The sequence below is a fragment of the Argiope bruennichi genome, chromosome 6 (genome assembly GCF_947563725.1).
Source record: "Argiope bruennichi chromosome 6, qqArgBrue1.1, whole genome shotgun sequence".
NCBI classification, from domain to species: domain Eukaryota; kingdom Metazoa; phylum Arthropoda; class Arachnida; order Araneae; family Araneidae; genus Argiope; species Argiope bruennichi.
Window position 1 is genome coordinate 101,025,846 of NC_079156.1, and position 232,944 is coordinate 101,258,789.

At 30.6% G+C, this 232,944-nt stretch overlaps 6 protein-coding genes across 8 annotated transcripts; 5 read left to right on the forward strand and 1 right to left on the reverse strand.

The window, feature by feature from the left end:
* Positions 1 to 23,246: 23,246 nt before the first annotated feature.
* Positions 23,247 to 71,990, forward strand: LOC129972917 (putative inorganic phosphate cotransporter). The gene is made up of 11 exons (XM_056087237.1): positions 23,247 to 23,711; positions 31,073 to 31,284; positions 38,069 to 38,305; positions 44,031 to 44,214; positions 45,789 to 45,919; positions 51,591 to 51,740; positions 55,197 to 55,329; positions 60,968 to 61,123; positions 61,474 to 61,559; positions 66,978 to 67,195; positions 71,781 to 71,990. Exons 1-10 carry the CDS (start codon positions 23,558 to 23,560, stop codon positions 67,188 to 67,190), a joined length of 1,656 nt encoding a protein of 551 aa, XP_055943212.1. The 5' UTR covers positions 23,247 to 23,557; the 3' UTR covers positions 67,191 to 67,195; positions 71,781 to 71,990.
* Positions 71,991 to 74,613: 2,623 nt separating this feature from the next.
* LOC129971869 (uncharacterized) lies at positions 74,614 to 76,781 on the forward strand. Its single transcript, XM_056085846.1, has 2 exons — positions 74,614 to 74,740; positions 75,487 to 76,781. Exons 1-2 carry the CDS (start codon positions 74,614 to 74,616, stop codon positions 76,779 to 76,781), a joined length of 1,422 nt encoding a protein of 473 aa, XP_055941821.1.
* A 2,632-nt stretch (positions 76,782 to 79,413) lies between these two features.
* LOC129972423 (putative inorganic phosphate cotransporter) lies at positions 79,414 to 156,320 on the forward strand. 2 transcript variants are annotated; one of them, XM_056086559.1, is made up of 11 exons: positions 79,414 to 79,497; positions 103,813 to 104,015; positions 109,047 to 109,258; positions 117,728 to 117,964; positions 124,946 to 125,126; positions 127,152 to 127,282; positions 131,888 to 132,037; positions 141,826 to 141,958; positions 145,180 to 145,335; positions 148,957 to 149,042; positions 155,800 to 156,320. In XM_056086559.1, exons 2-11 carry the CDS (start codon positions 103,874 to 103,876, stop codon positions 156,007 to 156,009), a joined length of 1,638 nt encoding a protein of 545 aa, XP_055942534.1. In that variant the 5' UTR covers positions 79,414 to 79,497; positions 103,813 to 103,873; the 3' UTR covers positions 156,010 to 156,320. The 2 variants fall into 2 exon arrangements, with proteins under 2 accessions (XP_055942534.1, XP_055942533.1); XM_056086558.1 differs by lacking the exon at positions 79,414 to 79,497 and adding an exon at positions 101,875 to 102,005 and having other exon boundaries at positions 155,800 to 156,319.
* A 3,441-nt stretch (positions 156,321 to 159,761) lies between these two features.
* On the forward strand, positions 159,762 to 160,145 carry LOC129971870 (sialic acid synthase-like). The gene has a single exon (XM_056085847.1). The coding sequence runs from the start codon at positions 159,762 to 159,764 to the stop codon at positions 160,143 to 160,145; it is 384 nt and encodes a 127-aa protein (XP_055941822.1).
* A 3,947-nt stretch (positions 160,146 to 164,092) lies between these two features.
* On the reverse strand, positions 164,093 to 173,189 carry LOC129971194 (speckle-type POZ protein-like). The gene is made up of 2 exons (XM_056084748.1): positions 171,467 to 173,189; positions 164,093 to 164,358 (listed from the first exon to the last, which is right to left on the reverse strand). The coding sequence occupies exon 1, from the start codon at positions 172,982 to 172,984 to the stop codon at positions 171,485 to 171,487; it is 1,500 nt and encodes a 499-aa protein (XP_055940723.1). The 5' UTR covers positions 172,985 to 173,189; the 3' UTR covers positions 164,093 to 164,358; positions 171,467 to 171,484.
* Positions 173,190 to 173,192: 3 nt separating this feature from the next.
* LOC129971193 (uncharacterized) lies at positions 173,193 to 216,292 on the forward strand. Of its 2 annotated transcripts, none has more exons than XR_008784777.1 (2): positions 173,193 to 173,465; positions 216,125 to 216,292. XR_008784777.1 is itself a non-coding variant. In XM_056084746.1 (2 exons), coding segments are annotated over exons 1-2 (7,269 nt in total). In that variant the 5' UTR covers positions 206,416 to 206,615; the 3' UTR covers positions 216,126 to 216,292. The 2 variants fall into 2 exon arrangements, 1 of the variants encoding a protein (XP_055940721.1); XM_056084746.1 differs by lacking the exon at positions 173,193 to 173,465 and adding an exon at positions 206,416 to 213,883.
* The last annotated feature ends 16,652 nt before the right edge of the window (positions 216,293 to 232,944 follow it).

The following is a 232,944-nucleotide window of genomic DNA, read 5'->3' on the forward strand; positions in this document are numbered from 1 at the left end:
GAATATTTAGTTTCTTTGAAAAATTAATATTTTAAAAAATTTAAACATCAGTGCCATTTTTTCAACATGTCTAATACGAAAATTATTCAGGCAACGACAACAAGAAAGCTATAATGAGTAATGCTAGGACATTTTATTTTATTTTGATTGTATTTGGTGAGTAGACGTTTCTTTTTTCCATTAGCTCCAATTTTTGAAACTTAATATTGTTAGCTTATAAACAATATCAAAAAATGAATTTTAAAATTTAAATATATATTTTTATTTTTGAACCTTAAAAATAAATTATTCTTGAATTAATAAAACATATGAAATGAAAAAAAAATCAGAATAATAATGATATTTTTTCACACACAGAATTCCAGTGAAGAATTAAAAAAAATTGTGATACCATAACTTTAGTATCATGGGGTTGATTCGCCTAGGCTCATAAGCTTCAACAAATAAATGACATAGCTTTAAAAATGTTTAACTACCTTTTTCAGCAAGGGGATTCTATATAATATCCTTTCTTAGGCTTATGGGATAGCATAACCAAACACTACTACTGAATAAGAAATGCATTGACCTATCAAATTGCTGGTGAAAGCAATGTCGTTTGCGAACTCGAATCAGATAAAGTAGAATCATCTTGCCACTGTTGCATATTGGGGTGGATTGGTATGAGCGAGGATAGAACCTGGGACCTTGTGGTTCGCAGTCTAGTAACATGACCATGATACAAAAGCAATTGCTCGTGCAGCGTAGTTGTTAACTGGCTTATAAGCTTTCACCACAATATAAAGCAAAAGCTAAGGGAATACAATAATCAAAATATTTCACAAGATAACATTTATTTTGCCTAAAAAGGAAAAAAAAAACTTTCTAGATTAAATTCAAAAAGAATGTCAAGTTGTTTTATGGTCAAATCAGACGGATTATATATGGATTTTATTTCGCGAATTATTGCAATAAGACAAAGAAAAAAGGATGGTTCTCATTTGTTCTTATTATCAAGAACTTTCTATGTAACCATAAAGCTGAGATTGCTTTTATTTTATTAATAAGAAATTTAAGCTACAAGGGTATTGTTTTTAAAATAAGAATAAGTTTCATTACCCTCACAGTTATTTAAACCGTTTTTCTGAAAATGTTAACAGAGCTAGAAAAGAACGAGGTAAATGATTTCACCAAAACGTGAAGACCATGGGTACCAAGGCAAAATGAGTTGTTCATATTATGGTAAATTATTCTTGCAATCTGTTTTAATAGAATTAGATTAGAAATTATTCTTACTGTCAAGAACTTTCTATGTAACCATAAAGCTGAGATTGCTTTTATTTTATTAATAAGAAATTTAAGCTACAAGGGTATTGTTTTTAAAATAAGAATAAGTTTCATTACTCTCACAGTTATTTAAACCGTTTTTCTGAAAATGTTAACAGAGCTAGAAAAGAACGAGGTAAATGATTTCACCAAAACGTGAAGACCATGGGTACCAAGGCAAAATGAGTTGTTCATATTATGGTAAATTATTCTTGCAATCTGTTTTAATAGAATTAGATTAGAAATTATTCTTACTGTCAAGAACTTTCTATGTAACCATAAAGCTGAGATTGCTTTTATTTTATTAATAAGAAATTTAAGCTACAAGGGTATTGTTTTTAAAATAAGAATAAGTTTCATTACCCTCACAGTTATTTAAACCTTTTTTCTGAAAATGTTAACAGAGCTAGAAAAGAACGAGGTAAATGATTTCACCAAAACGTGAAGACCATGGGTACCAAGGCAAAATGAGTTGTTCATATTATGGTAAATTATTCTTGCAATCTGTTTTAATAGAATAAGATTAGAAATTATTCTTACTGTCAAGAACTTTCTATGTAACCATAAAGCGGAAATTTTTTTTTATTTTATTAATAAGAAATTTGAGCTACAAGGGTATTGTTTTTAAAATAAGAATAAGTTTCATTACCCTCACAGTTATTTAAACCTTTTTTCTGAAAATGTTAACAGAGCTAGAAAAGAACGAGGTAAATGATTTCACCAAAACGTGAAGACCATGGGTACCAAGGCAAAATGAGTTGTTCATATTATGGTAAATTATTCTTGCAATCTGTTTTAATAGAATTAGATTAGAAATTATTCTTACTGTCAAGAACTTTCTATGTAACCATAAAGCTGAGATTGCTTTTATTTTATTAATAAGAAATTTAAGCTACAAGGGTATTGTTTTTAAAATAAGAATAAGTTTCATTACTCTCACAGTTATTTAAACCGTTTTTCTGAAAATGTTAACAGAGCTAGAAAAGAACGAGGTAAATGATTTCACCAAAACGTGAAGACCATGGGTACCAAGGCAAAATGAGTTGTTCATATTATGGTAAATTATTCTTGCAATCTGTTTTAATAGAATTAGATTAGAAATTATTCTTACTGTCAAGAACTTTCTATGTAACCATAAAGCTGAGATTGCTTTTATTTTATTAATAAGAAATTTAAGCTACAAGGGTATTGTTTTTAAAATAAGAATAAGTTTCATTACCCTCACAGTTATTTAAACCTTTTTTCTGAAAATTTTAACAGAGCTAGAAAAGAACGAGGTAAATGATTTCACCAAAACGTGAAGACCATGGGTACCAAGGCAAAATGAGTTGTTCATATTATGGTAAATTATTCTTGCAATCTGTTTTAATAGAATAAGATTAGAAATTATTCTTACTGTCAAGAACTTTCTATGTAACCATAAAGCTGCAAAAAAATTTCATTTCACTAATAATAAATTTAACGACTTCAATTATTTTGCTTTTAAAATAAGAAACGGTTATATTACTCTCACATTCATTTAAACCATGTTTTTCTGAAAATCTTGACAGTGCTAGAAAAAAAAGAAATGAATGATTTCACTAAAGCATAAATACATGTTATAAAGGGCAAAATGAGTTTTATATGTGATTGCAAATTACTTTTGCAATCTGTTTAAATAACATTAGATCTTTTAACATCTTATAAAACAAGCTCTCAGAGTTGAAATAAATAATTTTTGTCTTTGGTTTCATTTGATTCTTAACTTTTTAAGTGAAATATTGTGAATTTATAGATATATTCCTAAGTTGTTGTTTTTTCAATTAATTATATTTTTGACATAATTTACCAAAGAAAAGAGTTTTAATTTACAACTTATATCCTCAGTTTAATTATCGTGTATCTTTTCATTACGATAAGAGCTAATGGGAAAAAACTACAGTCATGTTTATTTTCTGGATATGAAATCCACTTAAAATCACTTAAAAAAAGCTTAGTGTCAATATATGTGTTGATTGCATTATTGCGTGGGCAGAATCGTTTCTTAAATATTTGTTTTATGTGGGTATAATAATACTGATTTTTCTCATTTATTTTTGTAATCAGTTAACATTCCATGCCTTAAAATAAACTATCAAAAATATAAAATATCAAAATAAATCATCATTGATTTATTTTGATATTTTAAAAATTAATTTGATTCTTGTAATATATTCAGTTATTTTTGTCTCTCTGTAATATTCTAAAATAAATAACTTCTCAGAAATGAGTAATGTTCTGTCATAAAATAATCTTGCGCGGAAGTCGAGTTTTTATGTTTCATTTTATTTATTACAACAGCTGTTCATCTAACTTGAAAAGTTATGACAAAAACTTGATTACGCCGGTTAAGCCATTTTTGTTCTTTCGATTTTGTCTTTCTTTTGTATTGTAACCTTGCATGCTGAAAATGAACAGAGATTGAATAAAGATATTCAACGAGCTGGTAAATAAAGAAAAGCAAGTTCTTGTTTGTTCGTCATAATGCTCTTATCAAAGGATATGAAAATTCTGTTATAAAAAATTATAACTGTAAAATTGTGTGTTGTAAAAAATAATAATAATATTTATAAAGGATAAAACTGTTTCTGCAGTTTTATCTTTCTTTTGTATTATAACCTTGCATACCAAAGATTATCAGAGATTGAATGAAGGTATTGAACGAGCTGGCAGATAAAGAAAAGCAGATTCTTGTTTAATTGTCAAAATTCTCTTATCAAAATGTATGCAAATTTTAAAAATTGTTTTAAAAATTATTTAAAATTATCACTTATTTTCAAATCTCTAGTACTAATTAACTTTATAAAAAGAATATGTGAGAGGGCTGGTGTTTTGCAGGAAGAACCGTTGAACCATTAATTACCAACTTTGGTACAGATATATTTTGAAGTAGAAATTGCACGCTGCAATGATTAAAAAAATTCTAATTAATTAAAAGTAATTAAAATTTTAGTATTTTTCAGCGGTAACTTCAGAAAATAATATTGCACAAAACTATTTTTAACTCCATTTTAAATTTAAAAGAATTATTTTTTAACTCCATTAAATTTGAAAGGCTCCAAACGCCCATTCAAATTAACTATGACTGCCGCGCAAGCCGCTTGGAAATTACTGCGGAATTATCTCTCTCTTTCATTTTGATTGTTTAAATACCCACAGCGTGTGCTTAGTTCGTTAAAGACGCTCATCCATTTGGTTTTGGGAGACTAGGAGGTTTTGTGAGCTCGCACAGGATGTCCTATACATTTGCCTAATAGCCAACCGCTAAGAATAATCTTGTTTTGTATTAAAACTTATTAAGAATGCGGGATATTATTGCGGTTTCTTAGGGAAGTGAGGATTATTATTATTGTTATTTTTTAATCATAGAACGAGAAACTCGGGTGTTCCATTAATCTGAGATACCTGAACTCGAATGAGTTTAAGAATGAAAGGGTAAAATATACAATTTAACTGACAAAATTTTGTCTTTAATTTGTAAAAATATTTTTACATAATATTTAAGAATATATAACAATAAAATTCAAATGGTTTTCATTGCTCCATTAAATATTTAATTGCATGATTATTGTTCTATTGTTGGAAGATAAAGAAATAGAACCTGCTTCTTATTTGCTCAGTCATCATAAGGAATTAGAGAGTGGTATTACACTACCGCTAAAGAAAACGTACAGTTTGAAAAAGTTTAAGTGTGAGATATTTTTCAGTGGCAATACGACGCCATGGGACTTAGAATAGTTCATTTACACAATACCAATAATAGGTCTAAAGTTACGAAAAAAAAAACATGGATTAATTGTTTGTGATAGTTAGACGTTTAAGAACACTTTTTTGAGGGAATTATGAAAATTAAATTTTGTATAGAAAATTTAAATTTAACTAAATAAACACAACCACAATTCTTTCTGCACCAGGTGATCACCAAAAGGTGGTTACATTCTTATAAATTCGTAGTAACATGTGCAGTGATTATGCACATCTTGCAATAAAATTAATTCGTCGCCCGAACAGTATATGACAAAATGAGTTACAAGAAATTTAAATTGCTTGTTTGGTCATGAAATATCACCATGTGCCATAGAAAATTAATGCGATCAGAATATGAATAAGAGTTATTTTTCCATGTTGACGTACATAATAGCACCAAACACAAAGTAAATAAAATATACAACTACTCTCAATCCACGAAGATGAATTATTTTAGCAGCATAGTACAAATAAAAATGGAAAATATAAAAAACTACCATGCTTGACACAGAAACCGTTTTTATTATTTAGTGGTAAATGGCAACAGTCAAGTGTAAACAAAAGATTGCACGAACGTTTCAGAATGCTTCATTAAAACTTTGTACAGTTCTACTTAATTTAATGCTTCACTAATTAATGATTACAAACTTTTTATTAGAAATGCTCTGGGGACGGCTTGCCGTATCCTAAGTCAGAAGTAAAACGATGTAAAAAAAATAAAGAAATGGATGTCAAAGTAAGAAGTAAAAAGATGTAAAAAAAAATAAAGAAATGATGTCAAACAGAATGCTTAATCGGGCACGAAAGTTGACTGAACTATTGCCAGATGTATAATCATTATGAATTAACTATAGAAATTTCTAATTACATCTTTCTAAACTTTCAAAAATTCAAATAATTACCTTTTTATTGATATCAGTTTCATTTCTGTACATTTTTTTCTTATTTATAATATTTTTTTAATTTAATATAATTAAAAATCTGAAAGAATGTGTCAAATTTTAAAATTAAGATTACAATTGCTTTCTTTGAACATAAACTCCAAAACAGGAACTTCACTTTCGCTTTTATTTCATAACTTTCTTCTTTTCACTTTATTTCATACCTTATTTAATTTACACCCCCAATAATTAATTGCAGATTAATTCATTTAAAATTATTTTTCCTAATAGTAGTAAGCAAAATATTAATAATCGCTTAACAGCCTAAAATTTCAATAATCTGGGCGAACAAGCTAGTCGCCAGAAACGGCTGGTAAATAACAAAACACTCTTTTATCTATATACTAAAATAAAGATATGTTTGCTAATAAAAAAATGTGGGAATAGCTACAAAAAACATAAAAGCCTGTATAATTCTTATAAATGATTTATATAAATTAAAAGTTTAATTACGTTAATAATATATTTTATCTTTAATGAATACTAACGGAAATGTTTTTTTTATTCCTTTTAAGTGTATAAAGAATACAAAGAGAAATTATTATAAATTTAATCTCGAGATTATGGTGTATCTTAAGCTTTCAGACATGTCTGAATTCAAAAACAAGTTTTGAATATAATTCCAAAAACACGTTTTTGGAATTATATCTGTTTGTTTGTGAATAATATAATTCAAAAGTCTGGTGAACTTGAAGGATAAATTTTGATATACGGTCTTTAGACCAAATCTGTAGATTTTTATCAGAATTTGAAAGAAATCTTTTCATGTGAAGTTTGTATGTCGGATTTTCTAATTGTAAGTGAAAAATGGTTGGATACAATACACAGAATAATAGATATGTAGCGGTTGCATAATTATATTGCCTTTTCCTTTAATATAACAGAGGGCTTTACCTTATTAACATCAAGGTATATTTCCCATGATCCTTCTTGAGGATCATTATTAGATTGTATTTTAATTGAGTGTCGTGTATTTTCGTGTTTGTTTTGTCTTGTGAAATGTGGAACTTAGAAAATAATTAAATAACTGTCCCTGAAACTCGTCTATTATTTTCATCTAACTCTTGATAAATTTATAATGAGTCTCGCCCCTCTACAAATATAAAATAGTTTTATTAAGGAGTTTGAGGAAACATTTAGTGGTGACCAATTACCGAATTTTTCATTGGTGTCTTAATTCTTTAAGAAATCTTTTAAATAATTTACCTTTTATCTCCTCAGTATGGTTCAAAACCACGAAATTCCATCTGAAATAATCACTAAAACGGTTCAAAATAGTCCAGGATCCAAATATAACTAAATTCTTTATTGCGTTATTTTTAATACCTTACGACTTTTGCTTTGTCCTCCAGATTTTGGGGGGAAAAAATTTGCAGCTTTTATACAAAGATAAAAAAGTAATTTATAAATTCGTTTCACATTAATTTTCTTCTATTTTTTAGGTTTTAATATAAATCGGAATTCATTATTAACCCTTTCTAGCGCCATGGGAAGTATGCTTCCCACCAAATTTATCAATCTTTGTATGAAATTATGTAGGTTGGCATAAGTTCTGACAAATTTGTTTAGTAAGTCAGAAACTTAGATGCTTCAGTTCTTTATCTCAGACAAAATGATGTGTCTTGATTTGTTACTTAATTATTAATTAACCAAATGAATTAATTAATCAAATTAAATTCATCTAATAAGCTAACTGAATCCCTTTACTTATTCTAATTTCAAGCCTAAAAATATTTAACATAATATGACTAGAAAAAAAATGACCCTTTAAAGGGTTAAAGTATCATTATGGAATCTTTTAAATATCCATTCTCAACTTGATTAGTAGGTGGATCCTTAAGCATTTTATCAAAACTAAACAAAGGTGAAAAGATTAATTGGCACTTAATTTCTGAAATTATAGAATTGATAAAACATTCATTGAAAACACACGGCTACGCAAAATTTCAAAATTCTATTTCGTTAAAAAGTTAATAAAAATAGTTACTCAATTGCTCTTCTACAATTATAGAGCGAGACAAAATTGGTATAAGCATGAAGAGAAATCCCTGAATGTATTAAGCATTGTTATTGTAGAATCAGCTGTTTCAAAATAGTCGAAAAATATTACAATGCCTTCTGTTTAATTATTATTTTTACACTCAATTGATTAAAAATTAAGTATTTATTACTATACATAAATTTATGCACAATATTTAATATGTAATTTCCATTTAAAATTATTCGACTTTCATTTTCCTCTTATTGTACAAGACAACATTCGGCCTAATTTTTTACGTTTTATTATGTACACATATTTTTGAATTAAAAATATGTGTTTGAAAAATTCCTGTGAGACAAAATCAATAATTTGGAAGCCAAAAAATATTTTTTAAAAATGCAAGAAATATGTGTATTTTCTTTGCCTAAAAGGTGACATAAAACAGAATACATTTAGTTTAGAAGTTTATTTAATGGTTTGTTTAAAAATTAGATGACAACTTAATGTAAATAAATATATTAACTGCTCCCTCTAACAAAAATAAAATAAACTGTATTTCTACCCTTTTTTTATTTACTCTTAAAATCTAATCTGAGGTTTGATAGCTAAATAATATGAAATTCTCATTTATTTGGTTGCATTATAAAGCATTAAACATTTTTTAAAGAACATATTACTTATTTTGAAGTTCTGAAATTGTTATACCAAATTCGAACAGAATATATACATTAGATTTTAATTTATAAAGTTTCCAGATAAAATTTTATATGAATTTAGAATTTGAATAATTAGCATTTAAAGATGTATAATACTATTTTACATCTTATATATTTAAAGATGTAAAAATAGTAAACAAAAATTATGGCAATTTCAGTAAATGTAAAAAGATGAAAAGATGTAAAATAATACTAAAGATCACTTACTTTAAAGATGTAAAATAATTCTAAAATATTCGGGGAATTTAAGTAAATAGCATTTTAAAGATGTAAAATAATATTAAAAGATGGAATTATGCCAAATTGAGTAAATAGCATTTAAAGGTGAAAATTTAAAATATAAATTATGCAAATATAAAAAGACCGTATGTAGTTTCACAAAGAATGAATGTGGAAACAAAATTCCAAACGATTTTATCGAAAAAACTGCTCAAAAATTAAGAATACTGAATTAAAATTTATTTCGATATTTTCACCAAAAGTCAACGTTTCAGCATATCCATGAGGAGAAAAAAACAAATTCGGAAATATTCTCATAAGTCAGGGAATTTTAGAAATTTTCAGTTTCTCGTATATCTTCATTATTGGACGAGTTCTTTATATAGCTATTTCGTATAATAAAGAGAATTTTACACGCATTTGAAACTTCTTTTCTTATATTGATTGGTTTTAATCTACCGACATAAAATTGAAAATTCATTTGTTTGTGTGAATCTTATATAGTTCCACATTTCTTGATAGATTCGAGTGAAATTGAATTTATCTCGATAAATATAAAAAACGCTCCTGGACATATTTAACTATAGTGTTTTGCGCAATTCAGAAGAATAACAAATAATTTGATTCACGAATCACCTGAATAGTTATTACTAGACAGCTGGTTACCAGCTGCAAATTGCGTCATACGTCATTCGACCTCTTAGCATAAAATGTTCTACAGGGCTAAAACGCAGGCAACAAGAGTAGTTAGTTCATAGAACGTAATATAGCTAGCTATATAAGGGTATAATTTCTTAATGTGATAGTAAACAACTTGTAAAACGAACACTCGTTCTGACCGAAGCAAAAGCGGCTCAAGTTCCATTATATTTATTTAAGAAGTTGGAAAGATTCCAACATTCTTATTGCTGGTTCTTATTGTTCTTTTTACTGTTTATTTATTTTTTTTTCTTTTCTTTTCTTTCATACACATATAAAGTATTGCAATCATCACAAAATTCAAATTCGGGATTTTGATGAATCTCCATCTTCAGGATTCTTTCAATCCGATAACCATGATTTTGGAGTAACGTATTTGTGTCTGTAAACATAATATCCACTCTGAGCTAGACGGATGAAATGTAGTATCTGGTCATTAGACCAAATTTGTAGATCTCTATCAAATCTTGGAAATCTTTTTCCACAGGTAGATGTCTATATCTGTCAGAGTATGAGTAAACACTGTCATTACACCAAATTTGTAGATTTCTATCAAATTATGGAAATCTTTTTCCGCAGGTAGATGTCTATATTTGTCGGAGCATGAGTAAACACTGTCATCACACCAAATGTGTAGATTTCTATCAAATTTTGGAAATCTTTTTCCGCAGGTAGATGTCTATATTTGTCCGAGTATGAGTAAACACTGCCATTACACCAAATTTGTAGATTTCTATCAAATTTTGGAAATCTTTTTCCGCAGGTAGATGTCTATATTTGTCCGAGTATGAGTAAACACTGCCATTACACCAAATTTGTAGATTTCCATCACATTTTGGAAATCTCTTTCCAGAGGTAGATGTCTATATTTGTCCGAGTACGAGTAAATACTGTCATTACACCAAATTTGTAGATTTCCATCACATTTTGGAAATCTCTTTCCACAGGTAGATGTCTATATTTTTCCGAGTACGAGTAAATACTGTCATTACACCAAATTTGTAGATTTCTATCAAATTTTGGAAATCTTTTTCCACAGGTAGATGTCTATATTTGTCCGAGTACGAGTAAATACTGTCATTACACCAAATTTGTAGATTTCCATCACATTTTGGAAATCTCTTTCCAGAGGTAGATGTCTATATTTGTCCGAGTACGAGTAAATACTGTCATTACACCAAATTTGTAGATTTCCCTCACATTTTGGAAATCTCTTTCCACAGGTAGATGTCTATATTTTTCCGAGTACGAGTAAATACTGTCATTACACCAAATTTGTAGATTTCTATCTAATTTTGGAAATCTTTTTCCACAGGTAGATGTCTATATTTGTCCGAGTATGAGTAAACACTGCCATTACACCAAATTTGTAGATTTCCATCACATTTTGGAAATCTCTTTCCAGAGGTAGATGTCTATATTTGTCCGAGTACGAGTAAATACTGTCATTACACCAAATTTGTAGATTTCTATCAAATTTTGGAAATCTTTTTCCACAGGTAGATGTCTATATTTGTCCGAGTACGAGTAAATACTGTCATTACACCAAATTTGTAGATTTCCATCACATTTTGGAAATCTCTTTCCAGAGGTAGATGTCTATATTTGTCCGAGTACGAGTAAATACTGTCATTACACCAAATTTGTAGATTTCCATCACATTTTGGAAATCTCTTTCCACAGGTAGATGTCTATATTTGTCCGAGTACGAGTAAATACTGTCATTACACCAAATTTGTAGATTTCTATCTAATTTTGGAAATCTTTTTCCACAGGTAGATGTCTATATTTGTCCGAGTATGAGTAAACACTGCCATTACACCAAATTTGTAGATTTCCATCACATTTTGGAAATCTCTTTCCAGAGGTAGATGTCTATATTTGTCCGAGTACGAGTAAATACTGTCATTACACCAAATTTGTAGATTTCTATCAAATTTTGGAAATCTTTTTCCACAGGTAGATGTCTATATTTGTCCGAGTACGAGTAAATACTGTCATTACACCAAATTTGTAGATTTCCATCACATTTTGGAAATCTCTTTCCAGAGGTAGATGTCTATATTTGTCCGAGTACGAGTAAATACTGTCATTACACCAAATTTGTAGATTTCCATCACATTTTGGAAATCTCTTTCCACAGGTAGATGTCTATATTTGTCCGAGTACGAGTAAATACTGCCATTACACCAAATTTGTAGATTTCCATCACATTTTGGAAATATCTTTCCAGAGGTAGATGTCTATATTTGTCCGAGTACGAGTAAATACTGCCATTACACCAAATTTGTAGATTTCCATCACATTTTGGAAATCTCTTTCCAGAGGTAGATGTCTATATTTGTCCGAGTACAAGTAAATACTGTCATTACACCAAATTTGTAGATTTCCATCACATTTTGGAAATCTCTTTCCAGAGGTAGATGTCTATATTTGTCCGAGTACGAGTAAATACTGTCATTACACCAAATTTGTAGATTTCTATCAAATTTTGGAAATCTTTTTCCACAGGTAGATGTCTATATTTGTCCGAGTACGAGTAAATACTGTCATTACACCAAATTTGTAGATTTCCATCACATTTTGGAAATCTCTTTCCAGAGGTAGATGTCTATATTTGTCCGAGTACGAGTAAATACTGTCATTACACCATATTTGTAGATTTCCATCACATTTTGGAAATCTCTTTCCACAGGTAGATGTCTATATTTTTCCGAGTACGAGTAAATACTGTCATTACACCAAATTTGTAGATTTCTATCTAATTTTGGAAATCTTTTTCCACAGGTAGATGTCTATATTTGTCCGAGTATGAGTAAACACTGCCATTACACCAAATTTGTAGATTTCCATCACATTTTGGAAATCTCTTTCCAGAGGTAGATGTCTATATTTGTCCGAGTACGAGTAAATACTGTCATTACACCAAATTTGTAGATTTCTATCAAATTTTGGAAATCTTTTTCCACAGGTAGATGTCTATATTTGTCTGAGTACGAGTAAATACTGTCATTACACCAAATTTGTAGATTTCCATCACATTTTGGAAATCTCTTTCCAGAGGTAGATGTCTATATTTGTCCGAGTACGAGTAAATACTGTCATTACACCATATTTGTAGATTTCCATCACATTTTGGAAATCTCTTTCCACAGGTAGATGTCTATATTTTTCCGAGTACGAGTAAATACTGTCATTACACCAAATTTGTAGATTTCTATCTAATTTTGGAAATCTTTTTCCACAGGTAGATGTCTATATTTGTCCGAGTATGAGTAAACACTGCCATTACACCAAATTTGTAGATTTCCATCACATTTTGGAAATCTCTTTCCACAGGTTGATGTCTATATTTGTCCGAGTACGAGTAAACACTGTCATTACACCAAATTTATAGATTTCCATCAAATTTTGGAAATCTCTTTCCACAGGTTGATGTCTATATTTGTCCGAGTATGAGTAAACACTGCCATTACACCAAATTTGTAGATTTCTATCTAATTTTGGAAATCTTTTTCCACAGGTCTATATTTTTTCGAGCATGAATAAACACTGTCAATACACCAAATCTATAGAATTCTATCTGATTTTGGATATCTCTTTCCACAGATAGATGTCTATATTTGACGAGTATGAGCGAACAAGATAATTTCACAGTATAATGAGTAGATAAATATACAAATTTAGCGTTTAAATTGTACATTCGTAGCTAATTTTGAATCATACCTACCGATTGATTGATCGTCTACTGGTCTATATATATACGAATGTATGTAAAGGCAATAAATCAAAAACCGCAACGACTTAGATAAATCAAATTTGGTGCGTGATCTGTTATTAAAATTCTACATTTGTGCCAAATTTTAACAAAATTTAAAAAAAAAAAATTTTGAAAAAAAAACCCATCTAAAATGCATGATCGTTTTTCTTCACTATACTACAAAGTACAAAATCTCACGTGTAGGAATGCGATGACTCAAAGAACGCAGTGGCTTTGATAAATTAAATTTGGTATCTGTTATTAAAATTATAATTTTGTCCCTAATTTTTGCAAAATTTTCCAAATAAAATTTTTGTAAAACAGGGTATCTAAAATGCATGCTCCTTTTTCTTCACAATAGTACAAAAGTGCAAAATCACATATGTGGGAATGCGATACTTCAAAAAAACGCAGTGCCTTAGATAAATTAAATTTGGTACGTGATCTGTTATTAAAATTAAAATTTTATGCCAACTTTTGACAAAATGTTCCAAATAAGTTGTTAGAAAAAGAAGGCATTCAAAATGCATGTTCATTTTTCTTCACTATACTACAAAGTGCAAAAGGCTTATATGTGCGAACCTGTCAATGTACGCGAGACTCCTAAGGGAGGGAGGCACTTCCTCTCTTTGATTCGGTCTCCAATTCCTTTGTAATAAAAAATATGTACATTCATGACGTGTATAGTCTTGCTTAAAATTTCTAATATTTAGATGGGGGACTAACACCTTTATTAAGGAGTACGCGATAAAATATCGGAGAGACAATTCCTATTTAAACATTATAGGAAATTTCTTAACAGTGTTTCTTATTCCTTGACTGTTGTGCAAGTTCGGTCCATTATATCAACTCCATAGGCATATCAAGGTCTTGTAACATATGAAGATAGCATGAACGGGATAGTTACACTTCCATCAGCAGTAGCGGACTGAACGTGTATTTCTGTCCAACTATTGTTAAGTGACCATTTACTAAGTTTATTCAAACCATTGTCTTATGATAAATATTGCATTGCAACGAATGATATTTTTAATAACAAAATCTATAGGTTCTATATCTGGTAAATAATAAATGAACTGCTATTGCTTCCCCAACATATGGCTTAAAATTTCAACTCATTCACAATAATAATCCTCATGAAAACAAGAATTGTTTCACATTTCACACGGTTATGATAACTTATACAAACAAATCATTTCAAAGATTAGAAGTTCTGCACTATCTAAACCAAAACAGCTCTCGAAAAATACAACATAAAAACTTTTAATATGATAATACTTATGTAGAATGTTCCAAAATTGGCGCATCATTGAAATTGCGCGCCATTTTTACGCTAAATGTTAGCAACGAAAAAAAAAGGAGTGGTAACGGCTAACAATTCAAGATTATTAAAAATTTAATTTTACATTAATGAACATAGCATTTTCATTGTTGAATAATATGTTAAAATAATGAAGGTTTGGCAGTTTTATACAAAATTGATCATTTGCAATTTTCATACAAAATATGTTCGATGTCACATGTCTTATAGTCTGGGAAACAATTCCATTACTGCATGACGGCAAAGGTAATTTCTCGTTTTGATTAACAGAATTGGCTGCTCGAATCGTCTCATTTCATGTCGTTGGACTTCTTTTCTTTTCTTTCCCAAATGAACTATTTTGTATAAATGTGGCTAAATTCCGTTGATGTAGTGTTAAATTTCTTCCTGCAAGGAGTGGATGTACATGACTTGCAGGCATAAATGTTCAAATGTTTTCAAAAATGTTCAAATGTTTTCAAAAATGTTCTTGGAACTTCGAAAATCCCAAAAATGAAGTGTTTATCTCATGATCTGGACGGCAATTCTGATTTCCAAAGTAGGAAATTACATTACCAGGAAATGACTTATGCCGGACTGAAAAGATTCTCGAGCTGGCTCGGAACATCTACGATATTTTGTAAGAAAATTTAGAATTGTATCTGCCTTACCTTCATTATTTTTAAAATGTTGCTCAAAAATGAAAATGTGTTATTCTTTTGTGTAGCACTCAATTTTTAACAACCCTTAACTACGTCATGCTGTATTTTTTATAACTGACAACAATTTGTAGCTCAAATGGCGCAAAATTCTAATTTTGAATGTATTTTAAGACGCCTTTTAACTCTTTCACTACTAATCCGGACCAACAACTGTGTTAATTTTATTTAACAAGTCGATTTCTGTTCGAAATTATAGGTATAGGATGTAAAACAAATTATTATCAAAGATGTCCTCACTTTACACCCTACACCCCTCGTTTGAAAAAGAAATCAACTTGCCAGTATAGAATTTGCACGGCCGGTTAGGCCGGTTCAGTAGTGAAAGAGTTAAGTTTGGAAGTATTTGTAAGGTAATTAGGATGAAAACATCGCTGTATACTCTTAACAGGACGGACCAATGGATTTGGAGATACCATAATTTCTTTGCTGTAGTAGTTGATCTAGAAAATTCCGTGTTAAAGTGGAATCTGAACTTTCAGATATTTTTGTACAAGAGGAAAGTGTTTCCCCAAAGCAGCATTTTAAGCGTGATTCTATTTGTTTAAAAAAATAAATAACATTTCAAAACAACTTCCAATTTCTGTGAAGGGGTTTTTGTAAGTTGACGACCTGTACATCTCTTGTACAGGGATGCATATGAATTTTATACAATGACAATATCATATTGCAATCAATACTGTTACCCAATCTACTAATACTAATGGTTTTACCATCTCAACTTGAAAACGGTTCATTTTGATACTGATCCGAAACTGAATGATGAGCCAATACTATTTTTAAATGGGATTCGATTTTTTAACATTATCTTTGATAAAAAAAACTAACCTTTCAACCTTCATATAAAACTTTTAAGTAAAAAGTTTGAAAAATCTTTAAATTGTGTGAAATTAAAGTGTGTGAAAAATCTTTATCAACTAGAGCGTGGGGAGCCGACAGAAATTCTATGATTACAGTATACAAGGCCGTTATACTTTCCAAGCTGGACTATGTTCTTCAATATACGGTTCTGCTAGAAAAAGCATTTTACAAAAATCGGGCTTTATTCACCACATAGCCCTCCCTTTTTGTACAGGACATCCCATGTTAAAAGCTGGTATGTTGAAACCTGTGAGCCTGCCCTTGAATTAAGAAGACAATTTTTGTCTCTTAATTATTATTTTAGAATTCAATCTAACATTAATCATCCATTTTATGATTTTAAATTTCGCCCCTTTTAAGTTCGCTTGCAAGACGCCAGGAAATCATTCATCCCTGTCTTTTTTACAAGAGTTCATAACATTCTTTTAGACCTTAATCTACTGTATCTCCGTGCAGCTCATCAGCCGGAAAATACTTTTCCATCTTGGAAAATCCCTCAAGTGCAATATTTAAATCCTTTTGAAACTTTTAACAAGTCTGAAATAGCAGATATCATTTTTCAAAAAAAAATTTTAGAACTCAGACATCAATATCAAAATTTTATTCCAGTTTTTACAGACAGGTCAAAATCAGCTGCTCATGTCTCTTTTGATGTTGTTTTCCCACGTACAGTATCTTCTTTTAAACTTAACCCTTCCTGTTTAGGTTTTACTGAAGAAATAAGTGGTCTTTTATATGCCTTAGAAGAAATTTCTAATAGCCTGGATAAATATTTTATCTCTGAGCGTTTTACATTCTCTAAAATCACGTAATCCTCATCCTTTGGTTTAAAGATCTTAGATATTTTTGATAAACTAACTTCTCGTAGTTATACTATTTTATTCTGTTGGGTACCATATTAAAATGCTTAAAATATTAAAAACATATTAAAATATTAAAAACATATTAAAATATTAAAAACATATTAAAATATTAAAAACATATTAAAATTATATTAAAATATTAAAAACATATTAAAATATTAAAAACATATTAAAATATTAAAAACATATTAAAATATTAAAAACATATTAAAATATTAAAAACATATTAAAATCACATTAAAATATTAAATACCATATATTCTAAATGATAGAGACTGTGGGACCTGGAGACAAACATCAAACTTCATGGTATCAAACCCCGTGTGCAACATTGGCCCTCATTATCGAACAGAACAGAGGATACCATTTTAACTCGTTTACGCATTGAACATAGTAGATTCACCCATATTCATTTGTTGCGAGATGAACAATCACCGCAGTGTTCGCACTGTCATTGCCAAATGTCTGTACAACATATTTGTCAGAATGTCCAAATTTCAATGCCCAGCGTTTATAGCACTCTATTGTCTTTCCTGCTTGATAAGATATCTCATGTCCAAATCTTTGCGTTTTTAAAGTCCATAAAGTTTTATCCATTTATTTGAATCTTGATTACATTTTTGCTTCTCTTCATATTCCCTTCGATGACTGTTTTAAAATGATATAATTTTACCCATTATTTGGCGCAGCATGGTCAACATCATGGCTCTTGCGCCATAAAACTTCAAACAAATCAAATCAATAGCAATTGATCATTATGAAAGAATTTACAAAACTTTTTGTTAGGTCTAAAGTAAAATTCAATCGCCATATTAATGTTATTCTTCTATCACATCAGAACAAAAGCCCATTTTTAACTCTTTTAAAGCTAAATGAATATTTTTTCATTGGTTTATATGTTTATTTCCGCGTAATTTTTCTTCTTTTAATCCATTTTTTAAAATTTTTATGCTATTTCACAACAGTATATCGTTTCAGTTACTATGTTTATGCCTGCGAATATGCCGATGATATTAAATCCTTTTTAAATGCACGAAATAATTGTTATAAAGAAAATTAAAATTTTAAAAGAACAAACATTATTTAAATAACAAAATTCAGACATTAGAAGAGTGAATCTCCTTTGAGTTTTTCTTCTCTTCCACCGGTATCTTAGGCATCAGGGACTCTTGCAGCTGATGTCACAAGGATATTAATCTTGGTTTCAATCAGTTGGCGATAGCAGCTTCAAGCTTATGAAATTATTGATGCAGTTCTTATTGCCAGCTGAAATAAGTTTTGAATGTATGGCTGAAAGAACATTATAGTAGTTCATAGATGTGGACTATTTGATTTGGGACAAATAGTCCATATTTATTAACTACTGATGGTCTTTGCATTGGATAAGTAAATGAACAATAACTTAACTATATTTTCATCCTGTAGAACCATATTTATAACATCTCTATAACTTTTTATTTCTTTATAGTACTTTTCTGAATAGTTCACTGTGTAAACCTTATTGCTGGGATTCTTGGGCCTTCATTATCGAATATTACGTTATCCGATAATTTTTTTTCGAACCATGCTAGGAATGAATTTAACTAATTGTGTTTATATAAAGATGCAGGTATGTCTGTTAGTCGAATATAGCATCGATTTCAGTTGTTTTAAATTACATTTGAATTATGGTAAGTTAATAACACAATCTTTTAGTAAAAAAATTCTTTACGGGGTTTAAATATGGATATCTAAAAGAAGTATTTAAGACATATTATTCTTCGCTGCTTTTTAAAAAAAAGGTAATAATGGACAGGATACTGCATCCGAGATTTCTACCATTTACAGGAGTGGTGCTATGATTATTATGACCGTACACAATAGGTTTAAGATATTTACAGTAGATAATTTTGATTTCAAGGATGAAGACTGCAGCGGCTGCCAAGTAATGACTGATATGGACCTATCAAAGCGATATTTTTCTAAAATTCGAGGTACTGTTTGCGAGAAATAAAGAATGCCCTTGACATTTCCCGGGCAATGGTACCAATTACCTGATCAGAGCGGGACGTGACTTATGAACAGCATTTCTATGTGCGGTTTGTTTCTCCAGTAGCATGAAAAAGTTTCTTTCTCAAAGAGGCTTGACACTGAAGACGTGACTTTGATTTTATATCAAACCAGCTGGTACTCGCCGCTTTGCTGCCGCAAAAGAAATAATTTTGGAAATATTGTTTGAAATTTGAAATAGCTATCTCTTTTAATTTGGAATTATAGAAAAAATGATATTTGTTTTCTTATAGATAATGAATATATTCATTGAAATTTAATGATTAATATTTATTCTGTTTATTTTTACTTTATCCAACATACAATTGGCCATGTGAACAAATGGATTTTCTTGGTTCAAAACAATAGCTTGGCAAAATTTTACCGCAATCGGATGGATGGTAAGGCGCATAAAATACAAACTAAAATTCATTTTTATATATTAGATATGAAACAAAACACACTTGCTTAAAAAAAAAACACTTGCTTAAGGACAATAGACTTTCAACTGTTGTGAACTTATCTAGTTCTAAAGCAAACGGTTTTATTTGTAAAGAGCCAACACACACATTCATAGAGAGAGAGACAAAGAGAGAGATTCTTCCTTATTATCAATAGAGGTTTTCTTCTAAACTGTTAAATTTCTCTTAAACCACAAAAAAAAAAAAAACCACAGAAAACAAGTTAAAAGGGCATCACTGCTGCAGTCATTTCTTACTTTTTACGCCAATCATTCCCTTCTACTTCCTTCCATTTTTTCTTACTCTCCCTTTGTGTCTTTGATAATTTATTTAAATGAATGCCTTGAAAATCTGTAATTGATAATTACGATAATTTTTTTGTTAAGAATATAATTGAACAATTTATGATGATATCTATATGGTTTCCAAAATAAGGACACAGGAAATTCCGAGGTTTCCTTATGAATGAGGCACATGACAAAAAAAAAACAAAAAACAATGCGTTAAAAAGCTGAAAAAGAAGACATTGGAATCTAGAAAAAAATATTCAGTGGAAAAATTTAGTTATATTCCAAATAAATAAATAAAAATAACCCATTACCGCCTCACATAAAATTAGACATTTTAAAGCAATTTGTTAAGGTTAAAAAAAACCGAAATAATTCCAAATAAATCTATATGCGGGAACATTTCTTATCTATTTTTAGCAAAATTGAAAAAAGGCAAAATTTCAAATGTAGGATCTCATATCAGAAAAATGCTAAAAACTGAAAATATTAGCTCAAACTGGAGAATAATCTGGAAATCTTTTAAAATATTATTAACTGGCTTTCTTAAAGCTCAAACTAAAAGATCATCGCAGAATAATTATTACCAGCTTTCAAGATATCAGAGTGTAATATAAGCCTAAAATTTCTCTTACTTTATTCAAAATTGAACCATTTCCTTGAAAATTTAGATGCCCTGATTGAGGAGCAAAATGAAAGATTTCTCTACGATATAAAGAAAAAGGGATATCGAAAAAGAGGAAATATCAGCAGATAGCCAACTTTTGCTGAATATTGGGAAGAAACGATTCACATAAATTCACCAGATGTAAAGTGGAAATTTTTTTATAATTTTTTCAATGTATATTTATTCCATGATTCATTAAAGTACAATAATTTAAATCACGGTATGGTTAAGATATAAAAGTGAAGTAGATATTTGTGGTCTGATAAAATGAAAACACATATGTGAACACAATGTTTGAATTTAAATTATTTCTCTTAATATGGAATTTTTTTTCTAATCAAACGTAATTTGGAATTATACTTGATCAATTTTGTAAATCAAAGAAAAAATGAAATAAAATTCAGTTATAAAATGCTTTTTGTAAACTTATGTTATTTTGAAATTTTAATTGGTATTTTTTTGTGATGTCTTTCAAAAATATAATCCAATAAAAATCATTTTCACATAAACTTAAAATGCAAAATTGTTATTTCATTTATACTCATTTACCTGCCATACAACATTTGCACTAATTTTGAGAATTTTTTAAGGAAATATTTTATATTAATTATTTTCATTTTTGTATTGAAATTCCATTTGTCTAATTTTTTTATTTCAGATACTTTATGCAAGATTTTTCTTCAATGCTAAAAGATAAAATAAGATAACTTGTTTTATTTTTGTGATGTTTAGACAGTTATTACATTATTAATTATAATTTTCTTATTTATTTATTTATTTGATTTGATTTGAGGAAATTACATTTAAGATTTAGTTTCCAAACTAAGCAATGATACAATTTCCTCTATTTTCATCCATTTCAAGGGCAGGAAATATTCGAAGAATTAATTTTAAAAAAATTTGTTGCTTTCATCAATCATCACATAGAAAGTGTGAACCAGCAAATAATCTTTGGCGGTAGTATCACACATACGTACGAGCGGACATTAACAATTGTTTCGGCTATCACACACTTTTTGTGTCAGTGGCCATTAAAGTGTTAAGATAATTTCAAGAACCAAAGATATAAATAATCAGTTGTTTTTTTAAATATGAAGTATTACCTTCTTAATAATTTGAATTTTTATATTAAATTGTAATTAAAAATACTAAAAAAAATTACTTATATTAGGAAGCATGTCGTATAAACAAATAAAATTCAAAGCGTCGAGTTCAATAAAAAGGCTTGTACAATTCTAAATTCTCTTACTAAATGAATAAAAATCTATCTGAAAGTAAAGATTCTAATGAAGTTTCAATTATTATTTTTAATCCTTTTAAGAATTTAATACAGATTAAATTCAAATAAAAACTTAATAATTTTTCAGAATTCTTTAAATTCTTTAAATAAACCAATACATACATACATACATATATATATATATATATATATATATATATATATATATATATATATATATATATATATATATATATATATATATATATATATATATATATATATATATATATATATATATATATATAATGATATTTTAATTCTAATTTCAATTTAATTAATTTTCAAGATAAAAATATTGTAAAAATAATGCGCCATCAGTACTACGTATCAAATGAAAGTGATATCTTCTGTGCCCTTGAAAAGGTATCAAAGGTCATCATGTGTATGGAATTGGCGCATGACCAGAAATCCCATCTTATATAAGATAAGTGATCATTTGTTTCGTCCATTTTGACTTCTGCTTTTGTGCCGCACTGCGTCTTCTTGTAAATAATCATGTTTGTCTCCAGGGAGAAAAGAGAGAGAAGAAAACGAAATTAAAAATGCAATTGTTTCTTCAATGTCTTCCCACCTGCATTCTATTTAAACCAAAATATGTTACATATTATTTAGTCGACAGGATTCGAATAATCTTTATATATATATATATATATATATATAGTCTGCCTTATTTTAATCTGATTATCTCAACACTAATTCAATTTATTTCATTTTACTTAAAATCGTACTTCCATTATATCGACTATCGACTACAATAATTTTAAATTCCCATAATTTATTAAAGAAAATACTTCAAGAATAAAAAAAATTGATATATGGATCCGAGATTTTTAAATTGATTGCTTCAAAATTAATAAAATTTATTTTATGTTATTCTAGATCATACTTCCATCATATCGACTAATATAGTTTTAAATTCCCATAATTTATTAAAGAAAAAATTTCTAGAATTAAAAAATGAGACATGCTTGATCTTTGGGAATGTTATCTTTACATTTATTTGAAAAAAACAATAATTTAAAAATGATAATTTAAGATTGGTAGTACTGTCAATACAAACATTATACAATGTCTCCTCAATGCGTTGAAAACTACGTGTCAATTCCAATAAATGCAAAAATTCCACATGAATTTAAAATAAAATAAATGGTCATTTAAGCTTCATGAAAAACATACTTTTGGTTTTCGTTCGTTTTAGTTATATTATCACAATTCGTAGAAAATGATGTCATTATGCAAATAAAGTACTTACGTCGTAAGCCTTGAATCATTTCATGTGAACATCTATAAATTTTACATCTAGCAAAACACAGGTGAATTAGTGAAATACTAGAATTTATAATCCTCATTAGTGTCAACACCTGTGTAAAAACCAACATCCAATCCAGCTTTTTACACCGACAATGAAAATCCCGAATTAAAAATATCTCGATAGAAAATTTTTGCAACATATGCATAAGTAAAAGAACGTGGACTATTTCACGTGATATCGTATCTAGAAAATGCAAGAAATAAACTGGACCATCATAAGTAATTGATGTTTCAAACTCCATTTTTATCACTTGTGGTAAAATATATGGTTAAATTTCCTGTGTTTATTTAAATGTTGTTAACTGATATGCAGAATTTTACCAAACATTTTTCTTTTTGATCATAACCTGCCTAAATGACTAGGGAATAAGTAAATTTATTAGTTCTCGAAAATGATCAACGCCGATTCGGATAATGATTTGGGTGCAGCAAGAAAATGCTATGACAATCCAGTATGTAACGATATCAAAGGGTTAGAGCCTCTTCCAGTGACTATTAATCCGACGAGAAAAAATGAAATTCTCAATACTGCAAAAGAGAAACAAAGTATGTTATTTTATTTGGTTACTTTTCATTTGTAAAGGTGAAAAATTCTTGATACATTGTAAAATTCTCTTTTTTCTACTTTATAAAATGTATATATTTCGTATAAAATTGATTTGCCTATTCGTTTGAATTCGTTTTCATCTGAAAATAAATATGCAGACAATTTTCTAAATAAAAATCTATTTTTTTTTAATTTTAAAGGTTTTTGTTGCCATTTACGTAGCGGCAATTTAAAAACTAGTATTCTCTACTAATAATAAAGTAGAATATGTATATGTATGTATTATCATTCTATAAGTCTGGCCGCTTGAGCTAGATCAATATCAGACAAATTTGGTCCAGATATTACAATGGAAGATTGAACTGTAAATCTCGTAGTAAATTTTGTTTCACAAAAAGTACTGATAAAAAATTTTATATATTAAAATTTTAGTGAGATTTTGACATTTTATCGTTTTAATTTCTTGAAATATTTATGCAAAACAATTATTTTTACATTTATTTTAAAATGCGAAATTATTTTTTTTTAAATATTCCAAATATAATAATTATTTCTTCTGAATATGACAATTGACAAAAAATTTATTGCATTTTTTTTCACTATATTTCGTTATCGTAAAGAAACTCACAGTTTTCATTGTTTCGTAAAATATTTAATCGCCTTATTTTCTTCTATAATTAAAAGCTAAGATTTTTAATTCTTACATTCACAGTTTAAATGAGAAAAGAAAATTGAAGTTCAAATACTGAAAACAGACGACGTGCAATTCGAAGATAGATATCCCAGGGCTCTTACGGTTTTAATTGCGTTTTCTTTATCTTTAAATTTGGGACTCAACTCTGTGAGGAAGTTTCTTTTACAAATAAATGGAACAAGTATAAGGCTATCAAAATAAATTTTTTTGTCAATTTGATGCTTAAAATAGTTTGTTTTTGTCATTATAAATATGAAGTTATTCCTAAATTATTTAGTTAAAATTAAACAAAACCAAATCATCGGTGAACCAACTAGTCGTCAAAGCCAGCTAATTTAAAAATGAAACATAATGCAAAGTACCTTCGCATGATTAACTTAGTTTAATTAATTTGTAATTATTATTATACATATTTTTAATTCTAAATATCATAGCTTACGAAAACACTCAAAAACTCACCAAGCCTTATTTAATACTTTGAAATAATAAAATTAATATACAAAGCCAGCTAGTTTAAGAATAAAACATAATGCAAAGTGCCTTCGCATCATTACCTTAGTTTAATTAATTTGTAATTATTATTATACATATTTTCAATTCTAAATATCATAGCTTACGAAAACACTCAAAAACTCACCAAGCCTTATTTAATACTTTGAAATAATAAAATTAATATACAGAGCCAGCTAGTTTAAGAATAAAACATAATGCAAAGTGCCTTCGCATCATTACCTTAGTTTAATTAATTTGTAATTATTATTATACATATTTTTAATTCTAAATATCATAGCTTACGTAAACACTCAAAAACTCACCAAGCCTTATTTAATACTTTGAAATAATAAAATTAATATACAAAGCCAGCTAGTTTAAGAATAAAACATAATGCAAGGTGCCTTCGCATCATTACCTTAGTTTAATTAATTTGTAATTATTATTATACATATTTTTAATTCTAAATATCATAGCTTACGGAAACACTCAAAAACTCACCAAGCCTTATTTAATACCTTGAAATAATAAAATTAATATACAGAGCCAGCTAGTTTAAGAATAAAACATAATGCAAAGTGCCTTCGCATCATTACCTTAGTTTAATTAATTTGTAATTATTATTATACATATTTTTAATTCTAAATATCATAACTTACGTAAACACTCAAAAACTCACCAAGCCTTATTTAATACTTTGAAATAATAAAATTAATATACAAAGCCAGCTAGTTTAAGAATAAAACATAATGCAAGGTGCCTTCGCATCATTACCTTAGTTTAATTAATTTGTAATTATTATTATACATATTTTTAATTCTAAATATCATAGCTTACGTAAACACTCAAAAACTCACCAAGCCTTATTTAATACTTTGAAATAATAAAATTAATATACAGAGCCAGCTAGTTTAAGAATAAAACATAATGCAAAGTGCCTTCGCATCATTACCTTAGTTTAATTAATTTGTAATTATTATTATACATATTTTTAATTCTAAATATCATAGCTTACGTAAACACTCAAAAACTCACCAAGCCTTATTTAATACTTTGAAATAATAAAATTAATATACAGAGCCAGCTAGTTTAAGAATAAAACATAATGCAAAGTGCCTTCGCATCATTACCTTAGTTTAATTAATTTGTAATTATTATTATACATATTTTTAATTCTAAATATCATAGCTTACGTAAACACTCAAAAACTCACCAAGCCTTATTTAATACTTTCAAATAATAAAATTAATATACAAAGCCAGCTAGTTTAAGAATAAAACATAATGCAAGGTGCCTTCGCATCATTACCTTAGTTTAATTAATTTGTAATTATTATTATACATATTTTTAATTCTAAATATCATAGCTTACGTAAACACTCAAAAACTCACCAAGCCTTATTTAATACTTTGAAATAATAAAATTAATATACAAAGCCAGCTAGTTTAAGAATAAAACATAATGCAAGGTGCCTTCGCATCATTACCTTAGTTTAATTAATTTGTAATTATTATTATACATATTTTTAATTCTAAATATCATAGCTTACGTAAACACTCAAAAACTCACCAAGCCTTATTTAATACTTTGAAATAATAAAATTAATATACAGAGCCAGCTAGTTTAAGAATAAAACATAATGCAAGGTGCCTTCGCATCATTACCTTAGTTTAATTAATTTGTAATTATTATTATACATATTTTTAATTCTAAATATCATAGCTTACGTAAACACTCAAAAACTCACCAAGCCTTATTTAATACTTTGAAATAATAAAATTAATATACAGAGCCAGCTAGTTTAAGAATAAAACATAATGCAAAGTGCCTTCGCATCATTACCTTAGTTTAATTAATTTGTAATTATTATTATACATATTTTTAATTCTAAATATCATAGCTTACGGAAACACTCAAAAACTCATCAAGCCTTATTTAATACGTTGAAATAATAAAATTAATATACATTAATGTCTAACATTTCGAAGATTTGAAATCTACTAGCCCATGCGGACAGTCTTTTACTTTTATGATTCACAGCAAGGTATCTGACATTCAAATATTTTGATTATTTACTCGACAATTTTTTTAAAATGATGTGTTGTTTTGCTATTAACTTCAAGGCTCTCATTAAAGGATATCTAACGGAAGTCACTACTAGGATAGTAACCGTTTGATCACTGGATCTTCGTTACATCTTCCTTTAAAATCAGCTACATGCATAGGATTAGATTTTTCTGTTATTGACTAAAATTCAACTGATAACCCGAAACTGCCAGGACTGTCAGTATAGAATTAAGATAATCATTATTTACTTTCAGAATCACTATCACGATGTGTTTTTCTCCCAATGTATCTGACTCTAAAAACTTTCCCTGCCAACATATTTAGTAGTTATTGCTTGCAACATTATGTCTGATGAATCCAAAATTTCTATTGTACCCCTTTCAGTAAATTTATTTTAGCTTATTAAACTGAAAGTTGCTTATTTTGGATGCATTTTCAACAATCAGGAATTTGCGTTGTTTTGGGATTGGGAAAAAGTCTCTTATAAGCGCTGAAACCATAAATTGTTGAAGATTACCAACCGTAGGAATTGAAGCCTAAAATATTAATATCAGAAAAAAAAATTCAAATTCAAAATGAGTGAATTTAAATTCTGAATTACAACCAGTTACTTTTAATACAAATTGTATAATTGAAAATACTTCTGCAGACAGATTATCTTGATAATATCAATGCATTTTTTTCAAAATTGTTCAATTTATAAATGCATTTCATGTGTCCAACCATTGTTTAAAAATCCAATTCTCATTCAATTCAAAAATATAATCGAAATTTTTGTTGCAATATAAAATTGTTTTCGTGTGATAACTTGAAATTTTGCGGTGGAAGATTTCAAGTTTTTTTTCTTTTCCTTTTATTAGATTACACTAATGATTAATAATTTAATTAGATCCAACAAATAATTTTATTTACTAAATGATTTCGTATTTAATTGCAAATCAGTGCGGTTAGATTGAATGAGTAAGAATATTGATAAAAGTATTAATGAGTAAGAAATTTCTAAAATAAAATCAATTGTAAAATCCAAAATTTATATCATTATCTTAACAATTATAACAATAACTGATATAATAAAAATTTATAATATCATTAATTATAATCAATCAAATAGTGAAATCAAAATCTGTATTGCAAAATAAAAATATTCTCGCATGATAACTTGAAATTTTGCGAAGGCGTATTTCAAGATTTTCTTATTAGACTGGAAATGTACTTTTATTGATAAACCTTAATAAAGATTTTATTCAGAAAATAACTTCATATTTAGTCAATCATTTTTTTTACAAAATGCAAAATTTGCAAATCAGTGCGATGAGATTGGATGAGTAAGAATATCAAGGAATGTATTGATGAGTGCGAGATTGAGGAATATATTGACGAATACGAATTTTGAAGAATATATTGAAGAATGCAAATATCGAGGAATGTATTATTGAGTTAGAATATTGAAGAATGTATTGAAGAGTGCAAATATCGAGGAATGTATTAATGAGTAAGAATATCAAGGATGCATTAATGAGTAAGAATATTGAGGAATGTATTAATGAGTAAGAATATCGAGGAATTTATTAATGAGTAAGAATATCAAGGATGCATTAATGAGTAAGAATATTGTGGAATGTATTAATGAGTAAGAACATTGTGGAATGTATTAATGAGTAAGAACATTGAGGAATGTATTAATGAGTAAAAATATCAAGGAATGCATTAATGAGTAAGAATATTGAGAAACGTATTCATAAGTACGAATACTGAGGAATGTATTCATAAGTATGAATAATGAGGAATGTATTCATAAGTACGAATACTGAGGAATGTATTGGTGATTACAAATGTTTTTAAATAAAATCAAATATATATTGAAATATCGTGTAATCATTTTCGTACTTAGTAACAAAATATTTTAAGTCCAATTTTGCTTTTTTTCTGTTTCGAGGAGATAAATTATTCTTCCGATTAGGTGTGTATTCGTCCCGTTGAAATTTTCATATTTAATGAACTAGATGTCTCCATTTTTAATACCTCTATGACATGATAAAAAGCGATGAAAAATGTGCCAGGAAATATAAATCATTTTTTATTATCGCTATTTCAATTGTTTGGATTTTTTTTCCCAATGAATTGATTAACTTATTGTAAAATAAAATGAAAATGGGAAAAAAAATGTGCTACAATTTTTTTCATTGTTTAAATTATTTTCAAAATCGTGAATATCTGGTGATAAAACAAAAATTTAAAAGAACGGCAGCTATGCAAAATACATTGACAAGAAAACAACAGACGATATTGGTTTCAAGTCATAATTACTTCATAGTGCTAAAAAAAAAACTTTTTAAAAATCGCCAATAGCGGATTTTTTAATATATTAACAAAGACGAAAATGTTCTTAAGCGATAATTCTTTCACAGTTAGAAAACAAAACGTAGGAGGTAAACGAACAAAAAAAACCCTCTGAAACAACAGAATCTAAAACAACAGACGAGGATTTCCTCAATGAAAAATCAATATCAATGAGCTACTCGTGCAGCACTCTCAAATATTATGGAAATGCTTAATATTTAAAATTCAAATTTTGTATGAACATCCAAATGTGTATTAAATGTTATGGAAATCAGATGAGCAAAGTTTCGGTTTTATGTATATGAATAATTTTAATTAAATAAACATAATATAAATATTTGTTAGATAATATATTTATTTTATAAACGAACGACCACCTTGTTCTCTGAGATTATTATTTGTATTTATTCTTAATGATATTTCTTATGCCTAATTTGATTTACATTTTCCTCCCAAATATACTTAAATATTGAATTGTGGCATTCATTATAGTTACTTTATTTTACAGTTCTACATATGTGTTATATGTTGTACATATAAAACCATCTTTATAGAGTCAACTTTCATATCAAATAATAGTTTTAGAAATTTAACTGTCCAAATAATCAAACTTTTAACTTCCGTGATATTCTAACTTCCCTTTTATATATGTTGTTGTTGTTTATAATGGCACTTACCATAGACAAGCCAAGGGAACGTCTCTCGTTTTAGTAGTAGGGCCAAAAGTACGTCTTAGCTACTAACGCATCACATTCGCTTGCACAACCCCTTTTTTACAGAGGGGGGGGGCACATTCACATATCTCACATATAGAACAGATGAAGAACAACCATACCCGAACCAGGTCTCGAACCCAGGTCATGGGGACGACGCGCTACCCTTATGCCAGGACGCCGGCATACGGGTAGAGGATTTCTATTTTATATATAAATCATCTTAATGGAGTCAATTCCCACATCACATAATAGCATTAAAATTTTAACTGTCCAAATAATCTACCTTTTAACTTTTGTGATGTTCTAACTTTCCTTTTATATATAAACCATCTTAATGGAGTTAATTCCCACATCACATAGTAGTATTAAAATTTTAACTGTAGGAAGTTATCTTTTGGCTTTCGTGGTTTAACTTCCTTTTCTCATGTTATATGCAAATTATACAGAGATTAAACATAATTAATATTTCTTGGCTTTGAACCATGGACGAAAATCATGCGGTTAAATATTAGATGAGACAATGAAATCTATTGTAGAAAATAAAAAATAATTAAAAACTGCCTAATTTTCTGGAGAAATTGCTCAACATTTAAATTGCTATCATTAAAAAGACATTTTTATAAATTTTAAAATGATAGGAAAATTAGTTTCGAATTGTAATATTTTCGAGAGTTAACACAGAAAAACCAAAATATCTTTTAATTTTCTATTAAGATTTTTAAAAATTGCTTCGAGATGCACATTCCTCTTTTCCAAAACATATCTGTGCCAAATTTGATAGCTATAGGTTTAACAGTGCGTCCTATCCAAACGTACACATTCATCTTTACAATTACTAAACGTAAAAGTTATGATTAATTTATTACATTCATTTAACAGAAGTTATTTTGACTATAAATTAGATAAAATAAGCATCCATACATCAATATCCATTGTTCTAAAAACATTCTGTGCATATTTTCACAGCACAAATTATCTCACTGTTTTGGTTTTTTTTGCGATAAATCTCACCAAAAAAAATGTTCCTTTTTTTTTTTTTTTTTTTTTTCAGATTCTGAACAATCACTATTTCAGTACCGCTATATTGTAACACTTTTTGGATTCTTCATGTATTGCGAATTAGATTGTTACAGAATAGCGACCAGCATGAGCGTTGTAAAAATGGTGAACAACACGGCTGTCAACATTAGGGAGAGTTTCAACAGCACTATTGATTCCTGTCCATTAGATGATTTGACCTTTGAAGAATTTCTAGAACCAGATGTAAGTATATATTTCTTAGAAATAAATCTGTAGGTTCATTATTTCTCACAGATTTTTAAAATATTTAATTTATTAAAATATGTGTTTGAAGTCTTTAAAGTATTCCTTCATATCGCTATGGATGCCAATATCGCCATTTATTAAAATATGTGAAGTCTTTAAAATGTTCCTTCACATCGCGAAAGATGCCAACAATGCCAAGTCGCCAAAGTCAAAAACTAAAGTAGTTAGTTAAGTAAACAATACTGTTTGTAGGGTTACCAGAAAAACTTCTCTCATAGCTTCCATGGAATGCAATATTGACAAATATGGGAACAAAAGAATTTGCTAATGTCTATCAGTCAAGTACAGAAAATAAACTTTTTGCTTCATTTATATATGACTAGCCGCCTTTGGCGACCAGCCGGTTCGCCAATCTTAATGTTCGTTAAAATTTTAATAATTAAATATTTTATACAATTTCTACTTTAATAGCTTCTTCATCAAAATATTTTAAAAATTCAAATTTTGATTGTCATATAATTCATTCATAATATTATAAAGGCCTTCAGTCATAACGTAATATGTATCTCTCATTTTCTGTAAGCACCCGTAGAATTTATGCTTAAAATTAAAATGGAAATGACTAAACTGCAATTAATATAATATTTTTTTACTGAAACAAAGCATTTTTTTTTTTAATATTATGATTACTGATAATAGAGTCACTGAGCGTTTAAACTTTATGGGCACTAAAGAATATCTTTTTAAATTTATGTAATATCTCAAGAGTTTGTCAACAAAATTTTCTTAGATTCATTATGAGCAGATCGATTCATTAACAATGTTTAAATTTAAATGCATCAAACACTAAGAAAATAAAACGAATCGTTTAAAATAAACTGTTGAAAACAGATTTAAAAAAAACTACTTGAAAAACGATGTACTTAAAACTATAAGCATATACAAAAAATATATAACTAACATAAATACAATTTACTTACAAAAGCATGCGACTAACTCAAAAATAATTTAAATCATCCATTGATAACGGTTGCCATAGCAACAATCAGAACAGAATGCGCATGCGTGAATTTTCTTCGCCAGCTCCGGTAACGCAAATACGTGATTTTTTCTACGCCAGTTGGGGTAACGCTATGCGGATTAGAAATTTTTAATTTCCTTTATTCTGTTTTATTTTAATTCAAAAGTACTTCAGAATGAATCTGAAAGATCGATTAATTAACAATGTTTAATTTTAAATGCGTAAAACATTAAGAAAATAAACAGAATCGTTTGAAATAATCCGCCGAAAAATGTTAACCCTAGCCTCATTTCTGTTGGGAGAAAAAAAATTTGAAGTTGGCGGTGGGGAAAATGGAAGATTTTTTTGGCGGAAAAGTTGGCGGTGGAGAAAATGGAAGATTTTTTTGGCGGGAAAGTTAGTTTTTAATTAATAATTAAAATTCTAATTAAAATTTCAAAAAAAGGGACCCCAGGTGCACATTCCCGACCTCTAAGGTATACATGTACCAAATTTGATAGCTGTATGTCAAATGACCTGGCCTGTAGAGCGCCAACACACACACACACACACACACACACACACATTGAGCTTTATTATAAGTATAGATATAGATATAGATTAATGACTGTTATTGATTTAAATAATAAATAAAAGTTTTAAAAGTCTTGATTTTTAAATTGACGAAATGCTTTATAGATGAATGGAATTGTATTGCTTTAAATAATGAATAAGATAGTAACTTTTAAAAAAAGTCTAGAATCCCTCCGTTTGAATTTTTTGATAGGCATAAAGGTGACAGTTGTAACATCGCCGTAGACCATTCTAATATGGTTTATACAGCTGAATGGCATAAATCATTATCTCACAAGATGGTGTTATTACAAGAGCGATTTTTTCATTCCTATGATTTCATATTCAGATGATAATGATGATAAATATGGTAATGATATGATTCTATATCACCTGTACAAATTTCCAGCATATTAACTGAATATAATTTCTTTTATATCATTATTATTTTTTTAATCCAGTTCTTATTTCATTATTGGGTTATTCTTCTCTGATATTAAAAGTAAAGGGAGATATAATGTGTAGCATCATGTATATTTTCAGGTAAAAGCAAACATTTTTTTGTGACATAGCAGAAAAAGTGGAAAAAAAAATAAAAGATAATAAAAAAAAATGTATGCTCTTCTTTGAGATAGCAACAAGATAGATTTATACATTATTTTCCATACAAACGAATGGTAACATATAGACAACTAACTAATATCAAAGTATGAAATCATATTATAGAATTAAGCAATAAACCAATAATTTTGAATCGTGCAGCTATTGTATGCAGGGCAGCTAGGGTATGCAATACCACTATATGTTCAGGTATCGCGAAACATAGCAAAATAATATACGTTTTTTTTTATGTCTCCCTAACGGGCTAAATTAATTAGCTAATTAATGGCTTAATTAATTGCTTAAATCTAAATTAGTGAAACATTGATTATCCCTGAAAGAAAAAATTGTAACCATAACGATTGATGGGGCAACAATTATGAAAAAAGCTTAGGAGTAATAGATGTATTATATCAAAAAAATAAGGAACAGAAGAATCCAAATACTGTGGATATAGAAATTTCGGATTCCAACTTTGAAAATAGTAAGAGTGAGAGTGATATTGACAATGAAGATAATGACAATGTAATTGTTGAAGAAGATATTGCTAATGAGGATGAAATATTAACCTATCAAGAAATGCTTCCTATAATTTATAAAGTTCAAAAAATTGTTAAGATATTTAAACGTTCCCCTATAAAAAAGATATATTACTAAAATATATACTAACTGAAAATAAAACAGAATATATGTTAATATTAGATTCTAGAACACGTTGGAACAGTTTACTCCTAATGATGGAACGATTTTTGAAACTGAGAAATCCAATCCAAATATCCAATCATCGACTTAAACCTGTAAATTAATTTTTCAGATAGTGAATTCGACTTAATATCCAGAACTATATCAGCTCTACTTCTAATAAAACTGACTATTGAGGCATTATGTCTGAGAGATTCTAATTTATTAACAGCTAATGCAACAATAAATTTCATGTTGCAGTCATTGAAAGAACAGCACACATCACTATCTGAAGAATTATATATTACATTGAAAAATCGCACAGAAGATAGGCATACCGAAATAGAAAATGTCTTATGGTATTTACATAATTATAATGATTTTTGAAATAAAAATGAAGAAGAGAAAAAAACCAATTCAAATCTGATTAAGTTTAGAGTAAATTTTCTTAAAATTTTTTGCCCACAAACCTATCCACATTCAGAAGAATTCGGTTCAATTATCGAAGATTATGATGTCACTACTGTCGATAGTGAAAAGGAATTGTCTCTTGAACAAAAATTAGAATTAGCGATAAATAAAAAAAATTAAACGAACCAAAATACAATACAGAAATCAGCTATATCCAAAATCATCCGACGGGAAATCGATTTATTTTATTTGAAGATAAGGGATTTAGAGAGAAATACTTGGAAATATATCGCGTCTTGCTAACAGTACCACAAACTAGCGTAGATGCCGAAAGAGCGTTTTCGACAGCTGGTAATTTTTACTCAAAATTAGTTTTCAGGCTTAATGACAGTACAATGGATGCATTATGTTTTTTAAGATCACATTTCAAAACTTTGTAAAAGTACCACAGACTGAATAGTGATATTTACACTTTTTTTGTGATTTAAATAAATAAGATGTTTCTTTACTTTTTTGTGATTATATACTGTTATAATTTATAAGTTATAAATTATTTTTTGTGACATTTACACTCTTTAACAAAACTGGCAAATAAAACAAAGAAACACCTGTGTTTTCTTTCTTTTTCCTAAAATTTCTAATACCGGTATTAAAACCGGTATCCCGGTATTAAGATTTAAAAAATACCGAATACCGGTATTGAAATTTTGGTCCGGTATTGCAATCCCTAATGGCAGCAACAAGTTTTTTGTTTGATTTTTTTTTGCTTGGTATATTCCTTGAGGCATTTATTACGGCTTTCGAATTATGGATTTATTTATGTACTTTTCCATTTGTCCTCAAACTTTGTCTACTTTATTTGATATCGTTTTCATTTACATTTCAGTAATTCATGTTTATAATCATAAATAGTGTCAATAAAATTTAATTTTTGTTGGCGCTGTTTAATAATGAATTTTGATATATTTTTTAATTATTAAGTACATTACTTTTGATATTTTTCTGGGATGGATTACTAAATTGTTTTTAAATATATTAAAAAATACAATTAATGAGATTATTTGGTGGTTAAAACATATAATTTATTGAAAAAAATAATTTTAACTAACTTCTCTTAGCGGGGTGGGTCCTTATTTAGGGACAACACTCGTTTAGAACAGTCGATCACGGAATTCTTATTACATGAACTCACGGAAATCACGGAAAAAATCACGGAATTCTTATTACATGAACAATAGTTAGGAATAATTAGATTAATAAATATTTCTATTTACATACTAAGAAATTTAAATCTTTTAAAATATTAAAATTACTCAGTTTTATATATCTGTTGCAAAAAAAAATTAAACCAAATTTGATATACATAAATTACGAAAAATAAGCACCTTTCCAATTTAAACAAGCTAATAAATAAAAATAACAAACTTATATGCAAAAAATAAATGTATGTATATTATAATTAAATAATTAAAATTAGAAATGTTTATCAATTTTAAAATATTAAATGGAAAATATAAAAACTGTAAAATGTCTCTTCATTTCGAATAAAACTACAATTCGAATGAACATACAATATTTTTGTTCAACATGTAAGACTATCTTCATTTTAGAAATATGATTCATTTTCATGTATTTCTTAGCACAATAAAAGTAACCGTAAAATAATACCATAAATAATTTTCAACAGGCGGATCGAGTCTAAATTATATTAAAATTCCAATTTAATTAAAAGAATTTATTTGATATATTTTTGATTTGATAAGGATCGTGAAAGAATCTATACATGTAATCCTCAGGAGGTACAAAAGAGCCCCTCCGCTTCTTTTAAAACTATCAGACGAAATCCAAGTTTTCGTGTTCCTTATCCACGATGCGAGATAAAGAACTGATAAGCGCGTTGAATTTCTTATAATATGCATCACTGGTACTTTCATGGATTATTCCTTAAAGATAGTGACGAGTGACGGTTTGGTAAGGAATTGACTCATTTATACTATAAACCATGAAGCAGATGCTAAAATTTAAAATTATTCTTTATGCAGAAGAAGAATTTGAGCGGATAATGTATTTAAGAAAATGTATTGGAGATATTTTGCTAAGATAAGGATCTTGAAAGATTCTTCTCATGTAATCCAAAACTTCCTCAAGAATAATGAAATAGCTCCTTCACTTCCTTTAAGACGGAAACAGAGTTTTTTGATGTCCTTTTCATGGAATGTGTAAAGACAGACGTGATATTCTCATTGAATTTCTTATCGATGTGCATCACTGGAGTTTTTAAAGATACATTTCCATATACGAGAGTAATAAGTGAAGATTTGGTAAAAAAATTGAACTGATTTATACTATAAACCATGCAGCAAATACTAAATTTTAAAATTATTCTTTATGCAGACGGATAACTTGAGAGGATAATGTATTTAAGAAAACATATTGGAGATATTTTGATAAGATAAGGATCTCGAAAGATTCTTCTCACGTAATACAAAACTTCCTCAAGAATAATGAAATAGCTCCTTCACTTCCCTAAAGGTGAAAGCAGAGTTTTTGAGCTCTTTGCCACGATGAGTGGAAAGGGAGACATGACAATCCCAAATTTCTTAACGATGTGCATCAGGAACTATTTAGAATAGGTTTCCTTAAAAGTTAGTAATTAGTGACTATTTAGTAACGAATTGTATTCATTTATATTGTTACGAATCTGTAATATTGCTTCCTAGCATAGTTAGTTGCCTCGTAGGAAAGACCATTACTATTGGGTACTGATCAGATGCCAGATCAATGCCCCCCGTGCTCGGCTACTATTTGGTGACTTGGCTCGAAATTGAAAACAAATTGGATGATACAGGAATCTTCAAGAATATTGGCGATAGAACCAATAGGAACTGAGTTATGCCTGATTGTTCAAGAACCTTCTCTGATCTGCTCCAGAAAAAATAAAATCTCGGCAGTCTAAGACGAAGATAGTCGTATGGAACTCTTGTCCTGTATTCGTCTAGAAAGTGAGTCAACAGCGAATTAGTTGGTCCAGTCCAGGGAAGCCCAAGCGTTGATTGGAGCTTTAGCTAATAGTGGATTCAGAATTGATTTTGTGCGCCGAGTTTTGGAGTTTATTAATGAAGCAGTATCCATTCGTGAGTAGAGTAGTCAGTCGTACAGTAATGTCTTGGATAGGCAGCTAAACGAGGAGACAGTAGAGAATAGAAGACGTTTGGAGAACCATAGAAAATAGTTACGTAGATTAGCTCCTCCTGTTGAATTTTGTCTGGCTGTACTACTGATAACTATTTGTGGGCTGCTGTACATTGTTTGTGTACGTCTCGGTTGTATTTTGTCGTCGTATATTCTTATTTAAGTATTAATAAACGTCTTTATTTGTTATTGAGGCCTGTGGATTTTGTTACACCATACAAACAATACATAGCGAAACCGTACGAATTTTAACGGAATATTTTTCTGTTCATAACAATATTATAATCCAGGAAACAGATACTAAATTTTAAAATTATATTTTAGGAAGAAGGAGAATTTGACTGGAGTCCTGAAATCCAAGGCTATATATTGAGTGCGGGTTTCCTCGGCTATTTTGTAACTCAGATACCGGGTGGATTATTATCTCAAGCTTATGGAGCAAAAAATGTATTTTTAGGTGGAGTTCTTTTAGCATCATTGGCTCATTTGTTATCTCCTTTTGCTGCCTGGGGCAGCTGCTATTTGATGATATTGATTCAATTCCTAAGGGGAATAGGACAGGTGAGAATGCTTTTATTCTTGTATTTTGTTGCATTGTTGTATTTATTTAATGAAATAGGTATATGGCTTTTCAAGATGACGGTTAGTTTTTATTTATAAGCTAATTTTTATTTATAATTTTGCTGTAGCTCTAAAGTGATCCTCCTATCGAACACAATCTATCGGAATTTGTAAAAATAGTCCCAAATTAGTTTTCTTTTCTTTTAAAATATTATAAAAATTGTTCCTATATATGGAGTTCGATAGTCGATAGAATATAGTGTTAGGAATCATAATCACTCTGAAAAAAATGGTTAAAAATATCATCTTCAACTAATAAAAAGATAAGACAAAATGCAGAAAGCAATGTAAAGCCTTTTGATTATTCCATAAAAAAAATACAATAACCGTTATAAAACTCATAAACTTTCCCACCGCCACTGGTGCAAGCATTTACTATTTCTGAAAGTCATCGTTTACGAAATGCCAGTGAATTTTGGCATGTTTCTTTAATTGCCATCGCTGCTGCTATTTCCAAGAATTGCTTTGAGAATATGCTTAAAATATGACGAAAATGCTGCTTACTGCTCTCCTTTATTAAAAGGGCACCAACCAAAAACTACTGCGTAGAATTAATTGAACTTTTTCACACACAGGCATTGCTATATCAGCTCTCAAAACATATAATAATAATGCGGCTTAAGTGTGAAGTTGGGTTCGAAAAAATACAATGAAACCATCTGTCGGGAAAAAACGAAATTACTTTTCGAACAACCCAATATATACATGTGTGTGTGTGTGTGTGTGTGTGTGTGTGTGTGTGTGTGTGTGTGTGTGTGTGTGTGTGTGTGTGTGTGTGTGTGTGTGTGTGTGTGTGTGTGTGTGAAGTTGGGTTCGAAAAAATACAAAAATACAATCAAAAGACTTGTGTGTGAAAAAGTTCAATTAATTCTACGCAGTAGTTTTTGGTTGGTGCCCTTTTAATAAAGGAGAGCAGTAAGCAGCATTTTCGTCATATTTTAAGCATATTCTCAAAGCACTTCTTGGAAATAGCCGCAGCGGTGGCGATTAAAGAAACATGCTAAAATTCACTGGCATTTCGTAAACGATAATTTTCAGAAATAGTAAAAATAAAAATGATCAATAAGTCAAGAAAATAGTCAATAAACAGTCAAGAGAATATAAATTAAGTGATCTGGAGGAAGAATTTGGCATACCCTTCGCCCAATCCATACATATAATTATGATCTGTCAAAAGTTTCGTATTAATTTCATCGATAAATGAAAGGCTAGTATTTTTCTAGATGACGATATGATATGATTTGTTTATTATTAGTAGTGAGTGAGACGTCTGATTTTCAAAATTTTATTTCATATTTCCCAATTAAAAAGTACTTTTTCGAAAAATTAAATTTATGAAACAATAAACAGATTATTTTTATATCAGTACTTCTTAATTGGTAAGCAAATTACATATAATATTGCATATGAACAAATTTTGCAGGTAATTTTCTTTACCTAATACAGTTAGTTGTATTACTTTTTATAATCTTTTCATTTCAGTGTTCCTTTATTGCAATTTTTCTGCTCATCTGAAATGATATTTCGAAATTGTAGCTTTTATTATTATTAATTAATAGCACAATAAATAATCATTACTGCAGTTTTTGTTAAATTAAGATCTTTAAAAATTACTGGTTTATATTCAACAAGTGAAGTAACTTATTCGCTAAAGAGCCATTCATAGAGGTTTAACCCTTTTTTATTTTCAATTCAGTTCCACTCTAGATTTAGAAGTCACTAGTCATTAGAAATTTGCTAGAAATAACCAAAAAATATGTCTCAAATTTGAATCATTTCTAGTACTGATATGTCATTAACAAGACTTGAAACCATTAGTAACGTCCTGCAATGCCTTCGATAAATTGACTAGAAATTTTTGACTTATAATTTTTCTAGTCTCATAAAAGTTCGGAAATTCTTAAAGCTCCTTTGAAAAGTTCCCCAGGAAGTAAAAGAATACATATCTTAAAGTCAAGAATATAAAAAAAAATCCACTTATACTCACACTGAAAACATGCGTATAGCAGTTATCAGTAATGTAAATCTTATTCACGTTTCACACGTGATGACAAACACAATCCTGTTTAAGTCAAGTTGTTCAGGATAAATCTGTACAAACATTAAGAATGGTAAAAAAAAAATCGTGTGTGATGTTATCTTTCCGATTTGAATTATGAGATTTTATCTAACCGATTTGTATTGAGAACTCTTATAATGAAAATCTAAATGATACTTTTGCTGATATTTATGCCCTTTTAGTAATATTTATGGGCATAAAGTCATTGTAATGACTTTTCCAACAATTGACCTTTAAAAATAAATTAATTCCATGCCATAAGAAAGAAGTGGATTAATAAAATTCTTGATCTTGCTAATTAATTTTCTGCGAATATTATTTACCTAATGGCTACAGTTTGTTTATTTTTCTGTATTAAAAACTTGTTGAAATTTTGCAATTAATTGACATTGGTTTTAACAGATACGGAGAGCTCAAACTTGATGCTGCTTTTCTAAAAATCTCCTTGTATGTTTCAATGAATTTCAGGCAACTTGACTTTGACATTGCCGGGCATAAAATCAACAATAATAAACAATAATTGGATAATTAATAGTTTAGTAATAGTAGGACCATGACCTATTATTATTAAAATATTTATTATAAGGCGTTTACATTGATTAATATGCATCACATATTATACACAGTGATATTTTGTCTATTCAGGAAGGAAGTAATTTGTTTTGGGCATGTTTTATGAGGGACACTGTGCATCAGTCATCAGTATGTACTGACTCAAAATATTTCAAATGTTTCTTCCGTATTCTAGACATGAAGATTATTCAGTACAATATATATTCAGTATATATACAGTACAATATATATACAATATCAGTACAATATATATTCAGTATATATACAGTGCAATATATATACAGTATCAGTACAATATATATTCAGTACAATCAGTACATATATATTCAGTACAGTATGAGTCATATTGAAGATTATTCATGAAGAAGATGTCATATCAGTCACATGAAGATTATTCAGTACAGTATACAATCAGTACATATATATTCATTACAGTATCAGTACAATTTAGTACAATATATATACAGTATCAGTACAATATATATTCAGTACAGTATCAGTACAATTTAGTACAATATATATTCAGTACAGTATCAGTACAATTTAGTACAATATATATTCAGTACAGTATCAGTACAATTTAGTACAATATATATACAGTATCAGTACAATATATATTCAGTACAGTATCAGTACAATTTAGTACAATATATATACAGTATCAGTACAATTTAGTACAATATATATACAGTATCAGTACAATTTAGTACAATATATATACAGTATCAGTACAATTTAGTACAATATATATACAGTATCAGTACAATTTAGTACAATATATATACAGTATCAGTACAATTTAGTACAATATATATACAGTATCAGTACAATTTAGTACAATATATATACAGTATCAGTACAATATATATTCAGTATCAGTACAATATATATTCAGTACAATATATATTCAGTACAATATATATTCAGTACAATATATATTCAGTACAGTATCAGTACAATTTAGTACAATATATATACAGTATCAGTACAATATATATTCAGTACAATATATATTCAGTACAGTATCAGTACAATTTAGTACAATATATATACAGTATCAGTACAATATATATTCAGTGCAATCAGTACATATATATTCAGTACAATATCAGTCATCATGAAGATTATTCATGAAGAAGATGTCATATCAGTCACATGAAGATTATTCATGAAGAAGATGTCATATCAGTCACATGAAGATTATTCAGTACAGTATACAATTAGTACATATATATTCAGTACAGTATCAGTACAATTCAGTACAATATATATTCAGTATATACACTTACTGTACAATATATATTCAGTATATATACTTACTGTACAATATATATACAGTATCAGTACAATATATATTCAGTACAGTATCAGTACAATTCAGTACAATATATATTCAGTATATATACTTACTGTACAATATATATACAGTATCAGTACAATATATATTCAGTATATATACTTACTATACAATATATATACAGTATCAGTACAATATATATTCAGAACAATCAGTACATATATATTCAGTACAGTATCAGTCATCAATATGTACTGACTCAAAATATTTCAAATGTTTCTTCCGTATTCTAGACATGAAGATTAAAATTAAAGAAGACTCTATTAAAAATATGTGTGCTTCGAGATGAAATATTCGTATCTTGTACATGTACAATCTATTCGTCTTAATCCAATTTTCATTAATAACAGAAAACAGGGATATCAACCCTTAACTAGCTTTGTGGTACCATTGAATTCTTTTAAATTTATTATCCACTATTCTCTAAGAAAAATCATATCTTGACTTTCCAATTATCTGGGTCTTTGAGGCGGAGCATTGTATCCGGAAGGTAATAACAATATCTGTAAGATCAAAAGATGGTACCAAATTGAAAAACACGATACATTGTTTTTTCCGTCTGTCCAGTTGCAAAAAAATTAATGATTAATATATCCCTAACAAGAATAATTATTTTGTGAAATTATTTCAAGAAATATCTAGTATTTTTACTAAGATTCTAGATCAAAACCATAATGTGTGTGATAAAAATAATGAAAATATGTCATCTTGTTTGCGAAGATTGCTTTTAATTTCCTTGAACTCCAATGAATGAATGAATTCCGTAAGAATCTTTGGGGAAATGTGAGATGAATTTTTGGGAATGAATTCCGTATGAATCTCTGGGAAAATTTAATTTTTGAAATTAAAAATTTAATTTTTCAAGCAATTGTGATACATACTATTAATTACCTTATTCTACTGTAGAAATTGTAGATATATTAGATAAAAAATTCACACACACACACACACACACACACACACACATATATATATATATATATATATATATATATATATATATATATATATATATATATATATATATATATATATATATATATATATATATATATATATATATATATATATATTTAATATGATTGCTGATTATATGAGAATGCGTTTTTTTTTTATTTATTCAAATAACAAATACTGTTTTTTAAAATTCCTCTATTTTATGAAAATATATTTATTGTTTTCGTATAATTTCGCAATGTTAATTTAGGACGAAATAGCACCATGGAAGTAATTACGCGTAGAAATTTATGATACCCTTTAAAGATTAACCGTTTGCGCTCGGAAAACCAATTCGATCCAATATTATTCACCTAAAACAAGGCCTTTTTTATTGTTCCGGAAAATAAATATATATTATTGTTTCAAGTTGAATTTCTTGAAAAGTCAATTTACATCTTTTTACCATTCTCTATATATTTATAACAATCAAAATTGAAAAATAAATAAATAAAACGTCAAAATGATACACCGTTTCGAATGGTGAGCATGAGTCACCTCTCGAGTGTAAAGGGTTAAAGCATTTCAAAGTCATTTCTTTTAATACTTATATTCTATATAAAATTTAATTCTAAACGCTAACAATACAAACACAATTTGATTTTTATTATTGTATTTTTCTTTAGCATGCCAGTTGAACAAAGCAAATTTTATTATTGATATTTTTTTTTTCCTTCCAGGGTTTTCATTCACCTGCCAATTCTGTTATCGCTGCTAAATGGTTTCCCCGACACGAGAGAGGATTTCTTAATTCTTTGATTTTTTCAGGCGGTGGCGTGGGATCTTTCATAACTTCCGTAACATCCGGTGCTTTGTGTTCTTCAAATTTATTCGGTGGCTGGCAGTCGGTCTATTTTATTTATGGTGAATCAAAGTTCATATTACGAAAAAATTTTAATGATCAGCTAAGAAAACAGGAATCAATAACCATTTTATGAATTTAACAGTCACGATGTAAATTGTACTAAAATATCGTCATAGTTATATCAAAATGTTGTATATCAAAAACCACACAAACATACCAAATTTTGAAATAACTTGTGGAACCACTATAGCCATATGTCGTTTTGCGAGAACATAAGGACCGTCACATACAGTCTATAGCAATTTGAGGACGAATGTAATGAATCTATACATACGTTTTACATTAATTAATTATATTACGAAATTTGACAAACATCATTTTGATATAACAGTGATGATATTTGTAATTTTCAATACGCATGCTGATGTGACAATGCAATACAAAACAAAACAGAATCAACTGCAATATGTTATCTAATAGGTAATATAAAATTTAATAACCAATTACAGGAAAAAATAGAACATTTTTGTAAACGTTTTTTAAAACTGGCTTTATCTCAAACTAAGTTTTAGCTATTTGGTTCTCTTCAGACATCTTTATTCAGTGTTTAATGTCATAAGTAATGCACTATAATGCGCTAAATACATCCTTTAAATTTCGTAAAGGGAAACTAGTTTAGGGATTTAGTTTTATCAACTAGTTTAGGGATTTGACAAAACCACTAGACCTGTTTAAGAAAGAATACCGAATTAAAATCAGCAGTATAAAATGTACTACTATTAAAGTTTGGAATTCTAAAAATTTTCTGTAATGACAAAAATTATTTCTGAAATTATAATGTATATATAATGTTTTTCTCATTGGATAGCTATGACAAAACTTCCCCAAGCAAAGTTTAGAATAATTTATACTGAATGCTTGGAAACAGAATATTTTTGGGGTAGAAGAATCAATAAATAAAATTTTTAAATGCTGCTATAACTATGTATGTTAATGTATTACTTCTAATAATAATATTATACTGGAACCAGAGGGTGTTGATTTAATTAAGGATTATGGTAATAAATAAAGGAATGACTCACCTCATCCACGTCTCGATATTTATTACAGCGAATATATTTTTTGTATACAGATTCAAACTATTCAAACTACACATTTTCGAGCGCGTTTACTTGACGTTCGTTTCCTCCAAGCATCCCCTACGAATGCCTAATCCCTGAACATAAACAAGAGTTCAAAGTTCTGGATTTTCATTGCGCCATCTGTTGGCGTTCAGATGAATCACCAGAGGGTGTGGTTCAAGTTGACCCTATCATGATTCAGTTAGAAATGAAATTATAATTTTTCATTTTGCATGATTTATTTTTCTTCTCTGACAGTTCTAATGACAATAGCTAATGCGTTATAAATTAATATTCCGGCGACTAAAATAAAAGTGTAAATTGTTCGTGTTTAGTCTTATAATCGAAAAAAACGACAAAAATTGTCCTCTATAGTTAAAAAGGTAATTGAGGTTTGAGCTATTATGATGATTTTGCCACCCGGTCTCTATTTGGTTTTAAAATGTAAAGCTTTAATGCTAAATAACTTTTCTCGTTTTTATAGGCTAAAATCTATCCCTCATTTTTCATAGGAGGATTAGGTTTAGTATTTAGTCTTTGTATTCATCTGTTTTTATACGAGTCACCTAAAGATCACCCACGAATAGGAATGGAAGAATTAAAGTACATTTTAGAAAATCAAGAAAGCGATTTATCTCAAAAAGTAAGTGGATAATTTACGAATATTCCTTTATTTACGAGTTTTAATATTTTTACTGTCCATATATCAGAAATTTTATTGAAGGCATATAAAAGCGACTTAGTTTTAAACACTTTTTATTTGAATAATAAGTTTGTTCCGAAGATGAATTAAGTATCTTTGTTAATTCATTAACGTTAACCGTTCCTTTGTGTTAGTAAATTCAGATTTGAAGATATGGAATTTTATAAACGATTATGGATTCATTTCTTGACGTATTTGAGTTCTGTAATTTTGAATAATCAGATATGTGAAAAATTATTGCAATATATTCTATACAGGGTGCGGCTGAAAATCCGGACAAACAATTTTTAATATAACTTGATTGAAAATAAATAAATTAACTAAATGTAACAAATAATAATAAGAGTAGACATTTATTAAGTAATAAATTTAATTTGTTTCAAAGTGGTAGCTTTTTGCAGTGATGTAGAGGCGTAAACGCTTATTGAAATTTTCAGCAAAGGGCCGCAAGTCTCCTACCTTTAATATATCCCATTCACACCAAAGCCATTGCTTTAGAGGGTCCAAACTTTTTCATGTTTTAGTGCAAATCCTAGATTCCAAAATGGACTATACTGTAATTATGAAATTGAAATTCGGCGAGTATAATGCCTGCTTTTCAGATGATATCACGTCCGGAAAATGAGCCTTGCACCACTCTTCTGTCTTTTGGGGCTTGTGAATTGATGCGGAGTCTTGTCGAAACTACCACTTTACATTGCCGAAGATCGCTTTGGGCTATGGAAGTATAAAAGCTTCTAGAATGTCCCGCGGGTACACTTTTTGGTTTATTTTAACGCTCTCATCCACAAAAACCAGAGATGTTTTGCCTCTTGCGCAAATTCGTCCCCAGACCATGACCGATTTTGGACTTTTACTATGTTCAACTCTTGCAGAAGTGCTTTGAACATCTACATATTAGATCCTATAGTTCTAAGAGTTGTGAGCTTGTTGGACAGTAAAGAGCTTCTCATTAGTGAAAAGGAATTTCTCTCAGCCCTGACTTGCGGCCCGTTTCAAAAGTTTTCGGCGTCTTTGGAGCTACACGAGTTTATTTTCTTCAGTGAGAAGCTGAACTTTCTGGACCTTGTAAGGTTTCAGTCCAAACTCTGTTTCTGCCATTCGTTGCACATTGGTCCTTTATTCTCAATTATTCTCAATCTTTCTCATGGGATCCCTTGAATTTCATTGAACTCTTTAAAACGATAGATAATCATGATATTGTTAAGATATCATAACTCGAAAACAAATTTAGTGAAGGTAATTCAGTTAAACGCTATAGAAATTTGAAATTATTATGCTATTCTAACAAATGAACAAACAAGTCTCCATGAAATAGAGGTGCTTTTTATATTTTTACATTGATCAAAGCGATCATGTTCATAAACTCGTAGTAAAGAACTTCTGGAAATTTTAGAATCCATTTTAGTCATTACTTTGTACATGGTACGTTAAGTTAAATATTTTTGCAAGTCACCAAGAAATGGAACTTAAAACACTTGCATTTAAGTTGTGAACCAGAAATATAGTTTATACCTATAGTTGCTTGTTAAAATTTTGCATCCATTACTATCCATTCATTATCTTCCTATAGCAGATTTCGTATAATCTAGATGAGGAGATAAATCCGCAGTGAATTGATTAAAATAATTTCTAAATATTTATTAGAAATTAAAATCTCTACTAACGAAAAAGAAGAGTGTGCATACACCAACGTTACCAACAATTAACCAATAGAAATCAATAGAATAAAAGATCAGTCTGATATCTCTAAAATTTATGTAAGAAATTCTGAAAATCCAGGAAAAAGCTTAGAGCATCAAGCAAATTTTTGTGGTAAACCAATTGGATGTTAAAAGCAATTAATATATTATGTCATAAATATGAATTAAAATTAAAATTTATTTAGTTTTTTTTCTTATGACAGCTCTAAATTCCTGATTCAATCTCCAGTTTTTTCGCTTTTAATAATGAATATTTTTCTTTCAAATTAATAAAAGTCAATAATTTATTTATGTAACGTAATTATTTTGTATTTTTGACGCTATGAACCATTTTTAATTCAGTTTTTATGGCAAATAAAGTTTATTAATATTTATTCTACTTTTCAGCTAATTAATAAAAGCTTGTTTGTTTTATTAATAATTATTCTCTGTTTCTGATACTTCCAATGAATTTTAGCACTGAGTTCTATAGAAAATAAGGTTATTTAATGCTCTATTATCCTTTTCTAATGTAAAAGTTTGTGTACACTATAGGCAAAATATCTACTTAAAACCCTTACCTCTTAACTTTAGAAAGAAAACAGCTCTTTCCATAAAAATGGCGACTAGATGTAATAAAATAATCATGTATATTGACAGCGATTCCTAATGGTCAACTCTGGATTTATCTCAAAAAAGATACAAGATAAAGCAAAAATTCCAATGATGATCAATTGATGATGTTATCGATTTAATATAAGAGATTCTGTGCACCCTAATACTAAGTTTAATTTAGTAGTTCTATTTTGGGGTGGACCTCGCAATTTTGAACCACGGTCAGATGACGAGGACAACATCTGAGCTTGCTACCCCTCTTCAGGTTTCCACACCGGAGGGAGGTCGTTTGGTCCGAACGGATATGGCGTGCACCAGTCCCGCTTACACGACGGTTTTTAGGTGGAATCTGGTCCCGAACCTGAAACTCTCCGATTATGAAGCCGAGACCTTACGGAGACCCACCTTATATTAAGAATAGTGTTTTAAAAATACATATTTGTTTAAGCGTACTTTTCGAAGTTATTACCCACAAGAGAGGACAAAAGGTGAATAAGTTTTCGCCAACATTGCGTGACCTCCTATAATGTAATAACGTAGCTTGTGCCAAAGCTCCAACTAATATGGCGAAAAGTGTGCTAAACGACGGAGATCCATCTGAACATCAAAATTAAAGGTATCCTTTGATAACTAGAGAGCACAATTTCGAAATTTTTTATTCGGACATTTTATACTTAGAATAAATGTTCATAAGATGTCTTTTGTTTTTTGGTACTTAATCCGTAACTCTGCATGGTATTGCAATTCGCATTATTTTTTGTTCTTTATCTCACACCGTTTTTGAGATAGCAGGATCCGCTATCTCGAAGTTTGGCACCAGATGGCGCTGCAAGTGGCTATCTCGTATAGCACCTAGCCATTTTACGACACAGACACCACTTTCATGAATACAGTTGTAGTCATTCTGAAATTAAAGTGTGTGTTTAAGGAATTTAATTTGGCACCCTGTTTATTAACATTGTTTCTAAAATGTATAATTATTCTAACTAACATCTTCTACTGTTTATGTTGTTGTTGTTATTTCTGCTCCCAGGTGGTATAGGTATCATAAAACGAAAGATCTCTAAAAAGTCCAAAAACAATAGCGGATCCCTTAAAATCTCAAAAATAGTAAAATTTAAAATTTAAGATTCTGCCTTGCACCAAAGACATTCAGCAAAGATCCTCCGTCCGTGTTGGAAGGTGACGGATTTGGTGTGTCCACTCAAAAAAACTAGAGACACCAACCGGGACTCTTACCAAAGTACCAAGGGTGAGCAGGTGGGACTCTCCAAAATGCACTCGACTCCACCTTTTTGATAGAGGAGATTTCAGAATAAGTTAGAGTTGCATCACCATTAGGGATTGCAATACCGGTATACCGGGATAACGAATACCGGTATTTTGAGCCATTTTACAATGTCGTAATACCGGTATTCACAAGTTTAAATACCGGTTTTTCAGTATTTACTAGAAATTTTTAAAATTGTCTCCACTATATGTTCAGGGATCGCCAACATAGCAAAATAGTATACGTTTTTGTTTTTATGTCTCCCCAACTGGCGAAATTAATTAGCTAATTAATAGCTTAATTAATTGCTTAAATCTAAATTAGCGAAACGTGGATTATTCCTGAAAGATGATATTTTATCTAGAACGACTGATAGAGCAACAGTTATGAAAAAATTTGGAAAGTTGTTTGGTGCAAATCAGCAATTGTGCTATGCTCATGGATTTCAATTAGGAGTAATAGATGTATTAGACCAAAAAAATAAAGAACAGAAGAATCCAAATATTGTGGATATAGAAACTTCGGATTCCGACATTGAAGAGAGTAAGAGTGAGAGTGATATTGACAATGAAGATAATGACAATGTAATTGTGGAAGAAGATATTGCTAATGAGGATGAAATATTAACCCATCAAGAATTGCTTCCTATAATTTATAAAGTTTAATTGTTAAGATATTTAAACTTTCCCCTACAAAAAATTCCTTATTAAAAAATATATACTAACTGAAAATGAAACAGAATATATGTTAATAATATATTCTAAGACACGTTGGAACACTTTACTCCTAATGATGGAACGGTTTTTGAAATTTAGAAATCCAATCCAAAAAGCAATAATCGACTTAAATCTTCAAATTAATATTTTCAGACAGTGAATTCGTCTTAATATCCAGAACTATATCAGCTCTACTTCCAATAAAACTGACTATAGAGGCATTATGTCGGAGAGATTTTCATTTATTAACAGCTAATGCAACAATAAATTTCATGTTGCAATCATGAAAGAACAGCACAGCACAAATCACTATCTGAAGAACGTAGACGTAGATGCCGAAAGAGCGTTTTCGACAGCTGGTCATTTTTACACAAAATTACTTTTCAGCTTTAATGACAGTACAACTGATCCATTATCTTTTTTAAGATCACTTTTCAAAAATTTGTAATAGTACCACAGACTGAATTGTGATATTTACAGTTTTTTTTGTGATTTAAATAAATAAGTTATTCCTTTACTTTTTTGTGATTCTTTATATGCTGTTATAATTTATAAGTTCCATATTATTTTTTGTGATATTACACTCTCTTATAAAACTGGCAAATAAAACCAAGAAACACCTTGTTTTCTTTCTTTTTCTAAAATTTCTAATACCGGTATTAAAACCGGTATCCCGGTATTAAGATCTAAAAAACACCGAATACCGGTATTGAAATTTTGGTCCGGTATTGCAATCCCTCATCACCATTAAATATGTCAGCTGAGGCAATCTTAGCTAAGTTGTCCGCTATCTCATTACCATTTAAAACCAACAGGTGAGGGGACGCATTGAAAGTGTATAGAGTGTTTTGCGGAGATCCTGGCAATAAGGTTTGAGATATTCATTGCTAATCTTGTCCCCCATTTTCGCCCAATGAGAAAGGTGCTGTTGTACTGTTTCTAGATTATTGAATTCGAAATCGGAAGCAAATAAGTTTGAATTTCGGACATTTTATTCTTAGCATTTAATGTTCATATGATGTCTTTTTTTTATTAATTCGGTAACTCTTCACATAATTGTAATTGGCAACTTTTTTTTTTCTTTATCTTTTACCGTTTTTTAGATGGGTACGCTGTAAGTGGCAATCATACAGAACATCTTACCATTTTGCTATATCGACACCGCTTTCATGAATATATTTGTTGTCATTCTGAAATTAAAGTATACGTGCGTGTGTGTGTGCAAAGAATTTAATTTGACCCCCTTTTTATTAAAACTGTTTTTAAAATGCCGAATAATTAAAACTGAAAATTGCATATTGATTTTGAGTCTCACTTATATCTTCCAGCCGCCTCCAACGCCTTGGAAAGAAATGCTCACATCTGTTCCAGTATATATGATGACTTATTCTGTTTTCTCACATTTCTGGACAACAACTCATCAAATGTCAGAGCACCCAACTTTTCTTGGCAACATTTTGCATTTCCCTATTAAAGAGGTAATATTTCTTTAAAAAATCTTTATTGAAGGCGATAACATATAGAATTGTAAGTTCTAAATGCTATTCAATTCTAGTACAACCTCAGAATATAAAGTTATCCCTAAATAATGCGAGATGTTTGCTGAACATCAATTGGAAAAAATTCGTTCTACCAAATGTAATCGAATTTGAACTAAATACATACGATTTCGACTATGAAATTTTGATTTATGATAAATAAATCTAGATCCAATTTTTACTACTAACTGTAATATAGTGAGCGGTGTACATGCGATTAGTTTATTAAATAAGCCGAAATAATTTTAAAAATATATAATTAATTATATTTTCATAGAATACATAAATTCTTTCATTTGATTCAGCGATTCATTTAATTTGACATCGTTGAAGTAAGGGATTCGATGAGTTTACATTGTATAAATTCATAACAGTGATATTTAAGCGCTTTCAATACGCTATATCCATGCAAGATGGAACACTTTATACTTTACTTTTTACCTTACTTTATATTTTAAACTAATTCCGCCGCATTATTTAGCGTCAAGTATAAAATTAACCATGGCCCACTATTTATTACTCACTGTTTGAATTTCTTCTGATAATTTTATAACAATTTTGATTACGAAGTACTTCAGAAGTTGCCAACGATTTTTCTGGATTTCAACTATCCATAATTTGTTTATAGTGTCTTATTTGTAATTATAAATAGGGTGATTAATTCAGAGTTTGAGAGTAAATTCATAAGATTCTCAAGTTTTGTTTGTTTTTTTGTACAATAATAACGTGAGTTTCTTAAAAAGAGTTTTATAATTGTACACCTCATCATAGCTCTTCAAGCTAACTATCTATGATTTGTATGTTGGTTATACTTGTAATTATAAATAGGGTGATTAATTCAGTGTTTGCGAGTAAATTCCTAAGATTCTCAAGTTTTGATTTTTTTGTACAATAATAACGTGAGTTTCTTAAAAAGAGTTTTATAATTGTACACCTCATCATAGCTCTTCAAGCTAACTATCTATGATTTGTATGTTGGTTATACTTGTAATTATAAATAGGGTGGTTAATTCAGAGTTTGCGAGTAAATTCATAAGATTCTCGATTTTTTTGTACAATAATAACGTGAGTTTTTTTTAATTATAACTAAACACCTCAAGCTAGCAATCTTTGATTTGTTTATTATCAATTCGAAGACAATTATAATGATAAATTCAATTTTTAAGAGTAAAATCATAAGACTCTCAAGTTTTGCATTTTGTGTACAATAATATCATGATTTTTTTTGGTACAGGATTGTATAATTTTTACATCATATCATAGCTATTTATTTCATAGTTATGTATCTGTGTGATATTCGTGATGTCAAGCAGAAGGCAAATATAAAAATATGCGGAAGAAAAATTTAAAAATAAAAATACTTCTTAAGAAAGTACGAATTTATATATCTATCATGCAATTATTTGATGGGAAGTAGATCTATTTGAAATTTTAATGCATATTATAATTAAAAAGAATAGTGGAAACATAAAAAATAGTTTACCAAAAAATAAGTATACAGGGTTATCTGAGTAATCTAGTAAACACTAGAAATGACGACTGCTAAATAAAAGATATCGAATCAGCGAAACTAATTTTAAGAATCGTAATTTTGATAACAAAATTACGATTATTGCACAGAATATACTAAATTAGAAAGAAAATACTTTAGTAAATAATTAATACAAAGCATAGTTCAAAATATGTGCAGTAATCTATTGTTGTCATTGTCTGAATGTGAATGATATCAGTATGCATTGGCTTGCCTCTTTCTCTTGAGCTAAATCCCAACTGCATTTTTCAAAATGCCGGACTAATGGTACTCTATATTGAAATAGACAAAGTTTACAATAATCAACATTATTCTACTAAGATATGTTATTTAGAAAGAAAAGAGAGAATTGGAAGGACATATAATTCTCATTTACTTTCGAAATTGATTGGTAAATGACAATTTATTGGACAGAAATTAACTTTTTTATTCGAAGGTCATTATAGAATCATAGCAATTTTCAGATGAATTCATAAAAACATTGCTTGTATAACTCATATATCTCATACATCTTCATATATTTAATGCTCTTCGAAATTGATAAGCTTGTACGTCAAAAATAGAGTTTGCTATTACTGTACCAGTTTTTTTTTCTTGGAAATATAAAAAAGATAAAGTAGTTTAATAGTAAAAAATATTTTGATAAATTGCAATATTTTAAACCTAAATGAAATCGGGAAAATAATGTTTGCCTGCCAGCAGCTCCAAGAAACATGAAAGAAGCAAGAGAAACGGAATTTAGTATGTAATTTTGTCTTTGCATTCATATTAAAATTTAGATAAAGTCATTACTGGGAAGTCTACCTGCCCATCAGGTTGTCTATGAGTATAACAACTTAAAAATACAAGGAACGAAATGAATGAAAATTGGCATAAAATTAAAGATCACATTCATTACACTGAAAAATAAAAATCACATCAAATTTTGGATTGCACCTATTCTAACTTAATGGTCAACCAGTCTCTTAATTCATCAAATGGAAACTCAAAAATGCGATAAAATAGATCGATATGCCTTGTTGATGAAGCTTTAAGACTAGAATAACATTTTTGACAAAATATTTTAAAAGAAAATGATCAAGATTGCTTATTCGACTCTTTCATAATATGAAAAATTTATACGAAAATCCTGCTATATTATCAATATTTATAATTGTCCAGAGCCTTCTGTAACATTGAGTGGAGTTCAAAAATATTCTCGCCGAGCCAAAAGACAAATTTATTTTCCTTATATATGAGAATAAAGTTAAACAGGATTAAAATTATGGATTCGTAAATTTCACTTTTTATTTTCATTTTTTTAATGGTGGAATACAGCAAAGATAAATGATCTGAGGTATTCATTTCTTTGTTATGTTGATTCATTATATTCTCCCTTCATAGGACACTCGGAAATTACTTCTATTATTTCCTTTAAACATTTTTTTTTTATTTTGTTTCTGGCAACTCGCTTTCTTTATTAGTAGATCGCTATTTATTTCCATCAGTTTTTAATTTTTCGCTTTGATTTTAGTGTTTTTGAAGTGTTTTAGTTCATAAAATTCCGGGCGTTCATTTTTTTAATTTATAATATTATTGTATATTCACATCTAAAATGAGCAAGTTTATTTCTTAAGCATTCTGCCAAAGTGCATGAGATTTTGTACTATAACTTTCTTTAGTTAATATTTGACAATCAGATCTAAAATGTTTTTTCAAAATGATAACTGCCCCTTCTACAATTAATAGAATAATATGTGAAATCAGTGCAGATAATACTAATGTTGAAAAATTCCAGAATTGTATAAAAATGATTTAAGAAAAGAAATGAAGATTTTTAAGGCATATGAATTATCTGTAATTTTCCCTTTATTCCTCTTTTTCAGAATGGTATTTTAAACTCTATTCCATTTGGATTTCAAATAATATTGATATTTCTTGGTGGCTGGATATCTAAATGGCTGAATACACACGGCTATGTCGGAGTAGATAAGGCTAGGAAAGGATGTACAATGCTTTGTAAGCTATATTTTTCATTGCTATGTAAATGAGATTTTTTATCACATTAAAATTATTACTTATCACAATTATGGTATTTTTATCACAATTTCCTGTAACCAATGAAATTCTGAGCAGAATATTCATACCATCACAAAATATAAAGTGTCTACTCGTTTAACATTTTCTTTAATTTAGTTTAGTTTAATAACATTTTATTTTGAGTCTATAAGCGAATTATTTTTTCGACTTACATATTAATTATGAATCATGGTCAAATGATGGTCAATGATGTCACCTGATCGGTATATTCATTATTTTTCGACTTATTCATTGTTATTACAATTATTTTTTCGACTTACATATTAATTATGAATCATGGTCAAATGATGGTCAATGATGTCACCTGATCGGTATATTCATCTTCTGTCTTCAATGCCACATCAGTGGATAGATATTCGACCCTTGACGAATTTTTATGAATTCCTGACCCTAATGTATTTTGGTTCTTACAAACATGACATGATTACCTTCCAGTCCCTAAGACAGAAGTTATTATCAACAGATACAGCGGTGAGTAGCAACCTTTAAATTTTCCAAAAATAATTTATAATGATTTCGTAAGATCTATCTTCACACATTTCAGATTGCATTTCATTCATTTTGGAAAAAATGAAACGCGAATGAAATGCTGTTACTTAAATTCATAGCACTAACAAAAAAAATCCGTCTAAATTCATAAGAATTTACACTAAAAAAAATTAATCTGTACTATGCTAACATGAAAAGATAGATTAGTTAGTTCACGATCATTCTGCGCTAACTTAATTCTAATTCCAAATTAGATAAAATGCATCATAAATCATGCTCCCTCTATTTATAAATTCTCACCGGCATTCTGTGATCACGAATCAAAACGCCGCGATGGAGTTTTTAAGTCCCTGATTAATAAAAAAATAATTAATTTAATAATTCACGATATGCCAGTTTTTAATGCTTTCTCACACTGTCGATAGCTTTGAGGAATTCACGATATGCCAATTTTTACTGGTTTCTCACATTGACGATAGTTTTTAGGAATTCACGATATGCCAATTCTTACTGGTTTCTCACATTGACGATAGTTTTGAGGAACTCACAATATACCAATTTTTAGTGGTTTCTCACATTGACGATAGTTTTGAGGAATTCACGATATTCCAATTTTTAGTGGTTTCTCCCATTGACGATAGTTTTGAGGAATTCACGATATTCCAATTTTAATTGGTTTCTCACATTGACGATAGTTTTGAGGAACTCACGATATGCCAATTTTTATTGGTTTCTCACACTGACGATAGTTTTGAGGAATTCACGATATGCCAATTTTTACTGGTTTCTCACATTGACGATAGTTTTGAGGAATTCACGATAAGCCAATTCTTACTGGTTTCTCACATTGACGATAGTTTTGAGGAACTCACAATATATCAATTTTTAGTAGTTTCTAACATTGACGATAGTTTTGAGGAATTCACGATATTCCAATTTTTATTGGTTTCTCACATTGGCGATAGTTTTGAGGAACTCACAATATGCAAATTTTTACTTGTTTCCCATGGTAACGGTAGTTTTGAGGAGTTCTACTACTCCATTGACGTTATAATATGTCCTATTTTAAGAAACTATATGAGTGGGTGTGCTAACACTTTCTCTATAATCACCAGGTTCCCCGGTTAAGTTTCTATTTTAGTGCAGATTTTTGCACTGAATCTGGACTAAAAAACTAAACCTATTTACCGAAAATCACTCACATTTATAGGGGGAAAAAGCTATGAATTGTTGGTGCATGAATTATTTGAAAAAGTGCTGTGTTTTTTTACTTTCTCGTATACGTAGTATAGAGAAAGTATATTAATCTCCAAAAAATTAAAACTCTAGATTTTGATGAATCACCACATTTCGAAAAACAAGTTTTTAGAAAATATCTGTTTGTTTGTTCGTGACAAAAATAATTCAAAAATACTTTAATCTTGGCAGATGAAATTTGGTATAAGGGTTTTTATATCAAATTTGTAGATCTCTCTATTTTGGGAAAATCCGCTCAGAGGAAGTCTGTCTATCAGGATGTTCGAATATACATAATTTAAAACGATAACTACAAAACAAAGAGAGCTAGACCGATGAAATTCGTTACACAGAATTAACATCTATAGTCTAGACACCTAGCAAATTTTGAGCCAAATCCAACAAGGGGTCGACCATCTGTTGGTCTGTACTTTTAGAAACATGTAAATGTGATATCTCAAAGATGTACTGAGTTAAATATATCAAATTTAGTATTTTGTTTTATAACTATAAGTGCAGTTTTATGTCAAATTTTTGTTTCAATCGAGTCGGAAAAATGCGTTTAAAACACAAATTCTATTTTCGTATAATATTAAGCGCGTCAGAAATTAATAGCAAAAAAAAAAGAAGAAGAAGAAGAAAAACTTAAAGAAGTTCAGTAAAAATGCTGATTTCGTCTCAAAGTTTAATATTGTATATAACTTTTGTATGCCAATGCCATGCAAAGCGTTATCTGGGATAACACCTTTATTAGAATGTGTGCCAGAAAATTTTGTGGAGACAACCGCCACTTGTTCTATCTTTTCCTTCTTTCATCATTATCTCTTAGTCTAAATCTTCTTGTTGACGATGAAGCATATTTTTGTATAAAATAATTGCATTTCTACAAAAATATTTTTATTTATTTAAAAAAAACTCCAAAGATTCTACACAAAAATATCAAATATTTGTCTTCGATGCAAGTAGTTATAGCAGCGATTCTCAACCTGTAAGGCGCGCCCCCCTAGGGGGGCGCGAGCACACTAGAGAGGAGGCGCGAGAATATCCAAAAGAAAATATTATTTAAAAAAAATTGATTAACTGACTGAAAGGAAAGCACACATACATATAGAAAACAAAATACATTTCGACATATTTAATAACTTATTAAAGTAAAACAACTTTCTAAATCAAAACTTACTTAATCAAAACATACTAAATTAAAACAAATTTAATAATTATTAGTGACTTCTTGGGGCCTGTCTTGAAGAGCAAAGTTTTTCGAAGGAAGGCTTAATATTAGAAATAGCCACTCTCAGTTCTGCCGAAATCTATATTTTGTCTTCGAAGTAGCCACAGCAGAAAATCCAGTTTCTCAAAGGTAGGATGTTGAAAATGGTAATAGAATGCGAAATGCCCTTGTTTTTAGTGCAATTAAAATCATCCTCTACTCCTGCCCAAAATTCAAATAGTGATTTATTACTAAATTGTCTGCTAGTTTCGCCACTTTTCGTGAAGTCTCTGAATTTTTCTTCCTCATCAATTGAGTGCCCTTCAGAAAACTTATGAAATGGATCCCTAACCCACTCGTAACTTGCTATCAGTTTGTCGTCAGAAAGAAAATACTTTTTTAAAATTCTTTACCAGCATAGCTAAATGATTTTCAGTGGTTACAAAAATAACTTTTACATGTACTTCTTCAGCCTTGTAAGTTTTATTACAATCATCCACATTTGCAAACATTGTTAGATTTCTTTGCTTTAAATTTCTGCTCCAAATTCCAATTTTCCACAAAAAGCATTTACTTTATCACTTGTATCCAACATATGTGTATTTGCTCCTCGGAGTTGAAGATTCAAGTTATTTAATTTCTCGAATATGTCGACCAAGTAGCTCTATTTCATCACAAATAAACCATCGCGAAAATTCTCAGCCTCCGGTATGTTTTCTTCTACTAGGAAAATGGTGTTTTCTTCTCTTAATTCATAAACACGTTGCAAAAATAAACATTTTGCCTCGCAATAAAATAGTAAAGCTGAATGTACTGAACCCATGTCTTTACAAAGTGCGGAAAAGATTCTCGATTTCAGGGGGTCTCATTTTTATATAATTTACTACGGTTACAATCGTAGTTAACACAATATTCAGACCAGGACTCATTTCTTTCGAAGCCAAAGCTTCTCTGTGGATCATGCAACGTGTCCAGACGCACTGAGGCGATTTTTGTTTTACAAGTGCTTGGAATCTTCCGGACATTGAACGAGCACCATCGGTGCATATTCTGACGCAGTTTTTCCATTCTATGTTTGCCTAGTTCATAAAATCATTTAAAATAGCAAATAATGCGAGGGCCGTTGTTTTGAATTCTATTGATTTGTAGAAATCAATAGTTTCTTCTACTACTAACATATTGTGACAAAATCGAACATAGGCAATTAAATGAGCATCTTTATTACTATCTGTTGCTTCATCAAGCTATATTGAAAACAATTTGTCACGCAATTTCAAAAAAAGCTGACACTGTACATCTTCAGCTATATCACCAATTGCAAAATGCCAGATGTGGTTTATCGCCAATGTTGGCTCGCTTTTATTCTTTTATTGGCAGTTAGTAAAAAATAATTTAAAAACAGAATACAAAATACTCAATATACATTATTGTTTTTATTGTAAGTAGGGGGGGATATGAAAATTATGATTGAAAACTGGGCCACGAATACTGAAAGGTTGAGAAAAATTTCTAATTGTGTTCAAATTTTTTCCAAGCATTTTTGGAATTATTAATTTTAAATATAATCCAATAAAAAATTTTTAAAATATTATATAGTGTAATAATACAACTATAGACTATAAGATAATCATCCTCATTTCAACAGAAAACAGACATTTTTATAAATTTAATGTATTTTAAATATCATTTTTAAATATTCATTTTCTTAGTGCATTTGCATTGATTCTTTTATTATTTTCATGAAGCATTATCTACTATTATCCTTTGTTTGGTACGTTTGAATGTTTACTTTTACTTAACAATGGGATTTTGACCTTTAGTTGTTGCACTTAAACTTTAAACTAATTGCTATAAAACTTTCATACCGAATAAAAGTTTGCTAATGAAAAATAAAACGAATTCTTATTAAAATTATTAATTATCGTAAAAACATAATTCTAATTCGAAATCATTAATTCAGAAAAAAATATTAATTCTAATTAAGAAGGATTATTAATTCTAATTAAAAACAATTTAAACGAAAATTATTAATTTTAATTTGAATTCATGATTTCAGATAAAATTATTAATTCTAATCAAAAATAATTTAAATGAAAATTGTTAATTTTAATTAAAAATAATTTAAATGATAATTATTAATTCTAATTAAAATAATTTAAATAAAAATTATTAATTCTAATTTAAAATTAATTATATTTATTAATTTTAATTAAAATGCATTAATTTAAATAAAAATATATTAAATCTAATTCAAAGTTAATTATATTTATTAATTCTGATTAAAATAATTTAAATAAAAATGTATTATTTTAATCTTTCAAAAAATAAATTATAATCATAATTTTTTTCAAAAAATAATTTTGGTTTAAAAGTAAATTAAATCCAAAAAAAATAGTTCTAATTGATAATTAATTCAAATTGGGCATTCGTTAATTTTAACAAAAATTTATGGTTTATACATGTAATGTATTAAGGAATATCTATTAATTTTTGTATTTACTTTTAGCATAAATTTATTCCAGCATAAATACATAGGTGTCTACATTTTCTTTGCATTTTATGTTTTATTTCTCTCAAATAAAGTATCGAATATCTAACAATAATCACCTTTTTTTTTCATAGATTCTTTGGGGTATTCATTAGCTCTATTGGGAATGTATTTTGCAGAATGCGACAGACTGTGGAGCAACGTTTGCTCAATCATTGCATTTAGCTTCGTGGGACTTTCTCTTCCGGGCTGTGTGATTGTTCCTTCCGATATGTCACCCACATTTGCAGGTAATTTTTGCAGAACAGTCTTCATTTATAAGAAAATGCATTTGTAAGCGATTGAAATAAATATTTTAAAAATAGTTTCATATATCGATGAATAAATTTGAGATTACTAAGAAGATCAAATTTACTTGATGTTCTATATATAAGTTCTACGGCTATATACTCCTGTGACAGAGATTAATATATCAGTATTTAAATTCGAGACCAACTATATTTGGAATGTTTGCACTTCTGTTTCATTATACCGACAAAATTATACAAAACAGTTACATTAAAGATATTGGTATTTATTTTTTTGTTATTTTAGAAATTACATGATTTATTCATTTTTTTTTATATATTCTAATATGCAGGGAGTCTTTTCGCAGTTTCCACCACCATTGCAAGCACTGCATCTTTTATATTCCCTCTTATCGTTGGTGCGATGATCGAAGTGGAGGTAAGACAGAAATCAACCTCAAATTTTAAAATTTGTTTCGAAAATAAAGTTTTAAATATTGAGATTAGAAAAATTTAAACAGTTTATATTTATTTTTCCCTTTGTAAAGAAATAGCACTGACTAGCAGTCGATTTTAGAAGAAAATCCACGTCATATGTAACGACTTTAAGCATTTGGTAAAAAATAATGATTGGTGATATATGAATGTAAACACTTGTTTTCTGACAAGCTGAGCCTTTTCCACTACTACCAATACTACCACTGGAAAGAAACTACATCAAGTTAGTAAAAACAATAAAATACAGAGTGATTATAAAAAACCTATCCCGATATACGAAACTGAATCTGTCATACCATTCACAGGAAAGGAGTAAAATTTTGGTTCAAGGTATTTTGAGGCATGCGTTGAAGAATCATATGAAAAACAATAGTTGAGTTCTAAAGGTTACGGTTACAGAGACAAAAATTTCAAAATTTTCAAATGACAACACGAGCTATTTTTTATTGAAATGTGTTCTCCATAATAATAAATAATAAATAGCGTTGAAATTGTACCTGTAGCTCGAAAATCATCATCAATATACCGTCTAAAAAGAAAAGAGAAAAAAAAACCAAGAAAAGAAGAGAAACAACAGAAAAAAAAAAACATTTTATTGTTTTTCACAAATTTTTTATTTGACCTACTTCAACTAAGATGACACTTTGCATGCTGCAGATGGTGCTTAGAATCAAAGTACGTGCCATGCCGAAAGGAATTTGTTGAACTTCATGTCTCTATTACGCACACCATAGTTGTTTTCTCTTTTCTTCGTTGTCTGTCTAGTGCTGGTGAATTTTCATACTACAGATACAGTTCCAACACTATTTATTGCTTTCTATGGAGAACACATTCATAGCTTTGTGGTATGGAAAACACATTCCAATTTTTTTATTAATTGAAAATCTTGAAATTTTGTCACCGTAACTGTAATTGTTGGAGATTAACTGTTGTGTTTCGTATGATTCTTGAGCGCATACCTCAGAATACCTTGACCCAAAATTTTATTTCGTTTCTATGACCGGTATGACAGTAACAATCTTATATATCAGGATAGTTTGTTTTATAATCACCCTTTATGTTTATTATAATGAAAGTGATTATAAAATCAAGAGTTTAAAGAGGAAATGTATACGTAACGACTTCTTTTATGAAGCTGGATCTATTCTCAGAATTTCTGGTTGACGTTGCTGAATCATACAATGAATTTTTGTATTGCCACAAGAGGCAGATCTCATTCTGTGGTTATTACGTTGATGAGTCTTTCCTGAAAAATCAGGAATAATCGTTGAGAATGAGAATGAGAGCATTCTGTGGCTATTACGTTGATGAGTCTTTCCTGGAAAATCAAAAATAATCGTTGAGAATGAGAATGAGATTGAGAGTATTCTTTTGCTATTACGTTGATGAGTATTGCGTGGAAAATCAGAAATAACCGTTGAGAATGAGTATTAGAACATTCTATTGCTATTACGTTGAGGGGTCTTTCATGGAAAATTAGAAATAATCGCTGAGAATGAGAATGAGAGCATTCTGTGGCTATTACGTTGATGAGTCTTTCCTGGAAAATCAGGAATAATCTTTGAGAATGAGAATGAGAGCATTCAGTGGCTATTACGTTGATGAGTCTTTCCTGGAAAATCAGGAATAATCTTTGAGAATGAGAATGAGAGCATTCAGTGGCTATTACGTTGATGAGTCTTTCCTGGAAAATCAGGAATAATCTTTGAGAATGAGAATGAGAGCATTCAGTGGCTATTACGTTGATGAGTCTTTCCTGGAAAATCAAAAATAATCGTTGAGAATGAGAATGAGATTGAGAGTATTCTTTTGCTATTACGTTGATGAGTATTGCGTGGAAAATCAGAAATAACCGTTGAGAATGAGTATTAGAACATTCTATTGCTATTACGTTGAGGGGTCTTTCATGGAAAATTAGAAATAATCGCTGAGAATGAGAATGAGAGCATTCTGTGGCTATTACGTTGATGAGTCTTTCCTGGAAAATCAGGAATAATCTTTGAGAATGAGAATGAGAGCATTCAGTGGCTATTACGTTGATGAGTCTTTCCTGGAAAATCAGGAATAATCTTTGAGAATGAGAATGAGAGCATTCAGTGGCTATTACGTTGATGAGTCTTTCCTGGAAAATCAGGAATAATCTTTGAGAATGAGAATGAGAGCATTCAGTGGCTATTACGTTGATGAGTCTTTCCTGGAAAATCAAAAATAATCGTTGAGAATGAGAATGAGATTGAGAGTATTCTTTTGCTATTACGTTGATGAGTATTGCGTGGAAAATCAGAAATAACCGTTGAGAATGAGTATTAGAACATTCTATTGCTATTACGTTGAGGGGTCTTTCATGGAAAATTAGAAATAATCGCTGAGAATGAGAATGAGAGCATTATGTGGCTATTACGCTGATGAATCTTTCCTGGAAAATCAGAAATAATGGTTGAGAATGAGAATATGAGCATTCTGTGGCTATTACGTTGATGAGTCTTTTCTGGAAAATCAGAAGTAATCGTTGAGAATGAGAATGAGAGCATTCTGTGGCTATTACATTGATAACTCATTTCTGGAAAATCAGAAATAATCGTTGGGAATGTAAATGAGAGCATTCTGTGGCTATTACGTTGATGAGGCATTTCAGGAAAATTAGAAATAATCGTTAGTAATGAGAATGTGAGCGAAATTTTCATCGATCTTTCTCTTGTGTATATTCAACTAGTGATGATTTTAGTGATTGTGACAACCGGGATAGGGAATTCGTTTGAGATTTAGCATATTTATCTCAAACAGATATCCAATTACCTGTAGATAGATGATATTACAACAATTTATATTAACACTCTAACGTAGTTTTCTTCATTAAATGCCGCAAGTATAAAGAAGAGATAATTTCTGCATTCCAATCTTAAATTGTTATTCGAAGTTGTACGGTATGTGTGCGTTAAAAAGATACTCGGCTAATGCATTTCGTGAAGCATCGTCTTCTAAGTTACAGAAACAACTCTTATAGAACGCATTTACGTACCAATTCGGCCTTAAACCAGCGTCTGAATGACCGGACCGCCGCAACAGCAACACTGGCGGGAACTGTGGTTGAGTCCTAAGGGCCCTCACCGACCACGGTACAACCCTCCCCGAAGGAAGTACGTCCGTCATCGATGGGAGGAGTCAGATCCCCCACCTATTTGTGTACCCTCCAGGGTGGGAAGATCAAACTACCATGCCGGAAGCATCTCATCCTCAATTCGAGGTGCCCCCCGGGGGTCTCATTATATGGTATAAGAATAAGTTGTCATGTAGGATGTCATCATAAAAGACTTTATTCCTATCTCTCCGAGATATCAATCTAGAACTAGAATTTCTTTTTTCAACGCCTTTCAATGAACTATAACCGTCCTTAAAATTCTCTAAACTGTTTTCGAATACTCTGTTTTATATATGCTGTAAAGCAGAAAAGTTTCATCAGAGATACTCTGAATTAATTGGAATAATTTTACTAATTGCATTAAATATGTTTTTTTACTATAAAATAAAAATGATTCGAAAATAAAATTTGATAAGATTATATTACCACATTTTGCAAATAATAGCAAGTATGGCAATTTCTCTACTGATCAAAAATGATATTTTTTTCCTTTTTCAAACAATAATTTTATTTATACAAAAGAGTATACAACGTATTGCACATAGTGTACATCGTAATTTTTTCGTACTGAACATCAAAAAATATTTAAATCCTCAACTCCAGCTTCACATTTCGGTGAACTTTCACGTTTTCTTTTACTTCACGAAGTGATAAAATAATTCTTGTGATTGTATTTGTGCGTGAATGAATACGGTATTTCAAAATAGTAACTTCTTTGACAGATAGAATCACTTATGTAGTTTCTGTATAAAAGCTATTTTATATTTTGATCAAAATTCATCAATAAGAAAAGAACTCTTTTCCTAAACCCTTGACGGATATTATCAAGATTAGTATCCAAGCAAGTAATTTATATTTATGTAAACTGGCAGGCAACAAAATGTCCCTTAATTTTGGTATTTCATTTTTCTTTTTGCTCACTACTGAAAAAGATCGTTATGAAAATCTGAATCGATATTTATTAATCATTTACTCGACAATATTTGTATTTATAAAAGTTTTCGCTTTTAAATGTACTGTTATTTCTATTAGCCAAATTACAGCAAGTTCTGTTTAATTTCTCACCATCTTATGCCATTTCGGATTTTCTTTCATGCATTATCTTTGAGACGTAATCAGCAAAGCATTTTAATTAAGGGACTTGTGGATTTTATCGTGTGAGAACATGATGTTGTTTTGGTTTAAGGTTTTTGAAATCAGAAATTGTAAGTGCGGAGAACTGAAGATTTATCGCTTTTCGGGGCATCAATTTTTCGCTTTTTGGGTTATTAGAAAATGTTAAAGAAGGTTGTGACATTTGACGATTTATAGCCAACAAAAAGTTACGACTTTGCTCGAATGTCCGTCATGTACCCGACTCTCCTGTCTGGCCAATAAAAAGCAGGGTCGTAGGAAGCTTTTATTATTAAAAGTCTAGCTATAATTTTTTTAAAAATGAAATAATTTAGTCCATTTAAAAATATTTTCGGTAAGAGCAAATTTACTAAATTATATTTTCACTATCAGCTTCAAAATTTGAATTTTTTCCTGCGAATTCAACAACTTTATCTGCTTCAAAACATTAAAAAGAAAAAATAATTCAAACATATTTTATTCCCTGAAAATAAAATAAAATAAAATCATCGTTCTTTCTTCATGATCATAGAGTATGAAATATGATTATTATCATCTGAGAACATGATGTTGCTTTGATTTGAGGCTTTTGAAGCCACAAAATGCAAGGGTAAAAAATAAATAGTGCGTCCCAGACTTCCGCCTGAGAAAGCACAAAGGGAAAAATGGGAATATATATATATATATACATTTTTTTAAAAACTTTTAAGTTACTTTAATTTTTTAACCGGCAAAAAAAAAAAAGAAATTTTGGAGATCGAACGAACTGTTCGGAGATGAATAAAGCCATCGTTTTTCTAAATATAGATAGATACATGTGCATAATCTGACAGTCATGTGATTGTTTCAAACCGGTTTAAACTGGTTTCTCATGAGAAAAATATTTTACCTTGAAAGGATACCACATGTCTTTAAAAAATAATAATGTTCTCACATGATAACATGAAATTTACGATAGCAGGGTTCATTTTTTTTTAATTTTTTACTTATTATGCTTTTTTTTTTACTACACCATACACTTGCGTACTATCTGGATATCACTTGTACAAATATGACCTTACATATGTATTTATTAATGTTATTGATGAATAATTCTTCTCTTCTCAGGAATCTCTGGAACAATGGAATAAAATTTTTCTATTATGTATTGCAGTCGTGATGAGTTCTGCAGTATTATTTTGGTTTTTCGGATCTGCAGATGTACAGCCGTGGAACTTCCCATCCATCGAGGACAGTGACAATAATCGACCGAAAGAGGAAGCTCTGAAAAGTGGAAGCAAAGAATGTGTGCTATCAAAAGATATTTCTATACATCTTTAATTAAGGTGCAGTTAATTCTTTTCTCCATATGCTATGTGTATATGCGCATTTGCAATGTGCTTCTTCATATACTATGCGTATATCTGCATATGCTATGTGCTTCTTCGTATGCAATATGTATATGCGCATATGATATGTGCTTCTTCATGTGCTATTTGTATATGTCCATATGCTATGTTATTCTTTATATGCTATGTGTGTAATATTTTACGGCATATTAATCGCCAAATTTATTTGGAAAATGATACTATTTGTATGTGTCCATATGCTATGTGTGTAATATTTTACGGCATATTAATCGCCAAATTTATTTGGAAAATGATACAAGGTTTTCAAACAGGACAATCAATTTTTAAGCCTACTAATAACGACCTTTTCAATATAAGGCATTCTGAATATAGAATATGTACACATGCATATTATTTTACCTGCGAAAATATTTTTTTTTTTTTTTTGAATTTAGCCCAAAAAAATCCCTTTTCTGGTTTTATTCCATATATATATATATATATATATATATATATATATATATATATATATATATATATATATATATATATATATATGTATGTATGTAATGATATTTTAAACTCTTAATTTAATCCAAATTAATTTCCTAAACTTTTTCTTAATTTAGCCCATCGTAACTTCATTCTAAAATATTCTCTTATTTCGTAATCCAATTCCATTTTCGGTTTAATTAGTTCCTTTGTAAAAATAATGCGCCATCAATAATACGTATCAACGGCCAGAAATAATAAAATATATAGAAATAAGAAAATAATACGGCCAGAAATCCCATCTTATATAAAACCAGCGATCACTTGTTTCCAAACTTTTTGCCTTCTGATGGATATTAAAGATGATGGATATCTGCCCGAGATGGATATTAAAGAGAATTAAAAATACAACGTCTCGTCTATGTCTTCAAACCTGCACTCTGCTTCAACTAAAATAACATTACATATTAGAAGTCAGAAAGAAACCCAAAAAGTGCCGAAACAAATGATCACTAGTCTTATATAACATACGATTTCCGGCCCAGCGCCAATTCATTACACATGGTGACCTTTGACACCTTTTCAAGGGCACCAAAGGGATCACTTTCATTTGATACCTAGTACTGATGGCGCATTATTTTTACAAAGGAATTAATTAAACCGAAAGTGGAATTGGATCACGAAATAAGAGAATATTTTAGAATGAAGTTAGAATGGGCTAAATTAAGAAAATGTTTAGGAAATTAATTTGGATTAAATTAAGAGTTTAAAATATCATTACACACACACACACACACACACACACACACACACATATATATATATATATATTTAATATATATATATATATATATATATATATATATATATATATATATATATATATATATATATATATATATATATATATAAATTCGTAACATTTAAAAACATATTCACAGATTAATATTAACTTGACTTTTTAGATAGTTTAATTTTTGATAATTTTTGTATTTTCATTATTAACACTTGTAAATGCTATGCGGTTAATAAGAAGTTCTGACGTAAACAAGGACTTTTCATTTAACTTTTCTTATATTAGAATAAAATAAAGTATATTTCAATTTCTACGATTTGCTATCAATATCAGTTAAATCTTTTCTCCACACGATATCTGTGTAATATTTTACGACATATCATTCCCGAAATTGATCTGGGAAATAATTCAAGGGCTTCAATCAGAACAATCAATTTTCAAGCCTACTCATAAAAAAGTATATGGCATTCTGAATGCAATATACATTTTCACACACGTGTTATCTTATTAAGGAAACATAAATTTTAAATCATTTAAAATTTAGGGGAAAAAAACAATTTTCTTCTTTTGTTTGATTTTACAAATTTCTTTTTTTTTTTTTTTTTTTTTTTTTTGGATTCGAAACATTTGAAAAAATATAAATGCTACAATCAGCTTGATTTTTTTTTTTGGAAAACTTAATTTTTGCATATATTTTTTTATTATTAATACTTGTAAGTGCTATATGATCAGCAAGGGCATTTCATTTAACTGCTCATGTATTAGAGTGAAATGACGTATGATTTACTATCTACGATTTGAATTCAGTATCTACGAATAAAAGTAGAATAACACGAGGAATGAAAATTTTCTCAACCTGAACATCTAAACAATATATAATTATTTTACTCTTTCACAAGCAGAAAAATCAGAGAGATTTTCTCTAATATATATTTATATGCAATATAATCCCATAATACATCACGGTCCCCAAAATATATCGGCTAATAATATTCAAGGATTTTCTATATTCAATTGCCCATATTATAGAGGTTTGAGAAAAATAATACATACATACATATGTGATTATTTTATATTTAAAATATTTTTATATTTAAAAATATAATTATTTTATATTTAATTATTTATATTTTTATATTTTATATTTTTTTATTTAAATTATTTTATATTTAAAATTTTTTATTTTATATTTAAAATATTTTATTTTATATTTAAAATATTTTTATAATTAAAAATATAATTATTTTATATTTAATTATTTATATTTTTATATTTTATATTTTTTTATTTAAATTGTTTTATATTTAAAAATATTTTTTTAAATTAAGATTCTCATTATATTCTAACCCCAATTATGCATATAAAAATTAAGATTAGAAGGATAATAATTTAAGAATGGATGTTTAGAGAAATGAATATAAAAAAATGATTAAACTTTACAAATAAAAATTAGAGACCAGACGTAACATAAAATTATATAAATCATAAGAAATCAATTTACAAAAAAAAAAAAAAAAGTTTATATTTTCAAACAAGGCGCAAATTAGAGGTGCAGGTTCAGTTTGGTGTTAAATAATCCTAATAAATAAATGAAATTCTCATGGACAGCAAAAATTTAATGAATATCTTGACGCAAGAATAAATTCTGATTTGTTACACTCCAATTTTAGTATTATTTTTTACGCAAATTTTCTTTTAATTATTTTTTTATAAAATAAGTTTAACATATTTCCTTTGGATATGCTGTGCTAAACTTATTGTAAAAATGACAATATAGTAAAAATGACTGCAGAATCCATCACATCTTTATCTATCTGTTTAGTGCACAACAACCCAGACTATCCACATTCCCAGACTTAAAGTCTCCACAATCAACAGTTACGTAAGTATAGTAGACGAAGATAAGTCTGATAAGATGATAAGACGAACAAAAAATATGCATAATTCACACTAACAAAACTTTCGCTGCAAAAGACATTCTGTAAATGTAAAAAATGTGTATTTGCAACCGTGAAAAATATTTTTATGCCAAGAAAGTCATTAAATATTATTCAGTCACATTTTTAAAAAAATTTTATATCTTTTGTTGACAGATCCAGCTTCTGTAACTTCTCTTGGCGCTGTTGAATTATTTACCTTTATGAAAAATTCTTTTTATTATTCTTTATTAATAGATATTTCATAATTTCAAAAGTTTAAACGACATTGCATTTTATCCATATAATACGATTTAATTACAAAGATACTTCATTTGTTCTGGATCTATAAATAAGTAAGTTGTAATTACGATGAACTCACATTCAAGCCCTTGAAAGATTCTTCTAGCAAACTTCTAATTTATACATATATATATATATATATATATATATATATATATATATATATTTGAAGCAGTTTCGAGGCAGAAGACATAGAAGACACTTTTGAATTTTAAACTTCTCTTTATTTTATCCCAGGAGGCATAATTTTTGTACAAGCAAGAAGCGACGAGGTACGTCAATCTACATCACAACACGAGAGCGAGAGGGAGTAAAGAGCTGCAGAAATATTTTTTTCAATGATATACAATGAGATTCTAGTAGGGATTTCTTTACACGTGTCATTTTAGTGCGGGGAATATAGGTATCTTTTAAAAGAATTTCGCTTAGCTTGACAGTTTTTTATCCCTTCTCTCGGAGCGAGAGAAACGCCGCTTTAAGCATTTTTACAGAGCTTCTGTAGTATTAATTACATGAAAAAAGGTGGAATTGGATCAGGAAATAAGAGAATAGTTTAGAATGAAGTTAATATGGGCTAAATTATATATATATATACACTTTAAATCCTAATTAATCTCTTAAGTTTTATCTTCATTGTAAAAGGGTCTCTTCTTTCTGATCCAATTGCCATTTTTATTTAATTAATTCTACACGCGCTCTATAAAACTGTTCACTTTAGCATTTTCTAACGCTGTGAGTGAAAAGATAAAGATCCCTAATCCTTGCAACATTCTTTTAAAGATACCTAAGACTCCCTTTCCTAAATCTACACATGTCGAAGAAATCCCTATCCAAATCTGATAGTAAAATCACTGAAGGGAAAAATTTCTGTCTCGATGTAAACGGATGTCAGTTTCATTATTGTTTCTTGTACATAAAATGCCTCCCGTAATGAAATGAATAGAAGTTAAAAAATTCAAAAGTTTCTTTTATTCGGCTAAAATATGTTCACACACAAACATATGAGATAATCACATTTTATCACATTGTTTCTTCAATAGCTGTGAAATAATGATTATTTCCCAATTATTTTCAGCTGTGAAATAATCTGAAGCGACTAGTTGTATGATTTGAATTGTCACAAGAAGATTTTATCAACTAGAACGAAGAAAATCTGGAGTTTCATCTGTGTATTTCATAAGATTTGACGAAAAGAGCACTTACCAATACATGGAAATTGAAATTTTCATTGCTTATACTTTATGAAATTTCCTTGTATGGAGTAGAATAAAATTTATATAACAGACTACAGTAGTTTTATTATTTTTCATTAGAAGCATACATGAAGTTTCATATGTGAATTTGATAAAAACATGATTAAACATATATCTTTATTGATTATACTGACAACTAAAAAGGAAAATTACAATCTGACTTGGTTGAAAACATGAATTTGGATGAAAGTTCGCACTTTTATTTTTTTGCAGTTTCAAAAAAAATTGTACGTGTCCTTTTCTAGCGATATCTTTACTTTGTCTCTATGTCAATTTGAAGCCAAGTTATAGCAAACTATTGACATGTAAATGAGGCTTATTTGTAAGCATTTAAAAACTTCACATACATTTTCTGAAGAGCGAATTATCTCATAATTCTACTGTACGAGTGTCGTCATATCTCAAAAAATAATCAAGATATCTGAAATGAAATTTATAATTAGTGACCGTATGTTATGCAGAATGCAATGAACTATGGATTTGATGTTGAATGCTTTAGAAATGGATATATGATTGTTTAATGTAAATAGTGTTGAAAAAAAAAATCATTTCATTATGGGAGGCATTTAAAATATCATAGGTAATTTCATATATTAGAGATAATTTTTTAAAATTTTTAAATATAATTCTTAGGAAATAGTTTGTTACACTCTAAGATATGTTTCACATGTAATGTTTTAGAGAAAAGTGCAGAACTGGAACAATTTTTTTAAAAAATCTAGAACAATCCTAGTTTTTGTAAATAAATGCTAAAATTTGTATCAAAATATGCTTTTTCTTTAAAAGCTAAATATATATTTAAATGATTTCACTTTTATTCATCATTTTATCCTTATATTAATAAAAACATCATATAAATATTGAAATATTTATTTTCTTGAAAAATGCCCTTCGAACCTTGTCGGATACCTTAATAATACTGACTATGGAATTTTTTATATACAAGTAATATCCTGAAAATATGCAATAGGGTAGAAATTAAATCTCTTTTTTCTTTCTCGAACGGAAGGCCCGCGGTGGCCTGGTGGTAAGATCTCGGCTTCGGAACCGGTGGGTGTCAGGCTCTAGACCCGATTCCAACGAAGAATAGTCATGTAAGTTGATCTGATTCACATTAAATCCGTCGGGGCCAAACGTCATCCCGCTGGTGTGAGGTGGAAGTTTGGTGAGGGGATGACAGCTCAGGTATCGTCCTCGTCATCTGACCCCGATTCAAAATTATGTGGTCCGTCCCAAAATAGCCCTAGTGTTGTTTTAAAACGGGACGTTAATATAACTAAATTAAACTTCCCGAACGGAAGTCAGTCTATTAGTAATATCCCGCCAGTTAATAAATCGACTTTTAACTTAAGCATTATTTAAATAAAAATTTTTATTTCTGATATGCTTAAAATTTAAATGTCTTATTATTTTTAAATGTTTAATTTCAATGTCGGGCCCTCTACTAAGAAATAAACAATACTGTAAAAAATATCAAGCAAGTAATCGTAATTTCGAAAACATTACTTTACCTGTTAGTAACCTGAAATTTTCAGTTCAAAACAAAATTCCAGATTTGTTGTATTTCAGATATATTAAATAACTGTTATATGATGTAAATTCCTTGTAGTTTAGAGAATAGAAGATTACGCGTATGATGAAGCAATGATTCAACAGATAAAATAATCACAAACTCCCTTCCTCCCCCCTCCACTCCACACATTTTTATCTTCTCCCACTTCGCTAGATAACACTCATCTAAAAATAAATATTCAAATAAGAAATACAATAAATGATCTGCCACACTCATCGTTTTTTCATGTATAAAAATTAATAATAATTGATATTCTTGATAAATATGTCCATCTGAATATCCTTTAAAAAAATTATCCATATAGTTTTCTTTCGAAGATTGGCATCTAACAAGAGAAAATGAATATACCATAAATCAAATGTGTTTCTCTCCATACAAGAGCAATCGAAAAAAAAAATGGCAAACAGCCAGGAAAATATGAAAAAAAATGAAAGAATAAAGACTTGGATGGAAGTAAAAAAAAAGCAGATGATGGGGGGGGGTGAATTAGTTTACCATACTCCAAGAGGGATTGGTCTGACTGCAGCTCTAACGTCTTTGAACTGGAAAGTTTCAAATAGATCAATCAATTGTTCAAATAAATCAATCAATTGTGTAAGAAGTGGGATTTCATGATCTACTCCCATGTTCCGATCTCCTTTTTTAATTCATTCCCTGCCTTATTTTCTCGCTTTTATTACTTTTCTTTCTTTTCCGTTGATTTCCATACTCTCAGACTGAAAAAAGCAAGCATAGAGCATCGATCTCTCAGAGTGGAAAAACAAAGCGTACAGAGCTCTCAGAGTGAAAAAGCAAAGCAGAACATATCGAGCTCTTAGAGTGGAAAAGGAAACAAAGATCCTCGATCTCTCAGAGTGGAAAAGCAAGCACAGAGCACAAAGTTCTCAGGGTTGTAAAACAATCAAGGAGTATCGAGCTCTCAGAGTGAATAAAGAAAGTACAACGAGCTCTCAGAGTGAAAAAAATAAGAAAAGTGCATCGAGCTCTCAGTGTGGAAAAGCAAGCAAAGATCCTCGATCTCTCAGAGTGGAAAAGCCAGCACTCAGAACCAAGCTCTCAGCGAGGTAAAACAATCAAGGAGCATGGAGCTCTCAGTGTGGAAAAGCAAGCAAAGATCCCCGATCTCTCAGAGTGGAAAAGTAAGCAAACAGCATCGAGCTCTCAGAGTAAAAAAACGATCAAAGTGCGTCGGGCTCCCAATGTGGAAAAGCAAGCAAAGATCTTCATGACATCGCCCGAGAGGTTACACGAGTGGGTGTGAATTGAGGGACCGAGGGAGGAATTTCACCCTCATGAAGTTTACTGATAAGAAACGAACTCTTCGCTTCCCACGCCATGTTTTAGCCAGTGGCCCTTCTGTTTTTGAATATACAGGAAGCGCCTTTTCTTATTTGCAAGAAAAATCATTTGGATTACTAAAAATAAGGAATAGAAATGCCTTTGATTTGTTAAGTTCCAACCTGTAATGGAAATGACAGGAATGGCCCAAGAGTAAGTGTTTTTGCCTTTCCTAAAAATGAAGAGCTTAAAAAGAAATGGTTAAGTGCCATACTGTCTGTCCACGACAAGAATACTGCTAGACATTCGTCTATGTTTAACACGGGCGCTATAGAAACAGGTTGCGGTAGGGATGATCCATTTTCAATGGGTGGAATAGGAAAGAAGTCTGGGGGGGGGGGGTATTCTTTTTCTTGGCGTCAATGTGAAGCGATAACAGAAAATCTATTGCTCATTCGTCTTCTCGCTTTAATCGCAGTTGCACGTATCTTTATATTCGCTTAACTTATTTCTTTTATATTTTATTAATCTTTTCTTTGGTTAATATTAACTGCATTTTATTATTTAATATTTTTTTTTTGTCTCGTAAATTTTGACATCCTTTAAAATGCCTTTTCGATTTAAGAAAGGAGAGACTTTAAAATCACAAGCACGTAAAATTGTGCATAATGTTGCAGAGTTCTGCTCCGAAGAAGCTGCAGCAAAATCTTTGAAGGTTCCTCTTCCACAAGCCATGAAAAGAGCTGCTCAGGCGACTGGAGTGTCGGAAGGCACTATTAGGAAAATTAAAAATGAAGTTTCGACACTGGACAAAACGGAAGTTTTGAGTACTCCTGGAAAGCACCGTAAAAGGCCTATTGACCGAAATTGTGAAATTGACGACTTCGACAAATGTGTTATTCGTCAAACAGTTCAAGATTTTTACGTCCAGCAAAAGAAAGTGCCTTCTTTAAGAAAATTACTTCCCGTATTGAGAGAGAAGTTGAATTTTCATTGGAATAAGGAATCATTGAGGAAAGTTTTGCATTCAATGAATTTTCGCTGGAAGAAATGCGCGAATAAAAGAAAATTTCTCATCGAAAGACCTGATATTGTGTTTTGGAGAAACAACTACTTGCGAAAAATGAGGCAGTACAGAAAAAGTAAATGCCAGATAGTTTTCATTGATGAAACGTGGGTGGACAGTAATCTAACATTTAGAAAATGCTGGCAAAGTGATACAATTTCAGGAGCCGAAATAAATGTAAATTCCAAAAATCGATTGATCATTGTGCATGCTGGCTCGTCCACGGGATTTATTCCTGGCGCTCAATTAATTTACAAAGCGTCAACTAAAACTGGTGATTATCATGGCCAAATGAATTATGAAAATTTTGAGAAATGGGTGTTGGAAAAACTCATTCCAAATTTGCGCCCAAAAAGTGTCGTGTGCATGGACAATGCTCCATATCACACAAAAGTTGCAAATCCGACACCTACCAAATACAGTACGAAGAAAGAAATGACCGATTGGCTGATTAATAACGGAATAGAATGCGATATGAAAATGAGGAAAGCGGAACTGTATTCGCTAATTGATAGGAATCGCCCTAAAGAAATCATATATAAAATTGACAGCATAATAAAAGAAAATGGGCATTATGTCTTGCGACTTCCCCCCTACCATTGCGATTTAAATGCGATTGAATACGTTTGGTCTTCAGTCAAAAGACTCATCAAAGAGAGAAATATAACAGGAGACTTAAGTTTAGAAAACTTACAGAATCTGTTGTGCGATGCTTTGGGCGGAGTGTCTTCCAAGGAATGGGAGGCTCATTGCCGTCATGTGGAAAAACTTGAAAATTCTTATTGGGAAAAAGATGGAATTTTAGAGGAAGTAGTAGACGAACTGGTAGTTCAAATTGGAAGTACTGAATCGGATTCCGATTCAGAAGAAACGGAATCATGTGACAGTGATTCAGAATTTTTTTAAGAAACTACACAACTGTCACTCGATCTCTGCTAGTTTTGTCATTTTAAAATAATATAGTTTTGCATTCTTTTAATCATAATTAATATATTTTATAAATAAAAAGTGAGTTTTAAAATTGCTTTTTTATTTCTTTTCGATTATTCAATTATAGATTATAGCAGAATGGAATTGTATTTAGTCTAATACATTTTGTTTCTGATACATTGTTATTATTTTCTATTTTTTTCATTAATGTGTTCTTGATTTCTACCATTCATGTTTGTGTTAATAATCAAAAGTTTCAGTTTAACATAGTTTTGATTGTCCTTATTTTTTAAGGTCTGTTTTATTTATTTATTTTGCAGATTTTACTAAATTTAAAGCATGAAATTTAGTTAGTTAATTGCTGATTAATTAACTTTTATAATTGTTATGATAATACTTTAAATTGTAGAAAGTGAAACGAAGAAAGAAACAATAGATTCTAATATTTATCAGGAAATAATAGAATATTTTAGCATGAAGTTACTATGGGCTAAATTAAGATAAAACCTTGGAAATTAATTAAATTGAAATTAGAGTTTAAAATATCATTATATATATACTTTTATAGCTTTTTCTGGATCAAAAACTTTTATTTAATGTTATAAACTGAAATTTAATAAAATAATTATCGTAAATTAGAATTTAACTTTTTAGCATAAATAAGATCGCCTTTTGAATTGATCGATATATGGAACTGGAAAATATAGAAATCCATTTCAGATTATATTTATAAAAAAAATGCACAGTTCAAACTTTTAAAGCAAATTATACTCAGCTGTTTGTATAAGTAAAATTAATTGATCATTCATTTTGAATTTTTTATTTGAAAAGTGTATTGAAAATTTATTAAAAAAAAGTTCTTGCAGGGAACTTTGAATTCCATTATTTTTTAAACAAGTATATTTCACAATTCAGTATTTTATTTTCATCGAAATTATTGAGTAATTTCCTTAAATCTACAGGTATAATTAATTTAGTTATCTACTATCACAATCATTGTCATGATAAAAAAAAATGAGGAGGGGAAAAAAACCCCGTTGTTTTAACCTTTTGCTCTTAGTGTTAAATAATAATTATGAGAAATTGTATTTATAGTTTAAAAAAAAAAGAATTACTTTGAAATTCAAAATAGTGATTCTATTATGCTATATGAAAATATTTAGAGATTAAAACGATTTAATTTCTTTTCTGGAATTGAATGAGTATATGCAATTATTAAGAAGTAATTCTATTAAATTTTTATCGCTAAATATTATTCAACTATATAATGGTATGAAAAAATATTATATTATAGGTAGCGCATTACTTTTTTTTCAATAAAATAAAGAAAAATAGTCATTTATTGAGACTTGTTGTCTCGCCTCTCTGTAGTTTCAATAGCTTTCCTTCTTAACTAGGATTCCAAGAATCTAAAAATTGTATGCACGTTAATGTGAGTTAGAAGGATTAAAGTATTTAACGAGATTCCTTTCTACTCAGGTGCACTGATTGTGATAGTAAAACGGTAGCAGATATGTATTCTCAAACGGTATTGATAGGCTTTGAATAGAAATGTGAAGAACATTAGGAGTGAAGAATTTTCAACCCCGAAATGATAAAATGCATGCAGGAATTTGGATCCTTTATTGCTTCGAGGATACATTGAAAGGAAAAGCTCATTTATCACTCTTATTTGAATTGACAGCTCGTGAGAAAATTTTTTCTTTGAAATAATTGTATTTCTTTTTCAAGCCGGGGGAAATGAATAAATGGTAATCTGGAATACAAAAACAAACTTTTACCGCGTTTTTCGTAGAATAATGTAAAGCGATATTGGGCTTATTTAGTTGGGTTCCTTTAAATCTGGGACATCTGGCACGTGCATGAATGAACACTTGAATTATCTTCAAATTCAGAATACTTTTACATATAAACTTTGCGAAATTAATTATGCTGTAAAAAGCTTGTGCATATTGAAAATAAGTTACAAATCACAGTTTGATTTTTAAAAATCTGAAAATTGATAGTGTGGTAATCGTTAATTTTGTGTTTCGGGAAATAGTATATACATCAGAAAAATAAATATAAATTTGGAAAGGTTTCAAACCTATTTAACAATGAGCATTTTACTTTAAAACAAAATAAAAGCACTTTTATAAAATTTATGAAATAAGTACGATTAATTATGTTAAATTACGATTAATTATGTTAAATTAGATTACCTCGCGTTTGCTGCGGAGAATTTGATATTAATAACTTATATAAATTTAGAGCAAATGAAATGAAGACGATTAATGTTTTGTCATGCATGATTTTACTTCTTAATTTTTTTTTTTTTTCTTCTTGTGTAGTCGTTAGACATACAAATATTTATTCAGTTTTTCTATTTGATTTGTTTTGTTCTTTGTATACATATGACAGGAATGCCGGATATTTTCAATATTCCGAGTATGCAAATGATTTTCAGCTGAGTGAATTATTTTTTTAAATTTGTTTTCAAGAATTAAATGCAATAATACCAAATATCGCCACTTTGGCGCTAAACGTGCCAATGTAAGAAACTTGAATGAATTTCTACCTCTGCGAAATGAACTCTTCCTACAGTAACCTGTTTCTATTACGCCCGCCGTAAACATAGACGAATGTCTAGCAGTATTCTTGTCGTGGACAGACAGTACATCGGGAAGGATTTTATCCGACGCAGCATAGTAGGGTAAGCTCATTTAATTATTTTAAAGTAATGCCTAATGTTTCTAAATGAAAAATCATTTATTCTCACATTAGAAATTTAACAGCTCAGTAATATCCTTTATTCGTGATTTTAATCAAATGCATTATGAAAAGAATTATTTCATAAAATGCTGTCATGTAGGCAGTATTATTGTCGATAATAATTATAATATTTGCCATAAGTATGTTTACATGCTTTGTTTACTATTATATCTATAATTGTGTTTACACAGTTAAATTTTATTATATAACATAACGAATAAACCTGAGAGTAAACAAAATAAAAACTTGCAGTACTTATAATTATATATTGTTTTATGTTGTATATTTGTTACTGTATTTAAATTAAACATTAAAGGAAGTCAATATTTACGAATAATTTCCTTTACCAAGTATTATAACTGATAAATTTAGAATGCGTTAAAAACGGACTTGTACAACAGAAAGAAGTTTTTGTTAAGTCTGCTGAAGGTAGATCATTTTCCACTACGCACTACTAAAAAATAAGCCAAATAGTGAAAATTGGTTCATTTATTTGCAGCAGGTTAATTTATTAGAAAACGCAAAACTCGACATTTTTTTGTATACTAATTTGAAAGAAGAAAAAAAAAAGGAAAGGAACAATCTACACTATTTATAGGTGGCTATAATAGCTGGAGAAAACTGTCAATTGTAATTCGAAATCATGAATGTTTTATTTGTCATTTTAATTCCTTTATTGGTTGGAAAGAATTACTAAATAGATTAAATTTATGTTTTGCTGTGGATGAAAACCAAACAAGTAAATATAAATAAGAAAATGGAAAGACTTAAATGACTGTTTTAAAGAATTATTTTTTACAATATATATTTTATGTAATAACCTTTGACTTCGTGGAAACCATGAAAATAATAGGAACTCCTAATAATGGAAATTTTTATATGTTTAATCGGATAATTTAGTAAATACGACTTTGTGCTAATAAATCATATAAAAATAATAAAAAAATTCGAAAATTAGATTGTGTTAGAAAATTGGGCACCATTTAGCACTGCTATCAAATGAACAAAGTATAACAAAAATTCTTAGCAAAATTAAAGTCTATTCAAAATTATCCAAGTACAGCAGTATGGATTATGATCTTCATTTTTCCCATTAAGAACAAACGCACTTCAGCCATTATTAGGTATGAAAATATTGAAGAGAAAATATTAAATATAAATGAGTCGTTTATAGGGTTTATTAAAGTAATCAGTGTGACTGGAGAAGGACTAGCAAAACCTCTGTTGAAAAAATGAAGTGAGCTAGATTTAAATATTATGAATTGTAGAGGATAGGCGTAAGGCAAAGATAGCAACATGAAAGGGAAGTACAAAGTTTTGCAATTTAGAATAGTTGCTCTAAATCCACATGCGATTTATATGTCTTGCACATCATACTTTTTTAATTTATTAATTTGTGATATCATTTCCAAAGTATATATTGTAAAATATTTTTTTTTGGATATTACAACTTCTATATGCTTTTTTATACCCTTTGGGGAGTCAGAATGGATTCAGTTAAAGCACACACGAAGATTCTGGAGCAGGTGGAGTTTCATCAATTGTTTCATGAGGGTTATATTCAATTGCATTATCTGATTCTATATCACTATCTGTGTTACGATTGCACATATTTGTGGTCATGGTTTTATTATCTTTAGGCTTGGAGTTTTTCTTATATTTTTTCCTGTTAATAACGGTTTTGAAACTAGCTAAGTTTTGTGAAGTGTCCGCAACTTTACACTGTGGGATATCTTGAGTACTGTCTTCCATAGGAATACTGGGTGAAAACTCTTTTATAAATGATTCAGATTTGGGACAAATTTCAGAGGGTGCATAAGATGGTTGAAACGAATTATTATCAACATGAATGATTATAGGCATTATCTGAGTGCCTCTTGTTTCTAGTGTTTTCTTGGCAGCATTAGAATAGCTGGATCCATCAACAGGTCTACGAGCTTTTACCATTCGCTTTGCTTCTGGATATGAAATGCCTTTCTTCACCTTTTCAGCAATCACTTCTTTTTCCAATATCCACGATGGACAGGAGCGAGAAAAGGACGTGTGCGAACCTTTGCAATTGAAGCCTTTTTCCGGTGCGTTACAGTCAGAGTACTGAGCTCTCAGAGTGAAAAAAACAAACAAAATGCGTCGAGCTCTCAGAGTGGAAAAGCAAGCAAATTACATCGAGTTTTCAGAATAAAAAAACAAGCTAATTGGGGTTTTTTTTTAAAAAAAGAAATCGAAAATATAACAGAAAATAATTTCTATTGTTGTTTTAGCTCTGCAATTGCCGTCACTACTTTTGTCATTAGAGCAAAAATATCCCAATGAGTATACGAATCGATTACTAGAATCAACTGTTCGTAATGAAAATACGAACATACATATAAAATAGTTCATACATATAAAAAACAAGTTCATACATATAAAAAACAAGTTCATACATATAAAAAAGAACTATCTGTGTGCTGTTCAAAATATCTTGGAAGTAATATTTCAATATCTTAGTGATTGAAGATATCGTATTTTTTCCATTTGGGTGTTGGCATTTGCACATCCTATGATCGGATATTTTTAATTAAATGTTTATATGAGTTTCTATATCTGATTTTAGAATATAATATATGTGTTTTTGTTTCAAAGTGTTTCGGATTTGGAGAGTTTGATTTTATAAAATTATTTATGAGTGTATTCCAGTAGAAAAAATAATCATTTCTATGAAATTAATTCACGCTTCTCTTAACATATGTCAACATTTATGATATATTTACATATTTTTCTTTTATTTTTCTTACGTCCTTGCATTTATATTCATATTTGTGCGTGTAATTTAGTCTTTTATTCATTTTTTCTTTCGTCAGTTGAACAATTTTCTTTCTGTGTTCTTTTATTTTTTTTTCATTCTTAAAAATTTGTAAAAAGATATTAGTATTTTCTTACCATATACAGGGTGGTATATATTTACATATTTTTCTTTTATTTTTCTTACGTCCTTGCATTTATATTCATATTTGTGCGTGTAATTTAGTCTTTTATTCATTTTTTCTTTCGTCAGTTGAACAATTTTCTTTCTGTGTTCTTTTTTTTTTTTTTTTTTTTTCATTCTTAAAAATTTGTAAAAAGATATTAGTATTTTCTTACCATATACAGGTGGTATATATATATATTTTCTAGATTCTAATAATGTTGGTACTCAAATGTCTTATTACAACTCTCAAATAAACTGAATTAATTCTTTGCTTCTCTGTCATAAAAATGTATATTCAATTCAAGAACTGCAACAATGAGATTCTAATGGACAATCATTTTATTAATTTCCAAATTTAAATCAATTAAATGCATGAAAACAATACTCGTTTGTGAAGATAATTCGTGATTCAAAGGTATTATTAATTATTCTTCTGTAAACTTTGAAGGGAATTCTTGGTTTATTAATACATATTTATTTTCTAACTAGATAAGTAACTAGATAATGTCGAGTTTAGTGGCATACAAATAGCATTTGTGTGAAATGTAAAATTATATGCAAAATTATTTCATTGCAAAGAAAACTGTAGCAGAAGCACATCAGTTACACTTTGACATGCAACATGCCCCATCGAGTACATTTTGCAAAAAGTTGATTCGGTGTTTTAAAATGATGATTTACACACCCATGACAAAGATCAAAAGTTTATAATGAGCTAATGAAATCTAATTAAATAATTATTAATGAACGAATAAGATAAGCAAATAGTTCATCAATTTGAACAACAAAATGCGTTGAAAACGAAATGTTCAGAAAATGGCAAAATGCATGAAAATTTTGTTTTCCAACGCAACAATGCTTGCCCACATATTTTTATATTAATGAAAGAGACTTTGGAATCACTTCCCTGGAATGTTTTAATTAACCTAGCGTGTTCACCAGATGTTGCTCCTTCAGATTATTATTTGCTTCTCTCCAAACTGAGTATCTTTTCCGGAGAGAGATTCAATTCCCAAGCAGATATCAAAAATGGATTTGACAACTGAATTACATCGAATCAGTCATAATGCTTTTTGTTTTCTTCTCGGGATTCGTTTGTCACCCGAAAGAAGGAAAAATGTTGTACTTTCTACGGAAAGATATTTTGAATAAATATATCAAATTTTTATAGCAAACAAGTGTTTTAATTAACTTTAAAAATGACGGTGATATGGTTATATACCCAATAATATTAGATATCTTGAGGCAAAATAACTCATTCTACATATTAAGCATATTCAATTAATTCCCAAATAATTTACAGAGGAAAAATTGAAAAATGATTAACATGACATAATTAAATATTTGAAACGCTATCATTAACGATATCCGAACAATATTTCAAATTAATTCTAAATATTGCATTTTTAAATAAAAATAATGAATTATGATCGGAACGGGTGACCTGGTGAAGTCACTTTGCCACAGGATTATATAAAAGAAAATACCATACTAGAATAAATATATAATACAAGTTAAATGCTATAAAATAATACAACAACACATTTATATGAATAACAGCACTGCATGTAGTATGAGGCATGAAAAATATAATGGCAAATAAGATGTAATATCAACAATAGAATACCACCAAGTCAAAATTTGTCAGAATTCAATTGTCAAAGCAATACATGCTTCACTTGTAGTGATCCTTGAGATTGTGTTGTTATATGATACAAAGAGGTTGCATTTCATTAAAATTGTTTTGTGCCCTTTAATTAGTGAATCCTTCTTTTCTTATTTAATTCAGCAACAAAAGCCTTTTGTAGTGGTTTCCCACAGGACTTAATGACTCTTATTCTATTTTAAAAATGATTTGTTGTTATATGTCTGATCAATCTTAGAACTTGTAAACAACATTTTCGAATGTCTTGTCTTTTTGATTAAAATTTTGGGGAAAGATATTCAATAGTTTAGATTTCTAAAAGGTGCAAACTTTTTAGAATTTAAAATTTTAGTTTATTTTATAAAAAATAGTTAGACACCTTAATTGACTTTTCTATAGGCATTGTGCGGGTTTGAGACGCGTGAGGATAGAACCTGGGACCTTTGGGTTAGCAGCCCTGTAACTAACTGATTTTGCTAAAACAGCTGTTCGGACAGAAGCGCTGTTACTGGCTTATATGCGATTCACCACAGTACTCTCCCTCCAGTGAGGCGAAGGGGAGACGAAAGATATTGCGTTGAGTGGTGATGTATTATGTAGTAGCTGTTGTCTTAATGGGCCGTGCCCTTATTTGAGTAGCACCAAGCGTTATGGCGAGAGTTTGTGGGTGCCGACGCGCCAAGTGTGTCTGGCGACTTTGGGTTGCTGCGTCACGTGAGTCTGACGACTTTGCTGCGCCAAGTGAGTCTGGCGACTTTGCTGCGCCAAGTGAGTCTGGCGACTTTGGTTGCGGGTAGATGGCGCCACAACAGCTGTACGAAGGTTGAAGGTTCAGCGTCCGAGGTCACCAATGTGCGGTATGAGACGCGTGAGGATAGAACCTGGGACTTTTGGGTTAGCAGTCCAGTAACTAACCGATTTTGCTAAAACAGCTGTTCGGGCAGAAGCGCTGTTACTGGCTTATATGCGATTCACCACAGCATCAACAAAATAGGTAGTTCTGCGTATACACAATGGAAACATAGTTAAATAATTTACTGGATATATCTTCAAGTTTTGTAAATTTAGAAATCCGTTTTGCTGCCTGATATAATTTTTATAATCATTAAAAAAAAAAAAAAAAAAAGAACACCCAGTGAGAGTTGTCTCCTCAAATCTTTCTCACATATTCTCTCATAAATATGTCATTCCTGAGAATGCCTCCTAACGTCGTACAATAATTACAAAATATTCTTTTGGCATGAATTTAGTCTTTTAACTGAATCTTTTCATGGTTTTGTAATTATCTTGTGATCTTTTATATGCACAGACGGCCTTCCACTGATCAGATTTTACTCAACATTTGATAGAAATCTGCAAATTTGGTGCAAAGACCGTATACCAAATTTGAACCATCCTACCCAAAACGTTTTTGAGTTATCTTTTCACAGACAGGCAGACGGACATTTTCTAAAAATGTGTTTTTGGAACTCAGGAAGTTCTAAAACGTGGAAGTTCGTCAAAATCCCGAGTTGAAATATTTTGGCGATTACTTTGAATGAGAATTTCAAAGAGTTGAGTTTTTAAAGGAATAATTTCTTTAAACACTTCCGTCTTAAAAAAAATAGTAAAGAATATGAAATTCAAATTATCTATGAATTGATTATCTATTAAATAGTTACTGGTGAAAGAAAAAAAATTCTCAATCCCACCAATCGCAAGAAAAGTTTTTATCAATATTTAGTTATTGTCCTGTCAATCATTAATCTGTTATCCTATTCAGTTGTAAGATAAGGATTCTTATAGTTGTAAAGATAACATTTTTTCTGATTTTTTTTTTTTTTTTTTTGAGTGAGAGAGAGAGAGAAATGAAATTTTCTACAATATACCTTAAACTATTTTGTGGAAAACAGTGTATAAACTATATAAACGAATAATATTAAGTGCGAAGAACTGATAAAAAAGTATATGATATGAAATATACCAAAGATTCCAAGAGAGCGAAAAATATATTACGAGTCAGAGTGACTCCCGCATCTAATGCCGGATAAAACAATGAGTCAGACTGAATTGCATCTTTAGTTTTCTATGTTGAAGAGTCAATATGACCTCATATCATTTGGAGAATTTCCGTTGAATTGGAGTTTGCGAGTAATTCTTGTACGATATCTCATCCTGAATAATGTCAAAGTTAGATAGTATATCTAAAAGAAAACTTTTCCCAGAAAGTACAGGATGACAAATAGATTTGGGGGGGGGGGACTCAAATGACTCTATGTTATCAGTTCTGAGTTAAGCAAAACAGGGAACAGAAAGTTTCGTTTTTTAATAAACGAAAAAATTGGGTGAATAAAAAGAAAAAAAAGTATTTTAAAATTACTAGTATTTAAGTTTTTTGCGATTAAAAATATTGCTAGTAACTTTTTACTTTGAATTTGAATAATTTTTTCTAATGTTTTTATTTGATATTTAGAGAAGATTTTTCTATAAATATATTGAAATAAAACTAATATATTATGCAGTTAAAATTTTACAGGAAATCTTTTTATGATATTATTATACAATCCGTATATACAAAATCATTATTTATATTATTTCTACTTTTTTGACAGACAGGAATGGGATAGGTTCTTTATGTTTGCAGACCACAGGCTAAGTCGGTTGAACTAGAGCTAACAAAAAACGGAGTATCCTTTGGAACAATCTTTTTAAAATATTAATTGGAATTTTAATTGATTTAAAATTAAGGAAATTTTGGCGTTTCTCCATTATAATATCCAAAAATATTATAACACAAAAATGTTTAAATCACTTTCAAACTCAAGACCATTTAAACTACCAATCTTATGTCAAATATAAGGAATGTGTACTGGAAACAATCTTTTTTGAAATATTAATTGGAATTTTAATTCATTGAGAATATAGCGAAATTTTGCATTTCTCCTCGATAACTTCCAAAATTATTATAGGACAAAAATAATTTCTAGATCATTTCAAAATACAAAATTATGCCAATAGTTTTTTCGTTTATATCAATCGTTATAATTTTTCTACCCTTAATTATTTTTTTAAATATGTTAAATACATTTGTTTAAAAATAAATTAAAAATTTAAATCAAAACATAAATCGTTTTCATTGTTTCTATTAATAATTCATCTTGGAATTTTCCAATTTTGTAAATCAAGATATCAAAATGTGGATCATTTTTTCTTTTATTGAATAGATTTTTGTATAAGTCATGGTTTTAACGAAATTTAGAGATTTTTTTGTGCTTTCAGTTAAAGTTGATTTTCAGAAAAAATCAATTTTTTAAAAATTCTTGAAGGGATTTCATTTTTAAATACGTCTGCCATTTACTGTAATATAATTTCGCAAATAAAAATTCAGGAAGGAAATTCTGGAATTACATAGCCTGATGAAAAGAAGGGTGTAAGGCATTTAAAATAGTATGAAGCATACGTATCAAAATTTAAACATGCTTAAATTTTGAAAAAAAATTAAAAAATATTTTTCCCAAAACACCATTAAGATCAAGCTACGGAAAATATTTAATTACTGTTTATAGCATTCATTAATCTATAGCAATTTAAAATAAATAATTTCTGGTTTGTTATGATTATCCATCTTTTATTTAGACGTTGTTTTTAAAATTTTATCTTGTAGAATAGAATGATGCGAATGCGACTCCGGTAAAAAGGCATGTTTATAGTTGGATAAATATATTAATCTCAGCCAAACAGACTGGAATTGAAAAAAAAAATTAGTTTTTTCATTAGTTTTTAGGAAGATTTTTCAATTAGTTTTTAGGAAGAAAATTAGTTTTTTCATTAGTTTTTAGGAAGATTTTTCAATTAGTTTTTAGGAAGAAAATTAGTTTTTTCATTAGTTTTTAGGAAGATTTTTCAATTAGTTTTTAGGAAGAAAATTAGTTTTTTCATTAGTTTTTAGGAAGATTTTTCAATTAGTTTTTAGGAAGAAAATTAGTTTTTTCATTAGTTTTTAGGAAGATTTTTCAATTAGTTTTTAGGAAGAAAATTAGTTTTTTCATTAGTTTTTAGGAAGATTTTTCAATTAGTTTTTAGGAAGAAAATTAGTTTTTTCATTAGTTTTTAGGAAGATTTTTCAATTAGTTTTTAGGAAGAAAATTAGTTTTTTCATTAGTTTTTAGGAAGATTTTTCAATTAGTTTTTAGGAAGAAAATTAGTTTTTTCATTAGTTTTTAGGAAGATTTTTCAATTAGTTTTTAGGAAGAAAATTAGTTTTTTCATTTTATTGTACTGAATTATGATCACTATTTTATTTATGATCAAAAATCACGCAATATACAGGAGACTCCAAACTCACTTATTTTATCGCTTAAAAACATTTTTGGTGTAAAAATGTATGGGCATAAGTGATCCGTTGGGACTCAGTCACAAGAAATGAACTTGGAAATTAATATAAATTGTTTGCTAACAATAGCCAGAACAAATATTTCATTGCAGAACTTTTTTATAATGATAGCAAAAAATTGTATCTACAAAAGAAGTTGGTGGTGCTGCCCTAGACCATCTATGCATCCAAAATCCTTCCCAAATGGTAAAGAATAATACGTGGTGAAAAGAAACCAGCAACTGGTCTGAAGATCTGAGACACTAGAAGGAGAAGATTAGTTCTAAGTGCCTATTAGTTTTAACTGAGCTCATTGGAATGGTCTTCACGCGCTCGATGACCCTATCAAGAGTATATATTCCTAACATACTTTGCTCATTTCGCTTAGAAATACTCTTCAGCAGACCAGAACATTGAAGGGAACAAAAGAAGTAACACTTGGCAATGACTAAATATAATAGTTCGATAGTAATGTGCTAGACCATCTCTATGAATTTAAAATCAACCCAAATTGGAAAAAAATGATACATGTTAAAGGAAAAGCAGCAACTTCAATTGATTTGAAGAACTGGGACACCAAAGGGAGTAGGTAAGTTCAAAATGCTATTAGTTTTAACTGAGCTGATTGGAATGCTCTTCACGCTTTCGATTACCCTACCAGGAGTATATATTCCTAACATACTTCGCTCATTTCGCTTAGAAATACTCTTCAGCAGACCAGAACATTGAAGGGAACAAAAGAAGTAACACTTGGCAATGACTAAAAATAATAATTCGATAGTAATGTGCTAGACCATCTCTATGAATTTAAAATCCTCCCAAATTGGAAAAAAATGATACATGTTAAAGGAAAAGCAGCAACTTCAATTGTTTTGAAGAACTGGGACACCAAAGGGAGTAGGTAAGTTCAAAATGCTATTAGTTTTAACTGAGCTGATTGGAATGCTCTTCACGCTTTCGATTACCCTACCAGGAGTATATATTCCTAACATACTTCGCTCATTTCGCTTAGAAATACTCTTCAGCAGACCAGAACATTGAAGGGAACAAAAGAAGTAACACTTGGCAATGACTAAAAATAATAATTCGACAGTAATGTGCTAGACCATCTCTATGAATTTAAATCCTCCCAAATTGGAAAAAAATGATACATGTTAAAGGAAAAGCAGCAACTTCAATTGATTTGAAGAACTGGGACACCAAAGGGAGTAGGTAAGTTCAAAATGCTATTAGTTTTAACTGAGCTGATTGGAATGCTCTTCACGCTTTCGATGACCCTACCAGGAGTATATATTCCTAACGTACTTCGTTAATTGCGCTTAGAAACACTCTTCAACGAGCAGCAGGCCAGAACATTGATGGAGATTGTTGCGGATTATACATAGATGGCGCTCCCGCCTGTTGTTTACTTCCTGCTTGTAAACATCCACCCCCGAGAACGGTGACTTGCGTGGGAGGAACGGACCCCAGCCAGGGCTGCCGTGTGGGTACTAAGCGCCCTTGTTCAAATTGAAATTTGGCGCCCCTTTATGGGATTCTGTTGCACTCTTATAAAGTGCTGCAAATTATATATGAAATACTCTTTTATGGTATTCAAAATTTGACTTTCGAACTGAAAAGCTTTAAAATTATAATATTAAAACACGTTTGTCTAATTGTTTATTGATTTTTATTATTACTTAAATTATCTTATTGTTTTTTATTATTTCATAAATTTTAAAAATAAGACAGGGATAAAACATTCTTTAAGTAAAATATAAGAATTAGAAAATATATTTAAATATATATTCTCCTAGCTTTAGCAGCTAAAAACGCTCGTATCAATTCCTTTATATTTAATTTATCCAAAATTTCGCTGTCTATGGATATAATTGACAAGTCCATTAAGCTCACCTGCGCCATGGTAGATCACATGTAGTTCTTTAAAATTTTAAGTTTTGAAAAACTTTGTTCTCCAGTAGCCACCGAAGCTGGAAGGGTTAAAGAAATCCGTAAAGCTATTCCAATATTTGGAAATGTATCGGTAAGATAGTTTTCATAAACATCGGTAAGATTGTTTTCATTTAAAATATTAATAGGTGGCATATCCTCTTTGGTAAAACATCGCAAATATAAGGGTATTCCCTGTTAATTCACGGGCACACTCACACGGTGGTGTCGCCACCATCATTACGGGAAAAAAAGCAAACTAAACAACGACGTTCAGCCGCAACAGCTTCACAGCACATAAAGAATAAATATATTCCGATACAAAACATTCCCAATTCCTGTTGTTACATGTTACAAATTCTTATATTTTTAACACGTTCCGTGTGGTAGCACAAACTCTACACGGAACGTGTTTTTATTGTTCGTATCGGCAATCAAATTTTATTTTACACAAACGAAAACAACCCGCAGGAACGAAAATAAAGGTAAAACTAAATTAAAATATAAAATAAAAATAAAATCTCATTTTAATGCTTAGAAAATACAAAACATGCAAAATTGCTAGCGTATAATTAACAACTTTTATTTAAGTAACATTAAATAAAAAACTATAAGTACTATAAATTTTGGCGCCCCCGTGGCCCAGGCGCCCTTGTGCGGTGAACAATTTTGCCACCCCTACGCGGCGGCCCTGACCCCAGCGGTAATGGAATTTACCCAGAGCGTTAAACTCTGTTCTTATTGTTAATAAAAAAAATATCTAAAGGCACCGAGAGTTGGAAGTTTTTCATTAAGCACCCCCTCTGACCACAGGTGCATCAGAGACAAAAGAAGTAACATTCGGCGATGACTATAAATAATATATAATAAGTTGATGGGAATGTGCTAGACCATGAATTTAAAAACCTCCGAAATTGGAAAAAAAGATACACGATAAAGGGAATGGTCTGAAGACCTGGGACACCAAAGGGAGTAGATTAGTTCTAAGTGCTTACTCGCTCTGGTACCTAATTTTATTTTTTAATTCATTTCTCTATGCCTTGATTGCATCTAAAGTTTTATTGTATACCATTCAGTTGTTTTAGCAACAGATAATTCCAAACACAGGAAATTATTTTATGGTCATCATTTTTAAGTATATTTTACTTGTATTATACGAATTATAGCATCGCATTTATTAGAATTCGTTTTTGTGATATAGTTGAATTGAGATTCATTGAGAAATTATTTACGTTTTTAATAGAAATGAAACACCTTATCATCCCAATAAAGTTTTATTTCAGATTTTTATTGCTTGGAATTCGTTGTTATGGAAAAACCGATTGGAGTGCTGTTCTAAAAATTTTACTACTCTTCGAAATTTTAATAAACTGTGCAGGTTGAGATTCGAACTCGTAACATTAGGGTTCATAGCCGAGTAACAAAGCCACTAGACAAAAGTGTACACTCTTCTCCGGAAGTTGTTATCTGGCTTATGATGTTACCACCACAATAGTCTCCCACCAGTGAGTCGGTAGAGTTTATCGCGCCAGTTATGGCGAGCGACGAACGTGATTACCGTGCCAGGCGTTATGGCGAGCGACGAACGTTGTTATCGCGCCAAGTGTTATGACGGACGACAGTGAGCGTGTGGGAGTGGTGGCTGCCGGTAGATGGAGCCACGACAGCTGAACGAAGGATACGGTTGTTCAGAACCAGGGTCACCAATGTGCATGTTTGAGGTTCGAACTCGCAACGTTAGGGTTCATAGCCGCGTAACAAAGCCACTAGACAAAAGTGTACACTCTTCTCCGGAAGTTGTTATCTGGCTTATGATGTTACCACCACAATATCTTATTCAGTGAGCCAAATTTGATTTTCTGGTACATATGTATTAACCATAACCATAAATCGCTAAAAAGGCAAAATCCACGCCAAAGATCACGATCTCTTAATTATTGTTTGTCAATGTCTTCAAAGACTTTTACGGCGGTATCCAAGATTCATAATTTTAAGGGACGGGTAAGTAAAATATATTTGAAAGTATGTGAAAAAATTTGGATAAAAAAAAAAAGATAACTCCCACCGGTTTTACTTTATTTTGAACCCTTTCGACTTTTTCACTCATGATTGTTCCCAAAGTAAAATTATGTTGTTTTTTTTTCAATATTTATGGCTATACTTAGACAGGAAAACACCTGGGGATGCCACCTCGCCCTTTCTTCAAACTTTGATGCCACATCAGTGGGAGGACATTTATTCTTAACGAATACAACGTGCACTATGCCTCTTTAATTGACGGTTTTTCGATTAAATAGGGTTTCGATTAATAATGGCAACTTTATTTCAGCTTATTCCTATTGTTTTCTATGGTTCATTTTGTGTATATTTTTCCATATATTATACTTGATTAGCTTTTTTCATATCTAATTTTGTGTACCTTCGTAGATCTCATTAACTAGCATGCTTTCGTTAAACCAAACAACTGATATCTTAGCATATAAGCACAGTCGAGCCTAATCGTCTCGATGACATGAAACCAACTTGTACTTAGCAATTAGATAGTCGGGATAATAAGCTCAGTAATAACTAATAGACGCTGTCCCGTCCAAATAGACAGGAGGACACAGACTTGTGATTTCTCTTCCAGCTGAAAAGCTATCAGTATGGTATTTAGTTTTAGTTTCCCTAATGGGTATAATAATGCTGCAGTGTCGAAATACCTGAACTTCTAATACAATAACATCTTCTACGGGAGAAGTTGCATCATGCCAAGTGATGACCATTGGCAATACCTGAATTCGGGCTCTTGCATTGATTGTCATTCAGTTCATGATCTTAAGAAGAGCATATGTGGTTATCTTCCTTTTTATATCCGCCACACTGATTAATTAATCTTAAAGATTATATTTCAGGAGCATGAAGTCAGATTTTGCTGTTCTGCATGTGAACCTCAAATACAAACAGACGCAAGCCAGACAGTGCAACTTATTATACAACCTTTTCACCAAAACTGTAAATTCCAGTAAAATGGTCCCTACTCATCTACGTACAGATGAAAATGATAACTCAAAAAAAGCATGAATGGCATAACCCATATGAAGAAATGCCATCAATAATGACTATGTGTCAGTCTGTTTCCTCATGCGTATGTGTACGTGCGATAACTCAAAATACAGAGAGATGGGGAAATGAATTTTGAAATGAAATTTTTCAACTCAAATTGTAGATGTGTCAAATTTTAGATTAAAACCCTCGTTTGACTGCCTGTACGACAGTTCATGTGTGTGAATGTGTTTAAGCATCCGCATTAGCAGTTTTTTGCTTGCTGTTATCGTCGGTGATAAATGGATGTATAGCAGTAGAAAGCTTTATTTTGTGCAACTGCTCCCAACGGGTTACAGCATTCGAATGTACATGTGTGTGTATGTGTTTAAGCATCCGCATTAGCAGTTTTTTGCTTGCTGTTATCGTCGGTGATAAATGGATGTATAGCAATAGAAAGCTTTATTTTGTGCAACTGCTCCCAACGGGTTACAGCATTCGAATGTACATGTGTGTGTATGTGTTTAAGCATCCGCATTAGCAGTTTTTTGCTTGCTGTTATCGTCGGTGATAAATGGATGTATAGCAGTAGACGGCTTTATTTTGTGCAACTGCTCCCAACGGGTTACAGCATTCGAATGTACAAGATCATAATTGCTATAGGTGGCGCTTTTGCTTGCCATGACATAACATTCCATCCGGTGTTGAAATATGCAAGATTTCAAAACACAATTATACATTTAGCTTACATTTGCTTAAACCAAATAAATAAAACTATTAGATGAAATATTTACAAATGAGCATCAAAATTGCAAAATATATGCAAATTGTATACTAAACATCGTATAAATACAATAAGTAAGTATATACAACATATACAACTATCTTTCCTAACTAATTTAATTTTCAAAGTTATCCTTTATCGGTAAGAGACATTTTTGAAATTGGGCGTGTAAAAATACCTGTGATAGTTTTTAATTTAACAACTCTTACTCTGCTCTCATTTCCATAAATTATCTCTAAAATTCTAACCATTGCCCATTTGCAAGGAGGCAAATCATTTTCCTTTAACAATACAAAACATCCGACCTTAACGTTATTTTTTTAAGTTGCCACTTATTTTTTTGCTGTAAGTGGTTCAAATAGTCAATTTTCCAGCGTTTCCAAATTGTTTCAACACATTTGGTAGTATATTGCCAGCGCGACAACCTATTATCAGAAATATCCACAATTTCCGGTTCAGGTATTGAAGTAATTGGGCGTCCAATGATAAAGTGTCCAGGAGTCAAAACTTCATATGCATTAATGTCATCTGATAATGGAATTAAGGGACGTGAATTAAGTATACCTTCAATATAAATTATTATTGTTTCAAATTCTTCAATAGTTACTTTAGCTAAAGTCCTATAAAGATGGTGTTTAAATGATTTTACTCCTGCCTCCCATAAACCTTCGAAATAGGGGAAACAAGGGGGGAAAATTTCCATTGGATTGATTCTGCAGATAAGTAATTGACTAAAGTCTCATTAGTCTGATAAACTAGTTTTTTAAACGATTTAATTCTGAAGCAGCACCCTTGAAATTAGATGCATCATCTGACATCAATGTTGCAGCCTCTACGGGCGCAGAGTCTCTTTAAAGATGCAATGAAAGCTTCAGTTCTCAAATCTGTTACCGTTTTTGGGTGAAGAGCTTTAGGTAATGAGAGGGCCCAAGTGAATCTTAAAGACTCGCTATTTCTGACAGCACTTCCGTTTTTGAAAAAGAGTCCTTAGGCTTGATCTTTACCTTATATGTAAAGCAATCTTCTTTTGATCCCAAAATATACCTAATGTCTTTACAGAACTAACACCTTGCTCTTTCGCAATTGAATAGGATGTGGTAGACAGGTTTTGTAGTACATTAGAGTTATTAGCGACCCATTTGTGAAGTTCTTTAGGAGTTCAGAAATCTGGGTTTGAAGATTTTAGTATCTTCTAGCGCTGCATCACCTGGCAGAATGTCATCCATATAGAAGTCAGAACAAATCACATCTGCAGCCTTAGGAAATTCCTTTTTTCCCCATCTTCTAAGGCCCTTAAGGTCCTGGTAGCTAAACATGGGGCAGAAACTGTTCCATAGGTTACTGTACACAGTTTGTAAATCTTCACTAGAGCATCAGCACTTGTTTTCCAGCCAATACGCTGTATGTCTCTTTGAATAGGATCGATAAGTATTTGTCTGTACATTTTTTTTTAATATCTGCACTAAATGCGTATCTGTGCATTCTGAATTTACTTACTATGGAAAAATGATCTTGCTGAATAATACCTCCATTTAGTAAAATTGAATTCAAAGAATATCCGCTTGTTGTTTTTGCACTAGCATCAAAAACCACTCTTAAGGGGACGTTTTCTCAGGTTTATATATCGCGTTGTGGGGAATGTAATAGTTCACATTGCTATCAGCTTCAATTTTAATCCCCTCCATTCTAAACTCTTAGATTCTCGCATAAATTCCTTATATAAGGTTCCACAGTATTATTTTTGTTTAATTTATTCCAGATACCATTTAGGCACTTGATTGCATTTTCTTTGGAATTTTCTAACAATAATTCGGCATTTTCTTTTATGGGTAACTGAACTATAAATCTTCCTGTTTTATCTCTTTTATAGGTTTTAACAAAATGCTCCTCAGAAAAAAATTTCTTCTTCACTATTTGTTATTTTTTAGCATTACCCGGCAATGATTCCAATTCAAAAAATTGTTTAACTGCTACATCTAAATTTGGTTCACTTACGAGATAACAACTGGCTTGTTGAGGTAACTGAGGAAGAATGCCTCTAACTAAATAACCAAACTTTTTATTTTGTAATATTACATCTTCATTTTGAAGAGAAAGTTGCTCAGGTTTTAAAATCTCAAAAAATAGCTCACTTCCTAATAGTATATTAATTTGGCCTAGTGTGTGGAAATTGAAATCAGCTAGTTCAATTGAAGAGGGAATATTTAATTCAGATATATTTAATTTCGATACAGGAATCTCATCGGTTATTTTAGGAAGAATAGAACATTTCACCAAGTGTGAAAATGAATAATCTCGATTTGATATTTCAATGTTAGCAGCGTGTTTCATAAACTGCGTAATTAATTCCATTTATACCAGTTACACCTTGCTTTATAGATTTTAATTTGATTCCCAATTTTCTAGATACATCTTCTCGAAGAATACATAAAGTCGAAGCATTGTCTAAGAGCCCTCTTAATTGAACTCTGCGACCATCTGCAGTTTTCACATACATATATAAGAAGAGTGTTTAATATAACCGATTTATTCGTTTCTATCACCCGTTTAGTATCTCTCGGATTCAATTGACATAGGCTTGTATGTTTAGTTTCGGTTTCGTTTCAGCATCTGTTTGGCTTTCGCTCGCCCGTGCCCTTGAGTATGAAGTGATAGCATGAATTTCAGCTGACTCATCATGCAAGATCAAATTATGCCTTTTACTGCAACTTGGAATGTTGCAAGAATATTTTGATTTATATCCCCGGATGAGGTTTTAGACAGTTAATGCATAATTTGTTATTCCTAACAAAATTCTTTCTGAAATTCTATATTTTAAAAAGTAATGCATCTAAATAGTGCGTAATAGTTTTTGCATAAAATTCAAGCTTTAGTATTCGAATTTATTTATTATTAACTGTAAGAATTTTCGTTTCCTCATATACTCTCGTATCTTGTGGACATTCGTATTTACTCGGAATACGGTTAATACTTTCTGACAGAAAGCTTCGCTTTTCAAGAAATTTCATCAAATTTTTCAAATGTAAGAATTTTTGCCGTATTTAGAGAAAGCTCGAATTGTTTCCTTGTCTCTTTGTCTACTTTCTGTAGAATGATATTTACTAGCATTAAATCAGATAGCTTATTTTGTTCGAATTTAAGAACCTTTAACACTCTGATGTTTTTATTAACGCAGTCCATTAAAGCGCACAGTTCTTTACGAATTTTCACAAAATTTATTATTTCTAATATATGAGAGTCTATCAATTGACATTTATTTTCATAACGATCTGATAATGCTTTAAAGAGTGAGTGAAAGTTATCACTAGATGATTCTAATAATGTAGCTTCTCCTCTTAAACGTGCACGGAGATAATACAGCTTTTGAGAATCATTTAATTGTTCATTGTTGCTAATTTAATTAACGAATAAATTTTTAAAATTTGCAAAATCGGCTATTTTTCCAGAAAATTCTGGTAGTGAAATTTACGGAAGTCGGATTTTAGTTACTGAGTTATCCTTTGAAACAGAGTTTATTTTCAATTGAATTTAATAATTTACCTCTGTTTCTTCAATCCATATATTTCCGCATTGAAAGAATGCAGTCGACTCTCCATGGCCGAATGGTCAAAGCACTGGTCTCTTAATCAAGAGATCGTAAGTTCGAATCCCGCTAGAGACAATGCGATTCGCAGTCTGTGTAAATATTTAATTCCTTGATTTTATGTTTTCCTTTATTTCATGTTCCAGAAGATTCTGTATCTTTCTTTAGTTTACCAGACAAGTGTTCTGGACTTTTCTTACTGTCTCCAGAAAAGTATTCTGGAACTTTCCCTGCTAGTATAAAAGCAGAAGATTTGTCAGACACTGTGTTCTCAGTTCAGAGTTGAGTTAATAAATTGGTTTAGCTCTACTTCTTGTGTGTGTCATTGAGTTCCACACTAAAGAACCTACGTGACAATATTTATTTGTTCAATATCTTCTAGGATAGTTTCTATATCTTCCGATGTTTCAATACCACAATATTGTTCGGATATCTTGTCCAACTGTGCTTGCAATTGTCCAAATTTCCTTAACTTCATTTCTAATTCAGCTTTAATGTCTTTGGAATCTGACTTTTCGGCATTAAAGGTTTCGATTCTTTTCGGAGTAGTTTTTATGGAGCCTTTCAGTTTATTTAGTTTCTTTTCTGAAACCGCATATTGGTCATCGCTTTTTTCAACTCTTTTATCCATGGTATTTGCTTCGGCTCGCTTTTGATCAATGCTATCGCAGATTATAAAGGGATGTATAGTAGTAGAAAATATGGATGACGCTATAGTTATTAAGGCTTTATTTTGTGCAACTACTCCCAACGGGTTACAGCATTCGAATATACAAGATCATAATTGTTATAGATGGCGCTCTTGCATGCCATGACGTAACACTTGCCAATCAAAGTATACATGAATATAGTTACTAAAATATACAATATGCAAAAGAAATTAAATTTGCTATATGATCGTGCCTCAAACAACTCAAAATACAAAGAGTTGGAAAAATGAATTTTGGAATTTGATTTTTCAATCCAACTTGTATATGTGTCACATTTTACACTAAAATCCTTGTTTGATCGATTGTTCGAAGATCCATGTGTGTGTATGCGTTCAAACATCCGCATTCGTATCTTTCTGCTTGCCAATCCAAAAATACTTGAATACAGTTACTAAAAGATGTAACATGCAAAAGAAATTCAATATTGTATATGATAGTGATGACCTTAGCATAGTATATGATCCAAATAGTAAATCTATGATAAATTTGGACTTATCCGCTACAAGTATGTATATGTATATGTAGAAATACTTGTTTAGAATGGAATACTTGATAGAATGAATTTTGGAATGAGATTTTTCAATCCAAATTGTATAATAGATGTGTCAAATTTTGTACCAAAATCCTCGTTTGATTGACTGTATTGGTGTGTACGTGTTTAATCATCCGCATTCACAATTTTGCTTGCCAAACCAAGTATACTTGGATATAGTTACTGAAAGATGCAACACGCAAAAGAAATTCAATATTGTATATGATCGTGATGATCATAGTATATAGTATATGATCCAAATAGTAAATCTGTGATAAATTTGGACTTATCCGCTACAAGTATGTATATGTATATGTAGAAATACTTGTTTAGAATGGAATACTTGATAGAATGAATTTTGGAATGAGATTTTTCAATCCAAATTGTATAATAGATGTGTCAAATTTTGTACCAAAATCCTCGTTTGATTGACTGTATTTGTGTGTACGTGTTTAATCATCCGCATTCACAATTTTGCTTGCCAAACCAAGTATACTTGGATGTAGTTACTGAAAGATGCAACACGCATAAGAAATTCAATATGGTATAAGATCGTGATGATCATAGTATATAGTATATGATCCAAATAGTAATTCTGTGATAAATTTGGACTTATCCGCTACAAGTATGTATATGTATATGTAGAAATACTTGTTTAGAATGGAATACTTGATAGAATGAATTTTGGAATGAGATTTTTCAATCCAAATTGTATAATAGATGTGTCAAATTTTGTACCCAAACCCTCGTTTGATTGACTGTATTTGTGTGTACGTGTTTAATCATCCGCATTCACAATTTTGCTTGCCAAACCAAGTATACTTGGATATAGTTACTGGAAGATGCAACACGCAAAAGAAATTCAATATTGTATATGATCGTGATGATCATAGTATATAGTATATGATCCAAATAGTAAATCTGTGATAAATTTGGACTTATCCGCTACAAGTATGTATATGTATATGTAGAAATACTTGTTTAGAATGGAATACTTGATGGAATGAATTTTGGAATGAGATTTTTCAATCCAAATTGTATAATAGATGTGTCAAATTTTGTACCAAAATCCTTGTTTGATTGACTGTACGAAAGCTCATATTTGTGTGTACGTGTTTAATCATCCGCATTCACAATTTTGCTTGCCAAACCAAGTATACTTGGATATAGTTACTGGAAGATGCAACACGCAAAAGAAATTCAATATTGTATATGATCGTGATGATCATAGTATATAGTATATGATCCAAATAGTAAATCTGTGATAAATTTGGACTTATCCGCTACAAGTATGTATATGTATATGTAGAAATACTTGTTTAGAATGGAATACTTGATAGAATGAATTTTGGAATGAGATTTTTCATTCCAAATTGTATAATAGATGTGTCAAATTTTGTACCAAAATCCTTGTTTGATTGACTGTACGAAGGCTCATATTTGTGTGTACGTGTTTAATCATCCGCATTCACAATTTTGCTTGCCAAACCAAGTATACTTGGATATAGTTACTGGAAGATGCAACACGCAAAAGAAATTCAATATTGTATATGATCGTGATGATCATAGTATACAGTATATGATCCAAAAAGTAAATCTGTGATAAATTTGGACTTATCCGCTACAAGTATGTATATGTATATGTAGAAATACTTGTTTAGAATGGAATACTTGATAGAATGAATTTTGGAATGAGATTTTTCATTCCAAATTGTATAATAGATGTGTCAAATTTTGTACCAAAATCCTTGTTTGATTGACTGTACGAAGGCTCATATTTGTGTGTACGTGTTTAATCATCCGCATTCACAATTTTGCTTGCCAAACCAAGTATACTTGGATATAGTTACTGGAAGATGCAACACGCAAAAGAAATTCAATATTGTATATGATCGTGATGATCATAGTATATAGTATATGATCCAAATAGTAAATCTGTGATAAATTTGGACTTATCCGCTACAAGTATGTATATGTATATGTAGAAATACTTGTTTAGAATGGAATACTTGATAGAATGAATTTTGGAATGAGATTTTTCAATCCAAATTGTATAATAGATGTGTCAAATTTTGTACCAAAACCCTCGTTTGATTGACTGTATTTGTGTGTACGTGTTTAATCATCCGCATTCACAATTTTGCTTGCCAAACCAAGTATACTTGGATATAGTTACTGAAAGATGCAACACGCAAAAGAAATTCAATATGATATATGATCCAAGTAGTAAATCGGTGATAAATTTGGATTTATTCGGTCTTAGGGTGGAGAAATGCAAAAATATTTGTTTTTCTCCGCTCTACGATGAAATTAACCACAAAATTATTCTGGAAAATTTTAGAAAAATTCTAGAGTCGAACACTTAATTCTAACGTCTCTAAAATTCCGCAGTGTTTGAGTCATTATTTCTGTTTTCAAGGCTTTGAAATACACTTTTGCACGCACTGATGTATTAACTCAACTACTGATAAAATATTTAAATATCTCTTCTTAACTTTGGCCTATGATAAAAAGCAAGACTATACTATTTTTAATCAATTGTTAATGAAGAGACAATGCTGGCATTTCTGTGATGTATGTATACTTTTACCTTTGAAGATAAATAAAAACTTATGATGGTAACATTTCGTAATATATTTCTTCGGATATCTTAGAATTAAACCGACTCTGAATCGTAGCAACCAATTTTTATCTTTAGATTATTTTTTAGTTTATGAAGAAACAATATATATTTATTAAATAGATAGCGAAGAAACATAAGAGATAAAAATACAAGATAAAATACAAGTGCTTCAATCTTCGTCAATAATGAATAATTCAAAGGTTTGTTACAGAATCTGACAAAAAGTGATCAGATTTTCTGAATTAAACGTGACTGTCTTAGGTTTTGTTCTGTTGTTCTAAGTTGAAACCTTATCCTGAATTGTGTTGTTTCATCATTGTAAGTAAAAATTAATTGGTATTAAAATATTTCCTGACCTTTGATCACCTACTAAATAACAGTAAATTATAAGTGTATGTTTTTTCTATATTAATAGCTTTTATTTCATCAGTAGAGACATAATCGGAATCAACGGTAAACCTGCATCGTACTGGTTAATAGACTATTTTTCCCGTTTTGAGTTCATCTGAATTTTAAATTAAATGAAGTGGCCTTATATAGGGATAAATTGAGGCATGCTATGAGTCAACGATAAACCTTTATTTGATTAATTCTTCGTAATTAATTCTTTATCCTAGCTTAAACATTGCTGCATTTTTCTTTCATTTTAAAGAATTGGTCTTGCATCCGGGATAAATCGAGGTTTAGTATGAGTCAATGATAAACGTTTATCTGATTAATTCTTCGTGCTTAATTCTTTATTCTACTTTAAGCACTACTGCATTTTTCTTTATTTTTAAAGAAGTGGTCTTACATCTGGGGAAATCGAGATATACTATGAGTCGTCGATAAACCTTTATTTGATTAATTCTTTGCAATTAATTCTTTATCCTAGCTTAAACATTGCTGCATTTTTCTTTCATTTTAAAGAATTGGCCTTTCATCCAGGATAAATCGAGGATTACTATGAGTCAACGATAAATTTTTATCTGATTAATTCTTGGTGATTAATTCTTTATTTTAGTTTAAGCATTACTGCATTTTTCTTGATTTTTAAAGAAGTGGTCTTACATCTGGAATAAATCGAAGTATACCATGAGTCATTGATAAACTTTTTTCTGATTAATTCTTCATAATGAATTCTTTATTCTAGTTTAAACACTACTGCATTTTTCTTTAATTTTAAGGAAGTGGCTTTGCATCCGTGATGATTTTTCTTAATAGGGTTGCCAACATTTCACTGAACAAATGGTGGCAAATTTAAATATTGCGTTACTTTTGGGACATCCTTTATAAAAAGATTTTGAAAATTTTTGAAAAATATATTTATTGGTTCAAACAACAATAATTCTTCAATAATGTAATTCTTCTGGTCATTTAAAGCATTTTTTCAATTTTAACTATGTTTATCTCTAGTGGTTTGGAAATTAGCGATTGGAACACGAAAAAAAAAAAAAAATGGATACTTTGTATATATAGGGTTTAAGAAAATATTTAATATCATACTACCGAATTTCGCAATAATATCGTTTCGCAAAGAAAATTTAGATGAAATTATATTGCTTTATTCGATAAGAAGTAAAATAGCTAATAATAAAAAATAAGAAGTAAATAGCCAATCTAATGTGCAGAATCAGAATGAAATAAAATGTGCAAACCTTAATCTGTATGGATTAGGAAAGAAAAATACGTTTAATTGATGCGAAATAAAATGATAAACCTATACTTTTATTTTCAGCACTTTATTAATTTTCATGTGCTCTCTGTAAGAAGTAATAAAATTATAAGAAATAGAAGTATAAAATTGACAAAAATTTTAAATTTCAACAAATAAAAATATCAAATTATTGTTATTATAATTTGAAATTTTGGAATAGTGCCAATTTTATATTGTAATTAAAAATTCAATTACATGACTTTGTTGAATATGGAGTCAAAATGTTAAATGAAAGTTAATTTTTTTCTATGGAAAAAGGAAAAATGGAAAATGGAAAAATGGCAATTTAAAAACTTAATGATACAAAAAAATATTTTTGATTGAAGATAAAAAAAATCATATTATGTATTTAACATTCCACTAATTTTTGTGTGCTCTCTACAATAAGTAAAATAATTTGTTATCACATTCCTATTTAATTTATTTCAGAATCAAGATAAAAAGCAATCATCAGGCAGCTAGTAACAGCCTCGGCTGAGACCAAGCAAAAATGACCGCTGAAAACTATTTGGAAAATGATGGCAAGTGCGTGATTTTTAACGTAAGCGATCACTTGAAATCTGAAAAACCAACTTTAAAAGATGAAGCCAAGTACTTTAAAAAAAGGCCGGAACACAGAACTGAACAAACAGGTTTGAATTTATTTTTAAACATTTTTTTTTATACTTTTACGTTTAACTATCCGGAAATAATGATTTTGATTGTGATGATTTTGATAATGATTGATTCTTATGCGTAATTCGATGCTCATGATTCTCTCATTAAAATATTTTTAAATATCAAGCCTTGACAGACATTAAAGTATTATTATTTAAATCATCTTACACTTTTTCAATTTAAAGTGTACATAAACCCTTTTTATGAATTTGAGTTGTATGATATCATTATACTATTAAAAACGGAAGTGTCAAATCTATTTCATTATTTCACTGTTTTTTGCGGCAATACAAACTCGCTCTTTGATTGCTCATGTAAGCTGTGCAGATAATAACTGAGATGTTTCGTCCTTAGATTTCAACAAAAGAAAATAGTCACGCGATTAAATATTTGGCGAAACAATGTAAGCGGTTTGAATTTCATTCCAACAGTGAAATCTATTGTTAAGAATTACGCAGAAAAATAATTTTTGAAAGATTACTAGCAAAATTACTGAATTCGGAGCAAAATCTATTCTGAGAAAATCCATTACAATTTGTAAGGCTATTTAAATAAGAGTAACACGATAAATACAAAACGCAGACAAAATTCGGTACACATATTTAGTATGTATCATGTAGACATCTATCAATTTTTTTAACCAAATCTAACAAGAGATTAAACATCTGTCCATCTGTACTTTCAGAAGCGTGTAAACGAGAGTACTAAAAAAAAGCGATAATTTAAATTGATCGAATTTGATATGTGGTTTTGTGACTACAATTTCTATTCGGCATCAAATTTTGGATTTAGTCGTTTAAAAAATGCGTTTAAAACACAAATTCGATTTTCCATTACATATCAAGGATAAATCGCCACAATACTTGCATGAATCATGCAACGGAGTCAGTAAAAATGCTCGATTCATGTTAAAAGTTAATATTTCGTAACTATTGTAAGCCAATGCCACTGAAAGCATTCTCTGCCTTACCCAGGGTCATATTTTCTTGCGGGGATTAGAAGATAATGCCTTTATTAGAGAGTATGCGAGAAACTTTTGGAAGTCCACTCTGACTGGTTCCCACAAACTTTAACCACGCCTCTGTAGGATCTCATTGGCTAAGACACTGTCTCTTGAAATTTTACGCAGACTTTCATTTTTTTTTAAATTGCTTTTGAACATTATATTCGTTAATGGAGGAAGTAAAACTTTTTAAAAACTTTTTTCTTCTCTACTTGGATATGGCTTTCATCTGTTGCCTTCCAGTAATTGAGAAGATTAAGTCATAATATGACTGTGAAATGTGAATCATATGATGCGAGTTATAAGATTCACCTTTTGGATATGCTCTCAATTTGTATCATTTGAAAAATGGTTAACCGATGTGTGACCAATCCAACAGCTCAATGGAAATGGGCTGATCTTTGAAATTTTTCTCCAAGAAGAACACAAATGTGGTCCAGTTTCTCCTGAAAATTCTCTAAGAAAGAAATATTTCCCTATGTAGAAATTAAATGAGACTTTCTTCGTACCAGCTACCTGCATGCAATTTGTCAGTGTAACTAAAAAAAGATTTGACACTTTTCCTTTATCGTGACCTTTTGATTAAGAATTAACAAAGATGTTATTTTCTTTTCTAATATAGCTATGATCTGAATAAGGCTGCGAAGCTACTCCTTTAAAGGAGTGAAAATTGTCACGATCTTTTGATTACGATTTAAATGAATATTACTTTTATTTCTAACGTATCTATAAACCGAAAATGAAATTGGAAACTAAATATTTTTGAGGTTGAATCTTTGAAAATAAAATTTAACTAGTAAAATTAATTTTTTAATCGATTTTACGAATTCTATTTATCAAATATATTTTTACAGTAACGACCATATAAACTTCTCACAAGCTTTATGGATACCTTATATAATTCTTACTCGTGTTTTCTATTATTTTGTTGTTGTTGTTGCTGCTTATCTCCATGGTCTGACTTAGTCAGACCAAATCCAAAAATCCGTTGACAAGAAGAAAGTCAAAAACGAGGAAGGGGGAAGAAAAAATTTCTCCCCAATGAAATCCTAAACAGTCCAGAATATGTTCAGCAGAGAACTGATGTTGGCAGTATTTCGGGCAAAGAGGGTAAAATTTTTCACCCTGAGAAAAGAAAAGACATTTAAGGTGGCCACTGGCAAGGCGCAACAGGCAAGTGTTGGTTTTTCTATCACAAGGAAGAATTAAGGACTGCCCCGGCTTATTGGCTCTATACCAATCGTGAGTAGGGGGAACCATCCAATTCTTCTTATTTAGGAATTTCGCCTGAGAGAACAGTTCTAAGTATGTGAGCTCAGCAGAAGATGAAGTCGCTAGGCTGCTTCCTTTCTTTGCAAGCCTGTCTGCTATTTCGTTACCAAATAGATCCACATGAGATGGGATCCACTGGAAATGAATATCATGTTGAAGTCAAATCAGCTTCAACTTCTGAAGAATTAATTCTATTCTATTATTTTAAAAGAATTTAATGATTCTTTATATAATTAGTTATATGTTTAAAATCTAATGAATTAGTAATTAATGTATCTAACATTACTTCACCAGCAAGCTCTTTTTGAATAATAATAATAATTATTATTATTTGGATTCATAAAACATGAACATATACAAAGAAAGATAATTTGTTTTAATTTCTCCTTGTCAACAATGGTTCTCATTCAAGATGGGCAGACACCTAAAACATGATCAATTTTTACTACCATTGCTCTGACCAAGTCGTTTTAATTTGCGCTGTAAGGTGGTGCTGTCTATAGTGCACTTATTTTACTGGAACAACTTCAACTCAAATTGAATGCCATGAAAATGTCATTTGTGATCCAAGGTTATATGGTGCACCTGATTTTGTATAATATCTGTAAGTAAACCACGAATTATCAAATAGGAATCTTTAAACCTTAGAGTCAAATTGTATTGGGGGGTTGGGGGGTTGGGGGGGGGGGAGGGGCAGTTTATTTTTTTGCCGGTATTTCATTTATATAGGTCATGCTCAAGATCTTGTTTTTAAAAAAAAAATCAAGTATTTTTCAATTCATACCATTATTCTTGATTTTTTTAAATTTTCATTTTGTTATATATATATTTAATTATTTTTGTATTTGTCAATATATTTAATATTTATTTATACTTAATTTGATTTGCTACATATTTATTGTTTATTAAAAAGGTTGTCCTAAAATTAATGCAAGATTTAAATTTGCCACCATTCGTAAAGTAAATTGTTGACAAACCTATTTTAAAAAAAAAAATTTAAAAAAAAAAACATTTGACAGCTGATACTGTAGGATTGGTGAAAATGGAACGTTGCACGATAGAGCAACGTGTTTTCATTGTTGAACGAAATTTCAAAAATAATAATCGTCTGACGGTCACAGTTCGAAAATTTGAGAACTCGCCCACTAGATCGTGTAATTTAATGTCACTGGATTTTTTATGAGGTTATTTGAAGTCAAAGGCCTATGCCAACAAGCCCACAAGCACGCGTGTATTAAAAGAGGAAATTCAACTCTGCATCAACGAAATTCAGCCACATTTAGGCAAAATGGTCATGGAAAATTTCGACAAAGAGTGCCAGCAAAACTGTGGAAGTTATTTGCCGTATGTGTTATTCCATACATAACTCTATTTTGTGTACTTAACTATTCAATAAAAATATAACGTTAAAGAAAAACACTGTTTTCTATTTAATTCAAATCTTGGGCTAACACATTGCTCTATTCTGTGACACTCCATTCTTAATAATCTTAAACTATCAGCGTCAAATGTTTTTTTTTTTATTATTAGGTTTGCCAACACTGCACGAATGGTTGCAAATTCAAATCTTGCGTTAATTTTGGGGCACCATTTACTGATTGAGATTTTACCTACAATGTATCACAATTTCTTTTAAAGCTGGCTGATTTACCCATAAGGCAGCAAACTGTTTTAAAATATTTAGATCCTTTTAAAAAGTATTTTTAAATGTTTGTCTATTGTTATTTTAAATTCTTTTGATGCGCAAAACATTGAAATCAATTCTCTGATGGTAATTTGCATTAAAATTTTTTGCAATATTGGATGATTATTAATTGCTTATAAAAAGATTAAATTAGAATGAATAAAAATTAAGAAATTTTGCAAGTTGAGAAGAAAGAAGGAAGCCTGATTATCTATTCCTATTGGTCTATTACAGGGCTTAATCCGCTCTTAATTGTAAATTACTTTTGCAGAAATAATCCCTGATTTCTTATTCGCTAACTAATATTAACTTATTCTATATTAAATTGAATATGTCCTGTCTAAAAGGGCTTATAAACTGTTTACAACATCTGAGTTCTGACTGTCACAGATTAACTTACGAAAATTGTAGAAAATCGCAACATTGGCAGAGTACTTAAGAAATTAAAAAAAAAAAAATTTTAGATGCTTTTGCACTTTAGATGTCATTATATAATAATATTTTAGGTTTTCTTTTCTTGCAAAGGAATCTTGCATTCTGTAATATCCAGAACACTCAAGTGAAAACTAATTATTAAAATCGGATAGAAATAGTTTCTCATTAACAGAAAAAAAAATGAAATGCCAAATATGAGTTAAAAATAATGCTGAAAGAAAATAATAGTAATAATATCCAAGTGTCCTTAATATGAGAATATAATATATCAGCATAAATATAAAATAATAAAAATTGCATAACTCATCTTATTGAATTTTGCTATAATATACCATACAAATTCTAAACAAAAAGCGAAGTTTTGATTCCATAATCAATTGTTATTCATGTTTAGGTTTAGTCGCACATCGATGAATCAGTCATATAAATGTCAAAAAAAAAAAAAAACTGTCTGATTTATTTAACCCCAAAGCAGAACTTGAAATTGTTAAATTCGATATTCAGATGATTAAACCAGAGGGGCAGGGATATTTTTTATTTCACACAACATTACAGATTTCGCTGTTCTTTTATATTCGATATAATTTTGTTTTTTGTTTCTACCTTTTGCAGCCATAAAAGAACCTTTTTGGAAGTGTCGGTACTTAGTTACATTATACGGATTTTTGGTAAATTTTCAAGTAAATTGTTATCGCCTCAACACTAGCATTAGCATCGTTGCCATGGTAAATAATTCCGCCGTCTCTTCAAATAATTCGGTGAACATGAGCGCTGTAACCTGTCCGTCTAACCTCGAAGAAATAGAAAATAATTCCACGCACCAGGTAAGTAATTAGTAATTTATGTAGGAATTATATTTACTGACCTATTTTAGCATTAAATCGACGTAAAATGTTTTTTTTAAATTTATTCTTATTTAAATGAGACAACTAGATATTACCAAATCAGATTTATTTGTAGTTGAAAAGTCATATTTAGTTATTATTTTTGAATTACAATCAGTATACCTTTAAAGATCACTTTAAATGTTTATTATTTAATAAAAAAAAAAGGCAAGGCAGGATGACTGTCAATATTTAAAATAATACAAATTATTCTCTGTTTCTATTATATTATGCTTCTATTGTAAAAAAAAAATAAGCGTTGGAAAACATGAATGCATAGTGATATATTTTTCTATGTGTCTTAAATAATAGAAAGCTTTTCTTTTATCAAATTCAAATAAATTTCTTTTATCAAATTCAAATAAATAAATTCAAAATAAAATCCGAAATGCATAAAGAAGCGATTAAAGTATCCTAAATAAATTTTCCTAATAATGTTTCGCATTTATAACATTTGTTTAACCCTTTAAAGGGCCATTTTTTTCTAGTCATATTATGTTAAAATATTTTTAGGCTTGAAATTAGAATAAGAAAAGGGATTCATTTAGCTTATTAGATAAATTTAATTTGATTAATTAATTAATTTGGTTAATTAATAATTAAGCAACAAATCAAGGCACATCATTCTGTGTGAGAAAAAGAACCTGATGCATCTAAGTTTCTGTTTTTCTAAAAAAATGTGTCAGAACTTATGCCAACCTACATAATTTAGTACAAATATTGATAAATTTGGTGGGAAGCATACTTCCCACGGCCTTAGAAAGGATTAACTGTTATTATAAGTTTAGAAATTTTCTTTCTTAAGATATTCTTCAAGTATCGATTTCAATGATTCATTCATTACTGTCTCATTTTAACGGCTATTTTTTAATAAAAGAACGCTTTAATTTCTACTATTTAATTCGTTTAAATCCCGTGACATAAAAAATCTTATTTATTATAATTAATTTTGGTTTTTAATTTATTTTGTAATTCGTAAACATAAATATTTTGAAATCTTGAATTCTTTTCAAATTCGGTACTAGATGACGCCACAAGCAATTGCTAATTAATTTAATGATTGTAAAATGCATCCATACTTTTTAAAAAATAGAAAATAAATAATCAAAAATAATTAAATATCTAGTTTTGTAGAACAGAGTAATTTTCGGTTCTTTTCATTTCTTGCAATTCAATTCTCTGTGTGAAAGTATTTTAAAATAAAAATAAACAGAAAACCTAAATAATACGATGATACATCGGATATCAAGAAATAAGTTTACCCTTTCTAGGGCCGTGAGAAATATGCTTCCCGCCAAATTTATCAATCTTTGTATGAAATTATGTAGGTTGGCATAAGTTCTGACACATTTTTTTAGTAAGTCAGAAACTTAGATGCTTCAGTTCTTTATCTCAGACAAAATGATGTGTCTTGATTTGTTACTTAATTATTAATGAACCAAATGAATTAATGAATCAAATTAAATTTATCTAATAAGCTAAATGAATCCCTTTCCTTATTCTAACTTCAAGCCTAAAAATATTTTAACATAATATGACTAAAAAAAAATGACCCTTTAAAGGGTTAATCTATAAAATAATTTTCTTATTAAATTTATTTTTCTTTCTGATAAAGGTTTTATTTCACAGAAATTTCGCTTGTTTATTTGCTGTTTTTATTATATTTATTTGGGCTATTATTTGCAATTAGGAAATTAGAGATAACAGTTTTATAACGCTACATAGTTGAGATAAATTCTGCAATATACATTGCAAAATAACTTCAATTTCTTTTCATATTTTCCAAAAAAATATTATGATGCACATGGAAAAAAAATTAGAGAAATCAATTTTGACATTTGAATCGATCTAGTGCATCTCAGTCAAAAACATTAATATTTTTACGACTTTATTATTTACTACATTATTCTTTGAGTGAAAGTGACTTGTGTGATTCTATTCTTTGAGTGAAAGTGACTTGTGTGATTCTATTCTTTGAGTGAAAGTGACTTGTGTGATTCTATTCTTTGAGTGAAAGTGACTTGTGTGATTCTATTTTCCATTTTATAGAATAAATATGCTATGATTTTGATATATCAATTTCATTATTTCTTTTTGTTTCTATTGCAAAAAGTATGTTAAAACAAAGACGAACAAAATATATGGTTGTTGTTAGAGTTTTGATTCCCTCCGGAGGGGAAAAGAGAAAAATCTGTTCCCCTAACCAGATGTATTCGAGACGCCGGCTCGGCAACATGTACGTTGTCTCTGTCCTGTCTTTGTGTTGTGGTGTGCTTGTGTGGTAGTTTAGAAATGTCCGTGTCCATATATGTGTGAAAATAAAACCTATGAAGGTTTCAACTCCTGCTTCGTCATTAATGGAATTGTCACGAAATGACTGAATATCGTGGTGTATCCTGGACGTGATAGGTTGAAATTTGGAAATTGGAATTTTTTTGGAAAACACGACAATTTGGAGGAAGCGCAGTGTGGAACTGAAACCAGAGGTGGGCACAATTTTTATTTGTTCTAAGTTTTTTTTTTTTTTTTTTTTTGAATAATTTAGTTTAAAATGGATATTAATAGATTAAGGGAAAAAAGGAAAGGATTACGTACTATCTTCACGAAACATTTTACTAAAATAAAAAAATACCTTAAGTAAAGAAATTTCTAATGAATATACAAAAGAAACAAAACTTAATGAGCTTGTGAGTTTAAGAGCTCAGCTCACGGAAAAATTAAAGGATTTAATTAGCTTGGATGACAGCAATTAATTAATTATAGATTTAAGCGAAATGAAAGAAGAAATTGAGTTATGCGAAAATTACACAAAGCAATCGAACTAACATCTAAGCTAGAAAGACAAATAGAAAATTTGAGGTATATTCCACAAGTAAGGACAAACAGTCCAGTTACAAATAACGCGGAAAATGTTATCCCCTTAAGAAATGAAAGTGTGAATTTACCGAAATTAAATATACAAACGTTTCAGGGCGATTGCAGTCAATTTATAGATTTTTGGAATTCCTTCGAAGTTGCAATTCATAAAAATGATTCATTAACAAAAATTGAGAAATTTGCTTATCTAAAAGCGTATTTTGGTGGGATTGCCTTAAATGCTGTATCGGGATTTTCATTAACTGAGCAAAATTATGATGCATCGATACAGTAATTAAAAGAAAGATTTGGCCGAACAGATATAATCATATCTTCTCACATCTATAAACTTTTATTGATTGATCCAGTAAAAACTTGCTCAAATGTAACAGGCTTAAGAAAAATGTATGATGCAATAGAAACCCAAATAAGATCGTTGCAATCATTAAATGGGCCATTTATTTTGAAAATGGGGCAAGTCCATTTTTTGTTATTGCGAGATATTTAAAGGTTTGCGTTTCAATAAATTTAAAAATATTGATACATTTTAATAGATATTTTTTGTATTTTGTGCAACCAGATAATGTAGGTTTATAATCCAATAGTGTTTACAGTGCATATTAAGCATATAACAGTAATATAATTGAAGTAGAATGCAGGGATTATTATTATTAGCAAATTAGCATTATTATTAGCAAAGCCCAAAATTTCTAACGCAAAAGAATGTTCATTTAGAAACTAAACTGGTCAAGGTTACAAAAATAGATATTCTTCGCATACGAAAGCCTTAACGACACACGCTGACTCATTTCAGCATAAATATGAATCGAATCGTAAATTTAATCAAAAGATAAACTATTATCCTTCTTCTAATGATAGACTGAGTAATCAAAAATGTATCTTTTGTACTGAAAAACACATGAATCATGATTGCTCAATTAATATTAATGAAAAGAAAAAAAATCGTTAATGGCTAAAGGAAAATGCTTTATATGTTTTCAAAATCGTATAAGAAAATCCTGCAATAATAACTAGCAAAATTGTAAGCTCTGTGTTTCTTTGTCGCATAATTTTTTAATTTGCGATAGACCGCAATCCGATACCGAAACTAAGAATATTTCCCCTCCAGTCGAAGTAGGGACTTTTATCCCCCAAGAAAATAATACCGCTTCTACCATGATATCTTTCAGCACCGAATCAAATAAAAGAAAAAATAAGATCCCTGGATAGGTTTTATTACTAACATTTTCAGCTGTAGTGAACAGGACAAAGGAAAGACGCACTTGCGTTGTATGTTGGATTGTGGGGCCAATAAATCCTTCATCTTGAGAAAGCTGGTCGAGGAATTGGGATTGAAAACAGTGAGCAGGGAAGTTCTAGCTATTCACACTTTCGGAAGTGAAACCGCTGAGCGTCGTGTTTACGATATAGTGGAGATTAGCTTGAGGAATGTGCAACACCTGACTCGGTATGTTGAAATACAAACGGTTGTTTTTGACTCGATTATTTGGGCGAAAATTCATACTCCATCGCAGTTTGCTAAAAACTAGCTTTGGAAAAGGGAAATGGGTTAGCAGATGTTGGTTCTTCTAAGAGGATTGATGTCTTGATTGGTTCGGATTATATTTCAGAGGTTTTAGGCGAAAGGAATATAAGGATTAGAAAAAGATTGATTGCAGCTGATAGTATTTTCGGATATTTACTACTGGGAAAGGAGATGGGAATTGATTGTAAAGAGATATCTGCTAACCATTTGATCGTCGAGGGTGAGGAATCGGGCTTTGATACGATAAAAGATTTCTGGTGATTAGAAACGATTGGAATAAATGCGGAGAAGTGTCTCTATCAGATAAAGAAACTTTAAAATCGTTTCAACAAAATACGACATATAAAGACAAAAGATACGATTTCTTCCACATCATGCTGCAGTGCGAAAATGGAAGGATAGTACAAAGGTTAGGATTGTCTTTGACGCATCATCAAAGGGAAAAGGCGCGTTATTGTTAAACGATTGTTTAGAGAGCGGACCGAACTTAAATACTGATTTACTTGAAATCTTGTTACGATTTAGGTTACACAAAATTGCATTTAGTGCAGATATTCAGCGCGCTTTTTTAGAAGTAGGGATCGCCGAGGAAGATGGGCAATTTCTAAAATGTTTATGGATAAAAGGGGATTGTCCTAATCTCGGTTTTAGCCCTCACAATATTGAAACATTCCAGTATAAAAGAGTCACCTTTAGAGTGAAATGCAGCCCATTCTTACTTGCCGCAGTTATTAAACTGCGTTTAGAAAAATTCGAAAGTGAATATGAAGAAGCGTGTAAAATGTTGAGCTATTTGTACGTAGACGACTTAGCAGCAGGCACGGCAAGCGTTTCCGAAGCTATAAAAGTGAGCAAAGAAATGATCTAAATTCTAAGTCAGGCCAGCATGAATCTTCGAAGATGGGCTACGAACTCCCCAATTCTAAATGAAGCGTGGGAACAAGCTAATGTTGACCGCCGTGAAACATCCGAAGAATTAGGTGTACCATTAAAAATTCTTGGACTCATTTGAGATAATATCAACGATAAATTTACCATAGACATTCATCAAATTTCTAAGATGAAGGACAGTAATCTTTCAAATCGGTTGATTCTGAGCATCTGTGGGATGTTGTTTGATCCATTGGGGATGATAACCCCTTTAACCGTCAGAATGAAGTTGCTACTTCAGAACACATGGGAACAGGAGCTGAAATGGGATGAACCCCTACCACCGGACATTCAAGAGACATTTCTGTCATGGCTGGATGAGGTTAAATCTATCCCTCAGATTTCTTTGCCTCGTCCTTACTTCCTTGATGCAAAGACTCCAATGGCTGAAATTTACATTTTCTCCGATGCAAGCCCAAAGGCTTATGGTTGTGTGGCCTACTTCAGGAAAGTGACCAACGAGAAGGTGAACTCCAGTTTCATAGTTGCGAAATGCCGTCTATCTCCATTGAAAAAATTGAGTCTGCTCAGACTGGAACTCATGGGAGCCTTTGTTTCTGCCAGATTAGCAGAATACTTAAAACGAGCATTTCCCTGGATTGCATCTGACCACATCTTCTTCTGGTCGGATTCGCAAATCAGCCTTCATTGGATAAAAGGAGACCCTCTACGATGGAAGGAGTTTGTGAGAAATCGCGTACGGGAGATCCAGGAGAAAACCAATCGAGACCAGTGGAATTACTGCAGAGGAAAGACGAACCCCGCAGACAAGTTAACCCGAGGACTATCTATCCGAGTTAGTGCAAGATGATGTTTGGTGGCATGGTCCAGACTGGTTGTCTAACCTAGATCTAAGCCTTGACAACACAATGAACAGCGAATTCAACGAAGTTGAAGTAGCAAACGAACTAAAGAAAGACTATGTTCCAGCGAGCAACATAGTAATGACTGTAACCGGGACTGTGATGATTTTCTCGATAAACTTCTCAAAATCACAAATGACTATGTAAAACTTCGTATTATTTCATAGATTTTTAGAATTTCAGCTAATTGCAGGTACCCTCAGTCAAGGATTGCATGGCCCATTACGGCTGATGAAAGGATTCAGGCAGAAAACCAATTAATCCGATTGGTTCAACGTGGTAAGTTTAAGGAGGAAATCAGAGATTTGAAAAGAGGTAAGAATGTTTCAAAGAAAAGTAAACTTCAACCTTAAATGTATTTTTGGACGAAAATGATATTCTAAAAGTGGGAGGCAGGTTAAAAATTTCCAAATTAAAGTTTTATTCAAAATATTCTATTGTATTACCATCGAATCATATTTTAACTTACAATATTTTAGTGCATTATCATAAGAAATATTTACATTTGGGAACACAAGCTTTGTTGTATCAAGTACATCAGAAATTTTGACCAATCAATGGTAAACATAATTGTAAAAAGATGATATTAAATTGCATTATTCGTGTGAAAAACAAACCTGTTTTAACATCCCAATTATTGGGTGATTTACCAGCTGATCGTGTAACTCCTAATCATGTATTCAATATTACTGGTATTGACTTTGCTGGCCTATTCTTCTTAAAATTCAAAAATCAGAGAAAAGGTATATTGAACAAAGTTTATGTTGTAATTTATGTGTGCTTATGTACTAAAACTTTGCATATTGATTTCGTTACTGATCAAACATCTGACTGTTTGATCTGCAAGTTTAAAGCGTTTCTTTGGAAGGAGAGGTAAATGTGAAAAAAGTCTTACTTACAATTCCAAAACATTTGTCGGTGCAAACGAAGAACGTAAAAAGCCGTACAATCTTGTCAACTCTCCTGATCAATGTTTAAGTGAATTTTAAATTTCAGAATCTATTGAATGAAAGTCCATTTCACCTAAATCACCGAATTTTAGAGAAGCCGGAGTAAAATCCTTTAAATTCCATTTAAAACGCGTACTAGGAAATCAAAACTAACTCTGGAACAATTTCTAACAATTTTGGCTGAAATTGAAGGCGTCCTAAATTCTAGACCCCTTACTCCGCTATCTCCAAAATTGGAAAATTTTAAAACTTTGTCACCTGGTCATTTTTTTTAATTTTTTTTTTTTTTTTTTTTTTTTTTTTTTTGATTGGCAGACCAATGAATGGAATTGTCGAACCATTGTTAATTAACTTAAATGAAAATCGATTATCAAAATGGCAAAAAAATTACAAAATTTTCTCAAATTATATGGAAAATATCGAAACGCGATTATCTTTGCAGTTTACAACAACGTTACAAATGGAAATTTCAAAAAGGATGATGTAAAACTCGGAACACTTGTTCTGATAAAAAATGAAAATTTACCTGGAACAAAGTGGTTGTCAAGAAGAATCACTGAAGTTTTCCACGGTAGTGACAACCAAATTAGAGTAGTCAGTATTAAATTACCAAATGGTAATATCTTAAAACGAAATGTTCGTAAAATAGTTATTTTACCCACTGGAAATTAAGTGTATTAACGTTAATGTATTTGCTTTAGTTTATACCATATATAATGAAAATTAATAATCAGAATTGTATTTGTATTTATACTTATTCTATGATTTGCATTATTAGGAATTTATTGTTTATTGTAACTACTGTATACAATTTTATGAAGTTCTTCATCCGGGGGGTAGATGTTAAAGAGTTTTGATTCCCTCCGGTGGGGAAAAGGGATAAATCTGTTCCCCTAACCAGATGTATTCGAGAAGCCGACGTGGCAACATGTACATTCTCTTTCTCTTGTCTTTATGTTGTGGTGTGCTTGTGTGGTAGTTTAGAAATGTCCGTGTCCATATATGTGTGAAAATAAAACCTATGAAGGTTTCAACTCCTGCTTCGTCATTAATAGAATGGTCATGCAATGACTGAACAGTTGTTTAAGGCAACCTTCTGAAAAAAATATACTAGAAATAACAGAAAATTAGAATAATGATTTTTAGCTGGGGAATTATATACAAAATAATTTCGACTACGGTAATTTATCCTTCCTTTGAATATTTAATCCTTCTAATTTATGATTTAATAATGTTTGGTTAAGCTTAAGATTTGATATTTCAGATTGAAGGCGAATTCGACTGGAACCCTGAAGTTCGCGGCTTCATATTAGGATCAAGTCTAGTAGGGTACTTAGTTACTCAGATGCCAGGAGGGATGATGGCTGAAAAGATTAGTGCAAAAAAGACCATAATTCTAGGAGTGTTTATTCCTGCTTTGTGTCATCTAATATCGCCTTTCGCAGCATGGTCAAGCATTTACTTTTTAATTGTTGTTCAATTCGTCGCAGGAATGGGACAGGTGAATACAAATTATTAATTATTTTACAAATATATTACTTTATTCGTGAAAAATAATGAATTTACTTAAGTTCTCTCATTAAATTGCTATTCAATTCGTCACAGTAATGGAACAAGTGAATATAAAATATTAATTACTTTACGAATATATAAATTTATTCGTGAAGATAGTAAATTTTCTTCAGTGTTCCTTAAATTGCTGTTTAGGGATTGCAAGATTGGACCAATATTTCAATACCGGTATTCGGTATTTTTTAGATCTTAATACCGGGATACCGGTTTTAATACCTTTGTTTTATTTGCCAGTTTTATTAGAGAGTGTAAATAGCACAAAAAATAATTTGTAACTTATAAATTACTAGCTTTTACCCGCGACTTCGTACGCGTGGAAATAGGAATTTATTGCATCAATGGCTTTATCTTTTGTTACTCCTGCGCATGCGTGTTTTTTAAACGCCAATTGGGGCAATACAAATGTATGAATTTTCTACGCCAGTTGTGGTAACGCAATATAGATTATAAATTTTTAATTTCCTTTATTCTGTTTTATTTTAATTCAAAAGTATTTCAGAATGAATCCGAAAGATCGATTAATTAACAAGGTTTAATTTTAAATGTATCGAACACCAACAAAATAAACAGAATCATTTGAAATAATAGTCAAAATCATGTTAAGCCTAATCTCATTGGCGTGGGGGGAAATAACCCTAAAGCTTTACTCATTTGGCAATTTTTGGCGGGAATGTTAGTTTTTAATTAATAAATAATTAATCACTCAATTAAACGTAATGAATAGTCGCCTATGTCCTATTCCAGACTATAATCTATCTCTCAGCTAAATTTCATCCAATTCTGTTCAGCCGTTCTGGCGTGATTGACTAACAAACATCCATCCAAACTTTCACATTTATAATAGTAGTTTAGATATAAATACAATTTAATTACAAAAGCATTCAACTAACCTAAAAACAATTTATTTACATAGTATACCTGAAATAAAACAAATCAGCAAATCAAGTCCTTGTTTCTTTAAAATCAAGCCAAGTCTATTTTATTTATCGATCGAGATTGAGATAGCTAAAACAGTATAATACACATGATGTTTAAACTTTCAATTAAAATGAAAACACGGTTGTCAACATTCAGAACACACTGCGCATGCGTGAATTTTCTACGCCAGTTGGGGTAACGCAATGCAAATTAGAAATTTTCAATTTCCTTAATTCATGTTTTATTTTAATTTAAAAGTACTTCGGAATGTATCCGAAAGATCCATTAATTAACAATGTTTAATTTTAAACGCATCAAACACTAAGAAAATAAATAGAATCGTTTGAAATATTGGGTCGAAAACACGTTAATCCTGACCTGATTAGCTTGGGGGGAAAAACGGAAGCCTTAATTATTTTTGGCGGGATTTGGCCTCAGATTTTTGGCGAGAAAGTTAGTTTTTAATTAATAAAAAATTAACCGGAATAAAAAGTAGCTTATATCTTATTCCAGACTATAATCTACCTCTGTGCTAAATTTCATCTAATTCCGTTCAGCCGTTCTGACGTGATTGACTAACAAACATCCATCCATCTATCCATCCAAACTTTCGCATTTATAATAGTAGTATAGATAACAGTATATAAAGAATTACAAAATGTAAAGGAACATCTTATTTATATAAATCACGAAAAAAAATGTAAATATCACTATTCAGTCTGTGGTATTATTACAAATTTTTGAAATGTGATCATAAAAAACATAATGCATCAATTGTACAGTCATTAAGCCTGAAAAGTAATTTTGTGTAGCATTAGCATCTACGCTAGTTGGTGATACTGTGAGCAATGCTCGATATACTTTTTCCAAGTACCTCTAAATCCCTCATCTTCAAATAAATCGATTTCTCGTGGGATGGTTTTGGATATAGCTGATTTCTGTATTGTATTTTGGTTCGTTGAATTTTTTTTTTTTATTTATCGCTCATTCTAATTTTTGTTCAAGAGACAGTTCCTTTTCACGATCGACATTAGTGTTCATCATAATCTTAGATAATTGAACCGAATTCTTCTGAATGTGGATAGGTTTGGGGGTAAAAAAAATTTAAGAAAAGTACTCTAAACTTAATCAGATTTGAATTGGTCATTTTCTTTTCTTCTTTTTCATTTGCATTTTTAAAATCATTATAATTATGTAAATACCATAAGATATTTTCTATTTTGGTATGCCTTTCTTCAGTGCGATTTTTCAATGTAATATATAATTCTTGAGATATTGATATGTGCTGTTCTTTCAGTGACTGCAACATGAAATTTATTGTTGCATTAGCTGTTAATAAATTAGAATCTCTCTGACATAATTCCTCAATAGTCAATTTTATTGGAAGTAGAGCTGATATAGCTCTGGATATTAAGTGGAATTCACTATCTGAAAAATTAATTTACAGGTTTAAGTCGATTATTGCTTTTTGGATTGGATTTTTCAGTTTCAAAAATCGTTCCATTATTAGGAGTAAACTGTTCCAACGTGTTTTAGAATCTAATATTAACATATATTCTGTTTAATTTTCATTTAATATATATTTTCGTAATACATCATTTTTTTATAGGGGAACGTTTAAAAATCTTAACAATTTCTCGAACTTTATAAATTATAGGAAGCAATTCTTGATGGGTTAATATTTCATCCTCATTAGCAATCCCTTCTTGAACACTTACGTTGTCATTATCTTCATTGTCAATATCACTCTCACTCTTACTCTCTTCAAAGTTGGAATCCGAAGTTTCTATATCCACAGTATTTGGATACTTCTGCTCTTTATTTATTTGGTATAATGCATCTATTACTCCTAATTGAATTCTATGTGCATAGCACAATTGCTGATTTGCACCAATCAACTTTCCAACTTTTTTCATAACTGTTGCTCTGTCAGTCGTTATGGATACAATATCTTCTTTCAGGGATAATCCATGTTTCTCTAATATAGATTAATTAGATGTTTAGTTAATGTTTCTCTAATTTAAATTTCCAATTAATTAAGCCATTTTAATTAGCTAATTAATTTCGCCCGTTAGGGAGATATAAAATCAAAAAAGTATATTATTTTGCTATGTTCGCGATCCCTGAACATATAGCGGAGACAATTTTAAAAATTTCTATTAAATACAGAAAAACCGGTATTTAAACTTGTGAATACCGGTATTACAAAATTGTACAAATGGCTCAAAATACCGGTATTCGGTATCCCGGAATACCGGTATTGCAATCCCTATTGCTGTTCAATTCATCGCAGAAATGGGACAATTGAATAAAAAGTTTTAGTTATTTTATAAATGTATAGCTTTATTAGTGTAGATGATTACTTAATTAATTATTCTTGAATATAAATTACCTAAATGATCTCATTAAATTGGAACTGCAACCCACCAAAAAAATCCCGGTTTTTGAAATAAAATTAACAGTGGGGTAGCCTGATATATTGAGTCTGAGTATTCCGTAATAAAGATATGATAGATTTATGAAAGTTTAATACATATTGATGCAGTAATACATAATACGTGGATTTTCTTTATTAGGTTTATTTATATGAATAAATTAGTATATACGTGTGTTCCTTGCCCAACTGGAAGTCTTCTTTTTAATTGTAATGTATTGGGTTGTCAATAAGTAATTGCGGATTTTTTTTACAAAATCAAAGACAATTTTTTCATGGAACTAAATAACTTTATTCTGTAATGTATTGTCCATTTTGATCAATGACCTTTTGCCGTCTTTCAGGCAGCATCATAATCCCACGTTCATAAAACTTCTGGTTTTTATTAGCAAAAAACTGAATCAGGTACGATTTGACATCATCATCATTATTGAAATTTTTACCATTCAAGGAGTTTTGTAAAGATCGAAACAAAAAGTAATCAGATGGTGCAAGGTCAGGACTATATGGTGGATGTGGCAAAACATCCCAACCAAGCTCCAATAATTTTTGCCGAGTGACCAAAGATGTGTGTGGCCTTGCATTGTCGTGATGGAATACAACATCTTTTCGATTTGTCAATTCGGGCCGCTTTTCTTCAACTGCATTGTTTAATTTCTTTAGTTGTTCAATGTAGACATCAGAATTGATCGTTCGGTTGAGTGGTAAGAGTTCAAAGTAGACAATTCCTTTGTAATCCCACCAAATTGATAACAAAAACCTTCCTTTGATGAATATCAGCTTTTGATGTTGTTTGAGTTGGTTCACTTGGCCTGCTCCACGATCTTTTCCGCTTGATATTGTTGTAAACAGCCCATTTTTCATCGCCAGTTATCAGTCGTTTTAAAAAATGGATCATTTTCATTACGTTTCTTTAGCAAATCGCAGCTGTTAATGCGTTGCGTTAAATGCGTTTCTTTCAGTTCGTGAGGAACCCATGTATCGAGTTTTTGAACATAGCCAAGTTGTTTTAAGTGATTTTCAATGCATGTATGTGATACATGAAGCTTCTCTGCAATCTCACGCGTTGTACTGTGACGATCCGAATCGATTATTGCTCTGATTAGGTCGTCATCAACTTCAACTGGACGACCAGAGCGTTTTTCATCTTTGAGTGAAAAATCACCAGAACGAAATTTGGCAAACCAATTTTGACACTGCCGTTCTTTTAAGGCGTTGTCACCATAAACAGCACATAACTTTTTATGAGCTTGCAATGCGTTTTTCCCCTTGCGGAAATAAAAAAGCAAAATATGACGAAAATGTTCCTTTTGATTTTCCATTTTTCAACGAATGCCAAACGAAAACTACGCAACCGATCAAAAAACTTTTTTTACTGATTGAAGCTGAATTGCCAACTATCAAATAACAAAATGTGTTTTACATTTGTACTACGTCTGCAAACCTAAAAATTCAACTGAAGCCATCTATGATTGAAATCTGCTATTACTTAGTTGCCAACCCAATACATTAGTACGTATGCTCTTTAAAGCAAGAAGACGATCACAGTTGGAAGCCCGAAATTAATAGGTTTAAGCGTTTCCTCTAAAAAATCTTTGCCTAAAAAATCTTAAATATTTTGAGAATAATATTTAAACAATACCAAATGTTGAGCGATTCATTTTCCTAACTTTAATTAAATTTGCACAGCATTTTAAATGTATTGAAAATAAAAGTCCCATAGTTTCAAAGTTGTGACATAAAAATTTCTCCTAATGATTACCGCCACTTGAGACTGTATATTTTCCTCCGTATTTTAACTTTGATATTCGTATCAATTCATTTTTTTATATTTGTTTGTTTTATTATGTAATTCTTCATTAATACATTTTATAAACTTTTTTTTTTTTTAAATTTTCTTAGTCTTAAAGACCAACATAAGAAAGTAGAAAAAAAGATTGCAAAACTTATTTGCTTTTATGCATTGTCAGATTACTTTTTTACTCGCAGTTTGATGTTATATATTTTTTCAAATTTATTTTCATTTCCAGAACATTAAATGAAGTGTAATTTTTTATTTCACTTGAAAAGAAAGTTGAATAATCAAAAATGTCCTTGCACCAGTTAAAAATTTATATGACGGACGGGATTGCCTCGTTGGTTGGGCGTTGGATTCGCGTCCCTTCGGTTGCGAGTTCGAACCGCGCGGCCGAAGACTCCTCATGTGTGTGTGTGTGTGGTGGCTGGCGCATGTATAAATCTGCCTTGGTCACAAATTCCTCCATTTCGAGAGTAATACCACTGAGGTTACGGGATCGGGAGTGATTATTCTCTGATTCAGGTCTAAATTACGATCTGTGGATGAGTGTATGGAATGTATGAATGAAGTTCGCCCTGTAAAAAGGGTTGTGACGTGGATGTAGCAAAGTCGTTCTCTTGGCCGTAGATGGCGCTAATGAAAAAACAAGAGACGCACCCTTGGCTTAAAATCACTGACTTCTAAATTTAGTGGGCTTTTGTATAACAAGTGCCATTAGAAACAACAACAAATGTAAACTTTTTATACTGCGATAACATCTGTTTTTATTTGAACATTTTTATTTTATTATAGCTTTTAAATTATAAAAATTCAGCATTCTTTTTTAGATATTTTAAATTAAAAAAAGGAAATACATTTTTCTCTTAATTAAATTTATTATTTCACAATTAATTAGCTATTTTCGTAATACATTTTGGTTAGATTTAAAAGAATAGCGCAGCAGCCAAATTTGAATTTTTTCGAGAAATAATTTCCAATTATTTATCAACGGATCTAACAATATATAGATAAACAAAGTACTATATCTTAACAGCATTCCATTGGCAAATAAAAGTTTGAGTGATCTTTAATGATTTGTTAGACGATTAATCTCTGGCATAATTAATACATAAGTGCCAGAAAAACCTAATACATATATTTTGGACGAATTTTATTCGATTCAGAATGAAACCAAAATTGCCATTGGTCTATAATTGTAGTTACAATATCATATATATAAATTCGTGATGGTTCAACCTCTCGACGGATTTGGCTCCAAATTTGATACAGATAGTTTCTACACTGCGTACCAAATTTTATCTACTCCTATTTTGCATTTTTTTTCTTTTTTTTTTATCTGGTTGCTTGCATTTGGACAGCGAACAAACAGCCATCGTCTGAATGGTTTTTGTTCAAAAGTTAATATAAATCTGTAAACTAAGTGTTAAGACCATATAGTACTGTGTTCATAGGAATCAAGTCTGTTACTATATCAACGTTCATATCGTGACATACATACTTCTAAAAATGTGTATTTAGGACTTACAAAGATCTGAAGCATGGAGACTTGTATATCTGGTGATAGAAGTTTTTGGATGACTAAAATACTTGTTTTTTTTTTTTGTTTTTTTTTAAAGAATTTGTCCTTCCTTTTTTGTTCGTTTTATATGAATTTTTATTTAAATCGGAACTAATTTAAATCATATTCAGTTGATTATTCTAAGAGCATTTTTACAGAAGCCTATTATATTTCAAATGCGTCAAAAGTTAAATTTTTGCAGGGTCTGACTCCAGCTGCTTCTTGTGTACTTGCTGCTAACTGGCTTCCTATTGATGAAAGAGGTTTACTGAATACTATCATTGTGGCTGGTTTCTGTGCAGGTGCTTTACTAGGAGGCGTTGCTACTGGCGCTCTGTGTTCCTCTGCTGTGTTTGGCTGGCCGTCTGTTTTCTACATTTTCGGTAATTATTTATTGACATGTATTTAAACAATTAATTGATTCGCTATGCAATCTGCCTTAAGGTTTGCATCTGAGAGAATTAAAACGTTTTATTTGCAGCTGCTTTTGGTCTAAGCGAATTCTAGGCTTAATGCCATCCCGTTTTCTAACAAATTCGTCCATAAAACTTACACGCTTAAATTAAAGATTGATTGATTGACAGAAATAATGAAAAATTTCTTCTTACGCTTGATCATTGTTAATTACGCAATATAATTAAAAGGAGAAAATTAGTATACTGAAATTCTTCTTTTCACACGCTTTTGGTCTGAATGAATTCTAGATTTTACACCATTCCGTTTGTAACAGATTCGTCCATAACATTTACATTCTTAGACTGGAGATTAATTGACAGAAATAATGAAATTCTCTGAAAACTTTGATAAACTACCTTATATCTGAAGCATCTTTAATAACTTTTTTCTGAATTGATATCTGTTTAAAACTTAATATGTGCTTCATGTTTGATTTAGTAAAATAAACATTTCGTTTTTCAGCATTTATTATAGTAAAAAATAAACTAAGAGTAATTTGGACTCGTATACTTATCTCAGTTTTTATAAATAACTTATTAATTATATTGCAAAAAAAATAATTTTATTATGGTTTTGTTTTGGTATCGAAGTTTGATTTACTAACATCATTATTTTAACACAACCTCACATTTAGCAGTATGCAACAAAAAGCAATAGCTAGCAATCATCCGTTTCGTATTGACGGAAAACTTAGCAAAGAGCCAAAATAATTATGAGGTTTTTCACATAATACAGAGACAACATTCTACCAGGGAGACTGTCTTTCAAATATTTATTATATGGCGGACGCTTTTTAATGAAGCAGAGCGTATGATTGGTAGCAAAATCTAAAGTCTTACTAGTGAATGCACACTCCGTTTTTGTTTTACTTTGTGCACATTTTTTAAACTGACATCCATGCGGCCTGGATTATAATATCCTTCTTTTGCAAAAACTGTTGCTTAAAAAAGGATTGTTGAAATGTGTCATTTAAAATTTGAGAGCATTTTTCAAATTCTTTCCTTAAATAGTTTCCTTAAATAAAAAATTTTAATAAGTAAGAAATTCGAATTAAATCCTGATTTTAAAAAAAAATTCTACAAAACTTTGATTTTCAATTTTCGCACCAAGAATATTATAATATTGGACATTAATTATAATAAAAAAAATTTTACAATACCTGTTGAAACTTTGGGTGTTTAAGTTTTTATGAGTAATAAAATTGGAACTTTATCCTTGTTTATGGAAATGCTTTGAGTTCCTGTTCTTCTGATTTAAAAAATTTAAAAATGTAGATTTGATATTTAAAATTTATATTAAATAAATTATAATATATAAACATAAAAAATGATATCTCAAATTTAAATAAATATCATTAAATTTAGTGTTCATAATACTTAACCCATTAAAATTTCGACCTCTTTGGAAAATGCGTATCTACATTGTGTCGCAAAAATTTAGGGATGTCACTACTTATTACTCCTGACGAATAAACTCATCATAAACCAAAATGTTATACTTTTTCCAAGAAGAGGATACTCGTCAAAAATAGTTAACTAGTTAATGGAGAGGTTCAAGAATAATGACGGACCTTTTTTTTGTTTTTTAAAGATTTTATTGTTTATCCGCTTTCGGGAGTTTCTTTGAGCTTTGCCTTTCGGCGTGCTGCTACGTCGATGATGTTACAAAGACTGATGGTTTTTTTCATATACCAATAGAGGGCGTTACAAGTGAGAGGCGAGGCAACATGCTTACGTAACAGTTAATACTTTAAAAAAATCAAGGTTTCAAATCATTTTTCTTAAAATATATTTTCAGAAGAATTCATAAGGTATTCCAATGAAGATTTAAATACATATCAAATTTTGCAATGAAGGTTGAAATATGGTAATATATTTAAAGCTTCATTGAAATACCGAACAAAACAAAAAGGGAAATGAAAATGATAATATAAATATAACTCTCTTTTTCAGGTGGTTTAGGAATTATTTTCTCCATATACCTTCAATTTTTCTTGTTCGAATCTCCAGAAAAACACCCTCGGATAACAGAATCAGAACTGAAACATATTTTAAGTAACCAAGAACTTAACTTATCTGGAAAGGTAGGAATCATTTTTAGAAGTTAAGATTTTTTAGAAAATTTACATATAAATAAATACAGTCTTTGAAATTTATTTTATTATACGGATTATTCTTTTCATTCATTTCTTTATATGCTTGAATTTTGTCATTTTATACATTTGAATGCTCTAGCTGAAATTGCTTAAAAAATATTTTCATAATTTAATTATTGATTAGTTTATTGAATTCCATTAAATTTTCTCTTTATATTAGATGTGTCATTTATATTAATTTCACGGATAAATATTAATAATATAGGGTGTTCATTAATTATTGTGGGAGTTTCCGTACCTCATAACTTTCGAATAAAAAATATTACGCAAAAACCGATTACGTATTCGTAAATTACAACTCAAAGAATTTTATTAATGATATTAAAGTGTAAAGCTTGCACAATTTGCACTTTGTAGACATTCAGCTGAAGGCGATTATGTATTCGTAAATTCGCTGAACAAATTTTGATTTTTGATAATCGTGCGGGTTCCCCAAGCCCCATGTTCTACAGTTATCTTTATTCACTTTTTCTGACACATGAAAAGTGGATTCGTCACTGAAGAACCATTTCCAAAGGTAATTTTCATCATCCTCAATTCGAGTCAAAATTTGTTCAGCGAATTTACGAATACATAATCGCCTTCAGCTGAATGAATACAAAGTGCAAATTGTGCAAGTTTTACACTTTAATATCATTAATAAAATTCTTTGAGTTGTAATTTACGAATACGTAATCGGTTTTTGAGTAATATTTTTTATTCGAAAGTTATGAGGTACGGAAACCCCGACAATAATTAATGAACACACTATATATCTTCATAATCATTATCATAAATTGTAAAATAAAATAAAGATTACAATGTAGAAAATAGTTGTTTATAAAAATGAGGAGAAAAAAAATATTATTCCTTAAAAAAGTTTTTTTTTTTAATATTTTTTTTTATTACGGTACTGAAAGGATCAAAATTTTTTTATTAAAAGCGAAAGACGCCAGAATCAAAATTACAAAGAATTAATCCACAATACCCTAAGACAGAAAATGTTTAATTATACATTAAAGAGGGATAAATGGTTAAAATTCCAATTTAATTATTCTAATTCCGGATTCAAAAGAATATAAATCAAAACTTTCTAGTCTTTGTCTACATTAATCCATAAAGAAACCTATATGCATCCTTGTAAAATTCTTTGTCATGAAACTATGTGCTATAGAAGTCAATGAATTTTATTAATTTGAAACTCGGATGAAAAGATGTGCATTTATTAAACATTTCACTATATATGTAGAGATTTATATCAACGAGAATTTGTAAAGTTGAGACATGAAGTCTAATAAAGGGCGTCAGAAATTCAATCTTGGAGCAAATTATGATAAACGTACGCGGCAAACGAAGCAAATCCCTTACTAATTTTTCAAAGAAGCAATTATTTTTTCATTCCTTCCCTCTGTTGATGAGGATTAACTACCGCGATTTATTCTCTGATCTTCTTCTTTGTTCTTGTAAATGAATGAAATTTTATTATATGCGAGCCAAGAAAAGATAAAAGCTATCATTTTTTCCAATTCAAGCGTGTCTTCTTTTGGAATAGTCGGTTAAGTCCATTTTTGAAAAACTATGTACTACATCCTAAATACTTTCATTTGTAAATATATCCCGCCCTGTAAATTTGGCTTTTTTTTGTGTGTGTTCAATAAACAGTGTTGTTTTAAAAGGTTATAAAAGTTTTTTGGTACTTAAATTCATTGCTTGACAAACTTTAAAACTCCTGTCCAGATAACAAAAATACATCCCGCTGATAAAATGCAATTTAGCTTAAACTGAGTACGTGTACTGAGAGATACCCTAAGTATACTGTGAGATCTAGACAAAAGACATGTTGGAAACTTGATGGGGTCGCCGAAGAGCAGCCCTACCAAGCACGGAGGAACAAACTACACTTTATGACATTTGACCCTTCTTTATTGTTTGCAAGGATCCAATGTCAGCAAGTGTAGTTCGTTCCTTTTGTGCCACAACCCCCTATATACAAGGCCGGAAAACTTACGTCACAGAAAGTAATGACGTCGCCCCGTCAAGAGTGGGTGTGAATTGAAGGACAGAGGAAGAATTTCACCATCAAGTTTACTGATAAGAAACGAACTCTTCACTTCCCACGCCATGTTTTAGCCAGTGGCGCTGTTGAGAATTCAGTTAACCACGTGATATCCCTGGGCGGAACTAGCTGCCAATCATGTGTCACGTGGTCTCCCTGTTGTTGTTTAGTATATATTTTTTTCTAGCAGAAGCGAACTGGACTCCTGTACTAGAGGGAGTGTTATCTCGGCTCTCGGATCCCGGCTCATTCCGAGAGAGTTTTAAGTGTAGTTCTCTAGGCTTTCTACACTAAGGCGTATTCACTTGCCTTCTGTTGTTATTGTTACCAATAAACCCCAGAAAAGACAACATGTGTCTTCAAGTCATTTCACTCCAGAACACAATCTTCACTATCGAATAAATTATTGTTCAATCAAGAAACGCAACGATAATTTACAGGCGCTTCTGTGTTTGAGTAAACAGGAAGCGCAAGAAAATGCGCTTATTTGCAAGAAAAATCATTTGGATTACTGAAAATATGGAATAGAAATGCCTTTTGATCTGTTGTGTTCCAAACTGTAATGGAAATGACTGGAATGGCCTAAGAGTAAGTGTTTTTGCCTTTCCTAAAAATGAAGAGCTTAAAAAGAAATGGTTAAGTGTGCCATACATCGTGAAGGATTTTATCCGACGCAGCATAGTAGGGTAAGCTCATTTAATTATTTTAAAGTAACGCCTAATGTTTCTAAATGAAAAATCACTTATTCTCACATTAAAAATTTAGTTCACTAATTTCACTTTAATTCACTAGTGGATTTTCAAATGGTTTGAATATACTAAAAACATTGTCATCAAAATATTTCTTGTTAGTGATAATTCCAGATAGAAAAGTGAGTCTGCGCTGCAAGTTTGCTGTTTCACTGCCGGTACAGTTCTAGAGACGGATACCATTTGGCGATTTCCCGCCAAATTTTTCTCGCCAAGCCTCGCGGACGCTGTAATCTTCAGAATTGTATTTCTCAATATTATGACTATTTTCAAGAGATTTTTTTCTGAAGATTACAGCGTCCTTGGGGCGATGGCAGGAGAAAAATTTGGCATGAAGTATACAAAAAGAACAAAAATAAGAATAATTATATTTAATAGAATATTATATTTATATTTAGAATATTAGAATAATAGAATTTAGAATATTATAATTATAAAATAAGAATAATTATAGAATATTAGAATAATAGAATTTAGAATATTATAATTATAAAATAAGAATAATTATAGAATATTAGAATAATAGAATTTATAATATTATAATTATAAAATAAGAATAATTATATAATAATAATTATATAAGAAATAATTAAAATATCACAATTTGAACAATGTTAAATTTAAAAAAATGCACAAAAATAACAATACAAATTTTTTTTAACTCACCCGATTTAACAATGTGAATTTCGTTAATTTACAATAATGCCCTTCTCTTCTACAAACCTTTCCTTTCTGTTAATACCATATCCTGCTCGCATTCACCACACTTCCATCAGCAATTAAATCCATTTTCATGCACCATTCGACACACGCTTTCGCTACCAAATGTTCTAAATCGAAAAAACCCCTCAATTTAAGGGATTCCTCATTTGTCACATTCATACCAGCCATTTTACACCACAAGAAAAATCGACGAAAGTAAGAAAAAAAATACTTTACAAGCAGAAGAAATCAGAATAAATCCAATCGTCAATTAATTGAAGAGAAAATCTTGAAATTCCCCACGAAAAGCTGCCAGCACAAGAGAAATCGAAGAAAGTAAGAAAAAATACGTTACAAGACTTGGGGAGCAGTAGAAATTAGAAATTCCCTGCGAAAAGCTGCACTTATACCTAATTGGTTGATATTCAAAGTCAATTCGTACCTGATTAGTTTATAATTACATCACCCCATTCTCTCCACAGGGTTGCCATATTGGCAACTTTAGCATTAAAATTTGGCGCCAAACTTGGCTGTACCCGTCTCTAGAATTTAGTCTCACTGCCTTTCGTTTTTGCTCTCATATAGTCTCCACTGTTATTGCTTGGTTTTGTTTCGTGATGGATGAGATTATGGATAAGGCGAACCACTTTAAAAATAAAACAAAGGCTTTTATTTTATGTTCACATGAGGAAATTGGTACTGAAAGTTATTGCCAATATTGGTTTTTATATATGCACAGATGCATATTAATAGCCAATATTAATAATAACCAAATAAGGTTATAGCTAATATATGGGTATGGAAAAACTAGTTGGAATGCTGTTGGATAACAGGTGGGTAATTACTAAAATTCGCATCCATACACCCCCCACAGTTTCGTTGGCCACTTAGCAAATTGCTGAACACGTTTTAAATCATCTTGTAGGTCTTTCAATTTATCATGTTTATTGTTAGTAATTACAACATGTTTTCTTTTTATTTATAAGTTTACTTCTGTCTATTTTCAGTTTAAAAATACTTATAAAAATCTTCCGTTTGATGTTTCAGCGTCCGCCCATTCCTTGGAAGAAAATTTTAACCTCTGTGCCGTTCTATGCCTTAACTATTGCAAGGACAGGCCAGTTTTGGGCTGCAACACATTTCATTTCTGTTCACCCTACTTTTCTGGGAACGATTTTGCATTACCCTATTCAGCAGGTGAGCAACGTAACTGTGAATAAGTATCATTAATATTATATATTTTAAATTTTATATGTTATTTTATTGATTTTTTTTTCAGAATGTTCTTTAATTATACAAATCATAGCTTTCATTATTTATCAAATATAAATTATTTTAATTAATTTTTGAATATCTATATAAATGTACAAAACGATTGGGGTGGATCCTAGCACAGCCCACCTCTTGGCGTCTTCTTGAATTCTCGCCAAACGAGTGGCGATAACGTTGCCAATGTGGCAACCTAGACGGATTTTTTTTTATTTATTTTTTATTATTTTTATTATTTATTTATTATATTTTTTATTATATTTATTTTTTATTACATTTATTTTATTTATTATTATTTCTGGCCTTCAAGTATCGTTTTTTAATTGAAAAATAATAATAACAAATATTCAATTAGTAGTCAACTTGGCGAGATTTCAAATAAGTCGCCAAGAGGTGGGCCCATCTAGGATTTTACCAACGATTGACATCAAGTATTATAAGTGTTGAATAATATTTTTTTTAAATATTGTTTCATTAGCATAATAAATCTTATTTCACATCCTCTAAAAACTTTTCTGATTAGATGCATACAAATTTGTAATAGGGACCAGAAACAATAAGACATAAATACCAACGGAAGCCGAAAATAACCTTATTAATAATTTGTGGGATCATCTGTTAAATGGTAATAATACATTGTATCAAATTTTTTCAGATACAATGTATTAAGACAAATGCATAGAGGACATGCGTAACGTTTAATGAAATATGAAGCCAATCCATCTGCGCAGCAGTTTCTAAAGGGTGTCCCAAAATTAACGCAAGATTTGAATTTGACACCATTCGTGCAGTAAAGTGTTGGGAACACTGGTTCATACTACCTATTACTTCCTGTTTCAATGTATGATGTCGCTCCCTATATCCTGTTAAAAAATACTTCACTTTACCAGTTCTTCTCATACCGAGTATACGTACTTTTACTTTGCTTGTAATTGTTGATCGTTTATTATGAAAATAGTAATAAATTTATTTTATAATTAATATGGATTAAGTCTATTAATCTTAAGTTGTTTCACGAATCTATTACTTCCTGGCATACCTCCAGAATTAAGGCAGGCCGGGTGAACCGGAGGTTAACCCCCTTCTTTGCCAAGTTGTGATAACGCGCCAAAGCTGGCAATCTAGATTATGCACTATGATTGGAATCTGCCCCGTTGCTTTTGAACATCTCGCAAGACCGTAGCAGGAGGTTTAATTCTGGTCGTATCGTTAGGTCTACCGCCATAACATAAAATTGGTCCGTCCACGTGCCAGAGAGATAGCGTTATAAAAATGACACTCGCAGCTTTAAATCGTCTAAAAGGTGCATTTAAAACTAAAATCAATCAGGTTGAAACCTTCATCAAGGAATTCCAGCCTTCCGATGACTCCCAAAAAGGATACTATACAGCTTAACACTAAGCTAACATCAGTCAACGATATTCTGCTAGGACTCGATCAAATAAAGTATGAATTATGTGCTCTGCCTGATGATGTGGGTTCAAAAGATGCTTTAGAGCTTACTATTGAAGAAGTGCTCAAGAAATGAAGGTAAGCCTTCTTGTATTTCTTTCCAAATATGAAAACGAAAGCGAAACTGTTTACACTATTCCAAAAGCAAATATTAAAATACCCGACTTACCTTTGCCTACATTTAGTGGAAAATTTCAAGAATTTTAGCTTTTCAAATCTCAGTTTATGAATGTTCTTGGAAACAACCCATCATTGGATAAAATTCAAAAATTCGAAAAGTTCTTTAAAAAAACCAAGCAGCGTTAATTCAAAGTGATCAAGATACTTTTGATTCTCTGTTGAATGCCTTAGAAAATAGATATCAAAATAAACGAGCGTTAGTTGATATACACATATCCGAAATACTTTCGATTAATAAATGACACAATGAAAATCCTACTCAAATTAGGTCATTAAACGATGCTGTTAAAAATCATATTCGATGCTTAAAAAATTTAAAATTTGAATCTAATCCTTTATCTGATGCTATAATATTGCACGTGTTAAATAATAAAATTGATAAGGAATCTCAAAGATTATTCCAATTAAGTCTGACAACGACTAAAATTCCCAGTTTAGGAAAACTCCTTTCATTTTTGGAATTAAGATGCATGAAGCTAGAATCTGTTATTAAACCAGATTTCTCGGCAAAGTATAACCCATCAAAATGTAAAATAACTTCCGTTTCCAGTGGGAATAATAATTCGTCTAGGATTAAATCTCTTATCCAAAAAACAAACAAAATAAAAAATGCATCATGAATGAATGTAATTTTTATTATCCTTTATATAAATGTAATAAATTTAAAAATCTTTCAATTCCTGAAAGGAAGGAAATTGTTAAATTAAACCATGTTTGTGATCGCTGTCTGTCAACAAATCATTTTAATAATTGTCCCAGTTCTTTTTTCTGTATAAACTGCAAGAACAAAAATATTAACGCAATGCATAACATCTTGCTATGCGAAGATACAGTGGCTCCCAAAAGTGTTCGTACACTAAAGAAATTTGCAGAAATTGTGTTCTATACTTCTTAATAAAGCATTTTATTAGTTGGTTTTTTTTAATTAGCATCTTTAAATAGTTCTTAATAAAACTGAACAAATATTTTTTTAAAAAATCAAGTAGTATTGTTCTAAAAAATAAATAAATGAAAAATGTCACAAAATTGGAACACAAGTCTTCGTACATCCAAACATTATTTATTTAAATTCATCATAAAAATATCTTTTGCGGTTTATTTTTCTTCTAATTGAAAAATACACTAAAATCGTTTGATTTTAGTATTTAATATCACAATTATTTATTCTATTTACTTTATTCTTAGATATGACGCGCATTCGTAAAGAAACGAGTTTAGACGTACGAAAATTAATTATATTTCATTTTAAAGCTGGAAAATCAATTAGAGGCATTGCAACTAGAACTAATCTACCTCATTCAACGGTGCAAAGCATAATAAAACGTTTACAGAGAGGGAAAAAGGATTACAAACAAGCCTCGTAATGGTCACCCTCAAATTCTGTCAGCTAGAAGTCAAAGAAATATTGTGAGTAAATTTCTAAAAATCCACGTCTGAGTGCAATAAAGTTTACTTCACAATATAATGAATCAAATGGAACTTCTATTTCCTGTGAAATTATTCGTAGAATTCTTCGGAATGCTGGTATACATGGCCACTCTGCACGAAGAAAATTCTTTGTAAGTCAGAAGAACAGAATTGCTAGGCTTAAATTTGCCAAATCTATGATAAACTAGCCAGATAGCTATTGGAATCGTGTCTTATTTGCAGATGAAACTAAGTTTAACATATTTGGGTCGGATGGGAGAATCATTGTATGAAAAGAAAGGAAAAAAAAAAAAAAAAAAAAAAACGAACTTAATCTTAAGAATTTAGTTGGAACAGTAAAACATGGCGGTGGAGGTGTCATGGTTTGGGGGTGTATGTCAGCGGCTGGAGTAGGCAATTTAGTATTCATTGATGGTATAATGGATCATAGAGTTTATATAAATATTCTCAATAATAATTTAAAAGTGTCAGCACAAAAATTGGGCATTTTAAACAACTTTGTGTATTACCAAGACAACGATCCTAAGCACACAGCCATGAATGTTCGTCTTTTTTGCCTCTATCATTGCCCTCAAACCCTTAAAACACCAGCTCAATCACCGGATTTAAACCCTATAGAACATATTTGGAAAGAATTAGAGGTGCGAATAAGAAGTCACGACATTAAATCGAAAATTCAACTGAAAACAGTAATGATCGAAGAATGGAACAAGATCGGTGCAGAAGTAACCGACCGTTTAGTTAAATCCATGCCCAAACGTTTAAAAGCTGTTATAAAGAATAAAGGATATCCTACTAAATACTAAACATTTATAAAAATTTAGAAAATTTAATATTTAGTGACGTTTTTTTAAAGTGTATGATCACTTTTGTGTCCTATTTTTGTGCAATTTTATTTATTGTCATTTTTAAAAAAATAATTTGCATCGTAATTAAAATTTATTATTCACTGCTTTATTAAGAACTGTAAAAATATGCTATCAAAGAATTTTCATGTAAAAATAAGAATATATAATGGTAAATAATGAGGTTTTTAATTGATTCGTGTTGGTGTACGAACAGTTTTGGGAGCCACTGTAAATGCGTTACTAATCAAAAAATAAATTATCCTGCAGCGAGTGAAGCGTCTGAGTCATCAGTGACCTTGTTTTCCAAAAGCGATTTTATAAGCAAAGGATTGCTTAATACTGCTATGATTTGTATTCATGGTCCAAAGGGGAAAATAAAGCTTCATTGCGTTTTTATTCGGCTTCCGAAAATAATTATTTAACTTTAAAGGCAGCAGATATGATAGGATTAAATAAATTAAAACCAACTCCACCGTACAAGGTATAAAAATTCTATTTCAAGAATTAATCATTTTGCAAAGGCAGCTGTTTCGAACTCTGATGATACATTTCACTTGAATGATGTTGACTTTTTCCTCACTACAGAGATAATAAAAATGCATCCTTCAAAAAAGAAATATTTCGAAACTTACAATTCCTCCAGGTTGTATTCTTGCGGTTAAAGATTTTAATCAACCTTCAGAAATTTCTTGCTTGTTAGGAAGTGAACTCTTTTTTGATATTTTTGGTCCAAACCAAATAAAATTGCCTAACTCTGACTTCAGATTAGTAGAATCTAAATTTGGATTTATTATTTGGATTTATCGTATAATGATGAATCTTGCTATCCAAATCATTGTTTCCTCTCAAAGAATTTAAGTAACTTAGATGACACACTACGCTCTTTTTGGGAAACAGAAAATATTTCTGAAGTGCAAACTAAATTTAACGATGAACTTTCATACTTTGAAGATCATTTTAAAAGAACGCACATTAGGAAACCTTGTGGTAGATAGTCTGTTTTTCTACCAAGCCAAATATTGAAGAAAATGTAAATTTAAGGGATTCTAGAACCATTGCGTCTGAACGCCTTGATCAACTCTGGAGACGTCTAGACCGTGATAACAAATTAAAAGTTATTTACACAGAATTCATTGAAGAATATCTTTAGATCATATGGAAGAAGTTTTGAAATTTGATGAAATAAAATCTGATGATGGATTCTTTATTCCACACCACTGTGTACATAGATCTGGCAATCGTGCTCGTCCTTTAAGAGTCTTTCCCAATGGCTCACAAAACCTAATTTAAATATCTCCCTTAATGATGTTCTATGTAAAGAAGGTACAATTCAAGAAGACTTATTTTCTATAATGCTTCGTGCGCGTAAATATCTTCATTTCTTTAGCTGTGACATAACCTATGGGTCGCGAAGCATATTTCTTGGGTCGCGCTGAGTCGAACCAAAAAAGTTAGTAATACACCAAATTTCAGACATTTTAGTTTCTCATGGTTTACGTACGGTATCCAGGTTTAACATATATACAGGAGGACATTTTATTTTGCAAACCAATGTCAACAACAACTAGAGATGAAGATATTTTTCTTATGGATCGAAGGCACTTTTGTTTATCTTTATTATTAAAAAAATAAATAAAAAAATTTGTAAGTTAAAAAAAATCATCATCGTAGTATTGAAGATTTTTTAAAAATAAGATCTAAAATAAAGCAATGAAAAAATTTTGACTTTTTCTCAAACATTTCTCAAATTTGGGTCGCGGCTTAAAAAGGTTAAGAACCACTGGTTTAGACAAATTGAAGTAAATCCCCAACAGAGACATTTTCAAAAAATCCTTTGGAAAAAGGGTCCGAAAGAATCAGTTCAAATTTATAAATTGAAAACAGTCACTTATGGAACAACACCCGCATGTTACCTGTCTACGCGAGTTCTAAAGCAATTTGCAATGGATGAGAAAGACAACTTTCCCATTGCAGCTAATGTTGTTCTGCAGGATGTTTACTTAGATGATATCTTAACTGGATGCTCTAGTCTCCATGAACTTGAACTTTTAAAAACTGAACTTATTCTTCTCTTTAAAAGTGCAGGAATGAGCTTGCACAAATGGTGTTTCTCACATGCAAACAGTGATTCTCCTGACTTAAATTTCAATCAGTTATCTGATGAAACTGTAAAAACTTTGGGTGTTTTGTGGAATAGTTCTTCAGACACTTTTTGTTTCAAGGTTTCTCTTCCCCCTACCAATTCGATCTTCACGAAATGAGATATCTTCTCTCAAATCGCACGCCTATATGCCCCTCTTGGTCTTTTAGGACCTATAATAAGCAAAGCCAAATTCTTCATGCAAAAATTATGGCTACTTAAATTAGAGTCGCATGAGAAACTATCTATAGCAGTTTTCAACGAATGGACTTCATTTGTCCAATCCTTACCGGATTTAGAAAAACTTAAAATCCCAAGATTTGTCCTAATAGAGCATCCTGAAAGACTCATACTTCTTGGATTCGCCGATACTTCGGAATAGGGATTTGCAGCTGTTGTATATGTTTCTGTTTACGCAAAGAATGGTAACAAAAACTGTCGCCTTCTTTGTAGTTAATCAAGGGTAGCTCCGCTCAAGACTATCCATTTCCCGGTTGAAGCTTCTGCCTGCCTCCTGCTGTCCATGCTGGTAAACAAAGTTGTGGCTGCACTCAAGACTGATCTTTAGGAAATAACTTTGTTTTCTGATTCCACAATTACCTTTAGTTGGATAAGGACTTCACCTCCTCTTCTCAACTCTTCTTCTTTCGTGGCAACATATATCGTCTGAAAGTAATCCAGCTGACCTCCTATCCAGAGGTTTGAATGCCCCAGCCTTGTTTAAGAGTGAACTGTGGTGGAAGGGCCCCGATACTTCAAAGCTTGTACATGCTGAACATTCTAACAACTGATGACATTAAGAAGGAATTTAAAACTTCTGTAACTAAAACTCTGCTGCTATCAGCTAAAATTGACTTATTTCATAAGATTGTTTCTGTAACTAATAAATTTTGTAAATTAATTCGTATTCTTAGTTATATTTTCAAATTCATCAAAAATGCCAAGTCACCAAGTGACATACGCATCACTGGGCCTTTAACTCACAAAGAGCTCACTGGAGCAGAGATGGTTATTAAATACTGTTCAAAAAATAGAATTTCCTAGTGAATTTAAAAATTTATTCAAAGGTGAACCTGTACCTTGTAATAACAAACTTGCTTCTTTAAATTGTTTTATTGATGAAAATAATATTCGTGTTGGAGGCAGATTGCAAAACTCCTCTTTGTCTTTCAAGGAAAAATGTCCTATAGTGTTACCTAGTAAGAATGCTATAACTTTAATGATTATAAGATATTATCATAATAAATACTTTCATGTTGATTCTAACAATTTGCTTTACCATGTTCGTCATAAATATTGTCTACTTAATGGCAGAAATCGAACACGTCTAATTGTTCACAATTCTATAAGTTGTTTTAAAAATAAATCTGTGATGTCAAATCAATTAATGAGTAATTTACCCAAAGACCAAATGGATCACTGGTAGAATTACAGACTTTTTTCGTGGGAAAGATAATAAAATTAGAGTTGTTAATATTAAACTTCCAGAAAGAAAAATAATTAAAAGAAATATCAGAAGATATAAAGAAATAGCAGATGTCTGTATTTTACCTACTGTATAAAAAATGTTCTAATTATTAGTTATCATTCTTTTATTACTTATATATTAGTGTATTTGCATTTACTTGTAATTTTTTTTTTTGCCTATATTTCATTTGATTTATCATTTATTATTGTATTTATGTTCTCAAATTTGTATTTATTTATCTGTTGAAATTTGTTTTTCAACGGGGGCCGGGATGTTCGTACCACCTGCTACTTCCTGTTGCAATGTATGGTGTCGCCTCCTATATCCTGTTAAAAAATACTTCTACTCATACAGAGTACACGTACTTTTACTTTGCTTGTATTTATTGATCGTTTATTATGAAAATAGTGATAAATTTATTTTTATAATTAATATGGATTCGATTAAGTCCATTAATCTTAAATTTTTCACTATCGACGAATTTATTACTTGCCAGAATTAGGCCTACCGCCGTAACAATCCTATTAAAAAATCATTTGACAGTTGATAATTAAGGGTTAATAAAAATGGAGCATTACATGATAGAACAACGTGTCGACGCAAGATTTGAATTAAATAAAGAACACATTTTTTTCCCTTTAAATTGTTATATTTTTAATGAATTGTAAAGTGCACATGACAGGGTTATGTATGGAATAACATATAGTACAATTGGTCCCCACGGCTTTAATGGCGCATACACACTCTTTTGTCGAAATTTTCCATGACCATTTTGTATAAATATGGCTGAATTTCGTTGATGCAATGTTTGAATTTCCATCTTTAATGCACGCTTGCTTGTAGGCGTGTTGGCATAGACATTTGTCTTCAAAAATCCCCATAAAAAGAAATCCAGTGGTGTTAAATCACACGATCTAAGGGGCGAATTCTCAAAATTTTGAACTGTGACCGTCAGACTTTCATAATTTTTGAAATATTGTTCAACAATGAAAACACGTTGTTCTATCGTATAACGCTCTTTTTTTTACTAACCCTAAGCTGTCAAATGGTTTCTTAAAAAGGGTTGCAAACGCTTTACGAATGGTGGCAAATTCAAATCTTCGTTTAATTTTTGGACACCCTTTAAGTAAAGTTCCCCAATTCTAATGTGTATTTCTAGCTGTTACAGCAAAATTGCTAGCGCCACCTTTCCGCCTAGGCCAAAGCGGTCATTTTAGATAAATCATCTTGCTCAATTATGATAATCTTGTAGAAATAAATCCAACAACCATTCTATTATAGATTATAATATTATTTACATAAATTTATATACGCGAATTAAAATAAAATGCCTGAAAATAACATCAAGTTCCTTTCGTCCACGGAAAACGACTCAACCTTCGCTCTCCTTTCTTCGCCCCTTATCTCCCTGGTCAACTTCCTCTTCATCCCTCTCTTGGTTCCCCCCCCCCTCGGATACCACGTGACTATTCCCCTTCTCGCTTGCTTGCGGTCTCTGTCGTTGGGAACAGAGAAACGGGCCTTACACTTTGATACTGTTAAAAAGAATCGAATATTACGAAATTTGAATTCCAAATATTCTGACTAATATACTCTGGCATTCTACTCAAAAGGTTAACAGTCATTTTTTTTAATCATCACAATTAATCTTATTGAGTCAATGCTATTTCACATTATTGGAAATATTGCAAAATATTTACGAAAAATTGTTAACCATTTTGTCATTTTTTCCCACAAATATTTCAAACATAAAATGAACCTTCGAAAGTTATGGTTAAAATGTCTCCCGGAGATGATTCTCCAATTTAAATGTTATTAAAAGAAAAAACAAATTCTTCCTCGCATAATAATTGGATGCCACACTGATGGCAAAGTCTCGGCACCGGAGCCGGAGGTTTTCAAGTTCGAAACTATATTTCACCGATGTTTACATAATATTTAAGATATAAGAAAAACATTATTTCTTTTTCATATTATGAAAAATAAATAGAGTTAACAAGGAACTTTTCTGATTAACTCTACCCACGAACTTATCGGACGCAATTAAATTTAAATGGTTTATCGATTTTCGATGAAATTGCTACTAGCTACCTTAAACTGAATAGAAGTGCCTTAGACATTAAGTATTTTCACATTTCTAATTCAAGCAAAATGAAATTGCTAACAACTTATTTAATATATTATACATTTTTTTTTTCAGAATGGACTGTTTGCCTCCGTACCATTTGTTTTACAGACTTTTCTAGCTGTGTTGGTCAGTTGGATTTCTGGATGGTTAAACAAGCATGAGTATGTCGGAGTAGATAAAGTTCGTAAAGGATGCAATTTTCTATGTAATTTTTCTCTTAGATTGTTACATCTAAGATTTATTTTAATTTCTTGTTCTTCTTTAATCCGTGTTAATCTTTGGGACGGGGACCACGGTCTCGACTTTGTGACTGAAAGAATTCAAAGCTCAAAATCTCGAATCCACGGATAATAAATACTGAATGACCAGACCGCCGCGATAGCAACACTGCCGAGAACTGAGTTAAGTCTTAAGGGCCATCACCGGCAATGGTACAACCCTTCCCTAAAGAAGTACGTCCCGTCATCAATGGGAGGAGCCAAACCCCCATCTTTTCGTGGACCCTCCAAGGTGGCGAGATCCAACCAACATGCAGGAAACATCTCATCTCATAGCCACATTTCGAGGTGCTCCCTCCTGGGGGGGGGGCGTAGAGTGGGTAAAAAAGTTTTAATACGCGGCTATGACTGTTAATGAGAGTTTAATTTTTAACACAAAACATGAAAATTTAGAAATTGGCTTTTAACACCTATGGAGAAAACTAAATACGTAAATTGAAAGAACCCAAAAAGTTCACTAATAAGGATAAAAAAAAAGTTTTACGGTATGACATAGTACATGAAATTTTTTTCCATGTTGGCCAACTTATATTTAATGATAAGTAGCTCCTTTGGCCTTTACCACTTCTCACAAGCGTTCTGGTATTACCCCCATAAATGTTTTTGCTGTTGTTTCTGTTGAAATATTGCTCCAAATGCCCTAAATGATCCTTTTGAATTCAACCTTGTTCTTTGTGTCATATTTTTTGCTCAAGCCTGATTTCTTCCCATAAATGCTCTATAGGGTTAAAATCGGGAGACTTGGGAGAGCTATAAAACTGTTGTTTAACATGATGGAGGCACCACTCTTGAAAATTCTGAGTGCTAGGCTCGTTGTCTTGGTGAAAAGTAAAGTCAGTTCGAAGAGACATTTTTTCTGTACTAGTTAAAACGTTTTGTTTAGAATGTCAAAATGCATGTACCTATCCATATTTCTTTCTATAAAACATAAATTTCCGTTAGCAGCAGCACTCATACACTCCCATACCATGATTCGACATTACGAACCTTCGAATGGCTTTCGGAACTTCCATTTTAAGACTATCATCTACGAATTGGAATTTGGCTTTCGGAACTTCCATTTTAAGACTATCATCTACGAATTGGAATTTGGCTTTCGAAACTTCCATTTTAAAACTATCATCTACGAATTGGAATTAAACAACTGTTGTTATGTTGTGTTTGACAAACCAACAAACTTCGAATACTCATTGCAGGTCAGCTGTGAAACACGCCAGGAAAAATTTGTATATTGCGTACGATTTTTTTTTTTTTTTTTGCATGATACTTTGTCATTTATTTTTACAAAAAGATGTGTTGCGTTTTGTAAAAAAGAGAAATTTATTATGAAACTCCCTTTTAATGACTCATAGTATATAAGTAGTTTACAAAGATAATAAGCAAAGACTCGGAAATATACTAGTTTATTTTTAAATTTGTCTTCCTTAAGGAAATTTTTTTACACACTGTATGTGAACTTGACACGGGTTAAGGTGTACGTACACACTAGAAGATTTTTTTTTAATTTGAACTTTAAAAATCCAATTTTTTTACAGTAGGTCATTAATATATGTTTAAACTTATTTCAGTGAGAAAAAAACCATATTACACTAATTATTAATTAATTAATATTTAATGAGCTAATTAGCATGTTTTTTGAAACATGATATCTTAAATTCTAATTTGTACAGACACATAATTTTAGTTGAAAATTATTCCTAATATTAGTCTTCATGTTGTCTACCTCAATCAAGTTATAAAAATATATAGTTTTTTTTTAACAATTTGTTCATCAACGATGAATAGAAAAAAACGAGATTTTTTCTGTAATTTTAACTTTTAAATAGCGATTAAAAATTTATTTCTATAAATATAACTTTGATTGAGGTACAAAACATCCACTGTTTCATACAGATTATTTTGATATATAAATAATTTGGTTAATTTGTTGTTGAGTTATGATTGTTTGAATGAAGCTACACAGTGAAAAAATATCATTCTTCATAAAATGAGTTTTAAAAAAAACGAAACTTTAGTAAAAGTACCTCAAGAAAAATAACTATAACTCGAGAAATATTCCGAATATTGACAACATCCTGGTATTGTTCGAAAACTAAAGAATCAGAGAACATTTTGAAGCAATAAAAAAATATTCGTTGTTTTGAACGATTTTCGAAGTTTCCAGTGTGTATGTACAACTTAAATCTGAAATTGAATTTCAGATTTCTTGTCGCTAATTTGATGTAGGATTTTGAAAACATTTCCGATTCCGACGTCAGCTTCATCAGTTGTTCACGATTCATAATTTGAAAGCCTGCTTCAAAATTGGTATTTTTGTTGCTTCAAAATTGGTATTTTTGTTGCTTCAAAATGAGATATTAAGATACAAAAAAAATTATACAAAAATTTAGATGTCGTTGAATCAATATGAATAATTGGAATGAACTTATATATGTTGTCAATATATTCTTTTGCTAAAAAAATTGAAAATGTTTATTTTAAAATATTAAATCTTATGTTATAAAATTTAAGCGAGCTTTAGATTCGATTCTTAAGTTTACAGTTTAGACATGATTTCATGATTCATATTTGATTCAGAATTTCCATGGGCCGCGGTGGCCTGGTGGTAAGGTCTCGGCCTCGGAACCGGAGGGTTTGAGGTTCGTGACCCGATTCCACCGAAGAACCGTCGTGTAAGGGAGTCTGTTGCACGTTAAATCCGTCATGACCAAACGCCCTCCCGCTGGTGTGGTGTGGAGAGGGGGGGTGCCAGCTCAGGTGTCGTCCTCGTCATCTGACCGTGGTTCAAAATGACGAGGTCCGTCCCAAAATAGTCCTAGTGTTGCTTCAAACGGGACGTTAATATAACCAAACCAGAATTTCCATTTCCCAAAAACTTAACTGTATTTTATTTCCAGTTTCTCAGAGATTTTGTACGTATCAAAACAGTATATGTAAAAGGTTTTGAATGCTTCAAGTGTTTACAATTTCATAACGTAATAAATATAATGATTCAAATAAGGCCGTAATAAATCTTCTATTGATGAGTTAAGTATCAGTGTTGCGAATATTTAGCATTTTCATAGTTCTTTTACCTATTCTTATATTCCGTTGAATATGTAAAATTTTTCAATGTGAATGAATTAAATTTTTGCTTTATTTTTTTCAGCTTGTCTGGGCTATTCCCTTTGCTTGCTAGGTATCTATGCTGCGGGATGTGACAAATCAATGAGTGCTCCATTTTCAATTCTTGCAATGGGTTCTGTCGGTCTGTCCTTTGCAGGTTGCATGATCGTCGCCGTTGATATGTCTCCAACATTTGCAGGTATTGACATATATTTAATTAGTGTAATTATTGCTTTTTTTGCATTGCTTACATTCGATTTTTCCATTCCACTGCATTTTTTAAGTGGGTGTTGCTTTTATTGTGTCCCATAAGGGAAAAAAACACCTTTCTAAGATAATAGATGCAGCACGAGTTTTGATCCGCATTTTTTATGTATATATAGATGAACAAACTTTACCTCCAAGAAGAAATATCGATAGGGCTTATAAGAAGGTTAAAGGAATTAAATGATCAGTAATATATAAAGTGTTTCATAAACAAGTGTAGCAACCCAACGGAATTCCTGATAATTTCTCAATATCTATATATATAATGATATTTTAAACTTTAATTTCAACTTAATTAATTTCCAAGATTTTATCTTAATTTAGCCCCTAGTAACTTCATTCTAAAATATTCTCTTATTTCGTGATCCAATTCCACTTTCTCTACTTAATTAATTCAGGAGAAGATTTATAAAATTGCTGAATCGGCTAAACCCCAATACTTTCACACGCTCGGCGTGAAGGGGTAAAAAATGTCCAGTAAGCACATTCTTTCTTAAAAGATCCCTGTGTTTCCCTTACATGTGATTGACATGCGTCAGAAATCCCTATCAGAATCTTATTAATATATTGGTACTGTGAAGAAATATTTTCCCTATCAAAATCTAAGGTTATATAAGGCGAGGGATAATTTATTTCGTCCTTTTTCCCCACTTCTGCTTTTGTGATGCGCTGTGGCGGACTCGAAATGTCCGCGTCTTTGCTTGTAAATAATTATGCTTTCCCGATGGATATTAAAAAGAATTTCAAAAGATAAAAAGTCTCTTCACTGTCTTCAAACTGCCTCCTGCTTCACATAAAATGTTACACACACACACACACACACACACACACACACACACACACACACACACACACACACACATATATATATAAAATATTATTTTATGTGAAACAGAATGAAGTTTGAAGATAGTGAAGATACTTTTGATTTCGTAACGTCGTTTTATTTCATTTTGAAGAAGCAGGCACATGTACAAGCGATGAGCATACAGAACGACACAGAAAAGGAATGAGGGAAAAGCTCTTGGACATTTTATCCCTGGTCTTATATAACCTGAGATTTTGATAGGGAAAATATTTCTTCACAGTGCTAATATATTATGATTTCTATAGAGATTATCGTTACATGCGTCAAAGAGGTAGGGGAAACACGGGGATCTTTTAAAAAAGAATGTATCTCGTCAGCGGTATTCTCTTAACGCGGAATGTTGAAAAGTTAGGTTTTTAGGCGATTCAGCAATTTACAAAGCTACTCTTGAATTAGTTAAGTAGAAAAAGTGGAATTGGATCACGAAATAAATTTTATTTTTATTATTATTATTTATTTATTATTAAATTAAATATTTATTTTAGAATGAAGTTACTATGGGCTAAATTAAGATAAAACCTTGGAAATTAATTAAATTGAAATTAGAATTATCATTATATATATATATATATATATATATATATATATATATATATATATAATGATATTTTAAACTCTTAATTTGAATATAATTAATTTCCTAGATTTTATCGTATTTTAGCCCATAGTAACTTCATTCAAAAAATATTCTCTTATTTCGTGATCCAATTCCACTTTCTCCACTTAACTAATTCAAGAGCAGCTTTATAAAATTGCTTAGTCAGCTAAACGCCGATATTTTCACACGCTCGGCGTGAAGGGGTAAAAATGTCCAGTAAGCACATTCTTTCTTAAAAGATCCCTGTGTTTCCCTTACATGTGATCGACATGCGTCAGAAATCCCTATCAGAATCCTAATAATATATTAGCACAATGAAGAAATATTTTCCCTGTCAAAATCTAAGGTTATATAAGGCTAGGGATAATTTATTTCGGCCCTTTTTTCCCCACTCCGGCTTTTGTACTGCTCTGTGGCGGACGTTTTGTCCGCGTCTCTGCTTGTAAATAATTATGCTTTCCCGGTGGATTAAAAAGAATTTAAAAATCTTAAAAGTATCTTCACTGTCTTCAAACTGCATCATGCTTCACAACAAATAATGTTACATATATATATAATATAATATAGTGAATTTATAAGTAAGTTTTGTAAGTGAAATGATATTATGGTCACTACTAAATTCCGCAAGTAAAACTGACACATTAGATTTGTGATTACTGTATTGCATGCCCTGGAAGATATTATTTCAAAAATAAATGTGAAAGGAAGGTTACTTTATTGCCTGCCTTGGAAAATATTATTTAAAAAATGTGAATGGAAAGTGATTTTATTGCATGTCTTGGAAGATATTATTTAAAAAAATAAGTGTGAAAGCAAGGTACAAAATTTGAAAACTTAAGCTTTTTTTGCCCATCAACTTCTCTAATCGAAAATAATTTGAAAGCATTGTAAACAATTTATATTTCACAGAGTACAGAAGAGTAACACTAAATATCACTAAATTTTTTCTTTTTTTTATTCATTTCAAACAGTTGTATCTAAAGAACATTCAAGTTTTGAATACAATTTAAGTGTGAATGACTTTTACCAGACGACATAAGCATTCCTGCGTCGATATTATGATAATGATTTTCAATGATAATTGTTATTGAATATGGAGACACTTGCTCGATTTATTACTGAGAGACAGAGATAGAGAATTATTGCTTTGGACACTGTTCTGAAGGAAGGGGGGGGGGGGAGAATGGAAATGAAAAGCTGCCCGGTAAATAAGTGGGTATAGGAGAACAGATATTGGTGATAGGGTTGTGTTGGCTCAATCTCCGATGATGAGGTGCTAAAAAATGGACAAATGTGTCTCCATGACGCCTTCCCGTTAGTATTTGAAACCTTTCTACAGAAAGATTAGGGAAAATTATATTATAGATTTGATATATGTTATCTAACAAAAGGATTAAATGCTGAACATCTGTGACTGAATTGCATTCCAAATTTAATTTTATTTCTTCTTAAAGTATGAATATTTACAGCAAATATTTTAATTACTTGTTTCTCATTGAAATTGGACATCTATTCTGATTCATTCTCTTGTTATGTCGACATCGAAAATATAGTATTCTTTCGGCACAGTTCAAAATACTTCAACAAATATTTTTTTTTTCTTACCAAACATAGTTCACGAAACAAAGCCTTAAACTGGCTACTCGAAACTACGCGAAAAAATCTGAATGACCGAACTGCCGCAACAAAAGCACTGTCAGGAACTGTGTTTGAGTCCTAAGGGCCATCACCCACCGGCCACGGTACAACCCTTCCATTGGGAAGTACGTCCCGTCATCGATGGAAGAAGCCAAACCCTCGCCTTTTTCTGTACCGATAAGGGTAGCGAGAACCAACCACCAAGCCGGAAGCTTCTCATCCTCAATTACGAGGCGCTCCCCGGGGGATTGGCGAAACATTAAAAGAAAAACGTTTTAGAGAGTATTTATCGGAATATTTAAAGTTGTAATTTTAGATATATTATTAGTATTTAATTATTTGAAATAATAATATTTGAAACGGAAAAAATAAATCCTTTGAAAATATTAAAAGCATATTTTCAATGCATATCATTCATGGTGATCGTGTTCAAACTTTATCCTTTCTAGGAACAATAATGGGAGTCAGCAGCATTGTGTCAAGCATGTCAGGATTTGTCATGCCGATTCTTGTTGGTTTCTTGACGAACGATGAGGTAAGATTTATATTAGAAATTAACTGATGCACCTATCAATTTCTTTAATTTTTAAATATAAGGTTTATAATTTTTGTAGTTGAAAATTTTACATGTTTCAATTTCTGCTTTATATATATATATATATATATATATATATATATATATATATATATATATATATATATATATATATATATAAACACTCCGCCTTTATATTGCCACCTTCAAAACGATAAAAATACTTATACCTTCAGTATGGTTTCCAACTAAATTTTAAAGTAATGTGAAAAATATATCAAACAATAAATTCTGCATCTCACAAAAATACTAGAATCTATAAACCTTAGGATTTTTCTTTTTCCGTATTAAAGATTTTATATAGTTCGTGGAATCATTTTTTTATTTTCTTCTAAATATATAAAAATAAATTACAATAAACTTCAATCATTTTGACGTTGCGATTTTGATGAATTTACAGTGCTAGATCACCTTATTTTAGAAGAATATATTATTTCAACCATGTATGTTGTCGACCAGTGTGCTTATAAAGAAAACGTATTGACTTAATGGTAAATTCTTGATTCTAGGATCAAAACGTTTCTAATTTCAAGACACAATTCCAATGAAGAAACAATATATAAGCGAGTATAGTACATATTAAATCTGTCGGTGCCAAATGTTCTCTGGTTAGTTTGTTGCAAAAAACTCATTCACATGTCACTCTCGTCATTTAGCAGTGGTTCAAAAATACGAAGTCTGTTCTAAAACATACATGACGCTGCTTTAAAAACGGGACGTTAGTATATCTTTAAAATAAGGGATCACAATAATTCAAAAACGAAAGGACCAAGATATACATAGTTTGATATGTAGCCTTTACATGAACTTTGTATGCCGGGATAGCCTGGTTGGTAGAGCGTTGGATTCGCGTCCCTTAGATTGCGAGTTCGAACCCCGCCAGCCGAAGATTCCCCGCGTGCTTGGTGACTGACGCGCGTATAAATCTGTCGAGGTCATATAGTCCTCCATGTCAAGAGTAATACCACTGGGGGTACCGGATCAGGGGTGATCGTTCTCTGATTCAGGTCTAAATTACGATCTGTGGATGAGTGAATGAAATGTGTGAATGAAGTCCGGCCCTTAAAAAGGGGTGTGGCGTGTGTGTAGCTAAGTCGTTCTCTTGGCCCTAGATGGCGCTACTATAGAAACAAGAGGCGCTCCCCCTCAGGCATAAACCGGCTCTCTTCGAACAGCGTGCTTGTCCATGGCAAGTGTCATAAGAAACAACATGAACTTTACAAATTCAAATCGATTTTGATAAAATCTATCAACAGAATATTTGTCTAACTTTCTTCCATGTGTACGTAAACATGATATTTCAAAAACTCACTGAGTAAGATTAATAAATATTGATACAAATTTTATAATGGTTTCATCATCAGAATTATATATAGATCTGCATCAATTTTTAGACTATCTTGGCCTGTTGTTTTACTGGATGTTAATTTATTCATTTCTTAGAATGTGAACATAATAATCCAATAACAAAATAAAATGGCTTTAAACCCATTCGAAAAGCTCGCTCCGTCAAAGCCCTTAAATAGTAAAAAAAATAATATATAAATCACCCATTATTTAATATGCGATTAATTGAATACCTGAGGATGATTCTCTGTTCGTTAGAGTACTTCATTTTAAAAGAATTTAAAAAGTTTGAACCATGGTCAGAGCGTAGACGACACCTGAGCTGGCACCTCCTTACCAAAATTTCACACCAGTGGGAGGACATCTGGACCCGATTAATTTAGCGTGCACCAGACCTACTTAAACGATGGTTCTTCGCTAGAGTCTGAACTCTGCAGTCCCTAAGACAAGATCTTACTTTCAGATCACGCCTCCTCTTACCTTGAAGGAAAAAATAGTTCAGAACATTTTCTGGTACTCATTCCTCTGTAAGTGATCGTAAAAAAAATCATCTTTATACTCATCAATGTACCAAGAATATGAACTGACACATTGTAGTGTCTGAGAAAATAGGAGGAATTTCTTTTTAATTTGAAAGAACTCGAACATTCCAATATTCTCAAGTTTCATAGCTCAGAGACTTTTAAGAATTATAGAGTTGGTATGAACCTTACGCAAAATTAGAAATTTCGTATAAATGGCGGCACCAGAGCTCACCCTCCCGCCCCCCTCCAAACTTCCACACTGCCCCAGTGGGAGGACGTTGGTGCCGGCGGATTTAGCGTGCACTAGACCCGCTTACACGACGGTTCTTCGATGGAATCTGGTCTTGAATCTTAGACCTTAAGGTTCCGAAGCCGATACATTACTACCAGGCCACCGCGGCTCCCAAAATATTTAAAAATGCACGGAATCAATCAAAAGAGTCTTACAATATATATTCGTTTTCTCTCCTCTAGATGTAAAGCTCGACTCAAAACGAGCCACATTATGGAAATTTATTAGAAAATCGATGGAAGAATAATAGTCAAATCCTGAGACAGAAATCCAAACCTAAAATTTTCATGGTATTGAGGAGACATTTGGAAACATTATAGTTTGAAAGAGAACGTAGATTACAGAGGGCCGCGATGGCCTGTTGGTAATGTCTCGGCTTTGGAACCGGAGGACTTCAGATTTGTGACTCGATGCCGCTGAAGAACCGTCATGTGAGTGGGTTTGGTGCATGTTAAGTCCGTCGCTGGTGTGGTGTGGAAGTTTGGAGAGGGGATACCAGCTCAGGCTTCGTCCTATGTCATCTAACCACGGTTGAAAATTACGAGGTCCGTCCCAAAATAGCCTAGTATTGCTTTAAAACGGGACGTTAATATATCTAAATAAAAACTAAGATTACGAATCCTCAATGCTATCAAATCTCGAAAATAGAAAGTAACTTTTTCAACTTAGTATAAGAAACGTGTTCAAATGCATTTATTCAGCGTATCTCAATTTATGCAGTGTATCTCAAAAAAAAAAAAAAAACCGAAATAAACAGCGTGTAGCTTTATAATGTGTCTGTAATCTAAATAAAATAAATTAAAAATGAGAGTTCTTGTAGAGCCCAATCAAATAAAGTGAGTTCCTGAACTTTTGGAAGACAAATCATTTATGATGAACAAAACGAATAATCTCTTTTACTATTAATAAAAACTGCTTAATTTATTCGAAATATTGCATAAAGAGACTTGATCATTGAACATTTTGGATCATCTCTTGGATGATAAAATATTTCAAGATGAAAGACATTTCGTCATTGAGGATGGCTTAATAAAAGATCAAGATAATGCCATTTTATTCAATATGTTAATGTCAGCTCTTACAAACAGCATTTATCCCAATTCTGAGCTTATTAAAAATAATTTTACGAAGCATATTGATTCTTTAAAACTTGAAAACTGTACGTGATAACATTACACTGAATATCAATAAGAAAAATGCTTAAAGAAAATGTTTTAAAAATAGTTTAAATGTTTACAAAGAAATTACATAAGTTGTCTACTTAGGATGATTAATTTAAAAAAAAAATAGAGCTACCAAATAACTTTTTAATGCTAAAATCTTTCTCTGTGCTTTAAATATTTAATAATATAATAGAGTATTGTATTCGGGACTTCTTATAGTATGTACTTGATCCATTTTCTGTCAAATATATGCTCCGTCCACTAAAACGTAAAGATTCTTTGTCAGGAAATGTCTTTCATTTAGTAAGATATGGAAATATGGTGAAGGGATTGTCGAATAAAATATTGTTTTGAACATGTTAGTATGGATTCTGCTACAATAGCCACTGCTGATTAGTCTTCATATATCACCGCTATAAAGGGTGTCCCAAAATTAACGCAAGATTTGAATTTGTCACCAATAGTGCAATAAAGAGTTGGAAGCACTATTAAAAAAACCATATGACAGCTGATAGTTTAGGCTTCTTAAAAACGACGCATTGCACAATAGAACAAAGTGCTTTCATTGTTGATCAGTATTTCAAAAATACTGAAAGACTGGCGACCAGAGTTCGAAAATTTGAGAATTGGCTCCCTAGATCGTAAGATTTAACACCATTGGATTTCTTTTTATGGGATTATTTAAAGTCAAAGGTCTGTGCCAACTATCGCACAAGCATGTATGCATTGAAGGAGGAAATTCAAAGCTATATTAACGAAATTCAACCACATTTATGCAAAATGGCCGTGAAAAATTTCGATAAAAGAGTTGTATGTACCAGCAAAGCCGTTGGGCCTTTTGCCCTACGTTTTATTCTGTACATAACCCTATCCTGTATACTTTACAATTCAATAAACATATAACAACTTACAGAAAGAAACTGTGTTTTTTATTTAATTCAAATATTGCGTTAACGCGTTGCTCTATCGTGTAACGCTCCATTTTTACTAACCTAAACACTATCAGTTGTCAAATAGTTTAGTAAAGGATTGCCAACAATTTACTGCACGAATAGTAGCAAATTTAAATCTTGCGTCAATTTTAGGACACCCTTTAGAATACATATCTCATTAATCCTAATGTAAGTCATAGTGGCTGTATCTGTTTATTTCAAATCTAATCCTAAATAACTTGGAAGAATTAAATCAAATTTAGCACCCTTCTTATTTCAGACGACAAATACTGTAAACGTTTCAAAATACAAAAAGTAATTAAATACTCATTTAATTAGAAACTAACCAACATTCTGCACTTCTTCACTTTTAAGTACTCTACCACTATTTCTTTAACTTCTCTTTTATTTTATTATATGTCTTTAACAATACTTTTTATCATATTAAAGTAGATTTTTATGCATAGTATTATCATGTGAAAAAGATTGTTATCCAATTGTGAAGCAGAACATATAGAAGGGAGGTTATAGAAGATATGGGAGAGTGGTTATATTCCATCAGTTAACACTGTATTAAAATAGTACATTCATGATGTTTAAAGACAGTATTAAATTAATGTTCAAAGTGTATTGCGAGCAAATAAAATAAATATTGGATCATAGCCTATGAGTGAGTGAGTGTACCAAATAATCATCACGAGGGTGGAATCAACTGCCAAACGAGAATATTGTCTACAAAAGACGCGAGATTCTTTTCAATAATGAATTCATTTCAATGCGATTTTTTTTCCGATTATTATTAATTATACCCGAAATATAATAAATAATTAAATAGTTGCAGACGAATTTGAAATAATGAAATGCTATGCAACGATGAGAATTTGAATTACTCTACCTTAAATTTTTGATAGTTCTGTTTCATTAAAAAAATGATTTGGTTTATAAAATACTCTAAATTTGATTCAATAAGACTAAAGAATAATTGTATCCGAAAACTTGTGTCTTCTTTACCAGCGTCTTCTGCGAAATAATAAGTAAGCAATGTTATATTTGAGATGCACATGAGTAGTAAAAAAAAAAAAAAAACCTTAAGAGTAACGATTGAACGGTGCCTAAAAGAAATCATAAGTGCTCCTCTTAAGTTTAGACGAAGTAAAAAAAAAAACGTAAACCATTCATTAGCAAATAAAATGTTTTTATTGTTGAAGAATAATGCCAGGTTTACATTCCGCCATTATGCAGCTGTCCAAATTCAGGTATGTTGACCTTTTTTTTATTTATCATGTTCCTTTTGTAAATATCCATCATTTTAATACGATTCGCAGGGAAAAAGAAAAATTCAGGGAAGCTGAAACGGCAATTGACAGCCAAATATGAATATATCTTATGAAATTGTGACAAACATAAATCAGTCCCTTTCTGCGCATGTGTTCCTACTGGCCGTCTTATGACTGGAGGAGTGTAAACCCGGCATAAGGACGCGTGAAAAACTGCTGCCAGAATATATTAGCAAAATTCTATTAGATAACTTTAAAAGCGGCCAATTAACAACTTGTATCAAAAACAATTATTGATTTGCTTTATTTTCATAGTTATAATATTGAAAAATTAATATTTTAACTGTCCCAAAATGCTCATTAATAATTTTATATTTCAGCATTTGTGTACAAAATTTGCTGTACTAATGTAATAAATATTAAAAATTTATGGAGAAAATTAGCCATTGATAGTTTTTAAAAAACTCCTGACTCAACTGATATTCTAATTTTAATAACAAAAAAGATTTAGATGAGAAAAAAAATTTATATATTATAAATTTTATATAAGAATAGTTGTGTTAAAAATATTATATATGAAAAATTTTTAATCAAAGCAATGCCAGGTATATCATCTAGTAGAATCTAAAACTAATACAAAATGACTGTTTATGGTTGGCATATTAATAATCATTTCAATATTTTAATTTTTAGAAAACCATATATTTCAGTATTTGTGAGCAAACTTTGCATTATTAATTAATAAATATTAAAAATTATGGAGAAAATTAGCCATCGCTGTATTTTAAAAATCGTCTGGCTCAAACGATATTCCAATTTTAATTAAAAGCATTTCAGACGATAAACGCTTTTATATATTATAAATTTCATATAAAAATAGTTTTTATGTTAAAATTATTACATATGAAAGAATTTAAATATAAGCATTGCTAGGTATATCAACTAGTAGAAAATAAAATCAATGCAAAACCGTATATATTTAAGGTAGTATATTTATTAATAATCATTTTAATATTCTAATATAAAACCGGTCAGAGAACAGATATCTATGTAATTACCAAATATCTATGTAATAATTCAAATGAAGTGTGTGTCAATTTAGACAGTCCTTATAGATGCAATTTGAGTTCTTGTTTCTTACTTTATTTAATTTTGCTTCCAGCAAACTTTAGAACAATGGAATAAAGTGTTCTTCGTTTCTATTGGTGTTGTGATGACGTCAGGAATAATTTTCTCCGTATTTGGTTCAGCTGAAGTTCAAGAGTGGAACTTTCCCAAAGTAAAAGATTCTGGAAGTTGTGATGGAAAAAGCAAAGATAAACTTAACTATGAAAATTCGATCGATTTTAATGATGCCATCACACATTTGTAATTAACATAATAATTAATCGCATCATCGGCAATTTCAAGAAAACCGAAATATTCAGATTACATTATAGTTAATCTCATTCCAATATCATCTTTAAATGTGAATTCATCATTTCTTATAACTGCCATGTATATATTCTGTAAATTATTTTTCATCAGTTCATATATGTTTATAAATTATTCTCAAGATGTTTGTTTATTTTTATAATATATTACAAAGCAGATTAACACAAAGTTAATAAAAATTTAAAATTAACCTTTCGAATTTAAATTTATAATGGCGGTTAATTTTTTTAACACGAGATGCCACTAAAAATTGTTAAATCCTTGAAATATCTGATATTTACTATCGTTATAAATATAACTGTTATAAAATATTAACATTTCTTTGGAGTTACAAATCTCCCATAGCGAAATATTAAATGCAATTTGTAATAAATGTAAATTGTAATAAACTATTCATTCTGATAAAAAATATTTTCATTGGATTATTTTTTATGTATAGCGTTTGATCATGATTAAGATGATTAATTTAAATCAAAACTAACTATTAAAATTTCAAAAAATAATTAACAAAATAATTTCAATTCATAAACATATATTAAACTTGTCTTAAAAACAATAGTCAATTCAGATTAAAATAAAAAATTTGTTAATGCTTGTCAAAATCTATTTTTTTATTATCATTATAAGTTATTACATTAAACTGTTAAGTGTAAGACTTGGTCATATTCCATTTAAAAAAGAAATTCAAAAAACAAAAATACCATCGTTGAAATCTCCTGTAGTGTGTCTACTACCAAAATGTACTTGAAATGCCACTTTCAATGAAGTTATAAGCAAGAATTCTATTTGCTCAAAAAATGCACGTTAATTAAATCTCATATGGATATGTACCTTCTTTTTACAATTATGCATATTAATATATCCAATTTCATTATGAAAATAATCAGGAAAATGCATTGTTAATAAGCATTACACGCATTGTCCAAAGCTTATTGATACATTGTTAAACATGCATTTTTTTTTCAATAATGTACATTGAATAAATCTAATTATGCTTCGTATAAAATATGATTCTCTTCTGGACACCATTCCTAGTAGATTGGAGGTTTCTAGTCTACTAGAATGATAATTTGCTGCAATTCTACAAGGGGGGGGGGTCAAATGAGAAGTAAGAAACGACGCTGTTTACATAAATGGAGACTTTATTCAAACTATGCACCACAGGCCAAAGCACAACGATCCCATTGATTAAGGAGCCGAAGGACTCCTTTTGCCCAGAATTTCTGTGGCCGTGACGAAACCCAGTTCTTCATAGCTATTAAAGACGACGGCGTTAGTAAAACATATATTTTATTCTTCACAATAAGTAGACGTAAAGACATATAAGTAATTTTATGGAATAAAAACAAAAAAAAGGTAATGCCACACAAGTTAAAGTAATTATACAGAATTGCTTGCTTGCCGCAACATCCTCCCGACCCTGGTCAACCACCAGATTTATGACCAGAGAGAATTGGACGGGTAATCTCCTTTCCTTTGACACCAAGAATATAGGTTCGAATTCTTCCGTCCCGGCCATCGATTAATTTCACCACGAGAGCTTTCTTCCATATCTGTCGTGGTCGTAGATCTTGTAATAAGACCAAGTCTCCTACTCCCACTCGTCGTGATTGCTTTACATTCTGTACTTGATGAAATGTACGTAACTCCAAAAGATATTCTATGGACCATCTTTTCCAAAATGTATCCAGTAAGTCTTCCTCTGGCCTCTAGACTCGGGTCCGGATGGGACGATCACGTGAGACGATTTTGGGACTTGGAAACAATTGGCATTAAAACTACGCAAGATAAAGAGATGACTATTCGTAATTCTGAAATTTTAAGTGGATTTCACAATTCATTTTGCTAAGTTGATGGCCGTCGTGTTGTAAAGTTGCCATGGAAACCAGAGGTGATTCTTTCATCGAATTATTACGAAATAGCACTCAAACGATTTCAAATACTCCGTAACAAACTCTTTACTCATTCAGACTTAAGAGATATTTATACAGAACAGATGCAAAATTATATCGATAACCAACATGTTGAACTTGCCGATAAAAGTCCTTGCAACGAATCGAAACTATTTTACCTGCCTCATCATAAAGTGAAAAAACAAAATGTGAAACCAAATGTATCAGTTAGCAAGTCTTCAATCTTTCGCTTATTGTTTGTTAGTAAAATTGCCTTTTATTAGATGATGGATGACACATTTACAGGATATTCAGTGATAATAAATTCCGACATGTGATGGCAGAAAGTAAGAAGCCAAACTTGAAATGGGAAAAACTGAACTTCAGAAAATTTGGATTTTGCTAAGCATAAATGATCAATAAAAATGAGATGGCATCAACGATTCATCTCGTTCAACTGCCTTCTTCAGCCGTCTACCAAGAGGCTCGTAAAAACGAAGAGGGTGAAAGTCCTTTTCCAAAGAACCTTTAACAGCCATGTCCTCTTCAGAAATATATGTTCCACTGGCAAGGAATCTTGTTGCAACAATAGTTTTCCCTAGCTCTGCACAGGAATCAAATTCGCAAGCTTGAATTGTTTTTGTGTGTCTTCCCATGGCTTCATCATTAATTTTAATTGATTGGACAAAATCTCTAAGTTCATGCGGATTTAATGATGATGCATGATCACTGCCTTTAAGACAGTGATCAACTGTAATGCGTCTCTCGATAATTTTTGCAACAGCGGCCACGGATTCTACAACTCCCTCTTCATGACCAGAATATCCAATAACAGCGGTAGGGAAGAGATTCTTCTAAGCCTGTATGACGTTTAAATTAGCATAACGCGATGGTGTATGATAACAACTGGTACATTGCATCATTGCTATGTTTCTTGCTGACCATAAGATTTCGTAATAAACTTTAGTTAGGTCTTGTTTTCTAGTCATACCAGTGGAAATAACAAGTGGCTTGTTAAATCTTATAACATATCTCAGAAGTGGTAAATTAGTAGAATCAGCAGAATCTATTTAGAAGAACGGTACTCCAATATGTTGTAAGAAATCAATTGATGGCTGATTCATACCAGTTGCTGTAAAAATCAATCCAAGTTCTTCAGCATACTGTTTTAATTTAACGAAATTTTCATTTGATAATTTCAGAACTCTCCTATGTTCTCCATAAGTAGCTCCAAAGGAATGCTCATTTTGATAAGGGCGATTTAAAGCTTCCCGAGTAGATCTATTTCATAAGTGACTTACGAAGTAGATCTACTCGGGAAGCTTTAAATCGCCCTTATCAAAATGAGCATTCCTTTGGAGCTACTTATGGAGAACATAGGAGAGTTCTGAAATTATCAAATGAAAATTTCGTTAAATTAAAACAGTATGCTGAAGAACTTGGATTGATTTTTACAGCAACTGGTATGAATCAGCCATCAATTGATTTCTTACAACATATTGGAGTACCGTTCTTCTAAATAGATTCTGCTGATTCTACTAATTTACCACTTCTGAGATATGTTATAAGATTTAACAAGCCACTTGTTATTTCCACTGGTATGACTAGAAAACAAGACCTAAATAAAGTTTATTACGAAATCTTATGGTCAGCAAGAAACATAGCAATGATGCAATGTACCAGTTGTTATCATACACCATCGCGTTATGCTAATTTAAACGTCATACAGGCTTAGAAGAATCTCTTCCCTACCGCTGTTATTGGATATTCTGGTCATGAAGAGGGAGTTGTAGAATCCATGGCCGCTGTTGCTGCTGGTGCAAAAATTATCGAGAGACGCATTACAGTTGATCAGTATCTTATAGGCAGTGATCATGAATCATCATTAAATTCACATGAACTTAGAGATTTTGTCCAATCAATTAAAATAGTTGAGCAAGCCATGGGAAGACACACAAAAACAATTCAAGCTTGCGAATTTGATTCCTGTGCAGAGCTAGGGAAAACTATTGTTGCAGCAAGATTCCTTGCTAGTGGAACATATATGTCTGAGGAGAACATGGCTGTTAAAGGTTCTTTGGAAAAGGACTTTCACCCTCTTCGTTTTTACGAGCTTATTGGTAGACGGTTGAAGAAGGCAGTTGAACGAGATGAATCGTTCATGCCATCTCATTTTTATTGATCATTTATGCTTGACAGATGAAGACTTGCTGACTGATAAATTTGGTTCCACATTCTTTTGTTTTTTCACTATATGATGAGGCAGGTAAAATAGTTTCGATTCGTTGCAAGGACTTATATCGGCAAGTTCAACATGTTGGTTATTGATATAATTTTGCATCTGTTCTGTATAAATATCTCTTAATTCTGAATGAGTAAAGAGTTTGTTACGGAGTATTTGTAATCGCTTGAGTACTATTTCGTAATTATTCGATGAAAGAATCACCTCTGGTTTCCATGGCAACTTTACAACACGACAGCCATCAACTTTGCAAAATAAATTTTGAAATTCACTTAAAATTTCAGTATTGCTAATAGTCATCTCTTTTTCTTGCGTAGTTTTAATGCCAATTGTTTCCAAGTCCCAAAATCGTCTCACGTGATCGTCCAGACCACGTACTAAAGTTACTGCGCTAATTTATTTTGAATTATTTTTTTGTCTTTAAAAATCGCGAATTCAGTATTATCGTTACAGCTTTCAAGTAAAATATCGTTTTCGTATATTCTTCATCAGAAAGTAAACTGTGTATTTCATTTTCCGTTATTTTAGTTTCATTTAAAGTAGTAGTTAAACGATTACAAGTATATTCCACATCTTCAATCGAAAAATCATTTTTAAGTTACTTATTTCAACAGAAAAACGAGTATGTTACCGCGAATAGTTTTCCGTTTTCGCTTGAGTTGCGCCATTTTGTTTGCAGTTTCATCCGGCGTCGCCATTGCAGTAATCCGAAGTTAGGTTAGGTTTTGTTATATTAACGTCCCGTTTGAAGCAACTCTAGGGCTATTTTGGGTCGGCCCTCGCAGTTTTAAACCACGATCAGATGACGACACCTGAGCTGGCACCCCCCTCTCCTCACCACACCAGCGGGAGGACGTTTGGTCATGACGGATTTAACGTGCAACAGACCCCCTTACACGACGGTTCTTCGGTGGAATCGGGTCACGAACCTGGAACCCTCAGGTTCCGAAGCCGAGACCTTACCACCAGACCACCGCGGCCCAAGTAATCCGAAGTAGAAACACACACACACAGACAGACAGACACACACAAAAAAAAATCAGTAAGAAAGTAAACTTGCCGATATTTCGTAAAAAGCAGGAAGTATAACTTCACGGTCCTGTTTCAAATAGAGTTTTCGGCACCATATATTAAAGACGACAGCGTTTGTAAAACATATATTTATTCTTCACAATAAGTAGACGTACAAGCATATAAGTAATTTTATGGAATAACAACAAAAAAAATGTGATGCCACTCAAGCTAAAAGTAACTATACAGAATTGTTTGCTTGCTTTCTTGCCGCAACAATAGCATCTTTGAGTTCGCCGTCCGAGTTGAAGCGCTTTACTTTCAATTTTTTTTCAGGGGACCAAACACATGAAAATCGCAGGGTGACTTGTCCGGGCTTTAGGGCGAGTGGTCGAGATGCTCCCACTTGAAATTTGACAGTTCCGCGTGTGTGACTCTGGGAACGTGTAGACGCGCGTTATCATGGAGCAGAATCCCACTTTCCATGAGTAGCCCCGGTCTTTTGTGCTTTAGGAACCTGCGTAGTCTTCGGAGTATCTCACCGTACACATCGGAGTTAATGGTTCTTCTCTGCTCGATGAATTCAACAAGTAGCGGACCTTGAACGGCGAACTCAAGGATGCTGTAAATGACTGGGTCTCGTCACGGCCACGGGAATTCTGGGAACAAGGAATCCTTCGGCTTATTAATCAATGCGATCGTTGTGCTCAGGCCTATGGTGTATACTTTGAATAAAGTTTTCATTTATACCCACAGTGTCGTTTCGTACCTTTTCATTTGAACACCCCTTGTAATTTACTAGCTAATGTTGTAATCTTGCAAAATTCAAAGACGAGAGTGGTTAGTTTTTGTGTTTCAGACCTCCCCGAGTTAAAAACACATTTTTGAAATTACGTCCGTCTGTCTGTAAACACGATAACTTAAAAACCACTTTGAACTAGACGTGTAAAATTTAGGATATAGTTTTTACACTAAATTTGTACATTTCTAACAAATTTTGAACGAAATCTATTCTAGAAGACAGGGGAAATCTTCATTTTTGACCGAATATAAACTAACACATTACTAAAATTGAAGAGATAAACAATAAAATTTAGTACACATATTTGATGTCTGAAATATCTATTCGTATGAAATTTGGAGTCAAATCCACCAAGAAGCATATGGTTTATCGTATTTTCATGTTTGTACAGACCGATAACCCCAAAATGCATTGATTTAATTGGATGAAATTTAGTTTGTAATATTGAAATTAAATGTTAATTCCGTGTCAGATTTTGGTTTCAATCGGTTGAAAAAAAAAGGGTTAAAAATTCACATCTGGCTTTTTGATGCTTGTGTATTAATCACATCCCAGCAATTAATCGCCAAAGATCTACATTAATAGGGGGATTTTTTTGTAACTATTGTTCGCCAATGACATGCGGTTGATAATTCTGAAGTACATTTATTAGACAGCATTTAAGACATTGATTTAACACATTGATAACATTAACAGAAACGCAAAAGTGAAATATTTTGTAACAATCGCAGTTTTTTTTCATTTGGTTAGGCTTTCAAAAAGCAGTGTAATTTTAAGGTTTTAAATACACTCGAATGAATAATGAATAAATGAATCTGATAATTAATTAAATGGTACTTCAAGACTAAAGTCACTGAATAGTTTAAAATAGGCATGTTTACAAGTATCCCAATCTAAAAAGATAATCGTGTTTACAAGAAATAGTTAAAAAGAGATGTATAGTGCATATCTATGAAGGAAAGCACTTAATTTTCATATTTAAAATGTTTTTAAGGGGACAGTGGACTTAAAAATAAGCAAAAATGGACGAAAACGTGCAACTTTAATTTTATCGTTTCATTACCAAAATATTTGTTTACATTCAACTAAAATAATGTTATAAATGTATTGTAAATATGCGGATGTTATGAGGGAAAAAAAATTCATCTCAATGACTCAAAATAATATTGTAATTAGATTTAAATGTCTTTGAAATGTTCCAAGTGTCTTAATTTTTGAAGAAATTAAATGAAATTGACAATAAAGATTTCGGTCCAACATTAAAAGAGAACGGGGTATGCATTGTAGGTTTCGAGTTTCTTTAGCTCGTCTAAAATCAATTTTATGTTTTCCAAGAAAACATAAAATTCCTATGAAAATTCAGTAAGAGTGCATAAAAATATTTAAAAAATTAGCATTTAATTGGAATTACAAAATCATACATAGTTTTGTTCCAAATAAATTTACATTGGGTAATAAGAAAAAAATAGTAAAAAAAAAAAAAAAAAATTAAAAATGAAGTCACCTGGAATATTTTGAATTTTAAAAAAAATTCATATCTTTGAAATTTAAAAAAAATAATGTATTTTGTTTGAAAAATTTTTAAAAGAAATTTGATGTATTTATATTTTAATACATATGAATAAAAATTTCATAACCCTAACTGAATAATTCCCAAAAGTGACTAATGTCACAATGACTAATGTCTATGCACAATGTCAGTGTGATTGTAATTAAAATCATATCGAAAATAAATAAAAAAAATAATATAAATCTAAAGTTTAAAGAAAAATAACAGTTAGACAAAACCGATTTTGAGTTGAATTGGGACGTTTCTGTAATTCTTATATCTAAATTGTAAACAAAATTGTGAAAAAAAGATTACACAAATCACATCCTTGGTTACGAACAGTTTCTGACTTTCAAGATCGTTAAAGCTCAGATATATCCGAAGAGTTTACTGACAAAACTGGCCACATTATAAAAAAATTACTCATCAACAAAATAATTTAATAATTATTAAAAAGTAATCTACATATGAAAAAAAATTGTCTTATAAGCATTTGTACCAAAATTCTGCAACATTTATTACTAAATCTATCATGCATTAAGATTTTATTTATCAGATATATTGGAATACAAACCGAGTACATCTATACCAAACATCCAAATTCATCAATTTCAAACAAAAAATACAAAAGAAAAACTGTGTGTAAATATTCTAAATAAGTTTAGAATTCATCATTGATGATGCCATTCCGCAGCTTGAAATTTTCGAGTAAACATGATCTGCCTTTTCAAGTTCTGTAAACGAGGAAGAAGGTGAATCCAGCGTAGTAGGAACACGATTGATGAGGTTACCTACAAAGACAGAGCATATTTACTTTTAAAATGCATTAATATAATTAACTGATTCACACAAATTTTGATAAAAATGTAAAATTATAATATAAAGCTTTATTTAAAAATAATGTCAAATTCAAAAACTTTTGTGACAACTATAACATTATTTGTATGCGCTGTAGTAATATTCACATACGATGTGCCTAAATACAACAATGTTTATATTTCTAAAATACTAATATATATATATATATATATAAAACTGATTTAGTATCAGCAGTCATTGTTTTCCAAAGGATTCTAAAACACTTCGCGCTTTTGCTCATGCGATAGGATGAGTTTAATTCGGCAAAATAGGAGTGAGAGGAAAGGAGGAGATGTTTACATCTATACTTATATAAAGCTCAATGTGTGTGTGTGTTGGCGCTCTACAGAAAAGAACATCTGACCTACAGCTACTAAATTTGGTACGTGTATACCTTGGAGGTCGGGAATGTGCACCTGGGGTCCCTTTTTTAAAATTTTTAATTAGAATTTTTATTTTTAATTAAAAACTAACTTTCCTGCCAAAAAAATCTTTTCATTTTCCCCAACGCCAAATGAGTAAGGCTTCAGTTTTTCCCCCCCACATTAATGAGGCTAGGGTTAACATTTTTCAGCCACTTATTTCAAACCCTTCTGTTTATTTTCTTAATGTTTGATGCATTTAAAATTAAACATTATTAATTAATCGATCTTTCAGATTCATTCTGAAGTACTTATGAATTAAAATAAAACAGAATAAAGGAAATTAAAAATTTCTAATCCGCATAGCGTTACCCTAACTGGCGTAGAAAAATCCACGCATTTGCGTTGCTGTAATTGGCATTGAAAATTCACGCATGCGCATTATGTCCTGATTGTTGACAACGGATTTTTAAAGGATTCGGACTTGATTTTAGGTGAGTTGTGTGCTTTTGCAATTAAATTGTATTTATGTTAGTTATATATTTTTGGTATATGCTTATAGCTTTAAGTATATCATTTTTTAAGTAGTTTATTTTAACCTGTTTTTGACCGATTATTTTAAACGATTCTGTTTATTTTCTTAGTGTTTGATGCATTTAAAATTAAACATTGTTAATAAATCGATCTGCTCATAATGAATCTGAGAAAATTTTGTTGACAAATTCTTGAGATATTACATAAATTAAGATATATATTCTTTAGTGCCCATAAAGTTTAAACGCTCAGTGACTCTGTTTTCAGTAATCATATTATAAAAGAAAAGCTTTGTTTGAGTAAAAAATATTATTATTATTGCAGATTCATCCTTTCCACTTTAATTTAAAGCATAAATTCTACGGGAGCTAACAGAAAATTAGAGAGATACATATTACGTTATGACTGAAGGTTTTTATAATATTATGAGTGAATTATATGACTCTCAAAATTTGAAGTTTTAAAATATTTTGAAGAAGAAATTATTAAAGTAGGAATTGCATAAAATATTTAATTGTTAAAATTTTAACGAACATTAAGATTGACGAACCGGCTGGTCGCCAGAGGCGGCTAGTTTAATAATAAAGTAAATTCCGCAAATGGCGCACATCCTTCCGTGTATCAACCCTTAGTCAGATAGAACCGCCGAAAAGGGGCCGTTTCAGAATACTGAAACGAACTTCTTATTTTGTTTACGTATGCAATTCCGTGATTTAAAAAATCAGCCAAATACATTCAAATGCTGTTTTAAATGAAAAATTCAAATCAATTTTAGAATTTGTTGCAGTTCTTGATTTTTTTTTATTAAAAATCTTATTCATTTATCAGCAATTTTAAGATTCTATTGGGCATCAATCACTCTGTACAAACACAAAATTTCGTATCTATACCTCAGATACACTATCATGAAACATAAATTTTTAAGTGGTTAATTTTAAAATTAGTTTGTAATTGGGTAATGATTAATAAAAATAAAACATTTTTATTTAATATTATTGAATAAAAAAAAAAGGAAACAGTGTACAGTGAAAGAATCAGGAAACAATCAAAGAATTAGTTGCTTGATGTGAAAAGATTATAAATGAGATTGTCTATATTCGAGATTAAATATTTGCGATTGCAAGATTAAAAATAATCTTTACTTAAAATAAAGACGAATATGTTAAAGTTTGTGTGTGTGCGTGTGGAACTGTACAGGCCAGACCATTTGATCTAAAGCTGGCAAGCTTAGTAAACATTTACTTTAAAGGTGGAAATGTACACTTCAAGGCGATTTTTTTTTTGAAATTTTAATTAAAATTTACATTTATTAAAAATTAAACGAAATTTTGCCGTCTTTCCATGATAACTTTCGAAAATACTTCAGCACAAAGATGGTCTTTATATCATCTTAAAATTCAAACAATTATCTTTTAAATGATACCAAAGTTTTAACCTATATATTAAGTTTCTACTTTTAATAAATTAAAAAATACATTTAAACCCTATTTTCAAACAATTTATTTCACACAAAATAAAAAAATAAAAAATTGCATGAGAACGTTACGAGTTAAATTAAATATCAACGTGTTGCCATCACATTGAGAAAAGCACAATTTTTTTTAAAAATGTTAACTACCACTGCAAATGAAACCTAGAAAAGTATAATTCTCAACACGAGTCTATATGCAATGAAATAAGTATGAAAAAAAAAAAAACCCACTATACCACTCTGAAATTAAAATAATAAAAAAATGAAATCTACGATCGCAAATTTCAAGTTATCATGCGAGAACATTATTATTTTTTAAATCCTTATTTGTCTTAATTAATTTAAATCATTCATCAGTTTAAACCGATTTAAAACAATCACGAGACTTCTCTACCGGTCTCTATCCTTCCCTCCCTCTCTCTCTCTCTATATATATATATAGGTATAATGATAATTTTTTTAAACCTTCATTTTCAATTTTTATAGCTGGTAAAAAAAACAACATTGGAGCTCGATCGATTTTGAGATAAGAGGGGAAGAAAGAAAAAAAAACAAAAACATCGTTTTTCTAAATATTGACGCATGCGTAATCTGATAGTCTCGTGATTGTTTGAAACTGGTTAACGACTTAAAGTAATTAAGACAATTCGTAAGAATTCAGAGAATGAATAATTTGGAAATCAAGTTGTAACTTTAGTTGGCGATAAATAGCCAAATGTGATAATCTTCTGCATTATTTTCTTATAACCCTGAAAGCGAAAAATTGATGCCTCAAAAGCGATAAATCGCCAATTTGTTGCCTACGCATTTTGAGACTTCAACAATCTCAAACTAAAACAGCATTATGTTCTCACATTATAATAAGATATTTTCTGAGAAGTAAATGCAAGAAAAGGTTTTCTATGATCTTTTATGATATCTATATTTTTAATTCAAAAAATCATTTAAGTCAAACATGATTTAATATATACAGGATATCTATTCTAATCAGGGCCCAACAGCTAATGTGGTTGTTCAGTAATTGACATATATCTGCTAATAATATGGTCTAAATGAAATAAATGATTTTATTTTATGTAACTTGAGTCAATAAATGTTCTAATAAATTTGCTGTGCTCTGCGAATCATATTTCACAAAATATTTCAGATATACTAATATTTTAAATAAAAAGAGTTACATTCCAATAAACTAAATCAATCACTAAAATTGGCTGATTTATGAAAATTTGAATATTTACCGTTCTATATAAATTGGCGATTTATAAACATTTCATCGATCATCTCAAAGAAGATAGCCAATCACCGCCCAGGATTTCTCAAGACTGATGGCCTAAAATTATGAAAGTGTTAATTGTTCTAAAATTGTGATTCGAACTTCATAAATCGGCCAGATTTAATCGTAGAAAATATGAATGCTTATTTATTGATTTATTTAAAATTTGAAGTATCAAGAATATTTCACAGAATATGATTTCGTTAGATTTCCTAATTTTTTAAGTATATTTATAGATTGAAATAAAATATTATTATTGATTTAATTTAAATCTTTTTGAAAGTAAAACTAATAACTGAATTTTATGATGAATCAGAGAAATTTTTGTTGAATAATTTTTTTGAGATATTACTTAAATTATAAGTTATTTTACAATTCACGTAAGATTTCATTACTGAATGATTTTGTTTTCAGTACTCATATAAAAAGCTTGGTTTAAGTAAAAAAATATTTATATATTAATTACAGTTTGGTAAAATCCTAGATGGGCCCACCTCTTGGCGACTTATTTGAAATCTCGCTATATTGACTACTAATTGAATATTTGTTATTATCATTAATTTTCAATTGAAAAACGATACTTGAAGGCCAGATATAATAATATTATATATTTTTTAAAAATTTAAATTTTTAAAAATAATGAATAATAATAAATAAATAATGATAAATAATAAATTAAAAAAATAAACAAAATTTATAAAAATAATATATATATATATATATATATATATATATATATATATATATATATATATATATATATATATATATATATATATATATATATATATATATATATATATATATATAATAATAAATTTTAAAAAAAATTTATAAGATTCTAGACAGTTTTCCTCCATAATCCGTTTATGTGGCGACGTTATTGCCACTCGTTTGGCGGGAATTCAAAAAGACGCCGAGAGGTGGGCTGTGCTAGGATCCACCCTTACAGTTTAATCATTTCCCCTTTAAATTAAAGTAGAAATTTTACAAGAGTTGACAGAAAATTAGAGAAATATACATCATAGCACAATAAACAAAACGGCTTAAGGCCTCCATAATACTGTAAGTGAATTATATGACTATCTAAATTTGAAGCTAAAAAATATTTTGCAAAAAAAGCTATTAAAATACCAAATTACATAAAATTTTAATTGAAAATTTTAGCTAGCATTAATACTTGAGAACCGGCTGGTCGGCAAAGGCGAATAATACGGATATAAAGAAACATTTGGAATTTACATATAAAAAGCAAGAAACCAGTTTTATATTCACTTTATTAATCCAAGCAAATATGCCTAAAATGTCCTTAAATGTTAAATGTTTAAGCATATTTAAGCAAATATACTTAAAATATAATTGCCTGGCAAATCTTGCAACTACTTCTTGCGATTCTAGTATTCTTGTAATTTTGGAAGCTCAACTTCTTACCTAGTGACAAATCGTTCACTTTGAAACTTAGTTCCGCTTTTCTTCTTAGAATATTTTGGCTCGATTTGTAAAGAGGTCAACGCTCTTTGCTCAACGGATTCTTTTTTAATATTATTTGTCCTATCCTATAATATTTGTCCTTCTAAATAGTTTATTGTTTGGCGAACGTATAGCATCGCTATTGATTGCAGCTACATTATTTTTAAAATATCAAAGAAAAAAAAAAGATATAAAAAAACTTACCTCATCGCGCGTATCTCTGAAATATAAATAACAGATACGCAAAGTTCTATTAAGGCCTTGAATTACACAATAATAATAATTCATCAAAAGAATTATGTCTAACAGTTCATGAAAAGAAGTTGTAAGAAGTGATGCCTTCACAGCACTCTAGGGTAAAAAGTTATAAAGCAAAATTCTAATGCATCTCTCAAAACGCGAGCTTACAGTAATGTTAAAATACAATACCCGATTCAGGCTTAAATTGAAAGAAAAATGCTACCATTCCTTAAAAAAAAAAAAAAAAAAAAAAAAAGTCTCAAATTTAGAGATGTATTTAAATGTCAGGAAAAAGAAATTTCAAATATGAATTTTTAAAGCATTCTCAAGCATTAACCCTAGAATGCAAAACTTTTTTTAATAATAATAAAAAAAAATTATGTGTGTTTGAATATCTGTATATAAATTATGAGAATTATTGAAAAAATTTAAAAATTATCTTTTGTTATATTTTCAAAAAAATTAAATTTGCAAAATGGATACATTATGTATTAAACAATATTTTAGTGACAAAAATAACATTATAACAATTCTGCAATAAAAATAAGTCCCTTTTTTTACCAATATATATTTTACAATGCAAAGAGAAATAAAATAAATGTTTTGACAGTATTTTGAATTGTGGAACTATTCCCACAAAAAGCATCTTTGTACTTTTCCAAGTTTCCAGTTTAGATCTAATTCGAGTACCGATATTGCTATATAACAGACTGTTCTACAAATTTTTATCAAAAAGCATTTTAGAAAGATTTCACTCACTGTTGCCCTTCGGAGCAGACATTTGAAGCTTATAAACAAATTAAATGTGCTGCCAAAAAATAAATAATAATGTACTGCCAATAAGTGCATTGTAGTGTTAACAATAAAGGAATGCTTTACACTTTGTTACTTTTATTTCTGAACTAAATTTTAATTTAATTAATTACATCCTGTTTAGTATTAAATAGGAATTTCCGTATTATTAAGACTAGTAAAGAATGTAATTATTATATCTCTACATGTTCAATTACAGTGTTGAAAATTTAAACATACCAACTTGCAAAGCAGTTACTTCAGAATCTGTTAGGTAATTCGGGATAGAAGAAAAAAAGGAAAATAAGTAATTCAAAATAATAATTTAGATTATTAAGTAAATCGGAAAAGCTTAAATATTAGAAGCAGGAATTAATAAGCACCACAGGAATTTTTGGAATATTTCTCTTTAATGCCTGAAAAAATGTTGGAATGTTTTTTTGGTGGAAAAAAGATATCATCATAAAAATATCCAAAAGTTTCGGTATCTTAACAATAAAAAAAATCAACATAAATGGATCAAAACGAAAATATTGCTACGAAGTTACATTAAAATGTACCATATCAATTGTATGCAATATAATTCATCATAAAATTTACAAGTTCTAACTAAATGAAAATAACTTTCGTCACAATAATAAAAATCGGAAAAAAAAATGAAATTTTTTTTAACACTTTCTTTAATGCATTAGTATTATTATTTCAATCTTTTAGAAGAGATTAAAAATCATTTCTCTCTAAGATTATTCACTTTACTTCAAGATAAGAAAATAAATATATAATATATAAATATAATAAAATAAATATATATTCTAATCTAATAAAATGGTTTAGAATCAAAATTTTCGAAAAAGAAAAATGAATATCTGAACTCAATCAAAAAGGTGAAAGTCACTTACACAATGTATGGCTAAATACTAGCAAGGGTAGACTTTCCTATACATTATATCTGCAGCTAATTTCAAATTAGTATCCATAAAATCTTTCCACTCTTGGGAGCCAAAAACTTCTTTGTCATGCTTTAATATATAATCATTTACAAATGATTTCAAATCCTTGTCACTGTGTAAGTCAGCCAATAATAAAACTTCACAAGCTTTGGTTGGACATAAGTTCTCTTTCAAGAATGAAGCACACTTGCTTTTTAAAGACAGAATTTGATATTTGTCTGCAGCTACATACAACTTAGATACGCTTTCTAACTGTTGTGCTTCCACAGAATTCGTGTATATATACAGCAGCATTTGGTGTATGGTCTCATCATCTAAATCTGTTATGTCGACGTGCCTTCTGTTCTTCTCTTTCATGTCATGGCTGAACATGCTCTTGAACACTGGTGATCTGGCACTTAATATAGCCATGTGTGTTGGAAAAGTTTGCGTTGAGGTTCGAAGTTCACTGTCGCTGAAAATGGCATTGTTACAAATTGATTTCAAGTCCTTCACCAGTTCCGCTGCATTTAGAGATTCTTTTTGGTTGATGTTGTTCTCATTACTGCATTCAATGCCATCATTCTTTTTATTTTGAAATATTATTCTACTGCCGCAGTGTTCAAATAAAATATCTCCATTTGAATACGTGTATTCACAATCGAGATGTAGAACATCATCCGGAAAATACAGTCTTTTGTTTTCCAACAACGTTTTAAGGTGGAGCAATGTAGGTAACACTCCTTCTTTCAAATCATCAGCGAAATATTCCTGGCTTCCTAAAATTTTCTTCTTTTTTTCGGAATCTATAACATTAACTGTGAAAGAAATATATTTTAAGCTTTCATCATACGAAATGTTTTTCACAACCAATTTTTTTTCCAAATCTAGCCCTTCCTTTATATCAAAATCAAATTCAATCAAATCATCTTTGAATTTATTATTCATGCCAGATGTAAGAGCGCTGAAGTTGTCGATTTTCCACACAAATGATCTCCGATTAACTTTGAAAACCGTTCGAGCATATAAATATTTTGGGTTAACAGGTTTCTGTCCTTCATTCCATATCGTGCATTGTAACGTCAGTGTATCGTCAGGAAGAAATGCTTCTCTTTCAGTAATGAAAATTTTTTCCCGACTCTCAAATGTTGGGTATCCCTTACCTACGCTTTTCTTGAAATCGCATTTAGTTGCAGTTCTTTCTATCAAGTACAATTCGTCTTTATCCAAGGCTCCGAGCTGAAAATTTATTCGAATGTCTTCCGGTCCATTACATTTACGTTTTCTAAGAATATCAAAACAGACATAATTCTTATCTGTCAATCCCATGGGATACAACCGTAGAGACCATTTTGTACCTTCTAGTGCATCTGCAATAAAAGGAGGACTCTCTATTGGCTCTTTCATTTCCAACCAACAGTGATTTATATTTTCAATTTTCCAAAGGAAAGTGCATCCGTTGGGTTCGCCATCAACTTCTTTTGCCATTTCAGTTACAATATAAATCCTGACGGGAAAATAATTCTATTGCAAGAAAGATTAAAATTATTTTTTCCAAAACGAAATGAAAGCTGAGGAGCAGACGATCGAAAATTCTGCAAATAACAAAAACATCTTACGCACTTTGACGAACGCAGAAAGGGGAAGTCCCTTCACTACAAGAGCCTCTGCAGTTGTGAATAGCGATAAGTTGTCCTTGAGCGCTTATCAGGAAGTAAATGCTATAAAACTCGTCTGAAAGATCAGCGCTTTTTTTTTTAAAATTATTATTATGTGATTCGACGAATAAATGTTGTTTCCAAATATGAATAGTATTGCTTTGATACCAAAACCAATATTGCTAGAGTTAGAATTTAAAAAACTCGCATCTGAATTAGCATTAAATAAACGGCGACAAGTTGCGTCACTGATTACGTCATGATGATCACATGATTGTTTCGCGCCGAAATTGGCAGACGAAAGCTCGGAGGTGAGTCGTGCCGTGTACTTTCATTTACCTTTTTATATGTTTTTTATGTTAATGAAGTAATGTTTTGTTCTTGAATAAACTTATATTTCGTTTCTTAATAAATATATGTTAAGTATTAATAATATCCGTTGCCTTTATCCACATTTATAAATACAAAATACTTCCAATACATAAATCTAATTTTGAAAATAATAAAGCTATTTGTAAACGTTTCCCTACCTATGTACGAGTGGATTTTGAAATTAATGTTGATTAAGAAAAATTCTTAACTCTAAATGTAATTTTTTTTTTTTTTTTTTTTTTTGACAAACACACTAGTAAAAAAGCGGAAAATTTTTAAAACTATTATTAGTTGTTTTTGGTTTTGAAAAGAAATTGAATAACTAAGCAAGCTGTTTTTATTTTTATATCGCTTAATATCACAGATATTTTTTTAATGCTAAACTCTTATTTGGAATGCTATAGACACCAAATAAAAATATGGCAACAGACATAATTTGTATTTTGTAACTTGTAATTAATAATATTTAGAATTAACAATAGAAGATAGATGAGCCAGATGCACAATAATTGGCATATATATGTCTATCGAAATAACTTTTCTTAAGGGAATCAAAAGTATCAAGCTATGCACGAAAAATCTAAATAAAAGTAAACACAATCAGAATTACCAAAGAACAAGCTGGTCACCAAAGGCAGGTAGTAAATAATATAAATTAAATATAAAATAATAATTATAAATATCAAGATTTTATTATTGTAAATGCTTTAATAAAGTTTTTCAAACTACAAATCGCGGTGGACACAAAAGTCGTTTTGTTTTAATAGCCTTATAAATGATCTGTTTATTTAAACATCGTTAATGTGAAACTGAGAGGCTACGAACAACTTGCTGCCTACAAATAATATTTTTTCAACCCAACAATTTAAATAAAATGTAAGAAAAATTTTAATGATAACTTCATAATATTAGTTTTTTAGAATTTCTAGTCTTTGCTAATAATAAAAATGAGTGTGTCCGCACTAGCCTGACTATTTAAAGCTAGACTGTTTAACCTAAAGTTACCCAAATTGACACATGCGTACTTTAAGGAGTGTACGTATGCATCTTAAAGTAATTTTTTAAAAACATTAATGAGTTGAAAATTATTTAAAATTTTGGTACATTTTCGTCGTAACTTCCTAAAATATTACAGGAATTTGAATTTAAAAAAAATTATTAATACCAATTTTTACTTATCATATATTCTCTTTTGAAGAATATTTCAAGATACAGTACACTCCCGAGTATCCGGTTTGCGATTATCCGGTTACCATACTATCCGGCTTTGTTTTCTTTTGTCGTAATTAAATGAGGAAGGCAAGTCGTTGCATTGGCACATTGCAAGGGATTGGAAACGGGCGTCTGCTACGATCCCTTTACGTGTCTTGTGCAAAATACAAGTTGTGCATGAAAAGAGCAGCGGTCTGCTCGTTGTTCATTGCTTCGTCAGTGTGTAAATGGCCTCAGTTGTTACTGCTGTTCCTCATTATAACTGCAAAGAACGTACAGTATTCGTAAATTGTTCTAGGGTATGCTTAATGTTTTTTTAAGTGTACCACAGTGCAAATTTCAAAATGGGTGATAACGGAAAAAAAGTTGTAATCACTATGGAGAAGAAATTACACCAGAGTCTATAGAGTCTAGACTCTGGTATAACAGTAAAAATCGGCAACTGCTTCTGTGATTCACCGGCCCACGATAAAATACGTATTATAACTGAGAGTTTTTGTATAAAAAACGTTTCCTTCTGGTATTGGTAGACAAAGAAATGAGTGAATAGAACTCCGGTCTATCCGGTTTTATTTTATTCGTCCTACCCTTCCTTCACACTAGGGCGGATACTCGGGAGTGTACTGTAACATATTTGTACATTACACCATGTACAGTACAGTATGTACAATTGTACAGTATTGTGTACTACAGTAGTGTACATAACATTTTGAAAAAAAACTCAAATCGATTCCAATAACGCTATTAATATTTCATCATGCATTTCTTTCCTTTATTGATATTTGAGATTATTTGGTTTATTTTACTATATTGAATACATTTAAGAAATGCTTTTAATAAAATTTTGAAATATTTTGTATTTACAATAAAGTTTGACTTCAGAATCAAGCAATAATTAAAGGGTTTTTTTTTTTTTTTCCAAATAGCCCATTTTTAAAAATTGCTACTCTTTTCTATGAAATTGAATACAGAAAATTATAGACTCAAAATTAGGTAAAGACGTCCAATTTTTAAGGATATAGACTGTAAAAATAGGAAACTGATTATTCTCGATTAAATTCGATTACTCAGAATTAATGATCTGTATAAACATAATACATCTGTTTTCATAATTACGTAGGTGGTGAAAAATAATGCTGTTTATGTGAAATAAAATAATGCTGTTTAGGTGAACAGACATCACTTGCTTATTCTTAGATTTATTCTTGTTTGGATTGATTCCTCCTCTTAAATGTTTCGAGCTTCATGAAACGCTACAGCATTTTAATAAGAACAAATAATTTCATGAACAAGGTAAATTCATTTTATGCAAAAAAGAATAAAGCAAGAAAAAAATAACAGAAGAAGTAAAAGTAGTTCTTTCGAATTTAGTTATATTAATTCACCATTTTAAAGCAAGACTAAGGTTATTTTGTGATGAACCTCGTAATTTTGAATCGCAGTCAGATGACGAGGACGGCACTTCCCTCTCCAATCATCCACTCACACCAGCGGAATTAATATTTAATGAGCTAATAAGCATATTTTTGGAAACATGATATCTTAAATTCTAATTTGTACAGACACGCATTTCTAATTGGAAATGATGCCTAATATTAGTCGTCATGTTGTCTGCCTCAATCAAGTTATACAAATATTTAGTTTTTTTTTAACAATTTTTTCATCAACGATAAATGGAAAAAGCGAGATTTTTTCTGTCATTTTAACTTTTAAATAGCTATTAAAAATTTATTTCTATAAATATAAATATCATTGAGGTACAAAACATTCACTGTTTTATATCGATTATTTTGATATATAAATAATTGTATTTGATTAATTTCTTGCTGAGTTATGATTGTTTGAATGAAGCAACATGGTGGAAAAATATCATTCTTCTTAAAATGAGTTTTAAAAAAACCGAAACTAGAGTTTTTAGTGAAAGTACCTCAAGAAAAATAATTATAACTCGAAAAATATTCCGAATATTGACAACACAACATCTTAGTATCGTCTGAAAGCTCAGGATCAGGATAAAGGATCAGAGAATATTTTCAAGCAATAAAAAAATATTCGATATTTTGAACGACTTTTGAAGATTTAATTGTGTATGTACACCTTCAGTGTTCCGAATTTTAAGAAACGTTAGGGCATTTTATCAAGTGCAAGCGTAAATTTATTTTATGCAAAAAAGAACAAAGCAAGAAAAATGATAGTACAAGTAAAAGTAGCTCTTTCGAGTTGGGTTTAGTTTAATTATATTAACGTCCCCTTTTAAAGCAACAGTAGGGCTATTTTGAGACGGAACTCGTAATTTTGAACCGCGGTCAGATGACGAGGACGACACGAGCTGGCACTCCACACTCCCTTCTCTAAGATTCCACACCCCACCAACGGGAGGGCGTTTGGCTCCAACAGATTTAACAAGTACCAGACCAGCTTACACGACGGTTCTTCAGTGGAGTTTGGCCTCGAACCCGAAATCCTTCGATTTCGAAGTAAGACTTTACACCACCAGGCCACCGCGGCCACACGTTCGAGTTGGGAAAAAAATATTAAATTTCTGTCGGCCAGTTGTGGGTAGTGATACATCAGTCCCCATATTTCGTTTCTTCCATGTTTTGAATATATTACATTAATTAATATGATTTTCTTCACTGTCGCTGAAGCAGTGTGTATGATTTGTTGCGTGTTCTTAATTATTCTATTCATTTTAATACCAAGTTTGAAAACGAATTCACATGGCGATAAGGTATGAAAGAATGTATAAAATGCGTTTAAGATTGAAGAAAATTAAATAAGAATTTCACATCGCTGTATATGGAATGATGTCTGATGCGATATACCAGTGGTTCTTAACCTTTTTAAGCCGCGACCCAAATTCGAGAAATATGTTCATGTCGCGACCCAAAAAAAAAGTCAAATTTTTTTCATTGCTTTATTTTAGATTGTATTTTTAAAAAATCTTCAATCCTACGATGATGATTTTTTTTAACTTACAAATTTTTTATTTATTTTTTTAATAATAAAGATAAACAAAAGTACTTTTCGATCCAAGGAAAATTTAATTAATAATCAAGTGTTTTTAATAATTTTTATTGACCAAATTAAAATATATTTATAACTTTTTGAAAATAATTGACATTTTAACTTATTCCTAAAAAAAAAAGAAATATCAATACATATGTTAAGTCTTATAAATTTTAAATGCAAGTCATACAGTTTTAATGAGAACCTTGTGCTTGAATACATTTTGAAAGATCTTTAAACCTCGGTTGAATGCTTGTCAAGGAGCACCTTATATCTATTTCAGGATTTAACTTGTTCCGGTAATTGTTTTTGATTACACACAGAGCCGAAAAACCAGCCTCACACATATATGTTGTTGCAAAGGGATCTTATATTTTTTGATCTTGTTAATCACATTCATTTTCGATTGTTGATATTTATTCAAGTCGTCATTTCTAAAATGTCTGAAATTTGGTGTATTACTAACTTTTTTGGTTCGACTCAGCGCGACCCAAGAAATATGCTTCGCGACCCAATTTTGGGTCGCGACCCATAGGTTAAGAACCGCTGCGATATACTATTGATTACACAACTGTACAAATAAAATAAATCGGTGAGATTTCGTAAATTCTCTAACTCACTTTTCACATTTAGGATTTATATATTGTAAATATTTTCTCCATTTTTTTGCATTATTATACAATATTTTTAAGAATTCTATGAGTTTAACATTCGTGAATTCTTAATCGGAATCTTATGGTTTGCCTATACGGTAACCGCTGTTGTTATGTAGATCTATTGAACGGTAGTAGAATGCCTTTATTTTTTTACTATGTACCTTGCAGCTGTTGTCGACAATGTTGTATATATAAAAGCGTTCTGAAAGTATGTTTGTCTCAGAAAATGTTGATCTCTTTTCAGGATCCTAAGAAATATACATGTCACATTTTGAATTCCTAATGGCAAACTGATTGGGATACACATATTCCTAATGAGCTCCATAAAATTCAGCCTACAATCGATCCCTGGCAGACATTACCCTGCAGAAATATCAGTATAGTTATGATTTTAAATATTTTAGCTGTAAATAAAAACACAAGACTCAAAACTTCAGGTAAAAAACTTGGATATGACAATAATACTTGGAGAATTGAAAGATTTCATATTAGACACTTGGAACTGAAACCATAAATATAAGATTCAAAAATATCTAATGAAAATCTTGGATATGAAAATAAGATTTGTAAAATTGAATGGTTTCATATAAAACTTTTGAAAATGTAAATAAATGTAAGATTCATGTATTTCAAATAAATCATTTGGAAAGATTCAAAATACTCTTATAGTATTTGGGAAATAGAAAAAAAAAACGTAATATAAAAAATATTTGTATTTTGTAAAAAACAAGTATTTGGACACAGTGATAATAGAGGGTAGCTTAATGACTGTCAGGGGTGTAACAATTTCCCCTGAGGTATTTACTACCTTAGTCTAATTATCATGTGCCTTTATGTAGTATATAAAAATCTTGTTCTATTACTTTTTTCGTTCACAAGGTCTGCATGCATAATTTTTAAATAATAGATTAGAAAAAATTTAAAGACTCTATATTTTAAACTAAAACTCATGATATTTTGAATAATATTATAAAAAGATTATTGCAATTATATTATAATAGAAAAATGCAATTTCAAATCAAATCAAAAGTACATTTTGAATTTCACTCGTTGAGTCAGCTGATGGATGATTTTTTTTTAAAACACTGATCACTTTTTGAAGAATAATCACTTTTTTAATTCATCACAAAATGCAATTTTGAGCACTGGAACTGGAGACTACGGCTGGTGACGGAAAGCTATTTTTATATTGAGATGATAATTTAACAAGAAAATGACGTCGAGATCGGGATTATTCAGCACAGGTAAGGAACTAGAAATTTTTTTTATGATGACAAGGAGTCCCAACTCCTTGAAGATATAAGGAGCACGCACATGACGAAGTGGAGCACAAACTATAGGATCTATTGAACAACAAAGTCGGAATGTCGGATGAGGTCACAAATTACAGAAGGCACGGTACATCAGGGGATATTGCATCGGTTGGTATGGAAAGGCACAGCGAAGCTATGCCACGGGAGATTGTAGACGGCTGGTGATGACGAACCACGGCCACGGAGACACAGGAGATTTAATTTTAATTATTTTAGTTCATTTCATAATTTTTCACAGGAAACTATCCTTGCCCACTCTTTAATATGTAAGCATTATTTTATGTGAAGCAGGATGCAGTTTTGAAGACAGTGAAAATACTTTCGATTTCATAAATTAATTTTAATATCCATTCTGGGAAAGCATAATTATTTACAAGAAGGCGCGGATAAGACAACGTCCGCCACAGCGCGCCACAAAAGCAGAAGTGGGGAAGGAGAGGGCGAAATAAATTATCCCTCGTCTTATATAACATGAGATGTGGATAGGGAAAATATTATTTTACAGTGCTAATATACTATTAAGATTCTGATAGGGATTTTTGCTACACGCGTCGACAAGGCAGGGGAAACACAGGGATCTTTTAAAAAAGAATTTGTCTCGTCAGCGGTATTTTGTTACTTCACTCTGAGTGTGGGAAAGTTAGGCTTTTAGCCGATTCAGCAATTTTACAAAGCTTCTCTTGAATTAATTAAGTAGAGAAAGTGGAATTGGATCACGAAATAAGAGAATATTTTAGAATCAAGTTACTATGGGCTAAATTAAGATAAAAATAATTAAATTGAAATTAAAGTTTAAAATATCACTACATACTATATATATATATATATATATATATATATATATATATGCGTTTTCCTGTCTGAAAGCGAATATTTTAACATCTTTATATATTCTGGCTTTAAATTTCTATTTTGATACCATATAAATTTAGAATTATGTTTTTGGTTTGTGCAATACTGTAAGGTATAAATTTTCCTAATTTTTTTTTTTTTAAATTTTTAAACTTAATGTTTTTCTTTATTTTCAAAAACTTTCTCGTATCTTGATGGCAAAGGTTCTCAAATGTCCCATCCAACTTACTGTAGCAAATCAAATCAGGCTTCTAATTTCAAACAAAATTTAATTCCAAATCAGAGTCAAACTGAATTTTGATTGTATTTTATTCATATAAAGATCCCTCCAACACAAATTTCATAATTACTAAAAGCTTATAATAAACTTATATTGATTGCATACATTAAAAAATATATATACTCATATTTAAGAATGTCAGTTATATTTAAATAATGCTCTGTAAACATATTCAGAACTATTTTAGTTGCCGCGGTGGCCTGATGGTAAGGTCTCGGTATCACAGCTAGAGAGCTTGAGGTTCAATATTCGATTCCGCCTAAGAACCGCCGTGTAAACGGACTTGGCGAGGGCCAAATGCCCTCCCGCCGACGTGGCGCTCCAGATTTTGAAAGAAGGGTGACATCCCAAGCACCGTCATCGTCATCCGAACAATTCGGCCGAATACAAACAATTTAGCCAGTTGCAAATTTCCTAAGTAAAAGCCTCTTTATGCCTATTTGGGTATTCGTAGTTTACTTAACGTATTATGCAAAATCAAGCTGACAGCATAATCTTAATACTTGGATCACAGCTGGTATTTTCATATCGTCAAAGCATTTCAACATGTTGTAGAATCCATGTCTAATTATATACGTGCTGCAATTTGGATTGAAGCTATGAAAACACAGTTCACTATATGCAATGCAATCTTATGGTCCAAATTAAAACGGTTTATTCGGAGTTAGGGTTGGGCCGTGGTGACCTGGTCTCGACATCGGAACCGGTGGGTTTCAGGTTCGAGACCCGATTCTACCCTAGATCCGTCGTGTAAGCGGGTCTGATGCACATTAAATCCATTGGAACCAGATGTCCTCCAGCTGGTGTGGTGTGGAAGCTTGGAGAGGGGATGCTGGCTCAGATGTCATCTACGTCATCTGGCCGTGGTTCAAAATTACGAAACCCATCCCAAAATAGCTCTACTATTATTTTAAAATGGGACGTTAATAAAACTAAAACAAACTCAGAATTATTTTATTGAATCTGACAATGCTTTGAGTAGTTTCCTCGTATTTCACCTCATTTTTTTAATGATACGATCATAAATAAATGTAGTAATTTATAAATTCCCAATTTTTTTTAGTTTGATTTACATGCATCTTTCAAATAAGGGCTAAAATATATATAAATATTTTTTCCCTTATATAATATATATATAAAAATTTTATATAAATATATATAAAATTTTAAAATATATATAAATACTTTCGATTGTCTAACAGAATTTCAATTAATCCTTAATCTTTCTGAGGTGTTGGAATTACTTGCAATCTTATTTTCAGCTCTTAGCAACTGAAATATAAAATAGAAACACGGCTAGTCACTATCGATTCTGTATCTAGATACAATTGAATGCCTTAATCAACTCATTTAGTAAGATAAGTTCTTAAAGACTGAAAAGTTGATAAAAAAACATGCTTTCCAGTTGAAATTCATTGTGTTTATTTTTATCATAAAACCTTATCTCCTAGTGGAATAAAAAAAAATACAAGACGATGCAAAATTTCTTTTGAACAATTGCATGGCATTTGCTTGCTATCTAATCATCAATGTTTTTCGATGGTGCTGCGACCTTCACAGATCAGTTATCAAAAATAAACGTTTTTGAGATATAAAAACCATTCAAATTCCAGTATCATTGCAAATTTTTTGGCAAATGACAAATCAGATCTCAGAATGATTCAAAAACATACTTTTCGCTCCATAGATATGCAAATATTGAAAAAGCAGAACTCTTTGCCTTTAGTATTATCCCACCAAGAGAAACCTGAAAAAACAATGAGGACGAGAAACATCCGATATGGTGGTTGGTTCTCGTCCATCCTGGTGCTTATGGTAATGCCATGGTATCGATTCATCTTCTGTCTATGAGAGGATGTGTTTCGATGAGAATGGTTGTAATATAGATTGTGATGGTCCTTAGGACTCAACCACAGTTCCCATTTCTAATGTGTTGACGTCCCGATTATTGAAACTACTGTCACTTTTTGACGATTCTATCTGACTAAGGGGAGAGATGCGTGAGGATTAGTGCATTTCTGGTATTCTTTTTCATTCTTTGACCTCGATTTCCGCCTTATTAGATATTATTTCATTCGATCATTTATTTTTCGTTCAATTTGATACTCACTCTCATACACACACACACATACTCTCTCTCTTTCACCCCCCCCACCCACACACACACACTTGACCACGATTTCTCTTCCATTAATTAAAGTTAAAAAATGATGATTCGTATATTTTTATATATACTTTTGCAAAATTGTAATGAATTTTGAATCTGTTTTTTTATTGCTTTTTACAATTTATTATCTACTAGCCGCCTTTGGTGACCAGCCGGTTCGCCAATCTTAATGTTCGTTTAAATTTTAATAATTAAATATTTTACGCAATTCCTACTTTAATAGATTCTTCATCAAAATATTTTAAAACTTCAAATTTTGATAGTCGTATAATTTACTCATAATATTATAAAGGCCTTCAATCATAACGTAATATGTATCTCTCTAATTTTCTGTTAGTTTCCGTAGAATTTATGCTTTAAATTAAAGTGGAAAGAATTAATCTGCAATTAATATAATAAAAATTTTTTACTGAAACAAAGTATATTTTTGTAATATGATTACTGAAAACAGTCACTGAGCGTTTAAACTTTATGGGCACTAAAGAATATCTTTCTTAATTTATGTAATATTTCAAGACTTTGTCAACAAAATTTTCTCAGATTCATCATGACCAGATCGATTAATTAACAATATTTAATTTTAAATACATCAAACACTAAGAAAATAAAACGAATCGTTTAAAATAATCGGTTGAAAACAGGTTAAAAAAACTACTTAAAAAACGATGTACTTAAAACTATAAGCATATACAAAAAATATATAACATAAATGCAATTTAATTACAAAAGCATGCAACTAACCTAAAAATAATTTAAATCATTTTTTGATAATGGTTGTCATGTCAACAATCAGAACACAATGCGCATGCATGAATTTTCAACGCCAGTTACGGTAACGCAAATGCGTGAGCTTTTCTACGCCAGTTGGGGTAACGCTATGCAGATTAGAAATTTTAATTTCCTTTATTCTGTTTTATTTTAATTCAAAAGTACTTCAGAATGAATCTGAAAGATCTATTAATTAACAATGTTTAATTTTAAATGCATCAAACACTTAGAAAATAAACAGAATAGTTTGAAATAATCGGCCGAAAAATATTAAACCTAGCTTCATTACTGTTGGGAAAAAAAAAACTGAAGCCTTACTCATTTGGCGGTGGGGAAAATGAAAACATTTTTTTGGCGGGAAAGTTAGTTTTTAATTAATAATTAAAATTCTAATTAAAAATTCAAAAAACGGAACCCCAGGTGCACATTTCCGACCTCCAAGGTATACATATACCAAATTTGGTAGCTGTAGGTCAAATGACCTGGCCTGTAGAGCTCCAACACACACACACATTGAGCTTTATTTATACGTATAGATATAGATTATTTCCTTCAATTTTCATTCGATCATTTATTTTTCGTTCAATTCGATACTCACTCACACACACACACACTCACTCTCTCTCACACACACACATTCACGCACACACCCACTCTCTCTCACTCTCTCTCCCTCGCACGCACGTACGCACACACACACACTTATAGACGATTTCTCTTCCATTATTAAAGTTTAAAAAACGATGATTCGTATTTTTTTATATATACTTTTGCATAATTGTCATGAATTTTGAATCTGTTTATTTATCGTTTTTTACAATTTGTTATCTATAAATAAAATTCTCTAATATATTAAATGCATTAGCAAGTATTTTTGTCAAATTGAATGGTTATAATTGCTTTTTTCGTTTTATTAGCACTTTTCAATCTAACTAATGCTGTTTAAATAAAATGTGCTACACCTTTATCATATTGAAATTAACTGCATATTTTGCCTTAGGAATAAAATAGTTTAATTCATGTTATTCAGGGTATTAGATTTATCTAACAGATCAGGCAAATTCAACCTAACTACTTATTTTATTATTATGAAACTTCTGGTATAAAAACTACTCTGATATTGCTACTCCAGTCCCTGAAAATTATTTTTGTAATAATTGTGTTTAATAATTAAAATTCGTTGTGGCTTGATTATAATTAGTAACTAATTCGTATATCAGTAATTTATTTTTTCCCCACCCCTTTGTCTCTTTCAAACATTTAAAATATATTGAAGAGAAGCCACCCGATTCAATAAGCAGGTTCTCGCTTTCTCTAGAAGATACAATTATGGTGATGCGATATTTTTTTGTGACGCTTCCAGGAGGGTCGAAGCTCCATCAAGGGATGATTGCGTCACTTTGTAAGTGACATGTACCCATACCACTATTCTCGGTGATCCGGTCATTCATATCAAGATTTCAGAGATATCAATTATAATTTTTTTCTTCCTTCATTTATCCCAGTCCTTTTCACCTACTTAGATGAAAATCTATGATTATTATTATTGTTTTCATCTACCTAGATTGAAAAACCCATTATGTGACTAACTATTTGCTCTTAAATAACAAATAGTAACAATAATAATGGGAAAATTTCCAAAGTATTTTAAAAATTATCAATTAATATTTTTTTTAATTTGTTTCAGTGACAGTTATTTCGAAGTAGGTCACGGTTATTTTCCGAAGCAAGTCATGGAATATCATTCATAATTTCTAAATTCTTCCATTTGGAGAAGGGAATGCCAGCTCAGGTGTCGTCTGCGTCATCTTACCGCCTTTCAAAATTACGAGTTTAAATTGCCCCAGTGTTGCTTTAAAACGGGACGTTAATATAACTAAACGAATCTAATATCTTCCTCTGTTCCTTTTCTTTCTGCCTTCCTTTCAGAAATTCTGTTAAAGTGTTTCAAAATTCAACTAATTCCTGCTAAACAATAATAAAATAAAACAGAAAAAAATAATGATAAATAATTTAAATTCTAACAGAAATGCACCCGAAATGCAATTTCTAAATTTCTATAATGCAACTTCTATTTTATTATCACTTTCAATTGTCACTTTCGGTGCTCAACTTGTTCATAAAAGACATTGATAATGTTTAAATTTAATAAAATGTTTTGTACATTATTTTCTTTTGGTTCACCTTAAAACCATTTTAGGCTTCAAATTGAGATAGACATTTGACGCATAAAAATACATTGCACAAGCTAATACTTAATAAATATTTTAAATGTTAAAATTGTTCTAAAGAAATATAATTTGCTAGAAATTGTTTTACTAGAAAGTCACCAAACAAAAGAGATAAAAAGTGATTGTTTAAAGCTCAATTCATTTAAATTTATAAATTTGCTTTATTTTTGCAACATTACAAATAAAATAAAAACACGGACGCTATGCATTTTCAAAGAGCAATACTTAAATACAAACTAAGAATATTACTAATTTTATAAATCAAAGCAACATTTTTATACAAATATATAATAATTATATTTATTACAAATTTATAATCATGCTTCATTTTTTGAAACATTACAAATAAAATAGAAACAAGGACGCTAAGCATTTTCAAAGTACCATCTTTATCGAAATACTTATATAAATTATATTATTAATTTTATAAATCAAAGCAAACTTTTTATACTAATATATAAAAATTGCAATGCAAAGAAAACAATGCAATAACATGTATGATTATAGTAAAAAAATGAGTATATGATATCAATCGCAGTGTTTTGTTTCTCAATAAGGTATTCTCAATAAGGTATTAAAGATATGACATAAGATGTTTAAAAGACAGATACTTTTTTAACAAAGCATTCTTTACATTTAGTAATATAAAATTAAAATATCACATATGAATTTATAATAGAGGCACAAACGCTAACAGTTATATATATTATATTCTTGGAAAATCATTTTATATATTGCATTTGCATTTAATTCAACATGAATATTCATAAAACTACGCAAGGCAAACAAAATGCATAGAAATAATGACTATATGACTTCATGATTATAAAAAGCAAAATGCATATTTCATATCAATTACAAAGCTTTATTTTTCAATAAAGTATAGTTATTAAAGATATGACATAATAGAAGATGTTTGATAGACAGATACAAATTTAACCAATTTAGAATGCTTTACATTTAGTAACATAAAATTAAAATATTACCAATGAATTTATAATAGAGGTACAAAGGCCAGCAGTTATATATTTGAGAGTATATTTTATTCTTGGAAAATTATTTTGTATATTACATTTGTAGTTAATTTAACATGAGTATTCATAAAACTATACAAAGCAAACAAAATGCGTAGAAATAATATCTATATGACTTTACGAATATAAAAAGCAAAATGAATATTTCATATCAATTACAAAGTTTTTATTTTTCAATAAAGTGTAGTTATTAAAGATATGGCATATTAGAAGATGTTTAAAGGACAGATACACATTTAACCAATTTAGAATGCTTCACATTTTGCAATATAAAATTAAAATATCACTCATGAATTTATAATAGAGGCACAAAGTTATATTTTTGAGAGTATATTCTATTTCTAGAAATTTATTTTATACATTACATTTGCAGTTAATTTAGTAATCATAAAATGCCACCATTCCCTTCAAGCAAATAAATTTTTCAGAGCATAAATTAACACTTACTTTTGGAAAATACTTCATTACTACGTATCTGCAACTAATTTAACATGAGTGTCGTAAAATGTTTCCGCTGCAGTAAGCCAAAAAAAAGTGGATTAAAATTCTAACGCCTACTCTCAAAATTACATCTCAAAATCAAACATGCATTTATAATAATGATTTACGCATCAGATTGTGGATACATTTCTATTCTTCGTAAATTTTTCTATACATTACATCTGCAGCTAATTTAAGATGGCTGTCCATGAAATGTTTCCATTCCTGCGAGCAAAAAATTTCTTTGCGCTTACCCAAAATATATTCTTCCGCAACACTTTTCAGGTCGCCGTCATGGTGCAGATCAGCAAGAACTAAAACATCACAAATATTTGTTGGATTGAAATTCTCTTTTAAGAAAGAAGAACATCTGCTCTTTAGAGGCAATATCTGATATTTATCTGCAATCATATATAACTTGGAAGCGTTTTCAAATTGAAGATCTTTCAAGGAATCCGTGTAAATGAACAGAAGCATTTTGTGTATAGTATCGTCATCGAAATCGATTATATCGATATGACCACTGTTCTTCTCCTTCATATCGTGGCTGAACATGTTTCTGAACACTGAAGATCTAGCGCTTAAAATACTCTTATGAGCTGGAAACTTTCTTGTTGACGTTCGAAGTACTGTATCGCTGAAAAGAGCGTCGTAAAGCATGGATTTCAAATCATTCGCCAGATATTCCTCCTTTGGAGATTTCTCTTTCTCCATACAAGAGTTCTGTATAAGAGCTTCTGTATGATCCTCTTTTGTGCCTTTAACAATTTTGTTCTCAAATTTTGAACATATATTTTTAGTCCCGAAAAATTCATAAAAATTATTTTTAGTACAAATAACGTACTCACATTCAAGAGATAGGACATCATTCGGCGTGTATCGGCTGTTGTTTTCCATAAATGTCTTAGTAAAAAGCTGTGCAGTTAATTCTCCTTTTATGATATCATTGGGGAAATATTCCTGTTTTCCGCACTTTTCTTTCTTCCCTTCGGAATCTACAATCGAGGTCATGAATGAAATATATTGTATACTTCCGATGCATGAATTGATAGTTATGACCAATGTTTTTTCAAAATCTTTTTCTTGGCTTAGAACGAGATTAAAATCAATTAAATAGTCTTTGAATGTATTTATTATGCTAGATTTAAGAGAACTAACTTGGTTTATTCTCCAGATTAAAGATCGGCGTCGCATCTTGTAAACAGTTCGAGTATATAAACATTTTGGATTAACAGGTTTTTCTTTGTTCCATATAGTACATTGTATCGTCAGAGTATCTTCTGGAAGAAAAACTTCTCTTTCAGTAACGAACAGCTTTTCCCGTGTCTCGAAATTTCCCAATCCCCAGACAGCATTTTTCTTGAAATTATATTTCAGCGCTTTTTTATTTTTCACGATCGAACCTTGCTTGTCCAGTACTGCAAACTGAAAATTTATATCAATGCCCTTCGGTTCACTACTATCAATTCCTCTTTTTAAAAAAATACCGACGTAATCTGGATATTTTTCATTTTCTGGTTGGAAATACAATATCCATTTCGTTCCGTCCAATGCATCTGCAGTAAAAGTGGGGCTTACTATACAATGTGTATTTTTCACCCACCAACAATGACTTATATTTTCAATTTTCCACAGAAAAGTGCATCCGTCATTTTCACCATCAATTTTGGCTGCCATTGAAAATTATTTTCAGGAATTTATGTCAGAAGACAAAAATAAACAGATTAAAAGAAGGTCAAAATTTCATACTCCAAAATTAACATGAAACATTGGATAATCAAAAGTTAATCAAATGGCTAAATAAATCCACTAATTCGCTTTAAATTACAATGATAATAAGCAAAACTTAAACATGAAGTAGAAACCCTGTCGATGAAATAATCACTGACACAATTAATCAAGTAATGGATGATGAAAGTTTCATATTCAGGAAGAAAATAAACATCAAATAGCGGATGATCGAAAGTTAATCAGATGGTCAGTAATTTCACTAATTTTCTTCAAGTAACACAGGCAACAAGTAAAACTTAAATATATAGTAGAAATACTGCCTACGAGGCAATTACTGACGGCTGTAAACAGTGATATGCTATCTATAAACACATGATCGTGACGCAAATGATTAAACTCGAATGAAAAGGCACAGCAGTTTCATTTTATTTATTTCCTGATGGTGGAGATAAATTTATATCTATGGATAAATACGTTTCGATATCAGAATTCACTTTTTTAGTATCATATGATAAAAAAATTCAAGATCGCTTTGTTGTTACATTCCTTCTTTTTCAAATTACGATATATATATATATATATATATATTACATCAGGTTTTATTTTTTGCATAAAATTCACATCTGGGAATGAATAAGAAATATCATAAATTTTTATTTCTGAAGATTATTTAATTTATAATTCCATTTGTCCATATGGAATGCCTACTCCCACTTCAAAAATCAGTATTAGAAGTTTCCCGTATGGTGTTCGGTTCTCGCAGCCCTGGTAAATACAGAATGAGATGGCTATATCCCATAGCTGGCGGGACGTACTTCCTTAGGGAAGTGTTGTGCCGTGGCTGGTGATGGTTCTTAGGACTCGAACTACAGTTCCCGCCAGTGTTGCTGTCGCAGCGGTCCGATCATTCAGTTCTATTTGTGTGTTTACGGTAGGGTCGGAGTAGTCAGTTAATGGCCATGAAATGCTTAATATATACAAATCTAATATTACAGATAAGACATTTATATTCCCCAAAAAATTATCATCTCTTAAAAGATGCGAGTTTGTTTTGTAAACTGATGGTAGATAATAAAAATGTTCAATTGTAGAATTTAATCGTTTCTTCAAAATAATAATAATAACATTTTTTTTTTTTTTCTCCAGCAAAAAGCGGAGATGATTTTGAAACTGTTATTGTTGTATCCAGTTATGAAAATAAACGTAATTTTTATACAGGTGCGTGTTTATACACCTTAATGTCATAAATATAGCCTAATGAAAGTTGCAGACTTTTCATTTTCTATAAGAAAGGCATAAAATAATGCTATGGAGTCAGACTTAATTTGAATGTTTATCTTATATTTATCATTATTTTGATTTACTAAGTCCATAATAAAGTAAAGAAAGAAGGTATTTCACCATTTTCAAACAAATATTTTTATACTTATCATTCGAGGAAATTGTAGAAAAACATTGCACAGGAGGAATAATTAAAAAAGAATTCTTTACATATATTATTTAAAGAGCATGCTTACGAAAAGGACGGTTTGAATCTTCCTTCAAAAAACAGATCTCAACTCGAAAAAGATTTGACTTCCTCTACTCCAAAAAAATGATCTATTGACTTCATATTATTCTCATTTGAGAAAAGATATGATTATGCAAAACGTTATTTTTTTAAAGATATAATCAATCGACTTTTTAATAATATTATTAATCGATTTCTTAATAATATTACTGATCGATGTTTTAGGCGCTATGGAAAATATTTGAAATGACCCATAATGAGCAGTTGCTGAATATTATTGTTCTTCAACTTAAGAAACAACTTTTTTTTAATTACCTTTTTCTATTATTTCTACCTTAATGTATTTTCTTTAATTTTACTTGCTTATTTTTTATATCTTAAAAGAGATGTCATTATTAGCGTTATTTTTCATTCGAACTATTTAAAAATGAAATAAATATATTAAATATATAAGTCCCTCCCTTTTATTATAATTATTTCAAACTTCCCTGGCTTCTCTAGCATCATACAAAATGATGAACAAGCGACTTGTTATCAGTATTGCATTCGGCTTAATATTGAATTTGTCATCGTAGTAGTAATTATTGCTAAGCCAAAAAACTTTTTGCCTGAGAATTCATATTTGCATTTATTATAATTATTTCAACTCAATAGCTGGCCAAACTTCTTAAAAAATGATGAATAAACGAATTTTTATGAGTTTTACATTCGATTAAATAGCGAATTTGCCATTCTAGTAATGATTATTGCTAAGCCAAGAAACTTTTTGTCAGTATTTTCTCATTTGCATTTATTATGATTATTTCAACTCAATCACTTGGTTTCTCTGGCAACTTACAAAATGGTGAACAAGCGAATTGTTACTAGTATTACATACAATTATAGAAGGAAATGCTCATCCTAGTAATAATTATTGCTGAGCCAAGAAACTTTTTGTCTGTGATTTCTTATTTGCATTGATTATGATTATTTCAACTCAATTGCCTAGTTTCTTTAGCATCTTACGAAATGATGAATAAGCGAATTGTTATGAATTTTACATTCGATTAAATATTGAATTTCACATCCTAGTAATATTTATTGCTAAGCTAAGAAGCGTTTTGCCTGCGATTTCCCATTTACATTGATTATGATTATTTCAACTCAATCGCTTTGTTTCTCTAACATCTTAAGTGATGAACAAGCAAAATGTTATTAGTATACATTTAATTAAATATTGAATTTGTCATCCTAGTGATAATTATTGCTAAGCCAAGAAGCTTTTTGTTTGTGATTTCCCATTTGCATTTATTATGATTATATCAACTCAATCGCTTGGTTTCTCTAGCAACTTACAAAATGGTGAACAAGCGAATTGTTATCAGTATTACATACAATTATAGAAGGAAATGCTCATCCTAGTAATAATTATTTCTAAGCCAAGAAACTTTGCACTTCAAAACTTGCTTTCCTGGTCTGATTTTGTTTATTGTTTCTCCATCCATAATATAAATAAAAAATGTTTAACAAATGTATTAACAGGAATTGTGATAAAATATTTTTTTCGATTAGATAACTGACTTCAAATGTGAATAATAGAATGTTATCTAGATTAGTGTATTTATCGATTCGTTCATTTCTCGTAATTGGTTTTGTTCAGGTGGAGATTTGTTATTTCTTTCATTTATTAGTTCGATTTGTATGCGAAAATTGTACATTTATTTAGGGTTTTCTTTTTTGTTGTTTTTTTCATCTTCGGAATAGTTTCAGAATGATTCGAAAGCAAGGTGCTTTTTAAAATAGAATTCTAATAGATAAGAGAAATAGGCTAATCTCAACTTTCATGATAACGAAAGAAACGAATTTGACCTTCCATCTAATTTTAACCTTGGAAAAAAATTACTCGTGAATAGCGATGTTGAGTAATTTTGATTCTTTTCTAAGACAGACAGATTTGGAATATTTTTGGGTATTTTATAAGAGCAGAAATCAAACGAAAAAAAAAATCTTTTATTACAAAGTTTATCTGGCCTCTGGGGTTCTACATCTCCGAGACCCGATAGTTATTTTATTTAGGCTTAGTTAAAATATTGCGTTGAGCCTGGATATTGTTGGTGCCTTAGTTTTCTTTTGATCAGTAAGGGAATTATTATTTAGTGACATGGTATAACTCATTCATTCATCCTTTCGCTTAACACTCACACACACACACTCATACATAAAAAAAATTAAGGATAGAAATGTCTACTTTCCGTGAATAGCGATGTTGAGTAATTTTGATTCTTTTCTAAGACAGACAGATTTGGAATATTTTTGGGTATTTTATAAGAGCAGAAATCAAACGAAAAAAAAAAATCTTTTATTACAAAGTTTATCTGGCCTCTGGGGTTCAACATCTCCGAGACCCGATAGTTATTTTATTTAGGCTTAGTTAAAATATCGCGTTGAGCCTGGATATTGTTGGTGCCTTTGTTTTCTTTTGATCAGTAAGGGAATTATTATTTAGTGACATGGTATAACTCATTCATTCATCCTTTCGCTTAACACTCACACACACACTCATACATAAGAAAAATTAAGGATAGAAATGTCTACTTTCCGTGAATAGCGATGTTGAGTAATTTTGATTCTTTTCTAAGACAGACAGATTTGGAATATTTTTGGGTATTTTATAAGAGCAGAAATCAAACGAAAAAAAAAATCTTTTATTACAAAGTTTATCTGGCCTCTGGGGTTCAACATCTCCGAGACCCGATAGTTATTTTATTTAGGCTTAGTTAAAATATCGCGTTGAGCCTGGATATTGTTGGTGCCTTTGTTTTCTTTTGATCAGTAAGGGAATTATTATTTAGTGACATGGTATAACTCATTCATTCATCCTTTCGCTTAACACTCACACACACACTCATACATAAGAAAAATTAAGGATAGAAATGTCTACTTTCCGTGAATAGCGATGTTGAGTAATTTTGATTCTTTTCTAAGACAGACAGATTTGGAATATTTTTGGGTATTTTATAAGAGCAGAAATCAAACGAAAAAAAAAAAAATCTTTTATTACAAAGTTTATCTGGCCTCTGGGGTTCAACATCTCCGAGACCCGATAGTTATTTTATTTAGGCTTAGTTAAAATATCGCGTTGAGCCTGGATATTGTTGGTGCCTTTGTTTTCTTTTGATCAGTAAGGGAATTATTATTTAGTGACATGGTATAACTCATTCATTCATCCTTTCGCTTAACACTCACACACACACTCATACATAAGAAAAATTAAGGATAGAAATGTCTACTTTCCGTTTTCTTCTATTGCCTTGTAGTTATTGCTCGCACGTCTTCATCTCTTTCAGCTGATCAGTCTTCGCAAGAGCTCTGGTGAGCTTCATCTTTGCATCCACATACTTGAAAAATATTGTGTTAAGCCTGGATATTGTTGGTGCCTTTGTTTCGGGTTTTCTTTGTGGCTTTGTTTCGGGTTACCAGTAGTGGTGGACATATGGAACACATATTTTTATAGTAAATGATTTGGTAACATTATTTCTTTTATTTGCGTTTCTTTTCTTTCAACTATGTAAGAAACGCCACCTATCTGAAGTTTTTTTAATCATTATTTTTCTTATCTTAAAAAAATCCTATGACTTATCGATGCTAAACTGCAAACCATTTTTTATTTTGCTAAATTTCCCTGGTTTTATAAATTTTTAAAATTTCCAAGGACTTTTTGCCCATCCTGTACAAACTACAGCATGAAGAAATTTCTAATGAATTTGCTTTTAACTGCCAATAATTTTTTTAAAATTTCTATTTGACTTCTGATTGATGACTTAGACAAATCAACTGATGACTTAGACAAATCAATTGATGACTTAGATAAATCTGCAACTTTGGCTCTTCAAGTAGTGTAATATGTCCAGTAACTCATAAAGTCAAACTTGATGCCAGCTGAACCGAAAAATACAAATTATGTTGATGAAAATCTAGTTCTAAATCTGTTCAAATTAAAAAGAGGAAGTTTCCACCCCTTCCTTTTAAGGGGTTTAAAAAATTAACTCAGATAACTCTGCACCTTTGGCTTGTCTAGTAGTTTAAAATGTCCAATAACTCATAAGGTCAAACTTGATACCAGCTGAACTGGAAAATGCAAATTACATTGATAAAACCTAGTTCTAAATCTGTTCAAATTAAAAAGCGGAAGTTTTCGCCTCTTCCCTTTAAGGGTTTAAAATACATTGATTTTTCTTCAAGAAAGCAAGAGAAAGAAACTCATAGAACTTTGTGATCTTCAAAATAAGAGAGGAATACAGCTTCGTTTAAACCATTCAATCCCAATCGAAAGGGTCAAAAGTGAAATTTTTATATCTTTATTATTTATTTTTATTTCATTATAAGACTGTCTTTCATTGATTTTCTTAGTATCTGCATCTTCCTATTTTGCATCCATCGCCATATATAATAGGTGTAATGAAAACAAGGCCGGCATTCTGTCATAGAGGTATCGCGTCTTTCCCGTGATCTGGAGGTGCACGGTTCGAATCCCGGTTCGGGTATGATTCTTCTTCTGTGTTCCATCTATGAGGTGTGTGAATATGTCCCCCCTCCCTGTAAAAGGAAGTTCCTAGTTTTCGCTACTGAAAAAACAAGACGCTCACTCGGCTTAAATCGCTGACAGATAACTAACTGTCAGCGGACTTGAAAAGTGCCATAAGTCACAACACAATAAAAACCAGCATATCCTAGAGATAATTTCATTTATCAGAAAAATTTGAATAACTAATGACTAAGTACTTATAAACGATTTTACAACAAATAGAATTGAAAAATAATGCTGTAAGAAAATCAAAAATTGTAATAGACATTGAAAAAAAAACCCCAACACAGACAAAAACAAAAAAATTATGGCCCATAAACGAATTTTGTGATTGATGAAGGAGAAAGTTAAAGAACAATAACTTGATTGGCAAACCCACCTCATTTATTTTTTTATATGATAAACTAACATTGACTACAGGCTTTTTCTTTTTAACTAAAATTGGCAGCCGAAAAAACTTGTATTATAAACTTGTATTTACTTGTATTACAAACTTGTATTTACTTGCCTGTAAACTTGTATTTACTTATAATTATTCGTGATATTAAAAACTTGTAATTTTTATTCATCATATGGGAACATGGACAAATTCTGAGCTGAAATTAAATTAGAAAGAATGATTCAATCATGGATGTCTATATTTAGTATGTAAACAAGCTACCGATCATGATATCTTTCCTTACTTCATAATAGGATAGTTTAAAGCCGTAATTATAGGGGTCCTTCATGTAAATCTTTATTGACTACACTTACAACGCCATCTGATGGTAAAATTCGAAATTATTATTATTTTTTTTATCTCGAAACTAGAAAGAAGAAAGAAATCTGAATGCAATTCCAGTGCAAAATTTTGAAGCATCAAAGATTTAAAAAGAAAACACTTCTTTTTTATATCTAGATTAAAACGTTAGAAGTGTGCATTTGTTTGAGAAGACCGCATTAAGAGCAATTTTGCAAATCTGACATCTTGATGCTGCTTTTAGTAGTAGTGCGTCTGATCACTCCGCCACCACTAAATAGAGTAGTATCGACAGGTACGTAAGCTTTTGCGAGTACTACTGCCAAGAGTAAGTAAAATGTTACGCAGGATATAACATCAACTTGTGCCCTTCAGAAATACAGGGAGATTGTATTAACGACGATACAACTTTTTAGGAAAATGTACTCATTCAATTTTGCTCAAATTTCATACATATGTCCTCTTGAGCATACAGTATCGATTCCTGAAATAAGGAAAGTTATTTAATATTATTTCTTTAAGAGTATTACTTGGTGCAACAGAGTAACTCACGTTTTTCTCGATATGGGTATCTGAAACTGTAGCGGTATGTGAATGCGCGAGGATAGAACCTGGGACCTTGTGGTTCGCAATCCAGTAACATAACCATTATGCAAAAGCAATTGTCCGTGCAGCGTAGTTGTTAACTGGCTTTTATGCTATTCACCACAGACTCTCCCTCCAGTAAGTCGGAGGTGAGACGAATGATATGGCTATTGAGTGGCGATGTACTATTAGCTGTTGTCTAAAGGGCCTGTACCCAGTTGAGTAGTGAGTGTGTGTGTAGTGGTGAGTGGTTGCTGCGTCAAGTGAGTCTGACGACTTTGGTTTTGCTGCGTCAAGTGAGTCTGAGGACTTTGGTTGCGGGTAGATGGCGTCACAATAGCTGTACGAAGGTTGAAGGTTCATCGTCCGAGGTCACCAATGAGGCGATATGTGAATGCGCGAGGATAGAACCTGGGACCTTGTGGTTCGCAGTCCAGTAACATAACCATTATGCAAAAGCAATTGCCCGTGCAGCGTAGTTGTTAACTGCCTTATATGCTATTCACCGCAAAACCATTAATGTGTATTATAATGTGAAGATGGAATAAATATCAGCAACGGAAAAGTATTTTAACATGCAGTAATTTCTATTGCAATCACATGTATAAAACTAAACATTTGCCACTATGACTGAAAAAATGTTTGTGCATTAGATTTTTTGCTATTAAATCTCGAACAAAATTATCGTCATAAATATGTCCTCCGTCTCTCTATCCTAGAAATAGCATTCTGTGCACAGACTTTCCACGGCAGAACATAAGTCATTCACTTGGATGAGTGGGATACATGTTGAGAAATCACATACAGTAGACTCCCGATTATCCACGGGCGGGTTATCCGCGCCTGCCGCACAAATTTTTTTTTTTTTTTTTTTTGCTTCCAAGCAAAGAGAAAATGCTTTTAAAGCAAGAAGCAAACACAAATGACTGATTTCTTCAAAAAGGTGTAGTTTTACAGTTAGGCTTTTGCAATTACATAATACATTTCAGTATTTAAACAGTACATATGTATTAATTTTTCTATGTATCCTTGACGCCTCTCGTAAGTGCAAAGCACTTTTCTGTTTTCATTAACAAAATGCATTTTAGGTTAGTTTTGAGTGATATACTCAAATATTAAGCGTTAGTTAAACATTTCCTGCTGTTTATTTTACGTTTTATTGTACATAAAACGATTTTTCAAAGTTGGAATGACTGTTTTCTCTTTTGCTATACCCGTTTTTAGCTTTTTTCGGATTATCCGCGGTTTTTGTTATCCGCGGCGGCCGTGCCACCCAATTCCGCGGATAATCGGGAGTGTGCGGTACTTCCTTTAGTGAGCGGTGTTTCCTTTAAAAGAGTAGGGACCAATGATGAAAACTGAGACAACATCCAGCCTAATTTGGAGAATTTCCCGAAATGTATTGATGGACATGGGGATTTATTTCATTTAAATACTGCATTTTTGTACATTTTAAGTACATTTTTGTACATTTCAAGTTTAAAATGTGACTGATCCCTGCCAGAGCTGGCCTTCTTTATAAAATGGTCTGAGTGCAAGAAGCCATTTGGGGCCCTAACTTTTTTTGTAAAGTAAAAAAGCTTACAAACACGAAAATATAACACTATTGTATAATTACTTAATGCGTGATTTTGTTTTGCTATTAATTACTTCCGAAAAATTACAATTTTTTTGTACTTCCTTTTTTGATTGTTAGTATATCAAGTGCATTTAAGCGTTCTGCACCAATGCTTGATGGAAGAAGATTCTTTATTAATTTTAATTTGCTGAAAGAAGGCAGAATTGGCTATGATAACTGATAACGTAAAGAAAGGTTTTAACACGGTTAATATATTTAAGAGTTACTCATTATAATTATTATTTATATGTTTTGCAGCAAGTCTTGTGCGTTATATACATCCGTTTCACTCAAAATCAAATCCTTTAGCAATTCCTGTATTTCCTGCATACATATACATATATTCCTTTTAAAACTTGACAAAGTTTCTAGAACGTTTTTCTAATTCATGATTTTCTAAAGTTTACATATCAGTGATTAATTTAAAATACTTTTAAATATGTTTTCTATCTATATAATACAGTATCAACTATAGTGTTAAAAAACAACACCTAAATTTCTGAACTGAATTTTCTATAACTTTAAATTCTGCTGTTTCAGAATATAATCCTTTTGTTTTTCGAATTATTTTTTTAGGAAAATGTTATGAAACATTCAAATTACGTGGTGGCACTTTTGATTCGTCCAAAAATTTGTTAAATTTCGTTCTTAAATTTTTGATTCCAGATCTAATTTTATTCACTAAATTAAAAGCCCAGTCGAGAACAATTGTTTTTACTTGAAATAGTTTATTGATAATGCTAATCTCGGACAATATTGTAAACCATACTATTAAACATAAAATAAATGTCATTTCTTGTATTAAATCCAATAGACTTTTAGCTTCGGATACCGCAGTATTGTTGTTATTTGCATCAATAAATTCTTCTAGGGCATTTGTTCAAACTTCATTCTATTTTGGCTTCCCAACGAGTGTCACATAATGGTTTAAGAGTAACGTTTAAATGAACTTTTGTAGAATTTATCATCTTTTTGTAGATGCAGAAAATAAGCAATATAAGCGTTGCAATATCCAAAACAAAATTACTATATATACTGCTGGAAGCGGCTTCACAAATTAATAAATTAAAAGAGTGTGATAGGCAAGACACATAAATTCCATGAGAGTTTAAAAGAGCAATTATTCCAGATTGTACACGTTTATATTTTCCTCTCATGTTGTTACCGTTGTTATATGCCCGTCCTCTACAATTCATAATATTTAAATGAAGCTTACTTAATCTTTCCAGTAGAGTAAAGCTTACTTAATCTTTCCAGTAGAGTAAAGCTTACTTAATCTTTCCAGTAGAGTATATCAGTTACTTCAATAAACAATATAAATGAATCATTTATACTTAACGTTTTCTCTTTAATATTTACATCTATACACATTTTAAGTAGTTTTTTTAAACCTGTTTTCGACCGATTATTTTAAACGATTCATTTTATTTTCTTAGTGTTTGATGCATTTAAAATTAAACATTGTTAAATAATCGATCTGTTCATGATGAAACTGAGAAAATTTTGTTGACAAATTCTTGAGATATAACATAAATTAAGAAAGATATTCTTTAGTGCCCATAAAGTTAAACGCTCAGTGACTCTGTTATCAGTAATCATATTATAAAAAAAATGCTTTGTTTCATTAAAAAATATTATTATATTAATTGCAGATTAATTCTTTCCACTTTAATTTAAAGCCTAAATTCTACGGGAGATAACAGAAAATTAGAGAGATACATATTACGTTATGACTGAAGGCCTTTATAATATTATGAGTGAATTATATGACTATCAAAATTTGAAGTTTTAAAATATTTTGATGAAAAATATATTAAAGTAGGAATTGCGTAAAATATTTAATTATTAAAATTTAAACGAACATTAAAATTGGTGAACCGGCTGGTCTCCAAAGGCGGCTAGTACCAAATAAAAACTGAAGTTTGTTCCTTATTTAAAATATTAGGAGTATAACCCATTTGGATACTGTAGTACGTGGCGGCTTTTATATCATCTTTAATTTTGTTAAGGATATGATTTCCTAACACAGAAATAATTTGTTCTTTTGATCTATGTGCTAAATTATGCATGATTCTATTTTTAAAGTTTTTCAGATGGAATGTTCATTGCTTAGTTATTCATTGTTCAGAACATTATTTTAATTCTTAGTCATGCTGGGATCCCAGTGCATAATATCCACCGCACTCCCCCCCCCCAGATGAACGATCCTGATACCTCCACCTTCCAGCACTTCATTATCTCCAAAAAATAATTGCCCAAAAACAGTTTTCAGAGCTGTTTCCATTTTTTGATTTTCAAAGCTTTTAACTGCTTAATGCTAACTGCCATCTTCGATTTTGAAAAGATGTAATATTAGGGATTCAAATGAGACTTTAGGTTAATTTTGATATGTTTATGTGGTGTCATATTTCGAACTAAATCGACTAAGCGTATGCCTAGGGCACCACATATGTCGATGAAAAGATTTTATTTTCTAATTTATCCAAATGAATAAATTTGTAAAAATGACAAGTATCATGAATTATGAGATGTTATGTTAATATGAACATTTTTTCAAGTGTAACTGGTCTTTCCCATCAGCGTCCAGCCTAATTTAGTTCCTACACATACTACTCCTGAACTAAGTTGCCTTACCTCCTCTGCGAGCAGTTTACCAGCGACGTCAGACCCAATTAACAGATGAATTTCTAACGGAGAAGACTGATACTGTAATTGGTCATCGAAAGCATGCACTACATCAGTTAAAAATATTCTATTAGATTTAAGTTCTCTCACATAAGGAGACAATTTTACTATAAAAATATCGAAATAAATCTTTTCCTGATCTAACACCTCAAAATTACAATGGTAACTATTATCAACATTACTTACGTGTACCCGATACTTTTTATAGTTTTCCGCATTTTTCAACCCCGATAAATAAAGAATGCAAAATAGATTCTTCACTGATACCTTCATAATTCATTCTTTCTGAGGAGTATTTTGATATGTAGGATCTTTGAGACCCTGTATCATAGGGACAACGAATTAATTTAATTCCACCGTTCCCACGAATTTCAACTACTAATGTTTGTAAATAAACTTGACGTAAAGATGTGTTATTAATTAAAGAGCTGTCTGTAACCCATTTTTCTACCGAACTTTTTTCATCATTTTTATTACTTGTGCATTCATCATTAGCATTACACATGATAGGCAAATGTTTCCCATTGCATTTAGAACAATTGATTGTTTGTTTACAGAAACGTGCAATATGTTTGGGTTTAGAATTTAAGCATCGAAAACAAATTCCGCGATTTAAAAGAATTTCCTTCTTTGTTTCGTATGTTAAACCCTTCGCAAACCTACAATCTTGAGTCATATGCAATTTATCACAAAAAGCGCATTCTTTATTTTTTGAATCAACCGGATATGAACTTATTTCTCGAATTATTAAATAAATCAAAACCAGATGGCCTATTTACTTTTTTACGAATATGATGATTCGGCGTTTTCTTTTATTATGTTTTTCTAAATCAAAAGAACGCAAAATAATCAATTTTTGTTCCTATTCGATTTCCTTTTTAAGAAAGTCCAAGAGATGAGCCAGCCTGTCACCTCTCTGCTGAAATTAATTCAGTTTGATTTCGTTCATAAACTCTCAATAAATCGCTTGGTAAACATGACTCTAAAAGAGGATATAGCTATATACTCGAAAAGTTATCTTCTGCAATTCCTAATGATTTTAATGCTCTGAGCTGCCCTTCTAAAGTATCGTACAGTTTAACTCGAGATACTTTTGACCTTGAGGATTCGCGTTATTTATGGCCGCCGAAAGAAGCTCTCCAATGTAAACTTCGATCAGTAAATCAACTCTTCCGAAACGCTGTTTCAAACATTTCACAGTTTCCTCATATTTTTTTCCTGTTGGCGGAAAAGATTCTACTAACTGCCTAGCTGGCGAACACTTATAACATAGATTGTATTAGGGAAAGTAGATAGGCAGAGCTTTAGAATAACATGAATGAAAGATGGCGCTACTATCACTACAATTGCAACAAATTAGGGATGACGAATATTTTCAGAGCGGTTATTACGCAACCAATATCAAAAAGTCACAAATACAAGTGATCAATACTTTTCAAAGAGGGGTGTGATTCAAATCCTTGATACGATCTTACTGATGATATTTCGATTACAAGTTTTGGATCACGATAGAAAGTAACAATCGATACGATATCACTGAAATTTGTCGGAGCGGTGACTTTACTGGAAAGTAAGAATCGATACGATCTGTCCAATGGAAGCTCTCGGAAGAAATCTGTGATTGGATTGAAAAGTGAACGGACCGGTTATTGGAATTATCGTATCGTATCATTGAATTGCATATCACTGAAATTTATCGGAGCGGTGATTTCACCGGAAAGTGCGAGGCTTCACTGGAAAGTGCGAAGTCACCGCTCCACTTTACGGGAGTGACCGATATTCGTATTTGATGATGCGCTATTCCATACAGATCATTTTTAATTGCTCGTGACATGATTGACTTTGATTACATGTACTCTGTTAACTGCTGGCGCCATCTATTGGTAGAATATAGGACTAAAGTAAACATTTTAAAGAAACGACATATATTTTTAACTCATCTTTTCCAGAAAATGGTTCACTCTAATAAATAAATTAAATAAATATTTTTGAGAAAAAAATAAAATTTAAGAAGTAAGCTGAAAGAGATAAATTAATTCAATCATACGTTAATTAAATTAGTAAATTAAGTATTAATTACAATTAATAAATTTTATATTTAATGTTAAGTAATAATTTTTAATTAATAATATGATTGAAATAACAGATATTTGGAACGCATATTTAAAAATAACAATAGCAATATTATTTGTTATTCAAAAAATCGTGGATTATGCATCTCTACAACAAATACAGAAATTTATCATCATCTACAATATCTACATCTTTATGAATCTTTTTAAACTGCCCCCACCATTGAAGCCATTCTTTAATGTTTCCACTAAATTGTTTTAATTCCAGCTCTGGAAGTCTAAATTTGCTATTAGTATTATCGACAGATTCTTTCATTACAGTAACATCTTGTTTAGGTTTTTCTAAAGCGTTTAATCTTCTCTGAAGTTTCGTTTTTGTTTCTAAAAATCTATGTTCATAAGCAGTAATTGCTTCATATTCTAGATCAAAATTTTCTTGAGTGCACGTTGTATCGCTTTACAAAATAGCCAAAATCTTTGTATCTAAATCATTTAATTCTTTATACTTTTGTTTTAAAATTACTATCTGTATATCTCTGTTCTCAACTTTGTATTTCATAAATTTCAGAAGCTTTATTTAATGATCTCGTAAAATTACTCCTCGAAGGAGTTCTTAACTTTTTAATGCTTTCGACATCCATTTCTAATAATTCCACAATTCTAATTCTAAATACCTCAAATTATATATCTCTTTACGTTAATTCTATATAACTTAAAGGCAGGGATGCCAGATTTTGGGATTTCTAGACCACAAATTCAGATTTATCAAAATGTATGAAAAATTCAATCTTACCTTGTCATTCTGCGATCGTCTAAATGAAATAGAATCGAGGTATTCCAAGATGAATTAGATCACATAAACATCGAAATCATTGATCCAAGTATTCTCAATTTTATCATCACTTTTATTTGCAGGACGAGGACACCGGCACAGATAATTATATACAAATATTTACATATTTCATTTTACGTGCGCTAATTCTTTATAAAACACACAACCATCTTTGGTTCCATCATACACTTCATCAACTCAAACCTCAAAATACATCTCTTACTCTGTGGGATCATGGGAAATTCTTTTCTGATGTCACCAGCGCGCATGCGCTAAAGGGTTGCATGTAATTAGGGTTACGCGAGGAATCACAACATATATTATTCATTGCGTTCGTTTAATTATTGGATTGATAGTTATAAAACAGGAAATTTTTAAAAAACAGTTTGCGTTTTCTTTGGTACCAGCAGTCTACAACGTAATAGATAAATATAAACAGGTACACTTTAATGATGTTCATAAAAAATATTAACCGAAATTAAATCATTGACACGATAAAAAAATTGTTGAAATTTAATTGACCATACTTTAAAAATGAGACCTCATAATGTACACTGTCTAGAGTCTCTAAATACCTAAATCTACTTAATTTTTTCTATATAAACACAAATGATTTATGAATCGACTACATGACAAAATTTTATATTATTAGTCGAATTTAGTTGACTATGTTACAGCTAAACTGCAGAAATCAGTGAATATACATATTAGCTAGTAATCTGCACAATAACTAGAGTGATACATTAAAGAGTGGAAAACTGTTTTTGAAAATTTTTCGAATTACCTAGATAATCTGCTAATTACTTTCTAGACGCACTTTAATCTGCAAATTATCTACTAGGCGCTCGTTAAATTGAAAATAAAATGTTTGCTGGAACAGCAGCAAAGTTTCTGTACGCTTGAATTAAATGCTGTTTATTAATTTTTTTTATATCTAAAAAATGACGTTAATACAATTGAGCGAATAACAAAGTACTTGATCGAATTGATCATCAATCAACTAAAAAACTATAACTCATAGAATCAAACGGTTTAACATATTATTACAATTAAGGAAATAAAGTTGCGAAACATATAGTTACGAAATTTCCGGGGGTTCGTTTGGATAGTGGGAGTGATATGGTGTGGAGAACGCTCAATCAGCAGTAGAAAAAGAAACAGCGACATTTATTTACACGAAGACACACAGGACAGCACAAAGACGACAACTATATACAGCACACAATTATCTTCAGACGAGACGTGAAGAGAACAACAGCAGCTCGACTCCGTCGCTGCTCCGCTAGTCCCTGGAAGACCAGTTCTTCACTCTGTCACTTCCGACTACAACTCTCCGATCTGGTTCACGACGACCCGGCAGCGACAGGACTGCTCCCTTTTATAGGTCTCAGAAGGCTGGGCTAGAAGCCTCTCAACCAATCAGGAACGTTAGAGGCGTATCTTGGTTCCTGCTGGACGGATCGGAGAAATTCTGGATGTTTCGGGTATAATCTATTTTGGCGTCAAAGTCGCCAAATGGTCGCCAAGTTTGTCGCCAAGCTCTGGGACCTCCTATGGAACCGACTATGCTGGGAAGCCGCATCACAGATTTGTAACAATATGATAAAATTATACTTACTTATTATTAGTGCAATCTAAAGATTGGTGATTTTGAATTGCATTTGAGACAAGCACACCTATTTGTAGTACATTTAGATATACAATAACATTTTTTCAACCCTGCCCGGACCAAGGGACTATTTTATTGCTGTTTGATGTAAAGATGTTTCTACAGCAGTGACATCTTCTTTCGTTAAAAATCAATCTCTGCCAACACTGAATGAATCTCTCATAGAATTGTTTGGAAATACCCATTTTAGTAGCAAGTTTATAAAACCCAACCTCTGTTTACTATGAACCACAATTAAAATCGAGCGGGCATCTGTTTTTGCTCGATCTACGTCGTGTACTTTAATTCTCACAGGGGTACCTTCATCAAGAAACAAACTTTTGAACTTTAACGGCATGGAAGCCGTTAATGCGCGCATTACCTAGTTCAGAAAACTCTTGATTCCGCACTTTAACAAAGCAAATCAGTTAATCTACAAATTATCTAGGTAATCTGCACATTAACTTCTTTCGAGCTTTAACGGTAACATATTTAATGAACACGTAGGTAATTCGGTAGGTAATAGCGATGAAATATATAACATATATTACTTCTTCTGAAAGCGTTTTTAATTTCGTTTTCATTATTCATTTATTCAGTAGATTTTGAAATGTATTTCTTAAAAAATTTACTGTGTTTTTATGGATTTATGTCGTATTTTATTTCTTGAACACTTCTTTAAAGTTGTTGGATTGCAGAACCGAAACCAAACAAAAATATAACTCTCAACTAAAATCAAAAAAGAAATTTTGCTTTTAGAGATAACATCCGGAAATCTTTCATCCTATGTTTGTACTTTCAAAGAGGCGGTTGAAACTGTTGGTAAGATTATTTCGTCATAACCGTTTCATTTTCTTTCTATCTCTAGATGCAGGAGTCACTTCAGTTGTTGGAGGAGTTGAACTTCAGCAGCATTGTTATCAGCTTATCATGTCTTATCAGCTGCTTTATCTGAATACACCTGAACAAGATTTCAATTATTATTTTAACTGACAATGCTGTTTGAATTTAAATTGTATTCTGGAACAAATCTGTGCTAATTTTGAAAGTTTTCACTGACAAAAATATATATCTAACTATCGAAGTGTGAATGCTCAAATATTATGGATGAATTTGAAACTCTGATGAATGACGAATTAGCGACAATTACATTAAAGTCTAGACATGATCTTCTGACTAAATTCAAGAAACTTGATGAAGTAAGTGCAGAGACTTTTTATATCGATATTTTGAAGAATATTAAAGATTTCATAATAGTTGATAAAACACACCTTTTGGAACATTTGAATTGGTTGTTATATAAAATTGGTAAACATAAAAAAGAGGAAAATTTGCAACATTATTTCGAAACTGCAAGAACTCATTTTCAGAATTTTAATCTAATTATTATAGCTTGTAGAAACAAAGCAATCGAAGCTTTGAGTCTGATTTTGGGAGACAAGAACAAAACTTTGTACAATTTGTCATGTAAAATCCATAATAGTGACATTTCATCCTATGATCTCGATGAATTCAATCACAATGCTTTTTACTATGCTATTCGTTCTAATAATACTGATATGCTAAGTATCCTGATTGATAAATGGCCGAATAAGAATCTTCGTGAAGATTTGGAAGAATTAGATCATCTTTTGTCGAGGAGTTTCAAAGAATTAAAATTAAGAAATGTATTTTTAACATCAGAAATGGGACTATATGTTCAGAATGAAATATTTAATATTCGTTTTTATCATAAAAATCCCACTGACGTGAGCAGTGGAAACTCGATTGCTCACATCAAGAAAAGAATTGAGTTGCTAATCGAAAATATTAAAATGATTAAATCTTCTTATTTGGATTCTGATCCGGATGAAGAATTCATACTTTTAGCCGAATTCATAGTGAAGAATATCCATGTACTGAAATCGGTTTTGGGATCTACTTATGATAAACTTCCTTGGGAAGAAATTGAATTTTACTTAACAATTTTTATTCAATTCTGTAAGAAAACATTGGGAGTAAATTTAGTGTACAACACTGTGCTAAAGAAAGAACAAATTCTGTTGTATTTGGAGAAATTTTCTCACATTCTAGAATCTGAAAAGAAAAATATTGAAAATAGTGATATCAAGACACTTTGGAAGAGTTTAAAATTGGAAAGAGATAAGGTAGTCAAAAATATAATTAAAAAAAATTCGGTATTTAAGAATTTATATGCTGATTACGAAAAATTGCGAGATTTTTGCAGTTTAGAGACAATAAAGCATTATACAGATTTAGCTAATTCCGCAGATGCATCTAAGCTGGAAGGAAAGCTACTGATTATAAGAGCTCTGCAGGTTACAGGTGAGCATACTAAAATGAAGCTTTATACTCCGAAATTATCAGGTAAGACAGCACGTCTTTTACTTTATTCTTTACCTTCTGGAACAAGAAAAGTGATTGAAAAGTTGCGAGACTCTTTATCGCATGGTAATTACTCTATAGTTCAATCAGAAATAGAAAACAATTCTTTCAGTTTTTTTAAAGATATACAAATCGACATGTCAAAAGTGAATAGTTTGGCTGCTGAAATTCTTTCTGAAATCAAAATAGAGCATATTAAAACATTATTGCTGAAGTTAAAAAACTGCAAATATTGGAAAGAAGTCAAAGATCTTTTAGAAATGTATTCTTTTTCGCATGAATATATCGTTGCTGAAATCAAGAAACTGGACTTTAGTAGGTTGATTAAAAGTGATTCTGAATGCTTATGGGAATTGCTGGACAGTTTTTATGATCTTGTTGGTGAAAAGCAACCCGATGAAGATATTTTATATCAAGAAATTTATTCCTCGATGCAATACGAAAAAGAGGAATTTAGGAGTAGAAAGAAAGAAATTACATCAATTTTTTATAGGCTTCAAAATGTCTATGGAATTAGTCAAGTTCCGGGTTGTAGTGATGTGTTTAATTTTGATTTGCTGTCTTGTGATCTTGAGGTAACTGATATTTCACCTGCATATAAAAAGAACTATGCAGGAGAATTAGCAATACAGCTTTTACAGAGTATTCTCCCAAGAATTCCTCCAGGAAATAATGAAATATGGAAAAAAATCTGGCAGATATTTTATTTAATAGAATTTCAAATGGGCAATGTTAAGTGGATAAAAGAATTTGCAGATATTCTGTATTTGCAGAAAGAGAAAAAAGTATATTCAAGTGGAGTGCAAATGCAACATGTTTTACGTTCAAAAATTTCTGCTCTTAAAACGATATTAAAAGAGAACAATTTACTTGATGATTTGCTTACATCGAATTTATCTTTCTTTGAAAAGAACAGAAAACTACAGGCAATTATAGAAATGCTAGAATTAGATATTTGGTCTCTTTTAGAGGATTCTTGCACATATAACAATTTCTTTTTAGACAATGATTATATTTTGCAAACAGGCCATAATTTGCGAAATAATTTGGCCCATATGAATACCTTAATAAATGACTTATCACCATCAGCTTCTCAGCAAGTTTTACTGAACGCGCGAAAACTTGCAACTGAGAATTTCGTAAGCAGTGATAAAAAAATTGGTCAAGTAGAAAAATGTGATTCACATAAATTAGAAACTACTCACAGTAAAAACTTATTCATAATTCGAAATCAGAGAGAATTATTTGTTGCTCTTTCAGAAGGAAATATGGATAATGTTCGAAAGTGCGTCAAGAAAGGAGCAGATATTTTTGGAAAAGATAAGGAATCGAGATCTTGTTTGCATTTTTCCTCTCAGGCACCAAACATTGAAGCTATGGAATATTGTCTCAAACAAGGATTAGACATTAATTCAAAAAATTCTAAAGATGAGACTGCTTTACATACTGCTGCCAAGCTTAATAGACTGAAAATAGTAGAATATTTATTGAAGAAGGGTGTGTCTATCAATAGTAATAACGCTCAAGGTCTAACACCGCTGCATATTGCTGCAGGAAATAATAGTCAAGATGCCGTTAAATATTTGTTAGAACATAAAGCACAGACATCAGCATCTGTGTTTCCTTTACCTCCCTTACATTATGCAATTTACAAAGGCAGCTTCGAAGCAGCGAAAATTCTGTTAAATAATGAGACAAATGTTGATAAAATTAAATCTCATGGTGGTTTCACAGCATTATACACAGCAGCAGAAGAAGGGGATCCTTACCTAGTAAAGTTATTGATCGAAAAGAATGCTAGAGTTGATGCCAGAGATGATTTCGAAAACACCCCCTTACACGTAGCATGCTTATTAAACTCTCATCTTGATGTTGTGGAGATTCTCGTTTCAGAAGGTGCGGATATTAATGCAAAAAACCTTGAAGGGAATACGCCTCTACACGGTGCCGCAAAGAATGGCAAGGAATCTACTGCAAAATTTTTATTGCACCATGGAGCTGATATGTATGCAAAGAATTACCATCTTTGTGTTCCTCTGCATTGCGCCGCTGAAAATGGGCACTTAGGCATAGCAGAACTGTTTCTCAAAACGGACAGTAATCTTGTACATGCAATAAATTACTTGAAGCAAACACCATTACATTTTGCAGCTGGTAAAGGACATACGAAATTAGTTAATCTGCTGTTAAAATTTAATGCTATAATAGATAGTAAAGAAAATACCAATGCTACCGCACTTCATATAAGTTTATATAACGGTCATTTAGAAGTCATTCAGTCTTTGGTAGAAAAGGGTGCTAATATTGAAGTCATAGGAACAGTAAAAAAATGCAAGCCGTTACATGTGGCTGCGCATTTAGGAAATGTTCAGATAGTGGAATTATTGATTTCTAAAGGTGCAGACATCCATTCTAGAGATACTAGTGATCAAGCCACACCGTTAATCATTGCTGCTTTACGGAGGCATAAAAGTGTAGTGAAAGTATTAATCTCAAAAGGAGCTGATTTCCGAGAAATTTTCAAATTTGGAACAGACCCAGTGAATTTAACAATTTTTAATGCACTACGTGAATTGCTTTTAGATGAAAATATAGATATGAATTTATCTATTGTTGAAGATCTCGAACCAATATTGCTACTAGCAGGAGGATTTGGACACCAATTGATGATAAAATTTTGCCTTGAAAAGAGTTGCAATATTAATGCCAGAAATGAATTTGGATCAACAGCATTGCATTTAGCTGCCATTAGCAACCATCAAGAGGCTGTAACATTTCTACTTGAAAATGGCGCAGATATTAATGCTGAGGATTCTGAAGGTAATACAGCATTATCTTTAGCTGCTAAACATAATGGCAAAGAAACTGTTTGCATTTTACTTAATAAAAAAACAAAAATCACTCGATCTCCCACAAATGAAATTAATACATCATTGTATTTAGCAGCTGTGTCAGGTCATGCTTCTATTATAAATGTGTTATTTAGGGAATGTCAGTTTGATATTCTTATACTTCAGAAAAAGTATGATTTCCTACACAGAGCATCACAATATGGTCACAGAAAAGTGGTTGAAACTTTGTTGAAGAAAGGATTTAAAATCGATGCTCCTTGGGGTAGTCTTACTCCCCTTCATCATGCTGCAATTCACAATCGTTGCGAAATAGCACGTCTTCTAATTTCAAGAAGGGCCAACGTGAATGCTCAAGATGCAGAAGGCAAGACTCCTCTTCACTTAATCGTTGAAGGAGATAGCATCGAAATGCTTGAAATATTGTTAAATGGAGGAGCTGATATTTCCCTTAGAAATAATAAAAATCAATCTGTAGTGGAAGTAGCAGTAAGTAGTAATCGATTGGAAATGATCAAACATTTGACACAAAAGCAAGATATCAATATTAATTCTATAGGTATGAAAGGTTTCTCTTTGTTACATATTGCTGCAGAAATTGGATCACTAGAAATAACAGAATATCTCACAGTCAGAGGAGCCAAAATCGACGCTAAAGATATGAATGATTCTAAACCTATTCACATAGCAGCACAGAAAGGCCACAAAGCTATTGTCGAATTTTACTTAAATAAAAATATTAGTGTCAATGATTTAGGGCATCGAGATTTTACCCCACTGCATTTTTCTGTTTTGGATGATAAAATAAACGTTTGTGAATTATTAATTCAAAGAGGTGCTGATGTTAATGCTTTTGCAGAAGATGGAATGACTCCTTTTCATTTAGCAGTTTTCAATGATAGCGAAGATGTCTTTCGTATTTTGTTACATAACGGCGCTTATTATAATACTTTGGACGTTTCTAGCAGTTCAAAGTTAGCAAGGACTGAAAGTGAATCGATTAGATGTATTTTAAAAATAATTGAGGAATTATTTATTGCCATACAAAATAATGATCCTTCAGAAGTCGAACATCACCTTAGGGAAGTGAATCATCATCCAGTGTTTAGTATTGTAAATGCAAGATGCGTGAGAAATGAGACCCCTCTTCTCTATGCTTCAAGAGAAGGTTATAAAGGAATCGTCGATCTCTTGCTGAAATTCAAAGCAAATCCAAACATTGGTGACAAGCAAAAGCTTATGCCTTTGCATTATGCTACTAAGTTTTCACATTTGAAAATAGTCAAAGCATTGTTGATGAACGGGGCAATCTATAATGCACCATGTTTACTTGGAAAAAATCCTATAGAATATGTTACAGATCAAGCAATTGTTAATTTGTTGCGTTTCGCTAGCAAGGTATTTACAAAAATCAAGAATAAAAATGATTCTGTTCTGAATGATTTAAAAATGGCAAATAACGAAGAATTTTCCAAATTGTTGCTGAGGACCAAAGATCGTGAAGGTAATACTCTAGTAACAGTTGCCATTTTGAGTGATTTCCCAAAAACTGAACAGCTGAAAATACTGTTTCAAGATGATATAATTCATCACTGGAAATCAGTCGAGACTTTGATTTCTCAGCAGCATTACTTGGAAGCTTTTGGTAAATTAAAAATTATCTTAGACAGGAGAATTGAAATATTTGGAGAAGAAAGTCCAGCTACATTAGATGTGCAAGAAAAATCAGCTCGTGCTTATTTAAATGCTCAGAAATATGAAGAAGCCTTAGATTTACTTCAAGAAATTCATGAAAAAAGGACGTGTATTTTTAGCGAATATCACAAAGAAACTTTGGTGACGAAGCATGTAATGGCTTTAGCTTTTCGCTGTCAAGGAAGAATTCCAGAAGCATTCGAACTTTTCAAGAAAATTTTAAAACACAAAAACGTTTTTGAAAAAACAAATGTGGACCTTTTATATACCGAAATAGAGACGAGTTTAATATTGGCAGACAGGGGAGATATTTTTGAAGCACTGAAAATGATCAACGATGTCTTAGATAAAAGTAGTAAAGAATTTGGGACAGATCATAAAATTACCCTAGATGCTCAGAATAGTAAAGCTGCGATATTACAAATGCAAGGAAACTTTCCAGAAGCAAAAGAAATATTTGAAAAAATTTATAACTCCAAAAAAATTAGATTGCCATGTTATCACACGGATGTTTTGAGAAGTCTATCAAGTGTAGGAAGAACGTTGTGCCAATTAAAAAAGTATGACCAAGCCCATAAAATTTTCAAGGATATCCAAAAAATTTTAAAACGGCACTATCCTCCGAATCATGTTTTTATTTTGACAAATGAATCCGATATTGGAATGGTATTCCTCAAATTAGATATGAAAATAAAGGCATTGAAGATATTTTTGACTGTTGGATTTAAAATTACAAAACTGGAAGCGAGCCATCCACTTGTACAGAGGAATAAAAAAGATGTTGAATCAGTTTTATTTAGACTAATGTTGATAGATTGTGAATGGATAGTAGAGAAAATTCGAGTTGAATTAAAACAGGATGAGGAAAAGAGAGCCGCACTGCATATAGCAATTGCTAACGGAGAAAGAGAAAAAGTTAACATTTTACTTGACAAGAAAACTAACATTTTCATGGATATTAATGAAGGTGATACAGCTCTACATGTTGCTTCAGCCAAAGGATACAATGACATTGTAGAGATGATATTTAATCACACCAAAAGATGGAATCCATTTGCTGCAACGGACATAGTGAATGCAAAGAACAGCACTCTTTCGACAGCTCTACACCTCGTTTCCAATGTGAAGACAGCTAAAAGTTTGTTGAAACAAGGAGCAATTTATAATGATAAAAACGACGCTGGTCAAACACCTCTTGATCTGGCTCGAGATGAGAAAATAATTGATTTGCTTCGAACAATCGATGACCTTTTCAACGATGTCCGAAATGGGAATCACAGTGTGCTTAAGAAGCTGGACAGACTCCATCATGATGAAGCCCTGGCCGCAGCAAACGCCCGAAATTGTCAAGATCACTGCTTACTACAGGTTGCAATTGCTAATCATCAAAAGGATATTGCTCGAGAAATAGTAAATTGGTTGAAAAAGATAAACGGCAAATGGTAAGTATATAGTTTCAAAGTGGAAATATTATTATTGTCTTCTAATAACAAGAAAATTAAAAATGTACAAAAACACTTTGGGGAATAACAAAATTGAGAATCAATAGAAAGTTTTTTAGCGAAATAAGAGACTATCGTGAATATGTTCATACTATAGCAAAAATTGTGAGTTCGAAGATAATACTTAGCTTACTTATACTATTAAAAACTTATACTTTTAGCTCTTAATTCAACAATTATTTAGTTAAAACTTTATTTCGCAGAGGTAGTGTTATCTGGAAATCAGTTTGAGAAATATTAATTTTTGGATTTCTTAATATTTGCAATATGGAATTACAAAATATATTAAACATAAAAAAAGATTGGAAATAATAAATGTAAAAAGGCTTTAAATGTCATTTTATTAATGTATTCATTGTCTATTAGGAAATAAATGTCCTTCTTTCTATTATTCCTAATTAAACGAGGTAGTTATTTCAAATGATATTTCCAAACTTGTTTCTTCTATGGCAGTAATGGGCCGGGTACCAGCTAGTGTACTTATAAAATAAAGTGAGGTATTATTTCATATCTATTTATGAGTAGTAAGTGATGATGACACGAATAGTATATATTGTTATGGAAATTATTCCTTTAACATCAACGGATTCGCGGTGTCACGAAATGGGGAATCAATTCCCCTCAAGGATCATTGCCGCTGATGAAGCATGAGGTCATCACTTTGATCCAGCCACCAAAAGCATGAACATGGAATGGCGATGCCCTTCTTTACAAGGCCGTAGAATGATCGCTCATCAACTAGAGCTGGTAAAAACATGTTAACGTGCGTCTTCGATGTCGATGACCCACTACTGTTGGAATGCCTATTTACCGCACGACTGTCACTGCTGCCACGTGCTGTTCCACATCGCTTGAACCGAGAAAGGATATCAAGAAACACCGACGTGGCATGCTGTCTCTCATATTAACGCTCGTTTTCATGTGGCTGTGGCGTGCCAAATATTGTTATAGCAATTCCGCCGGAAGTTCAAACATCACAACCTGGATCTTCCGTCGTGTAACTATTACATCTTCGGTCCACTCAAGAAGCTCTGTAGAGACCACAATTTGCAAACAATAATGAGGTCCAAGCTACAGTTCAAAATTGGTTCCACAATCAACCCACAGTTTCTTCACCCAGGGTTTCCATCATCTCGTGGACCAATGGGATACTTGTTTAAACCTATAGAACAGAACGCCGTCTCATACCCCCGTATCCGCAACCATTCTGGTCACTGAACCGTTTGATGAGCATATCACGGGAATTTTAATAAATTGCAAAATATTTACAATAGAAAAAATAAAAAAATAACTATGTACAGATTTTACAAATTTATAAGAAATGAAATTAAAATGAAACCGTTTATAAAAATTTTCTACTTTGAAGTATTATAGAAAAATTATCTGGAAAATGATAATATGCAGAAATATATTATATATGAAAAAACACATGAATTCTGTGTTCACTTGTTATCATGACGTTATACATGAGGTTGCAGTTATAAAAATCTAATAAAAAATAATTTGGTTAATAGTAACAAGTAAAATCTCTGTTTGAAAGATATCTACCGACAAGGTGACTTTGTATAGATTATCTGTTATGTCTGTATTACTTCTTTCCATTGTATATTAACCCTTATGTTCATTTTGTACAGTATACCATACATACAACTTTATAAAAATATACTACCACTATAAATTAATTTTTAACTTATTTTTATGTTTGTACCCCTAAATATGTATGTTTATTATAAAATACACATGCCTAAATGTTTGTTCTTACACATTTTTATATACATACCTATATACATTTCTTTTGCTTTTCTTAAAAAAAAGCAATCTTGCCACGATAATGGTTAATTTATATTTTTACCATTAAACCATTTATTAATCCAACTACAATTCCACTTTCATTTGGGCGACCTTATATTTTAAAACGGTTCTTTCTTTTTGAATAACCCTGTATTTAACAAAAATTCTGCTTGAAGATTAAATATTTCATCTATTACTTTTTTAATCTAGAAAAATAAATGAATTCTTGAATTAAAAATTATCATCAATAAGAAAAAAAAAATAACTGCACAAAAATTTTTGAATAAAAAGATTTGAGAATAAAGAATAATTGAATGGCTTACCATTCAAAATTTATTTGACATTTAATGTAAATACTATTTAAAATTCTCTTGGTTTTTATTCTTTCAGATGTAACCAAAGCTGCAAATCAGCACCATGGAAGAAGAGGGCCAAGTTGGAATTTTGTCAAAACGAAATCAACTACTTCAAGTTCAGATGATGGAATTTAGCCACTGGATAGAAATTTCTCAAAGACCAGCATGAATGCTGGAGCTGTTGTGACAACTGTTTTAAAAATAAAAATTCTACATAAATTCTGAGCACAATTCTTTCAGAATCATGAAGAACGATTAAATGTAATAAAGAACTCACTGTCTTCTAAATGGAAGACAAGCAAACAAAGTTATTCTAAATGACATATTTTGCAAATGAATAATATATTGTACAAGCGTAAAATAAACAATAACATTTAATAGTATTGTCTCTAACGAAGCCTAGAAGTTCAAAATTAATGTACATTACAATAAGATTCAACTATTAACTTTTTGCGGCGCATTATCCTTAAAATTTTAATCTCAAACAATAAAATTTATAGATAACTTATTTAAGCCTATAGGTGTACACCGGATAAATTTTGTGAAGATTGCACTAATCCTTTTGATTTTGAGGGTGTTCCATCACCGGGAACACTGCGCCGCTAAAGCTCTGAAAAGCGCGTCTAACCGAGCATAGCAGTAAAGCATGAAAACGGATAAAATCTCTAGCATTTTAAAAACGCTACACGTTATATACCTGTGTAGCGGATTTAGCATGATCCAAAGTGTACCACAAACAGGCATGCTCAGATTTACTATTAGAGGGCAATTTTGAAGCATTTTTGGTTTTAGGAAAAAAATGTTGATCTCTCTTCGCCATTTTCAAATTCGCCATTACAAAAAAAATCTACATTTATATTTAAAATAAATAAGTTATATATATATATATATATATATATATATATATATATATATATATATATATATATATATATATATATATATATATATATATATATATATATATATATATATATATATATATATATATATATATATATATATATATATATATATATATATAAGAAACTATAAATCCAGAAATAATCAATATGAAAATTCACCTATATAAAATTTTCTGAATCAATATAATATAATATGCATATATATTAGAAACTATAAATACAGAAATAATAAATATGAAAATTCACCTATATAAAATTTTCTGAATCAATATAATATAATATACATATATATAAGAAACTATAAATACAGAAATAATAAATATGAAAATTCACCTATATAAAATTTTCTGAATCTATATAATAAAATATACATTGTATTTACAGAGCGCTAATGCTGCTACAACTAAAACACAAATGAACTTAATCAAATTAGAATTGGAACTAAATATTAAGTTTACAGCCAAAGAATAATAAAAAAAAAAGATAAAATGAATCCGGCCTGAAGACTTTTTCAAGGGTCACCCTCAGGCAAGAATTCAAACCAGGGATTTTTTCTGTGAGGGGTCCAACTTTCGTCCAACAAAAGAGAAAGGCCTGAGAAAGTCTTCAGGCCGGATTCATTTTATCTATCTATCTCTCTCTATATATATATAGGGTGTCTCAAAAACCTTAAATGAGGCTTTTATTACTGAAATATTGATCATAGACATATACTGTAAATTACAAAGTTGCTTAAAAAAATGTGCAAAATGTTATGAAATCGATTAAAATTTTCAAGGAATTAAACTTAAAAAAAATACAAAATTTAAATTTTTATACGAACTCCGTACAAAAAAATCCCCAGTGAGTAAAATGTGTCCCATCCTCTAATAAGGTCAAGTACAAAATTTCAGAATTTTATCATGAAAACTTTCAAAGATATGTTAAAACAAAGTTGGTGAAGGGTCAATCACAAATTAAAATGCAAATGTTTGCAGCTTCAGTGTAAATGACGTGGCGCAGGAATGCATCATAAGGAAATAAAATATGCTTCATATCTTTAGTTTTGAATACAAATTTTAAAATCTGTGCCCCCTGAAAAATACTTTACAATTTTATATCATGAATTACAGAATATAACTTAAAAATAGCACAAAACTTCGAAACGTTTGCACATGCAAACTTATGCCTCTGATTGGCGTGTGCCATAATCTCAAGAGACGCGTCATTATATTATGTCATTTGTGCTGTGTCATTGTTCAATAGCATAGCTTACGTAAGAATAACTCGCACATAAATATTTCACACTTCTGCTACATTTTGAGAGTGCAGTTAGCCTGTACAAACAGTATGCCATAATACAGCAATAAAGAACTTTTTGAAATCCTAATGCTTTAAAGTTTATGCAATCGCAATGCTAGCGAAACTGCACAGGAATTTCGGCGTAAATATCCCAATTCCGACATCCTTCTGGGAGATTTATTTCCCGATTAGTGCAACGAATGCGTGAAATAAGAAGCGTATATCCAGTAGGTGGACAAGGTAGGCCCATACTTCCTCAACTCAGAGATTCTCAACCTGTGGGGCGCGCCCCTCTAGGGGAACGCGAACACACTAAAGGGGGGGGGGGTGAGAATATCCAAGAGAAAATATTATTTAAAAAAAATTGATTAACTGACTGAAAGGAAAGTGCACATACATATAAAAAACAAAATACATTTCGACATATTTAATAACTTATTAACTTATTGAAGTAAAATAACGTACTAAATCAAAACTTACTTAATCAAAACATACTAAATTAAAAACAAATTTAATAATTATTAGTGACTTCCTTGGACCTGTCTTGCAGAGCAAAGTTTTTCGAAGGAAGGCTTAATATTAGAAATAGCCACTCTCAATTCTGTTTCTGTATTTTGTCTTCAAAGACGCCACAGCAGAAAATCCAATTTCACTAAGGTAGGATGTTGAATGGTAATAGAATGTGAAATGTCCTTATTTTTAGTGCAGAAAAATCATCCTTACTCCTGCCCAAAATTCAAATAGTAATTTATTACTAAATTGTCTTTTAGTTTCGCCACTTGTCGTGAAGTCTATGAATTTTTCTTCCTCGTGAATTGAGAGTCCTTCGGGAGTCTTATGAAATGGGTCCCTAATCCACTCGCCATTAGTGTGTCGTCAGCATGAAAATACTTTTTAAAATTCTTTGCGAGCATAGCTAAATGATTTTCAATGGTTACAAAAAAAACTTTTACATGTTCTTCTTCAGCCTTATAAGTTTAAGTACAATCATCCACATTTACAAATATTGTTAGGTTTTTTGCTTTAAATTTCTGCTCCACAATATTCTACAAAAAGCATTAACTTTATAACTTGTATCCAACATATGTGTATTTGCTCCTTGGAGCTGAAGACTCAAGTTACTTAATTTCTCGAATATGTGGACCAAGCACCTTAATTTCACCACAAATAAACTATCGCGAAAATTCTCGGCCTCCTGTCTGTTTTCTTCTTCTAGGAAATGGCGATTTCTTCTCTTAATTCATAAACACGTTGCAAACATTTCCCACATGATGACCATCTTGCCTCGCAATAAAATAGTAACGCTGAATGTACTGAACCCATGTCTTTACAAAGTGCGGAAAAGATTCTCGATTTCAGGGGTCTCATTTTTATATAATTTACTACGGTTACAATCGTAGTTAACACAATATTCAAACCAGGACTCATTTCTTTCGAAGCCAAAGTTTCTCTGTGTATCATGTAATGTGTGCACTGAGGCGATTTTGTTTTAAAAGTGCTTGTATATCTTGGAATCTTTCGGACATTGAACGAGCACCATCGGTACATATTCCGATGCAATTTTTCTATTCTATGTTAGCCTCGTTCACAAAAACATTTAAAATAGCAAATAATGCAAGCGCTGATGTTTTGAGTTCTATTGATTTGTAGAAAAGTAGTTCTTCTACTACTGACATATCACAAATTCGAACATAGACAATTAAATGAGCATCTTTATTACTATCTGTTGCTTCGTCAAGCTGTATTGAAAACAATTTGTCACGCAACTTCTAGAAAAGCTGACACTGTACATCTTCAGCTATATCGCCAATTCGACGGGAAATAGTATCATTTGAAAGTGGTTTGGATTGCAATTGTTTTGGAATATTATCTCCAAACATAGTTTCTACAATCTCCATTGTTGCAGGCAAAATAAGCTCTTCACCAATGGTGTGAGGTTTTTTTACATCTGACTATTTTATATGCACTTTGTAAAAGATAATTAAAGCTCTTTTTATTCACAGACAAAGTTTCTTTAAAAAATGATTTTTGCTTGTTATATGATTTTAATTTTAATTCGAAGTTATATGATTTTAATTTAATTTAATTAATTCTCTGGGTTTGTTGACGTACTCACTATGAAGCGTTTCCGAATGTCTTTTAAGTTTATTAGGTTTCATGCTGTCTGCAGCCAACATTTTTGAGGAAATGATACACAGGGGTGTTTCTTCTTCATTTACTTCAGTACTGGTAAACCCAAAATTTAAGTATTCTTGAGAATATTTCCTTGATTGTATTTTCGGAACCACGCTCGTCTGTGTACTTGTTGATGCTTGACTATCGTCTAATGCTTGCTTGCTTCCGCTTAAAAATTTATCCATGAGTCTGCATAAATCTTTTGCCGTGAATATTTAATATGGTGAATTGCTTTTAATCAGGCAGATCTAATCCATCTTTCCTGAAAAACATTATTTGGACAGACGAATGCTTCTTTAAACAATATGCATGCATAAATCATCAGAATGATCCCTTTTTGTCAGACGCATGTGCTATTCAACATCAGAGGCAATTTTCTGTGAATGTATGGTGTGATATTTTTAAAAATTTACTATATGATGGTACGTTGATGGGAGACAGATATGTTAATGAGATTCTGAATGTAGTTATTCCTGATTTTATGGAGGAACTTCCTCTAACAGTACTTCCGAATGTTTGGTTCCGACATGATGGATCTCCAGCTCATCATGCTACAATTGTGAAACACTGGTTAAATAATGAGTTTCCAGATAAGTGGAGTGGCTTGCATGATACAGTCGAATTTCCCCCTAGATCACCTGATTTAACGCCTATCGAGTTTTTTTGTGGGGTCGTTTACGTACAGCGGTTTATTTGTCACCTCCCTTAAATAAAGCAGAATTGCAACAGCGCATTTTAGAGGGTAGTCGTGACATCACCGAACACGAGCTTGATAGAGTGTGCAGAAGTGTTATCAGACGAATGCAGCTCTGTATTGGCATGGATGGAAAACTTTTTGAACAAGTTATATAATATTTCCTTTAAGTTTTTTATTTCTACAAATTTTTAATACTTTTGAACCAATACATAGCAAAATTATTATTTATTTATTCAATCATAATTTTCTTTGTTAATTTTTGCACAACCTCTAAAACACGAACATTCGACATGATATTTTCTATTTGCGAATTCATATCCAGATATCGAAAAGTGGTATAAGTCAGCATTTATGCAGTTTCATATCGTTGAGACTTTTCGTGATAAAATTCTGAAATATTGTACATGATCTTATTAGAGGATGGGGCACATTTTATTCACTGGGAATTTTTTTTTTACGGGGTCTGTATAAAAATTTAAATTTTGTATTTTTTAAAGTTTAATCCCTTGAAAATTTTAATCGATTTCATAGCATTTTGCACTTTTTTTTACGCAACTTTGTAATTTAAATTATATGTCTATGATCGATATTTAACGAATAAAAGCCGCGATCAAGGGTTTTGAGACACGCTGTATATATAATTAAAAAATTTTGCACTTTTATATAAAAGAGACATTAGCGAAATTCAAAAAAAGGGCAAGAAATTCCGTTCTGCTCTAAGTAACGATGACCAAAGCTACTGATAAAAAAAAGAAAGAAAGGAAAACCACAAAACTTAGGTCCATAGTAAGGATTGGTCATTTCCAAGAATTTTGACCCCCGCCCCTCACTATTCCTTTAATTAAATTCATTTTCAGCGAAAAAGGGAGTGAAGACAAAGGTGTTTCTTTCTGGCATAGCGTGCCGCCGAGTAGTATTGCCACGTAGGTACTTTGGAACTCAATGACACACACAAGAAGTAGAGCTAAACCAATTTATTAACTCAACTCAGAACACAGTGACTGACAAATCTTCTGCTTTTATACTAACAGAGAAAGTTCCAGAATACTTTTCTGGAGACAGTAAGAAAAGTTCAGAACACTTATCTGGTAAACCAAAGAAAGTTCCAGAATCTGCTGGAACATGAAATAAAGGAAAACATAAAATCATAGAATTAAATATTTACACAACCAGTCAATCGCATTGTCTCTAGCAGGGCTCGAACTTACGATCTCTTGATTATGAGAATAGTGCTATGATTAGGGGTTGCAATACCGGACCAAAATATCAATACCGGTATTCGGTATTTTTTAAATTTTAATACCGGGATAGAGGTTTTAATACCGGTATTAGAAATTTTAGAAAAAGAAAGAAAACACAGGTGTTTCTTTGTTTTACTTGCCAGTTTTATTATAGAGTGTAAATGTCACAAAAAATAATTTGTAACTTATAAATTATAACAGTATATAATCACAAAAAAGTAAAGAAACATCTTATTTATTTAAATCACAAAAAAAGTGTAAATAAAAAGTGTAAATTCAGTCTGTGGTACTATCACAAATTTTTGAAATGTGATCTTAAAAAACATAATGCATCAATTGTACTGTCATTAAGCCTGAAAAGTAATTTTATGTAAAAATTACCAGCTGTCGAAAACGCTCTTTCGGCATCTACGCTAGTTGGTGGTAATGTTAGCAATGCGCGATATACTTTTTCCAAGTATTTATCTCTAAACCCCTTATCTTCAAATAAAATAAATCGATTTCTCGTCGAAGGATTTTGGATATAGCTGATTTCTGCATTGTATTTTGGTTCGTTTAATTTTTTTTATTTATCGCTCATTCTAATTTTTGTTCAAGAGACAATTAGTTTTCACTATCGACAGTAGTGACATCATAATCTTCGATAATTGAACCGAATTCTTCTGAATGTGGATAGGTTTGTGGGTAAAAAATTGTAAGAAAATTTACTGTAAACTTAATCAGATTTGAATTGGTTATTTTCTTTTCTTCTTTTTCATTTTTAAAATCATTATAATTATGTAAATACCATAAGACATTTTCTATTTCGGTATGCCTATCTTCTGTGCAATTTTTCAATGTAATATACAATTATTCAGATAGTGACGTGTGCTGTTCTTTCAGTGACTGCAACATGAAATTTATTATAGCATTAGCTGTTAATAAATTAGAATCTCTCAGACATAATGCCTCAATAGTCAGTTTTATTGGAAATAGAGCTGATATAGTTCTAGATATTAAGTCGAATTCACTATCTGAAAAATTAATTTACAGGTTTAAGTCGATTATTGCTTTTGGATTGGATTTCTCAGTTTCAAAAATCGTTCCATCATTAGGAGTAAACTGTTCCAACGTGTTTTAGAATCTAATATTAACATATATTCTGTTTTATTTTCAGTTAGTATATATTTTAGTAATATGTCCCTTTTTATAGGGGAACGTTTAAATATCTTAACCATTTTTCGAACTTTATAAATTAAAGGAAGCATTTCTTGATAGGTTAATATTTCATCCTCATTAGCAATATCTTCTTCAACAATTATATTGTCATTATCTTCATTGTCAATATCACTCTCACTCTTACTCTTTTCAAAGTTGGAATCCGAAATTTCTATATCCACAATATTTGGATTCTTCTTTATTTTTTTGGTATAATACATCTATTACTTCTAAATTTTTTTCATAATTGTTGCGCCATCAGTCGTTATGGTTACAATATTTTCTTTCAGGGATAATCCATGTTTCGCTCATTTAGATTTAAGCAATTAATTAAGCCATTAATTAGCTAATTAATTTCGCCCGTTAGGGAGACATAAAAACAAAAACGTATACTATTTTGCTATGTTTCGCGATACCTGAACATATAGAGGAGACAATTTTAAAAATTTCTAGTAAATACCGAAAAACCGGTATTTAAACGTGTGAATACCGGTATTACGAAATTGTACAAATGGCTCGAAATACCGGTATTCGGTATCCCGGTAAACCGGTATTGCAATCATTAGCTATGACCATTCGGCCATGGAGAGTCGACTGCCTCTTTTCAATGCGGCAATATAATCGTAGCTGTGTTCTAGCAGATGGATCACCTAATTTCATCCAATGATTATACGTATGCTTTCTCTATAAAAATTTTAAAAATATATAGAATAAATAATTTAAGATAGAGTTTACAGAATAACATTGGAATGATTTTTCTAACAATTATTTTTTACTGGAAAGAAAAATTAACAAATTTCCTCAATAAAATAGGCTTTTACATAACGTGCTATGACTGCAAATTACGCATTAGCCTGATTTAAATTGCCATCGATTATTAAAAAAGAAGGTTAAAAGTGAATCTTAAACTTATTTTTTTTCCATTTATAGTTGAATTCAATGATTTTAGAATCGAGCGAAGTCAGGCGTTCTATGTAGTGGAACACTGTGCCGCGAAGGGTAAGGATTAATTTTTGAAAAATTTCAATTTAGTAAAGAAACGGAAGCTATCCATTTAACAGAAATGAAACTGAATGAAACAAAAAATACGATTTTGATGGAAAGTTAGATAATGTGATGAAATTCAAAGATGCATAAGTTGGTCAATTTTGGTTGCAGAAAAGTGGAACTTTTTACTTGTATATCAAGAATGTTCGATTAAATACTCTAATAGATTGCTTACTTTTCAACAATACATTTATTAATTCAAACTGCGTAAAATATAATTTTTTGTATAATTTAATGCCTATTTCAATAAGGACATGCGTATTTCTAACTATTTAGAAACTAATGTTTGGGCTACGATAAAAGCAGATGGATACATTATATATATAAAAAAGAATGTTGTCGGAATTAGGGTTGCGTGTATCTATGGTTGACTCCACTTATTGCAACATGTTAGAAAAATAATTTTATTTACATTTAAACCTAAGAAATTAAACAATTAATTTTGACTGCAAGCTTCACCGAGACAGTGCACGAGTTTCTCAAGAAAAAGGAGATAATAGCTTTTTAAAAGCATCGCGCGTGTCAAAACCCGGATGATAGACAGCGCGCCTGTTACATCGCACACAGCCTCGATGGAGCCGATAGTTTACCTATCATAAATCATATGATATATGATTTACGAAAGGCATTCACTACAATGTCAAGAATAAGAGCAAAAATTACTTAGACAATTATTCTTTGTCATTATTTTATTTTTTTTAAAAAAAGAACTTTTTCTTAACTTCCATCTAGTATCTAACTCTTTCTCTAAAAATAATAAGAAATGATATGCACGTGTATATGTTGCCGCTTTACAGGCCAGCACATTTGACCTTCAGATACTTTGGAGAAATAATTTTTTTTGGAAATCTCATATTGAATTTTAATTAATTAAAAATTAAGCGAATATTATTATTTTTCCACGATAACTTCCGAACATATCACAGAACAAAAAGAATTTTTACATTATCTTAAAATTCAAAAAAAAAAAAAATTATCTTTTTATTTATACCAATTTTTTTACCTTATAATTTTAGCTATTTTTAATCATTTACAAATATTTTAAGTGCATTTTAAATCAATATATTTCATTGTTGAAGTGAAACTCGAATAATTTTTATTATTGCTATTATTACTTCATTCTTTTTTTCCCTTGCTAAATGTACAAGATATAGAGATTCCACTTATTTTTTCATGTTAATTAAGCTTGGCATATTGTATGACTTTATTAAAACTTAAAATTTTGTTTTACTTACAATTAAAGTTTCCATTCAGAAATGCAAAAATGATAAACAATTTTTAAAGCGCACCCATTTTTGAAAGTCTTTCTTAACCGTGATTTAGAAACATAAAGATATAGACAGACAATTAGGAAAATGCGTAGTACAATGAATAGAACGATTTAAGTTTTTTAAAGTAATATAAGTTTATTAAAATTTGTTTAGGAATATTTGTCTGCCGAAGCCAATAAAGCATGCTTGCACAAAACATTTAAATGAAATTTTCATTAACTATAAATCCTGACTAACCACTAATCACTAAAGGTAGTTAGGGTTAGTGATAAGAATAATTTTTTCTTAACATAAAGCTTTTATTATTGCTATAAAATATGGGAAAGAAATTTTTTAATCAAAAATCATGGTAAATTAATTAACCACTTTCTAATTAAATTAATAATAATTATAAATTTTCAACACTTCATATATTTTGGTTCTGAATTTTGGTTTGGCCTGATTGTTAATTTAAAATAACATTTAATACATTTTAATACACTGATACTTTATAAAATTTCTCAGGAATTTTTTTTTTTCTTTCAATTTTCAGACTTTAATCTATGCATGTAATGATATTTTAAACTCGTAATTTAATCCAAATTAATTTCCAAAACTTTACCTTAATTTAGCCCATAGTAACTTCATTCTAAAAATATTCTCTTATTTCGTGATCCAATTCCACTTTCAATTTAATTAATCCCTTTGTAAAAATAATGCGCCATCAAGAACTACGTTTCAAATGAGTCATACTTTGGTACCCTTGAACAGGTGTCAAAGGTCATTCCCTCGGCGCGTGACCGGAAATCCTATGTTATTTAAGGCAAGCCATCATCTGTTCGTCCCTTTTTTCCCTTTTTTTACTTCTGTGTGTGCCGCGCTGCGTTTTCTTCTATATAATCATGCCTGCCACTCGGAATAGAATAAAAAGATAATTAAAAAATACCAAGTCTCTTCACTGTTTCGAACCCGCATTCTACTTCAATCAAAATATGTTACCTGCATATAATATATAGTAGATGCCGATTAATGCAATAGCAGTTAACGTTAAAAATGGATTAATGTTATCAATATCCCCTAATTCCAAAATAATGTATCCAAATACATTCAAAAATATTGGTTAAGTGTAGTCATTATATCGCTTAATGTTATCTGTTTTGAGATAGAGAATTGACTGATCTATCATATTAGACTAATAATTAGCAATTATCGTTCAAGTAATTTCTTGTTCCATTTGTAAAGAAACATTAAACATCATTTCCACCTTAAGATGAAATACACATCCTTCTGTAAAGACTAGAGAGATCTGGATTGGATTGGAAAGGCAGATAGGTTGTCAGATCTGGCTTGAAATATGTTGAGCATGAGCAAACAATTGCTATTGAATTACAAATGCAAAATTATGAGAAAAAATTATTTGAATGTTAGAGATAAAATTGAGAAAACTAACCTAAAATGAGACAATATAACGCTGTCGCGCTGTTGAAAATTACAGTATCTCCCTTGTAATATATATATTTTTTTAAAGTGAGCTTTTTGTGAGCAATAAACTTTGATGATTGCGCCTGGAACGAATATTTAATGCCAAAATTAGTCAAGCACTTGATATTTTGAAACATGGCATGTAACATTGTTCAAAAACTTTAAAAAAAAACAACACAAGTGCGAGCGATAAATAAGCGAATATTTAAGAAATAATAATCTATAAGCAATGATTAAGGATATTTTTAACTGCCATATTTGAAATGAATATTATAGATAAGGGCTTCTTTCCTTTCCGTTTCTGATTCGTTAAAAACATAGGGAGATTTCAACCTATTCGGTGATTGTTATCAATCGTTTCATTTTATCAAAATTGATAAGTTCCGAAGCGATCACATTAACTTTCGAATTTTTTTTATCGTAATCAAAAAGAAATCTTATAATCATTTTTTTAAAAAAATATTATTCTGACCAACTAAATCAAATTAAAACAAAACTAGATAATTAACTGATAATCAACTCCTGAATATATTAAAATATTAAATTGCAACTGCAAACATAACTCTTGTACATCAAGAAGTGTGTGATGATGGTGACTCTTGGGTCACGAATAAATCGACTACAAAATTTATCGCTTATAGACCGATAGCAACTGAAATAAAATAAAAAAGTGTAATAAAAATTACTGCACATTCTATCAGATTTATATAAATCTATGTTAATAACTCCGACTAAATAAGAGTTTCACCAATTTTTATGTCTTGAATAGAGGAAAAGATGTTTGTAAAAATATTGAACCGTATCAAAATTCCATTCCTTCACCAGAAAAAAATAACATTCAATTATCCAAAACATTTAAGAGTCTTTTTTATCCGCAATATATCATGTATTATCACGATAATGTTTATAGTTGATGTGGTGAAAGCTCATAAGCCAGTTAACAACTACGCTGCAGAAGTAGTTGCTTTTGTATCATGGTCATGTTACTGGGATGCGAACCACAAGGTCCCAGTTTCTATCCTCGGGCATCTCAATCCGCTAAACTGGCTACCCCTAACCGGTGTCATGTCATATCAATAATGAAAACCCGTTCTAGAAGTTCAACAGAGCCGCCCGTTGGACGTAATTTTACAAAATATAGGAACACATAGATATATCTTCTGTAATATATTCTGACCAAGAGGCGTTTCAAAATTTTAATTAAATTTTTGAATGGAACTCAATTAAAATTTCAATGTTTTCTATCTTTACATTTATATTTTCCCTAGCTCTCAATAATGAAAAACCGTTCTAGAAGTTCAACAGAGCCGCCCGTTGGACGTAATTTTACAAAATATAGGAACACATAGATATATCTTCTGTAATATATTCTGACCAAGAAGTGTTTCAAAATTTTAATTAAATTTTTGAATGGAACTCAATTAAAATTTTAATGTTTTCTATCTTTACATTTATATTTTCCCTAGCTCTCAATAATGAAAAACCGTTCTAGAAGTTCAACAGAGCCGCCCGTTGGACGTAATTTTACAAAATATAGGAACACATAGATATATCTTCTGTAATATATTCTGACCAAGAGGCGTTTCAAAATTTTAATTAAATTTTTGAATGGAACTCAATTAAAATTTCAATGTTTTCTATCTTTACATTTATATTTTCCCTAGCTTTCAATAATGAAAAACCGTTCTAGAAGTTCAACAGAGCCGCCCGTTGGACGTAATTTTACAAAATATAGGAACACATAGATATATCTTCTGTAATATATTCTGACCAAGTAGCGTTTCAAAATTTTAATTAAATTTTTGAATGGAACTCAATTAAAATTTCAATGTTTTATATCAATAATTTTCAAACATACACTTGTTCCAAAATCATTTCTTCCATCACATTAAACATTCAAAAAGATAAGTATTTTATTAATATCAATTTTTGTTCTGCTCAATCAATTTTAATAATTTCAATTTTAATAATTTTTATATATATTTAAAGTTTATTTCACATTAATAATTTTAATTATTTTAATTGCTACAATTATACTTGTACTGAGTGCATTTTTATCTGTGCATTATCTTTGTTATATAAAGAATTGCTATAATGTTTAAGTATTATACAATAAAATTTGATCATGCTACTATATAATAACTCAATTTTAAAACTAAAATAAAGATATAAAATCAAATCTAAAATATATGTCCTGTTATATTGTTTTGGACAAGCATTTTTATCGAATTTTTAATGGATTGATATAATTTAAAACTTTATTGAAATGGAAATTTTTCGAACATACATTTAGAAATAAGTAAAGTAAAAAAAAAAAAAAAAAAAAAAAAAAAACACGTACATATTTTTCGGTCCCATTACTGAAAGTATCCATTTACAAATATACAATTATCTACAATTGTACTTGTATTATGTACAATTGTATTTGTTTTTTTTCAATTATACAGGCGATAGATGGCAGCACTAATTAAACAAGTGCTCGCCTTGGTTTCGGAATGTAAAATAATGATGAGATATTGTATTTCGTAAGTATTAAAGAAAAAGGAAAGACATCTTTTTGAATATCTAGCAAATTTCGTTTGTTAGGAAAGTCAGAAATTTAGAGATCATATTTTTTTCTTTCTTATTATAAAGCAAATTATTTTCGGTAGAAAAACGGTGTTTTAACTCCGGTTTCCTAGTTTGAATTTGTGGTGAATAGCATATAACAACTCTTCTACCCGAGCGATCGTTTTGGTATAATTGTTAAGTTACTGTACTGATAACCACAAGGTCCCAGGTTCTATCCTCACTCTTTTCGAACACCGCTTCATTGGTGACCTCGGACAATGAAACTTCAACCTTCGTACAGCTGTTGTGGCGCCATCTATACCGCAACCAAAGTCGTCAGACTCACTTGACGAAGCAACCTGAAAGTCGCGAGACACACTTGGAGCATCAGTACCCACACACGCTCGCCATAACGCTTGGCGCTATTCAACAGGGTACCGGCCCATTTAGAAAACAGTTAATAACTCAATACATCACCAATCAACGCTATGTCGTTCGTCTCACCTTCGACTCACTGGAGGGAGAGTACTGTGGTGAATAGCATATAAGGCAGATAACAATTCTTCTACCCTAACGATCGTTTTGGTATAATTGTTAAGTTACTGGACTGCTAACCACAAGGTCCCAGGTTCTATCCTCGCACATCGCATACCGCTTCAAATTCTTCTACTACACTCGATGACAAGTTGCTTAATACCCATATCTCTAAGTTGTACCTATGTCAATTTCGCAATATATATAATTGTTTTACCTACACCACATTGGCATTATATCCTAGTTTGTATATATGTTATCACTGGGGTATACTCTGTAGCGATCGTTCTAATTCTCTCGGAGAAAGCGCGCGAAAGTGTGATGTGCGTTTCATGTCCTTTTATCATAAAATGGCCTTGAACGCGCAGCATGACTCAGTATCCCGCCTCTCGGGGAGCGCGGAGGAATACAATCAGAGTAGATCCGAAGGACAGAGTACGCGATATTGTGTGTTGAATAAAAATATATTTCTGATATAACAAGGAGAGCGATTGCTTCCAAACTCTAACATGGAGTCTAGAGATGCATAATCCACGATTTTTTGAATAACAAATAATATTGCTATTGTTATTTTTAAATATGCGTTCCAAATATCTGTTATTTCAATCATATTATTAATTAAAAATTATTACTTAATATTAAATATAAAATTTATTAATTGTAATTAATACTTAATTTACTAATTTAAGTAAAGTGAGATTGAATTAATTTATCTGTTTCAGCTTACTTCTTAAATTTTTTTTCCTCAAAACTATTTATTTAATTTATTTATTAGAGAGAACCATTTTCTGGAAAAGGTGAGTTAAAAATATATGTCATTTCTTTAAAATGTTTACTTTAGTCCTATATTCTACCAATAGATGGCACCAGCAGTAAACAGAATACATGTAATCAAAGTCAATCATGTCACGAGAAATTAAAAATGATCTGTATGGAATCGTGCATCATCAAATACGAATATCGGTCACTCCCGTAAAGTGGAGCGGTGACTTCGCACTTTCCAGTGAAGCCTCGCACTTTCCGGTGAAATCACCGCTCCGATAAATTTCGGTGATATGCAATTCAATGATACGATACGATAATTCCAATAACCGGTCCGTTCACTTTTCAATCCAATCACAGATTTCTTTCGAGAGCCTCCATTAGATAGATCGTATCGATTGTTACTTTCCAGTGAAGTCACCGCTCCGGTAAATTTCAGTGATATCGTATCGATTGTTAGTTTCTATCGTGATCCATAATGGATTAATCAATCCTCTTCAATTTCAATTACCACAAAATACTTTAAATTGTATTACAGGTAAATGAATCATAGTTGGCTTCACTTCAAATATCCGTTATTAGGATTCGGCACCAATATGTGGAATATCAAACTTATTTACGTCTCCTTGACATTCAACATATATAAACAAAGAGAAAGAAAAGTTTGTTTTACGTACGGAAACTCTTTTCTTTCTTTCCGTTTGTTTTACAAGTTATATTAAAAAAAGAACATTAAATAATATTGAATTCCGTATATCAACATTTTTCTAAGCAGGAAACGCCATGCCTATGGCAATGCGGGCATTATCATTTATTCCAAATAAAAATTCAGCGAATCTTATTTCTCGATACATTTAGTGTAAGTGATAAGAATTTTAATTGCGAAAAATCTTTTTTATAGATTTATTTTTAATGTTTTTCATTTGTCATTATGCTGTTGTTGCTTATGGCACTTGCCTTGGACAAGCCCGCTGTTACGAAGACAGCGTTTTAAGCCGGGGGAGGAGCGTCTCTTGCTTTTATAGTAGCGCAAACTAGGGCCAAGAGTACGACTTTGCTACTCACGCATCACTCATTCGTTTGAACAACCCCTTTTTTACAGGAGGGCACATTCACACATAGAATAACGGAAGAACAACCATGCCCAAACCGGGCCTCGAACCCAGGACGGCCCGATCACGAGGAAGACGCGCTAAATAGGCATTATGACTATCTCAGAGTGTTCATCTAAAAAGTTTTTTTTTTTTTTTTTTCAATTCTCAGACTGACTTAACTTATTCAAAGTCTCTAGGTAAAGAAAAATTTTGGAAGATGCATATGAACCCGTCTTGGAGTGGAAGGATATTAAATTACAAAATATTTATACATAGACGCAGAAAATAATGTGCATGGAAAAAATGAAGATAAACAATAACAACATATAAACACAATGTTGACAATAAAAGCACATAATGAATAAATAAACATAAATCAAAGCAAACATGATAAATAAATATTATGAAATTTGCATTATAATTTAAAGATAAGAAATAACGAGAGAGAGAGAAAAATATAAAACGATTAAAAAAATAATTACGTCTTTCATAAAAATTAGAAGGAAAAAAAATAGAAAATAAACCTGCAAGTTAGGTGTGTCAGTCATGGAATAGTTTGGTAGATTTGAAATCAAAGATTAAAATTATCATTAGAATAATGCTTTACATTGCATAGAAATATTTATAAAAAAATATCGA

Bases quoted from the DNA above. Each gene is read 5' to 3' on its own strand.
- LOC129972917 (XM_056087237.1), top strand. From the start codon at position 23,558: ATGATCAACGCCGATTCGGATAATGATTTGGGTGCAGCAAGAAAATGC. The intron at 44,215-45,788 runs GTGAATCAAAGT...CATTTTTCATAG, and splicing joins GTCGGTCTATTTTATTTATG to GAGGATTAGGTTTAGTATTT. The intron at 55,330-60,967 runs GTAAGCTATATT...TTTTTTTCATAG, and splicing joins GAAAGGATGTACAATGCTTT to ATTCTTTGGGGTATTCATTA.
- LOC129971869 (XM_056085846.1), top strand. From the start codon at position 74,614: ATGGAGCTCTCAGTGTGGAAAAGCAAGCAAAGATCCCCGATCTCTCAG. The intron at 74,741-75,486 runs GCAAGCAAAGAT...ATAATGTTGCAG, and splicing joins CGGGCTCCCAATGTGGAAAA to AGTTCTGCTCCGAAGAAGCT.
- LOC129972423 (XM_056086559.1), top strand. From the start codon at position 103,874: ATGACCGCTGAAAACTATTTGGAAAATGATGGCAAGTGCGTGATTTTT. The intron at 127,283-131,887 runs GTAGGAATCATT...TTGATGTTTCAG, and splicing joins AACTTAACTTATCTGGAAAG to CGTCCGCCCATTCCTTGGAA. The intron at 145,336-148,956 runs GTATTGACATAT...TATCCTTTCTAG, and splicing joins TATGTCTCCAACATTTGCAG to GAACAATAATGGGAGTCAGC.
- LOC129971870 (XM_056085847.1), top strand. From the start codon at position 159,762: ATGGCCGCTGTTGCTGCTGGTGCAAAAATTATCGAGAGACGCATTACA.
- LOC129971194 (XM_056084748.1), bottom strand. From the start codon at position 172,984: ATGGCAAAAGAAGTTGATGGCGAACCCAACGGATGCACTTTCCTTTGG.
- LOC129971193 (XM_056084746.1), top strand. From the start codon at position 206,616: ATGGATGAATTTGAAACTCTGATGAATGACGAATTAGCGACAATTACA.